Raw genomic sequence first — 228,700 nt, forward strand, 5'->3', positions numbered from 1 at the left:
CCTGTGTAAACAGGAGATGTGGGGCTTATAATTGATCATTTTAATGGGCTGCACCAATGACCGAGCCTTGTAAAGGCTCTGTTAATGAGTGCCGATCTCAGAGATCCACGCTTGTTTTTTGATTCAAGTAAGCCAGTCTAAAAGGGCCATACGACTTTTTGACACCATTCTGTTGCTTGTTGCTCATTTGCTGTATGTTGTTTCCCGAGAGCATACAGAAAATATATCCCCCATTACTAGAAGGGATTGTCATTTTATCCTCCATTCTGGTGGTTTATGTTGGAGTTATGTCACTAGGTATCATCCATCATTTGGAAGGATATGTCAGAGTGTTTCCCTGATGTATAATTCTGACAGACACTACTAGGTGCAGAGTGAAAATAGTCTTATGCTGCTGCTGTTTTTACATTACTGAGGACTGCTGTAGCAGTACTAGGTAATAACCAGTTTTTAGGCACTGAATATAAACATTTGATGACTAGCTGATAACTGTTTGAGAAAGTCGGAATACATTTTAAGCCCTGTTTACACTATGGAGAATCTGCACAAAATATCCACATGGAATTCCATGCAGATTTTGCCTTGCATCACTCTTATTGGTAGCAATGGGAATTCTGCTGCTCAGTTCACAAGATGGAATCTCCATAGCGGAACTTTTGATGAAAAATTGCATTCCGGCAGAGGACTGAACATCTTCCGTCAGAATCGGCCAGAGAGGTCCCTTTTGACAATAGGACAGTGCTTTTCCGATTACGGGTCATTTTAAATGGTGCAAATCTACTGAGTAATCTAGCAAGTCCTTATTGAAAATGAAAGTCTTGTAAAGACTTGCTCACGAAGACAACTGCTATCCATATGCTCCCATGTGCACATGTAAAGCGTAATATTATGTGCTGCCATATGGTGTCACATATGACACCATATCCTCTACAGAAGCAAATGCTGAATAATACCTCTGTTTTTATCTTATGCGGGCTTTCCCCTTAAGTACTATTAAAATACCCGTATTTGCCTAACTGGAGACAGTATAATGATACTGGTTTGTTGTTTGTACTGATGAAACTTGGCTGTCTACAGTAGGTGAAATTCCAGCTCTCTTGGTGTGGGGGCTGTGCTTAGATTTTGTTTGTCACTGCTGCCTATGAGTCTCAATGCAGGAAGTATTGGACAAGTGAAAATCAGGAAGTGTACTATGTTCTCTATTACAGTATCTATGTGCTCACGCTGAGCAACAGGTGCCTGTGCTTCTTTTTAATACTATATTCCACTGACTCTACTACAGCTCTTGGCTCTATGTTTTGCGCATTTATACACTCTGCACTGGACTGGGATATTACAAGGAGACGACCCAAGCATTTTATGGGCTGTTGAGATGGATGACAACATTTACACTTGAGACAATAAGACGGATTGTTATCATGTTATCTTAAACACTGCGGAACGTGATCTAAACTATTATACTTTTCTACAGTTTCCAAAATGGCATCCAGAGGTATGTAGTTTGTTTCTTAAACCTTCTCTAAAAAAAAATATATAAAAAAACCCCATATATTTCCTCCTTTGAAGGTTCCTCTTTCTTCAGCTCAGAGCAGCTGCGGAGCGCTCTAAAATGCTTACTTATTGCCGAAAGTCTGAGTTTACTTATAGTTTAATTGTTAAAGTAATTTATTATACTTAATTTCAAGGAATATTTTACTTATAAACTTTTAATGGAATACACTGGTGGTACTAGATCCCCTACATACTGAAAACCAGTTGCGCCCAACAGACTCCATTAAAGTATATTTGTAATTTAAAGAAAAACTTTCGGCATTCCCTAGGGACAAGTAAGAAGTTTTTATCACTTAGGATCTGAGTGTTCAGACTCCACCTGATCACCAGTACAAGTAGGGAGAGATCTCCCCACTCTGTGTATAAATGAGTGGAATGGTCCCATGGACTTACATTAAGAGAGAGTCCCGGTCACATGACACAGAGATGGGAATAAACATGCTAAGTGAACACTTCTCCCAGTTCGTTCTACTGGGTCTTACCATGACCGAACAAAATATTTTATATGCCTGTATGACGTGCATCATGTAACATATATGACAGTGCCTATTTAACTTAAATCTTTTCCCCCAGTATGCCTTCTGGGCCTTAATGCCCAAGCATTTTTTATTTTTTTTTCCATTGTCGCATTCTAAGTTCTGTAGCATTTTATTTTTCCATTAACAAAGCCATATGAAGGTTTTTTTTTTGCAGGAAAGGTTGTAATTTTTATTGCCACCATTTCTGAGGCTCATACAACTTATTGGTACATTTTTATTAAAACATTTTTTTGCAGGAAAGATAAAAACTATTTTGTCATTCTCTTTTTTTTTTCCTTTCATTTTAAATCTACACTATTCACCTTATGGTCAAAAACAATTATAGCTTTATTCTGTAAGTCAGCACAAGTACAGTGATATCAAATTTATACAGTTTTATTTTTTTACATTTTACAACTTTAATAACTTAAATGGGCACTGTTAAATAAAAAACTTTTCATATGTTGTACATCTTGGCAAAACATTAACCTTTCTAATATACTTCATAAGAAAATTTCCTTTTTATAGAAATCATGGCTTATAAAATCATGGCTTTGTCCAGCTGAAGCACAGGCATGGACAAAGGGTGAGGGTGGGCTAACACTCCTCTGTGCTCTCTCCTGTCTGATAGTACTCCTCTGTGCTCTCCTGTCTGATAGTACTCCTCTGTGTTCTCTCCTGTCTGACATGACTCCTCTGTGCTCTCCTGGCTGATAGTACTCATCTGTGCTCTCTCCTGTCTGATAGTACTCCTCTGTGCTCTCCTGTCTGATAGTACTCCTCTGTGTTCTCTCCTGTCTGATAGTACTCCTCTGTGCTCTCTCCTGTCTGATAGTACTCCTCTGTGCTATCAGACAGGGGGGGGGGGTATTATATATGAGGGGCACATGAAAGGGGGGCATTATATGTGAGGGGCACATGACAGCCCCCCCCCTGTCATGTGCCCATATGATGCCCCCCTGACATGTGCCGCTGACTTAAAATGCCCCCCTGGCCCTGCTCAGGACATGGTCTGTCCTTGGTCAGCTGACTTTCCAAAATACAAAGAAGGACATCATCACTGATCAGATCCCTCTTGGCAGCTTCCAGGCCCCATATCTCCAAGCTCTATCTATATCTTGCTGCTGCTACCTCTATGTGATCAGTATACAATATATAGAAGTTGTACGCTTACCCTGAGGCTGTGTTTGCAAGTTGTATTTTTTTACTTTTTCCTTGTTGTGATTTTTCCAAAATTGCTGCAAAATGGTAATATTTTACCTCAATTGCACAGTAAAAACCTAATTTATTCAGCAATTTTAAAAAATTGTTGGATAAACAGTCAAAATTTGGTACAAATCCTTGAAACCATGTGACCACTGGCATTCAGAAACCAACTGGCTAACTTTGCATACATGCGTTGGGTCAGCACAAAAGGATACATCTATGGGCTAACTGTTTAGGTAAAATGGTGCAGTAATAGGGGATTAGTAACATCTCTGCATGTATCTAAGTGATAAGTAACATGGCTGCCTGTCTCTAAGCAATACTGTTATGTTGCTAATGAAGTTACCTGTTTGATACTTGAGCAGTAGTGTTGCTCGTGAATATTCGCAATTAGAATTTTATTCGCGAATATCGCATATTCGCGAATTCGCGAAAATAGCGCTATATATTCGTAATTACGAATATTCGTTTTTGTTTTTTTTCACAGTACACATCACAGTGATCATCCCTCTCTGCTTCCAGCTTATGTGGTGTAAGAAGGCTCTAATACTACTGTGTGAGACTGGTGTGCGAATTTTCGTATATGCGAAAATTTGCATATGCTAATGTTCACATATGCGAATTTTCGCATATGTTAATTTTCGTATATACAAATTTTCGTATATGTAAATTTTCGCATGCGCGAATATTCGCATATGCGAAAATAAAACGAGACTATTACGAATATGCGAATATTCGCGAATATGACGAATATTCGTCCATATATTCGCGAATATTCGCGAATTCGAATATGGCCTATGCCGCTCAACACTATTGAGCAGTGTTAAAGTGTTAAAATTGAGCAAATATGATTGATTGCCTATCCACAGGATACATGTGCACTATCATAGAAAGATATCTAAAGTGGACAGCAGCTTTATTATGACTAGTTCCTGCTAAACAACCACAGTATTGTAATTCTTTGCTTTTACCATCAACTAACCATTGTTTTGTTGTTTTTTTGTTGCACCCTATTACCATACTGCACCATTACATAATCATTTGGAGATCTTGTATATGAAAGGGAAGTGTTGTTTCATATGGGTTGTATATCCTGAGGATTATATGCAGTGGATTTTCATGTAGAAAATCCACAGTGTGTTACAGTGGCATCAATGTGGATGAAGTTTTAAGAAATCGGGTCCGTACGTTATGGAAAAAATCCACAGTACATCTGCACCAATATCTGCACAATCTGGTGTAAATTTGCCACAGTAGATTTACTGTTGGAAATGCTGCATTTTTTTGGTTAAAGAAAATCTGTAGCATTCCCACTCTGTGAAAAAGCACCTTTAACCCCTTAAGGACTCAGCCCATTTTGGCCTTAAGGACTCAGACAATTTAATTTTTACGTTTTCATTTTTTCCTCCTCGCCTTCTAAAAATCATAACTTTTTATATTTTCATCCACAGACTAGTATGAGGGCTTGTTTTTTGTGCGACCAGTTGTCCTTTGTAATGACATCACTCATTATATCATAAAATGTATGGCGCAACCAAAAAACACTATTTTTGTGGGGAAATTAAAACGAAAAACGCAATTTTGCTAATTTTGGAAGGTTTCGTTTTCACGCCGTACAATTTATGGTAAAAATGACGTGTGTTCTTTATTCTGAGGGTCAATACAATTAAAATGATACCCATTATTACATACTTTTATATTATTGTTGCGCTTAAAAAAAATCACAAACTTTTTAACCAAATTAGTACGTTTATAATCCCTTTATTTTGATGACCTCTAACTTTTTTATTTTTCTGTATAAGCGGCGGTATGGGGGATCATTTTTTGCGCCATGATCTGTACTTTTTTTTGATACCACATTTGCATATAAAAAACCTTTTATACATTTTTTATAATTTTTTTAAAAATAAAATGTATTAAAAAAGTAGGAATTTTGGACTTTTTTTTTTTCGTTCACGCCGTTCACCGTACGGGATCATTAACATTTTATTTTAATAGTTCGGACATTTACGCACACGGCGATACCAAATATGTCTATGAAAAAAAAATTTTTACGCTTTTTGGGGGTAAAATAGGAAAAAACGGACATTTTACTTTTTTATTGGGGGAGGGGATTTTTCACTTTTTTTTACTTTTACTTTTAAATTTTTTTAAATTTTTTTTTACACTTGAATAGTCCCCATAGGGGACTATTCATAGCAATACCATGATTGCTAATACTGATCTGTTCTATGTATAGGACATAGAACAGATCAGTGTTTTCGGTGATCTTCTGCTCTGGTCTGCTCGATCACAGACCAGAGCAGGAGACGCCGGGAGCCGGACGGAGGCAGGAGAGGGGACCTCCGTGCGGCGTTATGAATGATCGGATCCCCGCAGCAGCGCTGCGGGCGATCCGATCATTCATTCAAATCGCGCACTGCCGCAGATGCCGGGATCTGTATTGATCCCGGCACCTGAGGGGTTAATGCGATCAGCAGCCGGGATCAGCCGCGCATGACACGGGCATCGCTCCGATGCCCGCGGTTATGCACAGGACGTAAATGTACGTCCTGGTGCGTTAAGTACCACCTCACCAGGACGTACATTTATGTCCTGCGTCCTTAAGGGGTTAAAGGGGTACTCCGCCCCTAGACATCTTATCCCTTATCCAAGGATAGGGGATAAGATGTCTGATCGCGGGGGTCCTACTGCTGGGGACCCCTGCGATCTCTCCTGCAGCCCCCCGAGTCATCAGCTCTCCGGAGCTAAGTTTGCTCCGTGGCTGATGACAGGGGGCGGCAGTTCGTGACATCATGGCTCCACCCCCTCATGACATCACACTCCGCCCTCTTAATGCAAGTCTATGGGAGGGGGCGTGGCAACAGTCACGCCCCCTCACATAGACTTGAATTAAGGGGGCGGGGCATAACATCATGAGGGGCAGATCCATGATGTCACGAACCGCCGATCCCTGTATCCTCCTGAGTCATCAGCCACGGACAAACCTAGTTCCGGAGAGCTGATGACTCGGGGGGCTGCAGGAGAGATCACGGGGTTCCCAGCAGAGGGACCCCTGCGATCAGACATATTATCCCCTATCCTTGGATAGGGAATAAGATGTCTAGGGGTGGAGTACCCCTTTAAGAGTCAGGCATGAAGTGCAGTTCTGGCTAAACCAGTAAGGCCTCCCGTGAATACATAAAAGAAAAAAAAAAAAAAAAAAGGTAAAGAGGGCTTTGTGTGAAAGAGAACATATGAGGATATTATGAGACTGAGTCCATGCAAATAGTGAAACAGAAAATGTAAAAGCACTTCTACAGTAAGTACATTGCAAATGTTAGCAATATTTAGAGCTTCCTTTTTGTTATTAACCCCTTTAGGACAAAGGGCGTACAGATATGCTCTTGCGTCCTGGCACTTGAGGACTGCGGGCATACCTGTATGCCTTGCTCCCATTACTGGTGTTTGAAGTATGCGTATGAGCTGACCACACTTTATACCTGGTGGGTCCCGACTGCTATCAGCAGATAGCCGATCGAGCCGATGCCAGACATTAACCCTTTAGATGCCGCAATCAACTTAGCATCTAAAATGCGGGGTTAATGTGCCGGCTAGCTCAGGGCAGCTGATCGGGACAACCGCTGTGAAATTGTTATGATTTTTAGAAGGGGAAGAGTTAAAAACTGTTAAAAAGTGCAAAAACTTAATTAGCCTGTTCCATTAGGACAAACTGGGCCTTAAGGGGTTAAGATATATATGATGGCGGAATGTCAGAGGAGATATGTTGGCAGAATGTTTTCAATGTTAGAGATTATATAACATTTCATACCGGTTGGTGGATGCCTCTGTGTGGGTTATAAATAAAATAAAGTCTTCGTGGGAATTTATCATTTTATGCGCTATATTTTAAGGGTAGGGTCACACATAACTATGACCGACCCTATAGTGAGCCCCCTGCCTGTTCCCATGTGTCTGTTTGTAGCAGCAATCCACTGCTATGACAACACACATAGAGACCTGCACGACTAGTAAACTGTTTACGCAGTTTACTACAATTGCTTAGATCCCTGTGTGTGTGCTGGTAACAGTGAATTGCTGCTATGAGTGGACACATGGGAACAGGTAGGGGGCTCACTCTATGGTCGGTCATCGGCAGATCCGCAGGGTAACATATGCTACTGATCCATTATGTGTGACCCTACTCTAGATATTTTATTTTCCTCACTGTTTGCCTGTGTGTACGTTATGTGTACTCACATCATAATTTTCAAAGGTGCACATTCTTTATCATTAGGGAAATAGCTTAGATCTATGTAAAGTGTTATCCGGATCAGGGTGAGATTGCAAGATTTAGCTAATATTTGTGACTTTTTTTTTGTATGATAAATCAAACTTAAAATTACTCAAGTGGAAGCGAAAAAGTTGCAACATTTTTGCTTACATTTACATTTATGTACGCAAAAAAAAGCAGTGTAAATGTGATAATTAATTTCCCCCTAATCACTTGAAATAATGAAGTCTATAAAGACGAGAGTACCTTTCATTAACTTGATACATTTTATAATCCTCCCAAGTCACTGCCCCCATCATAATACACCGCCCCCTGCCTTTATTTTTATTATTTTTTAGTTTTCTACCTTGAAATTGCTCTGTATTTTCTGCTCAGCCTCAGGTTCACAGACTGGGAAGGGGCGTTACCCAGCAGGTGTGACATCATCTGAAGCCATACAGGCAGTTAAGTGTGAGAGGAGCCATGATTGAATAAGTCTGCACACACACCCTCAGCACTCTAGGCTGCATTTCCTGTGTTTGGACTTCTGCAAGGCCACCAGGAGTCCAAAGCCTGTGCATGAGAAGGGGGGGGGGATGTGCACTGGCAAGTAAGGAGACACCTAGTGGCAGCTTTTTTAAACACAAATAAAAAATAAATTTAAACAAAGTATATTAGAAAGATTTTTTATTTACCATAAGGAGTGCAATAGCAAAAATATACTTCAGTCAGACTCTCTGCTCTGGCAGTGTTGTAGATAGCAGCAGAGAGAGTTACACATCAGCTCAGATTGTAGACTTGAGAGAGGATCATTGGAGGACAGCTCACATTAGCTGGAGAGTGAATATAAGGCAGCCTGAAGGAAGAAGCAACAGAGAGAAAACAGAGCTCACAAAGTAAACTGTAGAAGTTCTAGAAAAGTGGCATGATGGTTCTTTTTTTTTATTAAAGACTTATGTAGAACATTTTTTTGCATCATAAATACATGGTTCTCAATGGCCTTCAAAATTAAAGGGATATTCTGGGATTTTTGGTTCTTTGAATGTAAGACAGGGGCAGCAAAGTTAGCGGTTACTAATTATCCTCACTTACCAGTTTTTTTTTGTTTTGTTTTTTTGTCTGGTATCTAATTTATTTGTCTTTTTTTCTCCTGAAAGCTCACTTTGTGCAGCCTACAAAATGAGTTTTGTCTCAGACATTTCTCAGCTTGCTGGGCCGAGACAAAACATGACAAGTCAGGGGTCCCATGATAATGTTACTTGGGTACATGAGCTTCCGGCTTCCGGCTCCTCCTTGCTGGTGCATGAACTGTCCTGTCCTCTTAAACCTGCTCAGTCTAGTTTCTATGAAAACCATGGTGCCAGCTGCCCTATATAGTACTTTCTGGCTCCAATGCAGCAGACTGGTTAAAACTGATCAAGTTTAACCCCTTAAGGACACAGCCCATTATGGCCTTAAAGGGTACCTTTCATAAAAAAAAAACTTTTGATATATTATAGATTAATATATGCAGAATAACTTTCCAACACCATATTATTAAAAATGATGCTTCTTTTTATTTAATTTTCCACTTTGAAAAAAGGACCACTAGGGGTCTCCTTACCAGTCTTTTTTTTATATATATTTCAGACTCATGCTGGAGTCCTAAATCTTAGACTGCAGCCGGGACACCGACAAACTCACCACTGCTCAATGCCAGGGAGCAGTGTTGAGCTTGTCTATGTCCCGGCTGCAGTCTGAGATTTAGGACTCCAGCATGAGTCTGAAATCTATAAAAAAATAAGAATGAAAAAAAAGGACTGGTAGGGAGACCCCTAGTGGTCCTTTTTTCAAAGTGGAAAATTAAATAGAAAGAAGCATATTTTTTAATAACATGCTATTGGAAAGTTATTCTGCATACATTAATCTATAATATATCAAAAGTTTTAAAAGTTGTACTGACATCACTAATTTTACCATAAAATGTATGGTGCAACCAAAAAAACATACTATTTGTGTGGAGAAATTTAAAAGAAAAACGCAATTTTGCTAATTTTGGAAGGTTTCGTTTTCACACTGTACAATTTACGGTAACATATACATGTTTTCTTTATTCGGTGGGTCAATACAATTAAAATGATACATGATTTCATACTTTTCTACTATTATACCGCTTTTTAAAAAAATCTCAAACTTTTTCACCAAATTAGTATGTTTAAAATTCCTCTATTTTGATGACCTATAACTTTTTCATTGTTCTGTATAAGCGGCGGTATGAGGGCTCATTTTTTGCACCGTGATCTGTACTTTTTAGTGATACCACATTTGCATATATGAAACTTTAATACATTTTTTATAAAAAATTTTGGGAATTTGATGAAACAAAAAAGCAGCAATTTTGGATTTTTTTTTTTAACGTTTACGCCCTTTACCATACGGGTAAATAACAATAACATTGTATTTTGATAGTTCGGACATTTACACATGCAGCGATAACAAATATGTTTATTAATTTTTTTTCACACTTTTTGGGGGTAAAAAGGAAAAAGGGATGATTTACGTTTTTATTGGGGGAGGGGATTTTTCAATATTTTTTTTTTTACATTCTTTTTTTTACATTTTTTGTCCCCATGGGGGACAATTTATAGTAATCATTTGATTTCTAATACTGTTCAGTGCTATGCATAGGGCATGGCACTGATCAGTATTATCGGAAATCTTCTGCTCTGGTTTGCTCAATCTCAGACCAGAACAGAAGACCCCTGGAGAAGGACGAAGGCAGGTGAGGGGACCTCTGCCTGCCATTATGGATGATCAGATCCCCGTGGCAGCGGAGCGGTTGATACGATCATCCATTTTACCAACCGCACTGCTGCAGATTCCGTGATCTGTATTGATCACAGCATCTGTGGAGTTAATGGCGGACATCACTCCGGTGCTCGCGGTCATGTACAGAACATAAATGTAAGTCCTGCTGTGTTAAGTACCACCGCACCAGGATGTAAATTTATGTCCTGTGTCTTTAAGGGGTTAATAGGCAAAAAAGAAAAAGAAATCAGATAGCGCTCGCCTCCTCCGTGCAAGTGCAGTCAGTCCTCCTTCACTGTCTCCAAAGTAAAAGTCCAAAAGATTCACAGCACTGATAAAACCATTTCTTTATTGGAAGTCCATTTAAAATCCATAAGGTACAAACAAGGTGCACATTGGCAAATTTGAGGTAAACCCCCCCTCGAATTTGCTGGTGTGCACCTTGTTTGTACCTTATGGATTTTAAATGGATTTCCAATAAAGAAATGGTTTTACCTAAGGGGTTAATACCACAGATGCAACAATAATTTTGAATTATCCCATTTATTAAGTATCTCATGATTTTAAGATTTTATTTATGCACAGGATAGGTGATAAGTAGCTGATCTGGTTACTGGAACCCTCATGTTCATGAGACCAGAGTTCCCTTGTCCCCCAAGTGAATGGAGCAGCAGTGTGCATACTAGACCACCATTACATTGACTTTGTATATATTAACAGAGAAGATCTCCTAAGATTTGGTTTAGTTTCCATCAGACGAATCTGACGAATCAGATTTGTTGCAGATTCGGATACAGATTGGTAAGTGCCCTGATATTTTCAACACACATTGGCCCAGATTTATCAAACTGTGTGAGAGGAAAAAGTGGAGTGATTTCCCCACAGCAACCAATCACAGCTCAGCTTTCACTTTACCAGAGCTTGTTAGCTGAGCTTTGATTGGTTGCTGTGGGAAAATCTCAAATTTTCTCTCTCAGTTTGATAAATCTGGGCCAATATGTACAGAAGCAGGGATTTCTGTATTGCCTCTGCTCCTGTACAGTACACAGAATGGATGGGCAATGCATCCAACCCTGCGAATGTCGCAAAAGATGCAATGCATACAGCATCATTGCATGCATCCGCACCTCTTAGTGTACCAGAGCAGGGACAAAACAATCTCAAAATCGCTCATATTCAACATTCAACCAAATCTGAATTTTGGTGGAATTTGGATTAAATCCCATTTCTGCTGAATTGCTTCACCTACCTCTAGTGGTAACTTTACATATTGGGATATACTCTGGAAGTTGAATAAGCACAGCCCAGTCAAGTGAAATAACTCAAATGCCCAAGAAATTCTAATAAAGTTCCATAGTGTTTCTAGATAAAGATGCATGTCCGTGAATACTGTCTTTATATTCTGCTTACTAATTATTGCATTTACTTGAGGATATTTAACTTTAGGATATTTTAAGTTTACATTCTTATTTAAGTTACGTGACTTGCAGGTTTATATCATATTACAGACTAGGAAACAATGCTTCCTTTTTTCAAGGTGTGCCCTGAATGATATACATTAGACAATGATCTCTTCTTAGTGATCTTTTAGGTATAAAGAGTCATGGTTATTATTACATTGCTGATGGAACAGGATAGGATTGGGCCAGGCTATCCTTCATCAATGCTGGCTTTCATCACTTAGGGGCCTTAGGTTGGCTCATACCTGGAACAAGCACTCATCAAACAAATGGGGGCTGCACGAATGATCACTGGATCCTCAATGTCGCCATTCACATTCATCATTGATGCCCACTCATCCCTCTATTTACACAGAGCGATGTGTAGCTGCCTAACAATGATTTTTGGCCTGCATATACAATACGATCAGCATTTTCACGTTCATCGGCTGATCACCGTCTCTTTTACATTGGTCAGTTATGGGGAATGATTGTCCCTGCGAATGTTCATTCGTCCAAAAATCAGCCAGTGTAGAAAGCCATTTAAGTAATTGAATAACTTGAAGGTTACATCCGGGTATATCTATTAAATGGAATAATACAGTGGAAGAATTAAAAGTTAGCATACAATTATTGGATAAAATTCAATTATTCGATTTGAACTGTAAAAAAAAAAAAATAACCATGATTTGCCTTTCTGAATACTTAGTATAGTTTATATTATTGATGTTTACATAATGCAAATAAAAGTCCCACAAGTAGAATTTGTTGATTTTCTAAAGCAAATCATATGCAAATATATAAGATTTGCATTAGTTACACTGTGTTTCTATTGCAGATAAACCAGCCGTGATTTTATTTTAGCAGAAAGACAAACAGGAAATCCATTGATTTATTTTATCACATATTTTCTACTGTATATTTACATACCTTTATACAACGGGGAATGAAGATAGATAGGAAAATAAATCCATGTTTATAAGGAACCAATAAGGCAAAAATAAGTAACATCTACTATGCTAAATGAATGTAGTTCCATCAAGCTACAGTATTAAGCGCAGAGTAAACACTGTATACAGTATATATTTAATCATCATCACAATATCAGTCCCTTTTTAATATGATTTTTTAAGTTTTTGCCGTTTTTACTTTATCTTTAATTTGATTTTAACTTTGCAGCACAGATAATCTGTTCCTACCCAAAACATTTTTGGTATTACACTGTTTGCTTGGCATTTGTGAATACATAATACATTCAATCCTTTCAGTGTACTGGGCCAGACATATGCCAAAAGAGCACCCTTTGGGTTTAGGTGGTGTGTATATACCGTATATATATATATATATATATATATATATATACACACACACACATATTATTTTTTTCATTATGTATTAATTTATTTTTCTCATGCTGAAAAGTGTAGCTGAGTATGTGGGGGCTTTTCTTTTAAAACACACCAAAAATATGCAGTTATATGGTAACTATATAATGTTTGCACACTTTATGCAATTTAAATAAGCTCATGTTGAGGCTTTTTCACAGAGATGTAATACAATCTCTTAAGAACCCATGAGTTTGTACTGAGCTGGACTTAGATCACCTTAGGGTTTGTTTACATTGGCAATGCTCATGCATATTGAATGTTGAGAAATGCTGCCCACCTCCACATTACATAATACTACGGGGTAAAATTCTTTACTATAAATTGTGTTGCTTGACTTAAGTGTAGTTCTTATTTTACACAATATATTTGATGGCACTGAAATCACATTGTGCTTCTGGAGAGATTCATGTTAATAAAAATTCCCCGGGATTTCCCCCGTTGAAATTGCAGCTTTTACATTTTCACCGTTCTCATTTTCCTACAATTAATGACATAACTTCCCTGTTTTCAGTTGTTCATTCACGTCATGAATATGAATCTTGATATTTATGTACCATATACATTACATATGTTTAGAATAGTGTACTTTATATTGCTGTGGAAAAAAAGGTTATGCCCCTTCTTAGGTATGAAATTATATAACACAAAAACTGTCTAGTTTGACTATTTGTATGTTGTTCTCTTTGTGGAATGTTGTATGGTGAGTGGTATGGAGTGTAAGCGCTCAAAAATGGAGATCTCCAAGCTTTTCTAGCTTGTAAGTCACTTTCAAATATGGCAGATGTTACTGAAACACATTTTATATTAACTCCTAAAGCGCACAGCATATTTTGGCTTTCACAATGTGGCAATTTTTACAAGGGACAAATCTACCAAAAATAGGGCCAAGTGTCACAGCTTTTTTTTTTGGTTTATACCTTTTTTTTTTTAATGGTGACAACGGTATATTAACATTTGTTTTCCAATCATTTTCCCTTAAAAAACAATAGTTTGTAATCTTTTTATTTGATTTATTTCATTAGTGCTTTTCCTAGAAGTCAGCAAGGTAACTTGGGTAATTATATACAGTCCTAAGTAAAAGAAAGTACACCCTTTTTGAACATATAAAGACATAAAAAAAAATATCTGATTCTAAGCAGGTCTTAAAATTAGTTAAATACAACCCCAATTCACAGAAGATTCCATTGTATAATTATTTATAAATGTATTTAATTAACAAAAACTAAGCCACAATGGAAGAACCATGGGGGGATTCATCAATCTATATAGAGTCATTTTAAGTGAATTTTCTTGCGCAAAATCTTGCGCAATGATATTTTCTGCGTTCTTTTTGTGTGTCTTTTTTGGTGGAACTTTTTCTAAAGTGGTCACCCTTCGGGTGTACCGTAGAGCCCTTTTCATATAGACATGGATTTATCAACTGCGTTTTTTTTTGGGACGCAAAAAAAGAACGCAAATCTCATTTTTTTGCGCAAATATACACCACCTCGGAGGACAAGTACCGAAGTGTCTATTTTCACACAGTAAGGACTGCAACTCCCATCATGGACAGACTCTGCCCATGATGGAAGTTGTAGACCAAGGGTTGAGGTGCAGATCGCAGCATGTAATTATCCAGAGACCCGCTGCGATCCGCATTTATTAACTGTAAAAGCTAGCGGCACATGCGGCTACACTGCCCTGCCACCGGCTTCTATATACACTGTAATAATTCATAATCCCCGCCGCCGGAACTCGGGAGCTCTGATTGGTCAATAGCTATCCACCAATCAGAGCTCCCCTCTCCCGGCGGGGATTTTGAATTAAAAGAACTGTACATAGCTTGTACCGACGGCTTGTGTAGTTAATAAATGCGGATCGCAGGAGAGTGAACTGAAGTGATCTGCCATTGGACTACTACTCCTATCATGGGACAGAGCCTGTCCCATGATGGGAGTAGTTGTAGTACCACAGCGCTGCTGAGGGATGGCACTAGCACATCCCCCGGCTGTGCGACCTTTAGGACTACTACTCCCATCATGGACAAACTGTCCATGATGGGAGTTGTAGTCCAGGGGCTGAGGTGCAGATCGCACCGGGTCATTTTGCAGAGACCCGCATGTAAGTTAGGAAGCCGGGCGGTACATGAGTCTACATCGCCCTGCCCGCAGCTTCTATATACACTGACATAATTCATAATCCCCGCCGGAACACAGGAGCTCTGATTGGTCAATAGGTATTCTCCAATCAGAGTTCCTGTGTTCCAGCAGCGGCAATTATGAATTATGACAGCTGTATATAGAAACCGCGGGCAGCGCGATGTAGACTCATGTACTGCCCGGCTTCCTAACTTACATGCGGATCGCAGCAGATCATTCTCTGGAGATCCGCTGTGATCCGCATTTATCAACTATACAAAGCAGCGGTACATGCGTCTACATTGAGGCTTCTATATACACTGTCATAATTCATAATCCCCGCCGCTGGGAGAGGAGAGCTCGGATTGGCCAATAGCTATTCTCCAATCGGAGCTCCCGTCTCCCAGCGGGGATTATGAATTAGGACAGTGTATATAGAAGCCGGTGGCAGCGCGATGTAGCCGCATGTACCACCGGCTTTTAAATTTAAATGCGGATCGCAGCAGATCATTCTGGAGATCTGCTGCGATCCGCATTGCATCAGTGGCGTACCAAGGGGGGGGGGGGGGTCGTGGGGGGCTCTTCACTGCTGCTTCTGGTAGTTTCAAAACTACAACTCCCAGCAGGCCCAGACAGCCTTTGGCTGTCTGGGCCTGCTGGGAGTTGTAGTTTTGTAACATCTGGAGGGCAGCAGTTTGGAGACCTCTGTAATCTGTGCTCTTCCAGATGTTGCAAAACTACAACTCCCAGCATGCCCAGACAGTCCAGGCATGCTGGGAGTTGTAGTTCTGTAACATCTGGCCCTTGTAGATGTTGCCAAACTACAATTCCCAGCATGCCTTGGCAGTCTGGGAATGCTGAGAGTTGTAGTTTTGCAACATCTGGAGGGCTACAGTTTGGACACTACTACACAGTGGTCTCCAAACTGTTCTCCTCCAGTTGTTGCAAAACTACAACTCTCAGCATGCCCTTCGGCTGCCTGGGCATGCCGGGAGTTGTAGTTTTGCAACAAATGGAGGCGCACTGGTTGGGAAACATTGTCTGTTTCCTAACTCAGTGTTTCCCTACCTGTGTGCCTCCAGCTGTTGCAAAACTAAAACTCCCAGCATGCACTGATAAACCATACATGCTGGGAGTTGTAGTTTTGCAACAGCTGGAGGCGAACGGGTTGGGAAACACTGAGGTGAGTAACAAACTCTCAGTGTTTTGCAACCAGTATGCCTCCAGCTGTTGCTTAACTACAGCCCCCATGATGGGAGTTGTAGTTTAACAACAATTGGAAGCTCCCTGTTTAGGAACACGCTGCATTATGTGCGCTCTTCCCAGGGGAGAGCACAAAAAATGTACTAACCCATATTTCTTGTTTTTTTTTCTTCTCATTTCAGATACGTGAATGCGGAGGACTACGTCAGATTCTGTGGACTATGACAATCACCAGCATTTTTTTTATTTCAATAAAATGGTTAACGAGGGCTGTGGGGGATTGATTTTTTTTTAAATAATTTTTTTTTTCCATGTGTCATGTTTTTTATAATAGAATTTTCAGGGTTAGTAGTGGAAGCTGGTCTTATAGACAGAATCCATTACTATGCCGGGGCTTACGGTTAGCCCCCAAAAACAGCTGGCGCTAACCCCCAATTATTACCCCGATACCCACCGCCACAGGGGTTCTGGGAAGAGCCGGTACCAACAGGCCCAGAGTGTCAAAAATGGCGTTCCTGGGCCTAGGCGGTAACAGGCTGGCGTTATTTAGGCTGGGGAGGGCCAGTAACAATGGTCCTCACCCACCCAGGTAACATCAGGTTGTTGCTGCTTGGTTGGTATCTGGCTGATACTGAAAATAGGGGGAACCCTATGCGTTGTTTTTTTTTAATAAATAAAAAAAGTGTGTGGTTCCCTAATTTTTTCAGTATCAGCCAGATACCAACCAAGCAGCAACAGCCTGACTTTACCTGGGTGGGTGAGGACCATTGTTACTGGACCTCCCCTGCCTAAATATCGCCAGCCTGTTACAGCCTAGGCCCAGGAGCGCCATTTTTGAAGCTCCGGGTCTGTTGGTACCGACTCTTCCAGGAAACCATGTGGCGTGGGTACCGGGGTAATAATTGGGGGTTAGCACTAGCTGTTTTGGGGCTAACGCTAAGCCCCGGCCTAGTAATAGAATATGTCTATAAGATGCCTTCCACTACTAAGCCTGAAAATTCAATTATAAAAAACACAACACAATGAAAAAAAATTTTTATTTAAAAAAACACTCCCCCACAGCCCTCGTTAACCCTTTTATTGACATAAAAAAATCATCATCGCAATCCACAAAATCTGACATAGTCCTTCGCATAAACATATCTAAGTTTAAAAGAAAAAAAAAGTTTAGTACATTTTTTTGTTTCCACACACCAGCAAAAATGTAAGAAAAAAAAACACAAGAAAAACTGACAAAACGCAGGAAAAAGCTGGGACAGTTGCATAAAAAACCTCACTGGAATCAAGCCTCAAAGCAATAGAACAAAGGGGGACATGTATCATTGCATTTAGACCATTTTTCACGTCTACAAATTTTGCGCAATTGCGCTTTTTTTGTATAGAGCTGCGTTTTTTTTGGTGGACAGTTTTCTAAAGTTGTCACCAGTTTGGTCTACAGTACACCACCTAATCCAGTGGACTGGTATTTATCAATTGCGCAAAAAAAAAGTAGATGTTTTTTTTTGCGCAATTGCGCTTTTTTGCAAGAAAAGTAGTCTAAACCTAAGAGTGCTAGCAAGGACTCGTAGAAAATGGCAGACGGTGGAAGATGCAGGTGGGGGATGCAGGAGCCGTCTCTCAGCACTGCAGTACTACAACTACTCCCATCATGGGACAGAATCTGTCCCATAATGGGAGTAGTTGTAGTACCGGAGCGCTGAGAGACGCACATCCCCTGTCTGCGGGACTCTATTGTGACTGTTAGGACTACTACTCCCATCATGGACAGACTCTGTCCATGATGGGAGTTGTAGTCCTGGGGCTGAAGGACAGATCGCAGCAGGTCATTCTCCAGAGACCCGCTGCGATCTGCATTTATTAACATAAAAAGCCGGCGGTATATGCGGCTCCACTGCGCTGCCATCGGCTCCTGTATACAGATGTCACGATTCATAATCCCCGCCTCCAGGAGAGGGGAGCTCTGATTGGTGGAAAGCTATTCACCACTATTAGCCAATCAGAGCTCCTGTCTTCTGGCGGGGATTATGAATTGTGACAGGTCTATACAGGGGAGCGAGTGGAGCCGCTTCTACAGTATACAATTGTTATGTGTACTGTACCCCCCCCCCCAGACTAATACTGACCCCTTCTACAGTATATAATTGTCATGTGTACTGCCCCCCCCCCCCAGACTAATAGTGACCCCTTCTATAGTGAGCGCTGGGACCGCTGTGTGATTGACAGGTCCCCAGCGCAAGTGTCCGGCCCCACTGACCTTTATATGTTATAAATCTTTATGATACACACTGCCCGTCCTCCTCTTCATTCTTCTGATGCCGGAGAAGCGCGGCTTCTGCTTTCAGTCAGAGCGCCCCCTGCCGTTGTCTGGCCCCAGCCCTGTGCAGTGTGGAGGCAGGGAGGGGGCGCTCTGTCTATAGACTATGATACAGAAGTCCCTCGTATGAGAAGAATGAAGAGGAGGACGGGCAGTGCGTATCATAAAGATTTATAACATGTAAAGGTCAGTGGGGCCGGACACTTGCGCTGGGGACCTGTCAATCATACAGCGGTCCCAGCGCTCACTATAGAAGGGGTCAGTATTAGTCTGGGGGGGGGGGGGTACAGTACACATAACAATTATATACTGTAGAAGCGGCTACACTCGCTCCCCTGTATAGACCTGTCACAATTCATAATCCCCACCAGAAGACAGGAGCTGTAATTGGTGTATAGTGGTGAATAGCTTTCCACCAATCAGAGCTCCCCTCTCCAGGCGGCGGGGATTATGAATCGTGACATCTGTATACAGGAGGAGGGGGGGGAGGGGAGTGCAGTGTTGCCGCTGGCTTTTTAAGTTAATAAATGCAGATCGCAGCGGGTCTCTGGAGAATGACCTGCTGCGATCTGTCCTTCAGCCCGAGGACTACAACTCCCATCATGGACAGAGTTTGTCCATGATGGGAGTAGTAGTCCTAACAGTCACAATACAGTTTCGCAGCTGGGGAATGTGTAAGAGCCATCCCTCAGCACTGCGGTACTACAACTACTCCCATCATGGGACACAAAATTTCCCATGATGGGAGTAGTAGTCCAAGGGCAGACTGACGGATCTCAGGGGTCTCACTCTTGAGACCCCTTGCAACTTCTCCGCCCCTGCCCCCTAGTGATGACATCATTAGGGGGCGGAGCTTCACAGTCCAGGCCTGAAGCCAGGGTGGTAAGTATGGCTCTGTTCTCATTATGCGTTTTGCATAATGGGAACAGAGCCTTTTTGGCAGTGTGTTCCCAAACAGGGAGACTCCAGCTGTTGTTTACCTACAGCCCCCATGATGGGAGTTGTAGTTTAGCAACAATTGGAGGCTCCCTCTTTAGGAACACACTGCATTATGTGCGCTCTCCCCAGGGGAGAGCGACAAAAATGTACTGACCCATTTTTCGTGTTTTTATTTTCTTGTAATTTCAGATAAGTGAATGCAGAGGACTACCTGAGATTCGGTGGAGTGTGACGATGACTAGCATTTTTTTAATGTCAAGAAAAGGGTTAACGAGGGCTGTGGGGGAGTGTTTTTTTAAATACATTTTTTATTTCATGTGTCGTGTTTTTTATAATTGAAATTTCAGGTTTAGTAGTGGAAGCTGTCTTGTAGACGGAATCTATTACTAAGCTGGGCTTAGCGTTAGCCCCGAAAACAGCTAGCGCTAACCCCCAATTATTACCCGGTACTCACCGCCACAGGGGTGCCGGGAAGAGCCGGTACCAACAGGCCCGGAGCATCAAAAATAGCGCTCCTTGGCCTAGGCGGTAACAGGCTGGGGTTATTTAGGCTGGGGAGGGCCAGTAACAATGGTCCTCGCCCATCCTGGTAATGTCAGGCTGTTGCTGATTGGTTGGTGTCTGATTGACACTGAAAATATGGGGAAGCCTATGTGTTGTTTTTTTTTTGTAATAAAAAAAAAGTGTGTGGTTCCCCATATTTTCAGTGTCAGTCAGATACCAACCAATCAGCAACAGCCTGACGTTACCAGGGTGGGCGAGGACCATTGTTACTGGCTCTCCCCAACCTAAATAACCCCAGCCAGGAGCGCTATTTTTGACACTCCAGGCCTGTTGGTACTGGCTCTTCCCGGCAACCCTGTGGCGGTGGGTAACGGGGTAATAATTGGGGGTTAGCGCTAGCTGTTTTTTTGGCTAACGCTAAGCCCGGCATTGAAAAAAAAATTTATTTAAAAAAAAAAAAAAATCCCCACACAACCCTCATTAAACCTTTTATTGACATAAAAAAAAAGCTGGTCATCATCGCAATACACTGAATCTGACGTAGTCCTCCCCATTCACGTATCTGAAATGAGAATAAAAAAGGTTAGGACATCATTTGCGATCTCACCTGGGGAGTGCGCCCATACTGCAGTGTGTAACAGGGAGCCTCCAACTGTTCTTGTCTGCCTACTGTATCCTGTATATACAGTCATCTATAGATGGCTGTATATACAGGAGAGCGCACAAAGATTTAACTCAGAGCTGCAGTGTGGGTTAACTCTTTCCTTGCTGGGCTCCTGTATAGTATACATGGATACACTATGCCCCCTGTATACTATACAGCGGGCGGAGGTAAGTAGTGATGCTCTGCACCCTGTATATGTATATGCTATACATCACTCCTCACCTCCTTACACTCCGTGGGGCGGGCGCTCTGCATCCGACCCCTGGAGTAGTACCTGCAGTGAAAAAAATGCACACAGGGTACAAAAATGTTTGTTTCCGCACACCAGCAAAAATGCAAGAAAAAACACAAGGGGGAGATTAATCAAAACCTATGTAGAGGAAGAGCGGTGCAGTTGCCCATAGCAACCTATCAGATTGCTCCTTTCATTTTTGTAAAGAAGCAATCTGATTGGTTGCCATGGGCAACTGCACTACTCTTCCTCTGTACAGTTTTTGATAAATCTCCCCCAAGAAAAATTACCAAAATGCAGGAAAAGCTGGGACCCTTTTTCAGGCGTTTTTGCTTGTGGACAAAAAAAAACCTCAGTGGAATCCTGAAAAACAATAGAACAAAAGCCGAGCGTCCAGGATACACCACTATTCCTGTGAGGTGTAGAACAGGTCTACAAATAGAACTGTGTGGAGATTTAGACCATTGCACGAAATTTATCATGGGGCTTGCACAAGTTTGATAAATTTGGAGAAATTGCTCCAAATTTAGACCAACCAAAATGATCTACAAAAAACGTCTACCAATAACAACATTGATACATCTCCCCCAAAATCCCTACATCCACTTTTCCTGTGAAGTAGAGAAGGAGTGTACGGTAGATTGAGGGGGGTGTTTCTATATTTGCACAAGATTTATCAAAGGCCATGCACAGCCTTAGTAAATTCTGAGCAAGAGTGTACAATAGACAAGAAGAGTAAATGGATAGAACTGTGTCTACAATAGACACATAATGATGAATACCCCCCCCCCCCCCCCCGATGTGTGCAAAACGGAGTACACCCTGTGAATCAACAGCTTGTAGCAGCAAAGTAATGACTATCGTTCCGTAGGAATTGTGGCCCACTCTTCTGTCAATGAGGACTGTGGCCATTTATTTATGCATGGCTCTTTTAAGATCCCGCCACAGTGTTTCAAATGAGTTGCGATCTGGACTTTGAATAGATCATTGTAGCACCTTGAATTATTTATTTTTCAGCTATTCTGCTGTAGAATTGCTGGTGCGCTTGTGATCATTGACCTGTTTATGACCCAGTTTCGGCCAAGTTTTAACTGTAGCGTAAATGGCCTAACATTTGACTTTAAAATACCTTGGTTTACTCGAAGACTGCAAGGTCTTCAGGTCTCATGGCTGCAAATGAAGTCCAAATCATCATCCCTCACCCCGATCACCATGCTTGACAATTGGTATCGGGTATTTGTGCTGATATGCTATGTTTTGGATTTTTAGCAAACTTGATGCTGTCTATTATGACCAGACATCTGCACTTTTGTCTCATCTTTCAAAAAGACATTAAAGGGGTACTCCGGCCCTAATACATCTGATCCCCTATCCAAAGGATAGGCGATAAGATGTATGATCGCAGGGATCCTGCCGCTGGGGACCCCCGCAATCTGTCATTCCGCACCCACCTTTGTGAGCTCTCCACAGCGCTGGAGGCCCAGAGTGTGAAGTGTGACGACCACGGGGCCGGAGTATCGTGACGTCACGCCCCGCCCCGCCTCCTCAATGCAAGTCTATGGGAGGGGGCCAGGCCAGCAGGAGTCCAAAGTCTGTGGGGGAAATGTGCTCTGGACAAGTAGGGAGACACCTAGTGGCAGCTTTTATAAACACAAATAAAACATAGAAAACATACATTAGAAATATTTTTTTATTTACCTTAAGGAGTGCAATAGCAAAAAACTGTTTTAATGACAGTGCCCATTTAAACCTTTCTAAGGATCAGATTTTTCTTTATTATGTCCTAATAAACCATAAAATTCATACAGGAGGTACTTTTTTTTCTCATGAGAATACATCAACCATACATTGAAACAAATACCCTTAATTTGGCCAAACAACATCATCAGGTCTATAAGAGAGAACTTGAGCTATGGCACTGGGGCTGGGGTTAACATGTTGATAATGAATTGTTTACAATTATGCAAGTTTTATCACATATTCTGTAGCTACCACCCCCATTGCATCCTGTTCAACATACTTATCACCTCCAAGTAGTATACATTCAGTAACAGCCAAACAAAGTGTTATATGTTAAACCACAATTCTGCATTGATCACATACAAGCTCATGAACAGTTTGTTCTTTCAATTTATATAGACAATTGTGGCATTCCAACGTTGTAGGTCATTTTATATAGAAAAGACTGGTCAGGTACAAAGAAAAATAGAGTTTGCATACTTTTTAAGATGGAAACCATCCCAAAGAACAATACAATTTAATTCATATTAACTTTTCCACAAGGCCAAAAAGAGAAAAAGCTAAATGGTGGTTTACCTACAAAATTATTAGTTTCTCCATAACAGGGGTACACATTATAATTAGCTGAGTTTAGGACAACCTACATATGCATACATACCTATAGATCTTGTCTGCACAGCTTTGTGTGTTCATTGTGTATTCTCTCAAAATGCATTTTAACAAAAGTAAAACCTAAACCTTTTTACACAGGTAAACATTTTCCTATTTCCCTCACTAAGATATGCTCTTGTTGCAGCAGCATATCATTTACAGAAGAGGCACAAACTATAAATATAGTCGTGTGTATACCATATATAAGGCTAGGTTTCCATACAGATGTTTTCTGAGTATTTTTTAAAATTTTTTTGCTTTGTTTTCTGCTGCCTGTGTGGTCTGGTTCAGGAGCCATTAGGTGACAGCTCCTTCATTCTTTATGATTCTGCCAGGCATTCATTGAAAGACAAACTGTTGTCTTGTCACTTTGTTACACTGGGTGGCACGCTCCTTTGCATGGTTTTCTTAGTAAAGTGGAGAGTTAGTAGGGTTTTTTGTTTTTTTTTTGTTGGAAATTCTGGCACACGACACATGCGACAAAAATCAAACAAACTACAAAATCTACTCGGAAAGGCCTTAATAAACGAGGCCCATAGTGCACATTTCTTCATTTTCAGAGGCAATGTACAAAAAATATGTCCCCCAAATGATGCATTTGTGAAAAAAAAAACACATTTAATTTTTTAAACATTACAGCCACACAAAAAGGACTGAAAGTATTCACTTTTGGTCTAGGTGCATACTCTAGAGGGTGTAGTTTCCAAAATGAGGTCACTTATGGGCATTCTGTATGGTTCTTTCAGCTAAAATCCTTTGCACGCATGAATTGCGGCCTATAATCCATTCAGCCTAAAATAATGCCCTGAAAGCCATATGGCGCTCCTCTCCTTCTGGGTCCTGCCACGCGACCAAGGAACCAAATATGCCCTAAGTGGGGGTATTTCTGAATACTGGACACACAGCATAATACAATGTTGTAGTGATTTTCCTCCTTTTCAGACGCAATGTACAAAAATTATGTCCCACAAATTATGCATTTGTGAAAAAATAAAAAATTGGGATTTTTTTCTACTGACTTTGTAACCATTCAAGCCACATAAAAAGGATTCAAAGTACTCACTTTTGGTCTAGGGGGTATAGTTTAGGCGGTGTTGTTTCCAAAATGGGACCACTTGTGGGAGCTAAAACCCTTTGCAGGCATAAGGTGCAGTATATAATCCATTCAGAATCCATCCTAGAAAGGCTTCTCTCCTTCTGGGTCATGCCACGCGACCAAGGAACCAAATATGGCCTGGGGGGTATTTCTGAACACAAGACAAGCATCTCAATAAAATATGGGGTGCATTTCTTCCTATATCAGAAGTGATGGGCAAAAAATATGTCCCACAAATCATGCATTTGTGGAAAAAAGCTCATTTCAATTTTTTACACTGACAATTTTTTTAACACTAATAATTCCCGCCAAAAAACTATGGTGTTAAAATACTTTACCCCGGAGTGAATTCCTTAAGGGTCTAGTTTTTAAAGTGGGGTCATTTGGCAAGTTTCCTATGCTATCCTACCTCAAATCTTGCAAAGCACATGCAACAAGTTGTACTTTTCAAATTCCCAAAAGTTTCAAAATTTTAACTCCATAAGGACTTAGGGCTGTCACGCCCCCTCCCATAGGCTTGTATTGAGGGGGCGGAGCATGACATCACACGGGGCGGAGCCGTGACGTCACTATGCTCCGTCCCCGTGACCGCCAGTAATTAGACCCGGAGCGAGCACGCTCCAGGGGCTGATTCTAACCGGGTGCGGCGTGGAAGATCACGGGGATCCCCAGCGGCAGGACCCCCGCGATCAGGCATCTTATCCCCTATCCTTTGGATAGGGGATAAGATGTCTTAGTGCCGGAGTACCCCTTTAAGGGGTTAAACAATATTGAAAAAAACATTGGACCATCATATCAAACTCAGATAATAGTAATAAGAGAATATAAATGACAATATAAGAAGCTTAGCACTCAGCAGTTCGTATACAGATCCTCTATCTGTAATTTACTCTTCATGGTGCCAACTGTATTTATAGCACATATAGAGTTACGCTGTGCTGTACTCATATAACGTCTCTTTAATGAGTAATGTTGGTGTAATTACACCTCTTACCCACTCCAGTAGAAGTGATTGCAGGATAGGATCACCTTCTCTGCGAAGATAGATGTTATGCCCGTCTGTACAGTGGCAATCATTTGTTGTTCCTGTTACTATAAGATGTTATATTAGTATAGGGCAAGATTGACCTCTACACTCAGGCAGGAGTGGTGGTCTGGTCTGTCTGTATAGCAGCAGTGTATGTAGCAGCAATTGTATAGCAGCATTTTTAGTCCCACACACGGGAGAATAGTACACTGATGTGCGGCGACGATGTTCAGAGCTGTAACCTCATGGTTACCGGCAGGAATCTTCGCTGTTCAGAGATACTAACACACTTTAGTGGTTTATTTGTATTAGATAAATGTATAACTGATGTCCTAGATATAATAAAAGCAAGCTGGATGCATTTCAGGACTTCTGTCCTTTCTTCAGCAGCGCAAATATAGACATGAAGGCTATAAATATAAACTTTCATTATATTTTATCATTTTTTTTTATGTCTGGTTGATGGATTTATTTCTAAAATTATAAATGGAAATAATGTCCACTCAGCTGTCCCTTGTAGGCTGTGTCCGCTAACTTTCATAAAGATAATTGTTACACACTGCGCTCTGGCCGCAAGCACCGGCCTTGAGCACAGTGTCCTTCTGTCCCCGCCGGCGGGGCCGGGATTCGCATTGCTGGACGCACCTGCATGCGAATCCCAGCCTGTCACTCACCATGTCCCGCTCCTGCAGCTCTTTCTCTCAGCTCCGGCGTGCGCGTCCCTGTCCCTTAGGGCGCATGCGTTAGAGCTCTGAAATTTAAAGGTCCAGTGCACCCATAATCAGTGAATACACCTGACACCACATTATAAGTTGTTGCACCTCCCACATTTCCCTGCCGGATCTTCAGTGCCTATTGCCTGAGAGAAAGCATTCCATATTGCCTGTTTTGCCATGCCTGTGTATCCAGACCTTCCTGCTACTTTTTTTGACTACAAACCTTTGCCGCCTGCCTTGACCTTCTGCTACGTTGACTACGCTACAGCTTCCTCCTTCGGTACCTCGCCTTGCCCAGTTACCTGTGTGGTCGAGCTGTGTCGTGGGTAGTGACCTGGGTGTCGCCTGCCGCAGCAAGCCTGTCAAGCCTTGCGGTGGTCTCTGGGGAAGACCAGCAACACCTTTGATTCTGCTCCCCGATACGGTCCGAGTCATCAGCCACACAGGTAGAGGATCCACATCCAGCTCCGTTACAATAATAATCCCCAATTGGTAGGGGACCCACACCACCACCAAAGATAAAATCCAAGTCTTTAATGAAAAAACTTTAAAAATATCAACACAAAGAAGGCAATAATGTGAACATGAATGATGACATGGAGACAAGTTAAGTTAAACTGATGTGTTTCTGTCCTACTGGTCCTTAAAGGGTTATCCACCATAAGATGATTTTGGTACATACCTGTCAGGCTATCTTTTTGTGAACTTGGTATTTGCTGTTTGAGCTCGGTCTCTTAAACTACACATCCCATAGTTCCATGTTTGTAAGTGTGAAGTTACTTTCCTCCCTCCCACACATCAGCCACCCCACCCATTGCAGCACCAATGAGCTCTATCCATTCAAAAGACCCCAGCGTGTTTTCTAACCAGGGTGCCTACAGCTGTTGCAAAATAATCTCTCTCCCTTCCAGCTGTCACTTCCCTCATTGAAGCAGAACTGACTCCCTTTGCACAACTGACTAGTGAGGTCATGTCTTCACGCACTGCAACCTGGGAAATCCTGAGACCCAAGTTATTTTGTATGCTGTTAAAAATAAATACTGGGGTGAAAATCCCATAAGAATTACGAGACCACCGTCACACACAGGTACAGATATTTTATTATTAACTACACTAATTTTACAGCCCCAGTAGCACAGTCAAATAAAAAAAAAATCCTGGAATACCCCTTTAATCCTAAAATTTTATGGGCACTGTCAGATTAAAAAACTTTTTAAATGTTGTACATCTTGGCAGGACTAGCACTCCTGTGTGAATACTTCTGTCATATAATACTCCTGTCTGAAAACAGAGAGAAGGGGTTACAGTGCAGCCTGCAGTGATTGGATGAAGAGACTCAGCACAGCCGACTCAGGGAGGAAGGTAATGCAAAGTGAGTGAGGGCAAGCTTAGTGCTTGCCTGGGACATGCCCCTTCCTGAGCAATGGATGCCAAAATTAATGAGCAGCAGAGCATAGGCCTTTGTGAGCCAAATACAGAAGCTAGACACATTAAAAAGACATTAAAAACACATCTGCATGACCTAGTGAGTAACATACCGGTATATGATTGTTGCAGATTTTAAAGATTTTTAATTAAAGAATTGGATTTTATCTTAGATAGTGGTGCTGGTACCATGTCTATTTTTTTAGATTATTGCCAGTAAAATATTTTACACTTATGCTATATTATATCTTCTTACTGTGTATGAATTGTTTACATAATAGATATATTTTTTTATTTTGTTATAAAAAACAATAGTAAAATTATTGATATATAAAAGAACAAGAAACACATTAAAACTGTCAACTTGTATTCTAACATCCATTGACAACATATGTTTGTATTATACCATCCTATGTAGCAATAATGACTGTATAAACTTCATTAGCACGTACGCTTATGCTAAGCATTTTTACCCCATAATGTGGTCTTCTTCAGGCATCAGAGCCTTTTGGGAACCTCTGGTGTTGATAAAGGGGATCAGAAGCTATTGTATTATCGATGTAGAGGTTTGCCTATATCACAAAATAAGCTCTTTGGGGGACATGTATCATTGCATTTAGACCATTTTTCACGTCTACAAATTTTGCGCAATTGCGCTTTTTTTGCATAGAGCTGCGTTTTTTTTTTGGTGGACAGTTTTCTAAAGTTGTCACCAGTTTGGTCTACCATACACCAACTAATCCAGTGGACTGGTATTTATCAATTGCGCAAAAAAAATTAGATGGGTTTTTTTGCGCAATTGCGCCTTTTTTGCAAGAAAAGTAGTCTAAACCTAAGAGTGCTAGCAAGGACTCGTAGAAAATGGCAGACGGTGGAAGATGCAGGTGGGGGATGCAGGTGCTGTCTCTCAGCACTGCAGTACTACAACTACTCCCATCATGGGACAGAATCTGTCCCATAATGGGAGTAGTTGTAGTACCGCAGTGCTGAGAGACGCACATTCCCCGTCTGCGGGACTCTATTGTGACTGTTAGGACTACTACTCCAATCATGGACAGACTCTGTCCATGATGGGAGTTGTAGTCCTGAGGCTGAAGGACAGATCGCAGCAGGTCATTCTCCAGAGACCCGCTGCGATCTGCATTTATTAACTTAAAAAGCCGGCGGCATATGCGGCTCCACTGCGCTGCCGCCGGCTCCCGTATGCAGATGTCACGATTCATAATCCCCGCCTCCGGGAGAGGGGAGCTCTGATTGGTGGAAAGCTATTCACTACTATACACCAATCAGAGCTCCTGTCTTCTGGCGGGGATTATGAATTGTGACAGGTCTATACAGGGGAGCGAGTGGACCCGCTTCTACAATATATAATTGTTATGTGTATTTCCCCCCCCCCCCAGACTAATACTGACCCCTTCTATAGTGAGCGCTGGGACCGCTGTGTGATTGACAGGTCCCCAGCGCAAGTGTCCGGCCCCACTGACCTTTATATGTTATAAATCTTTATGATACACACTGCCCGTCCTCCTCTTCATTCTTCTGATACCGGAGACGCGCGGCTTCTGCTTTCACTATAGTCAGAGCGCCCCCTGCCGTTGTCTAGCCCCAGCCCCATGCAGTGTGGAGGCAGGGAGGGGGCGCTCTGTCTATAGACTATGATACAGAAGCCGCGCGTCTCCGGCATCAGAAGAATGAAGAGGAGGACGGGCAGTGTGTATCATAAAGATTTATAACATATAAAGGTAAGTGGGGCCGGACACTTGCGCTGGGGACCTGTCAATCACACAGCGGTCCCAGCGCTCACTATAGAAGGGGTCAGTATTAGTCTGGGGGGGGGGGTACAGTACACATAACAATTATATACTGTAGAAGCGGGTCCACTCGCTCCCCTGTATAGACCTGTCACAATTCATAATCCCCACCAGAAGACAGGAGCTCTGATTGGTGTATAGTGGTGAATAGCTTTCCACCAATCAGAGCTCCCCTCTCCCGGCAGCGGGGATTATGAATCGTGACATCTGTATACAGGAGGCGGGGGGGGGGGGGGGGGAGGGGAGTGCAGTGTTGCCGCCGGCTTTTTAAGTTAATAAATGCAGATCGCAGCGGGTCTCTGGAGAATGACCTGCTGCGATCTGTCCTTCAGCCCGAGGACTACAACTCCCATCATGGACAGAGTCTGCCCATGATGGGAGTAGTAGTCCTAACAGTCACAATACAGTTTCGCAGCTGCGGGATGTGTAAGAGCCATCCCTCAGCACTGCGGTACTACAACTACTCCCATCATGGGACACAAAATTTTCCATGATGGGAGTAGTAGTCCAAGGGCAGACTGACGGATCTCAGGGGTCTCACTCTTGAGACCCCTTGCAACTTCCAGTCCAGTCCAGGCCTGAAGCCAGGGTGGTAAGTATGGCTCTGTTCTCATTATGCGTTTTGCATAATGGGAACAGAGCCTTTTTGGCAGTGTGTTTCCAAACAGGGAGACTCCAGCTGTTGTTTACCTACAGCCCCCATGATGGGAGTTGTAGTTTAGCAACAATTGGAGGCTCCCTCTTTAGGAACACACTGCATTATGTGCGCTCTCCCCAGGGGAGAGCGCCAAAAATGTACTGACCCATTTTTCGTGTTTTTATTTTCTTGTCATTTCAGATAAGTGAATGCAGAGGACTACCTGAGATTCAGTGGATTGTGACGATGACTAGCATTTTTTTTAATGTCAATAAAAGGGTTAACGAGGGCTGTGGGGGAGTGTTTTTTTAAATCCATTTTTTATTTCATGTGTTGTGTTTTTTATAATTGAAATTTCAGGCTTAGTAGTGGAAGCCGTCTTGTAGACGGAATCTATTACTAAGCTGGGCTTAGCGTTAGCCCCGAAAACAGCTAGCGCTAACCCCCAATTATTACCCCGGTACTCATCGCCACAGGGGTGCCGGGAAGAGCCAGTACCAACAGGCCCGGAGCATCAAAAATAGCGCTCCTTGGCCTAGGCGGTAACAGGCTGGGGTTATTTAGGCTGGGGAGGGCCAGTAACAATGGTCCTCGCCCATCCTGGTAATGTCAGGCTGTTGCTGATTGGTTGGTGTCTGATTGACACTGAAAATATGGGGAAGCCTATGTGTTGTTTTTTTTTGTAATAAAAAAAAGTGTGTGGTTCCCCATATTTTCAGTGTCAGTCAGATACCAACCAATCAGCAACAGCCTGACGTTACCAGGGTGGGCGAGGACCATTGTTACTGGCTCTCTCCAACCTAAATAACCCCAGCCAGGAGCGCTATTTTTGACACTCCAGGCCTGTTGGTACTGGCTCTTCCCGGCAACCCTGTGGCGGTGGGTAACGGGGTAATAATTGGGGGTTAGCGCTAGCTGTTTTTGTGGCTAACGCTAAGCCCAGCATTGAAAAAATAATGTATTTAAAAAGAAAAAAAACACTCCCCACACAGCCCTCATTAAACCTTTTATTGACATTTAAAAAAAGCTGGTCATCATCGCATTACACTGAATCTGACGTAGTCCTCCCCATTCACGTATCTGAAATGAGAAAAAAAAAGGTTAGGACATCATTTGCGATCTCACCTGGTGAGTGCGCCCATACTGCAGTGTGTAACAGGGAGCCTCCAATTGTTCTTGTCTGCCTACTGTATCCTGTATATACAGTCATCTATATATGGCTGTATATACAGGAGAGCGCACAAAGATTTAACTCAGAGCTGCAGTGTGGGTTAACTCTTTCCTTGCTGGGCTCCTGTATAGTATACATGGATACACTATGCCCCCTGTATACTATACAGCGGGCGGAGGTAAGTAGTGATGCTCTGCACCCTGTATATGTATATGCTATACATCACTCCTTACCTCCTTACACTCCGTGGGGCGGGCGCTCTGCATCCGACCCATGGAGTAGTACCTGCAGTGAAAAAAATGCACACAGGGTACAAAAATGTTTGTTTCCGCACACCAGCAAAAATGCAAGAAAAAACACAAGGGGAGAGATTAATCAAAACCTATGTAGAGGAAGAGCGGTGCAGTTGCCCATAGCAACCTATCAGATTGCTCCTTTCATTTTTGTAAAGAAGCAATTTGATTGGTTGCCATGGGCAACTGCACTACTCTTCCTCTGTACAGTTTTTGATAAATCTCCCCCAAGAAAAATTACCAAAATGCAGGAAAAGCTGGGACCGTTTTTCAGGCGTTTTTGCTGGTGGACAAAAAAAAACCTCAGTGGAATCCTGAAAAACAATAGAACAAAATCCCAGCGTCCAGGATACTCCACTTTTCCTGTGAGGTGTAGAACAGGTCTACAAATAGAACTTTGTGGAGATTTAGACCATTGCACGAAATTTATCATGGGGCTTGCACAAGTTTGATAAATTTGGAGAAATTGCTCCAAATTTAGACCAACCAAAATGATCTACAAAAAACGTCTACCAATAACAACATTGATACATCTCCCCCTTTGTGTGTTCCTTAAGTTCACAATCTAAATTCAGTGACCACAGTTTTTTTTTTCATTTTTGCACTTTTGTCTTTTCCTCCTCACCTTCTAAAAATCATAACACTTTCAATTCTCCACCTACAGACCTAATAATTTCACCACAAAATCTACGACGAAACCAGAAAAAAAATATTTGTGGAGCAAAACTGGAAAAAAAATAACATTTTCAAAATTTTGGGGGCTTCCAATTCTACGCAGAGCACTTTTTAATAACAATGACACTTTATCTTTATTCTGTAGGTCCATACGATTAAAATGATACCCACCTTATATAGGTTTGATTTTGTTTTAATTCTGTTAAAAATTTTAACTTTTTTCATGAAAATGTATATGTTTAAAATGTCCTCTTCTGACCCCTATAACTTTTTTATTTTTCCGTATAGAGGGCTAAATGAGGGCTAATTTTTTGCGCTGTGGTCTGTCGTATTTATCAGTACCATTTTAGTTTTGATGATGGAACTTTTTGATCACTTTTTATACATTTATTTTAGGGTATACAAAGTGACCAAAAATATGCAATTTTGGACTTTGATATTCTTTATGTAAACACCATTGACTGTGCGATTTGATTAACATTATATTTTTATAGTTTGGATATTTGCACACCCCGCGATACCCCATATGTTTATTTTTATTATGTGTACATATTTTTTTATATGGAATTTGGGAAAAGGGGGTAATTGAAACTTTTAATATAGAAGGGGTTAATGGATGTTTTTTTAAAACTTTTATTCAATTTTTCAACTTTATTAGTCCCCTTAGGGGACTTTTAGGAGGAATCATTAGATTCCTCATACTGATCAATTTCACAGTTCCATAGAATTACATTGATCTGTGTGCTCTGCGCTCGATTGATAAAGCCTGGTCCAGTAAGGCTCTGTCAATTACAGAGCCACAGCCAGCACAGGAGGATTGGTAAGCCCTCTGGCTACCTCCACAGTGGATCGCCCCCAGGGCCGATGCAAGAAATTTTGCCACCCTAGGCAAAATCTAATTTTGCCCCTCTTGTTATTGTTTGATCTGTAAACATGGCCTTAGGCTGTGTTCCCCCATTTGTTTGTGAACAATATGGCCATACAATGACTGAATAACACTGACATACCAGAACAGAACAATACCGCTATATCTTGACTGAATAACACTGCCATACCAGAACAGAACAATACTGCTATACCATGACTAAATAACACCGCCATACCAGAACAATACCGCCATAATGTGACTGAATAGCAATGCTTTCCAGAACTGAACAATACCCCCATACAGTCACGAAATAACAATGCTATACCAGAACACAACAATACCCCATACCGTGACTAAATATAGACACACACATACAAATCTATCTATAACCCCCCTCTCATGCAGGGTATATTTCTCACATGGTATAGGGTGCCTCTAGCTATTGCAAAACTACAACTCCCAGCATGCCCAATTGCAGTTTTGCATCAGCTGGAGGCACCCTGGAAACACTCGTGTAGATGTGGCACTTACAGGAAGCTGTCTTCAGCGCTAGTGCCTCACTTCCCCCGTGACCTCAGAGGAGAGTTTGCAGGAGGGGGGAAGCCAAGGGGTTTTGTTTGGGGCACAAGCGCGCCGGGTGGGGGTGTGAAGGTGTGTTGTGTGGGGTGGCTGTCAGTGATGTGGTGTGCTCCTGTACATGACAAGCGATGGGGGGAGCCAAGGGGTTTTGTTTGGGGAGGCTGTAGGCACTGTGGTGTGCTATGTTTGAAAGTAGCAGGGCGGGAAGGGGAGGGTTCTTGCATTGCTAACAGGAAGAAGGAATTGAGTGAGCAGCGCTGCGCTCTTGTGTCCACTATGGGGGGGGGAGCAGCGCTTCTGCATTGCATTTGTGACCCCTATAATATTTTTCCGTGTACTGGGCTTTATAATAACTAATTTTTTGAGCCATAATCTGCTGCTTGTATCGGTACCATTTTGGTATTGATTGGACTTTTTGAACACTTTTTACTTCATTTTTTCTGGGACATGTTATAAACATAAAAAAAAAGCAATTCTGTGATTTGGTATTTTTTTTATGTTAATGCCATTGGCGGTAAAGGATATGTAATGTTATATTTTATTAGTTCGGACAACCACACGCATGCTAATATTAAATATGTTTATTTTTATCATGTTAACATATTTTTTATATGGAAAATGGGAAAAAGGGGGGGTGATATGAACTTTTAATATGGAACTTTTTTTTTTGTGCTCATTTGGTTGAGCATGAAATCAAATACAGATCCACGGGGCAGCCATGGATGAAGAGGTTAGCCCTCAAGCTACAATATTAATTGGTTCCAGGACGACCATTGTATGTTGAAACCATTGTATGTTACGATGATAACTTTATGGAAACCTGATAATTGGTTCTGAAGCCCCAAAATGTCATCCAAAAATAAGAAAAAGTGAGGGGTAAAGAAAATCAAGTAGATAACTAATACAGATAAAGCAAGTACTTACATATAAAAGTTAGAAGCAGCTATGTAGAGGACAGGAACTTCTTCAGGGTCCTGTACAGTACATGCAATGTCCTAAAAAAGTTAAATGGAGCCGCCCTTACTTGGTGTCCAAAGGAGCAGCTAGCCGTGGCATAGGTTAAGAGTAGTACAGAACATGTAGTACTGTAGGGAGGCGCTACCAAGCAGCCAGTAAAGCAGGTGTTTTACCAGTCAATGCCCATTCTGTTTGGTCAGTTCTTCCAGCCATTGACGCGTTTCACAGATCTGGAATGTCCGTAGCATTGTATGTATTGTATGGTTTCAAGTTACAATGGTCCATAAAATACCATTGTATGTTAAAACTATTGTATGTTGAGGCTATTGTAAGTTGAGGGATCACTGTACATGAAAAGTCTTTTGTGGTCTTATCCTTACTGTGGTCCATTTATCCCCGAATTACCCTGCCACTTTTGTGAAGCAGTGCGCAGTGTTATCCATTTTGTTATCTAACTTTGGGATAACCTATGTAATTAGGAAACACCCTCTTAGTGCAAATAAAAAACAACATTATTAAATACAGTTATTTTTTAACAAGCTTTTAATGGACAGTGACAGCAATGGTCAGCTTTAAAATTACTGCAGGAGCACATCTTGAGAATTGTTTAAAGCAGTTCTTGCTTGAACAAGTTTAAAGGGGTACTCCGAGGAAAAAAAAAAATCAATTCAACTGGTGCCACAGTACTTTCTACTGACACCTCTGTCCATGTCATGAACTGTCCGAAGCAGGAGAGATTTGCTGTGAGGATTTGCTCCTATTCTGGGCAGTTCCTGACATGGACAGAGGTGGCAGCAGAGAGCAGTGTGGTCAGACAGAAAAGAACAACTCAACTTCCTCTGTAGTATACAGCAGCTGAGAAGTACTGGAAGGATTAAAATTTTATAATAGAAGTAATTTACAAATTTGTTTAACTTTTTGGAGCCGATTGATATGGAATTTTTTTTCCACCGGAGTACCCCTTTAAGTGGGGGGGTAGTTGCTATTGTAAGCACCTCTCTATAGTCTTTATGTGTGTGACTGCTCATTATAATGGCATATTATGTATGTACAATGATATATTATGTCTTTGGGTTGCTGGATAAGAAAGAGTTTACTGTAAGGGTAGGGACACGTGTCGTATTTTGCTGCGTATTTGCTGCTGCGTAGTTTCCTACCCATAAAATTTGCAGCTGGCTTTGCTACCCATTGACTTTAAAGATTAGAAAATATGCAGCAGCAAGTATGCAGCAAAATATGGCCCATGTGATCCTTAACCCCGTAAGGACCAGGCACATATGAGTACGTCCCTGCGCCCTGGGTCTTAAGGACCAGGCACGTATGAGTACGTCCCTGCGCCCTGGGTCTTAAGGACCAGGCACATACTCATACGTCCTGGCGAATTTCGCATCCCTCCGCGCGCCGGGTGGGTTGCGAAACCGGATGCCTGCTGAAATCGGTCAGCAGGCGTCTGAGGCAAATGCCGAGGGGACCCCCACATGTCGGCGATCGCCGCAGATCATCCGCGAAATTGCGCGGGCGATCTGTGGTGATTCCGGTCATTCGGGTCAGTGGTGACTCAATGACCCGGAACTAGATGGTGATCGGCGGTGTACGATACACCGCCAATCATCTGCCGTTGTTGGGGAGAGGTGATAATACTGTCACCTCCCCAGCAATGCTACTATTAGCCGGCAATCCTCTGACCAATAGTAGCGCGGCAGAGGAGGGGTTAACGGTCCCTTCCCGCTGCTGCATCCGCTCTCTGTCTTCAGTCAGCGGGTGCAGCAGTGAGGAGAAGACTGTGGATCCCCCCTCGGAGCTCTGGAGTCCCCTCACCAGCCTTAGAATAGGGACAGCGGATTGCAGGGACAGGTAGGAGTTAATAAAGTTAAAAAAGTTAAGAAAAAAGTTTTAAACAAGTTTAAAAAAAAAGTCCCCCCCCCGACCCCCTAATAGGTCCCCAAGGGTCCTATTAGGGTCTGATCCCTGACCCTGGGTCCTATTAGGGGTTCAGGAAGCTACGCGCTCCATCCGTTTTTTCTTTGGCCGCAGCTTTTTCTTTTTTTTTTCTTTTAATAAAAAAAAAATCACCCCCTGACCCCCTAATAGGTCCCCCAGGGTCCTATTAGGGTCTGATCCCTTACCCCGGATCCTATTAGGGGTTCAGGGAGCTGCGTGCACCACCCCTGTTTTTTTTGGGCCGCAGCTTTTTTTTTTTTTCTATTACTGTTGTACACTTTTTACAAGCACCAAGCACCACACACTACATACTTCCCCGCAGATAATGCGGCATGTCCGCCCCGAGGTGATCCCGCCCATGACCGGCTTTACAAAGTGCGGCCGGTCATCGATCACTTTGGGGCCAAATTTTTGGAGGCCTACATACCACTCAGGGACCTCTCTGTAGATGAGTCTCTCATCAGTTTTAAGGGGAGACTCATCTTCGGCCAGTATATTCCCTCGAAGCAGGCGCGGTATGGCGTGAAACTCTACAAACTCTTCGAGAGTACCTCCGGGTACACTTGCAAGTTTAGAGTATATGAGGGACGAGATTCCCGTATTGAATCCCCAGAATGTCCCCCCACTCTGGGTGTTAGCGGGAAACTCGTTTGGGACCTTGTGCACCCATTGCTGGATAAGGGTTTCCACGTATACGTGGATAACGTTTATACCAGCATCCCACTGTTCAAATCCCTTTCCGCCAGATCCACGTCCGCTTGTGGGACCGTGCAGAAGAACCAGAGAGGCCTCCCTCTAAATTTGGTCCAGACGCCTATCCCCAAGGGTGAGTCCCGTGCCCTCACCCATGATAACCTGTTGTTGGTGAAGTATAAGGATAAGAGGGATGTCCTTATGCTCACCACTATTCATGGGAACGGTAGCACCCCTGTCCCTGTGCGAGGTACCGTGGGACCGGTCCTCAAGCCCGATTGTATTCTGGACTACAATCGGTATATGGGGGGAGTTGATCTCTCAGATAAAGTCCTTAAGCCATATAACGCCATGTGGAAAACACAGGAATGGTACAAAAAAGTTGCGGTCTACTTGGTACAGGTTGCCATGTACAACGCTTTTGTACTATCCCAGTACGCTGGCAACACAGGGACATTCCTCCAGTACCAAGAAGAAGATTTTTAGTCGACCGGGAAAGATCAGGCCGGACTTCCCAAGGGTCTGGCGCCAGGATCGTCCCAGGCCAACACTTTCCAGGTGTGATCCCCCACAGTGGAAAGAAGGGACAAACCCAGAAAAGATGCAGAGTGTGTAGCAGGAGGGGGATACGGAAGGACACCACTTATCAGTGCGTACCAGATAATCCGGGCCTCTGCATAGGTTGCTTCAGGGAGTATCACACTTCCACGGAGCCCTAAATTTTCCATAATTTGACCAATGTACCAAGTCCAGAGTACATTCCAAATTGTTAACCTCCTAAAACCACTAAATTGCCCCCCAAAAAACCTGAAAAAAATACATATACCTGATAAGACCTCTGTTTTTTTTTTCAAAAATGGGTCATAGGTCACTGAGTCAGTATCATCGGGGACTTTTTTATGTTGCCTCAAATGCGCAGCCCTCTCTCTCCACCTGAGCGGGTGCGCATTTGAGGCAACAGGTTAGGGATGGCCACACACATCACATTCCCAGAATGATGACTCAGAGCATAGGATTTGGGGTGGGCATATTTTTTTTTAGTTTTGGCTATGCTCTGAATCATCATTCTCGGAATATATCCTTTTTAATTATAATTTAAAATTTTCTGGCACACTGTACCCCATATTACGGGCCTCTGTACCCCACCTGTATACCCCAGTTACGGCCCATTGTCCCCCATAGTGTTCCCCTATTTTAGGGCTCAGTGCTCCCCCATTAACGCTCCTTGAGGGGGGGTCCCACATCCTCTGCTATGAAAAGCTCAAGGCCCCGGACTGACCTCATGCCTATACCAAGACCTGGTGTGCACCAGCGGAGCCAAAGTCATCCAAAAATCAGGTATGTCCTTACTCCAAAGAAATGTATTTACAAATTGTGGGGTGTCTTTTCTGCTATTAACCCTTGTAAAAATGTAAAATTTTGGGGAAAACCCACATTTTAGTGAAAAAAAAAATATTTTTTTTTATATGTGCAAAAGTCGTGAATCCCGTGTGGGGTATTAAGGCTTACTTTACCCTTTGTTACGTTCCTCAAGGGGTCTAGTTTCCAAAATGGTATGCCATGTGTTTTTTTTTTTTTTTGCTGTCCTGGCACCATAGGGGCTTCCTAAATGCGACATGCACCCCGAGCAAAATTTGTTCTCAAAAAGCCAAATATGACTCCTTCTCTTCTGAGCATTGTAGTTCGCCAGCAGCGCACTTTAGGTCCACTTATGGGGTACCTCCATACTCAGAAGAGATGGGGTTACAAATTTTGTGGGGTATTTTCTGCTATTAACCCTTGCAAAAATGAGAAATTTGGGGGGAAACACACATTTTAGTGAAAAATTTTTTTTTTTTACATATGCAAAAGTCATGAAACCCCTGTGGGGTATTAAGGCTTACTTTACCCCTTGTTACGTTCCTCAAGGGGTCTAGTTTCCAAAATGGTATGCCATGTGTTTTTTTTTTGCTGTCCTTGCACCATAGGGGCTTCCTAAAAGCGACATGCCCCCCCCCCCCATTTCAGCAAAATTTGCAAATGTGACTCCTTCTCTTCTGAGCATTGTAGCGCTCCCGTAGTGCATTTGAAGTCCACTTATGGGGTACTTCCATACTCAGAAGAGATGGGGTTACAAATTTTGGGGGGCATTTTCTGCTATTAACCCTTGCAAAAATATTAAATTTGGGGGGGAACACACATTTTAGTGAAATTTTTTTTTTACATATGCAAAAGTCGTGAAACCCCTGTGGGGTATCAAGGCTCACTTTATTCCTTGTTACGTTCCTCAAGGGGTCTAATTTCCAAAATGGTATGCCATGTGTTTTTTTTTTTGCTGTCCTGGCACCATAGGGGCTTCCTAAATGCGACATGCACCCCGAGCAAAATTTGTTCTCAAAAAGCCAAATATGACTCCTTCTCTTCTGAGCATTGTAGTTCACCAGCAGTGCACTTTAGGTCCACTTATGGGGTACCTCCATACTCAGAAGAGATGGGGTTACACATTTTGTGGGGTATTTTCTGCTATTAACCCTTGCAAAAATGTGAAATTTGGGGTGAAACACACATTTTAGTGAAAAAAATTTTTTTTTACATATGCAAAAGTCGTGAAACCCTTGTGGGGTATTAAGGCTCACTTTATTCCTTGTTACGTTCCTCAAGGGGTCTAGTTTCCAAAATAGTATGCCATGTGTTTTTTTTTTTTTGCTGTCCTGGCACCATAGGGGCTTCCTAAATGAGACATGCCCCCCGAGCAAAATTTTCTCTGAAAAAGCCAAATATGACTCCTTCTCTTCTGAGCATTGTAGTTCGCCAGCAGTGCACTTTAGGTCCTCTTATAGGGTACCTCCATACTCAGAAGAGATGGGGTTACAAATTTTGGGGGATATTTTCTGCTATTAACTCTTGCAAAAATGTGAAATTTTGGGGGAAACACACATTTTAGTGAAATTATTTATTTTTTACATATGCAAAAGTTGTGAAACCCCTGTGGGGTATTATGGCTCACTTTATTCCTTGTTACGTTCCTCAAGGGGTCTAGTTTCCAAAATGGTATGCCTTGTGTTTTTTTGGGGGGGGCTGTTCTGGCACCATAGGGGCTTCCTAAATGCAACATGCCCCCAAAAAACCATTTCAGAAAAACGTTCTCTCCAAAATCCCCTTGTCGCTCCTTCGCTTCTGAGCCCTCTTCTGCGCCCGCCCTACACTTTACATAGACATATGAGGTATGTGCTTCCTCGAGAGAAATTGGGCTACAAATACAAGTATAAATTATCTCCTTTTACCCCTTGTAAAAATGTAAAAATTGGGTCTACAAGAACATGCAAGTGTAAAAAATGAAGATTGTGAATTTTCTCCTTCACTTTGCTGCTTTTCCTGTGAAACACATAAAGTGTTAAAACGCTGACTGAATGTCATTTTGAATACTTTGGGGGGTGCAGTTTTTATAATGGGGTCTTTTATGAGGTATTTCTATTATGAAGGCCCTTCAAATCCACTTCAAACCTGAACTGGTCCCTGAAAAATAGTGAGTTTGAAAATTTTGTGAAAAATTTGAAAATTGCTGCTGAACTTTAAAGCCCTCTGGGGTCTACCAAAAGTAAAAACTTGTCAATTGTATGATGCAAACATAAAGTAGACATATTGTATATGTGAATAAAAAACTGTCTCGGAATCAGAATGATAACTAAAAGCATTCCAGAGTTATTAATGTTTAAAGTGACAGGTCAGATGTTCAAAAAATGCTCTGGCTGTAAGGTGTAAAATGGCCTGGTCCTTAAGGGGTTAAGATATAAACAGAGTGGCAAAATAATGTCACATTTTCTGGAAAGAAAAACTATAGTAACGGTAGGCAATTGATTTACATATTTCTTCCCCCAAGTTTGATGAACAAGTATCAACTTACAGCTTTTAAAACTATTTATACAAAAAAATTTTTTGTATTTTACAGGGACCTGTGACTTATTCATCCTTCATGGGCCGGATGCATCTGAGTGGTGCCAATATCTTTTCAAACTCTTTGCAACAGACATTGCTATTGAATCTTATAAACTCTTGGAGGATAGACCTATAACAAGGAAAAGCATGAAATTATTTCAGACTTGTAAATGCATTCTCATTCTTCTGTCTGGAGATTTAGAGAACACTTTCGACAATCAAGAGGTTTTAGAAAACTTAAGGAAAGTTTTAAAGCCACCTAAGAAAGTGATTGTCCTGTTTTGTGGGTTAATCGAGAGAGAGGATTATACCTTTTTATTTCAAGACTGGCCAAAATGGAAGTCACTGTCCTGTGAAGATGATCCTGATCTGTATATTACCACCATTATGAATACCATTTCAGACGGTATGTGCTATTTTATTTTAATTCTGAATAATAGCCAATGGTGTTCTGCTTCATAGTTAGTACGGTCGAAAAAAGACATATGTCCATCAAGTTCAACCAGGGAATTAAGGGGTAGGGGTGTGGCGCGATATTGGGGAAGGGATGAGATTTTATATTTCTTCATAAGCATTAATCTTATTTTGTTCCAGGAATGTATCTAATCCTGTTTTAAAGCTGTTAATTGTTCCTGCTGTGACCAGTTCCTGAGGTAGACCGTTCCATAAATTCACAGTCCTCACGGTAAAGAAGGCGTGTCGCCCCTTGAGACTAAACTTTTTTTTCTCCAGACGGAGGGAGTGCCCCCTCGTCCTTTGGGGGGGTTTAACCTGGAACAGTTTTTCTCCATATTTTTTGTATGGGCCATTAATATACTTATATACGTTTATCATATCCCCCCTTAAACGTCTCTTCTCAAGACTAAACAATTGTAACTCCTTTAATCGCTCCTCATAGCTAAGATGTTCCATGCCCCATATTAGTTTAGTCGCGCGTCTCTGCACCCTTTCCAACTCCGCAGTGTCCCTTTTATGGACAGGTGACCAAAACTGAACAGCATATTCCAGGTGAGGCCGTACCAATGCTTTATAAATGGGGAGTATTATGTCCCTGCCCCTCGAGTCCATGCCTCTTTTTATACCTGACAATATCCTGCCAGCTTTGGAAGCAGCAGCCTGACATTGCATGCTATTCTGTAGTCTGTGATCTACAAGTACACCCAGATCCTTCTCTACCAGTGACTCTGCCAGTTTAATCCCCCCTAAGACATACGATGCATGCAGGTTATTAGTACCCAGATGCATAACTTTACATTTATCCACATTGAACCTCATTTGCCAAGTGGATGCCCAGACACTTAGTCTATGCAAGTCATCTTGTAACTTATGCACATCCTCTATAGACTGTACTGTGCTACAAAGCTTGGTGTCATCTGCAAAGATAGAAACAGAGCTGTTAATACCATCCTCTATATCATTGATAAATAAATTAAACAACAGCGGTCCCAGTACTGAACCTTGGGGTACACCACTAATAACCGGGGACCAATCAGAGTACGAATCATTGACCACCACTCTCTGGGTACGATCCATGAGCCAGTGTTCAATCCAGTTACAAACTAAAATTTCCAAACCCAAAGACCTTAACTTACCTGTCAGACGTCTATGAGGGACAGTATCAAATGCTTTAGCAAAATCCAGAAACACTATATCCACAGCCATTCCTCTTAACAATGCAATAAATAGTTTTTAGGTAAAATAAAGGGGAATTAAAGGGGTACTCTGCCCCTAGCATCTTATCCCGTATCCAAAGTATAGGGTATAAGATGTCAGATCACCAGGGTCCCGCTGCGGCACCCCGCTATCATTGCTGCACAGAGCAAACTCGCTCTGTGCGCAATGATGGGCAATGCAGGGGCCGGAGCATTGTTACGTCACAGCTCCGCCCCTTTGTGACATCACAGCCTGCCTCCTCAATACAAGTCTATGGGAGGGGGCGTGGCGGCCATCACGCCCCCTCCCATTAACTTGCATCAATGGGGTGGGCCGTGATGTCACGAGGGGGCGGAGCCGTGATGTCACGATGCTCCGGCCCCTGTATCGCTGGTCATTACGCACAGAGCAAGCGTGCTCTGTGTAGTAATGATAGCGGGGTGCCGCAGTGGAGATCCCGGGGGTCCCCAGCAGCGGGGCCCTGGTGATCTTACATCTTAGGGGATAACATGTCTTAGGGCAGAGTACCCCTTTAAAGGTACCCCTTCCTGCAAAAAAAAAAAACATACAATAATTACATACAGGGCTGCCGCCCCCTCGACTCTGCCCATTGGCTCTGCCCTTTGACACACCCCGCTTACTACTGGGGAGACACACTGTAAAAAAAACCTTCTCTGCATGTAATCACTTTACTACTGGGGTGATGCACTGTAAGAAACCTCCCCCCGCATGTAATCACCTTACTACTGGGGTGACACACTGTAACAAACCTCCGCCTCATGTAATCACCTTACTACTGGGGTGACACACTGTAACAAACCTCCTCCTCATGTAATCACCTTACTACTGGGGTGACACACTGTAATAAACCTCCTCCTCATGTAATCACCTTACTACTGGGGTGACACACTGTAACAAACCTCCATCTCATGTAATCTCTTTACTACTGGGGTGACATACTGTAACAAACCTCCATCTCATGTAATCTCCTTACTACTGGGGTAACACACTGTAATAAACCTCCTCCTCATGTAATCACCTTACTACTGGGTGACACACTGTAACAAGTCCACTCCTCATGTAATCTCCTTATTACTGGGGTGACACACTGTAACAAACCTCCTCCTCATGTAATCTCCTTACTACTGGGGTGACACACTGTAACAAACCCCCTCCTCATGTAATCTCCTAACTACTGGGGTGACATACTGTAACAAACCCCCTCCTCATGTAATCTCCTTACTACTGGGGTGACACACTGTAACAAGCCCACTCCTCATGTAATCTCCTTACTATTGGGGTGACACACTGTAATAAACCCCCTCCTCATGTACTCTCCTTAGTACTGGGGTGACACGCTGTAACAAACCTCCTCCTCATGTAATCTCTTTACTGCTGTGGTGACACCATTACTACTGGGGTGACATCATTACTACAGGGGTGACATGCAACCTGCACTCCGACTTAGTTCAGCCCCGCCCACTCCACTGGCCAGCTGGGAAGAACGCGAGGAAGGGGGTAATGTGACAGCGCTGCACTCCTGACAGCAGGTAGCCAGATAAAGGAGCACAGTGCCACCAGTGTTGTCTTAGGGCTTCCTTAAAAAAAAAAAAAAAAACTGTGGCTGCAGGTTGCACCCTCTTCAAGGCAGCCGCCTTATTTGTCTATGGGGTGTGCCGGGCCTGATTACATACCCCTGGCTCCCTCTGGCCTGGTTGCAACTGCCGAAGGTGGGAAAAATGCAAGGTGACTGTTTTATGCAGTTTGTGTAACTCCCAAGTTATGTTAACAACGTAGGCCTTGGTGTTAGGGTATGTACACACAAAGATAAAAATACATGTATTTAAAGGGGTTATCCACCATAGGTGATTTTAGTATGTACCTGCCAGACAGTAATGGACATGCTGAGAAAGGATCGGAGCTTGTCTTGGGGCTAAATGTGGCTATGTTGTGAGATTACCATAATGCTGTGGCTATCTTTTTGTGAACTGGGTATTTCCTGTTGAAGTTTGTTTTCTCAAGCTACACATCCCATAGTTCCTTGTTTGTAAGTGTGAGGTCACTTTCCTCCCTCCCACGCATCAGCCACTTCAACCATTGAAACATAAATGAGCTGTATTCCATTCAAAAGACCAGTGTTTTCTAACCAGGGTGCCTAGAGCTGTTGCGAAATGATCTCTCTCTTATCCAGCAGTCGCTCCACCAATTGAAGCAGGACAGGCTCTTTTTGCACACCTCACTAGTGATGTCATGTCTCGATACACTGCAAGCATACATTTTTTATGCTGTTAAAAATAAATATTGGGGCATAAATCACAGAAGAATTGCAAGACCACCATCACACACAGGTACAGACACCATAATATGAACTACACTAACTTTACATCCCTGTAGCATATATACACACAAAATGTGCCTAATATAATCAGATCATATGCAAAGAAACTACTGTATACTGTAAAGGAGCACCAAAGCACATATGTAAATCAGTTAAAAAGAAATGTATTAAACATATATGCATGACAAACAAGCAGTACAATTAAAAATACAAAAAAGCAATGATGAGCCGAATCACCTTTACCAGGGGATACATCACGGAAGGGGACAGAAAAACAATAGAGATCTGAGAAAAAATGCCACAGGACCTGTATATAAAAGGAAGGTGGATAAACCATCCACTGCTAAGGAGAACATATGCGTATACACACACACATATATATATATATATATATATATATATATATATATACACACATACCGTATATACTCGAGTATAAGCCGAGTTTTTCAGCACGATTTTTCGTGCTGAAAACACCCCCCTCGGCTTATACTCGAGTGAACTCTCCACCCGCAGTGGTCTTCAACCTGCGGACCTCCAGAGGTTTCAAAACTACAACTCCCAGCAAGCCCGGGCAGCCATCGGCTGGGAGTTGTAGTTTTGAAACCTCCGGAGGTCCGCAGGTTGAAGACCAGTGCGGCCTTCGACATCATCCAGCCCCCTCTCACCCCCCTTTAGTTCTGTACAGTACTCACCTCCGCTCGGCGCTGGTCCGGTCCTGCAGGGCTGTCCGGAGAGGAGGTGGTCCGGTGGGATAGTGGTTCCGTGCTGCTATCTTCACCGGGGAGGCCTCTTCTAAGCGCCTCGGGCCCGGCCTCAGAATAGTCACGTTTCCTTGACAACGACGCAGAGGTGCGTTCATTGCCAATGTACTTCTGCGTCATTGTCAAGGCAACGCCTCTATTCCGGGCCAGAAGCGCGGAGAAGAGGTGCCCCCGGTGAAGATAGCAGCCCGGAACCACTATCCCACCGGACCACCTCCTCTCCGGACAGCCCTGCAGGACCGGACCAGCGCCGAGCGGAGGTGAGTACTGTACAGAACTAAAGGGGGTGAGAGGGGCTGGATGATGTCGAAGGCCGCAGTGGTCTTCAACCTGCGGACCTCCGGAGGTTTCAAAACTACAACTCCCAGCAAGCCCGGACAGCCGATGGCTGCCCGGGCTTGCTGGGAGTTGTAGTTTTGAAACCTCTGGAGGTCCGCAGGTTGAAGACCACTGAGGGCGGATGATAAGAGGATGATGAAGGGGGGGTGTGGGATGATGAAGGGGGGTGTGGGATGATGACAAGAGGATGATGAAGGGGGGTGGGGATGATGACAAGGGGATGATGAAGGGGGGATGTGTGGGATGATGACAAGGGGATGATGAAGGGGGGATGTGTGGGATGATGACAAGGGGATGATGAAGGGGGGATGTGTGGGATGATGACAAGGGGATGATGAAGGGGGGATGTGTGGGATGATGACAAGGGGATGATGACAGGTGATGATGATGAGGGTCTGGGTGATGACAGGCGGTGATGATGATGAGGATGTTAATGACGGGTCTGGATGATGACGGGGGTCTGGATGATGACAGGGGGGGATGATGTATTTCCCACCCTAGGCTTATACTCGAGTCAATAACTTTTCCTGGGATTTTGGGTTGAAATTAGGGGTCTCGGCTTATACTCGGGTCGGCTTATACTCGAGTATATACGGTGTGTGTATATATATATATATATATATATATATATATATATATATATATCTGTCACAGCTGGCAATTCAGGAAGTAATGGCAGATTGAACAAAAGAAAAGCCAGTCCTGAGTGTATAAAAGGTATTTAGCAGTACTGCGTAAAAAAGTAATTACCGAGTGGCTAAACATGGACCTCCACAAACCCGACGTTTCATCTAAAGAGACTATGCTACCCTTATCGCATAGTCAAGTAAAAAAATTCCTAGAATACCCCTTTCTTGTCATCCGTAAATGGTAAATGTCAGTGGAAGTCACTCAAACTGTGTACAACAACCTGTTTGGCCACAATCAGGCTGTTGTTGTGCCCTAGATCTTTAGAAAGGTATGGGTCCCAAAGGTGAAACCGGCATCTATTGAATATTTATGGTTTATCCTGTGGATAGTCATAAATGTCAAGATAGGAATACCCCTTTAAATACTGCCTGCCCCACAATGTCACAACTACATTGAGAGAGATTTATAATTTTATATATATATTTATTTTTTTGCCATCCATTTCTCACTTGGAAAGTCGCCTGTACACCTAGGGTTTTTTTGTGCAACTCTTTGGACCACAATGCAGAAATGGCAATTTCTCCAAACTCCCATTCATAGGGCCTTTTCATTTTGAACTTGCAGAGGCCAGTATTAATCAATGTACGGCTGTAGCACAATAAGTTGCACTGGCAAAAACACATCCTAAACCAAGACCACCCCAGAGCTGTCTTGGAAAATGAACTCCCTCATTTTGCCATATGTGTGACAAATTTATTAACACCATATGACCTTTTGATAAATCTGTCACACACAAGGCAAAACCGAGAGAAAAAAAAAAAAAAACTGAAAAAAGCTTACCCAGGACTTAGCTTGATAAATCCCCCCTATGTCCTATTATGCATGTTGTATGGCCAGGTGCACTAACCCAAATGTGCTGCAGTCATGTGGTTATGTTCAATGACATACAAAGGATAGCACGTTAGAGTCAATAGCTGAGATTTATCATTGTTTTCTTTAGAAAGTGTGTTTACAAGTCATTAATTTTTGCTTTTGTTTTGCTTATATGCAACATATTTATTGTGTTATCGCAAGGGGGTTGATAAATTTGGCCCATATAAGCAAAAAACAATACATCATTACAGAACACCATTTTCTGCAACTTTTCTGTTACAAAAAGCGTGACTTTTAAAAAGTTATTTTCAAAGACAATTTTGTATGCCAGGTCTGGACTGGTGTAGATTTATGGTGTTTTGGAGGGGTTTGCCACTTTCCGTGCGGCATTCACACTTGATAAATTCATTACCACTGCAAAGTGAAAACTGAAATTAACTTTTGTAAGATTGTTTACAGCCAAAAGTCCCAAAAAGATGACATTTTATGTGTCAACTATAAGCAAAAAAATTAGACAATGATAAATCTCCTCTCATGTCCAAAAAAACCAAAGGGAGCAATTAATACTGCATGTTTTCAAGGTTATAATGGTTCATTATGCAAAAACTGTCTAGGAGAGTTTGTTTTCTAAAAAGTGGAACGTTTCTATGTACAAATATATTTTGTGTTGATTTCTCATTTAAGGTTTTGCACTAATATGCAAAGCCACAATTTGGGAGTTAAATTTTCTCAATAGCTATTTTTTTCAATAGATGTGAAAAAGGTTTGAGGCTAAAATAAATTCTAAATATATGGCCAGCAGTTTCACTTTTTATCATAAATATCACCACTGGAAATGCTATTTTTATTAACCCCTTAAGTATCAAGCCCATTTTAACCTTAAAGTGTACCCATCAGATCCAACAAAATTATTTTTTTTATATATCACTCAGTACCTAATCCTGACCATGTACTTATTTTCCAATTTCTATTTCTTATGTGTCTAGCACCTAAACCCTTTAAGGACGCAGCCCTTTTCCCCCTTAAGGACTGAGTCCTTTTTCGCAATTCTGACCACCGTCGCTTTACAAATTAATAACGCGAAAATGCTTTTACCGAATATTCTGATTCTGAGATTGTTTTTTCGTGACATATTCTACTTTATTTTGGTGGTAAATTTTCGGCGTTACTTGCATCCTTTTTTGGTGAATAATCCCAAAATTTCATGAAAATTGAGCATTTTCTTACTTTGAAGCTCTCTACTTGTAAGGAAAATGGATATTCCCAATAAATTTAATTTTTATTCACAAATACAATATGTCCACTTTATGTTGGCATCATAAAATGGACATATTTTTGCTTTTTGAAAAAATTAGAGGGCTTCAAAGTAGAGCAGCAATTTTCAAAAAATTCATGAAAATTGCTAAATCTGACAGATGTTACAGAACTACAACTCCCAGCATGCCTAGGCAGTCCAGGCATGCTGAGAGTTGTAGTTTGGCAACATCTGGAGGGCTACCGTTTGGGCACCACTGTAACAGTGGTCTCCAAACTGTGACCCTCCAGATGTTGCAAAACTACAACTCCCAGCATGCCCAGACAGCCTTTGGCTGTCTGGGCATGCTGGGAGTTGCAGTTTGGCCTTCCTAGTGGTTGCCGCAGTAAAGATCGCTTTACTTTCACTTTCAATTCCCCCCCCCCCCCCACTATAGTTTCCCTACCTGACCCAGGATCCAGCGGTCTCCAGCGAAGATCGCGGATCTCCAGGCATCTTCTCCTGCAGGTACCGGCCTCCATCTTCTTCCCACGATCCCCTCGACATCCAGGGGTGGGCAGAATGGGGGGTTGCCATGGCAACCCACTGTCCTGCTCTGCCATTGGTCAGAATCAGTTCTGACCAATGGCAGGGGATAGGAGGAGATCGCAGCTCTGCGACCTCACTCCTAGCCCTCAAGTTGATCGGGGCTGTCCCTGACAGCTCCGATCATTGCTATTTTCCGGGTGATCAGGTCACCAGAGACCCGATCAGCCTGGAATAGCAGAAAATCGCATGTCTGAATTGAAATGCGATTTTCTGCGATTGCCAACATGGGGGGGTCTCAGGACCCCCCTGGGCGATGTGCTGGGGTGCCTGCTGAATGATTTCAGCAGGCATTCCGGTCCGGTCACCAACCGGTGAGCGGCGGGGACCGGGATTCCCACGGGCGTATGCATACGCCCCACGTCCTTAAGGACTCGGGATGCAGGGCATATGCATACACCCGGCGTCCTGAACAGGTTAATATATTTTTTTATTACACTTTTAATTTAGCTCACTAGTCTGAATTCCTCTCAAAGGGAGGGGGTGTGGCCTCATTGTGCAGGTCTCTGCCCCTTCCCTCAGTATGCTCTCTGCTCACATCTCCCCTATCATTAGTAAAACTATAACTCCCTGCTTGTCCTCACTGACAGTAGCGGGACACAAGCTGACAGTGGGAGGATTTTTCCTCCAGCTGTGAGCCCTGCGCTCACAGCTGTCAATCAAGGAAGTGTGTCCATGACATGGGTGATGCATGGACACAGCAAGACTAGTATATCTACAAGCAGGCAGGGGGGGGGGGCAGTTCTTTGACTGGCTTTTTCAGTATGAAATACTGAACATTTTCTAATGAAGGCAATTGCAAAACCTATTTGGTTATACATGCTTTACAACATATCAAAAGTTTTTGTATCTGACAGTGCCCATTTAAGGACCAGGCCAGTTTTATTTTCGCGTTTTCGTTTTTTTCTCCTCACTTTCTAAAATCCATAACTCTTTAATATTTCCATCTACAGACCCATATAAGGGCTTGTTTTTTGCGTGACCAATTGTACTTTTTAATGAAATCTCTCATTTTACCATAAAACCACAATTTTGCACATTTTGCAGGTGGCAGCAGAGAGAACTGTGGTCAGACTGTAAAGAACTACTCAACTTCCTCTGTAGTATACAGCAGCTGATAAGTATTGGAGGACTTAAGATTTTTAAATAGAAGTAATTTTCAAATCTATATAACTTTCTGGCACCAGTTGATTTGAAAACATTTGTTTTCCACCGTAGTACCCCTTTAAATGCAGCCTTTTCTTGTTTGTCTTAGCAACAGTGCTGTATTTGCCATTTGGCACACATAGACTTGTGCCTAGGGCAGCAGTGTAGAGGGAAGCAGCACTTCAGTTAGTAAAAAAAATTATAAATACCTTTGATGTAGCTGCTGTAACCATGCTTTTCCCTGGGGTAAAAAAAAAATTGTAGTTTTGCAACAGCTGGAGAGTTTTGTGCACCCCCCCCCCCCCCCCCCATATACAATTCAATATGTCTCGTGTGGCAGTGTTTCCAAAACGGAGCCTCCAGTTGCTGCAAAACAACAACTCCCAGCATTGCCGGACAGCCATTGACTGTCCAGGCATGTTAGGAGTTTTGCAACAGCTGGAGGCACCCTGTTTGGGAAACAATGCTGTAGGGTATTTGTGGTGGCGGAGGCAATTGTAACGCTTGCATCCGGGTCCGCCGCTATGCAAATCCCTACTTTAGCTGTCAAATGTGCATGGTGCTCTCTCACTTTGGAGCCCTGTCATATTTCAAGAATACAACATTTTGAAATTGTGTTACAAATTTTGAGGGACTTTTTCTCCTTTTACCCCTTATGAAATGGAAAAGGTGGGGTCTACACCAGTATGTTAGTGTAAAAAAAATGTATTTTAAAAGAAAAAAAAGACCCCCAAAATTTGTAACACAATTTCTCCTGAGTACGGAAATAACCCATATGTGGGTGTAAAGTGCTCTGCGGGCGCACAACAGGGCTCATGCACCATGTACATTTGAGGCCTAAATTGGTGATTTGCACAGAGGTGGCTAATAGTTGCAATTGCTCTGACATAAACGGAAAAAAAAAACACCCACATGTGACCCCATTTTGGAAACTACACCCCTCATGGACTGTAACAAGGTGTATAGTGGGCCTTAATTTTCATTAAAGTTGGACATGAAAATTAAAAAAAAAATTTCACTAAAATGCTGGTGTTACCTCAAATTTTTTCTTTTCACAAAGGACAATAAGAGAAAAAGCCCCCCCCCCCAAATTTGTAATCCCATTTCTTCAGAGTATATACCGTATTTATCGGCGTATAACACACACTTTTTAGGCTAAAATTTTTAGCCTAAAGTCTGTGTGCGTGTTATACGCCGATACACCCCCAGGAAAGGCAGGGGGAGAGAGGCCGTCGCTGCCCGCTTCTCTCCCCCTGCCTTTCCTGGGGTCTAGAGCGCTGCTGTCGGCCCTTTTCACCCTCTGGTTATCGGCGCCGCTGCCCGTTCTGTCCCCCTGACTATCGGTGCCGGCGCAGATAGCCAGGGAGAGAGAAGTGGCGCCGACAGCCAGGGGGAGAGAAGGGGCAGCGGCACCCATTGCCGGCGCCGCTGTCCCGTTGCCTCCCCCCATCCCCGGTGGCATAATTACCTGAGTCGGGTCCGCGCTGCTCCAGGCCTCCGTCGTGCGTCCCCGGCGTCATTGCTATGCGCTGAACGGCGCGGCGCATGACGTCAGAGCGCCACGCCGTGCATAGCAACGACGCTGGAGATGCACGACGGAGGCCTGGAGCAGCGCGGACCCGACTCAGGTAATATAACCAGGGGGTGAAAAGGGCCGACAGCAGCGCTCTAGACCCCAGGAAAGGCAGGGGGAGAGAAGCGGGCAGCGACGGCCTCTCTCCCCCTGCCTTTCCTGGGGGTATATCGGGGTATACACGCGCACACACGCACCCTCATTTTATCATGGATATTTGGGTAAAAAACTTTTTTTACCCAAATATCCTTGGTAAAATGAGGGTGCGTGTTATAGGCCGGTGCGTGGTATACCCCGATAAATACGGTAAATACACCATATGTGGATGTAAAGTGCTCTGCTGGCGCGCTACAGGGCTCAGAAGAGAAGGAGCATCATTGGGCTTTTGGAGAGAGAATTTGGCTGGAATTGAAGGCCCTGTGCATTTAAAAAGCCCCCATGGTGCCAGAACAGTGCCCCTCCCCCCACATGTGACCCTATTTTGGAAACTTCACCCCTCACGGAATGTAATATGGGGTACAGTGAGCATTTACGCCCCACAGATGTCTGACTGATTTTTTGAACAGTGGTCCATGAAAATGAAAAATGAAATTTTTCATTTGCACAGCCTACTGTTCCAAAGATCTGTCAAACGCCAATGGGGTGTAAATGCTCACTGCATCCCTTATTAAATTCTGTGAAGTGTTCAGTTTCCGAAATAGGGTCACGTGTGTGTGTGTGTGTGGTAGGGGGTCCAATGTTCTGGCAGCATGGGGGCTTTGTAAACACACATGGCCACCGACTTCTATTCCAATGAAATTCTCTCTCCAAAAGCTTAGTTTCCCAAATAGTGTGCCATGTATTTTTGCGGTTCTGCTTCCTAAATGCAAAAAATGATTTCAGCTTAATTCTCTCTCCAAAAGCACAATGGCACTCCTTCTGTTCTGAGACCTGTAGTGCTCCAGAAGAGCACTTTACGTCCTCATATGGGGTATTTCCTTACTTGGGAGAAATTAGGCTTTAAATTTTGGGGTTCATTTTCTCCTATTGCACCATGTGAAAATGAAAAATTTGGAGTAATACCATCATTTTTGTTTTAAAAATCACATTTTTAATTTTCACGTCCAACTTCAACGCAAACCTGTCAAACACCTGTGAGGTGTTAACCCCTTAACGACACAGGATGTATATTTACGTCCTCTGCCGGCTCCCGCGATATGCCGCGGGGTCACGCGGTGTCCACGCGTCATATCAGGTTGGTCGATCGCGGTGATGCCCTGTATTAACCCTTCAGACGCGGTGATCAAAGCTTACCGCCGCGTCTGAAGTGAAAGTGAAAATATCCCGGCTGCTCAGTCGGGCTGTTCGGGACCGCCACGGTGAAAGTCAAGGGCCCTATGGGACCTATAACACTGCAAAAAATAAGTAAAAAAAGTGTTGATAAAGGTCATTTAACCCCTTCCCTAATAAAAGTTTGAATTACCCCCCTTTTCCCATAAAAAAATAAAACAGTGTAAATAAAAATAAAAAATAAACATATGTGGTATTGCCGCGTGCGTAAATGTCCGAACTATAAAAATATATAATTAATTAAACCGCACGGTCAATGGCGTACGCGCAAAAAAATTCCAAAGTCCAAAAAAGCTTATTTTTGGTCACTTTTTATAACATTAAAAAATGAATAAAAAGTGATCAAAAAGTCCGATCAAAACAAAAACCATACTGATAAAAACTTCAGATCACGGCGCAAAAAATGAGTCCTCATATCGCCCTGTGCGTGGAAAAATAAAAAAGTTATTGGGGTCAGAAGATGACATTTTTAAACGTATACATTTTCCTGCATGTAGTTATGATTTTTTCCAGAAGTGCGACAAAATCAAACCTATATAAGTAGGGTATCATTTTAACCGTATGGACCTACAGAATAATGATAAGGTGTCATTTTTACCGGAATATGCACTGCGTAGAAACAGAAGCCCCCAAACTTACAAAATGGCGTTTTTTCTTCGATTTTGTCGCACAATGATTTTTTTTTCCGTTTCGCCGTGAATTTTTGGGTAAAATGATTAATGTTACTGCAAAGTAGAATTGGCGACGCAAAAAATAAGCAATAATATGGATTTTTAGGTGGAAAACTGAAAGGGTTATGATTTTTAAAAGGTAAGGAGGAAAAAAACGAAAGTGCAAAAACTGAAAAACCCTGAGTCCTTAACCCCTTAAGGATTGTCCACAACCACTGTTAACTGAAAACTTGCAGGAACTTTTACTGAAGAATTTCTGTACATGCAGCAATAGTAACAGTCCAGATAACAGAGTCTCTCTATACATAGCTGAGCAGCGATTGACAGTTGGTTGGGATCAGATAAGCTCAATTTAGCTTCTTAGGGATTGTATAGCAGAGATCCGCTGGACTTAAGGGTGCGTTTAGGTCCAGTGATCTTGCGATGAGTAGCGGGGAATTGTTTAGTCTATCCGCTATGTTAGAGGCCGCAAGGCTTTGGCCTAGTAAATTGTCTTGTAATCTGCAGAGGTCCTACCTCTTCCAGAATCAGCAACCCAAGAGTGATCAAGATGGCGCAGGTCCCTTATATGGGCAGGGGCAGGCCGTTTTGGAGTGGCCCATAACAACTGTTACTCACTGTTACATCGCATTGTGGGTGAACCTCCAAAGGTCCTGTAGCAAAACCATAGAGTTCTTACCTAATCACGTGACCCGCAGGCCCTGCTACGCTGAATAGGTAGGCAACTAAATATTTACATATATCTATACTTATATTTATAAAAACTTCTATACAGTCATAGACTAACTGAGGGGTGACAAGGGGATAACTATAGTTCCTAGGGACTCTGACTATGGGGACCTCTACAGAGGTAACATATGAAATACGGTACCGGGACACCGCACAACAAAAACTCTTTTTTTGGCTGATTGCATTCTTTTTACAGGAGAAAAATCATGGTCGTGTATACAGGACATATGAAGCCCACAAAGATGAAAGTGAAGGGATTGGGATATAGCAATTATTTATGCAATCCTTCCTGCACGATAACCAAACCATGTAAAAGGTTCCTTAAACAAGCACTGATTATACAATATTGCCACTTGTATTGGAAACGGGTCAATCCATCCAAAAGGGCCGATAGATCAATCAATCAATCAATGGTCAATCTATCACTGCTTATTTCTTTCTCTTGATTTGCCTCTTCAATATTTACTTGTATCGCTGTGCTATTTATAGCAGTAACACAAGGAATTGCAGCATTGCCTCATTCACTTAAAAAGGATGACCCCGCAGACCCTTGCACTGCCGCTACAAATAGTGATGCAAGGACTAGCATAAGTAAAAAACTGAAGAGGCTGGAGTGCTCAAGCACCATGGCCTCTTTAAACAGCAGATTATCTAGGGTGTCAGAACCCTGACGATCTAACATTGATAGCCAATAGGCTATTCATGTTTTTCACGGTGGATAACCCCTTTAACTTTTTAATGACTGCTGATATACCCTTTTTTTTTTACCATGCTCGGTGGCACTGCCTATATAGTGGGGGTGCTGGTTGTATCTCACAGCTGACACCCTCCTTAAACTGTCAAGATTAGACTTCAGTCAGTCATATAATTGCTCTTTGGGTATTATGGGGTTATTTTCTCTAGAAGGCAAGGCAGAAGAGAATTTAAAGGGGTATTCCAGGCAAAACCGTTTTTTATATATATCAACTGGCTGCGGAAAGTTAAACGGATTTGTAAATTACTTCTATTAAAAAATCTTAATCCTTCCAATAGTTATTAGCTTCTGAAGTTTTCTGTCTAACTGCTCAATGATGATGTCACGTCCCGGGAGCTGTGCATGATGGGAGAATATCCCCATAGGAACTGCACAGCTCCCGGGACATGAGTCATCAGAGAGCAGTTAGACAGAAAACAACAACTCAACTTCAGAAGCTAATAACTATTGGAAGGATTAAGATTTTTTAATAGAAGTAATTTACAAATCTGTTTAACTTTCCGGAGCAAGTTGATATATAAAAAAAAGTTTTGGCCTGGAATACCCCTTTAAAAGAAGGCCTGTCTGGACATATCTGGGTTTGTTTGAAGACAACATTTTTTACTGTATTAAATTATATGTTAATACAGTGGAAAATGATTTGTGATAATGAGTGGTTCATGCTTACACTACATGCGTGTCACCGGGTGTAGCAGGAATTGATCAAATCACACACAAAAGCTCCAACTTAGCACATAAACCGACTCAAGACAAGCACAAGGCAGACATCATTTCTGAAGATGGTTTACTTATTTGTTATATCATATTTTAGAAAAGGCTGTATCTATATTTTATAAATCCTGTTTTCACTCTGAACACTGAGACTCATGGTAGGATGACACTTGCTATTCTAAAGAAATAACTTGTCAGTGGTCATCTCATCATCATCATCACATGTAGAATTACAATGAGAACACATGTACAGTATTAGAAATCTTCAGGCAGATAACACCACTGATGCTAAGGGGGAGGTTTATCAAAACCTCTGCAGAGTTAAAGTTGGCCAGTTGCCCATAGCAACCTATCACATTGCTTCTTTCACTTTTAAGGGTGCGTTCACATGCTCTTTGTTTTTGCGGGTTTCCCGCTGCGTATTTGAAAGGGTGCCGGCTCTTCTCGGCTATCTGCAGCAGATTTTCCACGGAGGAATTTATGCTGTGGAAAATCCGCCGCAAGCTCCATTGAAGTCAGTAGGGACTGCAGCTGATTTTCCGCAGCATAAATTCCTCCGCGGACAATCTGCTATGGACAGCCGAGAAGAGCCCACCCCTTTCAAATACGCAGCGGAAAACCCGCAAAAATAAAGAGCGTGTGAACGCACCCTTAGAAGCCTTTTCAAACATTATAAGCGATCTGATTGGTTGCTATGCGCAACTAGTGCATTTCTTTCTCTGCATGGGTATTGCAAACTGAGAAATTGACAACAAATTTACTTTCGTAATTGGTCATCATTATTATCAAGCTCCAATTCCGCCTTGAAAGAAAGTTTTATTGACTTTAATGGTCTGTTTACAATGTGAAATTTACGTGGATAAAAATTTGATGCAAAATGGTACTCTGCCAAAAGATTGAAGTTGTTTATTCTTCTGGTTGAATCCACGGGTAAAAGCCTATTGAAGTCAATAGAACTTTATTTTTCCAGACAAAATGAGTTTGAAGCAGAATTGACATGGAATTTATGCTGAATTTGTGCTAATGGACTTTCTAAAGGAGAATTGAGAGCCAGCCCATTGGTGGTTGTACTACTACTGACCCTTCTCCAGATTTTCTCTGCAAATCCTGCATCAAAATCTGCATCAATTTTGTGCAGATTCTGTGCCAAGCAGAAGATAGCAGATTTGCTTTACCCCACCAGGACCAACGGCGTACAGGTACGCCCTCATGTCCTGGGGCTTAAGGACCAAGGGCGTACCTGTAGGCCTGTGGGAATTTCGATCCCCGCCGCATCCCGTGCAAACTCCTTGGGGGGGGGGGGGGGGCTGGGACCTGAGATCAATTCAGACTGGTGATTCCGGGCCTTGACAAAGCACAAGCGAAACGTATGTTGGGGTTGGAGGTGGTAGGTAGGCAGTGCATGGCAGGATGTCTATTATTTTGTACCTTTGTGCTAATTATGGTATTTATACTTTTTGTAATCTATCCTCTATATACTTGATATTTATTGACTTACTGTGTAATGTGGTTTTTTGCCTGCTGTTCTCAGTCTTAACCCTATTTACAAGTTTACTTTCCCTGGACTCCATGTTTTTCAGCCTGTCCTACTCTCTCCACTTTTTTGCAGTTGTTCTTGTGGTGCCTTGATTTTATTATTTCTTTATTTTAAATGTATGTCATTTTGCATATTTGTTAAATAAAATATATATATATATATATATATATATATATATATATAATTTTCATTACTGGTTTTCTTCTGTGGGTGTATATGTTTGTTTCGCAAACCAGTGGTGGCTTTTCTGCCTTGGTAAGGCCCCTTTTTCCCCTTTTGTTTCTTGTTGGTGATATAAAGTAAAAAAAAATGCAAAGTTTTTAAATTTTTCATGACATTTTGGAATTTATCACCAAGAAATGATGCTAGTATCAATGAAAATGTACCACTATGTTAAAGTAGAATATGTCACGAAAAAACAATCTCAGAATCAAATTCATAAGTAAAAGCATCCCAAAATTATTTTGCTTAAAGTGACAGTGGTCAGATGTGCAAAAAATGCTCAGATCCTTAAGGTGAAAATGCGCTTGGTCCTTTAAGGGGTTAATCTCTCGTCAATTCCTCAGTGTGAACATACTCTCTCATAGAAGTCATCTCCAGACTATTTTCCTATATCCATGTGAATGAAAAGCATATCTTTATCTCATACTCTGCTGTCAAAGCAGCAGAGTAGCTCAGGCAAGAAGATCTATTATGGACAACCCATAATCATGTACAGAAAAAATGTTTCTATCAGATGTGAAAATCGATGCTCTATACTACACCATATACTTACTGTTGCCAAAATCGATGATCCATACTACACCATATACTTACTGTTGCCAAAATCGATGCTCTATACTACACCATATACTTACTGTTGCTAAGGCTCGCATACCCTCTGTCTGGAAGTACTTTATTCCACATCTATCTCAGTGCTTTCTTTATATTAAAGGGGTGCTCCAGTGGAAAACTATTATTATTATTTTTTAATCAACTGGTGCCACAAAGTTAAACAGATTTGCAAATTACTTCTATTTGAAAAGCTTACTTATCAGCTGCTGTATACTACAGAGGAAGTTGTATTTCTATTTGAATTTCTTTTCTTTCTGACCACAGTGCTCTCTGCTGACACCTCTGTCCGTAGCAGGGACTGTCCAGAGCAGGAGAGGTTTGCTATGGGGATTTGCTTGCACTCTGGACAGTTCCAGACAGTTCCTGGATTGAGGTGTCAGCAGAGAGCACTGTGGTCAGACTGAAAAGAATTCCACAAAGAAATACCACTTCCTGTGGAGCATACAGCAGCTGACACATACTACCATAAACTCGTATGCACCCAAGTCACATCTTTCACACCTTGAGGCTCCTATACTTCTCTCTAGGTTTTGAATTTATTTGTTGTTCTTTTTCTCTATCTCCACTTCTGTTGTCTTCTTAGCATCATTAATTTAACTATTAAAAGTAAATGTTTTGTAGACATAGTTTATTATGAAGAAGTCCTATTTTAGATCCATACACTTAATTGTGCATGTTTACATTTTTATAGGATCTTGCCTATATAGTGAAACCTTTTTGAACTGAGCACACAAATTTGTGTAATAAGCATAGGGGGAGATTTATCAAAACCTGTGAAGAGGAAGAGTGGTGAAGTTGCCCATAGCAACCAATCAGATTTCTTCTTTCAATTTCCAAGAGGCTTGTAAAAAAAATGAAAGAAGCAATCAGATTGGTTGCTATGGGCAACTGCACCACTCTTCCTCTACACAGGTTTTGATAAATCTCCCACATAGTCTTTTAGGGAGGGTGGTCCTCTTAAAGAAAAATGTGGTGCACCACGGGTGAATTGCTGGGACTTGTGGTACACAGATTTTACTGGTGGTTATGTCACTGGTGGTGTGAGCAGTGAACAGTCCCATGTAAACCTCAAACACACTCACAATCCTTTGTCAATAGAGGGCTGCACTTGGTGGTTGTGTGGCATTATCCTCGGGGTGCATCCCAGTATACTGTGTGCAAGTGATTGAAGTCGGGATGCCTTTGGTGTTAGTAGGTGCAGGTTAACCAGACACAGTAAGGTGAGGAGATGGTGCAATGCAATTTTTCTTGAAACTTGATATGGTAAAAAGAAGTAAACAGACCTAAACAATTCCCCGGCTGCAGATCTGCAAGCGTTATTAGTGCATGCAGAGGAGAGATTGCTGCTTTAGTACATCAGTGACATAATAAACTTTGCTTAAGAATGTAATTTCCTATAGGTGCATGAGTTTATTCCAGTAATTCATGTACTTAGTCTTTTGCTTCATCTTTAGAAGAGGCTTCCTTTTGGGATGACATGCAGATCAATTTTATGCAGTGTGCGGTGTATGGTCTGAGCAGGGCCGCCATCAGGGGGGGTACAACCCATACACCTGTATGGGGCCCGGAGCTTCAGGAGGCCCGGATGTCCCTGGACCTTTTAATAAAAATTTTTTTTAAATTGGCTTTTTTATACTATTTGGTGGTTAGGAGACTACAATGGTGATGAGAGGTGGGGGGGGGGGAGGGGGATTATGGGGGTGATAAGAGGTGCAGGAGAGGGGTGTCATGGGGGTGATAAGTGGTGTGGGGGGGTTATGGAGGTGATAAGAGGTGCAGGGGGGTATTATGGGGGTGATGAGAGCTGCAGGGGGTTATGGGGGTGATAAGAGGTGTGGGGGGTTATGGGAGTGATAAGAGGTACAGGGGTTATGGGGGTGATGAGAGCTGCAGGGGGTTTATGGGGCTGATAAGAGGTGCGGGGGGTTTATAGGTGTGATAAGAGGTGCAGGGGGGTTATGGGGGTGATGAAAGGTGCTGGGGGGGGGTGATGAGAGGTGCAGGGGGGTTATGGGGGTGATGAGAGGTGCCGGGGGATGATGAGAGGTGCAGGGGGGGTATTGGGGTGATAAGAGGTGCAGGGGGGTTATTGGGGTGATGAGTAGAGGTGCAGGGGGGTTATGAGAGGTGCAGGGGGGTTATGGGGGTGATAAGAGGTGCAGGGGGTTATGGAGGTGATGAGAGGTGCAGGGGGTTATGGGGATGATGAGAGGTGCAGGGGGGGTTATGGGGATGATAAGAGGTGTGGGGGGTTATGGAGGTGATGAGAGGTGCAGGGGGGGTTATGGGGGTGATGAGGAGAGGGGCGGAGGGGGGCTTAAAGTAGTGATGAGGACAGGTGCGGGGGGGTTATAGTAGTGATGGGGAGAGGTTTGGCGGGGGGTTATGGGGGTGATGAGGAGTGATGAGGACACAGAGGATAAGAGGGGGTATATATGTATATATGATGTGTATGCATGTGTGGCAGTATTATATTCAGTTGGTACAGTGTGTGGCAGGATTATATTCAGTGGGTACAGTGTGTGGCAGTATTATATTCAGTGGATACAGTGTGGGGCAGGATTATATTCAGTGGATAAAGTGTGTGGCAGTATTATAAAGTAGGGAGCCCTGAGGTAATTTTTTGCATCGGGGCACTGTGGTTTCTAGCTACACCTATGGGGGCAACTATTAACAGAGGGGCCTACCCAAACTATATGGAGCCCCCCTATATATTTTGGGTAGGCCCCTCTGTTAATAGTGGCTTCCATATAGTTTGGGTAGGCCCCTCTGTTAAAGGAGTAGTCTGGTGAAGGATAGGGGATGAGTTATAGATCGCAGGTAGGTGCAAGTGCTGCCCCCCCCCCCCGCCATCTCCTGCACGGGGCCCAGGCAGTTTGCTGGAAGCTGACGTCTGTACCCCGCAGGAAGTCATGGCCGGCACACCCCCTCCATATATCTCTATGGGGTACATGGGGGGTGTCGGCCGGCGCTCCGTGCAGGGTACAGCATGCCCCCCTTCCAGCCGACTGCCGGGACCCTGTGCAGGAGATAGTGGGAGCCCAATGCTTGGACCCCCTGCGATCTATAACTTATCCCCTTATTTTTTACCAGACAACTCCTTTAATAGCACAGTGTTATACAACACCGCACTCTGCTTTAATCTAATTAGAAATATATAATTAGAAAATAAAATAATATTGGGGGCAGGCCACCGGGGGGGGGGGGGGGGGGGGGGTGGCCCAGGCCTTGAGCTGTGTGAGGGGCCCCGAAATTTCTGATGGCAGCCCTGGGTCTGAGCACTGACAGTTTAATCCTTCACCCCTTCAACCTCTGCAGCAAAGCTGGCAACACTCATATGTCTATTTCCCAAAGACACACTTTGGATATGATGTTGAGTAGAGGCCTGTTCTGGGTGGAACCTGTACAATGTAACTCCTGTATGGTCTTGCCCACCATCAGGGCAGGACTGGGACCAAAAATTAGACAATCCAGCCAATTGCTGTTGCTAAGCTAAAACTTTCATCATGCCTGGAAAGCTTCAGGCATGATGGAAGTGGAAGTTTTGCAATATCATCACTGCAGACCCCTAAGGGCTTCTCCACACTGCAGACATCAAGCAGGCAGAATGTCCAATTGTAGCAGTTGCCAACAAAGCCATTGGCGATAGAACCACATAGATGTGCGCCGTCTAATAGATGGCAATGCAGTTTGGTGTAATTCCACAGGCAGAATGGACACTCAACCCAAAGAACAAACATGTTAATTCTTTTGATAAATGTTCCTTCTGCCGGGAGAATTCAGCTGCAGTGTGCACAGACCAGCAGAATCCCATTGAAAACAATTGGACTGTAATCCACTTTCCGCCAGCGGAATGTCCTCAATGTGGATGGGCCCTAAGTCTGGGCAGATCCATTTGTCCCCTTCCAGATCCATCTTTCCCATCTTCTTCAGATTCCTAAGCCCCTCAGACCCCTATGTCCTCCTCCAGACTTCTCTGCCCCCCAGACCCCTAAATCCTCTTTCAGACTCCTCTGTCCCCTTCTCCCCTCCCCTAGACCCCTCAGTTATCCTCTTTCATACTTTCTTGCCCTACCCAGTCCCCTCTATCCCCTTTCCCCAGACCCCTCAGTCATACTTCTTCACACTTTCCTCCCCACCTGACCCCAAGTCATCCTTATTCCAACTTTTCTACCACCCCAGACCCCTCTGTCCCCTCCCCTTCCAGACCCCTCAGTCATCCTCCTTCCAACTAATCTGACCTCCCCATACCCCTCTGTCCCCAAATGTCCTAACCACCCCCCAAGACCCCTCAATCATTCTTCTTTACACTTTTCTGCTTTACCTCCCTCACCTTATGCAACCTCACCTCATGCAAGAGGCTCAGTCAGCAGGCTGCAGCGGCCAGCCATTCCCCTTCCTGCTCAAAGTGGAGCAGCCACGGCAGGGACATGTCCATGAAGTCAGGGGTGCACTTGAGCATGGACGTCTGCTGCTCTTAAAGTGGCAGTGTCCCTGCCCCAGCTTACTACTTTGAGTATTTGTGGATGGGGAACCTGCCAGGAGCAAGCCTCTTAAGCGGGATCTGAGAAAGGGGCCTTGTGCAGGAGAGAAGGTTAAGGGGCGGGGACACGGCGGATGGCGCAAACAGGGCTGCATTTGTTTTATTGAAAAAATTATTAAGTCTGGAGCTGGGCAGATAGCCAGTGCATCCAATGGCCAGTCTGGCCCTGCCCACCATACTGCAGCTCAGTTTCAGGGTCTTGGCAATCTTCTTATAGCCTAGGCCATCTTTATGAAGAACAAAAATTCTTTTTTTCAGATCCTCAGAGAGTTCTTTTCCATGAGGTACCATGTTGAATTTCTAGTGACCAGTATTAGAGAGTGTCAGAGCGATAACACCAAATTTACACACCTGCTTTCCCATTCATGCCTGAGTCACTTTATATCGGGGAGGGAAAATGGATAATTAGGCTTAATTTGGACATTTCCACATAGGGGTGTACTCACTTTTGTTGCCCAGGTTTAAACATTAATGGTTGTGTTTTGAGTGGGAGATACTTTATATGAGAACTATGGTATCATACTATATATATAAATATAAGTACTCATCTCCTTGCATTACTTTCTTGTAGATTCTGGATGTGGCACTGTTAGTGACACAGATGCCGATAGCGATAAAGAACAACTGTCTGTACCTCAAGTAACCGGAAACCTATTGACCATTCAGCCAGATCGGATATGTTGTGGGGTTTGTGCAATTTCTTTTATATTAGAATATTGTGGAATAAAAATGTAATTATCTTATTCAAGATTCTTAGTTGGAAGATTCTTGTTAAAATTAAGTGTTTGAATTCCGCACTAGCTGTAGGTGCCAATTGATCATTCCTGCAGATGATAACATATCTAATGGATTTGTGATTTGTCCAGTCCCATTATATCTTCTGAATGACTAGGGTAAACCTATGCTATAAAAAGACTCAATCTAATGACATTATAAAATAGTCACTGTCGGTCACTGTCTTTTATAGGTAAAGACACAGATATACCTGATTTTTAAGTGCAAACTGGACAGTGGAATTAAAAATGAAGTTTATTTTACACCTATGAATGGTCCTTCTACACGTCTACCTGCAACTTTCGAAAATGACTACATGTTATCAGTGGATGCTCCAGGTAAGACGTATTGTACTCTTCAGTGGGAGCTGCAAATCTATTAACAAGTTATTAAATAAATAGTATATTCCACCAGTAGAATGTCTGGCAAGTTATTTGCTGTAAAAATGTTTAAGCTGTATTGTTAAAACTGATGACTATAAATGATACTTACCAGTCCCTACTCAGTACCTCCATTCTGCCACAATTCCTGTTCTTTTGGATATGCAAATGACCTGCTTGATATATGGGAGATGCGTTTTCAATCTCCCAATGCATGGTGATGTTCGGCTGGCAATCCGCAGAGAAAAGCCTCCTTTCCTGTGCTAAGCTTACTATGCTGCAGAATGGAGCTTGGGACCCCCTACTCCCCATGAACTAAGCAGGATTGCGGCAGAACAGAGGAACAGTGCAGGGACTCGTAAATATTACTGTCATCGATATCACCCACATTACAAGCCTGACTAACTCAGATTATATTCCCAAACTACTCCTAACACCCCTCCTGCCCTTAAAAAAATGAATTGTACGAGCATTGTATGAGCTCCCAGCAGGAGAAAGTGGGCATTCCCATCAGGCGCGACGCCACTGAAGCCTGCGAGAGCTGTGTCCACGCATGCATTTCCTGTGTTTGGACTTCTTTAAGTCCAAGTGGAGACCAAACTAACTGTTTGACTTGCATCAGGGAACAGAACAGAGCCACCTAGTGGCCGTTTTTTTCAATCACATTAAAATCATATAAAGGTTGAGAATTTTAACAGCAAGTAAATAGCAAATTGTCTTATAATAACATAAGGAATGTCTAGTTTGGTGACAGGTACACTTTAATTATATTTTTCATGATGAAAATAAAAAGATTATTATTAAATGGGAGAAGTCATAGTAGTGCGGTGTATACCTTAAAGGGGTACTCCCGTGTCTTAAAACATAATCTTTCTCAGGGGGGGCTAATACAAAAATTTTCATTTTTATAGTTGAAACATATCTGAAAATTTAGGAGTTAAAGGGGTACACCCGTAGAAACCTTTTTTTTTTTAAATCAACTGGTGCCAGAAAGTTAAACAGATTTGTAAATTACTTCTATTAAAAAATAATAGTTAATAAATATTTCCAGTACTTATTAGCTGCTGAATACTACAGAGGAAATGGTTTTCTTTTTGGAACACAGAGCTCTCTGCTGACATCATGACCACAGTGCTCTCTGATGACATCTCTGTCCATTTTAGGAACTGTCTGGAGCAGCATATGTTTGCTATGGGGATTTTCTCCTACTCTGGACAGTTCTTAAAATGGACAGAGATGTTAGCAGAGAGCACTGTGGTCATGATGTCAGCAGAGAGCTATGTGTTCCAAAAAGAAAACCATTTCCTCTGTAGTATTCAGCAGCTAATAAGTACTGGAAGGATTAAGATTTTTTTATAGAAGTAATTTAAAAATCTGTTTAACTTTCTGGCACCAGTTGATTTAAAAAAAAAAAAAGTTTTCCACGGGAGTACCCCTTTAACCCCTAAATTTTCAGATATGTTTCAACTATAAAAATGATTATTTAAAGGGAAAATTTTTGTATAAGCCCCTGAGAAAGATTATGTTTTAAGACACTTGTCTGCAGTAAAATATTGACAGGAAGAGGAAACTGTGGTGATTGGTAGTTAGTATATTCACAAGTTGATATATTTGGCATGTTTTTAAGTCTGAAAGTACAAATGCAGGGGATTTTTCAATTTCTTGTTAACTTTACAGCTAAATAAAACTTCAAAATTGTGTCCTGCAGTGTCCTTCAGTTGCATACATCTGAGTTTCGCAGATGTATATGTTATCTACTTTTTCTACTGCTTCTGAATGGAATAGCATAATCATATAAACTACTCTGTCCAGCTTAAAGACAGGCCCAATGTAGGCCAAGAGTATATCAGTCTTTGTCTAATTTTCTTCTCTGCTGGGCTACTTGAATGAGCTATATAAGACCGAATGGGCAACCAAGTCAGTGAATACACATTGCTCATTGTTAACAAACAAAACAAAAAAGATTAACCTTTGGTTAACAATAATTAACTAGAAGGACTTCAATATTGATGGCCTGTCCTTAGGATAGACCATCAATAGCAGATTTGTGAGAATCTAACTTTACATACTTGCCGATCAGCTTATTAAAAGAACTGCAAATGTTGGCCTCCCTCCATTCTTTACCAGGCACAGCTCTCTACATTTTGTAACTGCAGTATAAGATACAGCTACTACAAAGTGTTCAGAGCCATGTTCAATATACAACAATAAGGATGTAGCACTCAGCTATCTCCATCAGTACATAAGTAGTAAACAGAGCCGCAGTTGTGCATGCAGGCTGCAGCTTCCCTCTCTCCTGGGGGACATGGGAGCTCTGTTCTTGTGATCAGTGGGAGCTTTGTTGTGATCAGATACATATCACCTATACTATAAATAATTGACATGTTATAATTATGGAATAACCCAGTGTTTCTGTCCTCCACTCAATATGTACATAGATAACAACTATAAATTGGGCTGCCTTTACATTAGTGTCTTTTATCAGTATTTTATGCACTTTTTTATGTCTGTAATATGGGGCTCCTAAATGGGATTATTCACATGGATGTATAAAACAAAGTACTTTTTATAATGCAGCATGCTGTTTTTTCCACCTATTTTTATATGGAGAATGCCTTCTAAAGTCTATGGAGAGTGATCAGTAATTCCAATTCTTCTCTAGAAGACATTTAACAGTTTGCATGTATAAACAGGGCATGCACTTCAGGAATGTTCTACATAGAATAATCTTCTTGTTCTACATAGAATAATAGTTCTTGAACTATTTTAAAATTAATACTGTTCTGTTCTTCAACTCTAATAAATATACTGTTGTTCGTCATAGATCTACCATCTGGAGTGGTATTTCTGAAAGTTTTTTCTGGAGATCTAGTAATGTGTGAAGCCAAGATATCTTATTTCACTCATATGGAAGAAATAAGTACTTTACTCAACAGTGCAAGTAATCCTATTGAATTTATGTGTCAGGTAAGAAAATGCAATGCATAATGCAAATAAATGGAAGGTTGAGGCCACTTTTAAACTACCTTAAAGGGATACTCCACCCCTAGACATGTTATCCCTATCCAAAGGGTAAGGGATAAGATGTCTGATCGCACGGGGTCCAGCCACTGGGACCTCCTGTGATGTCCAGGCCGGCACTGCAGTGTTACCGCAGTTAATTACCGTTAATTGTGACATCATGCCACACCCCCTCCATTCAAGTCTAGACAGCCGTCACGCCCCCTCTCATAGACATGAATGGAGGGGGCATGGTGGTACCTCATGATCACGGAAGCCCCAGGCTTCACCTGCTTTTTTTTTTCCATTAAGTTTTGTACCGTTTTCCTATTAAAGGTGGTTTTTAGTTTTTTGACCATTTATCTATAAATTTAGTCTTTGTTTGAATTTCTTTATAGAGAATGTTTGGGGTATTTTGTCTCTTTTAGGAACTCATGTGCAAGTTTAAGCATGTTTTATTTTTACCTATATCTAATTGGTTTAAGTGTACTTGTCATTTGCAAAAAAACTTTTTATACAATGTAGATAATGACATTATATGTATATTTGTAATATACATTAATTAAAAAATGTGTAGCAGGGCTCTGTGCAGGCTCCTGGCATGTCAATCATCTTGCTGTGTGAGGCAGGGGTGTGTCAGAGAGCCTCAGTGCACAGAGCCCTGCTTGTCCTGAGTGCACAGAGCCCTGCTTGTTCTCAGTGTACAGAGCCCTGCTTGTCCTCAGTGTACAGAGCCCTGCTTGTCCTCAGTGTACAGATCCCTGCTTGTCCTCAGTGTACAGAGCCCTGCTTGTCCTCAGTGTACAGAGCCCTGCTTGTTCTCAGTATACAGAGCCCTGCTTGTCCTCACTGCTCAGAGCCCTGCTTGTCATCAGTGCACAGAGCCCTGCTTGTCCTCAGTATACAGAGCCCTGCTTGTCCTCAGTGCACAGTGCCCTGCTTGTCCTCAGTGTACAGAGCCCTGCTTGTCCTCAGTGCACAGAGCCCTGTTTGTTCTCAGTACACAGAGCCCTGCTTGTCCTCACTGCACAGAGCCCTGCTTGTTCTCAGTATACAGAGCCCTCCTTGTCCTCTCTGCACAGAGCCCTGCTTGTCCTCAGGGTACAGAGCCCTGCTTGTCCTCAGTGCACAGAGCCCTGATTTTCCTCAGTATACAGAGCCCTGCTTGTCCTCAGTGTGCAAAGTCCTGCTTATCCTCACTTCACAGAGCCCTGCTTATCCTCAGTGCACAGAGCCCTGCTTGTCCTCACTGCATAGAGCCCTGCTTATCCTCAGTATACAGAGCCCTGCTTGTCCTCAGTGCACCGAGCCCTGCTTGTCCTCAGTGTGCAGAGCCCTGCTTGTCCTCAGTATACAGAGCCCTGCTTGTCCACAATGTGCAGAGCCCTGCTTGCCCTCAGTATACAGAGCCCTGCTTGTCCTGAGTGAACAGTGACCTGCTTGTCCTCAATATACAGAGCTCTGCTAGTCCACTCACACTTCCTGTATTTTGTCTCTGCACAGTCCCAGGCAATAGCTGCAGAGACCGAGAGCATTTTTTTTTACCCAAAAGTATACACATTTTTAACCAATGTATATTACAGATATACATATAATGTTATTATCTACATTATATAAAAAGTTTCTGCAAATGAAAGTGCCAATTTAAGTGACATTTAGAATTTAAGGGAGAAAAAAAATCTTTATCTCATGTGTTGTTGAGGTTAAGTAACTGGTTTAAAGTCAGTTTCTTTTAATTAATTTTTTAGAATTCTACATTAAATAATAAGCGTATCCCTTCTATTACCTTTTTACAAGCATTGAATCGTTTGCTTGAGTATTATTTACAGCACATATTTTTACAGGCTTTTAAAATTACGCCATATGACAGAGATGCACTTGACAAAATGTTGACAGAATCACTAAGGAGCAACATTCCGGCCAGTGGCTTATACCTCTTTGGAATTAACCAGATAGAAGAAGAGAATTGTAGTGCAAGTAAGTTAACATTGGTGTTATTATTTATTAATCTTGTTGAGTAATGTGTAGATGTTGTGATATCACCAGTATATTATATGAATTGTCTGGGCACTAAATTATTTGTCTAAAAGTGGCCAGGTGGGTTAAATAAATAATAAAATCCTGTGCTGATCTGCCCTGATCACCATTCCAACAATTCACAGTCCCATTGCTCAACATAATTTTGACAGAAAGTGCCTATTCAGTCAATTCTTGGCTGCTGAAGTGATTGGATGAGCGAGCACTCTCTTGCATCGGGATTTACTCCAGGAAGTTTGGTGTCACAGTGGAACTCTTAGGCTAGGTTCAAACCACATTTGACTCTCTTCTTTTTTTTTTTACTGATTTGTCTCTGACAACTTTTTGTCAGGATTTGTATTTTTTCAACAGTAAAGACAAATGGAGAAGGTCTTATTTTCCTTCAATTTCAACAACAGGATCAAGATTAGATTTCTGTACACTGTCTCTATTGCGACGGCATCATGTTGCACCATCCTGTTTGACATACTTTTTTTACATGTTGAAAAATACATTTTGTTTTAACAGTATGAAAAAGCTTGCTGTAAACCTTATTTATTTGCTTCTAGCTGAGTACCCGGCGTTGCCTGGTTTTTCCTTCCTAATCCTTGTTGTGGAGGAAAATCAACAGAGGAAGCTTTAGACTTCATTTCCCATCCTCATATATTGTTATCATATCCCAACCCCATATCTCTTCCTCATACCACGACCTCCTATCCCGTCCTCCTATCCCGTCCTCCTATACCGACCTCCCATCCCGACCTCCTATCTCGTCCTCATATCCCGTCCTCCTAACTCGACTTCCTATCTCAACCTCCTATCTTAACCTTTATCTCGACCTCCTATCCCGACCATCCCGTCCTCCTATCTCGACCTCCTATCTTGTCCTCTTATCTCGACCTCCTATCTCAGACTGTTGAGACCCAATTAGCTCCTAGCAGGCTATAACTACCCCTCCCCCTTATTACAATAATTAATTAAATAATAACTGACACAACAACAATTCAACTTTTTATGGGTGGGGATCGGCCACAGCTTTATTTATAAAATTACTTATATAAATAACAATTTAACTGTAACAAAGACACCGATTGGCTTCTTGCCAACCCGAGAGGTGCTGCCACACTGTCCTGTGTGGAGGTCTACCCCGGGTTGACCCCGCTTTCACCGTCTTCTTACCGCCAAGCTGTGACTTACAATAAACAGAGATACAAAAAGGGAGGGAGGGAGGGCAAAACTCCGGGTCCTGGGCAGATTGAGGGGGGGAGGGAGGCACCACAGCTATAAAACCCAGGGGAGGGCCCCTGAAAGCCCGGGAAACTATTACACCCCTGATTGGTGCACTCCTTCCCCCCCACCCATGGGACATACCACTATAGTTACCAACAAGTTTTTACAGACGGGGGAGGGGGCTAAAAACCTTGCCTGTATATTTCTTAACCCCTTAACTGCTCACCAGTCAGGGGGCAAGCTAGTTATGCACAGCTTGCCCCTCCAGACTGTTGAGACCCAATTAGCTCCTAGCAGGCTATAACTACCCCTCCCCCTTATTACAATAATTAATTAAATAATAACTGACACAACAACAATTCAACTTTTTATGGGTGGGGATCGGCCACAGCTTTATTTATAAAATTACTTATATAAATAACAATTTAACTGTAACAAAGACACCGATTGGCTTCTTGCCAACCCGAGAGGTGCTGCCACACTGTCCTGTGTGGAGGTCTACCCCGGGTTGACCCCGCTTTCACCGTCTTCTTACCGCCACGGAGGAGACCAGTTAGCCCTACACTGGGCTCCGACCCCCACCCAAGAGATACTGGATAGCCAACACCTGGGGCCACTTCAGCCCCCCGAACACACCCAACACATTTCCTCTCCAGGAAATCCGCCCAACACATTTCCTCTCCAGGAAATCCGCTCAACACATTTCCTCTCCAGGAAAACCGCCCAACACGTTTCCTCTCCAGGAAAACCGAGGTACCTGCCGCCAGGACCTATTTTTTATATTAATTTGTATTCATTCATTTTAATGATTAATCTTTTTTTTTTTTTTTTTTTTTTTAATAACTCTTGTGCGCGAACACATCTCTCAGACTCATACATCGAAGAAAGCCGCAGCACTCTCACCACCTTGCGGAAAACCACTCGCAAAACATAACACATATGGGAAACATCAAACTGGGCGAAAATAGCAACGCAACATGCAGATCGCCAGCGCCCCACGCGCTGCGCTACCCTCTCTGGAAACCAAGCCATCTCCGCCGGCCCCGATACAAAAGAGGGCGAATCTCAAACTCACAACACCCCATCCTATCAAAGAAAAGCAAAACCCAAAACAGACAAAAAACTCGAAACTGAATAAGGGTGGGTTCACACTACGTTTTGTCCCATACGGGAGCGCATACGGCAGGAGGGAGCTAAAAGCTCGCGCTCCCGTATGTAACCGTATGCGCTCCCGTATGCCATTCACTTCAATGAGCCGACCGGAGTGAAACGTTCGGTCCGGTCGGCTCATTTTTGCGCCGTATGCGCTTTTACAACCGGACCTAAAACCGTGGTTGACCATGGTTTTAGGTCCGGTTGTAAAAGCGCATACGGCGCAAAAATGAGCCGACCGGACCGAACGTTTCACTCCGGTCGGCTCATTGAAGTGAATGGCATACGGGAGCGCATACGGTTACATACGGGAGCGCGAGGTTTTAGCTCCCTCCTGCCGTATGCGCTCCCATATGGGACAAAACGTAGTGTGAACCCAGCCTAATCGGGGGCGTGGAGCAAAAAAGAAAAAAAGGGGGGGAGGCGCCCCACAGCCGCGTCAAGCAATAGGACGACAACCCGAAAAAACTGTCATTCGCTGACCCCCATGCAGCACAAGCTGCGCTACCTGGATCGCCGAAGCAGTCTCGGACAAAAAAGGGGGCCTTTAATTTTTATAATTTTTTTTTTTTTTTTTTATTACTGTGTCGCAAATTTCACAAAATAGGCACCCAAAAAACAGACACCCCAGTCCCAGATGAGGAGAAAGGAAGTGCCCCATCCACATAGCCCCGAAAAAAGCCAGCACAAACCTCGGATGAGCAAAACGACGCAAAAGCGACAACCAAAAATCCGACCCGCAGCTGCCACCAAGTGACCCAAAACTGATAGGAAAAACTGTTCGTCTACAGCAAGGCCACCCACTCGCGGGCCCAGCCCCTAGGTACGCACCAACATCCCACCAACCGCAAAGTAGAAAAGAAAAAATTACCCCCCGCCATGTGCCAACCGCACCCCACTGGGTCGCAGCACAATGGGAAAGCCACCCACCTGTTTTCTCCTTTTTTTGAATAGAAGGTGATTCACATGAACAGGTGAAGATACCCGGCGTCATGTACTAAGAATGTTATTTGGATGCACAGAGAACACAGCCCAAATCTCGAACCTCCTTGGAGAGGTGACACAGCAGTCAACCTCCGTCATCACATCTTATGAAAACAAAATAGGAATAAACATCAGAGCCCGGAAGGTTACTACAAAGGGCATTCCAGGTACCAAAAACAAATCCCCTATCCACAGACACATTTGGAACCTCCGGGACCCCCCTCCACTGTAGACATCCCGGCCACCACACCACCAACCACTCGCAAATGCCTTACCGTGAGTGCGACCAAGTCGCAGGAGCCACCAAAGCGGACCAAGAAATACACACCAAACTCCACGATGACCCACGGGCCAGCCACACAGGCAAACCTTCCGACTCCGCCCAAGGAAGCCTCCGGAACCACTGCCAGAGAAAAATGAAACAAAGCGTCAACACCCAATACCGACCCCAGGGAGCACAACCCCAAAATAAATCCTAACAGCGAAGCACTAGGCACAACAAGCCAAACAAAAGAAGAAATCCGCAAGAGTAATATCAGTGACAACTCCCCGAATGTCAGACCGACAACACGCCACGATCACTCAAAGCACCCCAGAAAAGAAGAAAAGTAACACCAAATTAGAGCGCTACCAAGCGCAGGGGCCAAGCCAACCCACACAGTATCGTTACAAGTCCAGAACATGAGCTGCCGAAGCAAGCACCCAAAGTCCCACAACCAATACCAAGGCAAAAGTGCTAACAAAACCCAAGCATGGCAGAAACCCACTGACTACCAAGACCCAGGGCTAAACCACCCAGCAGCACCACTGGGAAACCAAACCACACCAACAACCAACCAAACCGGCCACATCCGGAAACAGAGCGAGCTTCCCGTGAGCTGCAACGGGGGACAGAAAGCAGGCCTGTCCACTGCACGACACATGAAAAAACCCCAACCAGCCGAAACGTCAGCCCTTAGTGCACCCGGGGCACATATGCAGGGGCACAGATACCACACACCCTCGGCGGCCAGAGACAACCTGGAGGAAAAAACTCCGCCCGGAACCATATTCCACGTGGAACAATCAGGAAACCAGCAAGGACCGTAACCAGGGCACCTAGCGAGCCCCGAAGAAACCAAAACAGAGAAAACACAATCACACCCTGACCACAGGAAAGCAGCAGATCAATGCCAACGCGGCATGCGGAACCCATGCTAATCTACTCAGTATTGTTCCAATTTTAACATATGTGCTGCCGAAGCGAGCACCAAATATGGAACGCTTCACAATTTGCATGTCAGCCTTGCAACAACAAATCACACCCCCACAAGCGCAGAGCACAGGAGAATCGCCCTCCGGAATACCACCACGAACAGAAAAACTCACAAGGCAAGGCAAACAGAGACTCAAGCCAACCTACCCCCGGAGACTCAAGCGAAATCTACCCACCGAACACATCAGCTAAAGCACCCAAAACGACATACAGAAGTCCCATGCCTACCAGAGATTTGGAAAATACGGAGAGATTAACCAAACAAAAGGGGGAGAAAACCAAAAGAAACAAAACCGTAACTGGGCGGCACCCACCGAATCAGGAAAAGGAACAAGCCGCAGGAGCCAAGTCTGATAGGAGAGCTCAAATAGTTTGTGCCGTAATCCGAAAGAGCCCGCAGTACCCTTGCCATTTTCTCGGATTTTTTTATTTTTATTTTTTGTGAACGCCGTTTATTAATACATACAGTAGAAAAATTGACCGAATATGCTAAACAGAAATGCAATATGTATATTAAATTACCAATATTATTTATTATGTATATCACGTGTATAATGAAATTTAATATTTATTTATTTCTTTTAATTTAAAATTATTTTATTTGAATTATTCATTTATTTATATTTGCGTGCACGCCATAGACGGAACACTTCAAACGACGACATATTGTTATACCCCAGACATGCACGCATGAGGAGATACCACATACATGCATGTCTGCAACACACATATTTTTATTTTATTTATTTATTTATTTTTAGTTATACCTATATATACATACATACACATATATACACTTTTATTTATTTATTTATCGATTTTTTTTATTATTTTCATTTATTTATATATATATATATATATATATTTTTTTTTTTTATATATTTTTTTTATTTTTTATTTTTTTTTGTATTATTTATTTATTTAATAATTTTTTGGGGGGATGGGGAAAAAGGGGGCAAACCAAACTTTTAATATTGAAGGGTTAAATGACCTTTATTGACTTAATTCTTTTTTTTTTTTTTTTGTATATATATATTTTTTTTGTTTGCAATGTTATAGCTCCATAGGAGCTATAACCCTGCACACACTGCTCCTAACACTGATCACTTGCCATGTATTAACATGGCAATGATCGGTGCCATCAACGATTGATTGCTCAAGCCTGAATTTCAGGCTTGGAGCAATCAATCAACGAGCGAACGCGCAGGAGGCAGGTAAGTGACCCTCCTGCTGCGTCCCAGCTGATCGGGACAACGCGATTAGATCGCGATTGTCCCGGTCAGCCCGACTGAGCAGCCGGGATGCTTGAAAGTCCATCTTCAGACGTGGCGATGAACTTAGATCGCCGCGTCTAAAGATGTAATGCCGGACATCTGCCCGATCGGCGATGTCCGGCGTAGCATGGGTCCTGGTTGCTAAGAGCAACCGGGACCCCACGGATATAACGCGCGCTCACCTTGTGAGCGCGCATTGTATCTGAAGGAGCGCAAATGGACGTCCATTTGCACATAGGGAGTTAAAACAGCAGCAGCCCCCCAGGGGCCGCTGCCTCCAGAGCCAGGGGGGGGAACAGGGGGGGGGGAGACGGAGGGGACCGCAAAGAGGAAAAAGAGATGGAGCCGGACAGGGGGGGGACAAGGAAAACAGCAGAGCATGCTCATAAGGAGAACGCCCTGAGGGAGGGATACAGGCACAGGCAGGGGAGAGGGCTTTGGCCACGGGCAGGGAAGAGGGCAAAAGGAACGGGCGGGACAGGGCTCACAGGGGCCATAGTGGGTAGGAGAGCGGGACTGTGAGAGGTCCGCCAGCCTCCCAAACCCGCCTCGGGTGCAACAGGAGGGGAGGCCAGCTCAGCCATAAGGGAGCATGCCAGCCCTCACCCTCCTGCTCCATCCAGGCCACAAATAAAAGGAAGACACATACCAGCCAGCAGTCAAAACTCCGGGTCCTGGGCAGATTGAGGGGGGAAGGGAGGCACCACAGCTATAAATACCCAGGGGAGGGCCCCTGAAAGCCCAGGAAACTATTACACCCCTGATTGGTGCACTCCTTCCCCCCCCACCCATGGGACATACCACTATAGTTACCAACAAGTTTTTACAGACTGGGGAGGGGGCTAAAAACCTTGCCTGTATATTTCTTAACCCCTTAACTGCTCACCAGTCAGGGGGCAAGCTAGTTATGCACAGCTTGCCCCTCCAATTTCCTATCTCAACCTCCTATCCCATCCTCCTATACCGACCTCCTATCTCGACCTCCTATCTCGACCTTCTATCTCGACCTCTTATCCCGACCTCCTACCCTGTCCTCATATCCCGACCTGTAATATGTGTACCAAGTATTGAAATATCTCCAGCCGTACGGAAGTGATGTGGGAACATACTTTTCCCATAGGTTTGCATAGGACTTTAAACAAAAACCCTGACCCTCACAAATGGGGGTAGTTAAGGGTTAAATTAACTATCCTATATTTTAAGTGGACATATAAGTAACATGTGACCAAGTATTATCAAAATATCTCTAGCCGTTTGGAAGTTATGCAGTAACATATATTTCCCATAGACTTGTATTGGACTTTAAATAAAAACCCCGACCCTGGCAAATGGGAGTGAGTAAGGGTTAAATCACCTATCCTATGTTTGTTGTTGACATATAAGTAACATGTGTGCCAAGTTTCATGTTAATATCTTTAGTCATTTGGACGTGATGCTGGAACATACACACACACACATACACACACTCACACACACACACATTGGCCCTAATTTACTATTGCAAACCCGACATGTTTTGTCGGGTTGTGCACCAGAATCTGTCGCATTGCGCCAGAATTTCTGTCTGTGCCAGAATTTGCGCCAGAATTGAAAAAAACCCAGACTAACTCTCCATTTTGCTAAGAAAATCCGACATTTTCACAAAAACCCATCATATTTACTAAAGTCTCCACATAAAATGTGATGGATTTCAGGAAAACCCGACAGATCAGAGCATGTGTAAAAGAAGCAAAGTGTAGGGAAAGTGGAAAATGTAGGGAAACCTTAGTAAATACAGTGGAAAATAAATTGTGGGGAATTAAAACCCACAAAGAAACCTACACTCCACTCTTAGTAAATGAGCAGTGCTGCCCAGCTCATCAATATTCCTCCTCTCTCTCTTCTCACCGCTCTGTAATGAAGAGAGGGGGGAGGAATATCAATGAGCTGGGCGGCGCTGTGGCCAGCAGCACTGATGTCAGAGTGCCAGTTGGCCTGGCCGTGCCAGTTAGCACCTCATTAGCATATCCCGAAAATAGAAGATTAGGGCCGAACGGCGTAGCGGATCCGGGCATGGTAGGCATCAAACTGATCAGCGTCCCCCGCACTACCAGCCAGTACCACTGGTTAGTGCAGGGGGGGGGGGGGGGGGCTGAAAGCTGACAGTTTTCCTTTAAAGTGTTTCTTATATGTAAAATTTTGTTTATTTTGTGTACAATAATTTTCCATGACCAATAATACTGGTATACAAGGAGTAAATATATACCACCACACAATAACTGGATAATACCACATACTGTACTGAATAAAACCACTATACACAGACCACACAGGATCTGCATACTATATAAGTGATTATATACAGGACCATATAGTGACTGATATTAGCTGTACACAGGTTGTGTATACCATATAAATGATTATAGTTACATCAAGGGACTCACAATTATGTCTTATCTAATCAGCGGCGTCCTCATCTGCAGGACAATCTGCAGACTCTGCATTTTTCCAGTCCCCCCCCTACACAATATTTCCATCTATAAGCCCCTGACTGTTATAAAGCCCTCCTTGATGTCCTGCACAGTAAAAGGGCAGGTAGGTAGGTAGCCAGGTAAATAGTTAACTAGGTAGGTAGGTAGATCAGGAAGCCAGATCTGTAGGTAGGTGACTAGCCAGGTAGGTAGGTAGGTTGCTAGCCAGGTAATTAGACAGCCATGTATGAAGGCCAGGTATGTACATAGTTAGGTAGCCAGGTATGTAGGTAGGTAGCAAGATATGTTGGTAGGTATTTATGCAGCCAGGTATGTAGGTAGTTAGATAGCCAGGTATGTAGGTAAGTAGCTAGGCATCCAAGTACAAAGTTAGGTAGCCAGGGAGTTAGTCAAGTAGGTAGACAGCACCTCCTCCACCCAGTGGGGGGATCCAGAGTCTAGTCTCGGGAAGGGCAGTATGAAAACCCCTTATGTAGTTAGTAGGTAGCCCTCCTATTAGTTTATTAGTTTGTCCCCATATTAGCTAGGCAAGAACATAGATAGTCCCTCACGTTAGGTGTAGGCAGCAGAGTTCCCTCACATTAGGTGTAGGCAGCAGAGTTCCCCCATAGTAGGTGTAGGCAGCAGAGTTCCACCCCACAGTGGGCGTAGGCAGCAGAGTTCCCCATAGTGGGTGTAGGCAGCAGAGTTCCCCAACAGTAGGTGTATGCAGCAGAGTTCCCCCATAGTGGGTGTAGGCAGCAGAGTTCCCCCGACAGTAGGTGTAGGCAGCAGGGTCCCCCCACAGTAGGTGTAGGCAGCAGGGTCTCCCCACAGAAGGTGTAGGCATCAGGATCCCCCCACCAACATTATGTTAGAATTAGAGTTCCCCCAGTAGGTGTAGGCAGGGGAGTTAGAGTACCCACCCAGTAGGTGTATACAGCAGAGTTAGAGTCCCCCCAGTAGGTGTAGACAGCAGAGTTAGAGTCCCCCCCCAGTAGGTGTAGGCAGCAGAGTTAGAGTCCCCCCCTCCAGTAGGTTCAGACAGCAGAGTTAGAGCCCCACAGTCCCCCCAGTAGGTGCAAGCATCAGAGTTAGAGTCCCCCCCCACCAGTAATTGCAGACAGCAGAGTTAGAGTCCCCCCCCCAGTCCCCCCCTCCCCAGTAGGTGTATGCAGCAGAGTTTTTCCCCCTCCCCCCATTGAAAAAAAAATGTATGCTCCCCTGCCTGCAGCGATCTTCTCCTCCGGAGCACAGCAGGGGCCCGCATCTTCCGTTCTCCACAGTGCAGGCACCGATGGGGGCAGAGGTCACGTCTCCTCTGTGTAGGTCATAGATGTGACTCACACAAAGGGGACACCTTCTCCTATATGTGCGTGTACTGCACATACAGGAGAAGACAGCGCTGTCTGCTGGGGATCCAGGACGAGTGTCCTGGATCCTCAGTAGCAGCGGCGGCAGCGGGCCCTTTACCCGGCCGGGCCCTCGGACTACATCCGATCAGACCGGCCAGTCAGTCCTCCCCTATCGGCATTCAACTATTATGTGTATCTATCTACTGGTGTCAAATAATAATTTTAAATTGTAATTTAACTCTGTCTGTGCTGAGAAGAAAGGCATTACTGTGAAATGGTTGTACAGAACAGGAAGTCTCAGTTTGCGAGAATGGAAATTTTAGGATTTCAGGATTATTATAAAATATATATTAAAATGGAGTATTAAAAAAAAAAATCACCAACAATTCTTAAAAATATGGTTAACATAAAAGACAGATTTAACCCCTTCCCGCCCTAGGACGTATCCATACGTCCAAGTTGCCAGCTAGTTAGCCCAAGTGGACGTATGCATACGTCCTAGCGATCTCTTTCACAGGGTGATGCGCTGAAGGAGATTGCCGGCAGGACCTGGCTGTCTATCACAGCCGGGGTCCCATTGCGCTGGTTTCTGCAGCATTAACCCCATAGATCCCGTGATCAGTTTTGAGGGGGCTCCCCCTGTCCATCAACTGCGATCCTGCAATGTGATTGAGGGATCCCATTAGTTGCCATGGCAGCATGAGGCCAGCTGATGGCCTCCTGTCTGCCTAGTACGGTAGCCTGTGAGGTCCAGCCATAAGCCATAGTGTAGTACTGACTGTTATACTGTGCTGCAGTTCAGATGTACTGCAGCATAGTACAACCTGTCCGTATTAACAATAAAACGATAATAGTATTTATCCCGCACTGTGAATGCCTTAAAAAAGAAAACAACAAAAAAATTTAAAAAACTCTAATTATGGTCCAAAACGTGGAATAAAAAAAGATTAACAGGTAGCATGAATCACAAAAATGGTACCAATAAAAAGAACAGCTTGTCCCACAAAAAATAAGCTCTTACACGTTGGATAAAAAAAAAAATTTGGCTGTCAGAACATGAAAACACAAAAAAGGGGAAAAAAGGATTTTGTTGAGAAATGGAAAAAGAACATGAAAAAGCTATATATAAATTGGGTATCGCCATAATCGTACCGACCCACAGAAAAAAAAACATAATTCTTACCATACAGTGAATGCCATAAAAAAAATTGAAAAAAATGCCACCAATTGTTTACAATATTTTGGAGTTTTTCACAAAAAATGCTGCATGAATTAACAAAGATTTACCACTAATATAAAGTACAATATGTCGGAAAAAACAACCTCAGAATCGCATCGCTAAGTAAAAGCATGTCAGAAGTATTACACTTAAAGCGACACGTGCCAGATTTGAAAAATTGGGCTTGGTCATCAAAGGACATCTGTAGCAAAAGACAACTTATCCCCTATCCACAGGATAAGGGATAAGTGTCTGATCACAGGGGGTCTGACCGCTGGGACCCCCGTGATCTCCCAAACGGGGCCCACGCATTGCCGCTCTATGTGAGCGGCTAATACGTGTAGCGTCGACCTCTCTGAGGTCAATGGTACGTCCCCTCCCCGCCCCCTCCCCATACAGTTCTGTGGGAGAGGCAGGGAAGCACGAACGCAGCTTCCCCGCCTCTCCCACAGAGACCACGACGTCACACTGCGGCTGGCACAACTCCTGCAAGGTAGAGTCGCGGCAGAGCCGTGGTCCATGCAGGAGATCTCGGGGGTCCCAGTGGTCGGACCCCCCGCGATCAGACACTTATCCCCTATCCTGTGGATAGGGGACAAGTTGACTTTGGCTGCAGATGTGCTTTAAGGTAAAAACAGACGGCATCCTTATAGGTCATTTTCTGATGACACCTTCTCTTTAATTAGGTAACTTCCACTTGAAGGACCCAAAGTTTTCAGGCATTACACTTCCCTCACCAGGCACCACACCCAGGCACCCACATGATGTATAAAAAAAAACATGACCTCCTCCTTCCATTTCTCCATGGTCCAGTCCTGATGTACATGTGCACATTGTGGATACTTTTAGAAGTAGATAAGGATCAGTAGACAGCCCCAAATACAGTGCACTGCAATGCACTGTGGGGGAAATTTATCAATTACTGTACAGAGGAAGAGTGGTGCAGTTGCCGGTGGCAACCAATCAGATTGCTTCTTCCATTTTTAAAGAGACCTTTGAAAAATGAAATAAGCTATCTGATTGGTTGCCATGGGCAACTGCACCACTCTTCCTCTACACAGGGTTTAATAAATCTCCCCCCGTGTGTCCTAAAACTTTTCTGTAATGGCCAGCATTCACCTTTTTATTAGTTTTGTTCTTTAGTAGCTATTTTGGAATCAAAACAGATGGTCTAACTTTCACTCCTCAGGTGCATAAAGGAGTTTTGGGTGCCCAGGAGCCAGTTGCCTATTTATCTATTGCCCTTCCTTAGACTATTTTTGGTAGGTACTATCAACAGCATCCTGGGAACGCTGCAAAAGAACTGCTATCACAGGAGTAAGCCAACAATATGGAGGGCTGATCATGTGTACTACACCAAGGGAATCTCTTTACTAGAAAACAGGATGCTTCAACTTGAGATCCAGTAAAATGTAATGATCTTTATCTATTTGTATTTCAAACCAAGGGGTGCAAAAAAAATATATTGTAAAAATAGATTACCGGTAAATGCAGGAAAACTCTCTGATGCAGTGATGCTTTTCAAATCCATTCAGATTCTTTCTCATGGGACACAGTTTTTTCTCACAGTCCCGCTTTAAATACACACACATAGCATGTAGTCACAACCTCCTAAAAGAATGAGCAAATCTATGTGATTAGCAATTTTATAAAAATAAAAAAGTATGTATGTGGTGACCACGGTGTTATGGGGGGACCACGGGGTGTCGCGGTGTAGGTAGCGGGGCCAGATGGTATTAACCCCGGGGGCAGGATGTTGTTAACAACTAGTGTTCATGACGCCAGGATGTGGTTGTATGGTGTAGGGCACCGCCGACAACCAACCCAGAAAGGGCATATATTAACCCCTTAACGACGCAGGACGTATATTTACATCCTGCGCCGGCTCCCGCGATATGAAGCGACCCCTGCGACCCCGCATCACATCGCGTCGGTCCCGGCGCTCATCAACGGCCGATCGCGGCAATGTGCGGTATTAACCCTTTAGAAGCGGCGGTCAAAGCTGACCGCCGCTTCTAAAGCGAAAGTGAAAGTATCCCGGCTAGTCAGTCGGGCTGTTCGGGACTGCCGCGGTGAAATCGTGGAGTCCCAAACAGCTTTCAGGACACCAGGAGGGCCCTTACCTGCCTCCTCGGTGTCCGATCGACTAATGACTGCTCCGTGCCTGAGATCCAGGCAGGAGCAGTCAAGCGCCGATAACGCTGATCACAGGCGTGTTAATACACGCCAGTGATCAGCATAGGAGATCAGTGTGTGCAGTGTTATAGGTACCTATAGGACCTATAACACTGCAAAAAAAAAGTAAAAAGAAAGTGTTAATAAAGGTAATTTAACCCCTTCCCTAATAAAAGTTTGAATCACCCCCCTTTTCCCATAAAAAAAATAAAACAGTGTAAATAAAAATAAACATATGTGGTATCGCCGCGTGCGTAAATGTCCGAACTATAAAAATATATTGTTAATTAAACCGCACAGTTAATGGCGTACGCGCAAAAAAATTCCAAAAAAGCGTATTTTGGTCACTTTTTATACCATTAAAAAATGAATTAAAAATGATCAAAAAGTCCGATCAAAACAAAAATCGTACCGATAAAAACTTCAGATCACGGCACAAAAAATGAGCCCTCATAACGCCCTGTACGTGGAAAAATAAAAAAGTTATAGGGGTCAGAAGAGGACATTTTTAAACGTATACATTTTCCTGCATGTAGTTATGATTTTTTCCAGAAGTACGACAAAATCAAACGTACAGAATAAAGAGAAGGTGTAATTTTTACCGAAATATGCACTGCGTAGAAACGGAAACGTTTTTTCTTCGATTTTGTTGCACAATGATTTTTTTTTTCCGTTTCGTCGTGAATTTTTGGGTAAAATGACTGATGTCACTGCAAAGTAGAATTGGTGATGCAAAAAATAAGCCATAATATGGATTTTCAGGTGGAAAATTGAAAGGGTTATGATTTTTAAAAGGTAAGGAGGAAAAAATGAAAGTGCAAAAACGGAAAAACCCTGAGTCCTTAAGGGGTTAAATGAGAGTCCAAAGCAGGTTTTGATGCAACTGGAACTTTACTGAAGAAGGCAGTATAACATTTCTTACAGCCAACTTCCACAGAGGTGACCGGGACACAGGGAACCTCTCAGGCTTGCTTGGACTTGTAGTGGTAATAATGATGATGCAGGCCACTGTGCTACTGTTATGACTTGGGTGGGGACAGTAGAGACTTGACTTGTAGACATAGATTTGATGTGGCTGCAGACTTATAGGCTTTGGCCTAGATATGCTGGACTTGACTTGTACAGGACTTGTGCTTTCTTTTGGGTCCAGGAGATAAGAGCAGGAATCAAGAGAGAGAATGTGGAGACTGCAGCCCCTTATATATCTGGGGGCTGGACTAGAGCCCATTGGTAGCTGGTTGCCTGGGGTTACCTGTGTCTCTGTGCATTCACACCACGTTTTTGCAATACAGTTCCCGTATACGTTTTCAATGTGAAAACCGTAAGGAACCGTATTGAAAACTGTATGCACTGACTCTCCATTGAAAACCGTATGCCAAAAGATGCATCAGGTTGTGTCCGTTTTGCATCCTGTATGGTTCTGTCATTTTTTTCCCGTACCAAAAACCATAGTCTATTAAACCGTATACGTTTTTTTTAACATGGGAGTCAATGGGAACCGTACAGAACTGTATGTGCGTACGGTTCCATCCAGTTTTCACCATCTGGTTTTTGACCTTGCACAGTTTTTTTTCTTGGAATTTCAATCAAACAAGTGAAACTTTATTCAAAATGGAGTGAAGTTAAAAACTTATACTTTTTTTCTTACAAAACGAATGCAACCGGACATCATTTTGCAAACCGTATACGGTTTTTAATTGTATACGGGTTGAAATTTGTACACACATTTTGATACAGTTTAGTCAGGTTTTGAGGAATCCGTTTTTCATCAAAAACCTGATACGGGAACTGTATTGCAAAAACGTGGGGTGAATGCACCCTTAGGGGGGAACTATGCAGAGCCCTGTGGACCTGAGAGACTCTACCTGAGTGGACTTTAGGACTGTACAGACCCATGTTCTGTACTGGGACACCACAGATATATATATATATATATATATATATATATATATATATATATTTATATGTAGAGAAAAGGAAGACAGCACCAGTTCCAGCTACTATACAGGTGACCATCCGGATAACCAGTTCAGAGCATTAACATCCAAGTAAAGCAGGTCACAGAATTGAAGGGGTACTCTGCCCCCTAGACATCTTATCCACCATCCAAAGGATAGGAGATAAGATGTCTGATCGCGGGGGTCCCGCCGCTGGGGACCCCCACTATCTTTCTGTGGCTGCTGAGGGGCGACACAGCCGATGGGGTATCGTGACTTCACGGTCCCACCCCTTCTATGGGACTTCTATGAGACTTCTATGGGAGAAAAACGCCACAATTTCAGGGAAAAAAACGCCACTGGCTCATAGCCATCGCCATTATTTCAGATGGCGGGGGGTCCGACCGATGGGGCCTCCCGCGATCTCCCAGATGTGGCTCCTGGCTATTTGCTGAAATAGTGCGAGTTAACACCGCATGACGCGGTAGCCGACATGCCCCCTTAATACATCTCTATGGCAGAGCCGAAAACTGCCCAATGCAGTTCTCTGGCTCTTCCATAGAGATGTATTGAGAGGGCGTGTCATCCACCACATCATGTGGTGGTTGGAAATGCCCCCTTACCGCTGACTGCCAGGGCCCTGTACGGGAGATCGCCCTCTCCCCCTCTTTCCTTAGGATAGGGGATACGTTTTAATATCCCGGAGTACTCCTTTAAAGTGCTGACTGACAGATTGTTAGATGCCTGTATAACATTCTACCGTTTACAGATTTTTAGTTTCCTAGTTGTATACCAGATGTATTGCAAATTCGCTTGCAGCAGCCCCCCATTTTTTACTGGATTCTGCTGCTCTGTTCATGAGTCAGAAGCTCCATAGTGGAACTTCCAACACATAATTCTTGGTCAGAATTCGCTCATAAAGGCCCATTAGTCAATGGTACTTTAATTTCTAAAGCTTATTTCCGTGGTAAAATTCCGAGCAAAATAAGCATCAGTTCAGTTCCAAGAGGTCAGCTGAGGAAATTTAGGGAGGAAGTTCAACTGTGAATTTCTTTACTGTGCATGGGCCCTTATCGTCCTGGCTTAAGCGAACAAGTCAAATATATAGTGAGCAACAAGTCTGTCCAGAATATGTTAGGCTCTAAATAAAGAGAACAATTGAAACAAATCATAATGAAAAAAAAAAAAAAAAAGTTTTTCTACTATGTATGGCAATTTTTTTATCCCTTGGTTCTAAATATAGAAGAATAAAGGTCACCAAATTTTACTGAATCTTGAGTTGGAGTTTCCTGTATTCCCACATCTCACAACAAGCATAAATAGGTAAAAAATGTTTGAGAAAGCCTATTTATTTTATACTAATTTCCTGGTGTCAAGCACAGATAAATGATATTGCTGGGAATCACGTCAGGGGGACGGCAGGAGGTGGATTCACTAGGCCTGTGTGGATAGAGACTTGAGCCGTGCCAGGGAGCGGGGTCTAAGGTGCCACTGGTCTTCACCAGAGCCTGCCGCAAAGCGGGATGTTCTTGCTGCGGCAGGTGGCACCCAGGTCGCTACCCCTGGCACGACTCATCCACACAGGTAGCAGGGGGGTGACGTGGCACAGACAGAGACAGGCAGGACATCGCTGGCAGGGCAGAAGGACAAGGCAGGAACACAGGTACAGGACAGGCCGGAAATAGGAACAGGTACACAGACTCTGGAACAGGACTTGACAGGACTATCACAGACAACCCAGATCCGGCCCAGAGAGCAGGAGCAGGTAAGAGCAGATACTTATGGACCAGGAGAGAGGTGAAAACACTTAGACTAATAGGGTACTGACCCTTTAAGAAACAGAGCTCCGGCACGTGTGCGCCCAAAGGGCCGGAGGCACACACGCCAGAGCTGCTGGGACATTAGGGAGCAAAGACACTGGACGGTAAGCAACGGGCTGAGACTCGCATGTGCGCGCGTCCCGCACTGCGAATCTCAGCCCCGCCGACAGAAAGCACTCACGGCCGGCGAGTCCGACCGGAGCGCAACTGTAACAGATATGTTTGAATGTATATGTAAGGGATTACAATATTACAGAGAAAGGATGGTGTATTGGGAAAAACTGTACGATTAAAAGGCTACCTCTAGCTTGGATACAAGATGAGATATGGTTGGTCATGGAGGCACACAGGTACCAAATGGCATCCTGCAGCACATTTGCCCATGCATGTTGCAGCTGGGCCTGCAGATCCTGCACATTCTCAGGGTGTTAAAGCTAATTCACCATAAATGCTCGATGGTGTTGCAGTTTGCAGGAGATTTTCCTTGGAAACCCTTGCTGTATGTAGGCGATCATTAGAGGCAATATATGTGGCTACAGGATGTCCTGCACATGTTGCTGAACTGAAAGGCTATGTTCACACGGCAGAATTTCTGCACAGAATTCTGCCTGAAAATTCTGAAATAAATTCTGCAGCAGTGAATTACTCACTTCAATGGAATTCCTGCAGCGGAAATTCAGCAGCAGAAATTCTGCTGTGTGAATGGGACAGCGGAATCCCATTAAAGTGTATTGGCTATAAATTCATGCAGAATTTTCATGCGGAGTTCCATGCAGAATTCCATGCAGAAATTCTGAAATGTGAACTAGAAATGACCAACTGTTGTATGCGATGGCTCCCCAGATCATCCCACCAATTTATTTTAAATCAACTGGTGCCAAAAAGTTAAACAGATTTGTAAATTACTTGTATATAAAAATCTCAATCCTTCCAGTACTTATCAGCTGTATAGTTATTTTCTACCTGACCACAGTGCTCCCTGCTGACACCTGTCTGTGTGAGGAACTGTCCAGAGTAGGAGCAAATCCCCATAGCAAACCTCTTCTTCTCTGGACAGTTCGTGATACAGACAGAGGTGTCAGCAGAGAGCACTGTAGTGAGACAGAAAAGAACTACACAACTTCCTCTGGAGCATACAACAGCTGATAAGTACTGGATTTTTTAAATAGAAGTAATTTACAGATCTGTTTAACTTTCTGGCACCAGTTGATTAGAAAAAATTATTTGCACTGGAGTACCCCTTTAAGGCATGTGTCACTCCACAGCAAAATTAAAGCACTCCCTATTTGGCCTTCATAGTCCGTTTTGGCTGTTGTCAGATTACAAAGCCTGAATTTGTTGCTAAAGATGATAAGGTTCCATTCTGTAGCAGTCCAGTTTTGTCTTTCATGACACCACTGCAATCCGAGGCACAGTGGCTGTCTGTCAATGGCAGGACACATAATGGGCACCTTGACACCCTATTTCCTTATGCTAAGCGCCTGCAAGCGGTCCTGGCAGGGACAGTGCTGTGTAATAAAGGTGCCCCTGTGTCTGGATGGTGGACAAAGAAACTGTTGGAGCTGCTTGTGCTTTTTGGCAGATCTAATGACCCTTTCTACTGGTGGTCTGTCTGGGCCCTCTAGAGCCTTGTTGCTGTTTGTGCGTGCCATTCTGTAACCACTGTTCCCAACAGCTTGCCTGGCTGGTCATTAAATAATTAAAATGACCATCTTCTTTTCTAATTTCATTGATACACCCCTTTCTCAAAGTCTGTCAGACAGTCAAAATGTGTTCAAGTGCATCATAGAGGCATGTCTAGCAGTCAATAATCTTTTACTAAGAGGAACACTACCGAAAATTAGCCTCTGAGAGTCTTTTTAATTTTAATTTTTTTTTTTTTAAAGGCAGACACTTTCTTGTGTCAAGACCTGTTGTGTATCTGCATTTGTGTATCTGCATTTCTATCTGGGAGCAATATTTTTTATTTACATTTATGTCAATGAGTGTATAGGCATTACAGTCATATATTTTCAAATGGTCTAACAGCCTCCACAAGCACTGGAGGGAATTTACTGTTGTTTGCTAAGTATCTGACATGCTGACTGCATTGTGCGTGTGTTATTTAATATTTTGATGCATATTTGTTTAATAGATTTGGGCTATTTCTGTAACAGTGAGCGCTCCGGTCCCCTCCTCTGTACCGGAGCGCTCGCTGTCTCGGCCCCTGTCTACTGATTCCCGGCGCTTCCCGGCCAGACACGCTGGCCAAGAGCGCAGGGATTCTTCCAGTGGGGTTGCAGTGAGCGTGGCGGCTGATCCCCGCACACGCACTGCATCCCGTTCCTCCATACCTGCAGCTCCGTTCCCGAGTGCTGTCTCTGTCCCCCGGCGCGCACGGCCCCGCTCCTTAGGGCGCGCGCGCGCCGGCTTCATGAAATTTAAAGGGCCAGCGCACCATTGATTGGTGCCTGGCCCTCACTGTGTGTATAAATGTTTCCTGCCCCTTCCTGCCCTCGCCGGATCTTTAGTGCCATGTGCCTAGTGAAAGCGTTCCTCTGTTCTGTGTTTGCCCTGCCTGTTGCTGACCCGTTGCCCATGACTACCGCCAGTGAACCTGTACTGCCTGCCCTGACCTGTTGCCTGACTTCTGCCTGTGAACCTGTGCCGCCTGCCCTGACCTTTGCTACGTCTGACTACGCTTCTGCCTGCTCCTCCTGTACCGCGCCATTCTCAGCTACCAGAGGGGTCGAGTCGCTATCGGGTGGAACGACCTGGGGGCTACCTGCCCAAGAAAGATCATCCCGCTTTGCGGCGGGCCCTGGTGAAGACCAGTAGTCCCTTAGACTCCGTTCCCCTGGTACGGCCCACGTCATCGCCCCTCTGGTTCAGTGGATCCACCTCCTGTCGCCTGACCGGTATGTTACAATGTCTCATGTATTATGCTGTCCAGATGTGAAATACACAGTAATGTATACCTCTTTTTTTTATTTTATTTTTTATTAAGCTTGCAACAAAAATTTGCGCCATATATTTTTTAATCAGTAAATTTGTTTGGCTAACATCAATCCCTCCAGCACAGCCCCCTTTTGGGAGCAAAAGCTCAAAGCATGCATGTGTTTACAAATTGTTGTCCATTCAGTCTGGAATACAAGGAAATATAACTGCAGTGTGCCAAACTCTGGTGCATGGGGGGGACAAAAATGTGGTGTAGTAAATTTCCTTTAATATTTTTATAAATATATCTATCTATCCATTTTTCTATTTCTTTATATATCTGCCATTCAAGTAAAAGTTAAAATATCACCTCATATTACCTATGAGCTGAGTGCTAAGATCAGCATTGGATCAAAAGGTATCAGTCAATCAAACTCATCCATCAGCTCTCCATCTGCATCAGGACATTTCCTCCTGGCTTGTGTGCATTTCAGTGATTTCTCGTCGCTTTTTATTCTGACACATTGATGCATAGTGCTTATTAGAGCAATATGACACTAATACTGGGACAACATGACAGATGGAGGTGTTCCATATGCATGATGATCTTTATGCACTGTTTAACAAAATAGATGTTATAGGGTTATTCAGTGATTTTTTTCATTTCTGAATTCTGCCCAATAAATTAAAAATAGTAAACTTTAACCTTACCTTCCACCTCTCCCCCAGTGCCACTGGAATCAGTCTCCCTTCCTCTTCTTCTGGCTTCTTGGGCCCGACATGTAACACTGCGCTGAGCTAATCACTGGCCGCAACAGTGTCCCTATTCGAACAATGATAGGCTGAGCTGTAGAGTTACGCGTTGGCCCCCAGAAGCTGGAAGAAGACTGGACCCAGAGGACAGATTCCAGTAGCATCAGGCGAGCGGCAGAAGGTAAGTTAAACTTTACTATTTTTATGCAAAGAAAAATAGTTGTAAGACCCTTTTACCTTTAACATTTAACAATAATATTGTTGTGCAAGCCATATTTTACCCCAAATTTGTGATATTTCACAATTTTTTCTTCCTAAAATGTATGCCAACTTGTAGCTACTATATATTTTTAACTCTGGCACATAGTGTTGAGCGGCATAGGCCATATTCGAATTCGCGAATATTCGCGAATATATGGACGAATATTCGTCATATATTCGCGAATATTCGCATAATCGTTATATCCTCGTTTTATTTTCGCATATGCGCAAATTCGCGTATGCGAAAATTAACATATGTGAAAAATCTCATATGCGAAAATTAGCATATGCTAATTTTCGCATATGCGAATTTTCGTAGCCAGTCTCACACAGTAGTATTAGAGCCTTCTTTACACCACACAAGCTGGAAGCAGAGAGGGATGATCACTGTGATGTGTACTGTGAAGAAAAAAAAAAAAAAAAACGAATATTCGTAATTACGAATATATAGCGCTATATTCGCGAATATGCGATATTCGCGAATAATATTCGAATTGCGAATATTCGCGAGCAACACTACTGGCACATAGACAATGTGCCAAATGTATTAACAGCCTTGTGCCCCTTGGTGCAGCCTAAATTAGTCATCTGATACATTTTCCCCACAGTCTTTAGAATGACTCCTATGGGGGTCATATATGAAAGCCCTGTTCGGCCTATATATTTGCACGGAGCACAGCTTTCGGAGCACTTATAATGCATATTTTGCTAGCTTGTGGCTTTATGCGATATACAACAGCCCCTCTAGCCTGGACCAGGCTCCTGCAGTCATGCGCTCTACATTAGCCCTGTAGACATAAGCCGTCATTTATCAAAAGGCGCAGGTTTCTTCATAAATGCAGACCAACTGCATCTGGGGCACACAGTGTGCCGCCAAGGCAAAGAAAAAACTAAAGTCACATATGTTAATAAATGACCCCCTATATGCGACTCTTAGGGGAGATTTATCAAAACCTGTGTGTGATCAAAAGTGGAGCAGTTGCCCATAGAAACCAATCAGATCGCTTTTTTCATTTTTCAAGTCCCTTTTAAAAATGAAGAAGCAATCTGACTGGTTGTTATGGGCAACTGCCCCACTTTTCCTCTGCACAGGATTTAATAAATTTCCCCACTTGCCTGAACATTGAACCTTCCATTTTTCAGCTACAACTTGCTATACATAAAAAAATTATCTATTGTTTTTTTCAGTCCATCGAGATGAAGAATTGCCAACACTTCTGCACTTCTCCGCAAAATATGGGTTAAAAAAATTGACAGCTCTCCTTCTCACCTGCCCTGGAGCATTACAAGCTTATAGCGTGGCTAATAAATATGGGGAATATCCAAACAACATAGCAGAAAAATATGGTTTTATGGACCTGCGGCAATTTATAGATGAATATGTTGTGAGTACCCTTTACTTCACCATAAGGTTCTGAAATTATTATTTCATTAAAATAAGAGTCAAGCCTCAAATATAACTGTCTAAGTCAGATGGTGGATTCCATATGACTTTAACAACTTGGCAATGATAAGACATTAGTATGCAGGATTTAGATGGGTTTAATTTATTCTTGCATAACATGTAAATGCTGAGTATTTAAAAAAAAGTATTCTAAAATCTGTGCACAAAGTTCATAACTTGCAAGCTCTCATGGACAGGGGCCTCTAACCCTTTATATCAGTCTGTCATTCAATGTTGCATGTTAATTGTACTTGTATTTTTGTTATGAAACATATTTTAAGTCTTTATCATATGTACAGCCCCCAGAAACTAAGGGCGTGCCAAAAAAAAAAAAAAAAAAAAAAAATATATATATATATATATATATATATATATATATACATATTTTGTACTAAATAATACTAATAAATGTATTAGTAAATCTTACAAAATTTTAAATTAACACATGATATATTATATTGCTCTAGGGATTAGGACACTGAGTGTTTTCAAATGTCCCCATCTGATATACTGATGTAATAGAAAAGTATATGTAAAAATGTACATGTATAAAAATAAGACTTCCCTCGCACAGCCTAGGCAGATTGTATAGCACAGTCCCTTTTTTCCTATATACTGTACAAAAGATACCATAACTTACAACTATTGCCATAATCCTTTAAAGGGAACCTGTCATGCCGCATGAACCATAAATAACCTGGGTGATCCCCAGCAGCTTCTCCTAAACCCACCAACCTTGATTGATAGATCTCTCCCTGTTGAGTATTGGGAAAGACCAATCAATCAAGGCCAATGGGGCAGGTAAAAGACACTGGGGACTGCCACAATGACTCATGGTTCAGGCAGCATTAAAGTGAACACAGGTTCCCTTTAAAGGTTTTTTTGGACCTTTAAAGGAAATCTGTCAACTCTATATTAAACTCAGAGCTGCAGATAGCTGATCAAGAGATGAAATGATGATACCTGCATTTTAGCCAATGGCTGTTTGCAAAGTTATAAAATCGTGTTTTCTTTTCAAGCTGAAGTGTCAAAGAGGCCATGCTGATCTGAAGCATGCACCCCTCCCCCACCCTTCCCTGCTTGGCTTCTACAGAGCCCTGTACAAAAATCATTCAAAGTAGGAAGAGGTGGGGGAGGGAGTACATGCTGCAGGTTGGCAACACTTCTTTGACACTTTGAGCATAATACAGAGCTGACAAATTCCCTTTAATATTGATGGCTTATCATTAGAGTAGGCCATCAATATCAGATTGGTGGGGGATTAACTAACAGCACCCCCTTAAATCAGCTGATTGAAAAGGCCCTAGTAGCCTTCACTTGCATCTTGAGTAAATAGTATCCTATTTGGACTTTAATGTACTACTCTCAAACAAACCTCGTTTTTTTTTTTTTTTAACAGTAGTATGGTACATAGTGGGAATTGTTTATAATTGTGCCCTTTACTTTGTGCCACAATATATTTTGAGTATAAGGCTGCTTTCACACTATAAAATTCATCCGTTTCAAAGATCCGTTTGATGTTCCGTTATGAAAACCCTGAAAATCGGCCATTAAACATCCGTTAGAAAATCCCATTATAGTCTATGGGATTTTTACATTATCCGTTTTAATCCGTTATAGTCCGTTATGAATAACGGACGTTATTTTGTGACGTAAGATAGTAACGGGAGAAATAGTGCATGCACTATTTCTTCCGTTCATTCTCCCGTCACAAAATAACGTCCGTATTTATTATATTTTCTTTATCTGGATAAAATAAATGTTACATTTTATGGGTTAGGGAAATCAAAGAAAGGGTTTTGTGGTCCATTTTGGGCCTTTGCGTAGTAGATATATATCTACCCTATTCCCTAACTGGGATACTTTTATGATACCTTTGGTCAGTAAGTAGTTAGAATAATACATGGTATCTGCTAGCACTTTATGCATTAAACCTTTGAAGTGCACTTTTAAGTTGTGTTCCCATGGTTTAGTTTTTTGATGCAGTCTCCTATGTCACAGGATCTTAATTGAAAGACTGAGACTTTTCCTCTTCAAATCTATTCCTGGCATCAAAAACCCCTACCATGAAAAAACACACCCTGTGGATATGACTTTTGATGAATAATCGCTGCTTGATAATATAAGAAGATACTTTTATTTAATTTTAGCATTCATTTTTGCAATCATTTATTCGAACCCCTCATCTCATAAACACATATATTTTTTTTGGCAGCACATTTTCTAACTTGGGGAGATATGCTGCCAACAAATGATATTCATGTTGAATATTTTTAGTAATGTACATTCACTTGATTATTGGCCTTTGTAGAAAAAAACTTCTGATAGTGTTATGGTGAGAGGAGGGGTGTGGGGGTCTAGTGTGAATGCTGTAAAACGTATTTCGACCTTTGGCTGGCAGGTTGTCAGGTGATGTCAGAAGTAGGATTGCAGTTAGTTAGTATGACTGATGATGAGGGTTGAAGTGTAACAACCCTGTAGTCAACTGACAGTTCCCACTAACCACTACTTCTAATAAAGCAGCTATCCATATCAAAGCCCCAGGAAACAAATACCTCAAAAGCCAGAATTTATGGATAACAGCTTGTTCTTTACTGATCTTGCAGATCGAACAGAGCAAAAAACAATGGTGATGATACAGTTGACACATTAAGTAGAGATAGCTTGCAGTATGTCACAGTCTTTGAACAATGTAAAGAATATAGACTTGGGAACTGCTTGGCTTGTAGTCCTTCTGAGAAGATTGGTCCTCTCTCCCTAGTGGTACGTGCTGGGCTCATATACATGCAGCGGTTCTTGCCTGCACTACACTGCACTTGCAGGATGAGATTAGACACTTGAGACTTTGGAATACAACTTTAGACTTGACTTTGACTGCCTTGACTTGGCTGTACTTCTGTTTCAGTAGTTATCCAAGTGTGAGCATGTACTTCAAGGGTCTTCACTTCACTGGGATGTACCATGGTAAACTTTGCAAAGTCTCCCTCCCTTATTCACTTAAGTAAGTCTGAGATGTCACTGACCTGAGGACATCCAGAAAGGAGACTCCAGAAAGTCTGGCTCAGAGGATACCCGTTACCTACTCCTTACTTTGCTATAGGGCCTGATAGCTTTGCCCTTGTTCCCAAAGCATTCACTTGTGTTGGTACTACCCCTGTAGTGGGACATGACAGAAAGGTTGTAGCCATGTTCTTTAGGTTTCTCCCCTGTCCCTGGGGACTGGAGTGGAGACAGGACATCTGTAAGCCTTTAATTATCTGAAGGATGGGCATGTGACATGCTACCAGCTTTACACAGTGAGGATAAGGATTTTAGGTACAGATAGTTAACCTCTTGCAATTGTATTGGCTCAGTGCACGAGAAACACATATACATATATAGAAAAATACACTTGCATAGCAATACACTTAGTTGAGTGTTTCTCCCGCTTGTTTTAGCAACTGACACTTAGACCCCAACTGATGAAAACTTTTGACATGTCTCTATGACATGTCAAAAGATTTTATTTTATGACAGTAACAACAAATTTTGAAAGTTACTGTAAGCATGAAACTTTTTAATAACATATCGAATTTTATGTTAGTGTTTAATTATTTTTATGTTTTATACAATTAAGGAAACTGCTGACTTGTTGAGAAGTCACATTAAGGAGGAACTAATGGAAGGTAATGAAGATGAAAGTATATATGAGCCAATGGCAAAAGTGTCCGCTGATCTGTTGATGAAATGTACGCTGCAGCCTGACATGGACATATATCTACCAATGAAAGGCATAGTGAATCCACAAGACCCTGAAGAGATTTGTAAGTTATATTGAATGGTTCTGCTAAACATTATAGATTTTTGTTATAAACTATCATATTCACACAAAAAAGGCTCAAACTGCACTGCAAATCCATGAAGGAACACTAAGGCTAAGTCTCCACTTGTTTTTTTTCCGGCAAAACGCCAAGACAAACACCAATTCTGCCGCATGGCGTTTTTTTTGCCAGATGTTAGCTGTAAATCAATGAGAAATCGCAAATTTAGAATTCCACTTGGCATTTTTTCACTTTGGTGTTTTTTTTTTTATCCTTTTGGCGTTTATTCACTTTTTCTGCGTTTTTTCAGCTCCTTGGCGTTTTGAAAAAAACGCTGTATGTTGCTCAAACCGGTGTTGCATTTTGCTCCAATAGAAGTCTATCGGAGTGAGAAAACGCCAAGTAAAACGATATGTGGGGTTTAACTTTGGCGTTTTTGCAGGCGTTTTTTTTTATCTTTTTTGGACTTTAGCGATCCAAAAAAGTGATGTAGATACCTGTTTTGAATAAAATTTCGTAGGGTACCATTAAAAAAAAAAAAAAAAAAAAAGATACAGTAGTGGAGGAAAAAATTTTATCTAACAATATTTATATTTTTTTATAAAGAACATTTTATAACTTTTTAAACAGGGATCAATTTATGAGTGCGGGGAAATAAAAATATTGCCGACAATTATAAAAATGTATTGTGTGTGTGTTTTTCACTTTTTTGCTTTATTTTTTTATTTTGTTTTAATTAGTACTACTACTCCCAGCATGGAACACACTGTTCCATGATGGGAGTAGTACTACCTGTACTAATAGACAGATCGCCCATTGCGATTCTCCTGTATAATATATAGATGCGGCGGCCACTCTTCTATGGTCCCCTGCCCTGACGTATATTTACACTTATTCATATTTCCCGCAGAGCTGTGATTGGCCAGATGGTTCCAGCCAATCACAGCTCTCTGTGAGAAATAGGAACATGTGTATATATACGGTCGTGCAGGGGACCATAGGAGAGCTCCGGCCGCATCCATACATTATACAGGAGGATCACAGCGGCTGTCAGGAGGAGTGACATCCGCCATGATCTTTCCATAACTGCAGCTACTACTACTCCCAACATAGAGCACACTCTGCTCCATGCTGGGAGCTGTAGTACCTGCATTAATAGACAGATCGCAGCGGGTGTCAGAAGATACACTCGCTGTGATCTGTCTATTAATGCAGGTACTACAGTGTGCTCCATGTTGGGAGTAGTAGTACTTGCAGATAAGAACAGATTGCAGTGGGTATCACTACTGACATCCGCTGTGATCGTCCTGTCTATAGCAGAGATGGAGCATCTGTATACATCGCTCGCATCCCTGCTCTGCACTATACTCCGGCCACTCATTCATTCATCTTTTCCTCAGAGCTGTGATTGGCTGCAACCATCTGGCCAATCACAGCTCTGGGCGGAAAATATGAATGAGTGATATGAATTTCTATTGACATCACTGGCCGGAGTATAGTACGGAGAGGCGAGCGCTGTATAGACCCGCTCGCTTCTCTGCTATATTATGGACGATCGCATGGCGATATGTCTATAGTACAGGTACTACCACTCCCATCATGGAACAGTCTGTTCCATGCTGGGAGTAGTAGTACTACATGAAAAAAAAATTGAGAAAAAAAAGTGAAACACACACATTTTATTACAAAATAATAACAATTGGGTTATAAAATATATACATTGCATTTAATAAAAAAAATTTCCATCACTGCTGCATCCTTTTTTTTTTTTTTTGGTACCCAACAAATTTTGGGTACCAAAAAAAAAAAACGCCAAGGTGCAATTTCCACACAAATGAAAAAAACGCCAGAAAAAACGCATGATGACGTAGATTGCACTGACGATTTTTCTGGCGTTTTTTAAATCCCTAAAAACGCAGGACAAAACACCAAGTGGAGACTTAGCCTCAGACTAAATTTCCACTTGTTTTTATTTCTGGCAGTTTTTGGAAAACTGCCACTGCAGTTTTTGAGCCAAAGTCAGAAGTAGATCCATAAGGGAGGAGAAGTATAAGTGCTTCCTTTATATTTCCCATTCCTTTTGAATACACTTACCGGAAAACTACTGCAGTGGCAGTTTTACAAAAACTGCCAGAAAAAAAAAACAAGTGGAAACTTAGCCTAAGAACATCACCACTGTCTTTATTTGTTTAGGTCAAAATTCCACAACCAACGACTTAGAAGTCATATGTGGCCCTCAAGCCCTTTGGGTTTAGGATCTCCAGCTGTTGTGTACAAGTGGTACCAAGGTTTTCATAGCATCAAGGTTCATATGATTTTATAAGTATACAGATAAAAATAAATAATGTGTACAATTAACAATTATTTGTAAACTAAGCCATGATGAAACCAACCAAGTATTGCATATTCTTAATTATTTACAAAATCTTTAATTGACAACAGAATAATTTCATGTAACAAAATTAAACAAGAAAGAGAAAAACAAGAAAGAAAGATAGGAATAGAAGAGGGTTGAAATAACCTAAAACTTCAGTATGCATCAGAATAAGATATTGCACAGAGAGGTTTTCATAGCATTAGAGCTTGGTCAAAACTGATAACTGTAAGAGCCTGAGTAAAAGTTATCTCAATTGGTTATATTTTGATTATGCTTTGTCTATTCAATATTTAGTGTATATTAAAAATTATTGTTTTGTTTAAAAATGGGTCATGGCCCACAAAATAGTTGGATGATTCTGGTCTAGGCAAACAAGCAAGGGATCAAAGCACATTGTACCCTACAATACTTGTTTTATTGTGCTTACCCATGCATTATCCAATTTATTATTATTTATTTTTAATGCAGACAAGGGACAGCAAACAAACAAAGCCAGTGGCCCTCATTTACTAAGCTAAAACCGACCAGTTTTTGTCTGGTTATTTTGGCAGTGTCTGCGACATGTCTTCGCCAGTGTGCCAGGAGGATCCGACAAACCCAAAATTGTACTGTGAAAAGCTGGAAAAGGGGCATGGTTTTTCACAGAAGGGGCGTGGTTTCACAACCTGACCTATTTACTATTGAATGCACACAAAATCCTGTGGATAAATGGCTGGAAATGTCCACCTAGAAAAAGCTGGTCAGAAAATGTTCCTGACTTTTCCCCATAGTAAATAGAGAGGAATCATGCAAGTCTGAAACAACATTTCCCACTAGTAAAAACCCTACACCCTTAGTAAATGAGGCCCAGTGAGTCCATATTATAAATTGATAAAGAACTAAGAATACAGTTATATAAGAAAAATTAATTCACAAAGCTGATATATGACCACAAGTTAGTCCAAAATTAATCCAATGAACAAGTACTTGAAGAGGGTGGCAGATGAAACATTTGTTCTCATTGCAGACAGTTAGGTAATAAATGCATAGTTCATAAGGTTGAAAAAAAGTTCAGCCTATATCCTTGAGTTAAAGCAGAGGAAGGCAAAAAACCTTACAAGGCTGATACCAATTGCTCCATACTAGGGGAAGAAAAACAATAACATTTATTTCTCCATAAATGTGTCCAGGCCCTTTTTAAAGAGTTCACCATGACCACTTCCTCTGGCAAAGAGTTCCATAGACTCATTGGGGGAGATTCATCAAAACCTGAGCAGAGGGAAAGTTGTCCAGTTACCCATAGCAACCATACAGATCGCTTGTTTAATTTTTCACATGCCTTCCTAAAAATGAAAGAAGCGATCTGATTGGTTGCTATGGGCAACTGGACAAGTTATCTTCTGCACAGGTTTTGATAAATCTCCCCCATTGTTCTTAGGCTGGGATTCCACTGAGGTTTTTTCCCGCCAGGAAAAACTGCCAGGAAAACTGCCACATATTTTCCCTGCATTTTGGCAGTTTTTCTGGAATTTTTTCTGGTGTTTTTCCTGGTGTGTGGAAATAGCCAGTTTTGTCCCCTGTGGCAGTTTTCTCACTGCCTTCAGGGGACCACTCTGTGGGTCGGATGCTGAGCGCCCGGTATACAGAGTGTAAAGAGGTGAGGAGTGATGTATAGCATTACTACTCACCTCCCCCAGCCGTATAGTATACAGGAGAGCATAGTGTACCCGTGTATACTACACAGGAGCTGGAAATCCTCTCACTATACTGACAGGACTCCATGCTCCTATAGCCCCTTTGGGGGGTATACAGTATATACAGCTATCTATGGATAGCTGTATATAGTGTATACAGAAGACAAGGTCCGCTCACTGTAAATATGCTGGATGTGGATCCACTGACCTGTGTGGTAGATGACTTGGGCTGTATCAGGGAGTGGAGTCTAAGGTGCCGCTGGTCTTCACCAGAGCCCGCCGCAAGGCAGGATGGGCTTGCTACGGCAGGCGTGACCCAGGTCGCTACCCCTGATATGACTCGACCACACAGGTAGCTGGGCGAGGTGAGGTACAGAAGGATGAAGCAGAGGCATAGTCGGACTTAGCAGAAGGTCAAGGCAGGCGGCAAGGTGGCTTTGCGGAATAACGGAATAACGTAGCGAAAGGGTCAAATACACAGGCAAACAGACAAAGGGAAAGCTTAATCTCAGGCTATGGGACACTGAAGATCTGGCAGGGAAGAGGGGGCGGAGCTGCCTTAAATAAACTAGCAGAAGGGTCAAGCACCAATCAGCGGTGCACTGACCCTTTAAATCTCAGGCAGCCGGCACGCGTGCGCCCTAGGAGGCGGGTTCCCCTCCCCCTCTTAGGTCTCCCCCTCTTTTTGGAGGACAAGAAATTATGGATAAGGTCACGGTCCAAGATGTAGTCCTGCGGCTCCCAAAACCTCTTCTCCGGCCCGAATCCTTCCCAATCCACAAGGAAAATAAAGTTTTCCTCTGATAAACTTGGAGTCTAAAATCTCTTTAACGACATAAAGTACCTGAGATGGGAGTAGGTGAGAGGACTTTTTTAGAAAAGCGGTTGTGGATGACAGGTTTCCAGAGGGAGACATGGAAGGAATTTGGAATCCGGAGAGAGGGTGGCAAATGGAAAGAATAGGCCACAGGATTTAGTCGTTTCTTGACTACACCAACTTTTTTTTCTACAAATAAAAATCTGGCACCGGCAGGGGAGGAAGACTTCCTGATAAAGCCTTTTTGTAGATTTTCTTGAATGTATTCTGACATGGCCCGAGTTTCAGGAATTGACAAAGGGTAAATTCTGCCCCGAGGAGGTGTGGTCCCAGGCAACAAGTCTATAGGGCAATTGTAGGGACGATGAGGTGGTAAAACTTCAGCTTTTTTCTTACTGAAGACGTCAGCAAAGTCCAGAAGAAACGATGGCAAACTGGACAGAGGAGTAGAAGGAGACACCAGTTTAGACGGAAGTGTTTGAATACAGTTGTTGTGTTAAGCCGAGCGCTCCGGGTCCCCGCTCCTCCCCGGAGCGCTCACGGCGTCTCTCTCCCTGCAGCGCCCCGGTCGGTCCCGCTGACCGGGAGCGCTGCACTGTCATGGCCGTCGGGGATGCGATTCGCACAGCGGGACGCGCCCGCTTGCGAATCGCGTCCCAAGTCACTTACCTGTCCCGGTCCCCGGCTGTCATGCTCTGGCGCACGCGGCTCCGCTCTCTAGGGCGCGCGCGCGCCAGCTCTCTAGATTTAAAGGGCCAGTGCACCAATGATGGTGCCTGGCCCAATCTTCCCAATTACCTTGATTAGTTTCCACCTGTGCACTCCCTACTTATACCTCACTTCCCCTGCACTCCCTTGCCGGATCTTGTTGCCCTTGTGCCTAGTGAAAGCGTTCCCTTGTTGTTCCTAGCCCGTGTTCCAGACCTCCTGCCGTTGCCCCTGACTACGACCCTTGCTGCCTGCCCTGACCTTCTGCTACGTCCGACCTTGCTCTTGCCTTATCCCTTGTACCATGCCTATCTCAGCAGTCAGAGAGGTTGAGCCGTTGCCGATGGATACGACCTGGTTGCTACCGCCGCTGCAAGACCATCCCGCTTTGCGGCGGGCTCTGGTGAAAACCAGTAGCTACTTAGAACCGGTCCACCGACACGGTCCTCGCCAAACCCTCTCTGACACAGAGAATCCACCTCCAGCCTGCCGATCCGTGACATGTTGTTGCAGTAAGGTCCCCAACGGAGAACTTCTAGCTGTGGTACATGGAGTTGCAGCCAAGGATGGCCAAGCAGAAGAGCGGAGGTACAATGAGGAAGTACATAGAAGGACAAGTTCTCCTTATGCAAGACTCCGACTTGCATAGACAACGGTTCAGTTCAAAATTGCACAGTACTGTCCAGATTTTCTCTGTTGACTGTAGAGATGTACAAAGGCTTCAGGAGGCAAGACTCTGGTAGACGATACCTTTGTACCAAGGAAGCATTAATAAAATTTCCCGCGGGAACCTGAGTCCAGGAAGGAAAGAATGGAAATACTCTCTTTGGAGGGTAGAGAAAGCTGGATCATCAAATTCAAGCGTGGAGAGGAGGTATTCACACCTAGGGAAGCCTCTCCCACAAAGCCTAGGTGAGAGCGTTTCCCTGTGACTGAGGACACACAGGACAGTCTCTGAGGAAATGATCTGCACTGGCACAGTAGAGGCAAAGATTCTCAGCTTGTCTGCAAGTTCTTTCCTGCAGAGTCAGGCGAGACCGATCCACCTGCATGGCCTCCACTGTGGGAGGCAACATAGAAGATGCGGTGGTTGCTGGAAGACTGGTGCCAGACGAGGAAAGCGCTGAGGTCGTGCAGACTCCCTTTCCTGATGTTGTTCCTCGCAATGTTCAGAGAAACGAATATCAATCTGAGAGGCCAGCTGTGTGAGATCACTCAGAGTGGATGGCAAGTCCCAGGCAGCAAAGACATCCTTAATATGGCTAGAATGTCCTCTTTTGAAAGTGGTGCAAAGAGCTTCATAATTCCAAGATAGCTCCGATGACAGGGTATGAAAACAGATGGCATACTTGCCCACAGAGGAGTTGCCCTGAGAAAGACTCAGCAATGCCGTCTCAGCGGAAGAAGCTCGTGCAGGTTCTTCAAAAACACCTTGGAATTCTGTCAATTGTGATACCATAACTGGGTTGCCCAGGCCAGAGCCCTTTCAGTTAATAGACTGATGACAAAGGCCACCTTTGCTCGTTCCGTAGAGAACTGTTCCGCCATTAGCTCAATGTGTATGGAGCACTGTGTCACAAAACCACGACAAGACTTGGGATACCCCTCATACTTCTCAGGTAGGGAGAGATGGAGTTTGGATCCCGTGGTGATTGCAGGAGTGGGAGGCATCACCGGAGCAGAAGAAGGCTGTGGTTGCTGCAGTTGTTGCTGGACAGAAAGCAACTGCTGCATCATGGCGGACAATTGGTTTAACTGTTGCGCCTGCTGCGCCAACTGCTGTGACTGGAGAGCCACGATTGAAGCGAGATCCAGATTCTTGGGCAGAGGTACCCCAGCGGGATCCATGGCTGGATCTTCCTGTAAAAATGCTGGATAAGGATCCATTGACCTGTGTGGCAGATGACTTGGGCCGTATCGGGGAGCGGAGTCTAAGGTGCCGCTCGTCTTCACCAGGTCGCTACCCCCGATATGACACAACCACACAGGTAGCTGGGCAAGGCAAGGTACAGAAGGATGAGGCAGAGGCATAGTCGGACTTAGCAGAAAGTCAAGGCAGGCGGCAAGGTGGCGCAGTCAAATAACGTATCGCAAGGGTCAAATACCCAGGCAAACAACAGAAAATGGAACGCTTACTCTCAAGCTATGGGGCACTGAAGATCCGGCAGGGAAGAGGGGGCAGAGCTGCCTTAAATAAACTAGCAGAAGAACCAGGCACCAATCAGCGGTGCACTGGCCCTTTAAATCTCAGGCAGCCGATGCGCGCGCCAGGAACCAGAGACCGGACAAGCAGCAGGTAAGGGACGTGTAGCTCTGCCCTGTAGTGATGACGTCATTAGGGGCAGAGCTACAGATGGGAGCCAGGCTGCTAAGGGAGTGAGGCTCTGTTTACATTGTCCTTTTTGTACAAAGTGAACAGACCCTTCTGGCAGTGTCCTCCCAGACAGGGAGACTCCAGCTGTTGCTAAACTACAACTCCCAGCATGCCCAGACAGCCAAAGGATGTGCTGGGACTTGTAGTTTTGCCCCAATTGGAGCATGCTGAGAGTTGTAGTTTTGCCCCAATTGGAGGCTCCCTGCTTGGGAAGACATTGCATTATGGGCGCTCTCCCCATTGTTACTGGCCCTCCCCAGCCTAAACAATGCCAGCCTGTTACCACCTAGGCCCAGGAGCGCCATTTTTGACGCTCCAGGCCTGTTGGTACCGGCTCTTCCCGACACCCCTGTGGCGGTGGGTACCGAGGTAATAATTGGGGTTTAGCGCTAGCTGTTTTTGGAGCTAACGCTAAGCCCCGGCTTAGTAATGGATTCCGTCAATAAGACGGCTTCCATTACTAAGCCTGAAAGTTCAATAAAAATAAAAAAACACGACACATTGGAAAAATTATTTTATTAAAAAAACACTCCCCTACAGCCCTCGTTAGCCATTTTATTAAAAGAACAAAAATCTTGTTCATCAGACGTAATCCATCAAATTCGCCTTAATCCTTTGCATACACGGATCTGAAACGAGAAGAAAAAAAAACACAAAAAATTGGTTAGGACATTGTGAACAATGTGAACAGAGCCTCACACTTACCAGCCTTGCTCCTGTCAGAAGCTCCGACTCCTAATGACATCATCACTAGCAGGCGGAGCTACACAGACCCAGCCGGGACTGGAGGGAAGAAAGGGGACTTCTTCATCTTCTGTATACAATATATACAGCTATGTATAGATAGCTGTATAAATTGTATACCGCCCAAAGGGTTAACCTACACTGTCCAGCAGTGTAAGTTAACACTTTCCTTGCTGAGCTTGCGCATAGCTTAAGTGAGCCAGCAATGTGTATACTGTACACAAATTGCAGGCTCACTGTAAGTTCTTGCAGGGCAGCAGGTATACGTTGTATATCTACTGCTCAGCATCATCTGTTCTCCCGTCTCTGTAGCTGTGAGTACAGCTGATCCCGACATTCACATCAGGAGGATCGCAGCAGGTGTCAGTGATCACACAGGCCACAGGCTGTGGTCTGTCCCTTACTGCAGGTACTACTGCTTCCAACATGGAGCACACTCTGCTCCATGCTGGGAGCTGTAGTACCTGCATTAATAGACAGATTGCAGCGAGTGTCACTCCTGACACCCGCTGTGATCCTCCTGTATAATGTATAGATGCTGGCGGCCGCTCTTCTATGGTCCCCTGCAATGACGTATATATAAACCTATTCATATTTCCCACAGAGAGTTGTGATTGGCTAGAACTATCTGGCCAATTACAGCTCTCTGCGAGAAATATGAATAGGTGTGTATATATACGGCAGTGCAGAGGACCATAGAAGAGCAGCCGGACGCATCTATGCATTATACAGGAGGATCACAACAGTGTGTTCCATGCTGGGAGTAGTAGTACTACCTAAAAAATAAAAAAAACACACACACACTACATTTTTATTATTGTCGGCTACATTTTTAGTGCCCTGCCCACACGCATAAATTGATCCATGTTTAAAAAATTTTAAAAATGTAATTATAAAAAACATAAATTTCATTAAATGCAATTTTTTCCATCACTACTGTATCTATTTTATTATTATTTTTTTAATGGTACCCTACGAAATTTTATTAAAAACTGTATCTCCATCACTTTTTCGGATCGCTAAAGTCCAAAAAAGAATAAAAATCTCCAGCAAAAATGCCAAAGTTAAACCCACATGATGTTTTTCTTGCCGTTTTTCACTCCCATAGACTTTAATGGGAGGAAAACACCAAGATTTTCCCGATTAAAAACATGAAATTAGGATTTGGAGGGTGTTTTTGAAAACCAGCCTCAGCCTGAATAGAAATTAACTTTCTTTTTTTACAAACGCTTCTGCTGTTTTTGGTTTTCTTTAGCTAGAAGAAAACTACTATTTGAAGTTACAGTTAGCACTACCAGCTGTAATGTAATAGATAGGCCAGATTACCGTATTTTTTGCCTGATAGGACGCACCGGCGTATAAGACGCACCCAATTTATAGGTGCAAAATCTAAAAAAAATAAAGATTCTGAACCCAACAGTGGTCTTCAACCTGCGGACCTCCAGATGTTGCAAAACTACAACTCCCAGCATGCCCGGACAGCCATTGGCTGTCCGGGCATGCTGGGAGTTGTAGTTTTGCAACATCTGGAGGTCCGCAGGTTGAAGACCATTGGTATAGGAGGTAGTACTCACGTGTCCCCGCCGCTCCGGACGCATCTCCGGTGCTCTGGATGTCGCTCCATCGCTGTCGCCGCGTCCCCGTGGTGTCCCCGACGCTCCGGACTTCTTCTTCCCCGGGATCCACGCTCTCCATCACCGTCATCACGTCGCCGTCATCACGCCACTACGCACGCCGCTCCTATTGGATGACGGCGTGCGCGATGACGTGATGACCTCGAAGGAGAGCGCAGAGGATCCCGGCACTGAGCAGACACCGAGGAGGCAGGTAAGGTCCCTCCTGCAAGCTGTTCGGGATGCCGCGATTTCACCGCGGCGGTCCCGAACAGCCCGACTGAGCAGCCGGGTTAGTGTTATTTTCGCTTCAGACGCAGTGGTCAGCTTCGTCTGAAGGGTTAATACAGGGCATCACCGCGACCGGCAGAAACTTGAACAAGAAAATTGTAACTGTACGACTTCGGATTCTTATACATATAAAGATCAAAGTTTACTTTCACCGGTTGCCGTCTAAGGACAAGCCGGCTCGTCCTGAGATGGCAACCGTTGTACAATGCTCAAGCCCGCGTCATACCGGCGAACCTCCAGCTGATTCCTGTAGCTGAGGGCTGGCTTTAATAGCCGACATGCCGGCTATTAATCCTTTAGATCTAAAGGTCTAGGCAGGACCAGGCTTTATCAATCGAGTGCAGAGCACACAGATCAATGTGGTTATATGGTTATATGAAACCACATTGATCTGTATGAGGAATCCAATGATTCCACCTAAAAGTCCCCTAAGGGGCTAAAAATGTAAAAAGAAAAAGTTGAATAAAAAGTTTAAAAAAAAACACCCATTAACCCCTTCCTTATTAAAAGTTTAAATCGCCCCCCTTTAAATCGCCCCCCTTTTCCCAAATTCCATATAAAAAATATGCAACCATAATAAAAATAAACATATGTAGTATCACCGCATGCGTAAATGTCCGAACTATAAAAATATATCCTTAATTAAACCGCACGGTCAATGGCGTATGCGCAAAAAAATTCCAAAGTCCAAAATAGCTTATTTTTGGTCACTTTTTATATCATGAAAAAATGAATAAAAAGCAATCAAAAGTCTGTTCAATACAAAAATGATACCGCTAAAAACTTCAGATTACAGTGCAAAAATTGAGCCCTCATACTGCCCCGTACATGTAAAAATAAAAAAGTTATAGGGGTCAGAAGATGACAATTTTAAATGTATAAATTTTCCTGCATGTAGTTATGATTTTTTCCAGAAGTACGACAAAATAAAACCTATATAAGTAGGGTATCATTTTAATCGTATGGACCTACAGAATGAAGAGAAGATGCCTTTTTTACTGAGAAATGTACTGTGTAGAAACGGAAGCCCCCAAAATTGACAAAATTGTGTTTTTTCTTCAATTTTTCGCACAATGATTTTTTTTTCTTGTTTTGCTGTAGATTTTTGGGTAAAATTACTGATGTCATTACAAACTAGAATTGGTGGAGCCAAAAATAAGCCATCATATGGATTTTTAGGGGCAAAATTGAATTGAAACGGTTATGATTTTTAAAATGTTAGGAGGAAAAAAATAGAAAAATGCTTGGTCCTTAAGGGGTTAAGGTGTTTCTTTCCTCTTTTAAGCTATAAAATGTGTAGTATTTCCTTTTTTTTTACTAGAATACCTTTGAACATTTGAAATGATTTACACAGCAGTGTATTCCTTATCATAAATAAATAAATGTATCACATATATTTTTTTATAGCTGATCTGGATACTGAAACATGTTCTTTTTTCTAATGTTTCTATTTTCTGTTACCAAAGCCAAAGGCTGTCCAGGCATGCTGGGAGTTGTATGTTTGCAACAACTGGAGCTAAACTGATTGGAAACCCCTGATTTAGAGATATGCTTTACAGCAAGTCCCATGGCCATAGGTATATCACACAGAAGGGAGCCCTAATGACTATTGGAGAGTTTTGAAGGCATGCTCTGTGACCTGTGCAGAAGTCATTATGAATGGAAAGGGGGGGGGGGGGGGTTAAAGGGGTTATCAAGAAATAGAAAAACATAGCTAATTTCTTCCAGGTTGTCCACAGGCTGTACGTGGTATTACAACTTGGCTTCATTAACTTCAGGGAAGTTAAGCTGCAAGCAGACACAACCTTGGGGCAGGTCAAAAATAGAATAGTAAAAGAGGTTAAAAATAGTAAAACAGTCAAGGTGAAAACATGCACAGGTTAGATGGTACAAAATTAGCAGATGAGTTAATAGGAACAAGCCAGGGGTCAGAACTAAGAGTTTATCAAAGTAGAAAATCTAAGGCAAAACAAAGTCATGGCAGGCAATGGATTTAAAGAAAAAGATTTTGTCAGAACATACAAACTCTATGTAGATGTTGACCATGGTTAGATTTAAACCTAGGACCCCAGTACTGTAGGGCAACAATGTTAATCATGGAGCCACTGTCCAGCCCACTCAGTACAGTACAATGTTAAGAACATTCCCAAATCTTCCCTATATCACATGTATCAGAATATGACTTAGGGGTAGGGAGAATAACTGCAAAATGGCATTTGTAGCCCTGAAATGTTATATCTTCCTCTGTAAAATGGCTTGGTTGTTTAACAGGAATAAAACAGGAATTACAGGAACAAAAACTAAATGTAATATTTTTCATGCCTGCTGTTTCTGATCACAGCAAGATACAAAGTCATAAGACAAAGTTTGAGTAAACAGAATGCTAAAATTGTGTCTAAAATGATGTTCACTGTATGTGATAAAAAAAAAAACAAGGGGTATGTTGAAGAAAAAAAAGAACTGAACCCAAATAGGATTTTCAAACAACGGGGGAGATTTATAAAAACCTTTGTAGGGAAGAGTGGTGTTTAACAGGAATAAATCATATTGCTTCTTTTATTTTTCAGAGGCCTTTTTAAAAATTGAAGAAGCAATCTGATTGGTTGCCAAGGGCAACTGTACACAGGTTCTGATAAATCTCCCCCTATATCCATGCAGGGAGAGTAATACTTACACTTTTATTTCCACTCAAAAATAGCAAATTATATTAAAGGTAATTCCAACCACACTTTGGTGGCAGGATAGCTTTTCCTGGCAACTAAGTAGCCCGAGACTTGAGACAAAAATACATTAGAATAGGTATTTGGTGACAGTTCAACAGGTTGTTTTCACTTATTTCACACTTTATGTTGTTGCCTTCTGCTCAAATAAGTAGAAAAAAATGTAAAAAAATCTTTGCTAATTTATTGATAAGGAATTACAAAAATTTTGCATGGAAATAAGTATTCAAACCCTTTTCTAGGAAAGTCAGGTGTTCACAAGATGGAATGTCCAAACAAAAGATTTTGGTGTGGACATTCCACTGACAGCAGAGCGCCGTCAGAACATGCCAGCACTAGGACTGCTCAGAAATGTGCCATCTCATGGATGGCAATGCATTTCCGTTCGACTCCACAGAACGGACATCCAGGGATGACATAGTATAAAGTATAATGCCTAACCAACTAACAGTGGTAAAGACTAACATAAGTGAGGTAACCGATTAATAATTGTAAACATAACAAGCACCCGCAGGTGCCATAAAGTCAAAAACATAAACATAGGTCCTTTATTATCTTAAGGCACTAGGTGAGAGTATACCCATAAATGAAAGATAATGAAAAAGTTATGCACTAATCGTGGAAACATTAAGCTGCTGCCACTGAGAGAACTCACAATATAGCGAAGTAGACATAGTTAGTATACACAAATTAGGTACTGTCTTGAGGCAACTAAAGGTCAGTCAGGCCACGAATGGAGGCTAGGGAGCAATGAATGGATGCGGTGGAGCACCAGGGACCCCACACTTTCTCAAATTTGGCCGGTCATTTCCTATGTTTATACACCACCTTAGAGAATGGGATAGTAGAGTTCCCCAATTTCTTCAATTTGGAGCATGTAGGGGGCCTGGGATCCATTCAACGTAGAGCAATCACCTTTCTAGCTAAAAACAAAGATTTCCTAAGGAAGGTACGGACATGATGATGCCATACCTCTTCATCCAAAATACCAAACAAACAGATCAAGGGGTCAATCGGAATAGAAGGGGTCACTATAGAATTTAGTAAACATAAGTGTCACGATGCCGGCTGGCAGGAGGTGGATCCTCTGTGCCAGAGAGGGATTGGCGAGGACCGTGCTAGTGGACCGGTTCTAAGTCACTACTGGTTTTCACCAGAGCCCGCCGCAAAGCGGGATGGTCTTGCTGCGGCGGTAGTGACCAGGTCGTATCCACTAGCAACGGCTCAACCTCTCTGACTGCTGAAGATAGGCGCGGTACAAGGGAGTAGACAGAAGCAAGGTCGGACGTAGCAGAAGGTCGGGGGCAGGCGGCAAGGTTCGTAGTCAGGGTGGATAGCAGAAGTTCTGGTACACAGGCTTTGGACACACAAAACGCTTTCACTGGCACAAGGCAACAAGATCCGGCAAGGGAGTGCAAGGGAGGAGATCAGATATAGCCAGGGAGCAGGTGGAAGCCAATTAAGCTAATTGGGCCAGGCACCAATCATTGGTGCACTGGCCCTTTAAGTCTCAGGGAGCTGGCGCGCGCGCGCCCTAGAGAGCGGAGCCGCGCGCGCCAGCACATGACAGCAGGGGACGGGAACGGGTAAGTGACCTGGGATGCGATTCGCGAGCGGGCGCGTCCCGCTGTGCGAATCGCATCCCCGACGGCCATGACAGTGCAGCGCTCCCGGTCAGCGGGACCGACCGGGGCGCTGCGGAGAGAGAGACGCCGTACGCGCTCCGGGGAGGAGCGGGGACCCGGAGCGCTAGGCGTAACAGTACCCCCCCCCTTAGGTCTCCCCTTCTCTTTGTCCGGTAACTGCCTCCCCTGGGATGAGGACACCGGGAAAGGATGGAGGGATTCCTCAACGGCAGGCAGTACAGCAGGAGTGGGAATGGGGAGGGAGGGCAGAGGGCGAGGCCTGGCACGGGGCAGTGTGACACCAGGACGAGGGCCATGAGGAGGCACCGAGGCTTGCCTGACTGGACTGGGAGGGGGGGAGAGGCACTTCTTAAGGCGGGCAGAGTCCATAACGACCTTAGGGAGACCGGATACAGGAGGAAGCACAGGGTCATGGCAGGGAGTACTGGGAACCGGTTTAAGGCAGTCCTTGAAGCAAGAGGTACCCCAGCTCTTGATCTCCCCTGTGGACCAATCCAGGGTTGGGGAATGGTGTTGAAGCCAGGGTAGTCCAAGGAGAATTTCGGAAGTGCAATTGGAGAGGACCAAAAACTCAATTTTTTCGTGATGAGTTCCGATGCACATTAGGAGGGGCTCCGTGCGGTAACGCACGGTGCAATCCAACCTGGCTCCGTTGACCGCGGAAATGTGGAGTGGCTTGACAAGACGGGTCACCGGGATGCGGAATTTATTCACCAAGGACTCCCGAATAAAATTCCCAGAGGCACCAGAGTCCAGGCAGGCCACGGCTGAGAGGGAAGAGCTGGCTGAAGGCGAAATCCGTACAGGCACCGTGAGACGTGGAGAAGCCGACTTAGCATCAAGAGACGCCACACCCACGAGAGCTGGGTGCGAGCGTGCGTTTCCCAGACGTGGAGGACGGATAGGGCAATCCACCAAAAAATGTTCGGTACTGGCACAGTACAGACAAAGATTCTCTTCCTTACGGCGATTCCTCTCTTCCAGGGTCAGGCGAGACCGATCCACTTGCATGGCCTCCTCGGCGGGAGGCCTAGGCGCAGATTGCAATGGAGACTGTGGGAGAGGTGTCCAGAGATCTAAGTCTTTTTCCTGGCGGAGCTCTTGATGCCTCTCAGAAAAACGCATGTCAATGCGAGTGGCTAGATGAATGAGTTCATGCAGGTTAGCAGGAGTTTCTCGTGCGGCCAGAACATCTTTAATGTTGCTGGATAGGCCTTTTTTAAAGGTCGCGCAGAGGGCCTCATTATTCCAGGAAAGTTCAGAAGCAAGAGTACGGAATTGTATGGCGTACTCGCCAACGGAAGAATTACCCTGGACCAGGTTCAGCAGGGCAGTCTCAGCAGAAGAGGCTCGGGCAGGTTCCTCAAAGACACTTCGAATTTCCGAGAAGAAGGAGTGTACAGAGGCAGTGACGGGGTCATTGCGGTCCCAGAGCGGTGTGGCCCATGACAGGGCTTTTCCAGACAGAAGACTGACTACGAAAGCCACCTTAGACCTTTCAGTAGGAAACTGGTCCGACATCATCTCCAAGTGCAGGGAACATTGCGAAAGAAAGCCACGGCAAAACTTAGAGTCCCCATTAAATTTGTCCGGCAAGGACAGGCGGAGGCTAGGAGTGGCCACTCGCTGCGGAAGGGGTGCAGGAGCTGGCGGAGGAGATGATTGCTGCTGAAGTTGCTGCACAATGGTGGACACTTCCGACAGCTGGTGGGTTAGATGGGCGATCTGTCGGGATTGCTGGGCGATCACCGTGGTGATATCAGAGATGTAAGGCAGAGGGACCTCAGCGGGATCCATGGCCGGATCTACTGTCACGATGCCGGCTGGCAGGAGGTGGATCCTCTGTGCCAGAGAGGGATTGACGAGGACCGTGCTAGTGGACCGGTTCTAAGTCACTACTGGTTTTCACCAGAGCCCGCCGCAAAGCGGGATGGTCTTGCTGCGGCGGTAGTGACCAGGTCGTATCCACTAGCAACGGCTCAACCTCTCTGACTGCTGAAGATAGGCGCGGTACAAGGGAGTAGACAGAAGCAAGGTCGGACGTAGCAGAAGGTCGGGGGCAGGCGGCAAGGTTCGTAGTCAGGGTGGATAGCAGAAGTTCTGGTACACAGGCTTTGGACACACAAAACGCTTTCACTGGCACAAGGCAACAAGATCCGGCAAGGGAGTGCAAGGGAGGAGATCAGATATAGCCAGGGAGCAGGTGGAAGCCAATTAAGCTAATTGGGCCAGACACCAATCATTGGTGCACTGGCCCTTTAAGTCTCAGGGAGCTGGCGCGCGCGCGCCCTAGAGAGCGGAGCCGCGCGCGCCAGCACATGACAGCAGGGGACGGGAACGGGTAAGTGACCTGGGATGCGATTCGCGAGCGGGCGCGTCCCGCTGTGCGAATCGCATCCCCGACGGCCATGACAGTGCAGCGCTCCCGGTCAGCGGGACCGACCGGGGCGCTGCGGAGAGAGAGACGCCGTACGCGCTCCGGGGAGGAGCGGGGACCCGGAGCGCTAGGCGTAACAATAAGACTTCCCCCCAAAAGGACGCCACATAGGAGCAGTCCCATATAAGGTGCCAAAAATCTGGATGATATACATTTGGATAAGTTTGTTATTGGCAGCTGGAGAAACCAACAAGTGGGAAGACTGCATGTCCTCCCAGTTCTTAGTAGTCATGGAAGGGATGTGGGACCTCCAGTGGCATTCAGCAGGGAAAGGAGAATGTGAAATCTTGGCTTGGATGAGGTGTGTATACAGGATGGACACCAGACCCCTAGGACCCTGTGACCACAACACCCCAATCAGAGGGTACCAGTGAACTGGGCATTCACGGCATGGCGCAGTTGAAGGAATTTATAAAACGCCTGCCTAGGTACACCAAAAACTATTTGAAGTTGAAGAAAGGAGTGCAATACACCATGCTCAAATAGATGCTCAAGTATAGTCACTCCACACCCTGACCAGAATTCATAATCCAGGGAGCTAACTAACTGGGAGAGATGAGGATTATGCCATAAGGGCAGGACAGACGGGACATCAGTGAACAAGTGAATCTGCTTGGCGGCCCTCCACACCTGAATGGCCAGTTTATGTAGAAGGAGCAAATCTCCTGTGGGAGGACCCTCCAATAATGGACGAAGAGAGGGGATTTGGACATATCTAGCAAGAGTACACTCCACACCAGGCATGGGATCTGGAAGTACCCAGTGTCGTAAATATTGTAATTGGCCAGCTAAACAGTATAAATGAAAATTCAGCAAAGCCGCCCCTGCCGCCAACTTCGGACGCTGGAGTATAGACAGTTAAATTTTTTGTCTATTAGTGCCCCAAATAAAGGGGGTAAATAAAGAAAGCAAGGTAGTAAAAAAGGACTTAGGGACAGGAACAGCAGCATGTTCCAATATGTATAAGCATAAGCAAAATGATCAATTTAATCAGGTTAATACGTCCTGCTACAACTAAAGGGAGAGATCCCCACAGGCAGAATCTGTCCCGTGTATAAGGCAGCAATGGCATAACATTAGTGGGTAGATCACAGGAGTCCCAATTAATGCGAAAGCCCGGGTATTTAAAAGTGGAGACCACCGGCAGACCACACACGCGTCTGAAATTTGCACCAAAACCTAACCTAGCAAGAACCTCAGAGAGGTATCCCCACTCAACTGAGTCAAAAGCCTTGGCCGCATCAAGTGCCGCCAAGGCCCAGTCCCCATGATAAGCCACTCTCACCTGGACAGCCACCTGTTATCTGGACATAAAACCGGACTGGTCCGGGTGAATGATGGATAGAATCACTTTATTCAAGCGATTGTCCAGCACTTTAGCAATAAGTTTATAATCCAAGTTTAGTAAAGAGATAGGGCGATAGGAGCCACAATCTGTAGGGTCCTTATTCGGCTTTAAAAGAACTACAATAGTAGCATCGTACAAGGAAGGGGGAAAAGTCCCCTCCCTAAATGCCCCTATTTACATACCTAGGAGCGCTGTCAGGAGCATTTCAGAGTACCAAAGGTAGACCTCCAGAGGGAGACCATCCGGTCCAGGAGATTTGCCTTTGGCCATGTCAGAAACGGCATCTTGCAGTTCAAGCAAGGTAAGGGGAGAATCTAGAAAATCCCGATGCTCAGCAGAGAGGGTGAGAAAATCAATGGTGTCCAGGTAGGCATGTAATTAAGCAGGGCTATAACTCACCTTAGATGTATATAAGTCAGCAAAAAAGGAGCCATCTAAGGCTCTAATCTTAAGGATAGGAGGTATAGTAGTATGCTGCCAAACTAAGTGTGCTAACAATTTGCTAGATTGATTCCCATGTTCATATTAAAATTGCTTTGTAAAAATTAATTTCCTATTCATTTTCTCATTGAAGTGAACCATATATAAGCGGCTCATAGAGAGCCACGCCTGCTTATTAGGGTGCATTCACACCACGTTTTTGCAATACAGTTTTCATATCAGGTTTTTGATGAAAAATTCCTCAAAACCGGACTAAACTGTATCAAAACGTGTGCTCAAATTTTATCCCGTATACGGTTAAAAACCGTACACGGTTTTAAAAAATGATGTCAGGTTAAATCCTTTTTTATTTAAAAAAACGTATACGTTTTTAACTTTTCACTCCATTTTAAAAAAAAGTTTCACTTGTTTGATTGAAATTTCAAGAAAAAAAACTGTGTAAAGTCAAAAACCGTATCGTGAAAACCTGATGGAACAGTTCGCACATACAGTTCTGTAGGGTTCCCATTGACTCCCATGTTTAAAAAAAAGTATACGGTTTAATATAGTTTTTCACCCGGACCAAAAACCGTGAATCCTTGCGTCCGCTCCTCCCCCAGCTCTCCGAAGATTTCCGAAGCTAGAGGGCAAGGGGAGAGAGAGCTACACGCCCCCTCCCTCCTTTCCCCTCCCTGAGCTCAGGACGGACGTAGATCTCCACGGGCAGAAGTACACGCCCCCTCCCTCCTCTCCCCTCCCTGAGCTGAGGACGTAGATCTCCACGGGGAGAAGTACACGCCCCCTCTCATATCTCCCCTGCTTGAGCTCTGTCTGTTTTTACTGTACACGGACTGGGGATGTACTGCAGGGACTGGGAATAAATCTCTGACTTCTATGATGATTTCTATGTGAGGAGGAGGGGGTCCCTGTTATGTGTGTGTGTGTATGCTGGGAGTTGTAGTCCCTGTTAGGTGTGTGTATGTATGCTAGGAGTTGGGGGAGGGCAGAGCAAGGGGCGAGAGAGCTACACGTCCCCTCCCTCATCTCCCCTCCCTGAGCTCAGGACGGACATAGATCTCCACGGGGAGAAGTACACGCCCCCTCTCTTATCTCCCCTGCTTGAGCTCTGTCTGTTTTTACTGTACACGGACTGGGGATGTACTGCAGGGACTGGGGATGTACTGCAGGGACTGGGAATAAATCTCTGACTGGGGATGATTTCTATGTGAGGAGAAGAAGGTACGGTAATGGGATACAAGGATGGCGCATGTGCGAGATCTGAGAGGCAGAAAAGGAGGTGCGGTAATAGGATACAAGGGCGGGCCAGAAGGGTGAAAGAGGCATGTACCACTCTGATAGTCTTGGAGACAAGGAGGGCTGGGCAGGCAGGGAGAGATGACCAATCCAAGCAGGCTTTGTATACAACCTGGTAAGGTTGTACTGGTAAGGTACCGTACATCACGGTAGATGGGTAGTCTTATACGGCGAGTATATCCCAATCTTATATGCTGGAAAATACGGTACATAATTGAATATGAAAAAAAATGTGCAGCAAATCAAATTCCAGAACTTCCAAGATGTATTGTTTAAATTAATGACTGTAATTACTGTAATTGAACAAGTGATTAGATACAGCAGTGATGGCTTTGGAGTGAGGTATCCAACTGTATAAGGATGCAACATCACATGATCATATTTCATTTTAATCAAGGCCCTTAGAAGGCTTGTGAAGTCCTTGATATAACCAGGAGTTCTGATCACAAGTGGCTGCAAAAGGAAAACAAGCCCTGCTCCTACTCTTTCCAACAAACAATAAATGCCAAAAATGATAAGGCAAAGTGGGAGAGGAAATGAATCTTATGTCACTTAGGCGGGGAATGTAACAACAGACATTTAGGAAAATCGGGCACAAAATATTCTATTTGTTTCTCAATTATAGTTGCGAGGTGAACCCCTTTATCCAGTAGAAAATATAGTTTGCATTTGTATTTCTTAGTTGTGCCTAAATCCAGTATGTGGTTGTATCCTGGAGTATAGTTTTGAAACTGCTCCATCATGTTCAAAACTTTTGGTAGTAAATTGTTAAATCCATGATAAGAGTAGACAGTTTCAAATCTATAAATATAAGAAGAGAAATTGCTCAGTGAAAGAAGCTTTCAATGGAAAAATACAGTAAGGCTTGCCTGTTCATATGTATATTGTAAAAGAACTGTTGAAGTTGACGCATTGCTAGGTTTCCACTTGTTTTAGTTCTTTCTTTGGCAAAAACGCCAATAACAACGCCCATTCTGCTGCATGGCAATTTTTTTTTTTTTTTTTTGTGAAAAAATGCTGTGGCCAGATGTTTGCTGCAAGTGAATATGGAACTGCAAAATGCCATATCCTTTTTCAGCAATTTTTGCCTCCTTGGTAGTTTTTCAAAAACGACCTCTTGTTGAGAAGTCTGTGGGAGTTAAAAATGCCAAGAAAAACGCCATGTGGGTTTTAACTATGGCGTTTTTGCAGGCAGTTTCTATTCTTTTTGGACTTTAGCGATCCAAAAAAGTGATGGAGATTTTTTTTTTTTTATAAAATTTCGTATGGTACCATTAAAAAAAAAATATTAAAAAAGATACAGTAGTGATGGAAAAAATAGTATTTAACGAAATTTATCTTTTTTATAACAACATTTTTATACATTTTTAACCCCTTAACGACGCAGGACGTATATTTACGTCCTGCGCCGGCTCCCACGATATGAAGCGGGATCGCGCCGCGATCCCGCATCATATCGCGTGGGTCCCGGCGCTAATCAACAGCCGGGACCCGCGGCTAATACCACACATCGCCGATCGCGGCGATGTGCGGTATTAACCCTTTAGAAGCGGCGGTCAAAGCTGACCGCCGCTTCTAAAGTGAAACTGAAAGTATCCTGGCTGCTCAGTCGGGCTGTTCGGGACCGCCGCGGTGAAATCGCGGCGTCCCGAACAGCTGATCGGACACCGGGAGGCCTCTTACCTGCCTCCTCGGTGTCCGATCGACGAATGACTGCTCCGTGCCTGAGATCCAGGCAGGAGCAGTCAAGCGCCGATAATGCTGATCACAGGCGTGTTAATACACGCCAGTGATCAGCATAGGAGATCAGTGTGTGCAGTGTTATAGGTCCCTATGGGACCTATAACACTGCAAAAAAAAAGTAAAAAAAAAGTGTTAATAAAGGTCATTTAACCCCTTCTCTAATAAAAGTTTGAATCACCCCCCTTTTCCCATAAATAAAATAAAACAGTGTAAAAAAAAATAAAAATAAACATATGTGGTATCGCCGCGTGCGTAAATGTCCGAACTATAAAAATATATCATTAATTAAGCCGTACGGTCAATGGCGTACGCGCAAAAAAATTCCAAAGTCCAAAAAAGCGTATTTTGGTAACTTTTTATAACATTAAAAAATGAATAAAAAGTGATCAAAAAGTCATATCAAAACAAAAATCATACCAATAAAAACTTCAGATCACGGCGCAAAAAATGAGTCCTCATACCGCCCCGTACGTGGAAAAATAAAAAAGTTATAGGGGTCAGAAGATGACATTTTTAAACGTAAAAATTTTCCTGCATATAGTTATGATTTTTTCCAGAAGTGCGACAAAATCAAACCTATATAAGTAGGGTATCATTTTAACCGTATGGACCTACAGAATAATAATAAGGTGTAATTTTTACCGAAATATGCACTGCGTAGAAACGGAAGCCCCCAAAAGTTACAAAATGGCGTTTTTTTTTCGATTTTGTCGCACAATGATTTTTTTTTCTGTTTCGCCGTGCATTTTTGGGTAAAATGACTAATGTCACTGCAAAGTAGAATTGGCGATGCAAAAAATAAGCCATAATATGGATTTTTAGGTGGAAAATTGAAAGGGTTATGATTTTTAAAAGGTAAGGAGGAAAAAACGAAAGTGCAAAAACGGAAAAACCCTGAGTCCTTAAGGGGTTAAACAGGAATCAATTTATGTGTGCGGGCAGGTCATTAAAAATGTAGCCGACAATAATAAATTTATGTGTGTGGGAAGGTCACAAAAAATTTAGTCGACAATAATAAATTATGTAAAAATAATATATTTGTTATAATTGGTTTTATTAAACTTTTCATTAATAATGTATTTTAATACAGCTCCATGCTGGGAGCTGTAGTACCTGTGATCTGTCTATTAAAGTAATTAAAGTACTACAGCTTCCATCATGGAGATGAGTGTGCTCTATGTTAGGAGTATTAGTACCTGCAGTTAAGGACAGATCACAGCAGGTGTCACTCCTGACATCCACTGCGATTGTCCTTCATCCTTGAGATGCGGAGTGGCTTTTTCCTGCACACCGCATCTCTGCTCAGTACTCTGGCCAGTCACTGATTCATGTTTCCCGCTGAGAGCGGGGATTGGCTGCCACTGTCACGATTCGGCAACATCTCCATATGCAGGGAACACTGAGACAAAAATCCACGGCAGAGTCTAGAGTCCCCATCAAATTTGTCCGGCAGGGACAAGCGGAGGCTAGGAGCGGCCACTCGCTGCGGAGGAGGTGCAGGAGCTGGCGGAGGAGATGGTTGCTGCTGTAGCAGAGGCAGAAGTTGCTGTAACGTGGCGGTCAACTGCGACAGCTGCTGTCCTTGTTGGGCAATTTGCTGCGATTGCTGAGCGACCACCGTGGTAAGGTCAGCGAGACTTGGCAGCGACACCTCAGCGGGATCCATGGCCGGATCTACTGTCACGATTCGGCTCACAGGTAGTGGATCCTCTGTGTCAGCGAGGGATTGGCGTGGACCGTGCTAGTGGACCGGTTCTAAGAGGCTACTGGTGTTCACCAGAGCCCGCCGCAAAGTGGGATGGTCTTGCTGCGGCAGTAGCAACCAGGTCGTATCCACTAGCAACGGCTCAACCTCGCTGACTGCTGAGAAGGCGTGGGACAGAAGGACTAGGCAGAGGCAAGGTCAGACGTAGCAGAAGGTCGGGGCAGGCGGCAAGGTTCGTAGTCAAGATGGATAGCAGAAGTTCAGGTAACACAGGCTTTGGACACACTAAACGCTTTCACTGGCACAAGGCAACAAGATCCGGCGAGGGAGTGCAGGGGCAGTGAGCAGATATAGTCTGGGAGCAGGTGGAAGCCAATTAAGCTAATTGGGCCAGGCACCAATCATTGGTGCACTGGCCCTTTAAGTCTCAGAGAGCTGGCGCGCGCGCGCCCTAGAGAGCGGAGCCACGCGCGCCAGCACATGACAGCAGGGGACCGGGACGGGTAAGTGACCTGGGATGCGATTCGCGAGCGGGCGCGTCCCGCTGTGCGAATCGCATCCCCGACGGCCATGACAGTGCAGCGCTCTCGGTCAGCGGGACTGACCGGGGCGCTGCAGGGAGAGAGACGCCGTGAGCGCTCCGGGGAGGAGCGGGGACCCGGAGCGCTAGGCGTAACAGCCACTATCCGGCCAATCACCACTCTGGGCGGAAAATATGAATTCTACTAACATCACTGGCCGGCCGGAGTACAAAGCAGAGATGCAAGCGCTGTATAGATAGGACGATCGCATCGAGTGTCTGTCTATTAGTACAGGAACTACTAATCCCATCAAAGAACAGTGTGTTCCATGCTGGGAGTAGTTGTACTACCTAAAAAAAAATTAAAAATTAAGAAAAAAGTTAAAAACACACACACACACTTTATTAAACACATTATTAAAATACATTACTAATAAAAATTTTAACAAAATTTATTATTAAAAAAATATATATTATATTATATTATTATTTAAATGGCCCCTTTCTACATTTTTATTATTGTATGCTATATTTTTAGGTCCCTGCACACTCACATAAATTGGTCCCCCCAAAAAAAAGTGGAAACCTCAACTATCACTGGACAATACAATTCTCTTAATGGTTAGAAGCCTCATAAATCAAAAAAGCAACTCAGAACATAATTTAACCCTTAAGTAACAAGATTTATATGGCATTGTGTAAGAATGGTGGCTGACAAGTTGACCACTGTGGGTTCTGTTATTTGTTTTCATGTGCGGTTTGCCATGTCCTGGATAAGGAAAGAGTGCAACTCTGAAATCTCGTTCTTTGATTTGTGCAAATGTCCTGCTATATGCATGGGTCATGTGTGGATGAGCTGAAGTGGAGACCTAACTCTTGAGGTTCAGACACTGAGTAATATTCATTGGATTCCTTTATTTCTGAATAGCCAGTGAAATTATTGGTAGAATCCATATCTGAGAAGCTAAAACTAAAATTTTCAGAGGGTGTATCTGATTTTGTACTGGTTTGGATGTTTGTGTTTATGTTGATCCATGAATCTATTCTGACTGCCATTTTTGGAGTCAGGAAGGAATTTTTACCTCTAGTATGAGGATTTTTTGCCTTCCTCTGGATCAACTCAGTAGGGACTCATTAGGGATATAGGTTGAACTTGATGGACTCTGGTCTTTTTTCAACCTTATTATCTATGTTACTATGTTACACCATGACGGTAGCATAGTTTTAATGGTTGTAGTAATTTCTTTCAATTTTTTTACATTTCCTTAGATTGACTTTGATAGAACTGAGTTTTATACCACACACGTAAACTCAGGATGAGAGTGCCACTCTTTCTGACAGAAAACAGCTACAAGTAGTTTTTTTTCTAATCCTAGATAACACCTTAAATGGCTGAAGTAATGGCAGCTATAGTAGCAATGTGAGATTGCAGTTCAATTTATTTAGTATGCTCCTTCTTGAAGATAAGAAGCATTAGTATAAAAGAACATTCAGACAGTGCGTTGTTCCATTTATAAATAAAGTTCTACCAATACATTGTGATGGTTTTTATTTTATTATGTAAAGGCCCCAAGGTATTATGTGTTTGTCAAGGTGCTGGAAGAGATTAGTTACATCTTATCAGAGTCTTAAAAGAAACCTGACAGCAGCACCACCCGCACTAATAGTGCTGACACTGCCTGATGCACCCCAAACAACAGCCCCAGAAGCAGTGAGCGCATTGGCTTTAGAAGAGTGGCCATCTTTCCGAGAGTAAGTAGCTTTAAGTAGGCATGTTAGGCGCCATTAGGCTATGTTTACATGTCGGAACCTTCAGGGAAGAATTCCATCAGAAATTCAGCCAAAATTTACTGTCCATTTACTTCAATGGGATTCTGTTGTACTAATCACACAGCAGAATTTCCGTGGCAGCAATTCCCCATTCCAAAATATTGAATGACCCATCTTAAAATTTTGTGGAATTTGTGGGCAAAATCCCATTGAACTCAATGGGGCTTCAATTTTTTCAGAATTCTGTGTTTAGAGAACATAGAAATTCTGCTGCAATTCAGTTCAGCAAGCTTTGTAGAACAGAATTTCTACAGAATTGCGGATATTCCACTGTATAAACATAGCCTTAGAAAGCTTTAAGGGAAACTATAAGAGAAAAGAACAAAACTTTGTAGTGCAGACAACAGAAGGACTTTGTAATGCTGATCATCCAGGGATAAACCACAATTTTGTAAAGTAACCCATGTTTCTTGTACCCTTTGTTCTTACTGCTTGTTCAAAGATGTTTGTGCTGTCGGTGTTTTCATTGGATCTGGTTAAAATGAATTTTGGGCAGTGTCTGTAGACTGGAATTGCTGTAAGAATTGGCCAGACTCTGTGTGCTAGATATCAGTTCTGCCTAATGCTGCTATGACAACTGTAATACCAACTGTAAGCCAAAATGTCTTAATGAGTTAGTTATATTTATGAATAGATACATTTTTTTTCATTCATACTATTTTACAGGTAATAAGTAATTATTCTAGAAGAGGTGCTATGTGTAAGGATCCGGACTAGTAGCAGGAAGCGGTACAGGTGGTGGATCCTCTGTGCCAGAGAGGGAATGGCGTGGACCGTACAGGAGGATCGGTTCTAAGTAGTTACTGTTTTTTTTCACCAGAGCCCGCCGCAAAGCGGGATGGACTTGCTGCGGCGGTAACTACCAGGTCGTATCCTCCGATAGCGGCTCAACCTCACTGGCAGCTGAGACTGGCGAAGTACAGAAGGGGCAGGCAGCACGGGTTCTCAGGCGGTAGTCGTTAGCAACGGGATCGGCAACAGGCAAGGAATACACAAATACGCTTTCTCTAGGGCACTGAGGCAACAAAGATCCGGCAAGGGCAGGAAGGGGCAGGATACATTTATAGGAGTGACCAAAATCGGATTGGACCAGGCACCAATCAATGGTGCACTGGCCCTTTAAATCTTACACTGCCAGCGTGCGAGCACCCTATAGTGCAGGGATGCGCGCGCTGGGAGCCACGTGATCGGGGAGCAGAGGAGAGAGCCGGAGCAGGCACAGGTAAGTGGAGCTGGGACGCGGGATACGCGCGGGGACATCCCGCAGCGCGGACCGCGTCCCTGACAGGAGCAAAGACGAAGTGTCCCCGGTCAGAGAGTCCGACCAGGGCACTCCGCTGGGACAAACGCTGCGAGCGCTCCGGTCCAGGAGCAGGGACCGGAGCGCTCAGCGTTACACTATGCTGAATTTCAGGATGGGATAGGAAAGTTAGCGTGTCATTTATACCACAAAGTGAATGTCATAAAAATTAAACCCAAAAAATTAAGTGTTTTTAGTATAAAATAAAAAATTTTAAATGATCAAATTTACAACTGTAACCTAACTACTTCTAATTATAAAAAAAATTTTGTGATTCCAACAATGAACACTTTATGACAAAACCATATATCACCTTTAATATTTGCTATTGAATGATGCTTGTTATTAATGTAAAATATGAAATAAGATTTGCAAAATGAACAATATGAAGTAAAGGGTTAGTAAATCTATAAATGATAATGTAAACAAAAGATTGGTTGTGTACACTTTTTGTCAGCCTTCAGAATTTTCTGTGTGTCGCTTAAACTAAAGTCTAATAAAAATTCTGCGAAGAACTCTGCAAAGGTTAATTTCACGCTTATCTGTTTTATTTTCAAATAGGGAACAGTGGAGTGGTGGGGCTTGAACGGGTACTCTGGAAGAAAAAAATATTTTCAATATAACTTAATGTAGAAAGTTATACAGATTTGTAAATTACTTCTATTTAAAAAAAACCTTAAGCCTTCCAGTACTTATTAGCAGCTTTATGCTCCAAAGGAAGTTGTATAGTTCTGTCCAGTCTGACCACTGTGCTCTCTGCTGCCACTACTGTCCCTGTCAGGAATTGTCCAGAGTATAAGCAAACTTCTGCTCTAAACAGTTCCTGGAATGGACATAGGTGGTAGTAGAGACCACTATGGTCGGACTGGAAAGAACTACACAAGTTCCTCTGGAGCATGCAGCAGCTGATAAGTTCTGGAAGCCTTAAAGGGGTACTCCCACCCTAGACATCTTATCCCCTATCCAAAGGATAGGGAATAAGATGTCTGATCGCGGGGGTCCCGTCGCTTGGGACCCCCACATTCTTGCATGCGGCACCCACCTCTTTTTACACCGGAACCACTGGAGGCTCTGAGTCGCTACTCCGGGACGGAAGTCCGTGACGTCAGGACTCCACCCCCGTGTGACATCACGCCTGTCCCCTCAATGCAAGTCTATGGGAGGGGGCGTGGGCGGAGTCCTGACATCACAGACTTCCGTCCCGGAGTCGCGACTCAGAGCCTCCAGCGGTTCCAGTGTAAAAAGAGGTGGGTGCCGCATGGAATAATGCGGGGGTCCCCAGCGGCGGGACCCCCGCGATCAGACATCTTATGCCCTATCCTTTGGATAGAGGATAAGATGTCTAGAGTGGGAGTACCCCTTTAAGATTTTTATATAGAAGTCAATGAGAGAGAGAGAGAGAGAGAGAGAGAGGCTTGGATTTTTTATTTATTTTGCATTTCTTTGCTTAATGTTCTTTTAAATCCCTACAGATGCTGATATGATACAAATTACAGATGATAATCTCGCATTGGAATCTTCTCATGAAAATGACTCAGCATTACGTAGAATCTTAGAAGGTAAGCTGTAGAAAGTTTTATGTGGAATAAAATGCACAGTTCTCAAACAGAAACTCTGCACATATTGCATTCACAAACTTAACACATACATTTTTGAGATAGCATGTTTCTGGTGTGCACCAATATATTGGAGATCTACATGCCTGAAAATGTAATAGGCAGTGTAATATACAGGTGAAACTCGAAAAATTTGAATATCTTGCAAAGTTCATTTATTTCAGTAATGCAACTTAAAGGGTGAAACTAATATATGAGAGAGACTCATTACATGCAAAGCAAGATAGTTCAAGCTGTGTCATAATTGTGCTGGTGTTGGTCACTGTCCTTCATTAAGTTCAGGGTCAACGCATTTGTCTACCAGGAGATTTTGGAGCACTTCATGCTTCCTTTCCTTTTAACTGGCATTAATGAAATACAATGAATTTTTGCACAATATAAAATTTTTTCGAATTTCACCTGTATTTATATTCTCTACATTGGTTTCTTTGGGTAATCCTTTGTTAACACATAGCTCTCTATATATTGCCAGTTTGAAAAAAATCACCTTTAAAGGGGTACTCCACCTATCTTATCCCTTATCCAAAGCATCTCCGGCGCAGCACCTCAGTCATCCGGTGCACGGAGCAAACTCCGCTCAGGTTTGGATGATGGGGACGACTACAGCTGTCATGCCTCCACCATTCATGTCTATAGGACGAGGCATGACGGCTTTGTACTTCCTGTCATACCCTCTCTCATATACATGAATTGAGGGGGGTATGGCGTGACGTCAAGAACACGAAAGCTCCTAGTTTCAGTGTTCAGAACACTGCGGTGCCAGCCCGGAGAACGCAGGGAGTCCCAGCAGCCAGACCCCCGGCGATCAGACATCTTATCCCCTATCCTTTTGGGAGTACCCCTTTAAGACTCTGGTGCCCTAAAACACAGGTGTTATTTTGGTTCTATGCTTCCTATTTGCAAGATATGGGGATTTTACTATTCGGCTGCAAATCTGTTAGTTTCTCCCAATAGTCAAGTGGGTGGTAACTTTTTTTCAGAAGTCAATGTGAATCTTAAGCTCAGGAAAGTGAAACTAAGTTTGAAGGGATGGGAATCTAACGCTCAGAGGATGTAAATATCACAATGTTCACTCTCCCCGCAATTGAATTCCCATTTGAAGGAAGGTGCAATATGTGCAATTTTTCAGCCAAGTTGTAAATTCTGTGGGCTGAAGTCACCATGGGCTGTGCCTAGCGCTGATCAGCCAAAAGCCCCAATACTTTGTGCAAACCCACTTGTTGGCACAAAATTTTGTGAGTTTTGGCTGTTCTGCACTGCACTTGCTAAGAGGGTGGGACTTGGCATATATGGGGCATGGCTTCATGCGAAAAGGCAGTGGTCTTCCTCACCCACCCAATTTACTGTTAGTAGGTGCTTGGCTTTAAATCTGGCTCCACTGTTTACTGAAGGGGGTTTAACATCGGCTTGTGAAATGCCAGTTTTAACAATTGCTCCCCCCACAATACCTTTTCATCCTTTAATATCAACAGTAGTTGAATGGTGTGTTAATAATTATTTTGTGCCTTTTTTGTGTTTTCCTTCTCCAGGAAGCAGCCTAGCCGATGAAGAAATATACAACTCATGTACTGAGGAGTCATTTTATGATGAAGTTGGTGAAGGAATGCCACATTCAGCGGAAGTAATGAGACGCCCTCCTGTACCTTATCCAAGACCAGAGCAACTACCTGATACAGAGCCTTACATTGCAAAAAGTAAGTTTTAAGGATACATTTTGCTATACATTTACTAAGAGTACTCTGGTGGCACTAATTATTATTTTTTTTTTCACCTGCACAACTGATGAAGATCAACAATAAAAAAAAGTTTCATAAGTTTTTAAGTTGGCTTTTCTTCATTCACTCTAGCCGACACACCTCCTCTATATAGCTCTATGGAAGACTAGTGGAAGGGGGGCATGGTGACTTCCGCTTCGCGCGGGGGTCGTGATACGTCTCTCCCGGGGAGAGCTGGGTCCCTGTACAGGAGGTTGCCAGGGGTCCCAGCAGTCAGCCCCCCGGTGATCTAAAACGTATCCTCTATGCTGTGTATAGAGGATAGGTTTTTCACTATGACATATCTCCTTTAGGCTAGGTTTCCACTTTTTATTTTATTTTTTTACAAAAATGCGAGAAAAACTGCCACAGGTTTTTCCTACGTTGAGTGGAAATTGTATTTTTGGCCTCTTTGGCGTTTTTTTTCTAAATTTGTTGGGTATATAGCGAAATTTTTATATGTAATAAAGTGTGTGTGTGTTTCATTTTTTTCTCTATTTTTTAATTTTTTTAGGTAGTACTACTACTCCCATCATGGAACAAATAGAAAGATCTCTCCTGACACCAATGCGATCGTCCTATCTATTGCAGAGATGCAGAGCGGCTTTATACAGTGATGCGAATAGAACATTACTCATTCATATTTTCCGCCCAGAGTGGGGATTGGCCGGATGGTTGCAGCCAATCACCGCTCTCAGCGGGAAATATGAATCAGTGATGTTCTATTCATATTACTGGCCAGCCGGAGTATAGTGCAAAGATGCGAGCGCTGTACAGAGCTGCTCCGCATCTCTGCAATAGATAGGATGATTGCATTGGGTGTCAGGAGTGACACCCGCTGTGATCTGTCCTTAACTGCAAGTACTACTTCTCCCAACATGGAGCACACTCTGCTCCATGCTGGGAGCTGTAGCACCTGCATTAATAGACAGATCGCAGAGTGTCACTTCTGATACCCGATGCGATCGTCCTGTATAATGTATAGATGCGGCCGGCCTCTCTTCTATGGTCCCCTGCACTGACATATATATACACCTATTCATATTTCCCACAGAGAGTTGTGATTGGCTGGAACCATCTGGCCAATCACAGCTCTCTGCGGGAAATATGAATAGGTGTATGTATACGGCAGTGCAGGGGACCATAGAAGAGCGGCCGGCTGAATCTTTATATGATACAGAAGGATCGCAACGGACCGGGGGTGATCTGTCAATTAGTACAGGTACTAATACTCCCATCTTGGAGCAGTCTGTTCCATGCTGGGAGTAGTAGTACTACCTAAAAAAAAAAATGAAAAAAATTTTTAGTGCCCTGCCCTCACACATAAATCGATCTCTGCTTAAAAATTAATAAAAATTTTGTTCTAAAAAATAAAAATTTCATTAAATAATTTTTTTCTATCACTGCTGTATCTTTTTTATTATTATTTTTTTAAGGTACCCTACGAAATTTTATTAAAAAAGGTATCTCCTTCAAAAAAGAATAAAAAACGCCGGCAAAAATGCCAAAGTGTAAACCTACATGGCGTTTTTCTTGCCGTTTTTTCACTCCCATAGACTTTTATGGGAGGAAAATGCCAAGATTTTCCTTAAAAAAAACGCCAAAGTCTCAACAAGAGGTCGTTTTTGAAAAACTGCCAAGGAGCCAAAAACAGCTGAAAAACGCCAAAAGAATAAAAACGCTAAACTGTAAAACCCCAAGTGAATATGGCATTTTGCAGTTCCCTATTGGCTTGCAGCTAAAATCTGGCCGCATCTCGCCGTGCGGTAGAATGGGTGTTTTTATTGGCATTTTTGCCACAAAAAAAACAAGTGGAAACCTAGCCTTAAATTAACTGAAAATAAGTTTATTAAAAAAAAGTGTTTCCCTTCAACTCTCGAAAAGCATACATCAGATTAGTAATACTGAAAGCCCACATTCACACACACTTCCTCATTTAAAGATACGAATGTCAGTTTTTATTTGCCTACTTTGCAAAAAAAAAAAAAGAGAAGCTCAGAAATGTTTGTTTGTTTTAGAGAATTCCTTTTATTTATTTCATACATTTCCTTGCTGTAATAAGACACACACACTACGGATGGGTAGAGACTATCACAGGAACTTACAAGTTTAATCCTATTAGTACAGAAAGCAGCTTAAGTAACTTGTGTTTTTGGAGCTAATGTGACTCTCTGACAACAGGGAATACAATAGTCATTTAAGCATTTACAAAAGCACTGCTTTACTGAGGTATGCTACATTTGCTCAGAAAGGGCTAAGTTATGTATTATATTTAAAGAGGTATTCCAGGAAAAAACTTTTTTTTATATATCAACTGGCTCCAGAAAATTAAACAGATTTGTAAATTACTTAAAAATCTTCTACTTAAAAATCTTAATCCTTTCAGTACTTATGAGCTTATGAAGTTTCTGTCTAAGTGCTCTCTGATGACACGTGTCTCGGGAAACGTCCAGTTTAGAAGATGTTTGCTATGGGGGTTTGTTTCTAAACTAGGCGTTTCCCGAGACACATGTCATCAGAGAGCACTTAGACAGAAAAGAACAACCTTAACTTCAGAAGCTTATAAGTATTGAAAGGATTAAGATTTTTTTTAATAGAAGTAATTTACAAATCTGATTAACTTTCTGGAGCCAGTTGATATATCAAAAAAAAAAAAAAAAGTTTTTTTTTCCTGGATAACCCCTTTAAGTACACTTATATGTATGACCACAGCAAGGTCCTGCTGCAATTCACAAATTTCCAGAACTGAAAGTGGCCAGTGTACAGTGTATAGAGTGTTTATTGAGTGTTCATTGGGGCATTATGGATATAGTGTGGACTGTGTGTGTATATATATATATATATATATATATATATATATATATATATACATATACATACTCCGGCGCCAAGACATCTTATCCCCTTATCCAAAGTGATCTTTAATACAGCACCCCGTTACCATCAGCTCCTGGAGCATGTTCGCTCCGGGTCTGATGACTGGCGATCACAGGGCCGGAGTATTGTGACGTCATGGCTCTGCCCCCGTGTGACATCACGCTCCGCCCCCTCAATGCAAGCCTATGGGAGGGGGCGTGACAGAGTGGCCAGGGATGGTTTGGGGTCAGTGATGAGCAATGCATGGTTTTATCCATTTCAAAATGATTTTTATAGAATAAAATAAAATAAAATTAATAAAATGTACAGGTAGTAAAAAGGATAGTGTTCATCTCAATAAATAAATAACAATTTGTAAACACAACTGAATAACAGAGTGAGTAATATAAGGATAATTAAAAGACTGCATCTCATATTACTAATATGAACAGTTAATTTTACTGGTCATTTTGTCTAGTGGATAACTTATAAGGTACAGCATTGTACCAACAGGTGATTAACAAATATTAATAACTTAGAAAATAAAGACATCCTCGATATTTAGCTGCATAAGATCCGGTACAATAAAATGTTTACATACAGCCAGGGTTCTATCTGAATCCATATATGGCACTACCTTTCTGAATCAAACTCATCCACATTACATAAATGTATACATTTTGTTAGGGGAGATTGGGGACTGATGGAAATATTGTGTTCTACTTTGATATTGCCGGTGTGGGGGATAGGAAAGGGGAGGGTGAGGGAGAAAAGTGGGGGGGGGGGGAGGAAAGGAGAGGAGCAGAGAAACCCCTGAGCAACCTTTAATCGCATTCCATGAAGAAAAAGGTATGACTTAAATACTTTCTGCTAAACTGTTTACCCGCATGGTTTATCCAGACATGATGCTTACAGTTGAGGTCAGAAAGTTCAGTATTGAAATCACAGAAAAAAGGTTGCACTTATTGGTTAAAGGTTACTGATACAAGGGCAGGCTAGGCACATATTTCCATTATGATGCATATTAGTCAGAATGCTATATGGGGGAGGTTTGTACAGGTGCAAAATACTGATGTACAACCACTCACACTCACACTCACAATCGCTCATGAGGGAAGTAGTTGCCTAGTATTATAGTTGCACACAGATACATATACAGGGTGCCAGTAACATGATAACGTGGTGTGCACCATGCTCGCTTACAACCTGTTAGTGGGCATCATCTGTGTGCAACTATTATACTAGGCAACTACTCCCCTAATGGGGGATTGTGAGTGTGAGTGGTTGTACCTCAGTATTTTGCACCTGTACGAACCTCCCCCTATATAGCATTGTGGCTGATCTGCATCATTATGGGAATCGGTGCCTAGCCTGCCTTGTATCAGTAACCTTTCACCAGTAAATGTGGCCTTTTTTTCCTGTGATTTTTGAGTGATTATGTCCCTTTTTTCTGTGTGTATTCCATAAAGTTCAATATTGGTTTCATCACATTAAAGCATTTAGATTTTTTACAGTCTTGTTGTTCTTTTCCTTTTTTTTTTTTTTTTTTTGCAAACTCCTGGAAGGCTTTCACATGTATTTTTCTGAGTAGAGGCTTCTCTCTGGCCACTCTGCCACAAAGCCCAGATTGGTGGAGTGCTGCAGTAGATGTTGACCTCCTGGATCATTGAGTTTTTGGTCACCTCTCTTACCAAGGCTCTTCTCCCTCGATTATTTTGTGTGGTGTGGTAACCAGCTCTAATAAGTCCTGTTTGTTCTAAACTTGTTCCATTTCAGAAATGTGGAAGCCATTGTGCTCTTAGGAACTTTCAGTATAGCAGAATTTTTTGGTTTTCTTCCTCAGATTCTGTGCCTCCACATAACCCTGTCTGAGATCGCCTCATAGCTTGGTTTTTGCTCGGGTATGCATTGTCAGCTATCAGACCTTATACAGACAGAGGTGTTAGAATATAGGTTTAGAAGCATCCCTAAGATGCTTCTGATTGGAGCCAAATATTGAAACATGTTGCTTTTTTCTAATCTGTGTCTATTTTCTGATTGTACTTTTTTTTTATTTTACTTTTTTGTGCATTGTTATGCAGTGAGTGAATATGGTTTACACTTTGGACATCAATAGACAGGAGCTGTCAGGATCCGGACTGGTATGCGAGGAGGACACGGGTGGTGGATCCTCTGTGTCAGTGAAGTGATGGTGTGGGCCGTACCAGGGGAACAGAATCTAAGGGGTTACTGGTTTTCACCAGAGCCCGCCGCAAAGCGGGATGGACTTGCAGCTGCAGATAACCCCCAGGTCATTCCAACCGATAGCGACTCAACCTCACTGACTGCTGAGACAGGCGCGGTACACAAGGACAAGGCAAGAGCAAGGTCAGACGTAGCAGAAGGTCAGGGCAGGCAGCAACGGTTCGTAGTCAGGGGCAACGGCAAGGGTCTGGATACACAGGCAATGGAACACACAGAAACGCTTTCTCAGGGCACAAGGCAACAAGATCCGGCAGGGACAGGAAGGGGAAGTGCCTGGACTGAGCAGAAGGACGGGGCCGGTAAGTGACACGGGATGCGACCCGCGGGCGGGCATGTCCAGCCACGGGGATCACAGAGCAGCGCTCCCGGTCAGACTCGCTGACCGGGGCGCTGAAAGTAGGAGAGTAACGCCGCGAGCGCTCCAGAGGGGAAGCGGGGCCCAGAGCGCTCGGCGTTACAGTACCCCCCCCTTTGGTCTCCCCCTCTTTTTGGAGCCCAGGAACCTATGGATGAGCTCCTTGTCGAGGATATTGTCCTCGGGCTCCCAAGACCTCTCTTCGGGGCCACAATTCTCCCAGTCAACAAGAATTTTTTTTTTTACCTCTGACGACCTTGGAGGCAAGGATTTCTTTTACCGGGAAGACGTCAGAGGACCCAGTGACAGGAGCAGGAACGGTGAGCTTTGGGGAAAAGCGGTTAAGAATGAGAGGTTTGAGAAGGGATACATGAAAGGAGTTAGGAATACGAAGAGAAGGAGGAAGATGGAGTTGATTTGACTTTTGACTCTTAATGGCCCGAGATAACGTGGACCCAGCTTGTAGCTAGGGACACGAAACCGAATATATTTGACAGAGAGCCACATTTTGTCACCAGGGGCAAAGACAGGAGGAGTTCTTCTCTTCTTATCCGCATGTCTCTTCATTCGAGAAGAGGCCAGTGAGAGCGACTTTTGAGTCTCTTTCCAAATCGAGGAAAAATCCCGGGTCAATTCATCTACAGCAGGAACTCCTGAGGAAGTGGGAATGGGGAAGGAGGGAAGCGGGTGACGGCCGTACACCACAAAGAACGGAGACTTGGCTTTTGAAATTGTAGGAGAATTCAGCCCAGGGTAACAGGTCGACTAAATCATCTTGGCGGAGGGAGGCAAAATTTCGCAGGTAGTCACCAAGGATCTGGTTCACTCTCTCCACTTGACCATTGGACTGCGGGTGGTAGGAGGACGAGAAATTAAATTTGATCTTTAATTGATTACAGAGGGCTCTCCAAAATTTAGACACAAATTGAACGCCTCTATCCGAGACGATATTCGTGGGAAGCCCGTCAAGACGAAAAATCTGCAGAAAAAATTGCTTCGCAAACTGTGGCGCAGAAGGAAGGCCTGGAAGCGGAATAAAGTGAGCCATTTTGGAAAAACGATCAACGACCACCCAGATGACAGTGTTGCCATGGGATACAGGAGGATCACTGATAAAGTCCATGGCTATGTGGGACCAAGGCTGTTCAGGCACCGCAGCGGATGGAGAAGACCTGAAGGCTTCTGGCGAGGGGTCTTGTCACGTGCACATACTGTACAGGCTCGTACGAAATCGGTCCCATCCTTTTCCAAGGAGGACCACCAATAGTGTCTGGCAATTAACTGTAAAGTCTTTTTGATTCCAGCGTGACCAGCCAGAAGGGAGGAATGGCCCCATTTGAGGATCCGGAGGCGAGGACGGGGAGGAACATAAGTCTTTCCTGGAGGGGTAGGCACCAGAGAAGCAGGAGCAGCAGAGATCAGACACTGAGGGGGGATGATGTGCTGAGGAAGGGTCTCGGCTTCAGAGGCATCGGTGGTATGAGATAGAGCATCAGCTCTGACATTCTTGTCTGTGGGACGAAAATGGATTTGAAAGTTGAAACGGGCAAAAAACAACGACCACCTAGCCTGGCGAGGATTTAGCCGCTGAGCGGATTGGAGATAAGACAGATTTTTGTGATCTGTATAGATGGTGATGGGGTGAAGGGATAATTCCAGAAGATGTCTCCACTCCTCAAGGGCCAACTTAATCGCCAATAGTTCACGGTCTCCAATGGAATAGTTTTTTTTCTGGAGGAGAAAAAGTTTTGGAGAAAAATCCGCAAGTGACATTTTTTCCTTTAGCGGATTTTTGAAGGAGAACAGTTCCGGTTCCAACAGAGGAGGCGTCAACCTCGAGGAAGAAGGGCTTCTGAGGATCTGGTCTGGACAAGACTGGAGCAGAGAAGGCGGCTTTGAGGTTGTTAAAGGCTTCCTCCGCCTGTGGCGGCCAGGATTTCGGATTAGCGTTTTTCTTAGTCAGTGCTACAATAGGAGCAACGATGGTGGAGAAGCTGGGAATGAATTGACAATAATAATTTGCAAATCCGAGAAATCTTTGGATTGCTCGCAGGCCAGTGGGACGAGGCCAATCCATTACCGCAGAAAGTTTATCAGGGTCCATTTGAAGACCTTGTCTGGACACAATGTATCCCAGGAAGGGAAAACTGCTGCGTTCGAATAGACACTTCTCAATTTTAGCGTAAAGTTGATTTTGGCATTGTCGCTGGAGCACTTGACTAACATGAAAGCAATGTTCCTCTAGGTTGGAGGAAAAAATGAGGATGTCGTCAAGGTAGACTACCACACAGGAGTACAGCATGTCCCGAAAAATCTCATTAACAAAGTCCTGAAAGACTGCTGGGGCGTTGCATAGACCAAAGGGCATGACTAGGTATTCAAAGTGACCATCTCTGGTGTTGAAGGCCGTTTTCCATTCGTCGCTTGCTCGAATACGGATGAGGTTATATGCGCCCCTTAGATAAAGTTTGGTGAAAATCTTGGCACCTCGCAGTCGGTCGAAGAGTTCGGAGATGAGAGGCAGAGGATAGCAATTTTTTACGGTAATTTTATTGAGACCGCGGTAATCAATACAAGGGTGGAGAGATCTATTTTTTTTAGCGACAATGAAAAATCCAGCTCCAGCTGGAGAAGAAGATTTCCAGATAAAACCTCTTTTGTGGTTTTCTTGTATGTACTCAGACATAGCTTGTGATTCCGGGGCAGAAAGTGGGTAAATCCTACCACGGGGCGGTGTGGTACCAGGGAGCAGGTCAATAGCGCAGTTATAGGGTCTACGTGCTTGCTTTTTACAAAAGACGTCCGAAAAGTCCTGATAGGCCTTAGGAAGACCTGGCAATCGAGTAGCCATGGAGACTTGGCAGGAAGAAACTGGGTGGAGACATCGCTTGTGGCAAGAAGATCCTCAGCTCTTAATGTCTCCCGTGACCCAGTCGAGGCTAGGCGAATGACGTTGGAGCCAGGGCAAGCGCAGAAGAATTTCAGAAGTGCAGTTGGGTAGCACAAAAAATTCAATATGTTCATGATGGAGAACTCCAACACTCATGAGTAGCGGTTGAGTGTGGTAACGCACGGTGCAGACCAGTCTCTCTCCATTGACGGATGAAATGAAGAGAGGTTTGACAAGATGGGTAACTGGTATGTTGAATCTGTTGACTAGTGAGGCATCAATGAAACTTCCTGCTGAACCCGAGTCCAAGAAGGCCACAACGGAGAAGGAAGTAGCATTAGCGGGTATAGCAATCCGCACAGGTAAAGTCAATCGTGGAGAGGTAGAATTCACTCCTAGCAACGACTCTCCTACGTTAACTAGGTGAGTGGGTGCGTTTCTCAGACGCAGAGGACGAATAGGACAGTCTTTTAGGAAATGTTCGGTGCTTGCACAGTATAGACACAGGTTTTCATTCCTACGGCGAGTCCTCTCTTGTTGGGTCAGGCGAGACCGATCCACTCGCATAGCCTCCTCGGCAGGAGGTACAGGAACAGATTGCAAAGGACGTTGGAAGAGAGGAGCCTGGGAGGAAAACCTGGTGTGAACAAGATCTTTTTCCTGACGAAGCTCCTGGCGTCTTTCCGTGAAACGCATGTCGATGCGGGTGGCCAAATGGATGAGTTCAGATAGGTTAGCACGAATTTCTCGTGCGGCCAGGACATCTTTGATGTGACTGGATAAGCCTTTCTTGAAGGTCGCGCAGAGGGCCTCATTATTTCATAGCTCAGAGGCGAGGGTGCGGAACTGGATGGCGTATTCGCCCACTGAAGAACTCCCTTGGACAAGATTCAGCAAAGCAGTCTCGGCTGGGGAAGCCCGGGCTGGCACTTCAAAGACACTACGTACTTCTGAGAAGAAGGAGTGGATTGTATCAGTGGCAGGATCGTTGCGGTCCCAAAGTGGTGTGGCCCATGACAAGGCCTTTCCAGACAGGAGGCTGACCAGGAATGCTACCTTGGACCGTTCTGTTGGAAATAGGTCTGACATCATCTCCAGGTGTAGGGAACACTGGGACAGGAATCCTCGACACAGTTTAGAGTCCCCATCAAACTTGTCTGGAAGAGACAGGCGGAAACTGGGAGCAGCCACTCACTGCGGAGGAGATGCAGGAGCTGGCTGAGGAGATGGTTGCTGTTGTTGCGGCAGAAGCTGTTGCAGCATAGCGGTCAACTGAGTCAGCTGTTGTCCTTGTTGCACGATCTGCTGTGATTGCTGGGCGACCACGGAGGTTAGGTCAGTGACACTGGGCAGCGGGACCTCAGCGGGATCCATGGCCGGATCTACTGTCAGGATCCGGACTGGTATGCGGGGAGGGCACGGGTGGTGAATCCTCTGTGTCAGTGAGGTGATGGTGTGGGCCATATCAGGGGAACGGAATCTAAGGGGTTACTGGTTTTCACCAGAGCCCGCCGCAAAGCGGGATGGACTTGCAGCGGCAGGTAACCCCCAGGTCGTTCCACCCGATAGGGACTCAACCTCACTGACTGCTGAGACAGGCGCGGTACACAAGGACAAGGCAAGAGCAAGGTCAGACGTAGCAGAAGGTCAGGGCAGGCAGCAACGGTTCGTAGTCAGGGGCAACGGCAAGGGTCTGGATACACAGGCAATGGAACACACAGAAACGCTTTCTCAGGGCACAAGGCAACAAGATCCGGCAGGGACAGGAAGGGGAAGTGGGTTTTTATGCAGTGGGGAGTGCTTAGAACTAATTGGGCCAGGCACCAATTAATGGTGCACTGGCCCTTTACATCTGAGAGACCCGGGGCGCGTGCTCCCTAAGGAGCGGGGCCGCCCACGCCGGGACTGAGCAGAAGGACGGGGCCGGTAAGTGACACGGGATGCGACCCACGGGCGGGCACGTCCCGCCACGGGGATCGCATCCCCACCGAGGGACACAGAGCAGCGCTCCCGGTCAGACTCGCTGACCGGGGCGCTGCAAGTAGGAGAGTAACGCCGCGAGCGCTCCAGAGGGGAAACGGGGCCCGGAGCGCTCGGCGTTACAGGAGCTGTCCCTTTTAGATAAATTGAAGATGATACTGAGCATTCTCTGTAACTTTTTCCAGAGGTCATACTACAGGGAGGGGTGAGGCTGATCTCGGCTGCGAATGGTGATGGATCCAGTGTTATCTCTCTACTAGAGAGGAATTACTTGAAAATTATCCGTAGACAACAGGAAGTCTCTGCTTAGTTTTAGCCCTAGTGGCCAGAATGTAAACTGCAAGATTTTAGGATTATTCAATAGTATAGATATAAAAATTATCAAAAAAAAGAATTACCTTACCTTTAAAATAGCATGCTTTGTCTATTTAACTCTTGAGGAAACTTTGCAGTACTTGACATTTTTAGGAAACAGTTTGTTATTGTTATAATTTTTTTCTTATCTTTAATAGATTAAAGAAATGTTACAGGAATACACTGTGCTTTGACTAGTGCAGGGCCAGAGAGAAAGAGCAGTACAGTGGTCCCTCAACATACGATGGTAATTCGTTCCAAACGACCCATCGTTTGTCGAATCCATCGTATGTTGAGGGATCCGTGCAATGTAAAGTATAGGAAGCTGTACTCACCTGTCCCCGCCACTCCGGACCAGGTCCTCACAGCTCCCGATGCTGTCCAAGGGGCTCCTGATGCTGTCCCGCTGCTCCGGTGTCTTCTTCGCGATCCTCCGGCTTCTTCCGCATCTTCTGCAGGGTCCGGGCCTCGCTTTCTGGTGACGTTATTACGCTGCTGCGCCGGCGCGGCGTGCGTAGTGACGTAATAACGAAGCCAGAAAGCTAGGCCCGGACCCTGGAGAAGATGCAGAAGACGCCGGAAGATCGCGAAGTGGACCCGGTGCAGCGGGAATAGGTAGGCTAACCTGCCCGGGATGCTTAAACTGCTATCCCACAGCAACTTAAGCATTTTGTGCTGTTGAATAGCAGTTAATGCAATGGCCCCGACATATAAAAGCATCGTATGTCGATGCTGACATCGACATGCGATGGCCTCTGAGAGGCCATGGTATGTCGATTTTATCATATGTCGGGGCCATCGCAGGTCGGGGGGTTACTGTACATTATTTAAAAAACATTAACATTTAAACTCAAGCACCGTCCTTTAGGACCTTGCACAGATTTATCATATTTATCTACGTGAAATGAAAACTGGGGGGATTTGTCCATAGAAACACATTGCAACTGAGAAATGGTATTGATTATAAATATTTTCTCTATTCTAGTTTTCACAAAGCCAACGAGGAATGAGAATGTTTATGTGGCATCTTCAAATCCTTCAACGGGTGAGTACTTGTGAATGAAAATGATTTATAACTCTTCATAATCAAATAATGCTTTGGCATATAGGGATGATTAACATATTAATTTATAGAAGTGGAACTTAAGGTTATAGCTAGTTCCTTATTTCAATAATAGAGAAGCAGGTTAGAGAAATATTAACCAATTTTTCAGGTGAGAATTGGAAATGAAAATTGTGATCTGATGTTGCGAGGGACATGGCCGTCGTTTTTCGTTGTGTTTCTATGTATCATGTACATTGTAGGATCTGCTCAACAAGTTGAGGCAGACCATGCAGTGTGACTCTTCTAGCAGTTTTTCTGTGTTTTTCTGGATGACTCATGGAATGTCCAGATATTGCTGGGAGCACAGAAATATTTTTTATTTGTGCCTTTATTTTTCTTCCTTGAGGGGTGTTTTTTGGGTAAGTAGTAGTTTTACCAAAACACAGCATGCTGTAGCTATTTTTTTTTTTTTTTGCCTAGTTTGTGGTATTTTTTCCTTCCTTGACCTTCATAGGTTAGGAATCCAATGAACAACAACATTTATTAAAAATGCTATATTTTGGTATACTATAAGAAATGGGGAACAGTAATCAATTGTAAAGATTAGGTGACTATATAATGTTATAAAGCACCACAACCTATGTTAATTATCAAAAGTATTAATATCCCCTTATATTGCTTACAGTTAATCTCTTAAAGGACCATTGGGCTCACCCAAAAATTGAACCTTTATAATTCCCACAAGACACCACTTATGGCCCCTTTCACACTACCGTTATCACACGGTAGTGTGACGGCTGTCAGGGCTGCCGGAGAAAATAGTGAGAGGCAAAAATACAGCTTGCGCCGTAATTTTCTCCCGCTACTCCTGCTGAAAAACAGCGGCGCCTGATGGACCCCATTGATTATAATGGAGTCCATCGGGACTCCCTGTTGCCCATTGTGCCCTGTCAAAATGACAGCCATCAAACTAAAAAATAAATAAAAAGAAAGTTTGACAGCCGTTCTTGACGGGGCGCAAAGGTAGTGTGAATGTAGCCTATATCAGGCAACTTTTCCCACACTGAGATGCATCAGCCAAAAAGTTCCTTAGAACTTGTGGACATGGACAAAAAAATTGCATATGAGCAGCACAACATTGCTCGTCTCTCTGCACCATAGAGAAGTTTCCTTTCAAATTAAAAAGGGAGCTTCAGTGTTGGACCATGCAGAAAAAATGCCATGTCACTTCATGTCTTTTCCTGAATGTTATCACACCTCCCACTAAAATCAATGGGAGAGGGTTTTTTTCTTCTTTTTTAAGAGAAACAACTCTTTGTCTAATGTGAAAATCATGGTCGTTTCCGCATCAAAAGCCATACGTTTTTTTGCTTGTGTGCACAAACTCTTAGAACAGGTGCAAGTTTTTATATATTCCTACTGACTTCCAGCTAATATCAGGCAGCAATGTTTTTTCAAACAAAAAAAAAACACAGGTAAAGAATCCTAGACAAATGCCATGTTCACATGCCAAATTTTCTGCATGGAATTCCACACTTTAATGGGATTCCGCTGTCCCATTAACACAGCAGAATTTCCGCTGAAGGAATTCCATTGAAGTTAATTGGCAATACATTTCTGCAGAATTTTCATGCAAATTTCATGCAGACATTCTGCTGTGTGAACAAATAAATTGGATGAAAAACAACACCTGCTGAGTGCAAAAGTGAAAATATGGCACCTTAACCCCTTAAGGACTCAGCCCATTTTGGCCTTAAGGACTCAGACAATTAAATTTTTATGTTTTCATTTTTTCCTCCTCGACTTCTAAAAATCATAACTCTTTTATATTTTCATCCACAGACTAGTATGAGGGCTTGTTTTTTGCACAACCAGTTGTCCTTTGTAATGACATAACTCATTATATCATAAAATGTATGGCGCAACCAAAAAACACTATTTTTGTGGGGAAATTAAAAAGAAAAACGCAATTTTGTTAATTTTGGAAGGTTTCGTTTTCACGCCGTACAATTTACGGTAAAAATGACGTGTGTTCTTTATTCTGAGGGTCAATATGATTAAAATGATATGCATTATTATATACTTTTCTATTACTGTTGTGCTTAAAAAAAATCACAAACTTTTTAACCAAATTAGTACGTTTATAATCCCTTTATTTGATTACCTCTAACTTTTTTATTTTTCCGTATAAGCGGCGGTATGAGGGCTCATTTTTGCGCCATGACCTGTACTTTTTTTTGATACCACATTTGCATATAAAAAACTTTTAATACATTTTTTATAATTTTTTTTAATAAAATGTATGCAATTTTGGACTTTTTTTTTTACGTTCACGACGTTTACCGTACGGGATCATTAACATTTTATTTTAATAGTTCGGACACTTACACACGCGGCGATACCAAATATGTCTATTAAATTAATTTTTTACGCTTTTTAGGGGTAAAATAGGAAAAAACTGACGTTTTACTTTTTTATTGGGGGAGGGGATTTTTCACTTTTTTTTACTTTTACTTTTACATTTTTTTACATTTTTTTTTACACTTGAATAGTCCCCATAGGGGACTATTCATAGCAATACCATGATTGCTAATACTGATCTGTTCTATGCATAGGACATAGAACAGATCAGTGTTATCGGTTATCTTCTGCTCTGGTCTGCTCGATCTCAGACCAGAGCAGGAGACGCCCGGAGCCGGAAAGAGGAAGGTGAGGGGACCTCCGTGTGGCGTTCTGAATGATCGGATCCCAGCAGCAGCGCTGCGGGCGATCCGATCATTCATTGAAATCGCGTACTGCCGCAGATGCCGGGATCTGTATTGATCCCGGCACCTGAGGGGTTAATGGTGGATGCCCGCGAGATCGCGGGCGTTGGCCATTGCCGGCGGCCGGGATCAGCCGCGCATGACACCGGCATCACTCCGATGCCCGCGGTTATGCACAGGACGTAAATGTACGTCCTGGTGCGTTAAGTACCACCGCACCAGGACGTACATTTACGTCCTGCGTCCTTAAGGGGTTAAATGAGTATTCCGGGATGTTTAAATTGTCATTCATACTGCCGGCAGTAAAAACATAGAGATGTACACACTTTCCTTCGTTCCCTCGTGTCCTCGGTAACCCGCTCCGGCTTCTGCTGCGATCCTCTTCCTGGTTGCCGGTGGTCGGTGAGCAGGGCCGTTTGAAGGAATTTGGGGGCCCCAAGCAAAATGGACATGGAGGGCCCCCCCTGATGTTCACGCACGTCATGCTCTAGGGCCGGCGTCAGGACATAGTAACGCCGGCCCTTGAATTCTGGGAGCGCGACGTGAGCGAACGTCGATACGAGGCCCCCACATTAGGTGCAGCACAGTTCCCCCCACGTTAGGTGCAGTATAGTCCCCCCACATTAGGTGCAGTATAGTTCCCCCACATTAGGTGCAGTATAGTTCCCCCACATTAGGTGCAGTATAGTTCCCCCACATTAGATGCAGTATAGTTCCCCACATTAGGTGTAGTATAGTTCCCCCACATTAGGTGCAGTATAGTTCCCCCACATTAGGTGCAGTATAGTTCCCCCACATTAGGTGCAGTATGTTCCCCCACATTAGGTGCAGTATAGTTCCCCCGCATTAGGTGCAGTATAGTTCCCCCACATTAGGTGCAGTATAGTTCCCCCACATTAGGTGCAGTATAGTTCCCCACATTAGGTGCAGTATGTTCCCCCACATTAGGTGCAGTATAGTTCCCCCACATTAGGTGCAGTATAGTTCCCCTCCATTAGGTGCAGTATAGTTCCCCCACATTAGGTGCAGTATAGTCCCCCCACATTAGGTGTAGTATGTTCCCCCACAGACATACAGCCTCCAGCCATACAGTGTATGGCTGGAGGCTGTATGCCTGATTACTGCCCTACTTCAGTGCTTCGACCACTGCTCCTCTGATGTGCCGCTGGTCACTTACCATGCTGACCAGCGCATGTCCTGTTCGCTGCTCCTCTCCTCCGTGTTGCTTTCCAATGGGCGCACGCACGGGACGTCAGTGGGCTAACAGGGGCATGGGATGTCCTTAATAGGGATGTCCTTAAAAGTGATGGGGAAATTAATCTGGGGGTGGGGGGGGGCAATTTCCCCGTCCCCCCCCCTGGATCCGCCACTGCATGCATTATATACACACACAACACACTGTACACCTTACATACTGTACATGCATGCTTCATACACACACACAACACACTGTACATATTACATACTGTACATGCATCATATACACACACATACTGTACACATTGCATACTGCACATGCATGCTTCATACACACGCAACACATTGTAAATATTACATACTGTACATGCATTATATACACACAATACACATTACATACTGTACATGCATGCTTCATACACACAACACACTGTACATATTACATACTGTACATGCATCATATACACACACATACTGTACATATTACATACTGTACATGCATGCTTCATACACACACACAACACACTGTACATATTACATACTGTACATGCATCATATACACACACATACTGTACACATTACATACTGTACATGCATGCTTCATACACACACAACACATTGTACATATTACATACTGTACATTCATCATATACACACACATACTGTACACATTACATACTGTAAATGCATGCTTCATACACACACAACACACTGTACATATTACATACTGTACATGCATCATATACACACATACTGTACACATTACATAGTGTAGATGCATTATACACACAACACACATACTGTACACATTACATACTGTACATGCATTATACACACAACACACATACTGTACACATTACATGCTGTACATGCTTCATAGACACAACACACATACTGTACACATTACATACTGTACATGCATCATACACACAACACACATACTGTACACATTACATACTGTACATACATTAGGGTATGTTCACACTGAGGAATTGGAGAGGAATTTCCACGAGTAATCTGCTCGCTTTTTCCTCTCTAAATCATTCAGCAGTGAAATCCCCATAGAGTTGTACAGAATTTCTGCCCCTCAGTTCACACTGAGGAATTTCCTCAAGCAGAATTCTGACGAGGAAGTCTTTTCCGCTTGAAGAAAGAACATGTTCTTTCTTTCAGGTGGAATCAGCGTCGTTCTCCCATAGAGATCAATGTTATTTTATTTTTTTCAGTCAGAAGCATTTCCACATGGAATTCGCGCGGAATTGGCGCGGAATTGGTGCGGAATTTACGCATGAAAAAAAAATAAATTTATGAATAGAAATACTTGATACTCCTCCGCATGAAACCTGCATTTCCGTGCGGAATTCCACGCGATTTCCATGCCAATTCCGTGCGAAATCTCTGTGAGTTATTGTGGAAAAGTAACAATATTTTGAGGCAGAAAATTTCTGCTTGATTTCCGCCCCAATTCCTCAGTGTGAACATACCCTTATACAAACAACACATATACTGCACACATTACATACTGTACATGCATCATACACACACACATACTGTACACATTACATACTGTACATGCATCATACACACAACACACACACTGTACACATTACATACTGTACATGCATTACATACACACAACACACATACTGTACACATTACATACTGTACATGCATTATATACACACAACACATACTGTACACATTACATACTGTACGTGCATTACATACACACAGCACACATACTGTACACATAACATACTGTACATGCATTACATACACACAGCACACATACTGTACACATAACATACTGTGCATGCATTATATACACACAACACACATACTGTACACATTACATACTGTACATGCATCATACACACAACACATACACTGTACACATAACATACTGTACATGCATTATATACACACAACACACTTAATGTACACATTACATACTGTATATGCATTATATACACACACACACTGTACACATTACATACTATACATGCATTGTACACACACTGTACACATTACATACTGTACATGCTTCATACACACACATACTGTACACATTACATACTGTACATGCATGCTTCATACACACACAACACACTGTACATATTACATACTGTACATGCATCATACACACACACATACTGTACACATTACATACTGTACATGCATCATACACACACATACTGTACACATTACATACTATACATGCATTATATACACACACATACTGTACACATTACATACTATACATGCATCATACACACACAGATAGAATAGATCATTGTTTTCCAACCAGGATGCCTACAGAGGTTGCAAAACTACAACTCCCAGCATGCCCAGACAGCCTTTGGCTGTCCAGGCATGCTGGGAGTTGTAGTTTTGCAACAACTGGAGGCACCATGGTTGGGAAACACTGGTATAGATACACACATGCACTTTACATATAGTTATCCACAGTAGTAACACACACACAGGCACAGTACACAGACATACACATATGTACACACATATGTATATCCACACACACATGCTTATACACATATACATGCAGGGACACCTACTATAGTCAGGCCCCATGTTGTACAGCCTCTGCGGTCTCCTTTCCTCACAGCTCTGTGCTCCCTCCTCCCCCCCTCTCCCCCTCCTCCTGCTCAGACAGCTGAAGGCTGAGAGACGAGTCCGGGCTGAGGGAAGATGCCAAGTGCACTCAGCCAATCACTGGCCCCAGCGATGTCCCGCCTAGGCCGGCGATAGGCTGAGCGGCAGTGTGATGTTTTTCGGCCCCGGCACCTGCTGCCGGGGCTGAAAATGTCACTCTGCCACTCAGCCTATCGCCAGCCGAGGCGGGACTTGGCTGCATCGGGTGATTGGCTGAGTGCAGTATGACTCACCAACCACCGGCAACCAGGAAGAGGATCGCGGCGGAAGCAGGTGCGGGTTACCGAAGGCACTGGGGGAGCGACGGAAAGTATGTATCACTTTATTTTTTTACTGCCGGCAGTATGAATGACAATTTCAACATTCCAGAGTACTCCTTTATGCAAGCATAAAAAATATAAATAAAGATTTGATAAAAACACATGTGCCTGGTTAAAAAAGATTTCTTTTGACAGTTATGCATACTCTTCTCCATCTACTGTCAGACACGTTTCAAAGCTTCTTCTTCAGTATATACAACTTAGTATTGTAGTGTAATTCCTTTTGTGTTCTCTTTGGCTTCTGCTTGTAAGAACCCTACTGGACTTCATGGATCATGAAAGTCCCCCAATAAAACGTACTTGTATATGGTAAATGTGAATTATTAATTTATTTTTAGAACTGTAACTTTTTTTTAATACATTTTGATAAACACATAAACTGAATGTAAATACAAAATTATCTCAGAATCATTAGGATGACTAAATGTATTATTCAAGTTCTCATATAACATGCTATATGTCAGATTTGAAAAATGGGGCTGTGTCCGCAAACTATTTTTGATGGAAATGTATTTTTAGATGGTGACATCAGAAGAAAGTTAGTTCCTATTTTATTAAAGGAACTGTAGTCATGTGCATGTCAAAATGGCTTCATTTTTTTCACCTTTCAGGAATGCTTATTGTATGTAATCATTCAGGAATGACATATGTAATAATAGACTAGATTTGCTTTGCTGGTTGCCACTGGTCTTAAAGGAAAAGAAAGACAGAGCTAATGCCCATCTGTCTCCAGGTTGGGTGTGGTTCTCCAGCTCATTTCCATTTAAGTAAATGGAGCCAAGTAGCAATACCACACACAACCTGGGGACAGATGTGGAGCTGATTGTGAAAGAAATTAGCTCTGTTTTTAGATTCTTGGATAACGTCTTTAAGGCTAGAATTACACTGAGATTTTTGCCCTGCGATTTTTTTGGCTTAAAAACATCAGAAAAATCACCAGAAAAACTGGCAAAGTTTTTCCCTGCATTTTGGCTTTTTTTTCTGGCGTTTTTACTCTTGTGTGGAATTTGCCTTTTTTGGCCCCTTTGGTGTTTTTTTTTTACAAAATAGTTGGGTACCAAAAAAATAAAAAGATGCAGTAGGGATGTAAAAATGTATTTAAATGTTTATTTTTTATAACAAAATTTTAATAAATTTTTTTATAAAGTGTGTTTGGGTTTAACTTTTTTTCCTCTTTCCCCCCCCCACATTTTTTATGTAGTACTACTACTCCCAGCATGGAACACACTGTTCCATGATGGGAGTAGTAGTACCTGTACTATAGACATATCGCCCCTGGGGGTCAGTCTGACACCCGATGCGATCGTCCATAATATAGCAGAGGTGCGGCTCTATACAGTGCTCGCACCTCTGCTCTGTACTCTAGGTGATGTTCTATTCACATCACTGGCCGTTCATATTTTACGCCCAGAGCTGTGATTGGCCGGATGGTTGCAGCCAATCACAGCTCTGAGGAAAATATGAATGAATGAGTGGCCGGCCCGGAGTATAGTACAGAGCAGGGATGTGTGCGCTGTATACAACCGCTCCGTCTCTGCTATAGACAGGACGATCGCAGCGGGTGTCAGGAGTGATCTGTTCTTACCTGCAAGCACTACTACTCCCAACATGGAGCACACTCTGCTCCATGCTGGGAGCTGTAGTACCTGCATTAATAGATCGCAGGGAGTGTAATTTATGACACTCGCTGCGATCTGTCTATTAATGCAGGTACTACAGCTCCCAGCCTGGAGCAGAGTGTACTCCATGTTGGGAGTAGTACTACTTGTAGTTAAGGAAAGATCACAGCGGGTATCACTACTGACACCCGCTGTTATACTCCTGTATAATGTATAGATTCAGCGGCCGCTCTTCTATGGACCCCTGCACTGCCGTATATATACACATATTCCTAGAGCTGTGATAGGCTTGAACCATCTGGCCAATCACAGCTCTCTGCGGGAAATATGAATATGTGTATATATACGTCAGTGCAGGGGACCATAGAAGAGCGGCCGGACGCATCTATACATTATACAGGAGGATCGCAACGGGCGATCTGTCAATTACTACAGGTACTACCACTCCCATCATGGAACAGTGTGTTCCATGCTGGGAGTAGTAGTACTACCTAAAAAATTAAAATAAAAAAAAGTGAAAAACACACACTTCATTTTTATTGTTGTCGGCTACATTTTTAGTACTTTACCCGCAGTACTTTACAATTTTTTCCATCACTACTATATATTTTTTATAATTTTTTTTTTCATGGTACCCATACGAAATTTTAATAAAAAAGGTATCTCCATCATTTTTTTGGATCGCTAAAGTTCAAAAAAGAATAAAGACCGCTTGCAAAAACGCAAAATTTAAAACCAACATGCCAGTGAATCTGGCATTTTGCAGTTTACTGTTGACTTGCAGCTAACATCTGGACGCGGCGTTGTCTTACTGAAAAAACGCTGTGCGGGAAAATTGGCGTTTTTTACGGCATTTTTGCAAAAAAAAACTCAGTGGAATTCCAGCCTAATACTTGAGTCACTATGCAATCCACTTTTATCACTAGGGGAAGTGTAAGAAAAATATGTAAGTAATACCATGCATTACCTATTGAAATAATTGCTAGATGGTGCATAATACTATTCCAACCACTATTGTTTTTTGTATTGATACAATATCGATATTTATATATATATATATATATATATATATATATGTGTGTGTGTGTGTGTACAGTGGTCCCTCAACAGGCGGACCATCGTATGTTGAAACCATCGTATGTTGAGGGAAAACATACAGACAGGGGACATCAGATCGCCGCTCCTCTGCTGCCGTCTCACTACATCGCCGCTGCCCTGCGCCGTCGCTCTCAGTCGCCGACATCACGCCACCGCTCACGCCGCCCCTTTTGGACGACAGGGCGCCATGAGTGGTGACATGATGATGGCGACGGAGAGCAATGGCGCAGGGCAGGGGCATCAGATGAGCGGCGAACTGACGGGCCGGAGTGGCGGGGATATGTAAGTTTCAATTGAGCGGGGCAGATGGGGCACATTAAATGGCTATGCGGCAGCAGCTGAAGCAGTCAGCGCTGCTGGATAGCCGTTTTTGCGATGGCTCCGACACACAGAAGCATCGTATGTTGATGCTGCCTTCAACATACAATGGGCTCTGAGAGGCCATCGTATGTTGAAACGATCATATGTCGGGGCCATCATATGCCGGGGGACCACTATATATATACAATATATAGTACAATGTGCAAACAATGTGAAAATATATCATGATTTTGTTAATTGTTTGCACATTGTATTATATATATTGCTAACAGTTTTGCCCCCTCTAGCAGATGTCTCTATGCTTTTCCATGTTGATGTTTATTGTTTCTCAATAAAATATTACTGAACTAAAATAAAAAATAAAATGTACCTACCTTGATCCCCGACCGCTAAAGTCTGAATGGCTACTGGCCCCCGGTGCCCTTAGGTTCTTCTTGCTTTCTGGGATGTGGTGAACCATGTAGTTCAGGCAATCACTAGCTGCAGCAGTGACCCCCTCAGCCAATGAGCAATCAGTATCTGCATGGTTGCCACATTACAGGAAGCAAGGAGAAGCAGAGAGCAGAAGTGACTGAAAGCCAGCAGTACTTCAACTGCGAGGGATAGGGACCGGTAAGTGTGCTTTTTTTTTGTATACTGAAAGCACACAGGGCCCCTTCTAAAAAATATATTCATCCTGTACAACCTATCAATCCAAAAATATTAGTATCTTCAAAATATCCTAAATTGTGTTTTATATTTTAAGGAACAAGTGTCAAACTGAGAAGAGACCGACAGCAGTCAAGTGTCTATGACCCATTTGGTGGCATGAAAACCCCTGGCCAGCGTGAACTTATCACATTACAAGAACGTGTAAAAATAGGATTAATCACTGTAGATGATGCTGTACTTGAGTTTAAAGAATGGAAGTTGAATCAAAATAAACGATCAGATTCATTCAGATATCAGCAGGTAAGTGCTATGGATTAAACTATAAAGGAAACTAAAATTAATTATTTGTTGGAAAAAACTTTTAGAGCCACATGTTGTCATGCACAATAGATTAACCTCTTAAGAGCATGCGCTATAAATGTACGGCACTGAAAAGATTAACTTCGCGTACAGTGCCATACACTTACGGTGCTGGGTTCCGGGATCTTCATGTCTACGGACGTGATTGGGCCGGGATGGCTACTGTTATCTAACAGGAGCCATCCTGGCATATCGACCAGGGGGGTCGTGACCGGCGAATCACAGCTTTTTTGAGCTAATTGGGTCTCTGGTGACCCAGTGGCCTGAAAATAAAGGTGATTAGGGCTGTCCAAGACAGCACCAATCACCCTTTACCGGCAGGAGTGAGATGGCTCTGGACCAATCAGGGCTCCTGCTGGGTGGTGTCACTGACAGCACCTCCTATGCCCGTAGTCCGGAGGGCGAGAGAAGGTGCCCATCAGTGCACTGTGGCAGTGGGGGCACCTGATGTCGGCCGCGGCAGAGGGTCCAGGCCGGGACGCAGCAGCAGGAGGTGACAGCTGTGTGTCTCCTGCTGTTGCCCAAGTACAACTCCCAGCATGCACAAAGGGCATGCTTGGTGTTGTAGTTATGCAATAGCTGGAGGCACACAATGCCATGCATGCCTTTGGCTGTGGGTGCATGCCAGTAGTTGTAGTTATGCAACAGCTTTCCCTCTAGTTGTAGTTATGCACATTTTTCCCCTCTAGCTTTTGCATAACTACAACTCCCAGCATGCACCCACAGCCAAAGGGCATGCTGGGAGTCATAGTTGTGTGCCTCCAGCTGTTGCATAACTACAACTTCCAGCATGCCCTTTGGCTTTCCGTGCATGCTGGGAGTCGTAGTTATGCAACAGCTAGAGGAAAAAAGTACCGCTAGCTGTTGCATAACTACAACTCACAGCTTGCCCTTCAGTTGCCCATGCATGCTAGGAGTTGTAGTTATGCAACAGCTAGAGCGCATGGGCAGGTTTTCAGTAGGTTTTCCACTCCGAGTTTGAGCTGCGGAAAATCCGCCGTGGCTCAAACTTGTAGCAGGAAACTTGTTGTAAACCCGAGCGTGTGTACGTAGTGTAAAAGCACAAAACACTGCACTATACTACACCTACACTTACAAAAAATAAAGAGTAAAACACTACATATAAACACACTCTTACACAGTTACTCACTCCCCCCCCCCCCAAAAAAAAATTTTTAGTTTTGCACAGCACTGTTTCCTAAACTGAGCCTCTAGCTGTTGCAAAACAACAAATCCCAGCATGGCCGAAAAGCCATTGTCTGTCCTGGGTGAAGGAGGCAAACACTATTCTTACATCCAAGTCCGCCCGTATGCAAATCCCTTATTTAGGCCCATAATGCGCATGGCCCTCTCTCACTCCAGAGCCCTGTCGTACTTCAAGGCAACAGTTTACATCCACATGTGGAAAATTTCTGTACTCAGGAGAAATTCTGTTACAAATTTTGGGGGCTTTTGCTCCTTTTACCCCCTATGAAAGGAAGAAGTTGGGGGCTACACCAGCATTTTAGTGGAAAAAATAAAAATAAAATTTACACTAACATGCTGGTGTTGCCCCATACTTTTCATTTTCACAGTAAAAAGGAGAAAAAGACTCCCAAAATTTGTAACGCAATTTCTCCCAAGTACAGAAATACCCCATATGTAGATGTAAAGTGCTCTACGGGCGCACAACAGGGCTCAGGAGTGAGAGAGCACCATGAATATTTGAGGCCTAAATTGGTGATTTGCATTGGAATGGGTTAAAGTTGCAGCAGTTCTGACATTAATGCAAAAGAAAATAAATCCCAAATGTGACCCCATTTTGAAAACTACACCCCTCAAGAAATGTAACAAGGGGTGAAATGAGTATTAACACCCCACTGGCATTTGACAGATTTTTGGAACAGTGGGCTGTGAACATGGAAAATTTAATGTTTCATATTCACAGCCCACTGTTCCAAAAATCTGTCAAATGGCAATGGGGTGTTAATGCTCACTGCACCCCTTGTTACATTCCTTGAGGGCTGTAGTTTCCAAAATGGGGTCACATGTGGGGGGTTCCGCTGTTCTGGCACCATGGGGTCTTTATAAACGCAGCATGCCCTAAGAACATCCATTCCAGCCAAATGCATTCTCCAAAAGCCCAACGGTGTGCCTTCACTTCTAAGCCGTGCACCAGCAGAGCACTTTATGTTTCCATACTCAGGAGAAATTGGGTTACAAATTTAGTGTTTTTTTTTCTCATTTTACCTCTTGTAAAAACTAAAATCCCAAATGTGACCCCATTTTGGAAACTACACCCCTCAAGAAATGTAACAAGGGGTGCAATGAGTATTAACACCCCACTGGCATTTGACAGATTTTTGGAACAGTGGGCTGTGAACATGGAAAATTTAATGTTTCATATTCACAGCCCACTGTTCCAAAAATCGGTCAAATGCCAAATGCAGTGAGTATTTGGCACCACAGCTTTCCAACAAACTTTTGGAAAATAAAATTTTTATTTTTTACACTAGCATGTTGGCATAGCCCCACGCTATGCCAACATGCTAGTGTAAAAAATAAAAATTTTCTTTTCCAAAAGTTTGTTGGAAAGCTGTGGTGTCCAAATACTCACTGCGCCCCTTATTACATTCCTTGAGGGGTGTAGTTTCCAAAATGGTGTCACGTGGGCAATTTACACTTTCTGGGCACCATGAGGGCTTTATAAACACAACATGACCCACAAAAAATATTTCAGCCAAACTCTCTGTCCAAAAGCCCAACGGCACACCTTCACTTCTAAGCCCTTTATGTCCACATATGGGATATTTACATATTCGAGAGAAATAGGGTTACAAAATTTGTGAGGCTTTTTCTCATATTACCCCTTGTAAAAATGAAAAATTAAGGGTTTACACCAGCATTTTAGTGTAAATGTAAACATTTTTATTTTTCATTTTCATGGCCCACTGTTCCAAAATTGTGTCAAACACCTGTGGAGCGTAAATGCTCACTGCACCCTTTATTACATTCCTTGAGGGGTGTACTTTCTAAACTGGTATAACATGAGGGCGGTTTCCACTGTTCTGGCACCATTGGGGCTTTGTAAGTGCAACATGGCCCCCAAAAACTATTCCAGACAAATTTTCTCTCAAAAAGCCAAATTGTGCTTCTTCCCTTGTGAGCCCTGCTGTGGGCCCCCTGAGCTTTTTACATCCACATATGTGGTATTTCCATACTCGGGAGAAATAGGGTTACAATTAGGGTTACATTTTGTGGGCCTTTTTCTCATTTTACCCCTTGTAAAAATTATAAATATTTAAGAGTTACACCAGCATTTTAGTGTAAAACTTTAAATTTTTCATTTTCAGGGCCCACTGTTCCAAAATTGTGTTAAACACCTGTGGGGTATAAATGCTCACTACATCTCTTATTACATTCCTTTAGGGGTGTAGTTTCCAAAATGGAGTCACACGAGGGGGGTTTCCACTGTCCTGGCACCATGGGGGCTTTGTAAGTGTGACATGTCCCCCAAAAACTGTTCCAGCCAAATTTTCTCTCCAAAAGCCAAATGCGCTTCTTCCCTTTTGAGCCCTGTTGTTCATCTGCACAGCACATTGGCTGTCATTTATCATTGTAGGTGTAAGTGAAGCATTTTTCTACACTTTTTTTGTGTGCTGGTAATGTGTAGGAGCACCAAATTTATTAAATGGTCACAGAGCATTTGATAAATTGTGCAGGTAAACATTTTCAGAAAATTCTCTTTGCACATACACCAAAAAGCTAAGCTATGTCTGGGCTGGTGTAGTTTTAGAGACTTTTCAAGGGCTTTGCGCCTTTTTTTCACCTTTTCAGAAAAAGGCGCAGTTCATAAAACCCTTCCATATCATGTGTATTGCCAAAATCAGTGGATTGCAAATCAAAATCAGCAGAAATGTGTAAAGCAAAAGGCGCAAAAAAAAATGCAAATAAACCCTACTTTTGTCTTTTTTGCGCCTTTTCTAGACACAAAAAACTGTCTAAAGACAATGATAAATGTTGGCCTTTATGTCCACATATGGGGTATTTCAGTATTCGGGAAAATCAAGGTTACAAATTTTTAGGGGCTTTTTCTTCTTTTACCGCTTATAAAAATAAAAAATAAAAATCGGGGCTACAACAACATGTTGGTGTAAAAAACATGGAGATTTAGATTTTTCACCTCCACTTTGCTGCTATTCCTGTGAAACACATAAAGGGTCAACAAACTTTCTGAATGTCCTTTTGAATACTTTAAGAGGTGCAGTTTTTATAATTACAGTATAGGGGATTTCTATAATGAGGGCCCCTCAAATCCAATTCAAACTGAACTGGTTCCTGAAAAAATCAGATTTTAACATTTTTAATTTTTAAAATTGCTGCTTAATTTTGAAGCCCTCTAATGTCTTCAAAAAGTAAAAATATGTCTACTTTAAGATGCCAACAGAAAGAAGACATTGTTTATGTGAATCAATATGTAATTTATTTAGCATGATCATTTTCCTTACAAGCAGAGCATTTCAAATTTAGAAAAATGAAAATGTTTTCATTTTTTCATGAAATTTTGGAATTTTTTACAAATAAATTATGCAAGTATTAATGAAAATTTACCCCTATCTTAAAGTAAAATATGTCCAGAAAAAACTATCTCAGAATCAAATTGATAAGTAAAAGCATTTCAGATGTAGAAATTAATGCAGAAAGGGACACAGGTCAGATTTGAAAAATTTGGCTACATCCTTAAAGGGGTACTCCGCTGCTAGACATCTTATCCCCTATACAAAGGATGAGGGATAAGATGTCTGATCATGGAGGTCCCGCTGCTGGGGCCTCTGCGATCTTCCGCAGCACCCAGCATAAAAAAAAAAAATGGCAGGTTCCTGTGGCAGTGGTAGTGGCATCAAGACCACGCCCATAGAAATGAATGGAGGGGACGTGTCGTGACATCGCGATCATGGCCTCCGGCTCCAAGCGTCGAGCACCGGAGTACCCCTTTAAGGCCAAAACAGGCTGTGTCTTTAAAAAGTTAAAGGGAATTTGACAGCAGGGTCACCTTCACTAACCTTAAACATACAGGTAGATAGTGCAGGATTCCCTGTTTCTATTGCCTCTTTCACACTATGAAATAGTTCCGTTTAGGAACTTCCGTCACAAGTTCCGTCACTATATCGGGGAAAAGCTGCCGTTACAAAACCCCTGAAGGACATGACTAAATCGCATTGCAGCCTATGGGGTTTTGTAACTGCCCGTTTGCACCCGTATATGCCCGTAATTCAGTGACGGAACATCGTGGCGGAAAAATTACTGCATGCATTTTTTAGGTAGTACTACTACTCCCAGCATGGAACAAACTGTTCCATAATGGGAATAGTAGTACCTGTACTAATAGACAGATCGCCCCCTGTGTCACTTGTTGCGATCCTCCTATATAATGTATAGAAGCGAGCGGCACGGCCACTTCTCTGCTCCCCTGCCATGTATTCTGCGATGTGAAGTTCTTCACATCACAGATTCATATTTCCTGCAGAGAGCTGTGATTGACCAGATGGTTCCAGCCAATCACAACTCTCTACGGGAAATATAAATAGGTGTAAATATTCGGCATATACTACAGTGCAGTGGACCAGAGAAGGGCGGCCGTGCCGCATGCATCTATACATTATACAGGACGATCGCAGCGGGTGTCAGGAGAGTGTCTGTCCTTAACTGCAGGTACTACTGCTCCCAACATGGAGCACACTCTGCTCCATGCTGGGTGCTGTAGTACCTGCATTAATAGACAGATCGCAGCGGGTGTCACTTCTGACACCTGTTGCGATCTGTCTATTAATGCAGGTACTACAGCTCCCAGCATGGAGCAGAGTGTGCTCCATGTTGGGAGCAGTCAGGGCCGCCATCAGGGGGGTACAGCCAGTACCCCCATCAGGGGCCCGGGCACCTAGGGGGGCCTGGGGCCCATGGCCTGCAACATGCTGGGACCAGTGCTGGCACGGTCCCTGCATGTGCATAACCAGACCCTTCACCTGTGGGCCCCATCGTGCCCCCTGCAACTGGGCCAGCAGGTGAAAGGGGGGTGCTGTGCCAGCGGATCCGGGACGCCTTTCCCGAATCCCCGAGCGACCGCAGCTGAGTGTGCCTTTAAGACGCACACAGTGTTGAGCGTGCGCTCGGCTGCGGCAGCTGACGTAACAGGAAGGAGCCTGCGGCTGTGTCCTGTCACTCCAGCCCGGGCCTGCTGTGCGGCAGCAGCTCTGCGGAGGCGGTCAGCACAGGAAGCAGAGAGAATAGGAGAGAACAGGAGCTGCGGGGGAACGAGGCAGAGGGGAGTGGTGTTTTTGTTTTTGTTAAAGGCATAAATATATATGGGGGCCATGTTAGGGGGCATTAATATATATATAGGGGCCATGTGAGGGGGCGTTAATATATATATAGCGGCCATGTGAGGGGGCATTCATATATATATATATATGTATATATATATGGGCCATGTGAGGGGGCATTAATATATATATAGGGGCCATGTGAGGGGGGCATTAATATATATAGGGGCCATGTGAGGGGGCATTAATATATATATGGAGCCATGTGAGGGGACATTAATATATATATGGGGCCATGGGAGGGGGCATTTATATGTATATATATATATGGGCCATGTGAGGGGGCATTAATATACATAGGGCCATGTGAGGAGGCATTAATATTTATATGGGAGCCATATGAGGGGGCATTAATATATATATGGGGGCCATGTGAGGGGGCATTAATATATATATATATGGGCCATGTGAGGGGGCATTAATATACATAGGGGCCATGTGAGAGGGCATTAATATAAATAGGGGCCATGTGAGGGGGCATTAATATATATATAGGGGCCATGTGAGGGGGTATTAATATACATAGGGGCCATGTGAGGGGGCATTAATATATATAAGGACCATGTGAGGGGGTATTAATATATATAGGGGCCATGTGAGAGGGCATTAATATATAAAGGGGCCATGTGAGGGGGCATTAATATATATTGGTGCCATGTGAGGGGGCATTAATATATATAGGGGCCATGTGAGGGGGCATTAATATATATATATATATATATATATATATATATATATGGGCCATTTGTGGGGTCATTAATATATATATGGGGCCATGTGAGGGGGCATTAATATATATATATATATTTATATGGGCCATGTGAGGGGGCATTAATATACATAGGGCCATGTGAGAGGGCATTAATATATATATATATATATATATATATGGGCCATGTGAGGGGGCTAAAATATATATAGTGGCCATGTGAGGAGGCATTAATATGTATATGGGGGCCATGTGAGGGGGCATTAATATATATATATATGGGGCCATGGGAGGGGGCATTCATATATATGTATATATGGGGGCCATGTGAGGGGGCATTAACATATATATATATATATATATATATATATATATATATGTATATATATATATATATCTGGGGGCCATGTGAGGGGGCATTAACCCCTTAAGGACATATGACGTACTGGAACGTCATGTGTCCACTCCCGATCTATAACGCGGGGCCACGGCGTCATAGCGGGTCGGGCCCGGCCTCTAACAACGGCCGGGACCCGTGGCTAATAGTGCGCGGCATTGATCGCTGTGCCGCGCGCTATTAACCCTTTAGACGCGGCGTTCAAAGTTGAACGCCGTGTCTAAAGTGAAACTGAAAGCATGCCGGTTAGCTCAGTGGGCTGTTCGGGATAGCCGCGGCGAAATCGCGGCATCCCGAACAGCTTACAGGACAGCGGGAGGGCCCCTACCTGCCTCCTCGCTGTCCGATCGCCGAATGACTGCTCAGTGCCTGAGATCCAGGCATGAGCAGTCAAGCGGCAGAATCATCGATCACTGGTTTCTTATGAGAAACCAGTGATCAATGATAAAGATCAGTGTGTGCAGTGTTATAGGTCCCTATGGGAGCTATAACACTGCAAAAAAAAAGTGAATCAATATCATTTAACCAATTCCCTATTAAAAGTTTGAATCACCCCCCTTTTCCCATAAAAAAAAAACACAGTGTAAATAAAAATAAATAAACATATATGGTATTGCCGCGTGCGGAAATGTCCGAATTATAAAAATATATCATTAATTAAACTGCACGGTTAATGGCGTGCGCGCAAAAAAATTCCAAAGTCCAAAATAGTGCATTTTTGGTCACTTTTTATATCGTGAAAAAATGAATAAAAAGCGATCAATAAGTCCTATCAATGCAAAAATGGTACCGTTAAAAACTTCAGATGATGGCGCAAAAAGGAGCCCTCATACTGCCCCATACACGAAAAAATTTAAAAGTTATAGGGGTCAGAAATGACAATTTTAAACGTATTAATTTTCTGCATGAAGTTATGATTTTTTTTCCAGAAGTACGACAAAATCAAACCTACATAAGTAGGGTATCATTTTAACCATATGGACCTACAGAATAAATATCAGGTGTCATCAGGTGTTTTACCGAAAAATGTACTACGTAGAAACGGAAGCCTCCAAAAGTTACAAAACAGTGTTTTTTTTTCAATTTTGTCTCACGATGATTTTTTTGTCCGTTTCACAGTAGATTTGTGGGCACAATGACTGACGTCATTACAAAGTAGAATTGGTGGTGCAAAAAACTAAGCCATAATATGGATTTTTAGGTGCAAAATTGAAAGAGTTATGATTTTTTAAAGGCAAGGAGCAAAAAATGCAAAAACGGAAACCCCCCGGTCCTTAAGGGGTTAATATGTATGTATATATGTATATATATATATATATATATATATATATATATGTACAATAGAAGGCAACTGCAGCACACCAACTTAAAATGCAGAAGAGTGATTTATTCCAGAAAATACAGGCAACGTTTCTGTGGCCTCACACCACCATTTTCAAGCCGTGTGAGGCCACAGAAACGTTGCCTGTATTTTCTGGAATAAATCACTCTTCTGCACTTTAAGTTGTTGTGCTGTAGTTGCCTTCTATTGTACCTACAATCATTGGATCCAGGATCGGGATCCCTGAGACCGCTTGCACCCATTTACTACTATTCTGACCTGGGAGTGCTGCTCTACAATTTTGCTATTTCATAGTTTCACATTTGCATCTATTACACCATAGCTGTACAGCTCTCCATGTTTTAACTGCATATTCATGTTGCACCTATATCTTTGTGCTGGCAGTGTGCTGCTGCATTCTTCTGTTGCTGTATATCTAGCCTAGTAGCGTGCACCTGTAGGCCAGGTCCATATAATAGTTTGGTATCAACTAAAGTGCTGGCTGACTTATTCTTTGTCTGTATTGCACATACGGGGGAGTGGCTACCTCCATGTTGGCCTTGCACCCCACCCACCTCTATCAGGTGTGTATATAAGGTGGCTTGGATGTTCCAGATCCTGCCATGCTTACTGAACTGTTCACACAGAGGCATATTCACAGTGTAGGGTCCGTCCCAGGAGGCTACCTTATCGCGGTGGGACGGTCCAAGCTATTTGACCGCCGGCGGAGACAAATTTGCGAGCTAAGTGCCTCACTATTTCATAGTTTCACATTTGCATCTATTACACCATAGCTGTATAGCTCTCCATGTTTTAACTGCATATTCATGTTGCACCTATATCCTTGTGCTGGCAGTGTGCTGCTGCATTCTTCTGTTGCTGTATATATATATATATATATATATATATATATAGCACGCGGCGATACCACATATGTTTATTTTTATTTACACAGTTTTTTTTATGGGAAAAGGGGGTGATTCAAACTTTTATTAGGGAAGGGGTTAAATGACCTTTGTTAACTTTATTTTTTTCACTTTTTTTGAGCAATAGCACTGCACACACTGGTCTCTCATGCTGATCCCTGCAAAGCCATAGCTTTGCATGGATCAGCGAGATAGGGGCTCGATTGCTCAAGGCTGTAGCTCAGACTTGAAGCAATCAAACCCAGATCGGAAGTGGCGGAGACAGGTAAGGGGACCCATGCTCGCATCCTAGCTGATCATGACATCGCGATTTTATCGCGATGTCCCGATCAGCCCGACTGAGCTGCTGGAAAGCGTTTACTTTCACACGCGGCGGCCAACTTTAATGGCCGCGTCTGAAGGGTTAATAGCGCGCCGCACAATGATCGGTGCCACGCGCTGTTAGCCCAGGGACCCGGCTATAAATGGCAGCCGGGACCGTCATGGTGTGACCCTGTTTTAAACACCGGGACCGGGCATAGGGCGTACAGGTATTCCCTACGTCCTTAAGAGGTTAAAGTCTTAATGGCCTAGATACTGTGAAAGGCCAGGCAAAAGTAAAAACCTGCTGGTGTTGTAGTTAAATACTGTTTTAAGCGTACTGAAGCGCATTGTCCTCCCCTCATAAGTGCATACCACATACGTACATCTAAGTGGTGTAACAATTTGTTCCTGTTAAAGTCTAAATGGCCTAGATACTGTGAAAGGCCAGCCAAAAGTACACACCTGCTGATGTTGTAGACAAATACTGATTTAAGCGTAGTGGAGCGTATTCTCCTCCCATCATATACGCACTAAGTATGTCAGGCAGAGAAGTGCCAGGACGTGCACAGAGGAGTGTCAGAGGCCTAAATTCATCAGGCATAGGTCCTAGCAGACTAGGGATGAGTGGCAGCAGGAGTTGCAGCTAGAGGCCTGAGCTTCCGGTATCAGCTAGCGGTTGTGTCTCGACCAGCAACCTATCTGCCGTCATCGATTGGTTAACACGGTCATCCACTTCATCACAAGTGACATCTGTCACCCCCCAGTCAAGAGTCGTTGGGTTCCTCAGACACAGCCCTCTGTTGGCATGGCCCGGGAGCAGTCCCTGTCCTCCCATTGCCCCTGTCCTATGCTGTTCCCTCCCCCACAGAAGTATGTTATGCTGTGGGTTCAGCTCCGCTATTTAGTGAGGACAATCTAATAGAGGACAGTCAGCAGTTACTGCCCCGCCAAGAAGTGGAGGAGACTAGGCGGGCAAGCAGTGATGAGGAGAGTGGTGTGGGAGGTGGTGTTGCGAGCATTGAGGGTCCTGAAACAGACACTGTTGAGGAACCTGAGGAGGACATCAGTGATGTGCAGACACAACTCAATGATAATGAAGCCGATCGCAATTGGGAGCCGGGTGCAGGAGGGGCTTCATCATCATCAGGAAAAGAGGGTTGCAGGTTGCCTGTGAGGCAGCAGCTGAGCCAGCAAGGTAGTAGCATGGTGGCAGAAGTGGAAAGTCTGGAGCCAAAAGTGCCCGGGGTAGACCACCTGTCTCGTGGCAGCCTACCTTCCCGTGAGGTAGTGGAAAAGGGGTTCCTGGAGTTGGCAGCAGTAACAGTCAATCAGTGAGGACTGTTGGTGGGAAAATCAGCTACTCGGCGATGTGGCGTTTTTTTTTATCAAGCATCCGGAGGATGTTGACCTGGCCACATGCAAGATGTCTCAATAATGGCACCACGGCCTTGCGTCAACATATGCAGCATCACCATAAAGTGGCCTGGGAGTTCCATGGCTCCGATGCGGTGGTCCAGCCTGCAGCATCACCCAGTGGCACACCGCTCCCTGTTTCAGCCAGCCAAGGTTACACCACCTCGGCCGAAGGGAGCTGTGTGTCATACCTATCTTCTGTCGCTCCAGAAGCTCCTGTTCCTCCTACGTCGAGTCAGTCATTCCGCCAGCAATCCATTGGTGAAGCCATGTCCAAGAGTCAACAGTATGTGCCCAATTATCGAACGGCACAGAAGCTGAATGTGCTCCTTTCCAAGTTGCTGGTGCTGCAGTCCCTCCCTTTTTAAGTGGTGGACTCTGCACCTTTCAGAGAACTGATGGCTTGTGCCGAGCAGAGGTGGAGAGTCCCAAGCCGTCATTTCTTTGCGAAGAAGGCAGTACCAGCCCTGCGCAATTTTGTGGAACAGAAGGTTGGCCAGTCCTTGAGCCTGTCACTGTGTAACAAAGTGCACGGCAGCGCCGACGTGTGGAGCTGTAACTACAGTCAGGGACAATACATGTCCTTTACGGCGGACTGGGTGAATGTGGTTCCTGCACAGCCAAAACAGCAACTTGGACAGGTCGCGCCTCTTCAGCCTCCACGCTTTCAGGCCATTGGTCCCGTGACAGTATGTGACTCTGCCTCCTCATCTTCCACTGTGTCCTCAGCCTCTGCTGCACGGACAAATCTCAGTGCCCCTACAGCATACCTTGTGTGCAGGGCACAGCAGCGTCACGCTGTTCTTCACATGGTTTGCCTTGGCGAACAGAGTCACACAGGGGAGGAACTTCTAAAAGTCATTCATCAAGAAATCGAATCATGGCTTACTCCACGAAGACTGGAAATGGGAACCATAGTGACCGACCCCTGCCCTGTGGGGGCTGAACGGGAGGAGAAGGAGGGGCACAGTGGAGCACCGTTTAGGTTTCGCGAGTTGGGCGTTTTTTCTAGTCATCTGACAGAAGAGGAGGAGCAGGAGCAGCCAGAGGAGCTAAAGGGTTATGAGGAAGGTGAGACAGAGGACCCAGACACACCATGGCAGTATGCAGTGGAGGCAGGGAGTCCCTTCGAGTCACTTGCACATTTGGCACGATACATGCTCACTTGCTTGCGTAGTGACCGCCGAATTGTCATCATTCGGCAGCAGGATGACTTCTGGCTCTCCACCTTATTGGTCCCTCGCAAAATGGGGGCCTTTTTTACACCCACTGAGAGGGAGGACAAACTGACCTACTGCAGAGATATCCCACGTAGTCAGTTGGCCGATGCCTATCTGCATTATCGTCCATCCTCTCGCAGGTCTGACTCGGGGGGCCCTCTGTGCTCACCTTCCACTGCCATGGCTCCTGGGGAGGGGTGGGGTGGCAGGAGCAGTACCAGCTCCATCAGCAGCAGCCTGAGCCTAAAGTCGCTGATGATTAGCTTTCTTCATCCACCACATAGTGAAGCAACTTATCAGCAGCAGGTAGACCTGGAGCAGCACCTGAACCAGCAGGGGGTGGCATACCTTGACATGACCATGCAAACTCATCTTGAAGATCCACTGGACTTCTGGGCAGCCAAACTTGATTTGTGGCCGCAACTAGAAGAGTTTGCCATGGAAAAACTGTCCTGCCCGGTCAGTAGTGCGCCATCAGAGCGGGTGTTTAGTGCAGTGGGGGCCATAGTAACCCCAAGGAGAACTCGTCTGTCCATGAAAAATGTGGAAAGACTAACCTTTGTGAAGATGAATCAGGCATGGATCAGCCAGGTTTTCCAACCACCAATGCCTGATGCATCCGAGTAGATTGACCATGGTGCCACACCAACACTTCATAAATATGGATAGTGCAAAACATATTTAAGGTGCTGCTCCCCAGTTACAGACATTCCTCCACATCGGATTACAAGTAAGTATTGAGGATATGCATTAGCTAAAACTTAACTTTTCTTAGGATAAAATTTTTTTGAAATCAAACATTAGGAAAGGTGTGCAAAAAACACCATGTGCCACCTACACACCAAGCATTGATGTGATGCAAAGACCTCTAAAAGGTGGAAGGGAACAATGTATGGTCCATTGTAACTGGCGGGGGTAAAAACGTCCCCTGTAAGGCCCAAATCTCGCATTATTAATTCCCTTCTTGGCAAGTGTTACTCTCCCTATAAAGGGCGGCCCCACACAGGAACCTCTACCTATTTCCACCTACAAACACTGCCATTTTGCAGGGTTTTTAGGTGAAAACAGCTGCAGTGAATGCTGCTTGCAGGATACCCGCTGATAGATGGTGGTATACAGTCTTTGTGTGCAGGCCTTGTGGTGTCCTATGGCGTGTGACATCACGGGCAATCGGCAGCAATGCCTGGATCTTGGAGCTGGATACAGGACGGCTGGTTGATGCAGAGCTGTGGTTGCAGCCCAAAAACTGGCTCGGAGTCCTCAGGTTGGTGCGTTCTGTGTGAATATCGGTGGTGCGGAATTACAACACCTAGACGCGTTTCAGGGCCCTAGTTTGTCAAAACGGCCCTTTCTTCAGTAGGCATATGATTTGTAAATGACTTCTATTAAAAAATCTTAATCCTTCCAATAATTATCAGCTTCTGAAGTTGAGTTGTTCTTTTCTGTCTGGCAACAGTGCTCTCTGCTGACATCTCTGCTTGTCTCGGGAACTGCACATAGTAGAAGAGGTTAGCTATAGGGATTTGCTTCTACTCTGGACAGTTCCCAAGACAGGTGTCATCAGAGAGCACTTAGACAGAAAACAACAACTCAACTTCAGCAGCTCATAAGTACTGAAAGTATTCAGATTTTTTTAATAGAAGTAATTTACAAATCAGTTTAACTTTCTGGAGCCAGTTGATATATATAAAAAAAAATTTTTTCCCTTGATAACCCTTTAAATAAAACTTTTTATGTTTATCTATTTGAAATCTTCAATTTAAATGTTAAAACATATCTTTAATCTTTTCAATTGTGAGGCCCCATAGTCTCGTCAGGCTGTTGCCACCTCCAGGCTAGGTCATTCAGCCACTATATGGTCTCCTCATGCTGCTGCCACCTCCATGCTGTGTCATTCAGCCACTATATGGTCTCCTCATGCTGCCGCCAACTCAAGGCTGTGTCATTCAGCCACTATATGGTCTGCTCTTGCTGCTTCCAACTCCAGGCTGTGTCATTCAGCCACTATATGGTCTCCTCATGCTTCTGCCACCTCCAGGCTGTGTCACTGTACCGCCATGTGGTCTCCTCATGCTGCTAGCACATTAAATTAAACTTTTTAGGTTCATCTATTTGAAATCTTCGATTTAAATGCTAAATAATATCTTTAATCGTTTCAATTGTGAGGCCCTATGGACTCATCAGTGTGTTGCCACCTCCAGGCTGGGTCATTCAGCCACTAATGGTCTCCTCATGCTTCCGCCACCTCCAGGCTGTGTCACTGTACCGCCATGTGGTCTCCTCATACTGCTGGCACATTAAATAAAACTTTTTAGGTTCTTCTATTTGAAATCTTCGATTTAAATGTTAAAAAATATCTTTAATCTTTTAAATTGTGAGGCCCTTGTCACGATGCCGGCTGGCAGGTAGTGGATCCTCTGTGCCAGAGAGGGATTGGCGTGGACCGTGCTAGAGGATCGGTTCTAAGTCACTACTGGTTTTCACCAGAGCCCGCCGCAAAGCGGGATGGTCTTGCTGCGGCGGTAGTGACCAGGTCGTATCCCCTAGCAACGGCTCAACCTCTCTGGCTGCTGAAGATAGGCGCGGTACAAGGGAGTAGACAGAAGCAAGGTCGGACGTAGCAGAAGGTCGGGGCAGGCAGCAAGGATCGTAGTCAGGGGCAACGGCAGAAGGTCTGGAATCACAGGCAAGGAACACACAAGGAACGCTTTCACTGGCACTAGGGCAACAAGATCCGGCGAGGGAGTGAAGGGGAAGTGAGGTGATATAGGGAAGTGCACAGGTGTAAACACTAATTGGAACCACTGCACCAATCAGCGGTGCAGTGGCCCTTTAAATCGCAAAGACCCGGCGCGCGCGCGCCCTAGGGAGCGGGGCCGCGCGCGCCGGGACAGAACTGACGGGGAGCGAGTAAGGTACGGGAGCCGGGGTGCGCATCGCGAGCGGGCGCTACCCGCATCGCGAATCGCATCCCGGCCGGAGGTGGTAACGCAGCGCCCCGGGTCCGTGGAACCGACCGGGGCGCTGCAGTGAGGGAAGTGTAGCGAGCGCTCCGGGGAGGAGCGGGGACCCGGAGCGCTCGGCGTAACAGTACCCCCCCCCTTGGGTCTCCCCCTCTTCTTGGGGCCTGAGAACCTGAGGATCAGACTTTTGTCCAGGATATTGTCCTCAGGTTCCCAGGACCTCTCTTCTGGACCACAACCCTCCCAATCCACTAAAAAAAAAGTTCTTCCCCTGACCTTTTTAGAGGCCAAAATCTCTTTGACAGAGAAGATGTCCGAGGAGCCGGAAACAGGAGTGGGAGGAACAGATTTAGGAGAAAAACGGTTGAGGATGAGAGGTTTAAGAAGAGAGACGTGAAAGGCATTAGGGATACGAAGAGAAGGAGGAAGAAGAAGTTTGTAAGAGACAGGATTAATTTGACACAAAACTTTAAAAGGACCAAGATAGCGTGGTCCCAACTTATAGCTCGGGACACGGAAACGGACATATTTAGCGGAGAGCCATACCTTGTCTCCAGGGGAAAAAATGGGAGGAGCTCTTCTTTTCTTATCTGCGAATCTCTTCATGCGAGAAGAAGCCTGTAAGAGAGAATTTTGGGTCTCTTTCCATATGGTGGAAAGATCACGAGAAATTTCATCCACAGCGGGCAGACCAGAGGGCAAGGGGGTAGGGAGGGGGGGAAGAGGGTGACGGCCGTACACCACGAAAAACGGAGATTTGGAGGAAGATTCAGAGATTCTGAAATTATACGAGAATTCGGCCCAAGGTAGAAGATCTGCCCAGTCATCCTGGCGGGAGGAAACAAAATGTCGTAAATAGTCACCCAAGATCTGGTTAATTCTCTCTACTTGTCCATTGGATTGAGGATGGTATGCAGAAGAAAAATTTAATTTAATCTTGAGTTGTTTACAGAGAGCCCTCCAGAATTTAGACACAAATTGGACGCCTCTATCCGAGACGATCTGTGTAGGCAACCCGTGAAGACGAAAAATGTGTACAAAAAATTGTTTAGCCAACTGAGGCGCTGAAGGAAGGCCAGGAAGAGGGATGAAATGTGCGATTTTGGAGAATCGATCAACGACCACCCAAATAACAGTGTTGCCATGGGATGGGGGTAAGTCAGTAATAAAATCCATACCAATCAGAGACCAAGGTTGTTCGGGGACAGGTAGAGGATGAAGAAAACCAGCGGGCTTCTGGCGAGGAGTCTTATCCCGGGCACAGATAGTGCAGGCTCGCACAAAGTCCACCACATCAGTCTCTAGAGTCGGCCACCAATAGAAGCGAGAGATGAGTTGCACAGATTTCTTGATGCCCGCATGACCTGCGAGATGGGAGGAGTGACCCCATTTGAGGATCCCAAGGCGTTGGCGTGGAGAAACAAAGGTCTTTCCTGGAGGAGTTTGCCTGATGGAGGCTGGAGAAGTGGAAATCAGGCAGTCAGGAGGAATGATGTGTTGAGGAGAGAGTTCAATTTCAGAGGCATCTGAGGAACGAGAGAGAGCATCGGCCCTAATGTTTTTATCAGCAGGCCGAAAGTGAATTTCAAAATTAAATCGGGCAAAGAACAGAGACCACCTGGCCTGACGAGGATTCAGCCGTTGGGCAGACTGGAGGTAGGAGAGGTTCTTGTGATCGGTGTAAATAATAACTGGAAATCTTGATCCCTCCAGCAGATGCCTCCATTCCTCAAGTGCTAATTTAATGGCTAGAAGCTCTCGATCCCCGATGGAGTAGTTCCTCTCCGCCGGAGAGAAGGTCCTGGAAAAAAAACCACAAGTAACAGCATGCCCGGAAGAGTTTTTTTGTAGAAGGACAGCTCCAGCTCCCACTGAGGAGGCATCAACCTCCAATAGGAAGGGTTTAGATGGGTCAGGTCTGGAGAGCACGGGAGCCGAAGAAAAGGCAGACTTGAGTCGTTTAAAGGCGTCTTCCGCTTGAGGAGGCCAGGACTTGGGATCGGCATTTTTTTTTGTTAAAGCCACAATAGGAGCCACAATGGTAGAAAAATGTGGAATAAATTGCCTGTAATAATTGGCGAACCCCAAAAAACGTTGGATGGCACGGAGTCCGGAGGGGCGTGGCCAATCTAAGACGGCAGAGAGTTTATCTGGGTCCATTTGTAGTCCCTGGCCAGAGACCAAGTATCCTAGAAAAGGAAGAGATTGGCATTCAAACAGACATTTCTCTATTTTGGCATAGAGTTGATTATCACGAAGTCTCTGAAGAACCATACGGACATGCTGGCGGTGTTCTTCTAGATTGGCAGAAAAAATCAGGATATCGTCCAGATATACAACAACACAGGAGTATAGTAGATCACGAAAAATTTCATTAACAAAGTCTTGGAAGACGGCAGGGGCGTTGCATAGACCAAAGGGCATGACCAGATACTCAAAGTGTCCATCTCTGGTGTTAAATGCCGTTTTCCATTCATCCCCCTCTCTGATGCGGATGAGATTATAAGCACCTCTTAAGTCCAGTTTGGTAAAAATATGGGCACCTTGGAGACGATCAAAGAGTTCAGAGATGAGGGGTAGGGGGTAGCGGTTCTTAACCGTGATTTTATTAAGACCGCGGTAGTCAATGCAAGGACGTAGAGAGCCATCTTTTTTGGACACAAAGAAAAATCCGGCTCCGGCAGGAGAGGAGGATTTACGGATAAAGCCCTTTTTTAAATTTTCTTGGACGTATTCAGACATGGCAAGAGTCTCTGGGACGGACAGAGGATAGATTCTGCCCCGGGGTGGAGTAGTGCCCGGGAGGAGGTCAATGGGACAATCATAAGGCCTGTGAGGAGGTAGAGTCTCAGCTTGTTTTTTGCAAAAAACGTCCGCAAAGTCCATATAGGCCTTAGGGAGACCGGTTACATGAGGAAGCACAGGGACACGGCAAGGTTTACTGGGAACCGGTTTTAAGCAGTCCTTGGAACAAGAGGGCCCCCAACTCTTGATCTCCCCAGTGGACCAATCCAGGATTGGGGAATGGAGTTGAAGCCAGGGAAGTCCAAGAAGGATTTCAGAAGTGCAATTGGGGAGGACCAACAGTTCAATCCTCTCGTGATGAGATCCGATGCACATTAGAAGGGGCTCCGTGCGGAAACGTATAGTACAGTCCAATCTTTCATTGTTTACACAATTGATGTAGAGGGGTCTGGCGAGACTGGTCACCGGGATGTTGAACTTGTTGACGAGAGAGGCTAAGATGAAATTTCCTGCAGATCCAGAGTCCAAGAAGGCCACAGCAGAGAAGGAGAAGGCAGAGGCAGACATCCGCACAGGCACAGTAAGACGTGGAGAAGCAGAGTAGACATCAAGGACTGTCTCACCTTTGTGCGGAGTCAGCGGACGTCTTTCCAGGCGGGGAGGACGGATAGGACAATCCTTCAGGAAGTGTTCGGTACTAGCACAGTACAGGCAGAGATTCTCCATGCGGCGTCGTGTCCTCTCTTGGGGTGTCAGGCGAGACCGGTCGACCTGCATAGCCTCCACGGCGGGAGGCACAGGAACAGATTGCAGGGGACCAGAGGAGAGAGGAGCCGGGGAGAAGAAACGCCTCGTGCGAACAGAGTCCATATCCTGGCGGAGCTCCTGACGCCGTTCGGAAAAACGCATGTCAATGCGAGTGGCAAGATGGATGAGTTCATGTAGGTTAGCAGGGATTTCTCGTGCGGCCAGAACATCTTTAATGTTGCTGGATAGGCCTTTTTTAAAGGTCGCGCAGAGTGCCTCATTATTCCAGGATAATTCTGAAGCAAGGGTACGGAACTGTACGGCATACTCGCCAACGGAAGAATTACCCTGGACCAGGTTCAACAGGGCAGTCTCAGCAGAAGAGGCTCGGGCAGGTTCCTCAAAGACACTTCGAATTTCCGAGAAGAAGGAGTGTACAGAGGCAGTGACGGGGTCATTGCGGTCCCAGAGCGGTGTGGCCCAAGCCAGGGCTTTTCCAGACAGCAGGCTGACTACGAAAGCCACCTTAGACCTTTCAGTGGGGAACTGGTCCGACATCATCTCCAAGTGTAATGAACATTGGGAAAGAAAGCCACGGCAAAACTTAGAGTCCCCATCAAATTTATCCGGCAAGGATAGTCGTATTCCAGAAGCGGCCACTCGCTGCGGAGGAGGTACAGGAGCTGGCGGAGGAGATGATTGCTGGAGCTGTGGTAGTAACTGTTGTAGCATAACAGTCAGTTGAGACAGCTGTTGGCCTTGTTGCGCAATCTGTTGTGACTGCTGGGCGACCACCGTGGTGAGGTCAGCGACAACTGGCAGAGGAACTTCAGCGGGATCCATGGCCGGATCTACTGTCACGATGCCGGCTGGCAGGTAGTGGATCCTCTGTGCCAGAGAGGGATTGGCGTGGACCGTGCTAGAGGATCGGTTCTAAGTCACTACTGGTTTTCACCAGAGCCCGCCGCAAAGCGGGATGGTCTTGCTGCGGCGGTAGTGACCAGGTCGTATCCCCTAGCAACGGCTCAACCTCTCTGGCTGCTGAAGATAGGCGCGGTACAAGGGAGTAGACAGAAGCAAGGTCGGACGTAGCAGAAGGTCGGGGCAGGCAGCAAGGATCGTAGTCAGGGGCAACGGCAGAAGGTCTGGAATCACAGGCAAGGAACACACAAGGAACGCTTTCACTGGCACTAGGGCAACAAGATCCGGCGAGGGAGTGAAGGGGAAGTGAGGTGATATAGGGAAGTGCACAGGTGTAAACACTAATTGGAACCACTGCACCAATCAGCGGTGCAGTGGCCCTTTAAATCGCAAAGACCCGGCGCGCGCGCGCCCTAGGGAGCGGGGCCGCGCGCGCCGGGACAGAACTGACGGGGAGCGAGTAAGGTACGGGAGCCGGGGTGCGCATCGCGAGCGGGCGCTACCCGCATCGCGAATCGCATCCCGGCCGGAGGTGGTAACGCAGCGCCCCGGGTCCGTGGAACCGACCGGGGCGCTGCAGTGAGGGAAGTGTAGCGAGCGCTCCGGGGAGGAGCGGGGACCCGGAGCGCTCGGCGTAACAGCCCTATGGTCTCGTCAGGCTGTTGCCACCTCCAGGCTGGGTCGTTCAGCCACTATATGGTCTCCTCATGCTGCCGCCACTTCCACGCTGTGTTATTCAGCCACTATATGGTCTTCTCATGCTGCCGCCACCTCCAGGCTGTGTCATTCAGACACTATATGCTGCCAACAAGTCCAGGCTGTGTCATTCGGCCACTATATGGTCTCCTCATGCTACTGCTACTTTCACGCTGTGTCATTCAGCCCCTATATTGTCTCCTCATACTGATGCCATCACCAGGCTCTGTCATTGTGCCGCTCTGCGACAGTGACTCTAATAGCGACACCTCTAATCTGCATGTCAAACTGAATAACAGTATTATTGCACTAACCCAGCACACACCCTCTTCTCTAGCCACATCACCTGCCAGAAGTTACCTGTAAACTTGCCTGGAGTTTGGATGCTTTATTAACAATTTTCTTTTGCACGGAAAAACAAAGCTAGTTGAAAAAAATAACTTTCATTCTCACTTTTTTTTAGGAAAACCTTAAAAAATTACGTGATAGTATAAACCGAAGACGTAATGAAAATAAAAAACTGAGAAAATCTTCAGGTAATTATGCTCCAGACGATAAGGAACTAAACATTGGTATTAAATGGGGTATTTTTATCTCAGCTTGTTAACAAGCTGATCAGTGAAGGTCTGATCTCAGGATCCCCCACCAATCTCGAGAACAGGTACATAATTGTCCATAATTCTTTATGGGGCTGTTGAATGATTCAAAGTTTAGCAACAATTGAACTTAATGAATGAAGGATGTGGGCCCCCTACCGATCAGCAAGTGATGGCCTATCATGTAGATAGAGGCAGTTTAACCCATTTCAGTTCAGTGCATTTTTTGAAGTAGTACTTTTAGACAAAATATATAATGAAAAGACTTAATCTTCTTTGAATGCCAATATGAATGTTGGCCAAAATGGCAAAAACTGCACCTAATTGCTCCCGGCATTTTAAACTTTTCCTAGCCCTGTTTCTAAAAAAATAGGTTCAAACATAAAAAAATGGGATCTGATGCTGCAGAAAAGAAATCTACAATCAACAGCATATATTGATAGTATTCCCTTTTTTGGTGTACAATGGCTGTGTGTATCGGTTTGAATATCTTCTTCAGTATCCAAATCTCATTTTTATGTTTGAATCTGTTCATCTAGCAGTGATATGTTCTTCATCTGTGGACCTGCAGCTTATGCACTGTATGCCACTTATATATGCTGTTATTAGTTTTGCACAAATTTGTGAGGTTAACGCTTTGTGTACCACTTATCTTCCCTTTCACTATTGGACCAGCATATGTATACTATAACATAAGAAAGAAATTCAGGTGGCACTCACAGTACATTAGACAAAAGCTTCTTTATTTGGTTTGGAGCGCTAATCATGTAGCGGGGCGCTGGGCATGCAGTGCGTTTGGACAACAGCTATTTCACGCCATTCACGGCACTTCCTCAGGGCACGCCTCCCTTGACGCGAGAGGCCAGGTAAATACCTCCTCACACCTATCGCGTCAGAGAGGGGGTGTAACAAAACTGCAACAGCATAAAAACAGCAAATAACATATTCGGATCTGTAGAAAAACTAAAATGACATGTTACAAGGACCAATTTCAATCCACAACCTTGTACAACTCATAAGAACGTACAGATAATAAGTGGGGTTTAGACAAACGCGTTCATGTCTAAGCGATCATTCAGACCTAGGTTTCCCCTAGCTCTGGTCTGAATGATCCAATTAACCTCTCACTGGAGAAGCGCTCTGCATCTGTCAATACCTCCTCTCGCTGGTACCATTTCTAAACCTCGAAATTTCATACTTTTAGTGTCTCCTGCATGTTCCTCCGCAATATGGTCTATCAACCTAGGTGAACCTTTTTTTGTTTGTATAGAGTGAACATGTTCACAGAATTTTATATTTAGTGATCGTATTGTGCACCCTATGTAATACCTTTTACAAGGGCATAAAACTGCATACACTACGTATTTCGTTCTGCAGCATATTTCTTCCTTGCGGGGGATGGGGATACCACCTAGCACCACACTTTTTTCCAGGTATACAAAAGGGCACCAATTACGGGAACCGCACCTAGGCATTCCAGGGGTAATAGTTCTTTGGAGCCAGTTCTCACTGTTGGCCGAGCTAGTTGTAAAACTACTTCTTACTAGGATGTTTTTTATATTATTACATTTTTTTAAAGTTATCAGTGGTTTGTGCATAACCCATTAGATCTGCATCGTTTTGGATTAAGAACCAATTGTGATAAATAGATTTTTTGATCTGTTTCGCCATAGGACCGAATTGGAAGGAGAAATGGTAGGGACTACTAGAAAAACTTTCGGTACTTTGAGAGGCAATTAAATTGATACTAGCATGTGAGGTATTTTTCTGCCTACTTTTTTTGTCTCTTTTTCCTTTCATAGTTGCTTTCCCTACTATTTATGCGCCTATGGTGTAAACATTGTCGATAGAGGACAGCTGATTTGATGTGCTCGGGGTGATAGCTTTTGAAATGGAGAAGGGAATTACAGGCAGTGGGTTTCGTGTAAACCGCAAGTACTGCAGAATCGAATATCCCTTTAGGAGGAAAAGAATTGCGGCGGGGGAGAAAGAGGAAACAGAGGCTACAAGAGAAAGACTGTGTCTTGGCAGAATTAGACCCTCCAGAAGAATTGGCTGTAATCAACTTGTCCAAATTCCTCATGGACGATGGGACAAAATCAGTCTTAGCCAAGGGTTAAAATTTTTGTCTAACAGAGGACTTTAATCCTGTTAATTTTGAAATAGATCTGTTTAGAACTATTCGAAAAATAAGTTTAAAAAAATTATTTCACAATAAAAGTAACAATATGTTAAGAGCAGAAGGAGAAATTCCTGTAGGAATGGTACCCTTGGCTTTAGTGCACTGCAAGATGTCCCAGCATCAGAATTGGAATGTTTAAATGCACTTACTGACTTCCTGTTGGAGGAACAATCTGAAAAGGAGTCAGATATAACTTGCGTTCCCGAGTTCACGAGTGGGGTGGATTCTTCCTTTACCCCAGCAGTGAAGTCGGGAAGCAACATTGATCTCTTCCAAAAATGAGTATTAGCAGATTTGAAAGCTTTACGCTACCCCTCCGATCCAACTAATCTAACGAAAGAAGAAAGAGCAGCCCTAGAAAGGGTGAAAAAAAGAGATGACATAATTGTTAAGTCCGACAAAGGGGGCAACATTGTCTTAATGGATAAGGATTATTATATAACAGAGGCCAAAAGGCAATTAGAGGACGAAAGATTCTATAGAAAAAAATCCCCTCTAATCCACTTCCTAAATTTACCATGAAACTTCAGACACTTTTGAGAAGCAATGTGGAAAAAAAAAATCATATCGAAAAAAATGGCAGAAAAACTCTTGCCTGCCAACCCAAAACCAGCGATCTGGTATTTTTTGCCTAAGACACACAAAACCTTGGTGTCCCCACCCAGGAGACCGATTGTCTCCAGGGTGGGGTCACTAACTGAACCGATTTCAAGGTTCATCGATTGGCTCCTGCACCCGTTGTTAGGGGAGATACCCTTTTTAGTCAAAGACACCAACAAATTTCTGTTACGCCGAGCGCTCCGGGTCCCTGCTCCTCCCCGGAGCGCTCGCGGCGTTCTCCTCTCTGCAGCGCCCCGGTCAGACCCGCTGACCGGGAGCGCTGCACTGTCACTGCCGGTGGGGATGCGATCCGCATAGTGGGACGCGCCCGCCCGCGGGTCGGATTCCCATTCTACTCACCTGCCCCGTTCCCTGGCTGTCACGTCCTGGCTCACGCGGCTCCACTCTCTAGGGCGCGCGCACGCCGGCTCTCTAAGATTTAAAGGGCCAGTGCACCACTAATTGGTGCCTGGCCCTATCAGCGTCTATTAGCTTCCCTGCTCCATGTGTATAAATACCCACTTCCCCTTCCTGTCCTTGCCGGATCTTGTTGCCTCAGTGCCTAGTGAAAGCATTTGTGAGTTCCCTTACCAGTGTTTCCAGACCTTCTGCCATTGCCCTTGACTACGAACCTTTGCCACCTGCCCTGTCCTTCTGCTACGTCTGACCTCGCCTCGGTCTAGTCCTCCTGTACCACGCCACTCTCAGCAGTCAGTGAGGTTGAGCCGCTACCGGTGGACACGACCTGGTTGCTACCGCCGCAGCAAGACCATCCCGCTTTGCGGCGGGCTCTGGTGAAAACCAGTAGCAACTTAGAACCAGTCCTCCGGTACGGTCCTCGCCAATCCCTCACTGACACAGAGGATCCACCACCAGCCTGCCGAATCCTGACAATTTCTACTTACGTTGGAGAGTTTAAGTTGGCCAGATAATGCCATGTTGGTGTCTCTCGACATAGAGAGTTTGTATACGAGTATCCCCCAGAGCAAGGGTGTAGAGGCCATAAGAGAGTTCCTCAATCGGTCCGGTAGATCTCTTAACTATATTGATTTTGTGTGCGATGCACTTATGTTAATTCTGACATCTAACTCATTTAAGTTTGGCGATGAGCGGTTGATACAAACAGGTGGAGTTGCTATGGGCACTCCGGTCGCCTGTACGGTAGCAAATTTGTATGTTGCATTGTTTGAGAAATTACATATTTTTTCATATACCAACCCATTTTTTAAATATATTGCATGTTGTCGATGATTTGTCGATGACATCTTTATGGTGTGGACAGGCTCTGAATTAGAGATTTTGACGTTTGTTTCCACATTGAACTCAAATAATTGCCTGAACTTAAAGTTTACATCTAAAATAGGTCCATTGGAGCTAGAGTTCCTTGACGTGCTCGTGGTGATAGAGGAGGGGAATTTATTGACTAAGGGTTACAGGAAACCCACTGTCTGTAATTTCCTTCTCCATTTCAATAGCTCTCACCCCGAGCACGTCAAATCAGCGGACCCCTATGGACAATTTTTACACCTTAGGCGCATAAATAGTAAGGAAAGCGACTGTGAAAGACAAGCTTCAGATCTACAAGAAAGATTGCTTAAAAGGGAGTACCCAATTGCAGTGTTAGGCCCCTTTCAAACTACAAAATTACTCCGTTTTAAAGATCTGTACGAAGTTCCGTCTGAAAATCAGCTGTAAAACGGCAGTTACAAAATCCTATACGGCCATTAGAAAATACCATTATAGTCTATGGGATTTTTCTAATAGCCGCTTTAACCCGTTATTAATAACGGCCGTTATTTTGTGATGGAAGATAGTAATGGGAGAAATAGTGCAAAATAACGGCCGTTATTAATAACGGGCTATAACGGAGTAATTTTGTAGTGTGAAACAAGCCTTAGATAAAGCAATGAAAAGAGCAAAAACACAAAACAAAAAAAAATTTGAAAGGAAAAAGAGACAAAAAAAGTAGGAAGAAAAATACCTTGCATGCTGGTATCAATTTAACTGCCTCTCAAAATACAGAAAGTTTTTCTAGTAGTCCCTACCATTTCTCTTTCTCCTTCCAATTCAGTCCTATGGCGAAACAGATCAAAAAATCTATTTATGACAATTGGTTCTTAATCCAAAGCAATGCGGATCTAATCGGTTATGCACAAACCATTGATAACTTTAAAAAAAATAAAAAATATAAAAAAACATCCAAGTAAGAAGTAGTTTTACAACTAGCTCGGCCAACAGTGAGAACTGGCTCCAAAGAACTAGGTGCGGTTCCTGTAATTGGTGCCCTTTTGTATACCTGGAAAAAAAGTGTGGTGCTAGGTAGTATCCCCATTCCCCACAAGGTAGCAATATGCTGTAGAAGGAAATACGTAGTGTAGGCAGTTTTATGCCCTTGTAAAAGGATTTACATAGGGTGCACAATATGATCACTAAATATAAGATTCCGTGAACATGTTCACTCTATACAAACAAAAAAAAGGTTCACCTAGGTTGATAGACCATATTGCGGAGACACTACAAGTATTAAACTTCTAGGTTTAGAAATGGTACCAGCGAGAGAAGGTACTGACAGATGCAGAGCGCTTCTCCAGTGTGAGGCGAAGTGGATCATTCAGACCGGAGCTAGGGGAAACCTAGGTCTGAATGATCGCTTAGACATGAACGCGTTTGCGTTTGTCTAAACCCCTCCTATTATCTGTACGTTCTTATGATTTGTACAAGGTTGTGGAGTGAAATTGGTCCTTGTAACATGTGATTTTAGTTTTTCTACAGATTTGAATATGTTATTTGCTGTTTTTATGCTGTGGCAGTTTTGTACACCCCATCTCTGACCCATCTCTAGGTGTGAGGAGGTATTTACCTGGCCTCTCACGTCAAGGGAGGGGTGACCTGAAGAAGCGCAATAGCTGTTGTCCGAACACACTGCATGTTCAGCGCCCCGCTACATGTTTTAACGCTCCGATCCGAATAAAGAAGCTTTTGTCTACTGTACCATGAGTGCCACCTGAATTTCTTTCTTATGTTGTGCCATGAACTGTGTACCCTCTTATGGGTAGAGCACCACAGCGTAGACAATAAGAGGATCTGTGTTTCCTAATACTACCCTCAGCAATACAGGTGTGTGGAAAGGCATATAGCTCATCAGTGCCGGCTTTCTTTCTCTTTCATAACGTATACTATAACGCTGTGTGTTACATTGTTTTTTTTTCTAGTGCAATTTCTTTATAAACTGACAAAAAAGTGATACAATAGTTTTTAGCATCATGTTATAAAAAAGGGTAGCATTGCACTACATCTGAATAAACCCTTAAAGGGGTACCTTGCCCCTAGACATCTCATCCCCTATCCAAAGGATAGGGGATAAGATGTCAGATCGCCGGGGTCCCGCTGCTGGGGACCCCGGGGATCGCCGCTGCAGCACCCCGCTATCATTACTGCGCAGAGCAAGATCGCTCTGCACGTAATGACGGGCAATACAAGGGCCGGAGCATCGTTATGTCACGGCTCCGCCCCTCGTGATGTCACGGCCCGCCCCCATCAATACAAGTCTATGGGAAGGGGGCGTGGTCTCCACGCCCCCTGCCATAGACTTGCATTAAGGGGACGGGCCGCGAGGGGCGGAGCCATGACGTCACGCTGCTCCGGCCCCTGTATCGCCCGTCATTACGCACAGAGCTAACTCGCTCTGCGCAGTAATTATGGCGGGGTGCCGCAGCGGCAATCCCCGGGGTCCCCAGCAGCGGGACCGCGGCGATCTGACATCTTATCCCCTATCCTTTGGATAGGGGATAAGATGCCAGGGGCGGAGTACCCCTTTAATGTGTCTGTAATTCAAGACAGATGTATATATATTGTAACCATTCACACTAAAACAAGTATATACAAAGTAAAATTAACATTACTATGTCATATTATATATGTATTGTTTTCTTATTTGAAGACTTAGAAATCACAAATCCCATTCGACGTGGTCAGAATTTAGAAATAAAGCCTGAGCTTGGAATGTATGAGACTAGTTCGTGCTTACTTCCTCCAAAAAGAGACATCAAACGTGGAAACTGGAAGACAGATAGCACCTCTAGCACTGCAAGTAAGTGTCCCGTTCACAGTATACCACAAAATGTCAACTGGAAGGATAAAACCACAATTTTTTCATGGCATAATTTCTGTGTATGAGCACAACCATACATTCTCTCTCTTTCTCATGGTCTATAATATTTTTATACAATCTAGGCAGTGCAAGTAACCGATCCAGTACCCGCAGCACTCTGAGCATGAGTAGTGGCATGGAGGGAGATAATGAGGTAATTATAAATATAGAGGGACAAGTAATACAGTTATACCAATGGTTAAATATATAGCGGTTGGGCTGAAAAGTCTTATACTGGCCCTCCAAATTCTTGTATATGTATATCCAAAATATTTCTTATTTGTCATAATTTTGTATGTTTTACATTTACAATACATACAATGTTACCAAACTTATATTGTGTTCTAAAAGGAACTTCTGAACATGATATGCCATAAATGTCAGAGAAATGCAGATCCCTGTTTGAAAAATGGGGTTAATTTGAACCCCATCCTACCTGGGAGCCAGCTTCTGCATCCTGGTAGGGAATGAATTCAGAGTCGATCATGTTCTCCACAAACGTGCAGGTCCCAGAGGAGGGTCTTGCATAGGTCAGACATTTATGACACATCCTGAGGATATGCCATACATGTCTGTGTTGAAAATAACCCATCTCCATTTATATGCGTCTCCATTCTCATTAAATAGTGCTCTCAGTCTACAGGCTTCTTGACTGGTCAGGCTTTATGGTTTCACACTGCAGCCCTTCTTCTATACAAGCACAATGGGAATAAAAAAGGGCTAAGTTACAGTTCTTGCACAGTGTCCAGAGTAGCCCTGCATGTGCAGTGCTCCAAAGGGTTCTGTTGAACCTTCATTCCCAGTGGTTTGATGCCTACTAATCTAGCTTGTTAACACAGGAATACTTTTTAAATATAGTTTTTAATGGAATAACAGGAAAAGAACACAATGTATCTCAAGACCAGTTACAGTCAATACGCATTTCCAGCATAACTGACCCTAACGTAAACCCTTAAACAGCGCTAATGCTAAAAATGGAGCTACAATTTAAAAGAAATATGTCAGCTGTATCTGCTGCTAAGAGGTGCGGACACACATTGATAGCTGTTAGGGTATAAAAGTAAGCTTTCCTAAAGCTAATGGTGGCGGCTAAACTTATAAAATGGAGATTTTATTTCCCAGCCATGTGTCAAGGAGGGAGAGCAAAGCTGTTTAAGTGCCAAGCCTGGCTTGCCTCCTCACTTGCCTTCACCTCCCAGCCTCTCCTTGCTTAATATACAGAGTCCTGTACATCAGTCAAGGAGGTAAAAGCAAGCAAGGGGACATGTCAGTATGTAGCACTTCAGAAGTTTTGCCCCGCCTCCTTGACAGAAAAAGTACAGTTTGCTTTTATACCCTAAAAGCTATTCAGTTGCGGTAGAGGGTGTGATGAGGGCTGATAGAATGGCCCTAGGGGCATATGGCATTAACCCCTTGTGCTTGTGATGCCAGGGTGTGGTTTATCCTCAGTACCTCCCGAAGGTATACCGCTGGATCCTGGGCTAGGCACAGGGGCAATAATGAGTCTGATGCCAAGTTACATGGAACAGGTGCAGGGGGCCCAGGGGACATTGTAGAGAGGCCGTCTGACAGGGCAGCTAGAGTACAGGGGTAAAACTCCTGTACTGGGCCACCAAAAAATCCCCTTCTTAAACACAGCCATCCTCGGCGCCCAGTCCTGGAGGGTGGATGACTGAAGTGGCTACTGGGGCCTGGTGATGACAACAGTTCCTTGGGCATTAACTCCGAATGTCCTTCGCAGGTCTGAGTAAGGAATAACAAATAACTGGGGATGAGTCCATGCGGCATTTGTTGACAATGTCCTTACATGCTCCTTGGGTTATGGGATCTTGAACATGTGGGATTTGTAAACCTTGTAACTGCATACGTAACACATTTTACACACCTGATTTGGATCAGGCTGCTAGAGGCTTTCTACCCGATGCCTTAGCTGCTGGGGACCATTGGCAGAAGCTATTTCTCCCCAGAGCACTATACATACTTTAGAAAAAATAACAATATTACCTTTTACATGACACCCTGTCACTACACGGGACTTACTTAAGTTGCAGGGAAACCCTCTGGCCAGTAGAGCACCCTGTACACGAGGACAGGAAAAAATGGTTAGACGTAAACATTTGACTATTTGTGGACTGGAAATATACAGTTTAGCTACAGCCCTAACTAGATATTACATTTGACTAGTTTATGCACAAATCTCTACGTACATCACTGGATTAGTTATATATATTATCATTAACTATGCTAGACTGACTAAATATGATACGAGGTACTAGCACTATTCTCTGTACCTGGCTTTAACTGTCATGGCAGTGAGATAGTAGATACTCTTCTCCTGTCCTAGTCAAGATACCTCCTATATAAATTGCCATAGACATGAAGAAACATCTCAGACATGTTTGTATGTACACATTATGTACACTTTATTACAATGCACCTGAAACAAGAAAATGTCACATTTGCATGCACCCGTGCAAAAATGGTACAAAATATATTGCTCTGACAATAAAGTACCACTCCACAGTTCTGGTACACTTCAGAGTTCTCAGTAAAAAAATGTTGCATAACCTGAAGCAACAATAATGCTTCCACATACAATACAGTTAGTCTCTTTGACTTAGGAAGTAAGGAAAAATTTTACAAGATTCAAGCCTGGCAACTTTCCCTTCCAACTTTGTCGGTCAATTTGCTTTCTAGGTTGTGACATGTACCTAGGACCACAAGATTGTGCCCCCTTCATAGGGCTGACATGGGTATTCCATGACACATGTGACAAACTGGAACCAGTGATGGTCGGGCTCATGGTGACCACCACTTGTACAGCAGCAGCTTGCGCCACTGGGGGATCATGTGTTGGTGCCTGTTGAGCCGGCCAAGCCTCCTCCTCAGCAGGAGTAGGCCAAGGCACTTTGGTTGGTGCCCGCTGGGTAGGCCAACACTACGCAACAGCAGGAGTACGCCTGGGCACATCTGTAGGCAACCCTCGATGCAGATATTTAGGATCCATGACAGGTGACTCAGGATACCATTCTTCTTGGACGACTTGTCCCTTGATGCTCGGTGGCAGGAGACCAAATGGATCTGACTCCCAATCCTCAGAAGGGAAATAGTTGAAGGGATTTGTGTAGGATTCTTGGGCCTGGTGACGGCTGCTGCCCATTCCCCTCGCAGGCTCTGTACAGGGGTGTATTCCACAATTTCCCCGCTCTCTAGGGAGTGTAGAGGTGGAGGGAGGTAGTCTTTCTTCACAGCTCTCCTGTTGACCAAAATACTGCCACTGTGGTGGCAGTCCATACATTTGCCATACCCCCTGACTCTGTCAAATTTGATAACCGTGGCTCTCCGCTGTTCTAGGGGTGGCTCTCCCTCCCGAGGATGCTCCAGCCTTCTGATGTATGAGGCCTCAAGGCTTTTAGTGTCCTATTGTTGTGCTTGGCGCAACTTCATATGGCATTACCTTAGGGCCATACTCCTTCCTCCTCTGCGCCCTCATCTCTACAACTATGGCGGCCACTCAGGCCTCATGTTTGGCCCTTTTGACACTTCTGACTCCTCTGTGTGGATCTCCGCCCAGGATCCCCAGGTCCGGTGGTGGGGAGACACCCTCAACGGTGACTCGTCCTCGCGACGATACGGGCATTGCAGGCCAGTCTCCATCTTCCTCAGACAGCGGAACTTTGAGATGGGCGTCTTAGGCCCCGATGAAGAATCTCTGCAGATGATCCACTAACTCTTGGAACATCTGCGTCTGCAACTTGCCGGGCCATCGGCGCCATCTTGGGACTCTTTAACCTCTTGTTCTGCTGTGCCTCCACCATCTTGCTCTCACCAGGAACTTCCGCAAGACTGAAGAGGTCCGGCTACGCTTCTTATACTGGTCTCCGACCAAATGGCAGACAACCGTAACTTCGTCATCAGCAGGGCCTGGGATTGGAAGCGACTCTACGGTGCGTCCTCTTCTTTGTCCCCTCCCCGGGCAACAAGGGGTGGGCCTTTCAAGTTCCATTTTGGATTAGAAACCACGACTTGGCTTCTACGCCCAGGGGCGGGACACTGGCTTTGGCAAGATTCCTTTGCGCTCTTTTCTTCCAACAGATTAACCCTTTCAGGTATGGTGGTAGACACCCTTGCACGTAACATTGCTTCAGCACAAATTTTACACATAGTATTCATGACTTCAGCACTGTTCCCAATGGAAGATAACAGTCCTTTCTTCACCTCCCCCTCTATTTCACAAGCGCCTCTTGACACAGACAAAGTCCCATACACTTTCTGGCGCAATTTTTGTCGCTCGTGTGTTTTACTCTGTGATACTGGACAGAGTTCAGACTGGGAGGGTAGTTTAGGCATAAGGCGCACACCCGTATCCTGTTCGTAGGACGCCAAAAGTTATGGTAGAGTGTGTGATGAGGGCAGATGGAATGGCCCTAGTGGCAGATGGCATTCACTTGTGTACGTGACGCCAGGGCGTGGTTTATCCTCCATACCACCCAAAGGTATACCGGTGGATCCTGGGCTAGGCACGGGGGCAATAATGACTCTGACACCAAGTTATGGAACAACGGTAGCTTTACTGAGTTAGACAGGTGGAAAAGTCTATACAGCTAAGCCAGGTCCAAGGAGGTGACCAGTGACTTCAGAGACCTTAGGGATTCTTGGGACTTGCTGATACCGCACTGGGTTACAATCACATGACACTGGTTAATCACATGTCAACGGTTCTTAAAGACATAACACTTTAACATACAATACACAGCATAAAGATAACTATACAAGGGGAACAGGTGCAGGGGGCCCAGGGGACACTGCAAGGAGGCTGCCTGAAAGGGCAGCTAGGGTACAGGAGTACAACTCCTGTTCTAAGCCAGCACACAATGGTATCTGCAGCTCTTAGCAGCAAATACAGCAGGCGATTCCCTTTAATTATGAATAACCGTATTAGTACTATACCTATATAGAGAGAATTTAACACCTTTTGTCAATGTTATAGGATAATGAGGTCTCAGAGCATCCGCAGCCATTCAAACATAGGCATTCCTTGCCAAAGGAAAAACCCCCACCAAGACCACCCAGAATACAAGACAGAAGTAGTAGAAGGTAAATTTTGCATAATAAAACCAATAATAGCCTACTCCATATTTTACAGCAATGGTAATTCGAAATTAATTTTCATCCACAATTTCTTCTGTTATAAAAACGATAACCATGGCGATCTGAGAGTTTGTTCCTTTTCAGTTTTAAAACAAGCTGTCAGTAGTGCTCTTTAGCGTACAATCATCAGCTTTCTGCACAAATATCTTCACCAATTCAGAATTTGGTGTGGATCTGTAACAGATTTCTCTCTGCAGACTTTTTTGCGGATTGCTCAGAAGTCAATGGCCCAGATTTATTAATCTCCCTGAACCAAAAATGTGTCTGATTTGCCCATAGCAACAAATCAGAGCTCATGTTTCTTTTTGTCAAAGCTATCTAAGGCTAAGTTTCTACTTGTTTTTATTTTTTTTTTGGGAACAACGCCAAGAAAAACGCCAATTCTGCCGCATGGTGTTTTTTCAGCCAAAAAACGCTGCGGCCAGATGTTAGCTGTAAATCAATGAGAAATCGCAAAATTCATTTTCCACTTGGCGTTTTTCAGTTTTGCTTTTATTAATCCTTTTGGCATTTTTTCATTCTTTTTTATAGCTCCTTGGCGGTTTTGCAAAGTCGCAGCATGTTGAGCCAATGGCTTTTTTTCCCCCTGAAATCGTGGCATTTTTCTCTCATAGAAGTCTATGGGAGTCAAAAAATGCCAAGAAAAATAATGTGGGTTTTAACTTTGGCTTTTTGCAGGCGTTTTTTTAATTATTTTTTGGATAAAAAAAAGTGATGGAGATACATTTTTTAATAAAAATTTCGTAGGGTACCATTAAAAAAAAAAAAAAAAAAGATACAGTAGTGAAGGAAAAAAATTGTATTTATTGAAATTTTTATAAATTTTTAAAACAGGGATCAATTTGTGTGCGGGCAGAGCACTAAAAATGTAGCCGACAATAATAAAAATGTAGTATGTGTGTGTTTTTCACTTTTTTTCTTAATTTTTTACATATTTTTAGGGAGTACTACTACTCCCAGCGTGGAACACACTGTTCCATGATGGGAGTAGTAGTGCCTGTACTAAATGACAGATCGCCCCTGGTCCGTTGCGATCCTTCTATATAATTTATAAATGCGACCGGTCACTCTTCTATTGCACCCTGCACTGCCGTATATATACACCTATTCAGATGGTTCCAGCCAATCACAACTCTCTGTGGGTAATATGAATAAGTGTATATCTACGTCAGGGGACCATAGAAGAGCGGCCGGCCGCATCTATACATTATACAGTAGGATTGCAGTGGGTGTCAGGAGTGATACTCGCTGTGATCTGTTCTTAACTGCAGGTACTACTGCTCCCAACATGGAGCACACTCTGCTCCATGCTGGGAGCTGTAGTACCTGCATTAATAGGCAGATCGCAACAGGTGTCAAAAGTTACACTCGCTGCAATCTGTCTATTAATGCAGGTACTACAGCTCCCAACATGGAGCAAATTGTGGTCCATGTTTGGAGTAGCAGTACCTGCAGTTAAGAAGAGATCACAGCGGGTATCACTCCTGACACCCGACGCGATCGTTCATAATATAGCAGAGATGCGGAGTGGCTCTATACAGCGCTCGCATCTCTGCACTATACTCCGGCCAGTGATGTGAATAGAACATCACTCATTCATATTTCCCTCTGAGAGCTGTGATTGGCTGCCACCATCTGGCCAATCCCCACTCTGGGCGAAAAATATGAATGAGTGATGTTCTATTCACATCACTGGCCGGAGTAAAGTGCAGAGATGCGAGCGCTGTATAGAGCCGCTCCAAATCTCTGCTATATTATGGACGATCGCATCAGGTGTCACGACTGACATCCGGTGCGATATGTCTATTAGTACAGGTACTACTGCTCCCATCATTGAACAGTCTGTTCCATGCTGGGAGTAGTAGTACTACTTAAAAAATAGAGAGAAAAAAGGTGAAACACACACACTTTAATAAAAATTAATGAAAATTCCATTATAAAAAAATATAAATTTAATTAAATGCTATTTTTTTCCCATCACTACTGCATCCTTATTTTTATTTTTTTTGGCACCCAACAAATTTTGGGTACCAAAACAAAAAAAAAAAAAAACACCAAAGGGGCCAAAAATGCAACTTCCACTCAAATGCAAAAAACGCAAGAAAAAATGCAAGAAAAAAAACGCCAAACACAGGAAAATGCTGTGGCGTTTTTTCTGGCGTTTTTTTTGGGCCACAAAAAAAAACATGCAGAAACTTAGCCTAAGAAAGGAAATTAGTTAGAATGGACAAATATTTGTTTAAAGAGTACTTGTCATTTGGAAAAACTTTTGGCACGTCCTGTCATTTATCAAAAGTTTTGATCGGCAGGCGTCTAAGTGTTCAGACTTTTCCCATTCAAGAGAACGAGCCAAGAAAAGTCTGCACTGCCACACGCTCCTCTCCCTGGTCTGTGTTACATGATCGTGACATGTGCCATAAACTTAAATTGCAACGTTGTCTCGATCATGTGACACAGAGCAGGGAGAGAGCGCACTGACAGTGAACTTCTCCTGGGCTTGTTCTCCTGATTGGTGGAGGTCTAAACACACTCATCTGATCCAAACATTTGACATTTCATAGGACATGTCAAATATTTTTCCGAATGACATTGGCCATTTAATGCAGGTTTGTAAATTTGGGCCAATGTGTTTGAAATCTCACTGCACCTGCATATTTTGCTGTAGGTTCCACAGAAAAAACTGTGGATTTATTGCAGATTCTGACTGCACCATAAGGCTATGTTTAAACAGCAAAATGTCTGCATGGATTTTTGCATAGATTCTGCATAGATTCTGCAAATGATTAAAAGATACGGAATGTGGCCGCGGAATTGAGGAATCTATGCAGAATTTCTGCTGTGTGAACCTAGTCTTAGGCTAGGTCAGAATTTCGGAATTCCGCTTGGTATGTCCACATGGAAATTCTGCTTCAGCAGAGTGCTGTTGAATTCAACAGGATTATGCTGCTCTGTGCAAATGGTGGAATTTCTATGCCAGATGTTTCTGGCACGAAATTTCCATTTTTCCTGTCTGCACAAAGAATAAACATGCTCATTCTTTCTGCGGACCCTGTAAGGAATGCATCGCCGTCTATAAGATACCGTATTTCTGTGGGGTCCTCGCACCAAAGCTTGTGGAATGTCCGCACAGAGATCCACTGTGTGGACATTCCATTGTGTGAACACATCCTTAAAGAACAACTCCAGTGGTAAACATTTATATATGTCCGTGCCCGGGTCTCAAAAATAACCAAAATAAATGTATACATACCTTCCTATGAGCCCCGTTGGTCCGGCACAGGCCTCATGGTCCGGCAGTGCTGACGTCATTCCACTTCCTGGGGACGGGGACGCCCCAGAGCCGTCGGCGTATCACCGGTCGTAGCGATGTCCCGCCCCGATCGGTGATAGGCTGAGCCCACTGTCATGTAAGAAGCCGGCCAGAGCTCCTTACATGACAGTGGGCTCAGCCTATCACAGGCCGGGGCGGGACATCGCCACGGCCAGTGATACGCCGACGGCTCTGCGGCATCCCCGTCCCCAGCAAGTGGTATGACGTCAGCACTGCCAGACCGTGAGGCCTGTGCCGGACCAATGGGGGCTCGTAGGAAGGTATGTATACGTTTATTTTGTTTATTTTTGAGGCCCGGGCACGGGCATATATAAACCTTTACATATGTCGTATATACTTTTATCTAGTTTTTATTTTACAGACGCTCACAATAAGCACACAGTTTCTCTTTAGATCATCTGACAGCTGTGCTGGATCCTTTTGCAAATGAATAATATTGGACCCAGTTGACCTGTAGTACGCTCAGACCAATTTTTCGGACCCCTTAAAGGGGTTCTCCGCTGAAAATATCTCATCCTTTGGATAGGGGAGAGGAACAATGTCAGATTGTCAAATTTAATAAATCGGATATCACTGCAAATGTCAGTGCAAATTTGAGTTCATCCTGGAATTGTAAAAAATATATAAAAAATCACAAAATCTATGCAAATCGCTGTTTTCATAAAAAATTGCAACAAATATACAAAAGGAGCTGTGTAAATTCAATAATTAAGTCTACCCATATATTCTTCAAAAATTCTTCTATTCATCAAAAATACTTAAAACTTGACACTGCCCATGATAAAGGGAATACATGTTGTCAGAATTCATAAAATGAATACAAATCTTTCATTCGTAAGAAAAAAAATTATTCTTTTTTAATATTCTAGGTCTCAACCATCCTATAACTACAGAAATGCCCCTCCAGTGCCACCTAGAGGCCGAAACTGAGAATGAGCGTTGACAGAGAATGATGTACCTTTTCCTAATAACCAACAGGCAATAGACGTTCCTTCCCAGTGTGTAAAAGTGTAAAATATATCATCTTTATCACTGACTAATAAAATGGACTCCGTTGGAGCTATATTGCCAGCTCACTCTTTGTTACTCAACTAATTTGGATGATATCAACCAGCCAGAAGACTGTGAAGGGCTACTTATCCACTTTCAGAAATGGAGAAATGGTTATCCGCATGAATAAAGCTCAAATATCACAGAATGTTGTGAGAACAAGATGATACAATTAAACTGATGTTTTTAGGGGATGTTCACACATACAGTTTATGCTGCAAACTTTATCATTGATTTTCCAAAATAAAATCTGCAATACAAATATTGCTGCATAAAATCTACAAAATATACATTAAATGAATTCACACATAAATCTTTTGCCTAGAAAATACTACTAATTGGCAGAATGTTCATCTTCCAGTTAAAATAGTTGACAAATATCCCACTGCTTATTTTGTGGTAAAAGAAATATAAGCTATACTCATCTGTTTAATTCTCCACAATATACAGTCCATATACAGTCCTTTTTGCTGCAGTAATAAGGTGCCAATATACCCATGTCACCACAACAGCCAATCTCTGCCTTCACTGGTAGATGGCACAAGAAAACTAAGGCCAATGATTTCCTGCAGCCTTGATGTGGGCATATGAGCCATGTAAACAAAGCTGTTGGGGGAGGGGGGGGGGGGCGGCACAGGGCAGTGCTTGAAATGGAGAAGAACAGATTATGGCATTTTTATTTTTTTAACCACAATATCAAGAGATCTAAATTCTTTTTGATAAGTCAGACAACCCCCTTAGAGTCACATTGCTTCCAATTATTGTATTCTCTTTTCTTGGAGTGATGCCATTTTTACAGGATGAGCCAACATGTTTTGTATATCAGATTATCTGTACCTATATTTATATGTCTAACTACTGTATATTCACATCTTGATCCTGAGAAATATTGAATGTTTTGGTGCAATCATTATGATGAGGTTCTATAGTAAATTGCTGCCTTCGGGTTAACACAGGGGAACTAACAATTCTTTAATACCTTTATCACAAGTAAAATATAACTCAGCTGTAAAATATACAGTCTCTTATGGTCTTAATAAAGCCTTACTGTATATAAATATGTGTGACCAGTAAGTAAATCATTGCTAAATGGTAAAACTGTGAGCGTATACAAGTACTAAACCTAAAGACGGCAGCTTAAAAAAGGGAGACTTAGTTTACACTTAGATTTAGGACCCCAATAAGACTAATATTAATGCTTGGAAGGTTGATCTGACCTGACCCTTTATACACAGATATGTTGTTGGAATTGAATTAATTCTAACAATTTCTTTTCCTGAGGAAATAACACCTACTTTGTCCCCAAAATGGGGATTGTCAAACGACAACAAGAAAGCTAGAATTTATTTCTGGTAGATGGAATGGATTATCAGTACCTATCGCTCTGACTGGTTAGGTATTAAACCAATAGCACAGTGGTTGTCATGTTAAATGAGCACATACTGTACCTATAGGTGTCTTTTTGTATGTGTTTTTTTTTTTTCTTTTTTTATACAGTGGCATTCTGTGGTGGAAGTCCCCTTAAGACAGTTTTTAGCATGAGCTTTGCTAAGACTACACCAAAATTCTGTCGGGTTCACTATAGTAAATCTTGGCCAAGTTGATCCAAGTAAATCTTTTTTTTTTTTTTACTTTCGTAATTCCAATGTTTTCATAGACTTTCATTGTGCAATGTATTATATTTAGAATACTGATGTATTTTATTCTTATTTTACAAATGTATTTTGCTATTCATTTTACTCTGTGTTAACATAGCCTCACATCAGACACTTATTAAAGGAAAACAGTCATTCGTTCCCCCGCACTATAACCCGATACACCGGGTTATAGTGCGGGTGAACAGGAGACCGATGTGGGGTCTCAGACTGCTATACCTACCTGCAGTCCAGAGCCCCGATCCTCCAAAGGTCTCCTTCTTCCAACACTGACTTGCGCTTTGAGGGGGGCCCGCTGGCTAGATTTAAATATTCATAAGCACCGGTCACGTGAGCGCTCAGTAGGCATGAGTTCTCACGTGGCCAGTGCTTATGAATATTTAAATCCAGCCAGCTGCCCGCCTCAAAGAGCAAGTCAGCGCTGGAAGAGGGGGACCTTTGGAGGATCGGGGCTCCAGACTGCAGGTAGGTATAGCAGTCCGAGACCCCGCATCAGTCTCCTGTTTAACCACACTATAACCTGGTGTATCTGGTGATAGTGCGGGTGACCGTTTCCCTTTGAGATAACCCTTCAACCACACAAAAAATATCTACTTCAGTATTTGGAAGATGGTACCGGGTTACCAAAAGTGGCATCTTCTAATGAAATTGATATACAAAAAAATCCTCAATTTGGCTTGCCCTGAAAAATAAGATTTCGAAACACACTTTGTATGTTTGTGTTTACACACTGCAGATGTTTCACATTACTGTCATGGTCTGTTATATTCCGACAACAGAAGCGGAATGCATTATGTGATAGAATGAACTTAATGACTCGATAATAAAGGCAACTACGTTTTCCTCTACTCCCATAGATGTGAGAAGTTCCCCCACCACCCAGACTCCCAAACCTTGGGGGATCCTCATGTAGAGACTCTCCACATCTATGGATTCCATGTGAAAATCCCCCTGCCAATCAATATCCTTTAATGCTACCAAGAATTCCCCTGTATCTTTTAGGTATGACGGGATCAACCAATCTATGTATTTAGAAAGCCCTTCTGTCACATAGCCGATCCCCAAGACAATAGGTCGTCCCAGGGGTCGGCTCTGCGACTTATGGATTTTGGGCACATAATACCAGTATGGCTTTCCTGGCCATTTAGGAAAGATTTTTTCCGCCGTACCCTGTGAGTTTTTGCCACCGTACCCTGTGGGTTTGTCTGCTCCAGTGGAGCAGTTCAATAAATGAAACTATTGAACTATGGATTAAATATAAAATAATAAACAGATGTAAAAAAACAATGTGAAAGTGGCCCTAATGGGATTCCATTAAATTCATATTAAGAATCGCAGGAAACAGATAAAACACTTAGAAAACCCTTTTTCATACAGGTTCCATTATTCTAAGAATAGAAGGGTAGATGCAATACTTTTTTTATATGTGTAAATACATCTACTATGTTTCATGCACATTTACACAGCAGTAATGTTGGGAGAATTAAACTTCTAACTTTACAGGGGGTACCACAGGGGTCAGTACTGGTCCACTTCTTTTCAATATCTTTATTTATAACCTAGTTAAAGGACTACAGAGTAGAATTTCCATATTTGCAGATGAAACTAAACTGTGTAAGGTGATCTCAACAGAGGAGAATGACATAATATTACAGAGGGATCTAGGGAAGCTGAAGGCTTGGGCACAGACATGGCAAATTGAATTTAATGTGGATAAATGTAAGGTTATGCACTTGGGTCATAAAAATAAAACATGTACAATTATGTGCTAAATAATACAACATTAACCCCTTAAGGACCAAGCGTTTTTATGTTTTTGCACTTTCATTTTTTCCTCCTTACCTTTTAAAAATCACAACCCTTTCAATTTTCCACCTAAAAATCCATATGAGGGCTTATTTTTTGTGCCACCAATTGTACTTTGTAATGAAATCAGTAATTTTACCCAAAAATCTACGGCGAAACAGGAAAAAAAATCATTGTGCGACAAAATTGAAGAAAAAACACCATTTTGTAGATTTTGGGGGCTTCTGTTTTTAGGCAGTAAATTTTTCGGTAAAAATGACACTTTATCTTTGTTCTGTAGGAATAAAAAATAGGAAATTAATACATTTAAAATTATCATCTTCTGACCTTTATAACTTTTTTATTTTTCCATGTATGGGTATGAGGACTCATTTTTTGCGCCGTGATCTGAAGTTTTAATTGGTACAATTTTTCATTAAAAAAAGTGACCAAAAATACTCTATTTTGGACTTTGAAATTTTTTTGCGCGCATGCCATTGACCATGCGGTTTAATTTATTATATATTTTTATATTTCGGACATTTACACACGCGGCGATACTACATATGTTTATTTTTATGATGTTTATATATTTTTTATATGGAATTTGGGAAAAGGGGGGGGGTCATTTAAACTTTAATAAGGAAGGGGTTAATGTGTGTGTGGACATGCACATTTGCCTGAGGAAGTGCCCGATCCGGGCAAGAAACGCGTTGCTACTGTGTGCTCAATAAATATCTTTATATGAATGATGGGTGACCATTGAAATCTCCTTCACTGCTGTTTATTGCGCCTATTGAGGATCATTTTTCCGTTTCCTGTTCCTGATTTCTCTGCAAGCCGGCCAGCCACGCTGATACCGGAGGATCCAGGCTGCATTCAGCACACTGCATCATCACTCGAGCTCATCTAGGTGTTGTGCCCATAGCGCAACACCATCTGGTAAGTGGAACATCAACCCCTTCCCTTACCCCAAGATCTTGAAGTATTACACTAGGGGCGCGTGTCCTTTTTTCTTTTTGTCTAGCTGTGGAGCAGATGGAAGACCTGGTAGCGGAATGAAATAAGCCATCTTGGAAAAATCGATCAACCACCACCCAGATTGGTAATAAAGTTCATAGCAATGTGAGACCAGGGAGTTTCCAGAATGGGTAAAAGCTGTAAGAGTCCCACAGGTTTCTGCCGAGGAGTTTTGTCACGGTCACAGTTGACACAGGAATGGACAAAATCGGTGACATCGCGTTCAAGGTGCGGCCACCAGTAATGCCGGGAGATTAGTAGAATGGTCTTTCGTATTCCAGGGTGACCAGCCAGCAAAAAAAATGTCCCCAATTCAGTACATTACATCTCAATTTAATAGGCACAAAGGATTTCCCAGGGGGAACTTGCTTTAGATTGGTAGGAGCTGCTGAGACCAAACGCTCTGGAGGAATAATATGCCTTAGCATAGAGTCCAATCCTACGACATCGGAGGACCTGGAAAGAGCATTGGATCTGAGGTTTTTGTTAGTGGGACGAAAATGAATGAAGAAATTAAATCTGGAAAAGTAAAGAGACCATCTAGCCTGGCAAGCAGACTGGAGATTTAGGAGATTCTTATGGTCAGAAAATATGCTGACCGGATGAGAAGAACCTTCTAACAAATTTCTCCACTCTTTAAAGGGGTTATCCACCATAAGGTGATTTTAGTACGTACCTAGCAGACAGTAATGGACATGCTTAGGAAGGATCTGCCCTTGTCTTGAGGCTAAATGGCTATGTTGTGTGATTACCATAACACTGTGGCTAGCTTTTTGTGAACTGGTATTTCCTGTTTGACTTTTTTTTTTTTACTACAAATCCCACAATTCCATTTTCCTCCTTCCCACACATCAGCCACCCCACCCATTGAAACATAAGTGAGCTGCATCCATTAAAAGACCTGTGGTTTTCAATCAGGATGGCTAAAGCTTTTGCATTAGTTGCAGATTGATCTCTCTCCCACCAAGGGATCACTCCACCTATTGAAGCAGACAGTCTCCCTGTCATCAGCTGACTAGTGGGTCAGGTCTCGGCCGCATTGCAACCTGGGAAAAATCTGAGACAACAGTAATTTTGTATGCTGGTAAAAATAAATATTGGAGTGAAAATCACAGAAGAATTGTGAGAAAACCGTCACACACTGGTACAGACACTATATTATGAACTACACTAACTTTACAGCCCCTGTAGCATAGTCAAATAAAAAAAAAATCCTGGAATACCCCTTTAAATGCAAGGAGTTCTCGATCTCCAATAGAATAGTTTCTGTCTACAGGCGAGAAAGTCTTGGAAAAGAATCCACAGGTTGCAACCTTGGCCTTGGAGTTTTTCTGAGGCAAAGGGTCTCTCTGGATCAGGTCTAGTAAGCACGGGAGCAGAGGCAAAAGTTGTTTTTAGGTGAGTGAAGGCCTCTTCTGCCTCTGAAGGCCAAGTCTTGGGGTTAGAGTCCTTCTTAGTGAGGGCCACAATCATTTGGCGTAAAGAAGATTCTTCCAGAGGTGCTGAAGAACCGGACAAACATGTGAACGATGCTCCTCTAAGTTGGATGAAAAGATCAAGATGTCGTCAAGATACAGTGGGGATCAAAAGTTTGGGCACCCCAAGGATAAATTTGTATTAAAGGGGTTATACAGGGAAAAACTTTTTTTTATATATATCAACTGGCTCCAGAAAGTTAAACAGATTTGTAAATTAGAAAAATTCACTAGCGCTGAATGGATTTGGATGTGATCAGTGGCTGGACTGCTGCTTGGCCAATAGATGTGCTCTCCTGATAATGCACACCGATATATAATGGATATAACAAAACGTATTATTGAATTGGCAAGCGCTGTATCAGACACATATCTATTAAAGCTAGGTGGTGGGGACTAACCTGATGCTGCTGTAGGAGGAGGGAAGGATCCTGGTGGTATGGAAGAAACTGTAGGTGGTGTGAGGAAGTGCTCACCTGATGACCGAAAAATGGGAATACAGTGACTGGATTACATAAAGATATGCATATCAATTTGAATGAGCTCTATCTATAAAACATGGTCTACCTTTAAACGATCGGTCGCGCTGGTGCGAGCGATGGTGGTTTGAATGGCTGATGTGGTAAGCTGAAGGGGTGATTTTCCTATGGTATAAAACGGATTAAACAATCTGGTTATGGTGAAAAGAATGATGAATACTTTCAGCAGAGTAGTTCTTATTAATACCTGTTCAAGAGCTGTATTACTGATTCTGTATGGGTATTGTAGAGGAAAATGCTTGATGCTGTGGGCTCTCCCTGAGGGTACTCCAGAGGTTGAATGCTTCATTCGCATTTTTTTCAACCTCTGGAGTACCCTCAGTGAGAGCCCACAGCATCAAGCATTTTCCTCTACAATACCCATACAGAATCAGTAATACAGCTCTTGAACAGGTATTAATAAGAACTACTCTGCTGAAAGTATTCATCATTCTTTTCACCATAACCAGATTGTTTAATCCGTTTTATACCATAGGAAAATCACCCCTTCAGCTTACCACATCAGCCATTCAAACCACCATCGCTCGCACCAGCGTGACCGATCGTTTAAAGGTAGACCATGTTTTATAGATAGAGCTCATTCAAATTGATATGCATATCTTTATGTAATCCAGTCACTGTATTCCCATTTTTCGGTCATCAGGTGAGCACTTCCTCACACCACCTACAGTTTCTTCCATACCATCAGGATCCTTCCCTCCTCCTACAGCAGCATCAGGTTAGTCCCCACCACCTAGCTTTAATAGATATGTGTCTGATACAGCGCTTGCCAATTCAATAATAAGATTTGTAAATTACTTGTATTAAAAAATCTTAATCCTTTCAGTACTTATGAGCTTCTGAAGTTAAGGTTGTTCTTTTCTGTCTAAGTGCTCTCTGATGACACATGTCTCAGGAACCACCCAGTTTAGAAGCAAATCCCTATAGCAAACCTCTTCTAAACTGGGCGGTTCTGAGACACGTGTCATCAGAGAGCACTTAGATAGAAAAGAACAACCTTAACTTCAGAAGCTCATAAGTACTGAAAGGATTAAGATTTTTTAATAGAAGTAATTTACAAATCTGTTTAACTTTTTGGAGCCAGTTGATATAAAAAATGTTTTTTCCTGGATAACCCCTTTAACCCCTTAAGGACTCAGGGTTTTTCAGTTTTTGCACTTTCGTTTTTTTCCTCCTTACTTTTTAAAAATCATAACCCTTTCAATTTTCCACCTAAAAATCCATATTATGGCTTATTTTTTGTGTCACAAATTCTACTTCGCAGTGACATTAGTCATTTTACCCAAAAATTCTCGGCGAAACGGAGAAAAAAAAATCATTGTGCGACAAAATCAAAGAAAAAACGCCATTTTGTAACTTTTGGGGGCTTCAGTTTCTACGCAGTGCATATTTCGGTAAAAATAACACCTTATCATTATTCTGTAGGTCCATACGGTTAAAATGATACCCTACTTATATAGGTTTGATTTTGTCATACTTCTGGAAAAAATCATAACTACATGCAGGAAAATGTATATGTTTAAAAATGTCATCTTCTGACCCCTATAACTTTTTTATTTCTCCACTTACAGGGCGGTATGAGGACTAATTTTTTGCGCTGTGATCTGAAGTTTTTATCAGCATGATTTTTGTTTTGATTTGACTTTTTGATCACTTTTTATTCATTTTTTAATGGTATAAAAAGTGACCAAAAATACGCTTTTTGGGACTTTGGAATTTTTTTCTGCGTATGCCATTGACCATGCGGTTTAATTAATGATATATATTTATAGTTCTGACATTTATGCACGTGGCGATACCACATATGTTTATAATTTTTTTTAATTTACACTGTTTTATTTTTTTTATGGGAAAAGGGGGGTGATTCAAACTTTTATTAGGGAAGGGGTTAAATGACCTTTATTAACACTTTTTTTTTTAACTTTTTTTTGCAGTGTTATAGGTCCCATAGGGACCTATAATACTGTACACACTGATCTCTCATGCTGATCACTGGCGTGCATTAACACGCCCGTGATCAGTGTTTTCGGCGCTTGACTGCTCCTGGATCTAAGGCACGGAGCAGTCATTCGTCGATCGGACACCGAGGAGGCAGGTAAGGGCCCTCCCGGTGTCCTGTAAGCTGTTCGGGACGCCGCAATTTCACCGCGGCGGTCCCGAACAGCCCAACTGAGCAGCCGGGATACTTTCACTTTAGATGTGGCGGTCAGCTTTGATTGCCGCGTCTGAAGGGTTAACACAGGGCATCACCGCGATCGGTGATGTCCTGTATTAGCCGCAGGTCCCGGCCGTTGATAGCCGCCAGGACCGACCCGATATGACGCGAGGACACCGCGTGACCCCGCGGCATATCGCGGGAGCCGGCGGAGGACGTAAATATACGTCCTGCGTCGTTAAGGGGTTAATGTGCATAAAGAAGCCAAGGAAAGATGGAAAAATCTCCAAAAGGCATCAAATTACAGATTAGACATTCTTATAATATGTCAACAAAAGTTAGATTGTATTTCCATCATTTCCACTTTCAAAATAATAGAAAACAAAAAAAGTTTGGGCACCCTGCAGAGTTAATATCTTGTACTGCCCCCTTTGGCAAGTATCACAGCTTGTAAATGCTTTTTGTAGCCAGCCAAGAGTCTTTCAATTCTTGTTTGAGGTATCTTTGCCCATTCTTCCTTACAAAAGTCTTCCAGTTCTTTGAGATTTCTGGGCTGTCTGTCACGCACTGCTTTTTTAAGATCTATCTGTGGTATGCCTCAAGGGGTGTAGAGTAGTTGGGGTGTTGCTGTAGTATATGAGGGGTTAATTAACCCTTGTCACTTGTGACGCTAGGGTGAGGGTTAAAACTCTGAGGTAATGTTGGGCCTATCGCCACCCTTCCCAAGAGCGATAGGTGAGTGTAGAATAACGGATTGTCCTCAAACGGTGCTGAACTGAAAAACTTGTAGAAACTTTAGTGAAGATTTTCTGTTCATGCAGTAACAGTAACAGTCCAGATAACAGAGTCTAAATACAGCACGGCAATGACTGACAGTTGGTCGGGACCGGTAAGTTCTCTTTGCAGTAGGAGAATTGGATTGCATAGATTCACTGGATTTAGGGGTTGGTTTAGGTCCAGTGATCTTGCGAAGATTTCGGGGAATTGTAATAACTCACAATTTGGATTATGGCCGATGCCGCAAGGCTTTGGCCTAGTGGTTGCCGATGACAGCTGCGCAGATCCTACCTCATTGTCACGATGCCGGCTGGCAGGTAGTGGATCCTCTGTGCCAGAGAGGGATTGGCGTGGACCGTGCTAGAGGATCGGTTCTAAGTCACTACTGGTTTTCACCAGAGCCCGCCGCAAAGCGGGATGGTCTTGCTGCGGCGGTAGTGACCAGGTCGTATCCCCTAGCAACGGCTCAACCTCTCTGGCTGCTGAAGATAGGCGCGGTACAAGGGAGTAGACAGAAGCAAGGTCGGACGTAGCAGAAGGTCGGGGCAGGCAGCAAGGATCGTAGTCAGGGGCAACGGCAGAAGGTCTGGAATCACAGGCAAGGAACACACAAGGAACGCTTTCACTGGCACTAGGGCAACAAGATCCGGCGAGGGAGTGAAGGGGAAGTGAGGTGATATAGGGAAGTGCACAGGTGTAAACACTAATTGGAACCACTGCACCAATCAGCGGTGCAGTGGCCCTTTAAATCGCAAAGACCCGGCGCGCGCGCGCCCTAGGGAGCGGGGCCGCGCGCGCCGGGACAGAACTGACGGGGAGCGAGTAAGGTACGGGAGCCGGGGTGCGCATCGCGAGCGGGCGCTACCCGCATCGCGAATCGCATCCCGGCCGGAGGTAGTAACGCAGCGCCCCGGGTCCGTGGAACCGACCGGGGCGCTGCAGTGAGGGAAGTGTAGCGAGCGCTCCGGGGAGGAGCGGGGACCCGGAGCGCTCGGCGTAACAGTACCCCCCCCCTTGGGTCTCCCCCTCTTCTTGGGGCCTGAGAACCTGAGGATCAGACTTTTGTCCAGGATATTGTCCTCAGGTTCCCAGGACCTCTCTTCTGGACCACAACCCTCCCAATCCACTAAAAAAAAAGTTCTTCCCCTGACCTTTTTAGAGGCCAAAATCTCTTTGACAGAGAAGATGTCCGAGGAGCCGGAAACAGGAGTGGGAGGAACAGATTTAGGAGAAAAACGGTTGAGGATAAGAGGTTTAAGAAGAGAGACGTGAAAGGCATTAGGGATACGAAGAGAAGGAGGAAGAAGAAGTTTGTAAGAGACAGGATTAATTTGACACAAAACTTTAAAAGGACCAAGATAGCGTGGTCCCAACTTATAGCTCGGGACACGGAAACGGACATATTTAGCGGAGAGCCATACCTTGTCTCCAGGGGAAAAAATGGGAGGAGCTCTTCTTTTCTTATCTGCGAATCTCTTCATGCGAGAAGAAGCCTGTAAGAGAGAATTTTGGGTCTCTTTCCATATGGTGGAAAGATCACGAGAAATTTCATCCACAGCGGGCAGACCAGAGGGCAAGGGGGTAGGGAGGGGGGGAAGAGGGTGACGGCCGTACACCACGAAAAACGGAGATTTGGAGGAAGATTCAGAGATTCTGAAATTATACGAGAATTCGGCCCAAGGTAGAAGATCTGCCCAGTCATCCTGGCGGGAGGAAACAAAATGTCGTAAATAGTCACCCAAGATCTGGTTAATTCTCTCTACTTGTCCATTGGATTGAGGATGGTATGCAGAAGAAAAATTTAATTTAATCTTGAGTTGTTTACAGAGAGCCCTCCAGAATTTAGACACAAATTGGACGCCTCTATCCGAGACGATCTGTGTAGGCAACCCGTGAAGACGAAAAATGTGTACAAAAAATTGTTTAGCCAACTGAGGCGCTGAAGGAAGACCAGGAAGAGGGATGAAATGTGCCATTTTGGAGAATCGATCAACGACCACCCAAATAACTGTGTTGCCATGGGATGGGGGTAAGTCAGTAATAAAATCCATACCAATCAGAGACCAAGGTTGTTCGGGGACAGGTAGAGGATGAAGAAAACCAGCGGGCTTCTGGCGAGGAGTCTTATCCCGGGCACAGATAGTGCAGGCTCGCACAAAGTCCACCACATCAGTCTCTAGAGTCGGCCACCAATAGAAGCGAGAGATGAGTTGCACAGATTTCTTGATGCCCGCATGACCTGCGAGATGGGAGGAGTGACCCCATTTGAGGATCCCAAGGCGTTGGCGTGGAGAAACAAAGGTCTTTCCTGGAGGAGTTTGCCTGATGGAGGCTGGAGAAGTGGAAATCAGGCAGTCAGGAGGAATGATGTGTTGAGGAGAGAGTTCAATTTCAGAGGCATCTGAGGAACGAGAGAGAGCATCGGCCCTAATGTTTTTATCAGCAGGCCGAAAGTGAATTTCAAAATTAAATCGGGCAAAGAACAGAGACCACCTGGCCTGACGAGGATTCAGCCGTTGGGCAGACTGGAGGTAGGAGAGGTTCTTGTGATCGGTGTAAATAATAACTGGAAATCTTGATCCCTCCAGCAGATGCCTCCATTCCTCAAGTGCTAATTTAATGGCTAGAAGCTCTCGATCCCCGATGGAGTAGTTCCTCTCCGCCGGAGAGAAGGTCCTGGAAAAAAAACCACAAGTAACAGCATGCCCGGAAGAGTTTTTTTGTAGAAGGACAGCTCCAGCTCCCACTGAGGAGGCATCAACCTCCAATAGGAAGGGTTTAGATGGGTCAGGTCTGGAGAGCACGGGAGCCGAAGAAAAGGCAGACTTGAGTCGTTTAAAGGCGTCTTCCGCTTGAGGAGGCCAAGACTTGGGATCGGCATTTTTTTTTGTTAAAGCCACAATAGGAGCCACAATGGTAGAAAAATGTGGAATAAATTGCCTGTAATAATTGGCGAACCCCAAAAAACGTTGGATGGCACGGAGTCCGGAGGGGCGTGGCCAATCTAAGACGGCAGAGAGTTTATCTGGGTCCATTTGTAGTCCCTGGCCAGAGACCAAGTATCCTAGAAAAGGAAGAGATTGGCATTCAAACAGACATTTCTCTATTTTGGCATAGAGTTGATTATCACGAAGTCTCTGAAGAACCATACGGACATGCTGGCGGTGTTCTTCAAGATTGGCAGAAAAAATCAGGATATCGTCCAGATATACAACAACACAGGAGTATAGTAGATCACGAAAAATTTCATTAACAAAGTCTTGGAAGACGGCAGGGGCGTTGCATAGACCAAAGGGCATGACCAGATACTCAAAGTGTCCATCTCTGGTGTTAAATGCCGTTTTCCATTCATCCCCCTCTCTGATGCGGATGAGATTATAAGCACCTCTTAAGTCCAGTTTGGTAAAAATATGGGCACCTTGGAGACGATCAAAGAGTTCAGAGATGAGGGGTAGGGGGTAGCGGTTCTTAACCGTGATTTTATTAAGACCGCGGTAGTCAATGCAAGGACGTAGAGAGCCATCTTTTTTGGACACAAAGAAAAATCCGGCTCCGGCAGGAGAGGAGGATTTACGGATAAAGCCCTTTTTTAAATTTTCTTGGACGTATTCAGACATGGCAAGAGTCTCTGGGACGGACAGAGGATAGATTCTGCCCCGGGGTGGAGTAGTGCCCGGGAGGAGGTCAATGGGACAATCATAAGGCCTGTGAGGAGGTAGAGTCTCAGCTTGTTTTTTGCAAAAAACGTCCGCAAAGTCCATATAGGCCTTAGGGAGACCGGTTACATGAGGAAGCACAGGGACACGGCAAGGTTTACTGGGAACCGGTTTTAAGCAGTCCTTGGAACAAGAGGGCCCCCAACTCTTGATCTCCCCAGTGGACCAATCCAGGATTGGGGAATGGAGTTGAAGCCAGGGAAGTCCAAGAAGGATTTCAGAAGTGCAATTGGGGAGGACCAACAGTTCAATCCTCTCGTGATGAGATCCGATGCACATTAGAAGGGGCTCCGTGCGGAAACGTATAGTACAGTCCAATCTTTCATTGTTTACACAATTGATGTAGAGGGGTCTGGCGAGACTGGTCACCGGGATGTTGAACCTGTTGACGAGAGAGGCTAAGATGAAATTTCCTGCAGATCCAGAGTCCAGGAAGGCCACAGCAGAGAAGGAGAAGGCAGAGGCAGACATCCGCACAGGCACAGTAAGACGTGGAGAAGCAGAGTAGACATCAAGGACTGTCTCACCTTTGTGCGGAGTCAGCGGACGTCTTTCCAGGCGGGGAGGACGGATAGGACAATCCTTCAGGAAGTGTTCGGTACTAGCACAGTACAGGCAGAGATTCTCCATGCGGCGTCGTGTCCTCTCTTGGGGTGTCAGGCGAGACCGGTCGACCTGCATAGCCTCCACGGCGGGAGGCACAGGAACAGATTGCAGGGGACCAGAGGAGAGAGGAGCCGGGGAGAAGAAACGCCTCGTGCGAACAGAGTCCATATCCTGGCGGAGCTCCTGACGCCGTTCGGAAAAACGCATGTCAATGCGAGTGGCAAGATGGATGAGTTCATGTAGGTTAGCAGGGATTTCTCGTGCGGCCAGAACATCTTTAATGTTGCTGGATAGGCCTTTTTTAAAGGTCGCGCAGAGTGCCTCATTATTCCAGGATAATTCTGAAGCAAGGGTACGGAACTGTACGGCATACTCGCCAACGGAAGAATTACCCTGGACCAGGTTCAACAGGGCAGTCTCAGCAGAAGAGGCTCGGGCAGGTTCCTCAAAGACACTTCGAATTTCCGAGAAGAAGGAGTGTACAGAGGCAGTGACGGGGTCATTGCGGTCCCAGAGCGGTGTGGCCCAAGCCAGGGCTTTTCCAGACAGCAGGCTGACTACGAAAGCCACCTTAGACCTTTCAGTGGGGAACTGGTCCGACATCATCTCCAAGTGTAATGAACATTGGGAAAGAAAGCCACGGCAAAACTTAGAGTCCCCATCAAATTTATCCGGCAAGGATAGTCGTATTCCAGAAGCGGCCACTCGCTGCGGAGGAGGTACAGGAGCTGGCGGAGGAGATGATTGCTGGAGCTGTGGTAGTAACTGTTGTAGCATAACAGTCAGTTGAGACAGCTGTTGGCCTTGTTGCGCAATCTGTTGTGACTGCTGGGCGACCACCGTGGTGAGGTCAGCGACAACTGGCAGAGGAACTTCAGCGGGATCCATGGCCGGATCTACTGTCACGATGCCGGCTGGCAGGTAGTGGATCCTCTGTGCCAGAGAGGGATTGGCGTGGACCGTGCTAGAGGATCGGTTCTAAGTCACTACTGGTTTTCACCAGAGCCCGCCGCAAAGCGGGATGGTCTTGCTGCGGCGGTAGTGACCAGGTCGTATCCCCTAGCAACGGCTCAACCTCTCTGGCTGCTGAAGATAGGCGCGGTACAAGGGAGTAGACAGAAGCAAGGTCGGACGTAGCAGAAGGTCGGGGCAGGCAGCAAGGATCGTAGTCAGGGGCAACGGCAGAAGGTCTGGAATCACAGGCAAGGAACACACAAGGAACGCTTTCACTGGCACTAGGGCAACAAGATCCGGCGAGGGAGTGAAGGGGAAGTGAGGTGATATAGGGAAGTGCACAGGTGTAAACACTAATTGGAACCACTGCACCAATCAGCGGTGCAGTGGCCCTTTAAATCGCAAAGACCCGGCGCGCGCGCGCCCTAGGGAGCGGGGCCGCGCGCGCCGGGACAGAACTGACGGGGAGCGAGTAAGGTACGGGAGCCGGGGTGCGCATCGCGAGCGGGCGCTACCCGCATCGCGAATCGCATCCCGGCCGGAGGTAGTAACGCAGCGCCCCGGGTCCGTGGAACCGACCGGGGCGCTGCAGTGAGGGAAGTGTAGCGAGCGCTCCGGGGAGGAGCGGGGACCCGGAGCGCTCGGCGTAACACTCATCAGCAGCCCACGAGGAAAGAGAGAGATTAATGGCCGCAGCTCCCTTATATGGGCAGGGGCTGAACAGTTTTAGATTGGTCCGTGTCAGCTGTCACTCACCGTTACATAGGATTGTGGGTGATCACCTGACTAGAACCACCAAAGGTCCTTTAGCAAACCATAGAGTTCTGTCAACCAAGTCACATGACCCGCAGGTCCTGCGACGCTAACAAGGTAGGCATCCTAAATATACATATTTACACTTTTATTTACACGAATTTTAGCTAACTGAGTGGTGACGAGGGGTTAACTAAAGAAGAGGACCCCCCACTGATCCTAGGGACTCTGACTTTGGGGACCTCACCACAAGATACGGTATGAAATACGGTTCTGGGACACCACAAACCCCTTTACTTAAAACAAGTCGACCCCCGACGCCTGTCCCCTAAGGCAGAGGGACTAGGACAGAATTACTAACCAAAATACACATCCTGACAAAATCTGAGTAAACATTAGACACCTTTAACTTTTCTATACATTTTTCTTTTTACTCTGACTAGCATTCTAACTAGACAATTATGAAGCTCACTAGACAATTATGAAGCTTACTAGACATTATGAAGCTATCTAGCATTTAGTTTCTAGCTCCTGCGATTTTTATACAGCTCTCTATACATTTAGTCTCAAGCTGACTAAACATTTTTGAAATCTCACCACATTTTCTTTTGTTTTGCCACGATGAGTCACCTGTTAGTACACAAAGTTATATTGGCTTGCCTGAGGCTATCTACCAATAAGTTTAGCTGCTAGGGTCTATCGGCTACACGCTACTTACCCCTAGAACACAACAGAATAACCTTACCCAGGTTACTTTTAGAAATACGTGTTTAATTTTAGCACGCAAGAGCACCTACTGGCCAGGTAGAGCATCTCACACACGCAATAAAGAGAAGAAAGATTAGTGTACCTAACAGTGGCAGGAATTGAATATTGATAGGCTACAATTCCTTAAGTGTTTCTTGAGTGTGAGACATATTTTTATTTAACTTTGTGTATTGAAGAAGACTGAGACAAGTACATTTAATTGAGCTATTTGAGGTACTATGTGTGCAAGTACTGCTTAGTAGTCAGTCTTGATACTTTAAGGGTAGTTTACTATTGTTATTTTTTCTGAGACAGGTGCTAGTGATTGGCGACTGGAATGCCACTCTCTGAGGGGCTGGGAGAGTCACCTATCTAGCAACTACTAAAACACCTTTTTAGTATTTTTATACATTTGTATGTACGTGTATACAAGAATTATTTACGTTTTTGTTTTTTTTGGTGTACACATGCATCTAGCGGGCATTTTCCACGTACAACCTTTACCTACTTTTTATATACACAGACACAAGGCTATTTTTTCTGTGCACAAGAACCATATACATTTTTATTATACAAGTTTACACATTTATTAACTCTCCAACAAGGTTCCGGTGCATACACCTGATAAGTGCCATTTTTAGCAAGAAAGTCTTATAAATAGATATATACACAAAACGGACGTGTAAGGATCTGCAGTCCACCTACACTAGGAGTCTATGGGAAACCCTGCTTTACCACAATCAGCCGGGCACAAAACTTACGAATCTCCTACTGACGAGGAGTCTCTTGACCTGATGGTCAGGCACAAAGCTTAATGGTTACGTTGCTGAACTTGGAACTGGAACAGTCTTAGCATAGTCCTGCTAGGCACAATTTCTTGAACTTGGTTACTGGAAAAAAAAAGTGGCTAGCAAAGAAAAGCAACAGTCATTACTTTACAGTCTTTCAGAAGACATTCTTGCGAACTCTTCTTGTTCCTCTTGTAGACCCCCTAGCCCTTCCAACATCAGTGGCTGGCTGGGAGTTAATATAACTCTCCCACACCACATTGATGACAGTAGAATGGGTAACAGTGGGATTCAAAGTGACCAGGGGTTTACTGGTCGGGATCAAGGTTGGTGCAAAAGGTTTTAGCCCCACCTCCATGCCAGGAATGGGCAAGAGCACTTTCGTTGGTACCCTGGAAGCAGGCAAACTCTCATTGCTCCGAGAGGGCCTTGGTACATACGTTGGTACCCTGGAAACAGACAAACTCTCATTGCTCCGAGAGGGTCTAGGTACGGTCTTTGGTGCCTGCAATTTGGGCCTACTTTCTTGGTTCTGAGCAGGCCTTGGCACTTTGCTGTACGAAGAAGATGACTGCTGTTGGGGAGGCTCCTCCTCCTTGAGTACGGTGGTGGAGGCATCAGGAGCAGACCATTTCGGCCTCAGGTTGAAGGGATCCGATTCCCAATCTGAAGACAGAAAGTATTTGAAGGGAAGCTGTGTTGAAGCTGTTGGTCTGGTGACCGCAGCAACCCATTCTCCACGCAGGCCCTGGACGGGGGTGTACTCCACTATCTCACCCACCTCCAGAGAGTAGAACTTTTTATGAAGATATGGCCTCTGTAATGCTCGCTGGTATACAAGGATGGTTTGCCCTGTATGGCAATCTAAGAGTGTTCCATAACCTCTGACCTTGTCGAACTTGGCCACAGTTGCTCTTCGTCATTCTAAAGGCTCCTCCCCTTCTCGGGGATGATCCCACTTGCGGATGAACAGTGCTTCCATTTCTTTAGTATTCTCCTGATAACAAATTCTCTCCTCAGGAGGCAATTGCACATGCTTACGGGTGTACAGTTCTCTGTGTCGGCCCTTTATTTTGTCCATCAACTCAGCAAGCTCGGCTTCCTGACGGGCCCTTTCCCTCTGTGCAGTTGGGATTGGTGGGAGTGGCTTCCCAGGTGTATACTCGATGAATCCCGGCTCGTCCCCAAAAATCCACTGGGGCAAATTTGGTGAGCGCGGTCGTGCACTCTGCAGGCTGGATCGGGGTTTTTCAGGCTCAGGGCTGGAGGAGGAAGAAAAGGCCGCCTCTGGCGGGGTACTCACTGCAGACTCCTCTGATGGGATCTCGGCCCACGAGCCCCAGGTCCTGAGGTGAGGGGACAATCTCACCGGCGATGCTACTCCAGGTGTCTCAGCGCAGTCTCCTGGAGGTGTATCCGGCCAGTCATCATCATCATCGGGCAGTGGGGGAAGATTGCAGGCCCCCTCTTTGTCCAATGACAACCGCTGCAGACGGTCGGCAATATCCTGGAACAGTTGGGCTGCGACCGCCACAACTTTCCGTTGCTCCGGCGCCATTTTGATGTTCTCACCACGTGGAACGCTGCTCTCCTCCATGTCTGTACTCTCCGGCTCCTTGTGCAGACTGAAGAGGTCACTGTGCAGGGTCTCTTTTATATTGGGCTTCCCCAAAATGGCTGCCGGCAGGAAAAACGTCATCGGTGCAGCCCCGATCCTCCCAGAAACGACTCCTCTGTCTCTAAGTTTTGGCTGTGATACAGCAACTTGGCAGCCACGCCGAAGGGCGGGGCGTGGCGCAGCGCAGGACTTCTTCGCGCACTTCTCTGGCAGCAGGTTAACTCTTCCTGTGCTGACCGTACCAGAGGATCGTAGCATGTATTCATTTCGCAGTTTACACATTCTTGCTGCGAATAAATCTTCGCCTCCCCCCTTACTTTTCGCATGGCCCCCTTGTATTGCGCACCGCGCGCGCCGCTCTTGTACACAATAATGCGGTTTACAGCATATGAATAAAGTCTGTAATATTGAGGGGAGTACAATTTCACTAGTGGCAACAGTCGCAGGCACACACCCAAATCCTGTTTGTGATGCCAAAAAGGCTTTGTGGTATGCCTCAGGGGGTTTAGGGTAGTTGGGGTGTTGCTGTAGTATATGAGGGGTTAATTTAACCCTTGTCACTCGTGATGCCAGGGTGAGGGTTAAAACGCTGAGGTAATGTTGGGCCTATCGCCACCCTTCCCAAGAGCAATAGGTGAGTGTAGAATAACGGATTGTCCACAACCGATGCTGAACTGAAAAACTTGTAGAAACTTTAGTGAAGATTTTCTGTACATGCAGTAACGGTAACAGTCCAGATAACAGAGTCTAAATACAGCACGGCAATGACTGACAGTTGGTCGGGACCGATAAGCTCTCTTTGGAGAAGGAGAATTGGATTGCATAGATCCGCTGGATTTAGGGGTTGGTTTAGGTCCAGTGATCTTGGGAAGATTTCGGGGAATTGTAATAACTCACAATTTGGATTATGGCCGATGCCGCAAGGCTTTGGCCTAGTGGTTGCCGATGACAGCTGCGCAGATCCTACCTCATCAGCAGCCCACGAGGAAAGAGAGAGATTAATGGCCGCAGCTCCCTTATATGGGCAGGGGCTGAACTGTTTTAGATTGGTCCATGTCAGCTGTCACTTACCGTTACATAGGATTGTGGGTGATCACCTGACTAGAACCACCAAAGGTCCTTTAGCAAACCATAGAGTTCTGTCAACCAAGTCACATGACCCGCAGGTCCTGCAACGCTAACAAGTTAGGCATCCTAAATATACATATTTACAATTTTATTTACACGAATTTTAGCTAACTGAGGGGTGACGTGGGGTTAACTAAAGAAGAGGACCCCCACTGTTCCTAGGGACTCTGACTTTGGGGAGCTCACCACAAGGTACGGTATGAAATACGGTACCAGGACACCACATATCCATAGATTTTCAATTATGTTGAGGTCAGGAGATTGTGAAGGCCATGGCAAAACCTTCAGTTTAGGCCTCTTGATGTAATCCCCTGTGGATTTCGGGGTGTGTTTAGGATCATTATCCATTTGTAGAAGCCATCCTCTTTTGAATTTTATTGAATCAATTTTTCCTTCTCGGGAGATGTTCCCTGTTGTTACGCCGAGCGCTCCGGGTCCCCGCTCCTCCCCGGAGCGCTCGCTTCACTCCCTCCGCTGCAGCGCTCCGGTCACGTCCTCTGACCCGGGGCGCTGCGATCCTGCTGCCAGCCGGGATGCGATTCGCGATGCGGGTAGCGCCCGCTCGCGATGCGCACCCCGGCTCCCCTACCTGACTCGCTCCCCGTCTGTTCTGTCCCGGCGCGCGCGGCCCCGCTCCCTAGGGCGCGCGCGCGCCGGGTCTCTGCGATTTAAAGGGCCACTGCGCCGCTGATTGGCGCAGTGGTTCCAATTAGGGTTTTCACCTGTGCACTTCCCTATATTACCTCACTTCCCTTGCACTCCCTTGCCGGATCTTGTTGCCTTAGTGCCAGTGAAAGCGTTCCTTGTGTGTTCCTTGCCTGTGTTTCCAGACCTTCTGCCGTTGCCCCAGACTACGATCCTTGCTGCCTGCCCCGACCTTCTGCTACGTCCGACCTTGCTTCTGCCTACTCCCTTGTACCGCGCCTATCTTCAGCAGCCAGAGAGGTGAGCCGTTGCTAGTGGATACGACCTGGTCACTACCGCCGCAGCAAGACCATCCCGCTTTGCGGCGGGCTCTGGTGAAAACCAGTAGTGGCTTAGAACCGGTCCACTAGCACGGTCCACGCCAATCCCTCTCTGGCACAGAGGGTCCACTACCTGCCAGCCGGCATCGTGACAGTAGATCCGGCCATGGATCCCGCTGAAGTTCCTCTGCCAGTTGTCGCTGACCTCACCACGGTGGTCGCCCAGCAGTCACAACAGATAGCGCAACAAGGCCAACAGCTGTCTCAACTGACCGTTATGCTACAACAGTTGCTACCACAGCTTCAGCAGTCATCTCCTCCGCCAGCTCCTGCACCTCCTCCGCAGCGAGTGGCCGCTCCTGGGATACGCTTATCCTTGCCGGATAAATTTGATGGGGACTCTAAGTTTTGCCGTGGCTTTCTTTCCCAATGTTCCCTGCATCTGGAGATGATGTCGGACCTGTTTCCCACTGAAAGGTCTAAGGTGGCTTTCGTAGTCAGTCTTCTGTCCGGAAAAGCCCTGTCATGGGCCACACCGCTCTGGGACCGCAATGACCCCGTCACTGCCTCTGTACACTCCTTCTTCTCGGAAATCCGAAGTGTCTTTGAGGAACCTGCCCGAGCCTCTTCTGCTGAGACTGCCCTGTTGAACCTGGTCCAGGGTAATTCTTCCGTTGGCGAGTATGCCGTACAATTCCGTACACTTGCTTCAGAATTGTCCTGGAATAATGAGGCCCTCTGCGCGACCTTCAAAAAAGGCCTATCCAGCAACATTAAAGATGTTCTGGCCGCACGAGAAATTCCTGCTAATCTACATGAACTTTCACCTAGCCACTCGCATTGACATGCGTTTTTCTGAAAGGCGTCAGGAACTCCGCCAAGATATGGACTCTGTTCGCACGAGGCGTTTCGTCTCCTCGGCTCCTCTCTCCTCTGGTCCCCTGCAATCTGTTCCTGTGCCTCCCGCCGTGGAGGCTATGCAGGTCGACCGGTCTCGCCTGACACCTCAAGAGAGGACACGACGCCGTATGGAGAACCTCTGCCTGTACTGTGCTAGTACCGAACACTTCCTGAGGGATTGTCCTATCCGTCCTCCCCGCCTGGAAAGACGTACGCTGACTCCGCACAAAGGTGAGACAGTCCTTGATGTCTACTCTGCTTCTCCACGTCTTACTGTGCCTGTGCGGATGTCTGCCTCTGCCTTCTCCTTCTCTACAGTGGCCTTCTTGGACTCTGGATCTGCAGGAAATTTTATTTTGGCCTCTCTCGTCAACAGGTTCAACATCCCAGTGACCAGTCTCGCCAGACCCCTCTACATCAATTGTGTAAATAATGAAAGATTGGACTGTACCATACGTTTCCGCACGGAGCCCCTTCTTATGAGCATCGGATCTCATCATGAGAGGATTGAACTTTTGGTCCTCCCCAATTGCACCTCGGAGATTCTCCTTGGACTTCCCTGGCTTCAACTTCATTCCCCAACCCTGGATTGGTCCACTGGGGAGATCAAGAGTTGGGGGTCCTCTTGTTCCAAGAACTGTCTAAAACCGGTTCCCAGTAACCCTTGCCGTAACTCTGTGGTTCCTCCAGTAACCGGTCTCCCTAAGGCCTATATGGACTTCGCGGATGTTTTCTGCAAAAAACAAGCTGAGACTCTACCTCCTCACAGGCCTTATGATTGCCCTATCGACCTCCTCCCGGGTACTACTCCACCCCGGGGCAGAATTTATCCTCTCTCTGCCCCAGAGACTCTTGCCATGTCCGAATACGTCCAGGAGAATCTAAAAAAGGGCTTTATCCGTAAATCCTCCTCTCCTGCCGGAGCCGGATTTTTCTTTGTGTCCAAAAAAGATGGCTCCCTACGTCCTTGCATTGACTACCGCGGTCTTAATAAAATCACGGTTAAGAACCGCTACCCCTTACCCCTCATCTCTGAACTCTTTGATCGCCTCCAAGGTGCCCACATCTTCACTAAATTGGACTTAAGAGGCGCCTATAACCTCATCCGCATCAGAGAGGGGGACGAGTGGAAAACGGCATTTAACACCAGAGATGGACACTTTGAGTATCTGGTCATGCCCTTTGGACTGTGCAATGCCCCTGCCGTCTTCCAAGACTTTGTCAATGAAATTTTTCGTGATCTGTTATACTCTTGTGTTGTGGTATATCTGGACGATATCCTAATTTTTTCTGCCAATCTAGAAGAACACCGCCAGCATGTCCGTATGGTTCTTCAGAGACTTCGTGACAACCAACTCTATGCCAAAATTGAGAAATGTCTGTTTGAATGCCAATCTCTTCCTTTTCTAGGATATTTGGTCTCTGGCCAGGGACTACAGATGGATCCAGACAAACTCTCTGCCGTCTTAAATTGGCCACGCCCCTCCGGACTCCGTGCTATCCAACGCTTTTTGGGGTTCGCCAATTATTACAGGCAATTTATTCCACATTTTTCTACCATTGTGGCTCCTATCGTGGCTTTAACCAAGAAAAATGCTGATCCCAAGTCCTGGCCTCCTCAAGCAGAAGACTCCTTTAAACGACTCAAGTCTGCCTTTTCTTCGGCTCCCGTGCTCTCCAGACCTGACCCTTCCAAACCCTTCCTATTGGAGGTTGATGCCTCCTCAGTAGGAGCTGGAGCTGTTCTTCTACAAAAAAATCCTTCCGGGCATGCTGTCACTTGTGGTTTTTTCTCTAGGACCTTCTCTCCAGCGGAGAGGAACTACTCCATCGGGGATCGAGAGCTTCTAGCCATTAAATTAGCACTTGAGGAATGGAGGCATCTGCTGGAGGGATCAAGATTTCCTGTTATTATCTACACCGACCACAAGAACCTCTCCTACCTCCAGTCGGCCCAACGGCTGAATCCTCGCCAGGCCCGGTGGTCTCTGTTCTTTGCCCGATTTAATTTTGAGATTCACTTTCGTCCTGCCGATAAGAACATTAGGGCCGATGCTCTCTCTCGTTCCTCGGATGCCTCAGAAGTTGATCTCCCTCCGCAACACATCATTCCACCTGACTGCCTGATCTCCACTTCTCCTGCCTCCATCAGGCAGACTCCTCCAGGAAAGACCTTTGTTTCTCCACGCCAACGCCTCGGAATCCTCAAATGGGGTCACTCCTCCCATCTCGCAGGTCATGCGGGCATCAAGAAATCTGTGCAACTCATCTCCCGCTTCTATTGGTGGCCGACTCTGGAGACGGATGTTGGGGACTTTGTGCGAGCCTGCACTATCTGTGCCCGGGATAAGACTCCTCGCCAGAAGCCCGCTGGTTTTCTTCATCCTCTGCCTGTCCCCGAACAGCCTTGGTCTCTGATTGGTATGGATTTTATTACTGATTTACCCCCTTCCCGTGGCAACACCGTTATTTGGGTGGTCGTTGATCGATTCTCCAAAATGGCACATTTCATCCCTCTTCCTGGTCTTCCTTCTGCGCCTCAGTTGGCTAAACAATTTTTTGTACACATTTTTCGTCTTCACGGGTTGCCTACGCAGATTGTCTCGGATAGAGGGGTCCAATTCGTGTCTAAATTCTGGAGGGCTCTCTGTAAACAACTCAAGATTAAATTAAATTTTTCCTCTGCATATCATCCCCAGTCCAATGGACAAGTAGAAAGAATTAACCAGATCCTGGGTGATTATTTGCGACATTTTGTTTCCTCCCGCCAGGATGACTGGGCAGATCTCCTTCCATGGGTCGAATTTTCGTATAACTTCAGGGTCTCTGAATCTTCCTCCAAATCCCCATTTTTCGTGGTGTACGGCCGTCACCCTCTTCCCCCCCTCCCTACCCCCTTGCCCTCTGGTCTGCCCGCTGTGGATGAAATTTCTCGTGACCTTTCCATTATATGGAGAGAGACCCAAAATTCTCTCTTACAGGCTTCTTCACGCATGAAGAGGTTCGCGGATAAGAAAAGAAGAGCTCCCCCCGTTTTTTCCCCTGGAGACAAGGTATGGCTCTCCGCTAAATATGTCCGCTTCCGTGTCCCTAGCTACAAGTTGGGACCACGCTATCTTGGTCCTTTCAAAATTTTGTGTCAAATTAATCCTGTCTCTTATAAACTTCTTCTTCCTCCTTCTCTTCGTATCCCTAATGCCTTTCACGTCTCTCTTCTCAAACCACTCATCCTCAACCGTTTTTCTCCCAAATCTGTTCCTCCCACTCCTGTTTCCGGCTCCTCGGACGTCTTCTCGGTCAAGGAAATTTTGGCTGCCAAAAAGGTCAGAGGGAAAAATTTTTTTTTAGTAGACTGGGAGGGTTGTGGTCCTGAAGAGAGATCCTGGGAACCTGAGGACAACATCCTTGACAAAAGTCTGCTCCTCAGGTTCTCAGGCTCCAAGAAGAGGGGGAGACCCAAGGGGGGGGGTACTGTTACGCCGAGCGCTCCGGGTCCCCGCTCCTCCCCGGAGCGCTCGCTTCACTCCCTCCGCTGCAGCGCTCCGGTCACGTCCTCTGACCCGGGGCGCTGCGATCCTGCTGCCAGCCGGGATGCGATTCGCGATGCGGGTAGCGCCCGCTCGCGATGCGCACCCCGGCTCCCCTACCTGACTCGCTCCCCGTCTGTTCTGTCCCGGCGCGCGCGGCCCCGCTCCCTAGGGCGCGCGCGCGCCGGGTCTCTGCGATTTAAAGGGCCACTGCGCCGCTGATTGGCGCAGTGGTTCCAATTAGGGTTTTCACCTGTGCACTTCCCTATATTACCTCACTTCCCTTGCACTCCCTTGCCGGATCTTGTTGCCTTAGTGCCAGTGAAAGCGTTCCTTGTGTGTTCCTTGCCTGTGTTTCCAGACCTTCTGCCGTTGCCCCAGACTACGATCCTTGCTGCCTGCCCCGACCTTCTGCTACGTCCGACCTTGCTTCTGCCTACTCCCTTGTACCGCGCCTATCTTCAGCAGCCAGAGAGGTGAGCCGTTGCTAGTGGATACGACCTGGTCACTACCGCCGCAGCAAGACCATCCCGCTTTGCGGCGGGCTCTGGTGAAAACCAGTAGTGGCTTAGAACCGGTCCACTAGCACGGTCCACGCCAATCCCTCTCTGGCACAGAGGGTCCACTACCTGCCAGCCGGCATCGTGACACCTGTGCCACTGGCTGCAATACAACCCCAAAGCATGATTGATCCACCCCCCATACTTAACAGTTGGACAGAGGTTCTTTTCATTAATTTCTGTTCCCCTTCTTCTCCAAAAGTTCCTTTGCTCATTCCGGACAAAAAGTTCAATTTTAACCTCATCGGTCCACAGAACTTGTTTCCAAAATGCATTAGGCTTGTCTATATGTTCCTTTTTCAAAATTCAAATGCAGATTTTTGTGGTGAGGACGTAGGAGAGGTTTTCTTCTGATGACTCTTCCATGAAGACCGTATTTGTACAATTATCTCTTTATAGTGGAATAGTGTACCACAACTCCAGTGTCTGCCAGATCTTTCTGGAGGGATTGTGCAGTCAAACGTGGTTTTGAATTGTTTTTCTCACAATCCTGCAAGCTATTCTGTCTGATATTTTTCTTAATCTTCCAGATCTTGCTTTAACTTCCACTGTTCCTGATGACTGCCATTTCTTAATTACATTCCAAACAGAGGATATTGACATCTGAAAACGTTTTGCTATCTTCTTATAGCCTTCTCCAGCTTTGTGAGCGACAACTATTTTCAGTTTCAGATTTCTAGACAACTGCTTAGAAGAACCCATAGTGCTGATTGTTGGGGCAAGGTCAGATGAGTCTGGGCATTTAAAACTTTTTAGATTGACATCACCTGGTCTTCCCAGATGATGATTGAGAACAATCCATGACACTGGCAGGTCTCAGCTTTGCAAAGGGGGCAGTGCATCCTATAAATTCTGCAGGATGCCCAAACTTTTGCAGACGCCATTTTTTTTGTTTTCTGTTTTTTTTTGAAAGTGTAAATGATGGAAATAAAATCTAACTTTTGTTGACATATTATAAGAATGTCTAATCTGTAATTTGATGCCTTTTGGAGATTTTTCCATCTTTCCTTGGCTTCTTTATGCACATTAATACAAATTTTTACTTGGAGTGCCCAAACTTTTGATCCCCACTGTAGTTCCCTCACATTAGGTGCAGTATAGTTCCCCCCACATTAGGTGCAGTATAGTTCCCCCACATTAGGTGAGGTATAGTTAGCTCGGAGCTATACTGCACCTAATGTGGAGAACTATACTTCCTCTAATCTGGGGAACTATACTGCACCTAATGTGGGGAGCTATTATCGCCCCACATTAGGTGCAGGATAGTTCCCCCACAGACATACAGCCTTCAGCCATATACAGTGTATGGCTGGAGGCTGTATGTCATGCGTACTGCCCCACTTCAGTATTCCGACCACCGGTCCTCCAGTCCGGGGTCACAATCTACTGCTATGGCCTATGGACCATAGCAGTAGTTCCTGGGACCGGAGGAGTGGGGGTCAGAACATCAAAGATGACCTGCTGCCAGCTGGTGCTGGTGACTTACCATGCCGGCCAGCGCGTGTCCTCCTCGATGCTCTATTACTATGGGCGCACGTACGGGACGTCAGTGACGTCCCTGCGTGTGCTACCTCCTGACGGCCCCTGCATTTTTAAAGTTAACGCGGGGGCTGCCGCAGAAAGGTAACAGAGACATCCTTGTGTCCTGAAAAGATCTTTCGGGACACAGAGATGTCCAGAATTTGACAGGGACCCCCTGAGGGTTGCTCAGTGGTGGCCATGGATCCACCCTGGGCTTGATTAGGGTGTGCCCAGGAACGCCCGGCACACCCCGTTTGCACGCCTATGCTGAGCAGCCGGCAGGGGGCCTGCTGGCGGATGGGTGCCCTAGGCAATCGCCTGGTTTGCACTGCCCTAACGCCAGCCCTGCCTACAACGCAGAGGGGGAAGATAGTGTAGATAGAGAGGGGGGACTTAACATGTACTTGGAGGTAGAGCGGAGGGAGAGGTTAGAATAGTTAATAGGGATAGGCTTCATAAGAAGAAAAAACAAACACCATTCAATTGCATGTTGACTAATACCAGAAGTCTGTCCAACAAAACTGACTAACTGGAGTTGATAATGTCTGGGGAAAATTATCACAGTGGGTATAACAGAGACTTGGTTGGACGATAGCTGTGACTGGGCAGTCAACATACAGGGATATAGTCAATTCAGGAAGGATCGGACAAAATGGAAAGGGGGAGGAGTTTGTCTTTATGTGAAATCAAGTCTGAAGGCCGCACTATGGGAGGATATAGGGGAGGGAAACGATAATGTGGAGGTATTATGGGTAGAAATATATGGAGATAAGAATAAAAAAAATCCTGATAGGGGTTTGCTATAAGCCACCAAACATAATGGAAGAGGCAGAAGATCAATTATTGAGGCAAATAAACAAGGCAGCAAATCAAAATGATGTGATAATAATGGGGGACTTTAATCCCTTAAGGACTCATGACGTACTGCTACGTCATGAGTCCGCTCCCGATCTATAACGCGGGGCCACGGCGTTATAGCGGGTCGGGCCCGGCCTCTAACAACAGCCGGGACCCGTGGCTAATAGCGTGCGGCACTGATCGCAGTGCGGCGCATTATTAACCCTTCAAAGGCGGCGATCAAAGTTGATCGCCGCGTCTGAAAACGAAAGTAAACCGTTCACGGCAGCTCAGTCGGGCTGATCGGGACATCGTGATAAAATCGCGATGTTCCGATCAGCTGGGACGCAGGCGGAGGTCTCCTTACCTCTCTCTGCGACGTCCAATCGTTGATTGATTGCTCCAAGCCTGAGCTACAGGCTTGAGCAATCGACCGCCTATCTGATTGATCGCTGCAAAGCTATGGCTTTGCAGGGATCAGCATAGGAGATCAGTGTGTGCAGTGCTATAGGTCCCTATGGGAGATATAACACTGCAAAAAAAAAGTGAAAAAAAAAAGTTAACAAAGGACATTTAAAGGGGTACTCCGGTGAAAACCTTTTTTCTTTTAAATCAACTGGTGCCAGAAAGTTAAACAGATTTGTAAATTACTTCTATTAAAAAATCTTAATCCTTCATGTACTTATTAGCTGCTGAATACTACAGAGGAAATTCTTTTCTTTTTGGAATTCTCTCTGATGACATCACGACCACAGTGCTCTTTGCTGAAGTCATTATAATAATAATAACTCTTTATTTATTGTTGTCCTTAGTGAGATTTGAAGGCAAGGCAGCAGTGCTAACCACTGAGCCACCATGCTGCCCTTAGCATACATCTGCTATGCATGGTTGCTAAAATGGAAAGAGATGCCAGCAGAGAGCACTGTGCTCGTGATGTCATCAGTGTTCCAAAAAGAAAGGAATTTCCTCTGTAGCATTCAGCAGCTAATAAGTACTGGAAGGATTAAGATTTTTTAATAGAAGTAATTTACAAATATGTTTAACTTTCTGGCACCAGTTGATTTAAAGGAAAAAAAGGTTTTCACCGGAGTACCCCTTTAACCCCTTCCCTATTAAAAGTTTGAATCACCCCCCTTTTCCCATAAAAATAAAACTGTGTAAATAAAAATAAACATATGTGGTATCGCCGCGTCCGAAAATGTCCAAACTTTAAAAATATATCGTTAATTAAATCGCAAAAAAATTCCAAAGTCCAAAATAGTGTATTTTTGGTCACTTTTTATATCATGAAAAAATGTATAAAAAGTGATCAAAAAGTCCGATCAATACAAAAATGGTACCGATAAAAACTTCAGAACACAGCGCAAAAAATGAGCCCTCATTGCGGCCTGTACGCGGAAAAATAAAAAGTTATAGGGGTTAGAAGATGAGAATTTTTTACATATAAATTTTCCTGCATGTAGTTATGATTTTTTTTCCGAAGTACGACAATATCCAACCTATATAAGTAGGGTATCATTTTAACCGTATGGACCTACAGAATAAAGATATGGTGTTATTTTTACCAAAAAAATGTCTAACTTTGAAGCTCTCTGCTTGTAAGGAAAATGGATATTCAAAATATATATTTTTTTATTCACATTTCCAATATGTATACTTTATGTTTGAATCATAAAATTGACGTGTTTTTACTTTTGGAAGACATCAGAGGGCTTCAAAGTTCAGCAGCAATTTTCCAATTTTTCACAAAATTTTCAAACTCACAATTTTTCAGGGACCAGTTCAGGTTTGAAGTGGATTTGAAGGGTCTTCATATTAGAAATACCCCACAAATGACCCCATCATAAAAACTGCACCCCCCAAAGTATTCAAAATGACATTTAGTAAGTGTTTTAACCCTTTAGGTGTTTCATAGGAATAGCAGCAAAGTGAAGGAGAAAATTCACAATCTTCATTTTTTACACTCGCATATTCTTGTAAACCCAATTTTTGAATTTTTATAAAGAGTAAAAGGAGAAAATGTATACTTATATTTGTAGCCCAATTTCTCTCGAGTAAGGACATACCTCATATGTCTATGTTAATTGTTCGGCGGGCGCAGTAGAGGGCTCAGAAGCGAAGGAGGGACAAGGGGATTTTGGAGAGTACGTTTTTCAGAAATGGTTTTTGGGGGGCATGTTGCATTTAGGAAGCCCCTATGGTGCCAGAACAGCAAAAAAAAAAAAAAAACACATGGCATACCCCGTTCTGGATGATCGGATCTATAGTGATCATGGCATCTGAGGGGTTATTGGCAGACATCCGCGTGATCACCGATGTTGGCCATTACTGGCGGGTCCCTGGCTGCGATCAGCAGCCGAGACCAGTCGCTCCGATGCTCACGGTCATGTACAAGACGTAAATATACGTCTTGGTGCCCTAAGTATCGCCGCACCAGGACGTAAATTTACATCCTTGGTCATTAACCCTTCAACCCCTTAAGGACCAGGCCATTTTACACCTTAGGACCAGAGCGTTTTTTGAACATTTGACCACTGTCACTTTAAACATTAATAACTCTGGAATGCTTTTAGTTATCATTCTGATTCCGAGATGGTTTTTTCGTGACATATTCTACTTTAACATGGTGGTAAATGTTTGTGATAAATTGCATCCTTTCTTGGTGAAAAATCCCAAAATTTGATGAAAAAATTAAAAAATTTTCATTTTTCTAACTTTGAAGCTCTCTGCTTGTAAGGAAAATGGATATTTCAAATAAAAAAAAATGTGATTCACATATACAATATGTCTACTTTATGTTTGCATCATAAAATTGACAAGTTTTTACTATTGGAAGACACCAGAGGGCTTCAAAGTTCAACAGCAATTTTCCAATTTTTCACAAAATTTTCAAACTCACTATTTTTCAGGGACCAGTTCAGGTTTGAAGTGGATTTGAAGGGTCTTCATATTAGAAATACCCCATAAAAGACCCCATTATAAAAACTGCACCCCGCAAAGTATTCCAAATGACATTCAGTCAGTGTTTTAACCCTTTAGGTGTTTCACAGGAATAGCAGCAAAGTGAAAGAGGAAATTCACAATCTTCATTTTTACACTTGCATGTTCTTGTAGACCCAATTTTTTTATTTTTACAAGGGGTAAAAGGAGAAAATTTATGCTTATTATTTGTAGCCCAATTTCTCTCGAGTAAGCACATACCTCATATGCCTATGTAAATTGTTCGGCGGTCGCAGTAGAAGGCTCAGAAGCGAAGGAGCGACAAGGGGATTTCGGAGAGTACATTTTTCTGAAATGGTTTTTGGGGGGCATGTTGCATTTAGGAAGCCCCTATGGTGCCAGAACAGCAAAAAAAAAAAAAAAAAAAACACATGGCATACCATTTTGGAAACTAGACCCCTTGAGGAACGTAACAAGGAATTAAGTGAGCCTTAATACCCCACAGGGGTTTCACGACTTTTGCATACGTAAAATGTGTTTCCCCCAAAATTTCACATTTTTGCAAGGGTTAATAGAAGAAAATACCCCACAAAATTTGTAACCCCATCTCTTCTGAGTATGGAGGTACCCCATAAGTTGAACTGAAGTGCACTACGGACGAACTACAATGCTCAGAAGAGAAGGAGTCATATTTGGCTTTTTGAGAGCAAATTTTGGTCGGGGGGCATGTCGCATTTAGATAGCCCCTATGGTGCCCGAACAGCAAAAAAAAAAACAACACATGGCATACCATTTTGGAAACTAGACCCCTTAAGGAATGTAACAAGGGGTACAGTGAGCATTTACCCCCCACTGGTGTATGTCAGATCTTTGGAACAGTGGGCTGTACAAAATTTTTAATTTGCACAGCCCACTGTTCCAAAGATCTGTCAGACACCAGTGGGTGTAAATTCTCACTGCACCCCTCATTACATTCCGTGAGGGGTGTAGTTTCCGAAATGGGGTCACATGAGGGTTTTTTTTTTTTTTTGCGTTTGTCAAAACCGCTGTAACAATCAGCCACCCCTGTGCAAATCACCTCAAATGTACATGGTGCACTCTCCCTTCTGGGCCTTGTTGTGCGCCCCCAGAGCACTTTGAGCCCACATATGGGGTATCTCCGTAGTCGGGAGAAATTGCATTACAAATTTTGGGGGGCTTTTTTCCCTTTTACCTTTTGTCAAAATGAACAGTATAGGGCAACACCAGCGTGTTAGTGTAAAAAATTCATTTTTTTTACACTAACATGCTGGTGTAGACCCCAACTTCACCTATTCATAAGGGGTTAAAGGAGAAAAAGCCCCACAAAATTTGTTAGGCAATTTCTCCCGAGTACGGCAATACCCCATATGTGGCCCTAAACTGATGCCTTGAAATACGACAGGGCTACAAAGTGAGAGCGCCATGCACATTTGAGGCCTGAATTAGGGATTTGCATAGGGGTGGACATAGGGGTATTGTACGCCAGTGATTCCCAAACAGGGTGCCTCCAGCTGTTGCAAAACTCCCAGCATGCTTGGACAGTCAATGGCTGTCCGGCAATACTGGGAGTTGTTGTTTTTCAACAGCTGGAGGCTCCATTTTGGAAACAGTGGCGTACCAGACGTTTTTCATTTTTATTGGGGAGGGGAGGGGGGCTGTGTAGGGGTATGTGTATATGTAGTGTTTTTTACTTTTTATTTTATTTTGTGTTAGTGTAGTGTAGTGTTTTTAGGGTACAGTCACACGGGCAGGGGTTCACAGCGAGTTTCCCGCTGCGAGTTTGAGCTGCCACGCAAAATTTGCTGCATCGCAAACTTGCAGCCTGATACTCACTGTAAGCCCCCTGCCCATGTGAATGTACCCTGTACATTCACAGGGTGGGACCTCCAGCTGTTGCAAAACTACAACACCCCGCATGCACGGTCTATCAGTGTATGCTGGTAGTTATAGTTTTGCAACAGCTGGAGGCACACGGGTTTGAAAACACTGAGTTAGGAAACAGACAATGTTTCCCAACCAGTGTGCCTCCAGTTGTTGCAAAACCACAACTCCCAGCATTCTCAGGCATGCTGGAAGTAGTAGTTCAGCAACATCTTTAGAGCCAGATGTTGCCGAACTACAACTCCCAGCATGCTTGGAGTTGTAGTTTTGCAACATCTGGAGGACTAGTTTGCAGACCACTAATACAGTGGTTCCCAATCTGTGCCCTTCCAAATGTTGCAAAACTACAACTCCCAGTATGCCAAAACTGTCCAGGCATGCTGGGAGTTGTAGTTCTGCAACATCTGAAGGGCCAGATGTTACAGAACTACAACTCCCAGCATGCCTAGACAGTAAGGGCATGCTGAGGATGTGTAGTTTTGCAACATCTGGAAGGGCACAGTGGTCTCCAAACTGTGGCCCTCCAGATGCTGCAAAACTGCAACTCCCAGCATGCCCAGACGCCAAGGGCTGTCTGGGCATGCTGGGAGTTGTAGTGTAAGGGGAACAGATGGAGCAGTCCAGATCGCTTTACGGTGGTCTGGACTGCTGCAAAGGTCCCGCGATGCCGCCGAAGATACACTCACCTGTCGCCACTGCCGCTGTCTCCGCCGCCGGGATCCGGGTCTTCAGGGACGAGGTAAGTACCGGGGCCGGTCCCCAGCACTCCCCCGTCCCCCTTGCGATTGGTCGGTTAGCTAACCGAGGAATCGCAGGGGATAGGAGGAGGTGGCAGGCTTGCCACCTCCTCCTATACTTCAGCATGGTCCTGGCTGTCTGTGACAACCGGGATCATGCAAAATTATCGGGCGGTCGGGTCCCAGAGACCCGATCAGTCCGATATTGCCGCAGATCGCAGGGGAGATTTCCCTCGCGATTTGCGATGACCGTCGACATGGGGGGCAGACATGGCCCCCCTCGGTGTTTGCCCTGGATGCATGCTGAAGCATTTCAGCAGGCATCCGCTTTCGATCTCTGCCCGGCACGTGGCAGGGACCGGAAATCGCCAGGACGTATGAGTACGTGCCTGGTCCTTAAAGCCCAGGGTGCCAGGACGTATGAGTACGTGCCTGGTCCTTAACCCCTTAAGGACTTAGCCCTTTTTCAGCTTAAGGACTCGGCCGTTTTTTGCAATTCTGACCACTGTCACTTTAAACATTAATAACTCTGGAATGCTTTTAGTTATCATTCTGATTCCAAGATTGTTTTTTCGGGACATATTCTACTTTAACAAAGTGGTAAATTTTTTTGGGAAATTGCCTCCTTTCTGGGTGAAAAATCCCCAAATTTGATGAAAAAAATTAAAATTTTGCATTTTTCTAACTTTGAAGCTCTCTGCTTGTAAGGAAAATGGATATTCAAAATAAAAAAAATTTGGGTTCATATATACAATATGTCTACTTTATGTTTGCATCATAAAATTTATGAGTTTTTACTTTTGGAAGACACCAGAGGGCTTCAAAGTTCAGCAGCAATTTTCAAATTTTTCACAAAATTTTCAAACTCCCTATTTTTCAGGGACCAGTTCAGTTTTGTAGTGGATTTGAAGGGTCTTCATATTAATAATACCCCACAAATGACCCCATTATAAAAACTGCACCCCCCAAAGTATTCAAAATTACATTCAGTAAGTGTTTTAACCCTTTAGTTGTTTCATAGGAATAGCAGCAAAGTGAAGGAGAAAATTCAAAATCTTCATTTTTTACATTCGCATGTTCTTGTAGACCCAATTTTTTAATTTTTGCAAGGGGTAAAAAGAAAAAAAAGGTTTTATTTGTATTTGTAGCCCAATTTCTCTCGAGTAAGGACGTACCTCATATGTCTATGTTAATTGTTCGGCGGGCGCAGTAGAGGGCTCAGAAGGGAAGGAGCGACAAATGGTTTTTGGGGGGCATGTCACCTTTAGGAAGCCCCTATGGTGCCAGAACAGCCAAAAAAAACACATGGCATACCATTTTGCAAACTAGACCCCTCAGGGAACGTAACAAGGGGTAATGTGAACCTTAATACCCCACAGGTGATTCACGACTTTTGCATATGTAAAAAAAAAAAAAAAATTAACTAAAATGCTTGGTTTCCCAAAAATTTTACATTTTTAAAAAGGGTAATAGCAAAATTTGAAGCCCAATTTCTCCCAATTCAGAAAACACCCCATATGGGGGTGAAAAGTGCTCTGCTGGCGCACTACAGGTCTCAGAAGAGAAGGAGTCACATTTGGCTTTTTGAAAGCAAATTTTGCTCTGGGGGCATGCCACATTTAGGAAGCCCCTATGGTGCCAAAAGAGCAAAAAAAAAAAAACATGGCATACTGTTTTGGAAACTAGACCCCTCGGGGAACGTAACAAGGTGTAAAGTGAACCTTAATACCCCACAGGTGTTTCACGACTTTTGCATATGTAAAAAAAAAATTTTTTTCCTAAAATGCTTGTTTTCCCAAAAATTTTACATTTTTAAAAAGGGTAATAGCAGAAAATACCCCCCAACATTTGAAGCCCAATTTCTCCCGATTCAGAAAACACCCCATATGGGGGTGAAAAGTGCTCTTCTGGCGCACTGCAGGTCTCAGAAGAGAAGGAGTCACATTTGGCGTTTTGGAAGCAAATTTTGCTCTGGGGGCATGCCGCATTTAGGAAGCCCCTATGGTGCCAGAACAGCAGAGAAAACTCCACATGGCATACTATTTTGGAAACTAGACCTCTCGGGGAACGTAACAAGGGGTAATGTGAACCTTAATACCCCACAGGTGTTTCACGACTTTTGCATATGTAAAAAAAAAAAAAAAAAAAACCTTTTTTACCTAAAATGCTTGGTTTCCCAAAAATTTTACAATTTTAAAAGGGTAATAGCAGAAAATACCCCCCAAAATTTGTAACACAATTTCTCCTAAGTACGGCGATACCCCATATGTGACCCTAAACTGTTGCCTTGAATTACGACAGGGCTCCAAAATGAGAGTGCCATGCGCATTTGAGGCCTAAATTAGGGACTTGCATAGGGGTGGACATAGGGGTATTCTATGCCAGTGATTCCCAAACAGGGTGCCTCCAGCTGTTGTAAAACTCCCAGCATGCTTGGACAGTCAGTGGCTGTCTGGCAATACTGGGAGTAGTTGCTTTGCAACAGCTGGAGGCTCTGTTTTGGAAACAGTGGCGTACCAGACGTTTTTCATTTTTATTGGGGAGGGGGGGCTGTGTAGGGGTATGTGTATATGTAGTGTTTTTTACTTTTTATCTTATTTTGTGGTAGTGTAGTGTAGTGTTTTTAGGGTGCAGTCACACGGGCGGGGGTTCACAGCAGTTTCTCGCTGCAGTTTTCTGCCGCAGCTCAAACTTGCAGCTGGATACCTACTGTAAACCTCTGCCCATGTGAGTGTACCCTGTACATTCACATTGGGGGGGCAAACATCCAGCTGTTGCAAAACTACAACTCCCAGCATGTACGATCTATCAGTGCATGCTGGGAGTTGTAGTTTTGCAACAGCTGGAGGCACACTGGTTGTGAAACACCGAGTTTGGTAACAAACTCAGTGTTTTGCAACCAGTGTGCCTTCAGCTGTTGCAAAACTACAACTTCCAGCATGCACTGATAGACCGTACATGCTGGGAGTTGTAGTTATGCAACAGCTGGAGGCATACTACTTTGGCTGGGGATTGTAGTTATGCAACAGCTGGAGACACACTGGTTTGCTACTTAACTCAGTGTTTCACAACCAGTGTGCCTTCAGCTGTTACAAAACTACAACTTTCAGCAGTCACAGACAACCAACGGGCATGCTGGGAGTTGTAGTTATGCAACCAGCAGATGCACCACTACAACTCCCAGCATGCCGGGGTTACCTTACCGCACCCGCTCACGTCCTCCGGAAGAGGGCGGAGCGGGTTGTGGGAGTGACACCCGCAGCAGGTGCCCTGATTGGTCGGCCGGTAAACCCCTGCTGGCTATGGCTGTCAGAGACAGCCCTGATCAGCCAGTAATTCCGGGTCACCGGAGACCCGATTGACCCGGAATCCACCGCAGATCGCTGGCTGAATTGTACAGCGATCTGCGGCCATCGCCGACATGGGGGGTCATCATCGCAATGCCTGCTGAACGATTTCAGCAGGCATCAGGCACCGGCTCCACTCCAGCTGGCTGCGGGGGGCCAGGAAAGCTCATGACGTTCTCATACGTCATGTGTCCTTAAGGACTCTGAAATGAAGACGTATGAGAACGTCATGAGTCCTTAAGGGGTTAATGGGGTACTCCGGTGAAAAACTTTTTTTTTTTTAAATCAACTGGTGCCAGAAAGTTAAACGGATTTGTATATTACTTCTATTAAAAAATCTTAATCCTTCCTGTACTTATTATCTGCTGAATACTACAGCGAAAATTCTTTTCTTTTTGAAACACAGAACTGTCTGCTGACATCATGAGCACAGTGCTCTCTGCTGACATCTCTGTCCATTTTATGAACTGTCCAGAACAGCATGTGTTTTCTATGGGGATTTCCTTTTACCCTGGACAGTTCCTAAAAATGGACAGAGATGTCAGCAGAGAGCACTGTGCTCATGATGTCAGCAGACAGCTCTGTGTTTCAAACGGAAAAGAATTTCCACTGTAGTATTCAGCAGCTAATAAGTACAGGAAGGATTAAGATTTTTTAATAGAAGTAATTTACAAATCTGTTTAGCTTTCTGGCACCAGTTGATTTATAAAAAAAAAGTTTTGAACCGGAGTACCCCTTTAACCCCTTAAGGACGGAGCCCATTTTCACCTCTAGGACGAAGCCCTTTTTTGCAAATCTGACCACTGTCAATTTAAACATTAATAACTCTGGAATGCTTTAGCTTATCATTCTGATTCTGAGATTGTTTTTTCGTGACATATTCTACTTTAACATAGTGGTAAATTTTTGTGGTAACTTGCATCCTTTCTTGGTGAAAAATCCCAAAATTTTATGAAAAAATTTAAAATTTTTCATTTTTCTAACTTTGAAGCTCTCTGCTTGTAAGGAAAATGGATATTCCAAATAATTGTTTTTGGATTCACATATACAATATGTCTACTTTATGATTGCATCATAAAATTGACGAGTTTTAACTTTTGGAAGACATCAGAGGGCTTCAAAGTTCAGCAGCAATTTTCCAATTTTTCACAAAATTTTCAAGTGGATTTTGAAGTGGATTTGAAGGGTCTTCATATTAGAAATACCCCATAAATGACCCCATTATAAAAACTGCACCCCCCCCAAAGTATTCAAAATGACATTCAGTAAATGTTTTAACCCTTTAGGTGTTTCACAGGAAAAGCAGCAAAGTGAAGGAGAAAATTCGAAGTCTTAATTTTTTACACTCGCGTGTTCTTGTAGACCCAATTTTTGAATTTTTACAAAATTTAAAAGGAGAAAATGTATACTTATATTTGTAGCCCAATTTCTCTCGAGTAAGGACACACCTCATATGTAAAGTGTTCGGTCGACGCAGTAGAGGGCTCAGAAGCGAAGGAGCGGCAAGGGGATTTTAGAGAGTACGTTTTTCTGAAATGGTTTTTGGGGGGCATGTCGCATTTAGGAAGCCCCTATGGTGCCAGAACAGCAAAAAAAAAAACATGGCATACCATTTTGGAAACTAGACCCCTTGAGGAACATAACAAGGAATAAAGTGAGCCTTAATACCCCACAGGTGTTTCACGACTTTTGCATATGTAAAAAATGTTTTTTATTTTTTTCACTAAAATGTTGGTTTTCCCCCAAATTTCACATTTTTTTAAGGGTTAATAGCAGAAAAGACCCCCCAAAATTTGTAACCCCATCTCTTCTGAGTATGAAGGTACCCCATAAGTGGACCTGAAGTGCACTGCGGATGAACTACAATGCTCAGAAGAGAAGGAGTCATATTTGGCTTTTTGAGAGCAAATTTTGCTCGGGGGGCATGTTGCATTTAGGAAGCCCCTATGGTGCCAGGACAGCAAAAAAAAACACATGGCATACCATTTTGGAAACTAGACCCCTTGAGGAACGTAACAAGGGATAAAGTTAGCCTTAATACCCCACAGGTGTTTCACGACTTTTGCATATGTAAAAAAAAAAAAAAAAAGTTTTCACTAAAATGTTGGTTTTCCCCCAATTTTCACATTTTTGCAAGGGTTAATAGCAGAAAAGACCCCCCAAAACTTGTAACCCCATCTCTTCTGAGTATGGAGGTACCCCATAAGTGGACCTGAAGTGCACTGCGGGCAAACTACAATGCTCAGAAGAGAAGGCGTCATATTTGGCTTTTTGAGAGCAAATTTTGCTCGGGGGGCATGTCGCATTTAGGAAGCCTCTATGGTGCCAGGACAGCAGAAAAAAACCCACATGGCATACCATTTTGGAAACTAGACCCCTCACAGAATGTAATGAGGGGTACAGTGAGCATTTACCACCCACTGGTGTCTGACAGATCTTTGGAACAGTGGGCTGTGCAAAATTTTTCATTTTCACGGACCACTGTTCCAAAGATCCGTCAGACACCTGTGGGGTGTAAATTCTCACTGTACCACTTATTACATTCCGTGAGGGGTGTAGTTTCCAAAATGGGGTCACATGTGGGTGTGTTTTTTTTTTTTGCGTTTGTCCGAACCGCTGTAACAATCAGCCACCCCTGTGCAAATCACCTCAAATGTACATGGCACACTCTCCCTTCTGGGCCTTGTTGTGTGCCCCCAGAGCACTTTGCACCCACATATGGGGTATCTCCGTACTCGGGAGAAATTGCGTTACAAATTTTGGGGGGCGTTTTTCCCTTTTACCTCTTGTGAAAATGAAAAGTATAGGGCAACACCAGCATGTTAGTGTAAATTTTTTTATTTTTTTACACTAACATGCTGGTGTAGACCCCAACTGTTCCTTTTCATAAGGGGGTAAAAGGAGAAAAAGCCCCCCCAAAATTTGTTAGGCAATTTCTCCCGAGAACGGCGATACCCCATTTGTGACCCTATTCTGTTGCCTTGAAATACGACAGCACTCCAAAGTGAGAGCGCCATGCCCATTTGAGGCCTGAATTAGGGACTTGCATAGGGGTGGACATAGGGGTATTCTATGCCAGTGATTCCCAAACAGGGTGCCTCCAGCTGTTGCTAAACTCCCAGCATGCTTGGACAGTCAATTGCTGTCCAGAAATGCTGTGAGTTTTTGTTTTGCAACAGCTGGAGGCTCCATCTTAGAAACACTGCCGTACAATACGTTTTTCATTTTTATTGGGGAGGGGGGTGGTAGGGGGGGCAGTGTACGTGTGTATATGTAGTGTTTTACTCTTTATTTTATGTTAGTGTAGTGTAGTGTTTTTAGGTTACATTCACACTGGCGGCAGATTACACTGAGTCTCCCACTAGGAGTTTGAGCTGCGGCGGAAAATTTGCCGCAGCTTAAATTTGTAGCGGTGAACTCACTGTAATCTGCCGCCAGTGTGAATGTAGCCTGTACATTCACATGGGTGGGGGGTCAAAACTACAACTCCCAGCATGCACTGAAAGACCATGCATGCTGGGAGTTGTAGTTTTGCAACAGCTGGAGGCACACTGGCTGGAAAACCTTGAGTTAGGTTCTATGACCTAACTCAGTATTTTCCAACCAGTGTGCCTCCAGCTGTTGCAAAACTACATCTCCCAGCATGTACTGATTGCGGAAGGGCATGCTGGAAGATGTAGTTATGCAATGGATGGAGGCACGCAAGTACAACTCCCAGCATGCCAAGACAGCCTTATGCTGTTCCTGAATGCTGGGAGTTGTAGTTTTGCAAGATTTAGAGGGGTTCAGGTTGTAAATCACTGTCCAGTGGTCTCAAAACTGTGGCCCTTCAGATGTTGCAAAACTACAACTCGCAGCATGCCCAGACAGCAAACTGCTATCTGGGCATGCTGAGAGTTGTAGTTTTGCAACATCTCGAGGGCTACAGTTTGAGACCACTTAGTGATCTACAACCTGAACCCCTCTAAATATTGCAAAACTACAAGTCCCAGCATGCCCACACAGCAAACAGCTGTCTGGGCATGCTGGGAGTTGTAGTTTTGCAACATCTGGAGGGCCACGGTTTAGAGACCACTGTAAACTCTGGCCCTCCGGATGTTGCTAGGCAACAACTCACCTAGCAGGACCCGAAAGTATTGCTGCCGCCGCCGCCGCACTTGGGGGAGGATCGCGAACGGGGATCCGGGATCCAGGTAGGGACCTTCGGCGCCGACCTTCCCTGGACGGTTCCCCCGTTTTGCCCGGACACCGATAGGTGGGCAAAGCGGGGGAACCGAACTTTAACCCCCCCTCCCCCGGTCTGCTATCGGTCGGTCGCTCGGCCGACTAATAGCAGGGAAAGGAGGGGTGGCACCCCTGCCACCAAACTCCTATCCCTTTAGGGGGATCGAGGGTGTCTCGGACACCCCCGATCCCTCTTATTTTCCGGGTCACCAGTGACCCGTATGACCCGGAATCGCGCAGATCGCAGGTCTGAATTGAAAGGACTCCCCTCGGCGATGTGCCGGGATGCCTGCTGTTAGAT

The 228,700-nt window shown here is 44.1% G+C and overlaps 1 protein-coding gene across 1 annotated transcript; it reads left to right on the forward strand.

Annotated features, from left to right (window-relative positions):
• The first annotated feature begins 1,153 nt into the window (after positions 1-1,153).
• Positions 1,154-188,370, forward strand: PIK3AP1 (phosphoinositide-3-kinase adaptor protein 1). Its single transcript, XM_056530352.1, has 17 exons — positions 1,154-1,492; positions 41,323-41,715; positions 64,145-64,260; positions 64,541-64,685; positions 67,552-67,694; positions 69,572-69,704; positions 91,713-91,909; positions 95,585-95,771; positions 124,821-124,907; positions 126,494-126,658; positions 138,383-138,442; positions 149,178-149,383; positions 170,627-170,699; positions 177,482-177,631; positions 177,775-177,845; positions 182,682-182,788; positions 187,043-188,370. Exons 1-17 carry the CDS (start codon positions 1,480-1,482, stop codon positions 187,101-187,103), a joined length of 2,307 nt encoding a protein of 768 aa, XP_056386327.1. The 5' UTR covers positions 1,154-1,479; the 3' UTR covers positions 187,104-188,370.
• The last annotated feature ends 40,330 nt before the right edge of the window (positions 188,371-228,700 follow it).

The sequence above is a fragment of the Hyla sarda genome, chromosome 7, assembly GCF_029499605.1.
Source record: "Hyla sarda isolate aHylSar1 chromosome 7, aHylSar1.hap1, whole genome shotgun sequence".
NCBI classification, from domain to species: Eukaryota; Metazoa; Chordata; class Amphibia; order Anura; family Hylidae; genus Hyla; species Hyla sarda.

Bases quoted from the DNA above. Each gene is read 5' to 3' on its own strand.
- PIK3AP1 (XM_056530352.1), top strand. The intron at 95,772-124,820 runs GTAAGTTATATT...AAATCCCTACAG, and splicing joins ACAAGACCCTGAAGAGATTT to ATGCTGATATGATACAAATT. The intron at 138,443-149,177 runs GTGAGTACTTGT...TTATATTTTAAG, and splicing joins ATCTTCAAATCCTTCAACGG to GAACAAGTGTCAAACTGAGA.